Source organism: Anguilla anguilla, chromosome 5 (genome assembly GCF_013347855.1).
Source record: "Anguilla anguilla isolate fAngAng1 chromosome 5, fAngAng1.pri, whole genome shotgun sequence".
In the NCBI taxonomy this organism is placed as follows: Eukaryota; Metazoa; Chordata; class Actinopteri; order Anguilliformes; family Anguillidae; genus Anguilla; species Anguilla anguilla.
The window spans coordinates 44,578,551-44,865,302 of NC_049205.1; the positions used below are offsets into that span (position 1 = coordinate 44,578,551).

The 286,752-nt window shown below is 43.3% G+C and overlaps 6 protein-coding genes, 1 long non-coding RNA gene, 1 other non-coding gene and 1 pseudogene across 19 annotated transcripts; 5 read left to right on the forward strand and 4 right to left on the reverse strand.

Annotated features, from left to right (window-relative positions):
* Window positions 1-263: 263 nt before the first annotated feature.
* Window positions 264-3,744, reverse strand: LOC118226822 (signal peptidase complex catalytic subunit SEC11A). Its single transcript, XM_035416747.1, has 6 exons — window positions 3,563-3,744; window positions 2,993-3,102; window positions 2,571-2,720; window positions 1,491-1,610; window positions 1,210-1,267; window positions 264-1,094 (listed from the first exon to the last, which is right to left on the reverse strand). The coding sequence occupies exons 1-6, from the start codon at window positions 3,611-3,613 to the stop codon at window positions 1,044-1,046; spliced, it is 540 nt and encodes a 179-aa protein (XP_035272638.1). The 5' UTR covers window positions 3,614-3,744; the 3' UTR covers window positions 264-1,043.
* Window positions 3,745-19,799: 16,055 nt separating this feature from the next.
* On the forward strand, window positions 19,800-28,166 carry slc28a1 (solute carrier family 28 member 1). The gene is made up of 18 exons (XM_035419344.1): window positions 19,800-19,948; window positions 20,317-20,396; window positions 20,485-20,546; window positions 20,984-21,075; window positions 21,656-21,845; window positions 22,174-22,315; window positions 22,713-22,826; window positions 22,945-23,022; window positions 23,140-23,220; window positions 23,347-23,427; window positions 23,871-23,996; window positions 24,499-24,629; window positions 24,847-25,015; window positions 25,179-25,376; window positions 25,944-26,025; window positions 26,232-26,330; window positions 27,148-27,253; window positions 27,683-28,166. The coding sequence occupies exons 1-18, from the start codon at window positions 19,945-19,947 to the stop codon at window positions 27,795-27,797; spliced, it is 1,950 nt and encodes a 649-aa protein (XP_035275235.1). The 5' UTR covers window positions 19,800-19,944; the 3' UTR covers window positions 27,798-28,166.
* Window positions 28,167-28,711: 545 nt separating this feature from the next.
* LOC118226708 (alpha-protein kinase 3-like) lies at window positions 28,712-52,527 on the reverse strand. 3 transcript variants are annotated; one of them, XM_035416514.1, is made up of 15 exons: window positions 52,443-52,527; window positions 51,810-52,107; window positions 49,683-49,721; window positions 48,854-48,975; window positions 47,975-48,092; window positions 46,101-47,415; window positions 35,682-37,803; window positions 35,387-35,534; window positions 34,594-34,721; window positions 34,445-34,480; window positions 34,058-34,332; window positions 33,130-33,218; window positions 32,587-32,804; window positions 32,424-32,472; window positions 28,712-31,572 (listed from the first exon to the last, which is right to left on the reverse strand). In XM_035416514.1, the coding sequence occupies exons 2-15, from the start codon at window positions 51,944-51,946 to the stop codon at window positions 31,227-31,229; spliced, it is 5,142 nt and encodes a 1,713-aa protein (XP_035272405.1). In that variant the 5' UTR covers window positions 51,947-52,107; window positions 52,443-52,527; the 3' UTR covers window positions 28,712-31,226. The 3 variants fall into 3 exon arrangements, with proteins under 3 accessions (XP_035272405.1, XP_035272406.1, XP_035272407.1); XM_035416515.1 differs by lacking the exon at window positions 49,683-49,721; XM_035416516.1 differs by lacking the exons at window positions 49,683-49,721; window positions 51,810-52,107; window positions 52,443-52,527 and adding an exon at window positions 49,540-49,667.
* Window positions 52,528-52,917: 390 nt separating this feature from the next.
* Window positions 52,918-56,608, forward strand: LOC118227074. Its single transcript, XR_004765155.1, has 3 exons — window positions 52,918-52,993; window positions 54,754-54,921; window positions 56,237-56,608. It is a non-coding gene; the product is annotated as an uncharacterized LOC118227074 (long non-coding RNA).
* An 8,704-nt stretch (window positions 56,609-65,312) lies between these two features.
* Window positions 65,313-77,697, forward strand: LOC118228177 (coiled-coil domain-containing protein 39-like). Its single transcript, XM_035419513.1, has 18 exons — window positions 65,313-65,525; window positions 66,267-66,386; window positions 67,228-67,374; window positions 67,673-67,831; window positions 68,102-68,194; window positions 68,341-68,469; window positions 68,941-69,132; window positions 70,055-70,158; window positions 70,611-70,743; window positions 71,221-71,415; window positions 71,966-72,130; window positions 72,600-72,737; window positions 73,242-73,450; window positions 73,996-74,119; window positions 74,220-74,376; window positions 75,787-75,893; window positions 76,503-76,643; window positions 77,449-77,697. Exons 1-18 carry the CDS (start codon window positions 65,436-65,438, stop codon window positions 77,695-77,697), a joined length of 2,652 nt encoding a protein of 883 aa, XP_035275404.1. The 5' UTR covers window positions 65,313-65,435.
* Window positions 77,698-81,251: 3,554 nt separating this feature from the next.
* trnah-gug lies at window positions 81,252-81,323 on the forward strand. Its single transcript has one exon. It is a non-coding gene; the product is annotated as a tRNA-His (tRNA).
* Window positions 81,324-83,723: 2,400 nt separating this feature from the next.
* Window positions 83,724-168,914, forward strand: LOC118227987 (FERM domain-containing protein 5). 4 transcript variants are annotated; one of them, XM_035419137.1, is made up of 14 exons: window positions 83,724-84,074; window positions 147,799-147,903; window positions 150,001-150,043; window positions 150,871-150,949; window positions 153,220-153,317; window positions 154,141-154,264; window positions 157,143-157,230; window positions 157,462-157,553; window positions 158,376-158,439; window positions 158,682-158,773; window positions 160,385-160,459; window positions 161,621-161,689; window positions 162,314-162,420; window positions 168,271-168,914. In XM_035419137.1, exons 1-14 carry the CDS (start codon window positions 83,973-83,975, stop codon window positions 168,843-168,845), a joined length of 1,713 nt encoding a protein of 570 aa, XP_035275028.1. In that variant the 5' UTR covers window positions 83,724-83,972; the 3' UTR covers window positions 168,846-168,914. The 4 variants fall into 4 exon arrangements, with proteins under 4 accessions (XP_035275028.1, XP_035275029.1, XP_035275030.1 ...); XM_035419138.1 differs by having other exon boundaries at window positions 157,465-157,553; XM_035419139.1 differs by lacking the exon at window positions 83,724-84,074 and adding an exon at window positions 126,270-126,415.
* An 8,641-nt stretch (window positions 168,915-177,555) lies between these two features.
* On the reverse strand, window positions 177,556-242,868 carry LOC118228383 (amyloid-beta A4 precursor protein-binding family A member 2-like). 7 transcript variants are annotated; one of them, XM_035419862.1, is made up of 14 exons: window positions 242,670-242,868; window positions 224,418-224,479; window positions 204,218-205,288; window positions 199,609-199,689; window positions 196,901-196,940; window positions 193,852-193,997; window positions 189,788-189,823; window positions 188,169-188,255; window positions 183,703-183,888; window positions 181,333-181,512; window positions 180,770-180,982; window positions 180,324-180,443; window positions 179,938-180,078; window positions 177,556-179,238 (listed from the first exon to the last, which is right to left on the reverse strand). In XM_035419862.1, the coding sequence occupies exons 3-14, from the start codon at window positions 205,265-205,267 to the stop codon at window positions 179,167-179,169; spliced, it is 2,352 nt and encodes a 783-aa protein (XP_035275753.1). In that variant the 5' UTR covers window positions 205,268-205,288; window positions 224,418-224,479; window positions 242,670-242,868; the 3' UTR covers window positions 177,556-179,166. The 7 variants fall into 7 exon arrangements, with proteins under 7 accessions (XP_035275753.1, XP_035275755.1, XP_035275760.1 ...); XM_035419864.1 differs by having other exon boundaries at window positions 224,418-224,520; window positions 242,670-242,799; XM_035419869.1 differs by lacking the exon at window positions 189,788-189,823 and having other exon boundaries at window positions 242,670-242,799.
* A 13,597-nt stretch (window positions 242,869-256,465) lies between these two features.
* LOC118228384 lies at window positions 256,466-284,036 on the reverse strand (annotated as a pseudogene).
* Between the last annotated feature and the right edge of the window lie 2,716 nt (window positions 284,037-286,752).

Below are 286,752 nucleotides of genomic sequence, written 5' to 3' on the forward strand. Positions count from 1 at the left end.
CACATTCTTGTATATTTTCCTTGTGTCCTTTGTTGGGTGGAGCGAAGAAGCAAGGAAAGGATGCAACAAAGAGATGCAAGGAGTGAAAATAAGCGATTGCAACAAACCCATTGTGTGAGGATGTGACACAGACCATGCATAAGATCAAAGGTCAAGCCAAAGTGTCTACTTCAGCAGGGCCAACACTGCATACATCTGCCTACATGGGTCAAACAGGACTGAAGATTTTTTTTTTTTGCTGTGTTTTCAATTCGGACAAGTGATCCAGACGCTTTCCACATGTTTATTAATGCCACTCTTGAATAGGGTGACCTTCACAATACAATTTTAACATAATTTAAAAAAACACAACTGTGGTCAATTCTCTGTTTATGAGTAATAATAATTTACCTCAAGTGACATGTAATATTATTCCAATAAAATTGTGTTCTTAAAAAACAGTAAGGCTGCTAAATACATTTAATATCCTTTTGCACAAGCCATCTCTTTTTTGTGTAAAAAGAAATACCCCCCCTTAAGAAAATGGAGTTTCCAAGCAACACAGAACATGTGAGAATTTACCACAATTCACAGCACAATAAACAAACCCTTCCCAGGTGGATGTAGGCAGCAGACTGTAAACACCTGTGCTGTCTGGAACATTCTTCCAGCAGCTTTGACTTCTGAAGTACACATTTTTTTGCACACACAAACATCACATTTTAAGGCATGAAAAGGCATTACCTGACTGCCTGGCTGCCTATCCACAGTTAAAAAAATAATAATAAAGCAAAAAAGCGAGATTGACAATGTCTACATAAGCAGTAGATTCGTGATTAAAGAATGCATTATTTATTGTATCAGAAGTCCTATCTCCTCATGAGAAATACATTTGTCAGCTGGGCTTTCATGACACACATCACTGCCTGGAAATAAGCACAGAAAGAAAATGGAGCTTTGTAAATGATTCCCTCCCCATCCATAGACAGCAGAGCAGGATTGGCGGGTAATGGAGTCGATGAAACAGCAAAGCATCAGCAATAAATCCGGTGGCAGGAGAGCCGTCATTCTCGATGGACCAACACAAAGAGACCCAACATGAACAGAACAGCATACTGAATAATAAAGAAAAAGAGAGGGGAAAAGAAAGACAAAAATAAATATTATACCTTAAACTTGCAGCTTCACAAAAAAAATGTCATTCCCATGGACAGAGTGGGGAAAGCTCACCTTAAATTTTGGGTAATCATTCATAAGGATGGTCACAATTCCAATGTACGGCACAAACCTAGAAGAGAGGATTAAAGTTTGTTTTCCGTGATACAGTACCTACCAATACAGCATTTTGAATATACCAACATGGATTTCAATGTTTAAAATCTATTTCACTCAACTCACGATAAGGCCAAGATTACTACACCCCCCTTACCCCCACCCCCAATGTATAACGTGGTGAATGTTGTAACAGACAATGAACAGACAAGAAGTGCTGGTGCAGGCGTGTGGCTTACCCTCTGGCCCTGCCCACTACATCCTTCTTCTCCAGCCAATGTTGTCCCTGCTTGTACAGCCCCCGGTCATCCACTGCATTATTATCACCTTTGGTTAAGAACTTAATGTCTCCATTTTCTCTGCAAATAAGAAGTTTTCATCTTAATGAGTTATCAACTTTTAAACAACAGTGACGAAGCACTAGGGATGCACAAGAAGTACGGGGGTCATGTTGCTATTGGCTGATAAACAGCTTAAAACAAACTTACTGGTAGCATCCAATAAGCCAAGATTATGGCCAGTATGATGGGCTGACAACATGAAACAAAATACAAAAATATTTGTGCCAGAGAAGCAAATCATCTGATTCTGATATTTTTTAAAAATTCAAAAAGTTGAAAAAGGTGGCACCCTGTTGGCTGAAAGTTAGGCAAAAAACAAACTGAAATTCAGTAATTCTCTAAACTCATGCTCTCTGATAATAAAGTAAGCAAGTTTGAATAAAATAGTTAATTTCCTTCATAACTTAATGCTCTACTTATTCCGTGAATTTGGATACAAAATGGCGAGCCAAATATCAGTTATTGATTTTGAGCCTATATTGTACACACCTACAACCACTGAAAAAAGCTTATATTAAATATCAATGTTTCATAACTACTAAAACACTTGGGCTTACTCAGATTGTTCAACCATTCTTTGAGTGAGTGATCCATCCCACCATTCTTGTTGAGGAATTATAAATAAGAATATTATTTTGAATCATTATGGTAAACTAAGGTGGCCAAATAAATATTGTAATTAATGTTAAAATGTGCTAAAAATGAAAATATGTTGAACAACTCAGTTCAGCAAGGATATTACAATACAATATAGGCTACTAAAGCTAATAGCACTTAGTGGTGGAAGGCACTTGTCACTGGGTAGTTCTGCTCCTTTATATGGGTGATTGATTAATCTCAATAAACGACAGAAATTATACTAATTACACTTTAAAGGTAATAAGCCATATACAAGTTTACTCATAAACTTATGCAATAGTGGAGCTGCTTCACCAACATGTCTACCTACAAAGTCAGGAGAGAGAACCTGAGTCTTACTTCTCATGAACTTTAAGGACTCTGTGCACAATCGGGATTTCTCTTCCCTCTATCCTGAAGACCACAATCTCTCCAACTCTGATGGGATCTTCCACTCTATTGGTCAGGAAAAGAAGGTCTCCTCGGTGGAAAGCTGGCTCCATGCTCCCACTGCAAACAATAGAAGATGGGGCATCAATATCAGAAAGCACAGCTACAGGTAGTGATCGGAAAGCATGCTTCATGAATCCACCGCTGCTGGAGTTACTGTATTCTGTCCATCATCAAATGAAAGAATAAAAAAACCTATAAAAACATTATAATTTGTGAAAATCCGTTTAATACACGACAGCTCTGCCCATATTGCAGTTCATGAAATGTTACCATTCGCTTAATGACTAGCCTACGTGATCTGTAGGTTCACGAATAAATCAGCGTCTCACCTCAGAACGACAACAATTGGACTCTCACTTCCGGTCACAACCATTAAACCTTTCCAAATCATCAAGGCCGATGACACTATCATGCCAAAGTTCAATACTTGGTAGTAGAGCTGAAAAGCAATACAGATAATAATATGAATGAATGGGAAATGTCTGTAGCGAACTCAGTTAGTAAACCTATAGTGAAGCTAGCTAGCATTAGCTTCCATAATAGTCTCGCTAAGAAAGCTGCCTAATGTAACGCTAAAGGTACATTTCAAACTAGCGATTGTTTATTTTGTGCTGTATATTGGCTATGCAATTATCTAGCCTGCAGTCATGAATGTAGCTAGACTAGCGGTTGTGATGAACATTGATCAGCTAACTAGGTACAAGTGATTTTCAGATGCATTTGTAACTCACTCAGCGATTAAAAAGGGACAGTTAGTTGTAACATGATTAGCTATCCACCTAACGTGTTAGCTATATTATTTAAAAGTCCTAATTGCTCGTACAGTAGTTTTAAGAATATTCCACTTGCTAGTAGACTACATACATAGCTAGCTAAACGTTACCAAAAGCTAAACGCACCTGGCGCTTATTCATCCGGCGAACGTCATCGAGGAAGTCTAAAGATAGCATTTTGATTTCTTTACAATTCTGCACCGAAAAATAAAAAGCACTAAAATGCAAAAATGTTCAACGAGAAGCCTAAAAGAAATCAAACTGAATGCAGCTTTTCCGGTGTTTCAACACCGGAAATCCTGCCTTCAGAAAACTTTATTGACAACATCAAGACCTAACAATATATATGTCCTATAGCTGAAACACTGCAGCTATACCACCATATGCCTGAAATTTGAGTTCCGAGTATGCAGAACTACATGTACACTTACTGTTTAAAGATTTACTGGAAGCATCACCTCCTTGGTTCCTCTTAAGTTAAGGCCTGCTTCCTCATGAGTTATGTTACATTTTCTTACATTTCAAGTTTTTCCTACAAGGCAGGCAAATGTAAGATGGTACACATAGGAAGCACTAGGAGGGAGGGGTCACTGTCTGAAGGTGCTTTGCTGCCTGAATTAGTCTTTTGGCTGAGGTATACAGCCAGGCCCTCAAGGATGAGCTATCCATGTAAAGCCACAGTCATTGTTAAGTTAAAGTGTGACTACAGCGTCTGGGCCTGCTTTGCCTCTAAAAGGGAGCATCACATGCTTCTTCTTAGCAGTGCTGCATGTACTTCAGGTTAACACACATGTTGTCCAAATACTTCTGTTACACAATAACCCAGCAAAAGCCAACATCCTACTCTTCCAAAAAACAAACAAAAAAAGCACCTAAGAGCAGCAGACCATTGAAATAGCTAGGAGATGGCTTAAGACCAAAAAATGGAATCCAAAACAGGTCTTTTCTGTTTCCAAAGAATGCACAGAATACCAGGATTTTTACAATATAAAATGAGCATGTTTTTCCCTCAATGCACCAAATCTCACGGGAATTTAAATACACGATTAGAATCTATATCAAAATCACCTGCAATTAAGGCAGACAACACATGGACACTGGTGCCACCACTAATACTGTATGTCAGGCACAGCAGTGTATGTAAGTGCATATGATTCCATAACACCTTTTGTTCAAGCTTAAACAAAAATTCAAATATTTCCCTTTGTATTATGAAACATGAGTGATGAGTTTGACGTGATTGAAGCCAAGGTTATTATTCTATGCAACTGACTAATGTGGTTCTGCAGCACAAAGTTTTCTATGAATGTCATCTCCTCATCTGAACAATATTTTTATTTCTAAGGGAATGGACAGATCAAACACCAGCACAGATAATTAACGGGTTCGTAACTGTGCATTGTTGGGCTGTGTGCATTAATATACTAGCCATCTCAGAATGACACATTTCATACTGTAGCCAACCAGGAACATCGACTGGCCACACCTTGGGAGAACTTACACAGCTGACCATTAACCGACAATTTCCCATTAAGTTGCTTAGTTATAGGTATGAAAATGATGTTCCACAAGTCATTCAAGCCTTCACCTTCCAGACAAGTCATAAGGCCAGGACCTTAATCCATGCATCATTTGGCCACTTGCCCTGTTCTTATACGCCATATGCATCCAGTGAGTTCATTAAAGATCATTTGGCATGCTCCATTACATTTATGCCATCTTACATAAATGGCATTAAAAGTTATTGGAGATGATCAGTTTTTTCCAGAAATATGTGGAGGAAGAGTAATGCCTACAGCGGTTTATATCATGTCACAAAATGAAAAATGACTTTTTTTTTATGAAAGCAGAGCTCAGGCAATAGATGGCAGACACCTCTCTGAGACTAAATTAATTCACTGATGAAATTTTAGGGTATTCAAAGCCTGTGTCAGTGGCAGTCTATTTCTTCATTCCGTTTCACTCATTTCAGTTCTTATAATTCACAGCTATATCCATCTAATTACCTTAAATAAAACACATCAGATAGGTATAAGTACTTAAATTATTGGTGCTCCACTTTTGAGTGGGCCTTGAAAGAAAAAGTGTTTTGTACTGTATGATTGGTGTTTCTCAGTGAGTTGGAACTATACACATTTATACAGCAAATATTTATATTTATACCTTCAGTAATGTATTGTACGACATATACATTTTATACATCATTGCATTATGTTATTTTCTTATTTACTCACAAATTTCAAACCATGATAATATACTACATATCATTAATGAAAGATGAATGTAAGTTAAGGCACACTCAATTGTACAACCCATGTGCAGACACAGGGAGGCTAAAGCTGCCGTTTTTCAGGATCGGCAAAGCTGTCATATGCAGCTGGATGGCCTCTCTAGCTGGCTGCAGCTGTGTGTCCAAGTTGTTGACCCCTGAGGGCAGATACACTGACTTTGTCCTCATGTCACACGGCAGTCCCTCTGTTCCTTTAAGCTCTTTCATCCGTCTTAGCTTTGAAGGTGTGCCCTGGAGAAAAGCCGGTGATGAAAAGTCCTGGAAGACAGTAGAAGAGGCATTACGAAGAATGCCAGAAAGGTCTATTGTGCTGGATACCCTCATGTCTTTTGAAGACTCAAAGCAACAAAAATATTTTTAATTTGTGCTGCCCAAAGTTACGCATCTGTTTGAATTAAAATTTACCTTTTACAGCCCCTCTCTCTTCATGGTTCCAGTCTGTCCACTGAAGTCATTCTTGAATAATTGAGAGAAACTGTGGTTTTGTCTCTTCAGTCAATAAGACTACTACAACTACTACTATTAACCACCCATTCAATCACTATTAACCACCCATTCAATCAATAAAACAGTTAATCCATTGTTCAACTAATCTATAAATGGAATACACATTCAATACACAAATCCAAAAATACCTCTGTAAAAAAAATCCTATTTTGTACTTCATACTAAATGTCACATTTCAGTATCTCTTGCATCTTAACTATTTATTGTCAAGTATTTTTGACAATATTTTTTTATGTTGGGCCTGTGTAATTTTTACATGTTTATGACACCTGAAAGACAGGGCAGTCTTGTTCCTGCTGAGATCATGAAGCTAATGGCACAAGTCAGTGTTTCTCCTCAAACAATTGTGACAGTAAGTATTAGTTTTCACTCTGTTTTCTGTTAATATTGTTCAGCATAAATCAAAATGTGTCATCTCTGTGCAAACATGCATCAACGTAAATAAACAGTGTGCGGATGTGCAAATGGATTTCCTTTATCAGTATTCCAAAATGTTCTTTTCATACTGTACTCTAATTTCCTGACAAAACTATGGCTTTTAAGATTAAATATTGTGATAATATATTATTGTCAGCAACTGCACACAGACGAACAAACGCACCTCTTCTGAGGCGCAGTGTGCCAGCTGACTCATAATTATTCCTTATTCCTCCAGTCAATTTAGAATGGATGGCTCTTCTATTTGAGTTGAGTAATATCCTGTAAGGTACACAATGTGTCACTTTTACGGTTAATAAAAACTGCAAGCAAAATTTCTTTGTATTTTTATTTATTTATGTTTAACAATACTGTGAACTCATTGGGTAGTCTGTGTGTGTGTGTGTGTGTGTGCGTGTGTATACTGTTTGAAAATTAATCTATTATTCCATTGATCATTACTGTGAAAGGCCAGTGTGCACAAAATTAATTAAATGTATATTCAGATTCATTCTCAGATGAGGAAGGTGATAAGTACCTGCTCTTTACTGCAGCAGATGGTCTATATGTCTTAGAATGTTCTTGTTACCATGCAGGAACTTGACTGAGACATCAATTTCCTATATTTTCTCTTAACATCATAAAAAGTTTTTTCCCACTATTTCCTAAATATAAACAGTTACTTAGCCATGCTAGCTGCATGATGAATACCTTACAGTACATAGTCATGATTTGTTATAGAGTTTATGTTTTATTGTTCATTTAACATTATAAATCTCAATTAATTCATGACAAAACATATGCAATCTGGTAAATCCATGCCCTCGTTATACAGGAATGTACCCCACGTGTCACTCATTACAGTGGGGAAAAGAACTCCCAAAGAAAAAAAACAACTATTTTTTAAAAACCTGAAGACATGTAAACATATCTTAGAATATACATAATGCCAAATTATTTTTTTAAAACATTACACTATAGTACAATGTTTACATGGTAGCATGCCTAACAATGATCCTGACAGACAATATTATTGCATTACACTAACATGCCTATACAGCCTAACAATGATCTGTTCTCTGTTCATGTTTTTTCTGGAGATGACATTTTATTACAAAAAGTTACAATACAGGCTGCTGATACAAAAATAATCAAATGAGCAGGCTTAAAATGCACAATAAGGAATGTAATGCTATGCTATAAGGGAAAGAGAAAGAAAAGAGAAGAGATAAAAGACAAGGTGTGTGTGTGAGGAAAAGTTTAATTTTAAACAGTAATAAACAGGAGGTAATGTAAGGGCGAAAGGGATTATGGAAGTATCCATTAAATTAAATATTAATGGTAGCTTCCAATGGTCCCGCTCATTTTGACTGTAAAATGCAGTATGGGATAGTAGGCAGTAAAATGGGATTGATTGGCTGATAATAACAGCCGGAATGTCACAGAAGACTATCAGCCTCAGTCTCTGCATGAAGGAATACTATAAACAGGTAAATGTTTTGTTAAGCTGTAAGCTATGCATTTAGTACTTTGCATATTATTTTTATATCCACATTAAGATATCAGGGGCCAATAAGTATCAGATAGGTCAATTCTTGTGTTCCTTGATTTTGGGAGGGTAGAGGATTTGATTACAAATTTGACCATGTCATCAAATGTCTTCAAATGTAGGCCTAGTGCTACAAGCCATTGCCAATTAAATCCACGTATAGATGCCTGGTTATCTAGACAAGCAGCCATAAAAATAAATGTGCAATGTGCAATGCTAAATCAAGCTAAATTGAACTCTCTGTAAAAGATGTGGATGCCTAGTTATGAATAACAAAATCCAACATAACACCCTACCAATTTTCAGCCAAACATTTACAATCTACATAATAGCACACAACACCCTGCCAATCTTCCAGCCAAGCATTTTTAACATGTATGAAAAATAAACTTAATAGCGTCAAGTGTATTTCATTTTTTCATCAATTTTAGTCCTCAAATATGAGAAAAGAAATTTTCATGGGACACAGGACATACGAAATATCAGCCCATTTGACCTACACATGGCTGAGTGAAAACATACCCCTCAACATCGCATTTAACATAAAAACCATCTGACTCCATACAGTAAGTACATATGCGTCCGTTGATTGCAAGCTATCACACACTCCCTTGTTTTGTTTTTGATGCACGTCCCTATAACAGTGCATGCTCATTCTATGTTCTAATGTAATTATTGTTTTGGAAAGTCATTTAATTTCTATGAGGGCCTTAAAGGATACTCTAGATGAGAGCTCTACCAAGTGAATGAATGAATTGCTCAGTGAATGAATGAGTCATCACAGCCGTGCGTGCAATGCACTCATAAGTGAATCCGTGGGTTGACTTCATTTCGCAGATGATCAGGATCCGTTAGTCATATTTACTGACAGCCAAGGTCATTTTGAGGATTGGCAACTAAGCGAGGTGAAACACAATCTTAGAGGAGACTCCGGAAAATGACAGCAGAAGATGGAAAGAATCACAGACAAGGAAGTCATGATGCTTCAGAGTTCAAGGGGGCCAGAGAGCAGTCACAGTTGTAGCGTAACTCTTGTTCTCCTCAGGCTTCCGCTGCAAGCTAATGGAGCTGTAGCAAATTGAAAGACTTCTATGACAGTGAAAATCTACAGGGGAACGTCACTGATTATAAGAAAAATAAATTGTCACCTAGCTGCACAGCAACTATCATTATGGTTATTCAAACGTTAATTTAAATATATTATGGAAGAAGATGAGGGCGCTTGGGGGAATTGCTTATTTATTCCACCCAATACCATAATAGTAGAATTCTATACTAATTTAAAAATCAGAAAGCAGTATCAGCCATCTTGGATGAGCTGGTTCGACAATGACTGGCTTGGCTTTTTTGGGAACTGGATATTAACATTCTTACTCATTCATTTATTTTATTATATTTACACTCTGTCTCTGCATAACATTGCTCTTAACAGTGGAATATTTGACCTAAACCTTAATGCTGTTGGACAGCCAATTTTATGGCAATCCAGCCATTACCTTTTGAGATATGTTTGACCTGATGGTGGTACTAGAGGAAAGGCCATTGGGTCACCAAAATCAATAGGTTTCTTCCTCATGGGAGCATAAATGTACACAGCAAATTCCATGGCAATCCAGTAATTACTTTTCAAGATATTTTTGGCTGATGGTGGTACTGGAGGAAAAGAAATAGGGTCAAAAAAATCACTACGATCTTCTTGGGAGCATGAATGTGCGCTACAAATTCCATGCCAATCCGGTCATTGCGTTTCAAGATATGTTTGGCCTGATGGTGGCGTTACATTAGAAGTCATTCGTTCACCGAAACCAATAGGCTTCTTCCTCATGGGACCACGGATATGCACAACAATTTTCCAGATATGTCAGTCACAGACAGACAGATGGATGGATGTCATTACATAACCTCTTTGCCAGAATCAAGGAGAGTAGAAATGACAGCAGTGCTTTTATAAATGTTCTAATGGCCGAGAAGTATCATTCTTAACCCTTTTGTGTAGGTCTTTCACATGTTATCATGATGTTATTGTGTTTCTCAGTGTTCCTGTATTTCTTCTTCTAAAATGTGTTCTGGGCATTTCTGGGTGTGACCCTCTTTTCTGTGTGGGGAGGAGAGGGTGTGACTACCGACCCTGTAGGGTGCGATCTAGTTTCATTCGTAGCTAGCTACTGCAATTGTGTAGGTGAAGAAGCAAGAGTACAGTGAAGCAAAACGACAAGCCAACAGGGCTTGTTAAAAAAAACACAGTCAACCTTGGAATCGCTTTTCCTCTATGGTGACAGCCGAAATTCAAAAAAGGGATGAAAAGTGATGCAGCGTGTTTTCTGTTGGACCTGTAAGTAACATTACCTCTAGTTATCCAACTTGTTAACGTTACCTCTAGTTATCCAGCTAGCTAGAAAGCCCAATTTGGGTACTCAGGGTAAGTGGGCGGGGTTGAAGACTATTGTTAAACTGAGGAAACCTGAAAAACACTTCCTTTCTGATGACTGCCAGAGTTCTCTGTTAACCACCAGGTGATGTTAACCACTCTGAGGAAGAGCTTTGGTGACATTTTGCTCAGAAGAAGAAATTCATGCTTTTCCAGTTTCAAAAAATTGCAGGAATTTCTTCCTCTGAGCGGAATGCCACTTACAAAAGCGCTTCCTTCGAGTGGTTAACATCACTAGTAAGACAAATTTCACTACTGAACTTTTTTAAAAAACTTATCCAGTACATTTATCAGTTATAAATATTGTAATAGTGTAGAAATCAAGGTATTAAAAAGATAATTAATGTGAAGACATTTCTAAGTATAAATATAGAGATAAATATATATATTCATGAGCGCATGTTATGCCGTCAGGTTACTACAAGTAGGCCTAGAACGTTTAATGGAACAAAGGGACCAGAGTCTTCATTTGTAAAAAATAAAAAATTCAACGCTGCTGTTGGAAGGACCTTGCTTTTTTCCTTTTCCTTACGACTGCTTTAGGCTACCTTTGCCTGTGCAAGACATGAATATCACTACGATTTCTTATACTCTTTATAATGTAAGGAAGACTTTACTCGATGGTAAGTTTTAAACAATATTGCATGTAATTACATATACTAACGGTATTTATAACAGGGGTAGAATAATTGTAATAGTAAATGAAAAATGCCCAGCAATGCGTGTACGGAGGTTTTTTCTGCACAAACAATGTTAATCAGGGGAACACATTTCCAATAGTAATGTGAGATCAGCCATCCTCAGATTATGACGCATTTGGCTTTTATGAAAAAAGACAACTTCGTAATTTACCGTGAAGTGAGTTGTGGCAACGTCCAAGTCAGTGAGGAAAGTTGCTTTTGTTTTTTCTTAACGCCCTGGGAAGCAAGTAGCCTACAGACCAATCTGGTGTGTGCTTATTATAAATGCCTGTGACCAGGTGGCTGTTTCTTTTCCATTAATCGCTTGGAGCATCCAGAAGACGATGCTATGTCAATAAAGCAAGCGAATTATCTGAACCCATTTAACATTAAACCCTGAACTTAAAAATTGAAACACGTTGATGATTACAATTAATTTATTTCACAAATACTAAACACAATATAAAATGCCTAATGTCTCCCCTAAAGAACATTACAGGTAGATGTACAAGATGCTTGGCCCTGTTGATAGACCAACCGAGAAAATGTTGAGCGTATCATGTTCTAAACTGATATTTTGTGTCAAAAGAAAATACTGTGTACAGCTGAGGCTGGTGGAGTTAGCTAGCAACCGAGGGCTAGCAAAGTATAATTAAAGTATTATTAAAGTGTGTGCGTGTTTTGTAGACGGTAACATAGCTAGCCACAAAAGGTATTAGTACCGCCACAGTTTGTATGTATGTATGTCACAGTTTCCAGTATTGTGACCAGTGGGCCTATTCCACTTCAGACCTGTGTTAGGTTTCACCTTGCAGACGCAGAAACTCGCCTCCCATTGAAATGAACGGAGCCGAGTACCAAGCCACTTCTCGTTGGAGGATGTGTTGGAGGCTTTAGAGTAAGGGTAACTCACAAGCTAGCGTTGAAGTGATAGGGTGCAACATTTATATTGGCCACACTTCTGGTCTGCTCCGACGAGAATTCCAGTCGATTTTACAGACCTGAATTTCAGAAGAATGTATTATTATCTAAATAAATCATCATCATTTAAAAAATCACTTGACAGTTGGGCACAGTGAGTGACTTTGAACCTCCTTACAAATAATTATTAGCGCAATTTAGATTGGTGTTTTCAGAACACTTTAATTGACAAAATTAGTATAATTTCAGACAACACTTTTGCAAATAGGACAATACTGCAATGATCATGATAACTCTTTTTAAAAGGCATGAGATGGCAGTCAAATTGCATTTTAAATGTGGTTAGCTCTGCTATGCTTTAAGGACTCTCATAACGACATGAAGCAACACAGTGCATGCTGGGTCAGCACTCGCTTTAAATGCGTAAAATCAGTGTGTAGGCGGAGTGATTATGAGGTGAATTGAGAACGGTCCATGCTTCCCCATAGCCCAAATGCAGCTCACCACCGATACATGTGAGAAACTCTGGTAGCCTATTCTTTGTGGTCGCAGGGAAAAGGCAGAGACATCTGCCACAAGTAATAGGGCATTTAACCTATTAATTTCATCTACACTAGGGTCAGTCCTGCAGGGATGGCCACTGTCCCCCACTAATAATGTCCAGCTGGGACATGATGCTCTTCAAACTGCTGCCTTGGGCCACTCTCCAGTATCCGGGAGTCATGTTGAGACTGGCTATTTGGTGACAATGTCAAGAACATTGTCTTTAAACCACTTGTATGTTGATGCTGTGGATTTTTTTCTGTTGACGAACATGGCTTCAACTTTTGATGTTGCAATAATTCGTACATGCGTCCCATCTCCAACCACACCGGGTAGTCCATGCAGCTATGGCCATGAAGTCAGCTTCATTTATTGTTGGCAACACACTGTATGAATTGTCGGACGATGTGGAATCTGCAGATGGAATTTATTGTTTGGTGTAATACTCTACTGACAGATGACTGAGATATTCCCAGTCCATCTGTGCTGCAGCTATATTTGACCTATGGCCAAGTTGAGGACAGTTTTCTTGCAGGTGTTATTGCGTTGATTTAGTTTTTTGGAGAAGTGACAGCACCCCTGACTAGGCCAACTATAATCGTAATACCCTCACGATTGAGGGATACCTCTTTCAAAGCTAGAGGTTATTCAGTGTTTCTAAAACATTTAATACAGTGTTTCAATGTACAGTATACTTAGTTGACTGCACTACGAACCTTTCCCTAACAAGCCCTAACTGTTTGCCAGTGTGTGTGGGCATTAGCCTTATGACTGGGCAAAATGGCCCTATATTGTTTAACGATCCTTCCTAAAATGGAGTTTCCTTTTCGGTAAAGGCTTTTTAATCATATGATTTCTTTCCGAAGTGTACTCTCTGGGTTTTTTCTCATGTTACATTAAAAAGCAGTGTTTTAAAAGCTGGATTTGGGTTGGAAGGGGTGAGTGGGAAGATAATATACCAGAATGAATATGAACACAAACAAGCGCCTGCTTTTGCCTTGACACTCAAACAAATGTCATGTAACTAACATGTATTTATGATTTTGCTTTTTTGCTTTTATTTTTTATTTTATAGTTTATTTGTGGAGTTAGAGATGAGAGAAGTGCTGTGGAACTCAGGAATAAAAAGTGACCCTTAAGGTTTTGGGCTTTAGGGGAAACATCAAGAGCAACTGATTCCATAGAAGTGGAGAGTCAGGGGATAGGGAAGGCGGGTGCACAGGATCAAGAGGACAGAGGTTTAAGTGTGGCATGAATCACAAATGCAACTGCAAAAGAGAATTGTCAGGTCTATCATTTGATTTTCTATTTCCCTTCCGATTTTATAGCCAGAGTCAGGTTTTAGAATCTTTCTGTGAGCTTTTTAGATTCAAAAGTTTGTGGTTCACAAGTGGTGGATTTTTATGTATTCTGTGGTTTAATCCATCACTACTGGTTGATCTGTTTCAGTTACAGATCAAATTAATTAATTTATTGATACAATAATCTAAATAAGTCATCTAAACTCACTGAACACGTGACCTTATTATTTTTGAGGACTTGTTTGATCTGTTCCACCGCTATGTGGACAAGGCAGGATGTCTTTAATTAATACAGTTACTATCATGTTATACATGTGTAACTGTGATGTAAACTGTAAAATAGTTAAGTATGGTCAAACTGTAACAATGTCCATAAATATTGAGGAAATCATCATACAGAACCAATAACGTGTGCACAGACAGCTTTGGCTGTTGAAAGTTGAAAGCCTCATCGGTTTTTAGTGACAGTTGAGACAGTTTATGTTCTGTTAGCTGAATTTACTGGGAGTTTTTAACAGTATTGATTTTGGTGTGAGCTGCCATTAAACCATTAATCACTGAAAAGATGTATAAATTGTTGTTAAATAAACCTCTCAGAACAAAAGGTTTATTTGACTATGTATATTCTGTATATGTCAAAATTGTTAAATGCTAAGACATTTTGACAGTTTTGTCTAAACTTTGGATTAATTCCTGATGAATTGGAGGATACTGCCTGGAGGCTGTAAGGCTTTGCCCAGTGAGATGTTTGAAGAGCTCAGGAAGTCATAACAGAGGAGTTATGCATGTTTCTCTGTATTTGGCCACCAGGTGGTGCTACAGAAAGAGAGCAAGGGAAACAGTCAGACATTTAGAAACAATGTGCTCCATAAGAGCAAATTAAAAATTTGAAATGAGTAATGATTTGTAATATGGAAACATGAAGCTTGCTGAATTCAATTTTCATTAATAAGCAATGGAAAATGTGTCAACAGTGACCAGTACATAGGCTACATGCTGTTTCTGGCCTGTGGTGTGCGTTCTGTATATGAAAGCATGCATGCAAGAACATGTTGTCTCTAAAATAAAAGACATGGTGCAATGGCGAGAACAGGTTTATTATTTGCTCATAATCTAGAGTAAATTGATCTCTGTTTGACAGATTGTGGGGTCACTGACTCAATCACACAAATCCCATTGCGTTATTCTGAGCGTTAATACCTCTCTGTGTGAAGTAACGCTGTTGCAGCCCAGCGTCGTTTTCCTTTCGTAGTCGGTTTTATAGATATATTCTCATTGTTCCAGAGACAGTCACATATTAAAATTAAAATAGCATTTTCTGATTTTTGAGCCCAGGATCATATACAGGGGAATCACAAACGTACTGAAATCTCAGAGACACAGAGGAGCGGAAATGTTGAGGTGAAAGAAAGGACAAATGCTGTGCATACCAGGAGGAAAGAGGCTGTTTTAATAAATACTTAAGAATGCCAACATGCTTTGCTACAGTAGTCTCTATAGTGTCAATGAGTAACTTCCCAATTGCTGAGTAATATGTCCTTGCACGGTTCTGTCCCTGTGCTAAAGTTCAAGTCATTCTCCACTTTCTCCGCTTTTACCAGTTGTTCAGTGCAATTTGTCATTAATATCTAGCCTTATCTTGATAATACACCCTGCAATACAGTTTGCACTAGTAATGCCAAGAACAGCAATCTGTTCCAGGGAACTGATTAGACCTTAACTGAATGACGGGAATTTAGTCTTGGTTTCCGTGACATGATGCTAGTTTTTATTACAACAGAAAAGAGATTTTGCCTAACTTTGGCTTTTCTAATTCACTGTTTGTAGTTGTCCATGGTGTGAAAATAATTATGTTAGGCTTTGATGATTTATATTCCTGTATATTGACATTAGTGTAGGCCTTAAGTGAAATGTATAGTATAAAACTGTATAAATAATTTAAGGAAGAATTATACAGGATTTCAGTGATGTTTATTTGTGGGCAGGCAAGTAATATGTCCAGAAACAGAATGGTAAAAGTAATAATTACAGTAGCATGCTTTATATGTCTCCGTAACAGGACTGTCCGTAGGATCAAGTCAGACTACGCTATTTTGTGCCAGACATGTAGTACAATGCAGCACTGTCCTCTGGTGTACAAAGCATGCAATTGTATAAAATTTGCACAGGTTCCATTTTGGGCATAGTCTGAAATTGTTTAATGTTTCACATTATCTCTGTGATAATGATCCTTGGGACAAGCAGATCTAATGAATAAACTCTAACAGATAATTTTGGTTGGAAAAGCAATTGATGAAGCACATTAGCAAACATCACCTAAGCTTCCACTCATGGTATATACCAAACCACTTTCCTTTGCAAACTAGGACATTAAAGTTATTAGACATTAACTGTTTTACCTGAAAGTAAATGAAAATACAGGCCCCATTTTACAGTTAATTCATTGGACCTAATTCATTTCTGATGCCTTATCAAACCCAAAATTATTAAGAATACTGCAATAATGAAACAACAGGGCAGAAACATTTCAGTCACTATTAAAATGATATAATTTAAAAAGCGAGCCAGTGTAGATTGAAAATGATACAGGTGATGTCCTGGTGTTGGTCAGTCTGTGTAATAATGTAGGACCACAGAGTCCGGTATACACTCTTGCTATGCTGAGGCCATCAAGCTGCAGAGGTGCTTTGAAAAAAACACGCTATGCAATAACTAATGATGTGGAGGGGTATGGGGAGCCACCAGAGGCAAACACATCTGGGAAACAATGATCCCTTCTAGTTGTCCTCAATGTCTAATAGATGTACTAGAATATGTCTACAGGTGCCCATTGCATATTCAGATTTTTGGCACAACTGAATTTTTGTGTTGATGTCAGAGTTTCAAATATATATTCAAACATTGAAAGCCCTCTGGGTATAGCACAGCATTTACTAGGCGTGTTTTCTTCTGGTTTATTTACTGTAACCCACTGATTATTTTGGTTGTCTGTACTTTCTTGACACCATTAAATACTGTAGTCTACTTCAAATGATTAATTTTGCTGTCCAAATATACTGTGAACACTCTAATTTTGTTTGGAAGCTGAACTGATGATAGTAAGTTGCCTAAACTGAGGCAGCAAGTTGCTCTCCGTATTTGAACAATTATCTTGCTACCATGATATTTTTGACTGACAAGTGAGTAAACATCAATTAATCTTCTGCTAGCCAGGAGATTACTCTAGCAACTAATTTCACCAAAAATTTAGCCACAATGTTTCTGATGGATTAATCATGAGGTTTTGTTGACATAGACTGTCATATGGTATATAGACAAAGTGCAAGAAATGCATTATGCAGTTGTTAAAAAGATCTTGTTAAAAGAAAATGCTGAACTAAGTGGCACAAGGGGGCATTATTGCTTGTTTATGGTCTCACTTTCCACTCACGTTACTTTCAAAGGCAGTGCAGTTCACAAATACAGTATGTCCATGGTAACCAATTAAATGGTGAGGATCAGCAGTAGATTGACTGGTGTGCTCTTCCTGATAGTACAGAATAGCACCCTGAATCAAAGTCTAAAAGCTTAGCTGCACCTTGACATTAGTTACATGTAGAAGCCTGATGATAGAATGGTTGGGTGTTAAAGTGGTAATTGATTATTTAAATGATGAAATCAATTTAGGGCATGGTTGCAGAAAACACAATAAAATCTCTCAAATCTATGAAAACATTTCCCCTCTAAGTTCAATAGTTCTGTTAGTTCATTAATTTGCCATCGTAAACAGTACATTTGGTATTATAAGCTGTCATACTGTATGTTCTCTATATTGTTGCATAAAGTAATGTGTTGGCTTCAACAGTGAATCATATTTTCAGACTTGCAAAAAGAAGTGATGGCAAGGTGGATAGATAGCAAAAATATGGAAAAAATAGTATTTTTGGTTCCAAAGAGTTCATTGAACTAAAAATTGTTCTGTGTTTTAGCATCAAATAATGTCAAAGTCTGTGAGAGCTTTATGAGTGATCATATCAGAAGTGATTTCAGAAGTGAAAGATGAACACTCATTTAGCCAAATGTAATGTTTTGCATAATTTTGTCCTGATATGGAAAGATACATCAGGCTATAGCCACAGTAACTGCTCACCAGATATTACTGTGGCTATCTAGATAGTTACCTAATGAGGTGTAAAATAGATTATACTTGATTAAAGGTTATGTATCTCGTCTCACTAAACACTTATCTTGTAACACTCTGTGATCTTTCAGTCACTCTGGATAAGGGTGGATAATTATGATGTCTACCAAATGCAAAAATACATACATGAATACAGAGGGGACCAAAAGCCTGAGGACACCAAGAATTGATTGCTTTCATCATTTATCAAGGGATAATACAATTAGGATACTAATTATTCAAGAATACACTATTTTTTAATGCTGTACATTAAAAAGTGTGTAGATATTTATTGAAGGTCAACAAATTGTTAGTATTCAGTGTGTCTGCCTGTCACTTTGATTATGGCCTTCATTGTGTTTGGCGTTGATTCCACCAGCTTATGCAGCACCTCATCTTCCATTTCATCCCAGCACTCTCTCAACATTTCCAATTGATGATGTCTTCATGCTACTTGATGTTTGGCCTCTTAAACAGTTCCCGCAGATTTTCGATTGGGTTCAGGTCCAGTGACTATGGTGGGAATGCCACTCTAATAGGCTCCCTTTGGTCTCAATAATCCAAAGACATGTAAATGACCATGTGTGGTCAGTTAAAATACCCTGTATAAATAAAGGTTAAATCAAATAATGTATTCTTGAAAATAAGAAGTGTAATTGGAGTATCGTAGTTGCATTGCTCCGTGATAAATAATTAAAGCAACAATGATTTTGTAGTGTCCTCAGACTTTTGGACCCCCCTGTATGTTCATACATACATGCGTACATACACTTTACACAAAAGCAACATTCCTGGTTTCAGGCTAAAGAAGTAGAAGTAATCTACTATTTTCATCCTATTTTGTGTTTTAAAATTATACTTTTCCTTTTCGCTAATCTATGTACACCATGCTTTGAATTAATCTCATTTACATGAGGGTGTTGTTGTCTTGTCATAGTAAAGTAAAAAGCTATTTCAACAAATCCAATAGGCAGATACTGTATGTACCTGTTGAAACACTTTCAATTTTTTGGAATGATGTCTGTCAGCTGTCTGCTTCTAGGTTATTATTTATCTTGTGTAATATTTAAAAAGGAAAAATGACATACACTCACTGTCTGCATTTTTATACCGTAGAATGTGTGATTCATTTTCAGGAGCAGGTTACTTAGAAGTAGACTGTGGCTGATATAAATATGAATGTGAAACAATATGTGACAGACTCTCTATGACACAATCAAGGCAAGGACAAAATAAGTTTAACTATTTGTTGTAAAATTTGGTTTTAACATTCTTGCTACAACTACACTTTGCCTATATCTCAGTAATCAGGAATACTTTAATAGAGAACTCAGAGAGTGTGTGTAAGGGGTTTATGAGTGTGTGTGCGTGTGTGTGTACGCGTGTGTACATGTGCATGGGTGTGGGGAGGAAGGGGTGTGTCCATAATTTCTTCTCAGTGACTTTTATCAGTCTCTCAATAAGACCCTTATCTTCTTACTGTATTGCGACATAACATTAAAACTCAAGCCAATAAATATGCATGCTTCTGCGTTTTGCAAGTCAGTGTTTTACTCTAACTGCTGTCACAGCACCAGCCCAGAAGAAGCCAATTAAAGCAGTTCTGCACCTCAGTCCATTAATGATAAGCTCCAACGTGGGCAGACTATATTTTCCTGTGGTATTTTTCTCTTCCCACATTACCGTCCGTCCCTGAGACTCAGAAGCCTCACAATGAGTAAGCTATTAGATTGACCGCACTTCTTTTGCTGGTTGGTTTAAAGGGATCCAGATTGAGCATTTTGTTTTGTTTGTTTTCTTTTGCACTCTACTCTCTCCAGTAAGAGCCCAAAGAAAATGGTGGATTAATTTTGTGTAAAGTGCAATGCTACACTTTATTTGGTATATAAAACTTTCAGAGAGAGGGAAGGTTTAGTATTTTTTGTAGGTCGTCTCCCCCTTGTGTTTTTCCTCCCGCGGACAGGGAAATGATTGATCTCTGACTGAAAAAACAGCTCGAACCTTTATCAGTTGGACAAGAAGATGCATGCCTCTTATTGAGTCTGCCATGGAAAAGAAAGCATTGTGTTTCTTTATATCTTTCAGCTAGAAATGATGACATCCAGCTGAAAAGTGTGTCTCAATGCAACGGTCACGGTTTGGACAACCCAACATTTGAGCTGCAGGTGAGTGGGAACAAAACACAAGACAAAAAAATGGCATCAATTTAAAAGCCAAAAATAATTAAACAGATGTTTTCTTTGTTTTTCTTAGGAAGACGACCTTAAGGATGACATTGAAAAAGAAAATAACAATGCATCCAATAAATACATCAGGTATTGTAAAGTGAACTGTCGAATAATAGTACAAGTGTAATTAATACTTGTAACTCTGATGACATTTTCATATGCCTGGTGTCTATCTGCTGTTTCGCATCGGTTCGACAGTTTTAAAAGTTGTACTTCTCAAAAGTAATTTAGTTGTGTATGAAATGTTTGAAGGGACAACTGAATGGTAAATGCTCACATTATAATTTGAGAATGACCTGTAAAACGTATTGCCAGTCCATATGCAACACGGTGCTTGTCAGAAATCAAATATATTATCTGCATTTAAATTTCACATGGTTTCCAAGAAATAATACTATGTTGTCATAACACTGGTTTTAACAGTTGGGGTTAAAATCAAGGATGGCACCACTGTATGACACACATCCCTAAATCATGTGTGAACTATAAGTTCATGTTTTTTTCTTTTCTTCTTTTTGTTTCAGCAAGGTCTCAAAGTCTGCCTCCAAAGTGGAAGGTTTCTTTAAATCTCATACACAGACCATCAAGAACATTGTACTAGTTCTGCTGGCTGCAGGTAGGTACAGGTGATCTTTTTTGGTCTTTCTGGAATGTGCGGAAAGGACAAGTGACTTCTCGCCAAACAACCAAACCTGATTCATTACATGTGTCTATTGATCAGCAAATTCATTCCAACATTCTAACTTAATCTGGCTCCTTGATGAAGCTATCTAATTCCAGTATTCCCCAACTTATCCCCAGGTTGTGTGTCCAGTCAGACACCCGTTGTGAGCGAGTTCCGGAGTGACAAGAGTCGTTATCTGGCAACATGGGTCTGCCGCATTGACTGAGTCTAACTTTTACAATTATTCCAAAATGCCTTCCACTTGCATTCCAAATTGGGGAATTAATTATTATTTTTAATTAAAACTATAGAAAAGTGTCACAGGTTTATTTGAACACCACAAAGGATGACTGTTGTATATAGTTTCAGGCAGACTCATGCTAGGCACGTTTTCAAGCTAGGCAAAAAAACAAACTTTTTTTTTGGCTCGTCGTATAGTCATATAACAGCGTTTTATAGAGTTATTACTGCTGATGGGCCCTAATCTTGTCAGTGTATGATGTCGTTGCTGTCTGTGTGTTTTAATCCGAAGGCTACGTGGCGTATTTCGTCGCTGCCTGTGTGCTGGACTTTGACAGGGCTCTCGCTCTGGTCATCCTCACTAGCGTGGCAGTTTTCTTCACCGTCTATGGACTCATCAAGCGGTATAAGGGGGACAGCATAAAAAAATGCTTCAAGCCAGCTGGGAGATGCTTCAAGGCCAACTTAAGGTGGCTGAAGTGGTGAGTAGATGAATGTTGAAAAGATGTGCTAATCTTTTCTCACTAGATCTTTTATAATTTTTTAATAGTATAGTCCTTCCACATCTGGCACAAACAACCAAGAGTCACATAACGTATAACAAATATGTATGAGTGGCAAGTACATTATGGAATTATAGTCTAGTTTGGTTTTATTTCAAATGAATTACATTTTCATAAACAAAGTTACAATTCCGTTTGACACTGTATTACTTGAATCACACTCCCAAACGTTAGCTTCAGCAATACAGCTTAATTAAATCCCTAACCGTAAATCTACCATAAACCTCCTCTAACCCTAACTCCGCAGGGTGTTCATCGTGGTGGTTCTGGGACTGCTGGTTGCATGGCTTGTGGTGGACACGTCCAAGCGGCCGGTGCAGCTCATCTCCTTTGGAGGAGTCTGCATGTTCGTTGTCCTGCTCTACATCTTCTCGGCTCACAGAAGAGTGGTAAGCAGTAAGCGGCCAACAGCAAATGTCGTTCCCATGAGAGGCGAGTAGGGTGGAGGAGGGGGTGGGGCAAGGGGGAGGAACAGGAAAGTAAGGAGGGCTGTGGCCTTTCCCATGGTTGTCATCATCCACAGTCACCTCCATGTGTTTTTCCTTATCTTGAAATAGTTTTAGACTTTGTATTTCCTCTTGCCCTGAGGTCACGCATTGCTGTTTTATGCAGTGAGCCGGGAGGTGTCTGATCTTCATTTTTTGGCAAATGGTTTGAAATGTGTGGGGCTGTGTGTGTGTTACATTTAGAGAAGAATGATTTCTATCCAAGGTGTCAAACAAAGAAGAAGATTGCGCTGTTGTTCCCTTCTCATTCTCATGTTTCTCTCATGTTTCTGTTATCCAGGTGTCATGGCGGGCTGTTTTTTGGGGCCTTGGTTTGCAGTTTGTCATTGGCCTGTTTGTTATAAGAACCGAACCAGGTCTTATAGCCTTCCAGTGGCTTGGAGACCAAGTTCAGGTATCAGCATTGTGCTTTTCCGAACTTTAACTTGAAAAGAAATTTTCCCTTGTTAGAAATATATAATTAATAAATTATGGTCAATTAACATGTCTCTTTTTTCTGTTTTCTCTGTCAGACATTCCTAAACTACACCGTGGCTGGCTCATCGTTTGTTTTTGGAGATGCACTAGTGAAACAAGCATTTGCTTTCCAGGTCAGTGACTGTTTCTATTTTATTTAAATTTCAGTTGTTATTGTAGACACATGGTATGACTGTATATATTTCTCGCCTTTATGTTTTCTATAGGCTTAATGTTTCTTTTTTCCCTAGGCATTGCCGATTGTGGTTTTTTTCAGCAGTGTCATGTCCGTCCTTTATTACCTTGGGATAATGCAGTGGCTGATCATTAAGGTAAAGAATGTTTAGATGTTGTGTTTTATCAGGCATATTTCACATTTGTGACCATATTCATAGCCAGTTTTGTTCTGTTGGGTCTCTCTGATGACAGAAAGTTATGTGATCTTCCCTGTCTCTCAGATCGCATGGGTCATGCAGATCACCATGGGAACCTCACCTACCGAGACCCTCAGTGTTGCAGGCAACATATTCGTCGGGCAGGTATATGGCTATTTTGTCATTTAACGTGACTGGCCTTCACAGAACCCTGACCTCAACCCCTTCCAACACCTTTGGGATAAATTGTAAAGCTAGCTGTGAGCCCCGCGTAATTGCCCACAAGGTGCCTGATCTCACTAATGCTCTTTTGGCTGAATGGAAACAAATCCCTGCAGCAATGTTCCAGTATCTAGTATAAAGTCATCCCAGAAGAGTGGGGGTTGTTATTGGAGCAAAGGCTGGACCAACTCCATATTAATGCCCATCATTTTGGATAAGATGTTGGATGTCAGGTGTCCACATACTTTTGGCCGTGTAGTGTGTCTTATCAGCTTAATACAAGGTGCTGAGGTATTCACATGTGTCTTGCTCTGATGTAATGGATGGCAGATGGTGGAGGTGTGCTGTTAGCATGCTTTTACAATGTCAGTTTTACTCCTCCCCAGACTGAAGCTCCTCTGCTGATCCGGCCCTATCTGCCGGACATGACCAAATCTGAGATCCACGCTGTCATGACTGGGGGGTTCGCCACCATCGCCGGGAGCGTCATGGGGGCTTACATCTCATTTGGGGTGAGTGCACGAGCATGTGAGCCTTTTTCGTGTTTCCTTCCCTTCTCATCTCTTTCTTTTCTCAGGCATGAACCATAAAGACCCGCTTTTTGAGTTTTGCATTAAAACTGTGCTCTTACTTTCAAACCAAAAGTGTCAGTCTGCATGCGGTATGTATGTGTATGTATCACTGTAAAATTAATTAATTGATCAATTTCAATCAACTTGATATGTGATCATCACCGACCAGGGATCTAACTATTGTTGCAATGTAGTTAAGCAGATTTAACTGGATGTTAAATGTTGTTTGTTTTTGTCATGATCTGTTATGTAACATTTGGAAGCATTCTCTTTCCAATGAAACAAAATTGGCAAAGTATGACATCAGTAAGGTAAATACACACACTAGTAACTAACTCACATTACAGTGATACCACTTATCCTGAAAATGTCAGGATCCAAGGTGAATACACTTCAGCATGGCTACGGAGATGTAGCTAACGTTCAGTCGATCCTCCTACAGATTGATGCTTCCTCTTTGATCTCAGCCTCTGTGATGGCTGCACCATGCGCCCTGGCTCTTGCTAAGCTTTCCTATCCTGAGACTGAGGAGAGCAAGTTCAAGACTGAGGGAGAAATCAAAGTGGACAGCGGGTATGTGTCAGAAAAACAAAATCTAAACATCTTATTATGATCTGTGCTTATCTTAAGGGAACTGTGACAAGCTATAGCCACTGTTTTAGAAATTTTAATTTACGTTTTAAGGTATGATATTAGGAAAAGTCCTTTGCTTGTCCTCTTTCTCTCTTCTTTATTTTCTTTGCATCCTTCTTTGCCAAGTTTTGATGAAGGGCTCTTTCTCATACAATAGTGGTGAACAGAATCTTCTGGAAGCTGCCAGCAATGGAGCATCTGCCTCCATTGGACTGGTTGCCAACATTGCTGCTAATCTAATTGCTTTCCTTGCAATCCTGGACTTCATAAATGCTGCACTGAGGTGGCTGGGAGGCATGGTGGGATATCCTGACATCACTTTTCAGGTAGAGTTCCACACACCTTCTGGCTCATCCAGGTGAAATTGGGTGCCTTTTAAAAACAGTACATTGTAGGGATTTTGGGAAATGAAGTTGTTTAGCATTTTCAGTGTAATTGAGTGCAATAATGGACATGCAATTGTGAGACTCTGCTGTCCTTTCCCTACAGATGATCTGCTCTTATGTGTTCATGCCGGTGACGTTCATGATGGGAATCCCCTATGAAGAGTCTTATGTAGCTGCTGAGCTCATTGGCACAAAGCTGTTCCTCAATGAATTCCTGGCCTATGAGAGGCTCTCGGAGCTGAAGACTAACAGGCTGAATGGCCTGCCTGTCATGAATGGCACAACCGTACAGTGGATATCAGTAAGTATGCAAAGATTATTATTCTGCTGTTGTACTGTAACTGCTAGTTTACCACACACTGCAAGGTGACCAAACGCTGATCCTAGAAGGCCTGTATCAACAGTGTTTATTTTAAGACCACCTTTTGGTTGCTAGGCATTCTTTGGCCTTGCTGTTCAAGGTGCAATGCTACAGGTACTAAATGGAGCCCTGTAAGACATACTCGAAGGCACAGAATGCTGCTATTTTGTATCCTATAGGGATATTAACTACACCTCTGGAATCAGAAGAATGTGTGGCTCAAAGGGTGGCAATGTGGGAATGGCGATTATGGAATGTGGCTCATAATCAGAAGGCTGTGTGTAGTTTTACTTTGGGACAACTTCCAAGTGACTTATTTCACTAAATATCAACTGATTGATAAACTCTAAAAACAGATACATGAAGTCACCCTGGTTCAGTGTTAGCTAAACTCAAGCAGTATATTGCGGTCAGTATCATGATAAATCAAGAATAAACAAAAATGTACCAAGAATCATTATGGCTTTTGTGCGCCCACACGCTCATCTAAACCTCTTTTCATGCCAGGCACGATCAGAGACCATCTGCACTTTCGCTCTCTGCGGATTTGCAAATTTCAGTTCGCTTGGGATCATGATCGGAGGGCTGTGTGAGTGAGGAAGTTTCTTTTCATAGAATTTACATTGTTCATTCTATCTGATATATTCAGATTTTAGCTTTAGGAAACTGCTTTTCTGTCATTTGCCCCTTCCTTTTATTAATTTTCTTTTTTATAAAACCCCATTTTGTAATGAGAATGTTTGACAGTGATCTGGCTGGCCTCATGTGTGTCCCTCTCTTCCATTTTGTTTTAAGCCTCTATATGCCCATCCAGAAGGGGAGATATCTCTCAAGCGGTGATGCGGGCCCTGTTGACCGGGACCTGTGTGTCTCTGCTCAACGCTTCTGTTGCTGGTAAGAGTTTACGTAACTACCCCGCCACTGCTGAGACGCGCTAGGCTTCCAAAGCGATGCGCTAGGCTCCCGAATTAGAGGCGAAAGACATTTTCCACACGAGCGGGCTGCGCGCTATGGTCACAGTTTGTAGTCTGGGTTGTGTCATTAGCCGACGATCCCTGCCCTTTACAGCCTACGATGACGAGATGTGTCGCACCAGCGGCAGAGCGGGACACGCTGCCCAGTGATTCTCAGGTTACCGCTGCCTTAGTTCGTCCCCGCTACACGCCAGGTGCACACGGTCTGCGAGTACCGTCAGTAAGAGATCCAAACTCTACTCCGATCGGCACCCGCTCCCATTTAGTAACGTGAGCCTTTAAGTGTGGAAAATAGCAACAGGCTTATAGGAAAGTACGGTAGTGGAATGCATGCACTTCAGCTGCGGCACTCCATGGACTGTTACAAAAAAAGCCGTGTGATGTAACATCCAGATGTATGCCTTTTGATGTACTTAAATAAAACCGGGACAAACTTTATTCCCTGTGTCAATAGCATTTCAGTCCATCCTATGTATTTTGAAAGCATTTAAGAAGCCTGCCGAAACTTTCACTCTGAAAGAGAAATGTACAATGTTTTGAATATTTTATAAGTTGAATTCATTTCAAGCACACATGATGCATTCAAAATATCCATAATCATGAACTATGTAAAGTTAAATAATGAACCTAATCTCCTCAGTGTGTCTATCCTTGCTCAGTATTTTTCATTTGAAGCCATAAAATCGTAACTGACCTGATTTGAAACATACAAAACAAGTATGAACTGTCTTTGGCAGGAATTCTGTTTGTCCCCCCAACTGACTGTTTGGATGTGTTCAGAAATGCAGACTTCAACAGTACATTTCCAGAGCTCACAAACTGCTGCTCAGACCTCTTTAAAAGGTAAGAATTTAGTTCCAGTTAGAATAAAATTGTTAACATCCAGCTGAGGAGGAATTAAAAGAGAATAGATTTGTTGTAAGGCCAGTACATGTATTGCAATCAGAACTCTGCACTTAACCTTAAAAATGTGTGTATTACTCTTGAACATTCTAGTTGTATACATCTGTGTGGATTTGGCCACGCCATTTTGTGCCTTTCATAGCATATATTGAAACAGCATATCTTCCCAGTGTAGGGGGGAGGGGGCAAAGCAGGAAATCAAACCTATCCAGGAAGGCTTTCAGATGTATAACAACACCCCTTGAAAGCCATTGGCTCATTAGCAATCAAGGAAATTAATGTGGTATTGTGACATTACAGTAAGGAAATTTCTCACAGAATGCTTTTGCTTCAACAACACTGCATCCTCAAATCCCTGTTGTTCTACAGCACCTCCTGGGACAACGAAACTGCCATTTTTGAGGGAACTTGGAGCTCGGTGCAGAATGCCACGTTATACTTCAACAATTGCTGTGGTCTTTACAACAACACATTGTGCCTGTAGGCCTTCCTCATGATTACCTCGCTCAAGGACTTTAGGAGAAAATTTTTGAATTTTTTGATTTGAGATCTACATAGATTTCTTCCAGAGGCTTTAACTTCTACATGATAAAATGTTATTTTTCTAGCTGTGTTGATTAATAAGAGGATGTGTTATGTGATATCAGATATGTGTTGTATACACTAATTTATGTATGAAATTACTCATGTTCTTAAAAACCTGTGGAGTAGTGCGGGTCACTGACTGTCTCTGAGGATTATGATACAAACTCTGGTTGCAGTAAACTCACTGTCTGGCTAAAGGCCAGTTCAGATCAATGATTCGCAACGAGACTGGATGTAACTTGCAAAATTCCAAGACGTCTGATTGTAAACGTTCCAAAACTGCACTTGGCGATTTGACAAGGTGGGTCTTTCGAGACCCCAGGCAATGGCTTCAGACGCTCTGCAACTAACCAGTTCACACTGCTGCAATTTTCTCTGCAACATTCTAAAACCGTTTCATCTCATTGCGAATCATTGATCTGAACTGGCCTTAACTGACCAAGTCTATCAGAGCCATACATGGGTGAAAAGCCTTGTGAAGTGCTGTAGTTGCTGCTAAACAGTTATTATTGTTATTTTAAAGCACACTGTTCTTGTTTTTTTATTTTAAATTCAACCTTTCATTCAGAAAGGGGATTTCTTTGTGTATATTTTTTAAAATATTGTAAAATATTTCACACATCAGCAAAGTGTATGCAATCATTTCTCTTTGACTTGGCTCATATGATGATGATGATGATGATGATGATGATGATGATGATGATGATTATTATTATTATTATTATTATTATTATTATTATTATTATTATTATTATAGAAGTACTAAAAGTAGTAGTATTATCTCCTCTAAATGCAGCATAATATTGTAACAAGTTGATATGTACATTTTTATTTTACAAAAATACAAGCACAGCATTACTAGTCACTGTATAACAGTGCCATGGACTACAGTAAACAAAGCCTCCTTCACCACACGTGCTGGCACACACGCACCCATGTGCGTGCACACATAAATGCAAACAAAAAACAGTATCATTCAGTTTGGTTTCATTGTTTTGGTACAGCCATATCTGTCCAAACTTATAGCAACAGATGTTGCTCTTGTCCATATTTTCTACATATAAATACAGTGATTTGCAGAGATACAATTTAACAGAGTTGACAAATGAAACGGACCAGGGAGTGCACAACAGCAGCCAAAAATGACAAACAAAATCTATACATGATCCTAAAACTTCTTTCAGCATGAACCAAAACTTTTGGTTTTAGTTCTACAATGATGGCTTTATGAATATCCAATCTTTATCTGTTAAATAATATTAAATATTAGCTCTTATCAGAGTATATTGACGTTATGGACATTTTCTGTTCTGGTGTTCGACTGTATATAGCCTGAACAGAAACAGTAGTAATACCCAGTTCTGCAACTTCCTTGATGGGTCTGGCCTACAGAGCAACAAGAAACCACCCAAATCTTCTACATATCCCAGAACAATCCAACCAAGAATTTTTTTTTTCTAGTATACAAAACAAACGGAATTAACTTTAAAATACATGCAATGGTGTGCATTGGCCAGTACAGTAACACACGCACACACGTAAAAGAGCACCTAATGCTGTTCTCTCAGTGATTGCTAGAACTATCATTATATGTAATGCATACATCACAGTCACATTTTTTGTATGAAAAATAACTCCTGTGGTTGAGTGCTTAGACAAATATAGTGTATCAAGCACTGGACAAATCAGCCTTAAAAGAGCTGATTTGGGATGGCTTAATACTGTATGCCCAACTAAACAGTTCTCACTGGATTTTTTTTTCCCCACATAGAAAACCCTTTAGTGCCTTTTCAAGTACAGCTGCCTTTGTTTGCATACAACAGGAGGCACCTGTCATCCCAAGTTCATCCAATTACCAGGCAAAGCCTGTTTCACAGTAACGATGCAGTGTGCAGTATCTATGTAACAACAATCGAGCTGCATCACAAAAAGGCAGTTTGCTCCAGCAACATTTACTTCAGGCCTCGACAAAAGAATAAGGACCAAATAATCAGACTCCGGACTTCAAGCAATGCACCTAGGAATGGTTGTTTTCTTTTCTTGCCAAGGATTCTAAAGAGATCCAACTGTAAGTGCAGTCCAGCAACACAGCACTGCCATTATAAGGAAAGGTAGACCAATCTACTTGAAACTGTAGCCAGGCATGAAGTCAAATGTGCAACAGACGTGTTTAAAATGAAAAAGCCTCACATTTCAGCCATATAAAGAATGTGAACCCCAGCTTCTGAATTTATTTATTTTTTTGCTACTTTGTTATGCAGCATTTCACAGGGACATAATGTTCAATCCGATCCACAGGCACCACCTACTAGAATACTCTGATCAATAAAGAGCCAAAACCCCTGTTTTGTCACCCAATTCCTGCTGGAGACTTCATTTTCTGAAGTCACCTAACTGATCATGGTACATATTCTGGAACACTGGTTTTGGATTCAAATCCTGGGGTGCGAAACTGTTCTAATATCCCTAATAAAAAGGGTAGTCTACTTGGTCACACTTTATTTTAATGTTTATCATATTAGGAAAAAGCCTTCTTACTACATAAGTAGGATTATTTTTAAGCAGGTAAACAGACAGTAAGCACCATGTAAACAGGTAATAAGAGTTTCATTTAATTTATTCCAAATATGTATTTATTCTAACAAACATTTATTTAAATATAAATGCTTGATAGAACCTCATATTAATTCAAAACAACAAGCTTGAACATACAAAAAGTATTTTTTTAAAGCAGTGACTTCTGAATTATATGAATATTTCCAACTCATAGACAGTAAGTTTACAACCTGTTCACTACCAACTTAGTATCTGTTTGATAATTACAGTACTTTCCTACTTATTAAATAGTTGTGCTTATTTAATAGGTAATCAAGTATTTCTCTGTTGTTTAACAGTACAAGTAGGTTCATTAAAATAAAGTGCGAGAAAGTCACCTTGGTAGCTCCTGTGATGATCCAGTTATATATTTATTTAGAACACGCAAGGTATAAATCTGCAAGAATTTTACTAAATAAAGGTGGACACTTAGCAAATAAATTATAAATAATTTTCAGTAACCACAAAATATGACCAGTGCAGACAATCATCACTTCATCCCTCTACTGAGATAATCTCTGATTGCTGACACAGAGTCATGCTGTGGTATCTGGTAAAATGCGGGCACTTCCAGCTCACGCTCAGTTCAAACCATGGTGAGAGAGTATACCAACGGACATGGGAAAAAAAAAACTGCTCCAGTCCGAAGAGTGGTTAAGAGAGAGATTAGATTCTGTCTTCTGATTATTCGTTTTTCTTTCTTTGACATGAGTTCCTTCAGCAGACTCGCATTCTACCTTGTCCCGACAGCTTTGGGACCCTCCGCGGTTTTGGGTTTGGCCGTGGTTTTACCATTGTCCCCTGACTCGGACTTCCTGGTCACCTTGGGGCTGGAGGCGGCCTTGCGGGTGGACTGCGGGCTGTGCACCCCTTTCTTCGGCAGCTGGGGGCTGGAGCTCGGACCTGCCCTCCGGTTGAGCAGGGGGCTCCTGGATCCCTTGATCTTGGCAGGCTGAGGCTGGGAGTCTATGGGCTTCAGCGTCCTCAGGCCCAGGAGACCGCAGTAGTAGTTGCACTGGTGCTGCACTGCAAACTGCTCAAACACCTGTGGGTTCCAGCTGTCTGGAAGACCCTGGTACCTGCAACACAGAGCCTCCATTTAGCACACACAGGCTGGATAATATACTGCTGTAGCTTATCTGAGGCAGGCATACATGGAATTGTGGATTTGATTAGTGTTGTAGTTAAGGCCTGTAAAAATTCCTGACCGTGTGACTTGATAGGCATGTGACCAGTGTTTCAACCCTTATCCTTATGACTTCACTGTAGGTACTCTAATCTCAAAAGTGATTAGATAGAGCTCAGCCACATGAACAATCATACCATCAAGAACCAATTAGAATAAGATTTTCAGCACAGCTGTCTTTTATGGATGAAATAAGGATATTTAGAACACTGCTAATAGAGACAGAATGCAACAATATCCATCTGTTTCACTGCACACTGATGAATAATTTGTTTTGCACAACATGCACTAAGAAACATTGCATACACTTCTCTGAACTGTACATGTTTTAAACTACATGTTCATAATGTAAAAACCTCCATTATTTTTGGATTGCTTTTATGATTTATTGTATAAATATATCTGTTTTCTTTCGATTTTAAGAGGGTGAATGTTCTGCTCCTATAGTTGAGTACAGACAAAATGTTGGCACATATTTACTTTGAAGTCAAGCTTCACTTGTGTTAATTTGATAATTAATTGAGATTAACTGGATGACGGATTGATTAATCAAGGAGTATGAGAACACACAAGAGCAACCATATAGCTCTGGGAGGAGAGAATTACAGGTAAAAAAAGAAATCAATAATTTCTATCATGGGCCCTAATTATAGTTCCCCACTGCTTTTGCATAAGCCAAAAACAAATGTTTATGGTAAAAACTGTAAAAGAAGTAAAAAACAATCAGACATGGACAAAGATTACCCTTTTAACTTTGTGGCAACTCCAGTGTTAGTGATCCTCATCCCAATGCCTGCAATACACAGAACAGATGACCATGCTGAGTTTTTGCTCTAGTTTGTCACACAAAGCAATGTATCTCTTCCTCTGACTCCCTCTCCCTCCCCCTGTCTCTCTTTAATTTTACCTTCCAGCTGAGTGACCAGCAGATTGCCATTGGTCCACTGGTGGATCCAGTGCTGGAAGGCACAGCATTTCTGCTCCACCTCCGATGCGCTCCTCATGATCAACCCTCCTGTAGCGTCCATTGTGCAGTACTTCTGGAAGACCCCAGGGACATCAACTTCTACTGTGGCATATGGGACCGTGTTGGCTGGCCTATACATCAGGTAGCGAGGAAGCATTCTGCGTTGACCAAAAAAAAAAGAACAGAAAGAAAGGGAGAGCGAGAGAAAAAAGCAAGAGATGGAGGAGAAAGAAACAAAGAGAATGAAGACAATAAACAGAAAATCAGCCATCAAGAATATTTTTTTCTTGATAAAGAAACATAAAGAAACTATGAACATAAAACCAATCTGCTCCCCACCAGCATACACACTGCTCCTTCAATATGCAATACCTTTTCTTTAAGTTAGAATCAGTTGTCCCTCAGGATTATGCTTTAAGACACAGTCGATTAGTAATCTTGTGAATCAACATGAAATGAAATATTCATCATCATTAAACTCACTCCAGTGCTGTGCCGAAGTTCTCGATCGCCCGAGCCTCAGCAGCAAAGACTTTGCAGTACTCACGAGCTGTGTTCTGGATTTTACACTCCTAAAAGAGAAATGGGCATTCCTTTAAACATTGCACAGTAAATCCATCATGGCTCATTTTTAACCAGGGATTGTTTCATATATATTTCTGTAGTAGTGAAGGTGACAACGCTTCATTGTTTTCCCACACTGCTACATGTGGTAATTATTACTGACAGAAGGCTTGCCTTCACACTGATCATTGGACTCAACTAGAACAGGTTAAGAGCAATTACCAGATTAAAAGTAAGATTTCTGCCCTTCCTATTTCCTGCTCTACAGTAACAGACATACGAACAACCAACTAGCCTATCCCTGAATAAAGTTGTATGTATTATATATATTTGTTTCAGCCTATACCAGTAACCTCTCTTGCACTGGAAACTTCTACTGTATCCAATTTGTAACAGCATTAATAGCAACAGTAATAATGTACCACATGCAGTAGAGTGGGAAAATAATAAAATAGTGCCACCTACCCTCTGCTACAGAAATATACATTGAACAATCTCAAGTTTAATCTTATTAAATGCCTTTATTTGTTCAATGAACTGAAATATTGAAATTATTTCTCTCTCCCTCTCTCTTTCTCCTTTGGTGAGAGAGGAGTAGCCCACTTCATCATTTCATTTATCTCTCTCTCTATCTCTGTCTCTCTCTCTCTATAAAGACAGTTTTATAGCATTATGAAATCATGATTTCCCTCTCTAATTCTCTCGCTTTCAGATTATAGACCACTCAAAGCTTCTGCACTGTGGTGTCTGATGTACTGACTAAACAAACAACAGATGAAGAGCAGCCAACATTTATCTACCCATTTCTCCTTTTTACGGCAGAACATTCACTCCATTTGGTGCCTACCTTTTTGGTGGTCTCCAGGTTTATTTCAGCCAGACTAATCTCATCTTTGGAGCTATAGGCGATGGGGTTCCGCACTTTTATGATGCAGCTGCTGCCAGATTCAAAGACAGGCTCCAAGCCGTAGATGACCTTCACCCTGCAGGCCTTGTGGGTGCACCCCTCCCCAATATGCGCTTCCTGTATCATGATGCGCCCAAAAAACTTGTCTCCCCAGTACCCAGGGTCTGCCAGTCCTTTGGCAAAGATCATTGGGGTCATCTCAATCTCCTCTCCCACTGCACAAGACAAAAAGGCAGGAGGTCCTTACACTGTGTCTGGAGGCAACAGTGGAACAGTGATCAATGCATCATTTTATAATCCAAAAAACAACAGAATGTTTCATTTTACCTTCTAAGTCCTCCCTCAGAAGAAAATTGGACAATACTGAGGAAGGAAGGGAGGGAGGTGAGAGAGACAAATGAATCCTCTGTACGGTAAGAGATATCCTAGAAATTCTCAATTTAGAGTGAATTTAGGGAGGGTACTGTGTGACCTACTGTCTGCACTGAGTAAGAAGTCGGTTGTGTCTGTCCCATACTCATTCTTTATGGAGCAGGTATACACACCACAGTCTCTGCTTGATGTCTGAACGATGGCAAGTGCCACCTGACTCTCGTCTCCCGCACTGGAAAGATAAACATTAGCTGGGGGGATGTGGGAAACGCAGACCACACACTCTCACATCGCCCAAACAAAGGATTGCCTACATTTATATAGTGGCTTTGTTCGGCCACAAGAGGTCTCCACAGTGCACACACCCACACCTGCTTGTACAGTACATGCATGGCTATCCAGATGATGCAGTAAATGACAAAACAGATGTAGATTCGAATTAAAGGGTCCAGACTGCGAAGGGAGTAAATCATCCAGTATGAGTTTGCACAGTCCCCATCAGCCTTCAGAGTCGATGGAGCCCAATCTCGCTCTGTCCATGCCATGGCCTTCAAAATTACATGGGCACCCAACAGCATTAGAGTGGCAACCAGCAAATGATGCTGCTAGGAAATACATCCTGGAGATTTAATTAGTTATTCATCTTTGGTACATTACTATATATTAACAGTACAATGTATGTCTTATAAACCAATACTGAAAATGTCAAATAACGCTGTCTACAAAAGCACATGTAACACCACCGTGTAATATGACCATGTTGTCCAAAAGATTTACATGTCATCATCATAATTCTGAATAACAAGTTCCAGATGTATAACAGCTGTATAACACAATGTTCATATCAGTGTTTGTGCTGCCATTTACAAAGCCTCTACCAACCGATCAGGCATTTACCTCCGTTTAACCTCAGCAATCTCCACTTCATCTCTGTACCACTTGATCGTGGAGTCACTGAGCACATTGAAGAACTGGCACCACAGCTTCAGGTGTCCTAAGGCATCTGGGAAGGGCTCTCCCCTAATCTTTCTTATAACCTGAGGAGCTGGTGGGAAAGGGAGGCACAACATTTAAAGGATGTATAGTTCCTAATGTTTAACCAGCATCCTCTTTGTCAACTCTGACACACAAGTGCACCCACCACCCTTACCAAAGCTTGTTGTTCACAAATCTACCTGGGGAAGACACTGACCTTTAAAAGGGTTTAGGGTCTCCTTCTCTGCTGGCTTGTCATCTGTCTTAGTGGAGTCTGTCTCTTCCACCAGCTCTTCAGGACGCTTGGGTACCTCCAGGGTGGCCTTCTTGCGGTTGAGGTGGGGAGAGCGTCTCTCAGTAGGTGGGGTCTGTTGCCCCGTGCTGGTCTGGAGGAACGCTGACTTCCTAGACTGGTTTGGTGACATGTAAGGCTGCTCCTGCTCCTGGGAGAGCGTCCTCCTCTTCTGCAACTCCTCCTTCTCGGCCCCCTCACTCACCTCCCCTTTCGATTTGGCGAGGAAGATTTTGCGGCGAGCCCCTGAGGCCAGCTCCTCAGGGGTGGCCGAGGGGATGAGGGTTGGACTGTCCTTCCTTCTCAGCCGGGGACTAGTCTCGCAGGATGGGACGGCTGGTGGGCTCTCTCCCCCTGTTACCTCTTCAGCCTGCTCCTCTCCTGATGGGAAATTGTCCACCTGAATGGCAGGAACCGCCATTAGGACTGGAGCCTCCAGACCGGAAAGACCCTTGGCTGCAAACCTCCGCAGTGTTGTGGGACTCAACATGGGTTGCTCTGGGCCTGCAAGGCTAAGCTTCTCAATGGCGGATTTGTCTTTCTGGAGTTGATCCACAAAGGATTGAGGCTCTACAGTGGTCTGAGACTCTTTCTGTGGTTTTTCTTGCTCTAAGCAGGAGATGAGTGGTGGTGTCTTTTTCATTAAGGTGTCACTAGAGGACACATCTGTTGTGTCCGACTGGCTGAATATAATGGATTCTGGTGGCACACCTATGACTAATGGCTTAGCAGGCTCTTTGACATCTGTAATCTTCTCACAAACCGAAGCAGGAGGGCCGATGTCCTCCTTTCCCACCAAAGAAGGACTTTCACACCTTTTTTTCAAGTCCACATCAGTATTGACTCCATGAACTAAAGGAGATGTTGATTCAATTTCCTTTACCCTATCTTTAGATATGTTATTGCTCTCAGGAGGGCTATCTGCACTTATGACAGAAATAGGAGGAACCACAAAGGTGGGAACTTTAGATGATTCTTCCACTGCTGGTTTGCTTTCAGTTGGGTACTTTACTTTGTGGGGCTCTGGGTCAAACCAAAGTACACTGTCTTCACTGAGACATACATTAATAACTGGGATAGAAGTTTCATTTACTGTCTTGTCAATATTCTTCTGAGCAGCCTTTTCCTTGGGCACTGTCTGTTCTTGATCTTGCTGCGAAATCTGCTGCGTTGAAAGTACCTCTTGTTTCCTGATGTTCTCTATGATGGAAGCTGGATCACTTTCCACACTGGCTATGTCCAAAGTTGCGAGCAGCTGTGGACCAGATTTTTCATGAACAGATGTGTGTTGAGTTGGTGATTCCAAAATATATGTCTTTGGGACACAAATTACTGTTTCTTCTTGTGGCAATTCTGGAACAATGCATTCTGGATTGGGAGGTGTGAGATGTGGTGTAACAGTAACATCAGGGATTCTGGGCAGTGGAATATTCACTTCTGGCACAACTGTCATTGTTTCTTCTAGTTGTGAAACATCTGGAAGCTTTAATTCTACAGTCATTGGTTGGACAGTGATTAGTTTATCAGTGACATCCTTCCTCCATTTCTCTTGCATCTCTGGAATTGTCTCGACTTCCATTTTCTGAGCTGTGCTCAGTGGACTTTCTTTCTCCCTCATTTCAACATTATCCTGCACCAAGTCAGAGGAATTCACCTGGGATATACCATCTTCACTTTCTACCACATTCGTCTTTGCATGACTGACCCCTTCTTTTACTGCATCCGTGTTGACTGTGGGTGAATCTTTATACTCTGCCGTGCCATCCGGGCCTCCTATGTTTTGGGGGCCCAATTTCTGTTGATCAGCCTTGGTATCCATGGAGATTTCACCTGATCCCCTGGAATGGGGCTGCACACTGCATGGCGGCTCACTGGGGTCAGTCTGGTCATGATCATGTAGGGTATCCGTTTCACCTACATCTGTTGTGGCCTGCCCCACAGCAGATGTAAACACTCCTGGCACTTTGTCCAGCTCACGTAGGGGTGTGACCATGTTCTGTACAGAAGATCCTAAATTCCACTCTGTCTGCATATGGTCTTCTGCAACCTTAAAGCACAAACAACAAACAAACACTGTATTTTCTCACTGTATATATATGCAGTACAGGTGAAGTTGCAAGAAATATGGAAAAGAAGTTAGAATAGTCCAGCTGATGGGCAGTTATGTTAACAGGAGAAGACCAGGAAGAAGGATAACATGAGAGGCAGAAGACAAATATGTTGTGATGTCCAGGAAAAGAAACCACCGTCAAACTGCAATACAAATACAGGAGGAACTCAATGCAACTAGAGAGAAGCCAGGTTCCCTGTGTACAGTGAAAATGGAACTACGATCTGATGGTCTAAAATAATGTTTATCTGCAAAAAGCCACAGAAACTGGCCCACTTGTATTCATTGATGATATAACTGTTGATAACAGCAGCAGAATGAATTCTGAAGTGTACAGAAGCATCTTATCTGCTCAAATTGAAGCAAATGCTGCCAAACTCATTGGATGGTGTGTCATCCTACTGCAAGACAATGATCCCAAACATCCTGCTAAAGCAAGAAAGGAGTTTTTCAAAGCCAAAGCTGGAAGTCTTGACTAGCCAAGTTATCCACCTGCTCTGACTCCAGTCGAACATACGTCTCATATGCTGAAGAAAAAATGTAAAGCAACTAGCCCCCAAAACAAGCAGGAGCTGAACTTGGCAGCAATACAGGCCTGGCAGAGTATCACCAGAAAAAATACTCAGCACCTGGTGATGTCTATGGGAGCAGTCATTGCATGCAAAGGATATGCAACAAAATACCACGACTACATTTATTTAAGTAACATTGATATGTCCCAAACATTCAGGTGTCCTGAAATTGGGGGCTATATATTTAAATATACATACATATATTTTTATACCATGGTTTGGATAAATACGCAATTCTTAATGGGCTGACAGCCGTGCATTATATTTGTTTATAGGCATGGAAATTTGGGTACTTTGCTTCATTACAGTTCGAAATCACTATGCAATAATTGTAGGCTTAATAAATCCCAAAATAAAAGGAAACATAACCATAGCAACAGATTTTATAAAAGGTGATTCACAAAACCAACAGGTAAGGTTAAATATGTGGATAAAAAGTTTTATTATACAGCGAATATCTTAGTTGCGACACATTACATCTAACTAAGCATTTTTGTGGTCAGGGGTGCAGTATTCATTAAGTTAGGCAACATTAACGCAGCTTAGTTTCGTGGATTAAAGTAAATGACAAAGCTGTCTGTCTGCTCATGATACCGGTAGCTAAAAGCATCAAACCAATGATTAATGTGTATGTCATTTTTTATTGTGAAATGTCTTTTCTCCTGTCTTGTATTTTCTGATAGCTGACAGTGATAGACAACTCTGTATAATCAGAACTCTAGTGTGATCAACCATTAGCAGAGGAACTATATTTATCAACTATATATAAGTGGTGGATGTGTATACATAATGGTCTTAGTTTCAAACTTGATTAAAAGTTTTGAAAATACCTTTTTATATTATTTTTTCCCATACATTTTAGTTGTAGTCATGGTATAAGAAACATAAACCACTCCATGCCAGTGCATATACAAGAATATATGGCACGTCATGGTCAGCCGAGACTTTTAGCCTTGGGGTGTTAACCACCCTGAAATGCCATATATTTTTGTATATGCACAGCATGTCATGATTTATATTTTACATATAATGCATAGCACATACATATCAACATCTGCTTTAATTTAATAGAATTCTGCTGTTTCAATCAGCAAAAATATTACTCTCCTTTGAAAAGGTGGTACAAACTATGTATGCTGAATTATCACAAGCAATGTGAGCCATCATAAATACTAATTACAATCAGGGATGATCCCCTTAGGACTCCTCTGAAATTCAGACAACTGTCATAAAAAAGTTTTTTCTGATCAATTTTGGTAGGTCTGTATCTGAATCTAAAGATATTTTACTTGAAGTACAGTAGAACTGTTTTTGCTAATGTGCCATGATTTACTGCATGTGACAAAAGATGTGCATGATTTGTAGTGGAGCAGAATTTGACTGAGTGAACTGAGCAGCACAACATTCTGTGCCTCTTTTAGACCAGGGAAAGTTGTACCCAATAATAAATCAATATGCAAATAGTAGTGAAGAGTAGTAAATTTAAAATAATTTCAGTGCTGACAAATACTTGTTTTCATAGATTTAGCTGTGTTTGTTCAAGCTGAATGTATATACGCTCTCAAAACCGAGTTCAAAATATATCGGTTTCATATACTTCTAACAATAAATACATTATTTTAAAGCTTCACTGAAAGTGTGAAAAAAATATAGTTTTTCTTCCAGATACAGAATCGCTTTCAAGAAGCTTCTCATATTTTAGGGGTCCATAAACCCCTCAAAAATATGAGAGCCAAACTGAATGCTATAATTTCTCTATAAGGTCAATAAGTTATTTTTCCTGAAGATCTTTGTTGCTACCATGATCCACACCTAAATTTATATCAAACAAGCAATTGATAAGCAGATAATTTAAACTTATTTTTTTAAAACCTACATAAAAAGATTAAGAATTCAAGATATTTCCTTGCTGTGAGTGTTTCCACATGTATAGCTGTGTTCAGTGACTGACTCTACTTCCATAATTGTAAAATTATTTGACCAATCAAATACACTTAATTATTAATTCTAAAATGTTGCCAGGCTGATTTTACTGTGGTTTGCAAGTGTTACGTGAGGGTACCTCTTTTGCAACCAGTGTCTTTGAGCGGGGGTCGGGAGGGGTAATTTATATGTACTGTCAGTATTTCACAACAGTACCTGGAGCACAAGTGTGCTTCACAAGTGTGCCTGGCCTTAGAAAACATGGAGTCCTCAGAAGACATGTCACATGAAGTCACCAATGCCTTTCAAGTGGTGTAATTTCTTACCATTATAGGTTTAAGTGCATGATCCAGTTCCTTCATTTCGTAGAACTCATTTTAAATCTCCCTCACAATCAGTAGTCACTATAACAATTTGCAGAGTGAAAGAGACAAGTTCAGTGTGCATGTGAAAGCTAGAAAGTCTGTATTGCCCTCCAGAAAACATAGAAAGTAGATCCAAAGGAGCATATGCCCACTCAGCTCACCTTGAATCAGTGCGGCATAATCATAATGTAACATTATTACACCAGCACTGCTGTTCATTTTAATTCGGCTCAGTCTGCACAGATGTAACAGATTCTTCATTTAACGCTCAGCCACGCCTAGCCCACATGGAGGCCGAGGTCTAGATACTTTAATGACAAACTGAAAGAAATGGAGAAGAGTCTAAATATAGTGGCATGACTCTCTTTTTCCAGCTTGGCGTCTTGCTTTGAATGCTGTCAGCCAGTGAGAGAGCGGGGGGACTGTGCTACCAGTGGCAGTGTGCTTCCTTCCCCAGCCCCAGCTGCACGTCTGAAGCACCTCTCAATCATTTATGTAACAAAAGAACAGTGGTCTGTTGTGGTGCATGGGGGGTTCCCTTCTGCTCGTTTATACGCTGCATGATACCGTAGCTCTTTGCTCTCAGCAGGGCTCCTGGTCTAAGCCAAAAGAAACAGATTCTCTGTGACTGGAGTGGAGACATGGTGCAGTAATAGTGACTACATTCATTTATATGAATTTTTATCCAGGTTTCTATGCATCAATTTCTAGCTACAGACTTAAAAATCTGGAAAGCTGGATTTCTTTTTTGTCATGTGGCTTTTTTTTCCTAATCATAAATTTGTGACCTCATGGAGACAAACGTGAGTGAACATGGCCAGTATTACCGTTAAATTTTCTTAAAATTAATTTTCCTCATTATTTCCTACTTTGGAATGGCCAATTATGTCCATGCTCCAATGCTCATTGCAACTTACATTGGGCCAAAGATAACAACCATGAGTACCTGATTGATCAGCAGTGGTTGCTGGTGTGTGATGAGACATTGTTATTCCAGCCAGGTGAAACCCTCCCACCCTTGGCCAGTGCAGTTACAATTATGTGTTACAATGTGGTGTTGTAAGCCACAGTCAACATTGGCATGGTCAATGTTTGATACAATTATTTTCTTTCTGAATATGAATTATAGTGCTGATGACTTTTGAAACTGATTTGACTCCATAGTTTCTATCAGTCACCCATATTTTATTTGATATGAACCAACTGCTCATAGTAAAACAATTTCCACAGGGCTCTGCATAAAATTACAGTTAATAATTCAAGTCAGTGTTTAGAGTCTAAAGTCTGAACACCATTTCTATTACAGTGCCATAAAGTGAAGTATAAATAGAAATTCAGCCCTTACAGCACAAAAAACTCCTGAAAAAAATGTGAGAAATGTTCTTAAATTAAAGTTAAAATTAGCTTTAGCATTAAATCCTTCTTCCTACAAATACTGTACATTTTTAAATTCTGAAATGTTGACACTGCCAGTCAGGTCCACAACCTTCAACATGTGCATAAGTGGCTCTATAAAGTGGATTTGGAGTGAAAACTAGCTAGAGCTATTGTACTAAGTCATTAGTTATTCAGTGTGCTTTACTAATCAGTTTTTACTCAAGACCCACTTTATACAGCCACAGGCTGAATTTAGCAACCCTGAAACAAGAGTCTACTGTTGTGAGGGCAGGGTTTCAGTCTGTCCAAAGGTCTATGCTACTCACTGCAGACCTCATTCACTGCAGGGAAGCCACTTTCTGAAACACACTAAAGCTGCCATTAATGCTTTCTTGTGCATGCTGATATGATATCTGACCGTTTAAAAGACCATTAACTGCGCAATCTTGAGAAACCAGATAGAAATTATGTTCTTAGCAGATACACAACTGCAGGTGTCTGATAAAGTGCATACAACATGAGCATATCACCATGTAGTCCACGCAATAAAAATATGTGAGCATCTCCTAGTAGGCGTGTCAGGATAAATGATAAGCTCCGGAATCTGGTTACACAGGGAACACTCCACCGCAACATGGCAGAATGTTTCAGTCAAAAGGGTAAACTCTCATCAAAGAAGAGGTGTCGCTTTCACAAATGGAACTGGGAAAATTGCCATATTATCCTTTCTGACAATGCTCACACAACCAATGACTATCTGTTATTTGAATAGTTCTCACATGACAGTAATTGTTGCCTGAACATGCAACTGTCAACTACTCCAAAAGAGCTAAAGAAGTGATGGAAATATGTCAAGAGCATTACCAAGACGCGTACAGTCCTGCTGAGGTGAGAATTTTGTTAACTCTGGTCTATTAACCAGAGTAGCTAGCTAGCTAACGTTAAGTAGCTTGCTAACAAAGAAAAGGTTAAATATAGCATCTAACATTCTAACATATTCTAAATGTGCACATACACCTTTCACTGAACTTTCAAAATATTTGTATAACTAACTATATGACATAGATACATGGCAATGACAGCATGTATTATGTTGCTAGTTAGTTAGGAATTATTTATTTGGTGTGGGCCTACATGCTCCATGGTTTATGTTCTTAAATTGCTGTATGCTTTACTTCCTTATTTTTTGCAGTAGCAAGAAGCATAGCTAGATGGATGTCTTAGCAAAACAAGGCAAGTTTTGTTTTCTTGAGCCGTTGTTCACACTAACATTGCAAAGGAACATTTTCATTAATTTTGCTAGGTCTACGTCAAATTGCCAGAGCAACATCTGGAATGCTGACTCTGGCCTCTAAGCAGTAAAGCTCCTTTACATTTCGGGGTACGACTCATCTGCTCACTAGGATGCCTGCATTCTGCCAGCACCAACTGCACAATAATTGTTGTCCTCCGGCACAATGAATGTGCAGCTGATGGACTGCTGAGTGAAAAGAAGTGGCGGGGAAGATGAGCGCTTGTCTGAGGTCTCCCAAGTAGACAGAGGACACTGCAGCAAAGAGGCGGACCTACAGACAATATTGGACTGAGTTCAAGTAAGCCGAGGAATGACAGATTGCTTTTGTGCCCCAATATGAAACATCTTACGGTCATCTAATAGGATCGGAGCATATAGCTGATGAGCTTATTGAGCCAGGGCGACGTCTGATTTTAGTAAATTAACTTTCCATGCAGGGAGGTTAATTTAAATATTTCAATAAATAATAATTGGCAAGGATTTATCTTTCATATTATGAACAGACCTCCAAAACTTTCATAAGCTCAAATGGTTCTCATGAATGCTTGTGGTTCCTGCAAATCCCATCCCACAGAGGCTAATGCTAACAAACCACAGCAAGACAACTTGTAGTTCCGTATTAAGCAAAAAAAAGCACTGAGGTAAAACATTGAGGTCAGGTGCAAAATGTGTGTGAATTTGTTTTAAGAGCGGTGAGACACCCCACTTACTTTCACATGGTCTTTTAATCCTATGTAAACACAACAGATGGAGACTGAAACTTGTATGAAATTAACACCAGGGGGCCTAATGGAATCCCTGTGTCATATGTCACTCCAGCCTAGTGAGAGGAAGGCCATGTGTCACAGTGACATCAGTGAAAGGATCATTCAATCTGTCATTCAGTGAGACAGGAAGTGACAGAAAGGAAGTCAGATCTTGCACTGTGAGGTGACACACACATAAACAAACACAGACAAATGATAAATATAGTCTTTCTTTCTTCCAACCACTGTTTGTAAAGATGCTTCAAAGTTACTTGAAGATGGCGACTCTCTGGCACAGTCTGAAAACTATATATGAATCCCCCATAGGGCTGTAGGTTTAATTTATGACTCTTTTTGTACTCTGATCCCATCTCTATATTTAACCCTCTGTGATTTCTGCCTGTCTGAAATACGTGAAAATAAATGCAAAAGGAGGGTAGACTGTCTGGTCTTCTAAAACAAAAAGGACTGAAGTTGTCCAGCATTAAATGTTCTTCCTCCCGTGCAATACATAAATACTGCAAAATGTATATGTATGTGTACACAAATATTTCTTAAGAACCAGATTACAAAATCCATCATCAAATTCAGATATAGCGCAATGTAGCTCAGATTGTTAGCCACTACAAGCATGCTAATACGATGCCAGTAAATTTGTATTAAATTCTTTTACATGTCAAAACTGATTCACAATGTGCCTTTTTTTGACCTTTTTTAGTTCACTGTAAGGCTGAATGCACACTTTAGCATAAAGCAAATGTTATTCTGTAAGGATAACTGTGGGAGCCATTTTCATTTGGTTCCTATTATGTGATTCATTTCTGCACAAGATATGCAGCCAAACATAATTAAGCAAATACAATATAATACAGCACAGAATATTACTTCAGAATCAATGGGAGAAAAGTTGTATCAGATTCTAGTAATAATCTTTCTGGTAAAACAAAGTTGTCGGAAGTCTGTCTCTTAAAGGTGAAGGTAAATCACCCTATGGGGGTCAGTTAAGTAGTCGTGCCCCCTGATATGACACTTTTTGCGTGTCCGGTGCAGGCCCGGTCCAAGCCTGCATGAGAGAAAGGTTTATTTTAAGGCACTGCCACTGGTGAAGAATGTGGGCAATGTAAAGAGGTGCTCCCCTGCTTTCTGTTTGAGACTCATATTCTCTCTCTCTCTCTCTCTCTCACAAGAACAATTGCTATGGCATTTCTGTTTGAGGCTCGTATTCTCTCTCTGTCCGTCTCTCCCTCACTCTCTCTCCCTCTCTTTCTCTCTTTCCCTCCCTCCCGCCTTCACTCCCTTCCTTCTCTTGGTGCTTTCACTGACATGGTCACAGACAAGGTTCAGTTCCTATGTTGTTGCAAATAAGAAAACCGTTTAACTGCAGACAGTTAAAGCACAAACTAAACAGAGGCCTAGCATGCTGCCTTTCAGCTTCCACCCCTGTTCTTTCATTCAGTGACATCAACAGTGATTCAACCACTGTGTTCCCAGATAAAATGTTGCTCTGGTCAAAACATGTGATACCCGGGTCGTGAGACGAGAGTGCGCAGTGAGGCTATTCGGTTTCTCCTTTGCAACGCTATCCATTTGGCACCTCTGCAAGCATGGATGTGGACATTTGATATTTTAACACAGTTGAAGGCATAACAGACTTGACTCACAACGGGCCTCTCATTGCCACCTTTTGTAAAAGCAGATGGTGGATGGACCCCACATTCGCAAATAAACCATGGCAGTAGGCAATTAAGCCTGGAGTTCTGCTCATTTTTGGACCCCGCTCTTTTCCAGGGTGTGTTACGTGGCATCTCGGCCAGGCCAGGTGTCAGTCAGCTCAAGTCTCGTCATGCCAACGCATGTTTGTACCCGTTATAAATAGCTGTCAAGTGCCTGCTACTCTGCTGGTCTCCAACCAGCAAAACTGCCCATGAGCCCTGAGAAGGAACCACTAGATACTTACCTCAGAAACCAGTGGCACTGCAGGTACATGTGGAGCCTCCAAAGCACCGCCCGCTTCCTCTGCCTGCATCTGGCCCCCAGCTGGTCTGTGCAGGAGGTGGGCTGCAACCCCGGCCATCTCCCCGGGTTCCTCAACCACCAGAGCAGGGCTCGTGGAAATTGGGAGCCCAGGTGGAGCCTCCCTCAGGGCTCCTGAGGGAGGCTCCACCTGCTCCTCGGTATCCATCTGTATTATTTCCCCTACAGGTGTTTTAAAGTCCTCAGCCTGGCCGTCCAGTCCTCGCCCATGCATTTTAGGGTCAGGTTGTAATGGAACAGAAGGCGGCTCTTTCTCCGCGGTGGTAACATGGTTTTGTTGTGGGGCATCATCGGCTGTTTTGATTGCATCATTGTTCTTACTCCCAAAGAACATGTCTCTGATAGAGAAGAAGACTGAGGAAAGGGAACCTTGGCTATTAGGAGGCTCTGGTTGCTTACTTGCAGGTTTCTGGGCATCTGAATGTACCTCTTCCAGGGGTGCTGTCTGAGCGACCTTCTCTTTCTCAGGAAACACTGCGACATCTACTTCCATCACCTCCTGTTCTGAGTCCTGCTTATTCTCGCATTCCTGTGACTTCGAGGACTCCGCAAGATACTGCGCTAGGCTCATTCCTCCCTCCTCCCGCTCATCCTTCTTGCTTTCCTGCCCCTGTACGGTTCCACTGCTAACCTCTCCACCTGCCACCCCGTTAGATATCTTTGGTCTCTTTGTGGCTAAGGGCTCCTTGGTTGGGCGCCTGGTGGTGGTGACTATCTCCACCGTCTCATAGATGTACGTGAGGTCCTGGTTGCCGTTCTCCTGCTCCGCCTCCTTTGTCAGGTCTGAGATGGGCGTCACCCTGGCGTCGGCGGGGAACCCGTTGGGTATCTCCACGGCAGCCTTAGGCTGCTCCGTCCCCTCCTCCCTAGCCCCGTCGTGCAGCCGTGCCTCGGCCTGAGTGCGCGCCTCGGCCTCAGGCTCCCTGACCCGCGGGACAGGAGGCACCCGGAGTCCCGGCTCGCTGGGTGACCTGCGCTTCCTGGGAGGGCGCTCGGGGGTGAGGGTGTGCGGCTGCCCCGGGACCGTGGCCTGCACGTTCTCCTTGCCCCTCTCCCGTCGCCGGCTCTCCTCCAGCTCCTTCCGCTTGCTGTCGGCCTTCTGCTTGAGCTTGTTGAAGAACTGCTGGTGGATCTTAAACTCGTTCATATCGCCGACCTCCAGCACGCCGGAGCAGGAGACAATCCCTTTGCTGTTCCGGGCCGATGCCTGGTAGATGGCCGCGTCTTCGATCGTGCAGCTGCAGTAAGGAGAAGAGCTCACCTTGAGAGGACGTCACAAATTTCCAAGGAAACAAATGAAGTCACCGGAACTGTTACTGAACTGATGCTAAACAGTTTAAGTGAAATCAAGACTTACTGGGTTCTATATGGCATGATTTTGTAAAAACCAATTCAAATGTTTTACATACAGTGCCTTCGGAAAGTATTCAGACCCCCTCACTTTTTCCACATTTTGTTACGTTACAGCCTTATTCTAAAATTGATTAAATTCATTTTTATTCTCATCAGTCTACGCACAATACCCCATAATGTCAAAATGAAAGCAGGTTTTTAGAAATTTTTGCAAATTTATTAAAAATAAAAAAATGAAATATCAATAAGTAAGACTATAAGAGAAGTCATGCTCACTTCTATTGTGATGTCAAAATGCCTTCATGCCGACAAAACCTCCCTTTCATTCCCACCTCCTTAAGCGACAATAATTTGTGAGAACTGTATTAAAATACACAAAAAGGATGTTCTACAGCACCAAAGCTTTGAAGAGAACCAAACCTTTTCATCTATTACAGCACGTACTTGTAAATGTGGAGCGTATGGACTTTTCCATTGCGGAATATTTCATATTTTGGAAGGCCACAGTATCGGTCCAGCTGCATATCATCTTTGTACCAGGTCAGTTCAGGAACTGGGTAACCTAAAAACAGACATCGGTATGTTTAAAAAGTTCACTATCTACTTTAGAACGTATCTGAGGCTGGTTGTGAAAATCGTGAAACAGTGAGTTTGGACAAACAAAATTGCAAAGAATATGGAAATTAACCTTTCAATCACAAATTAATGAGCTTGTAATGAGGTGTAGTAATTTCATTATGGGGAATGTTTTTTTTACCAATTAATAAATACAAAAGTTATATAAAATATTGTACTTGTATTTGTACATTTGTTGTACTATATTGTGCATTATTCATCATTTTGGAATGTATTTGAACTTACATGCAATATATTCACTCACCATGAGTAAGTTTAACTGTAAGTTATCGTATTAAAATGAGGAAGACCTTTGGGGCAGTCAAGTTAGACTGATCTGCTAACAAACTTTGGTTCTCAGTAGGTTACATCATCATTTTAGGACTGAACAGCCAGGCAGTAAAATGAATCCCACTTGACTTTGATTTGATTTCTGGATTTAAAGATGTATCAGGATGACTTTCATCAAAGCCTAAGTAACCCTGGTCAAGCTGATCAGACTATCCTTAGTGACTGAAGACCCTTTATACATTTTTTGCTAAATAGTCATTCAACATTTTGAGTTAATATATGTCAGGGCATGTGAACATAACCAGTCCTTTTAAGAAGCCATTTTAATACCATGCATACATTTGAAGTTGCCATAATACCAGGCATACATTTGATGTACAAACGCACACAGCTGAGCAGTGGAAATTGCTTCAATACCTGAAATCTCGCAGCTGAACTTGACGTTAGAGTCCTCGGACACGGCCTTGGACTTTAAGGTAGTATCAAACGATGGCTGTGTCTCCTCAGTCAGCTGTGCCATCACACTACACAGTGTGCTCCTGGAAAACAGAGAGGCCTTCAAAGAGACTGCTTTAAAAGCTTGTCACATAACACACGTTGGATTCAAACCACAGGGTCCGCAGTTTCGCCAGTACTTTTCCAGATCAGTCATCCAATCAATAAAATCACATGGGTAAGTGAGAGAAAATGGTCTTAGGGAAATCAACCAATTAAACAAAATAGAATATATAAAAACGATAATAGTTTTTGTGCATCATCTTAAAATGTGATGGGAGAAATGGGTGGTTGTTAATTTAGTAATAGCACTTAGTTAAAGATGAAAATACTTCTTACAAAGTAAGAAAACATGAAACATGCACAGGAAAACATGCACTCTGTCAAGCCTTGAGTGTAAAGCATTTGGAGAGACACTGTGTTGATGCAGGCATTTTTAAATATTGTATTCCCCAAATAAAGAAAAAATTATCCCAAACAGCTGTAAACAATCGGTTGCAGTTAATTTTTTTGCGTTGCTTTAACAGAGCTTCAGCTTGTATGGCGGTTCAGCCCTGTCTACTTCAGCCTTATACAGAAAAATGTAATGATCTCATAAATACTATTACCTTGTTCAGAATAAGTTGTAATTCTTGATTTCCTATCAATTACCTCTTGGCACAGAGACAAAATATATATTAGCATGGGCGTCAGACAAATGGTTCCTTGTTAGGACGTTAGTTTAAATGAATGCTTAAAAAGTATGGATTACCTCGATGGCTTGTAGCAAGAATACCTGTGACTTGTGTAGCTATGCAGAAAGGAGGCAGACATAAGCAGTTTATCAGGCACAGGCACATAAAGCTCTTCATCTCAATGAACTCATATACGAGCCGCCATATTCTCTATACAGCATCATGAAGTATCTCTGTTGCATTCTTGGCTGTTGGCTTACAGCATTTCTCAGCGTGTCTCAGACAAGCAATCGGATTCTAAATTTCTGGCCACATTATTTCACTGCTTTGCAGTGTATAAAAGTAAAGTCAATAGTCAGTTTTTTCCACTGTAATAAAGCGGAACTGTAGGCAAATTTAGGCAAAATCTGAATAACCCCGACAAAGCAATTCATTAACAGCCATGTACAACAAAGATACTTGTGACACTCTTAAGCAGGCAACAGCATGTACATCGCTTTTTTTGCCCCATATGAAATATTAATCATTTTTTTAAAAAGGACACATGTGGTTTTAATGCATGAAAGATCCAACACATTTCTACAGCATGCAGTGCACCTTAAAATGTGATATATATCAAGTTTTCCCATTGAAATTCCCTGTAGTGTGTGCCAAATCTGTTTATCTGCAAGCAATCACCCCTGTGAAAATGAGCTTGTAAACTTATTTCTGGTCATTAGAAAATGATGTTAACAAATGTTAACAAATTTGGTCCAAACAGTCTAAAATTAAAACACCTGAAGGGGATGGAAAACTATGCTTCTAAAAGTCCATTTGTTTGACTAGAACAAATTTAGGTTTTGAATTTCAGGATAATTATAGGCGGTGTTTTTAGAAATTCTGAAGAATTCTAATTTACAGCTACAGTCCCAAAATTTTTGACTCTCGTCACTGCATTAACTGTCAACCAATTAACAGGATGTCACTTTTCTACCAAAATATAAATTTAACATGATTGTAAAGTACAGTATATGCCTAACTAATTTAACTAACTAATGTTTTGATACCAAAGGCAAAAAGTAAGTATGGCGCATGTGTCTGTCTGTCTAATATCCTTACCCAGTAGTCACCCATAAATCTTATTGCACATTTCAAAACATTCCATGTACCAGTAAGTGGTGGATGCTGACATGCCTGGAGTTGGATTTAATGGCCACCAATGGCCATTAAAGCCTACCACATAGAGGAGGGGGAACTGAGGGGCCAGCCACCTGTATGTAAAGATCTGTAGAATACATGGACTGCATTCTGTAGAACTGAACCGATTTTGGCTCTACAAGGACAGACCCTGTGAAGAGCCAACCTTAGCCAGCCCCCAATTATTGTTGACACAACTCATTACATACTTTCTTCCTTTGAAAAATGGAACTGAGAACAATATATTTAACAACATTTGATGTAACACACCAGCATATTTAAACTTTTAATAGACTGCATAGTTTTGGCATTATATATAGCGAAAGCATATATTCATGATGGTATCATTTTATAATGTAATATCTGAACTCTTTACCTGTGGCCACCAATAATTTTAATGAGATGGAGGCTTAGCTCTACTTCAATTATTCACAACAATTCATTCCTGAATCTGTTGCAGGCACTAATCATAAAAATGTAACTTCTAGAAATGTTTGTGACAATTCAGAACATACATTTGTGTTTTATTGTGAGTTTATTTATCATCAAAGACAACAATGTACAAGAACTAATTAAGGCTTGTATAGTATGGGTTTGCTTCAATTGTGAATCTCATTTAGGCCTGCGAGTTTTACACCTGAATGTGCTTTATACTATTTCGTTGGTGGTGTTACTGTCGTGTTTCTACATTTTCCGGAAGCTTATGCTGTGAGATTAAGTTTATTTTAAAACAGCTGACCTTCGCATGGCCACTTTATTACAAGCCATGTAAGTGTTCTCTGTCAACTCCTGCCTTGCATTTGAATTGAAGGCGCAGACTGTCCCTCATGGAACAACCATTATGGCTAATATATAGTAATACAGAATTTGTAAGGGAATCCCTGAGATCATCTGTTGCAGCAAACCACGTTTTATCGATTAAACTAGGCTACGTCCGTCCAGTAAATAGCAGGGACGTGTTCACATATAACCAAAGCAAGGAGCCACCAGTACTCCATCGCTGGACTACAGAAGGAAGTGAATGCTACCTGTTCTCCGGCCGCACGTTCAGCAGGTAGTTTCTGGAATCGGGTCTTCCGCTGGGAGGGGGCATATCATCCTCATTTATACTACCCAGCCGCCCGTTGGCAGAGAAAGCACGAGTCATCGGCCTTCTGGAACTCATTTTCAAGGTTCACCTGCTACCACAAGTCGTAGAATCCCAACAGAAGCAAAAACGTCTTGCGCGCTGCAGCGGTCGGGTGTCTTGACGCTTAATAAAAAAGGTTTTAGCGTTTTCTGCTACGTTCAGCTGAGGGGCAGCGTCACTTATTGTTCAGACAGCAACTAAAAGACAGAAGGGAACAAGTTTGGAAAAGAAGGGAAAAGATTAGGGATGGAAGATAATTGGCTATTTCAAAACTGTAAACGGCGTAATTATTACATTTTTAGATATATAAAAATAACGCAGGATCTTCTGGTTTCCCTTGACCAGGCTGGGCAGTTCGGCAATATGAAGATATTAATAGGCTACACGTTGATCTCCGACAGAAATTTTACGGTTTAAAATGTATGTCCATCTACAAAGCATTTAAACCATGAAATGTTTGTGGTGAATGTAAATACCTTTCATAAATCAGAATAAATACAATCTTTAACCAGGCACCGCTAAATAAACTTACCATGCATATGTTTCTGGTTGTCCCTTTTGAGTTAGCCTGCTCTCCCAGCGCAAGGCTCTGCAACTGTCAATCAAACATGAGCACGCGCTACTGGGGGACACTATTTATAGCAGGCCTAGAAATAGGCACAAGTCCCCATCACAGTTTCCAAAAACTAGCCTTCAGGCCCGTCTACGACTAGGAAAAACATAAGCAAATCAATGAATAGAACGACTGAATGGTCCTAAAATCTATATTTAAAAACACGAGAAATTAAAAAAATCCACATCAACTTAATTTTTTAAGATACCAGTGGTTATATAAGTTGATACTGTTAATCGTTTTAGAATGAGCAAGAAGTATCTCTCTACTTGATACCGTTCTACATGTTTACAGCCATGGTCTTTCAAAATGTAAGCACATGTTCCCGCAAAACTGGGGGGTGAGGGTCACTGGCTGGTGTTTAACTCTGCTTTGGATGAAAAGCAAGCTGTGTCCACAATGAGGACAGCTAACGTCTCATATGATGCCGTCAATCAAAATTAGGACACCAGCATTGAAGGACCATAAACGTGAGTCATAAATTCTGGTCACATTGGTTTATTTTCCAAGCATAAAAGTGCTTTGGTCACACTGACCTGCAATAGAAGGCCACTGAATCCCAGGAACTAAATATTATTATTATTATTATTATTATTATTATTATTATTATTATTATATTTTTGTGCTGAATGAGCTCTTGGTTAACATTTTAGGAAGCTACATATACAGTCATGATTTGGTTTCCATTTATACTGCATGTCAAAAGATGAGGATTGTCCCAATTTAAAAATGACCAACCAAAAAGTATGACTCTAAAGATTTTCTAAAGACTTAAGCTAAGTATAAGGACCCAAGTTAAGGTTTCCCCATGATCTGTGTGAGTAAATAAATACCACCATGGGCAATGATAAAATTAATACAGCTGGTAGCACATTAATTCATTAAGCTAATATCAGTTTTTTCTTTTTTGCATGTTTATAAACTCTGTGGACCTACTATCCATTGTGGTTATTCAACTCTTGGCTATAGGGAAATACAGACTTTCTTTTGGCCCTTTGATCATTTAAAGGGAAAAATGTAATTTTGATGCATAGGCCTATCTGTCCAGATCTTTAAGAATAATAAAAACTGATCAAAGTCGTTGAAACAACTACACAAATAAGACAATGTTTCCCACACTGATCCGACTCAACATTTGTGTTATTGTAACGTGAGGTCCAAATAGTTTGCCATTATTGTATAGTGGTCAGTACTCTGTGGCTTGAACACGAGACACAGCATTGTGGAACAATGTCAGAGCAATGGGCTTCCTTTTGAAGGAAGAACTATCACCGGAAAGCTGAAAGGTTACTGTTGTAGGCTTGTGAACAGGCAAGCTGCTCCATGTCTGAGGCCTCTCTATGCTACGTCAAAGTATAGAGAAGCCAACCCTTCCAAAGTGAGCAAACGAAACTGACTGTTTAATTGCTTTGTTTAGGCCAGGGGTCCTCCTTATCCAGATTCTCAGTGTAGGTGCAAGCTTCTGTTTCAACCAATCAGTAACACATCTAATTCTACTCATCAATGTCCTTAGCAGAGACTCTAGTGCAGGGGTGGCCAGCCCTCGTCCTGAGGAGCCACATGGTCTGCAGGTTTTTGTTTTCACCCTAAATACAACAACCACTGTGTAATCGACTGCTTTAATTGAGTGCCAAGTAAAAACAAAAACCAGTAGACCCTCTGGCTCTCCAGGACCTCCCCTGGCCAGTGGTTGATTAATAGAATCAGTTGTGTAACTGCTTGGTTGGAACAACAGCTTGCACCTGTCACTGCAAAACCTGTTGCCCTCTGCAATAACAGTTGCCTTCCACTTCTGGACAGATCCGGTAGACCTCTTATTGGATAAAATGCTATCACATGATTTAAACTTCGATACACTGTTCTGCGCATGCGTACGCACAAGTTACTGGAACGTTTCTGCTCTAAGCCTTACGTAGCTGTAGCTAGCCGCTAACTTGATAAAGCCACGTTAAATTCATATCATAAAATTGCTAGTCTCTTCCATTTTTGTAGTCTTGCCGTGTAGTAGAATTAACATTGATAAAAACGGAAATACTATAAAAAATAAAGTGAACAATCTCGTGACTGTTCAATAGTTATGTCTTTAACGCCACTGACACTGATTTTTGGTAGTTCTTATATACTGTACTGCTAAGGACCACCAAGAAGTTGCCAATATTTACTTTGTAACTGGAGTCAGGCCCTAGCAGCCTATAGTTCAGTTGCATCTCGTTTTGTCTTTGAGGTGCAGGTCTCCCTGAGGCATGGCGGGCGGAGCCCTACATTGCTCCGCAGTCCACATCCCAGACTACCCACTTGGAAAGGAGGATGGCGCTGTGCTGCTTTTGGTATTACTGCACCCCTCTATCAGTGGTACAGAACAAGTAACTTGAAGGGGGAATCCAAAGAGACATTGCAGGTACAGTAAGACTGCAGTTGGCATGTCTTTGTGATGCAGTGCTTAGGAAACTGCTCTTGTAACTAGATTATTGCAGGATCGACAATAGAAATCTTGTGTACACACCCGTATAAGGCATCCCAGTGACATTTCTGTAACCATGTTTCTTCAGTTCATTTGACTTTATTTTTAGATTGAAATAAAATAAAATATAGATTGGTCTACTCTCTAGGTCATGTGTATGATATATCCATATAAATTTTGCCCATTCGTATATGGCTGCTATAAAGAATTAGTTCCCCTCAATGGTATATATACTGTAGCTATACACCGATCAGCCACAACATTAAAACCACCTGCCTAATATTGTGTAGATCCTCGTCGTGCCACCGAAACAGCTCTGACCCATCGAGAGTTTTTAAAATCATGTGGAAATAATTTACCCTCTAACAATATCTTAGCTTTTTATAGCCCTGTAGCAACTAATAATGTAATAAACTACCAATAGTGTGATAACTCCCAATAATGTAATCCATTTCAAATTTTTTTATGTAATAAAAACCAATAATGTAATAAGTAGTAGTAGTACTATTAGTAGTAGTGTACTTTATTGATCCCCGGGGGGAATTTGCACTGTTGCAGCATCAAAGACAACAAAGTAACACAATCAGATACAAATTTACAGTAGATACAAAATATCAGATACAAATATACAGTAGATACAAATATATACAGAAATCCAAATATACCAGAGGACACCTGGAGGTGGAGTCCATGCCTCGACAGGTCAGAGCTGTTTTGGCGGCACAAGGGGGCCCTACACAATATTAGGTAGGTGGTTTAAATGTTGTGGCTGATTGGTGCATAAATTCTCCATTTTACCAGCAGCCATTAATATATGACTTCATAATTTGTTGAAATGCTAATTTATTTGACTTCCTGCAATAAGTAAAGTCAAATACGTTGTAACTGTTTAATGTCTTTTATGATGTTGCTGAATGTAGGTGTGTATGTTGTGCATTGTGAATCTTTATACAGTATTTAAACAGCACTGGAGCTGGTCCAAGCCAATTATGCCCTGGTTGCAGTGTGGAACGTTTATTTATACAAGCTGTGACAGTAAGCCCCAAGAGCATAACTGCATCACTGCTGCAGGGCAAGCCAATCTTTTCTTTGAAAACTCTGAACACTGTGACCTTTACTGTGCTCCTGTAACTCTCACCCACCTTTTCTTTCCATCACAGTTTCTGATGGCACTAATACTGATGTAACTGATGATAATATCTAGATTTGTTTCTTCAATACGAACAGAATGAGCAAAGCTTTGTTTTTACAGAACATTAGAACATTAGGACACTTGCAGGAGAGAGCAGTTGACCACCAGCACGTGCAGGCTCAGTGGATGATGTCATCGAGTGAGGAGAACCCTTCTCTATTTCTGCCTCAGCTCCGTGTTTGGTAACACGAGGGAAGCCAGAACACAGAGCTGTCATATATAGTGCTTTGGGTTTAGACCCTCTTTCCAACCTGTTTTTGTTTATGATTTCACACGTTAACTGCCAGCAACCACACCACCAGTATCCTGTCAGGATGCATGGCTGCTTAGATGGACTGAAAGAATATACGAAAAAACTTAAATCGTTCAGCTAGTCAAGCAGTAAATCAATAAATCAACCAATCAGTTACATATTACGTGACATAGTATTGTTAAAAGAAAAGCCACAAAAACCATGTTCTTACAGTTACATGGGCATACTTTCTGGATTTCATGCCATAAACTGGTCTTAATTGTATAAATGAGAAAACAATCGTTTGGTCTGATTTTTTGGTTAATGACATTTATTTCTCCCAATTACTCACAATGGAAGACATCACCTGCCTTTACTGAAAATCAGCCATGAAACTATTTGTTTCTCATGAGAAATTTTTTTACCATTTCATACATTGAACAATCAATCATGATTAGACATTACAAAATATGGAGAGATTATGGAATAAAATGAATAAATAAACAGTGGATAGGTGTTCTAAATATTATTACAATCTATCTCTGCATTGTCACAGCAATAAGTAGGATGGCTTTTGTGCATACCACATTATCTGGTATATACTGCCTCTTGAAGTAATTTAACACAATTGAAAACATTGAGTGTGATGACATCAGACTGCTTGCATTACAATATCCTTATGACCTTACTCTCATTTCTGCCTTGTACCTATAACACTGCTTAAATATATTGTAGGCAAGCGATCTGTCCTTTGTTCATATTTGTTTCCTTTTTTTTCTATTTTCTCCTGTTTTTTCCAGTTAGTCTTTACTGATATTTTGCTTGTGTGTAAATTTTCCACTCTCTGTTATCTAACCTGCGTATTCCTGGTCAGGTTCACATAGGGGCTGCAGCCAGTTCCAAGATGCAGGAATACACCCTAGACAGGTCACTAGTCCATCACATGGGACACTCCATTCACTCACACACTCACACCTACAGGCAGTTTAAAACCTCCAATTATCCTAAACTTCATGTCTTTGGATTGTGGGAGGAAACTGGAGTACCTGGAGGAGACCCACGCAGTCACAGGGAGAACATGCAAACTTCACACAGAAAGGCCATGTCCAAGATCCACTGCCCCACTATGCCACCCGTGTGTGTATTTTGGCAGTGCTAATCCGCCACTGATTACTTTTGCTTTGGTTTTTGGGAAGGATCTGTTTTCATCATATTTCATACTTTTAAAAGCATTTGCACTGGTACAAATTAAAGTTCAAGTTTATTTATATAGCACATTTCATACACAAGGAAATCCATTGTGCTTTATACAGAAAAATGCAAACTTGCGTATATACATGTATAAAATTAAGTTTAAAAAGATGTATAAAATATACTGTACATATGAAAGCAAACATGCACTTGCATATGCACATTCATAAAATGAAGAGAAAAATAAAGTAAAAAATGTCTAAAATATATGTGAAAAAGCATTAGTCAAAGGCTACAGAAAAGAGGAAGGTTTTGAGTCCACACCAGACTCCCTACTTCTTTGGTCCAGTTAATATAGTGTGGGTAATTTTAGAGTGTCCTTGAGGTTTGTCTCTCTGTGTCTCAATATTTATGTGCCCTGATATGTTTTTTGCTGATCTGTGGTATCTGAACCCATGAATAGAAATGAGTGCTGATGGAAATCCTGATGTCTTTTCCTACCCCCCCCCCCCCAGCAGCCTGCTCCTACTGTGCTGGATACTGTTATGAGTGCACTGGGAGGAACTGCCTGGTTGCTGTTGACACACCCAAGCAGTGCATGCCAGAGAGCTGTGTCAGTACGTAAAGGGTGATGCAAGGCATGCAGAAGAAGAAAGCTACACAGAAGGGGGTTGTGCTGGACACCCACGGACAGTGTACCACTGCCAAGCATGTATCATGAGTATGCAGACACACATATTCACCCGTTCACATGCATACACATGTATGCTACATCAGGTGTAGCACCCACAAAAATGTACACATGCTCACATATTCTTTTGCTTTAATCATTTTTTTAATTTATTGGTTTAAATAAGATTAAATTACAAATTAATGGTTTCCCATTGTGAGCCAATTTCTCAGTTGCAGCTGAAATGCAAAAAGGCTGTGTGATATACATATAATAAAAAGCAATGGTTGTAATATAAAGTAAAGAGCCTTGCTTATATATATGGGGAACATGGGAAACCATGGGAAACGTGGTCTATGGATATGTTACATAAATGCGCAGTGTGCGTGGAATGCGCAAAGAAGGTTCTGTCAGAAAACTCAAAATTGCAGCCGATCAATCGGTCGGCCCCAGTAACTGCATACTCATGCGCTTCCATAATTAACCAGTTGCATACACACAACACTCCTATCTGACCCATCCAATCACAGGCGCACATCACCAATGGAGCGCCTTTTTAAACCAGCAATCAGACCTCTCAGTGCTTGCCTGCGCTGCTTTGCATGCTTCACTGCTGCTGTTCAGAATTGCGCTTACCGTCCACCACAACCTGTTGTTTGAATCAGCTTCTAGATACTGGGGGGTTTTCTGGTGTTCCTCCTGTTTAGTAGGGGAGCTGCATAGTACTCCCTGTTAGATAGGGTGCACTAATACCTGAAGCAGATCCATTCAGCACCAAACCAAAACATGTATTTACATATTCATGTAAATATCTGAGTTCTTCTTACTGAAGTACATTTCTTCCACAAGCAGGTAAAAGGATAAGCTCAGCACTTCTTGCACTTGCTGTCTCTTGGGACTACTTTCCCTCTCTAGGGAGTTGCTGCACTTTGACCTGTGACCAGTGCACTTGTGTTTGTCGCTCTGGATAAGAGAATTTGCTAAATACCAGCAAAATTAAGTAATGCTGTGAGAGTTATGGGCCCAGCTCTCTAACTTCCCGTATTGCAGTTGTGAAGATGCCGTGGTTTTTGAAGAGCAGGATGGGAAAAGGCTTGGGAAATTTCACCTCAGTACCGCAGCTAGCACATGGTGTAGCCGGAGAAGTTCCCGGTGTCTGAAGCTGAGCCGCCTGTCAGATCCCTGGATTCCTATTGCCCTCTAGAGGCACACAGCAGCACAGCACATCAGCTCAGCTGAGAGGCCCCACCAGAATGAGATTCTCTGTAGCAAAAGGGGAAAAGCACCATACTGTGTCTATTTTGAGCTGTCATCAGCTTGTTTGTTGGACAATATACATTTACACATGGTACAGCTTGCATTAATTTAAAGTGCTTGTCGTTAACTACCAGAGAATTAAAGCAGCAGTGTAGTGGAACTGGTCTTGTAACCTCAAGGTCACAGATTCCCGAGAACGACACTGCCATTGTAGCCTTGAGCAATTAACCTGCATTGCTTCTGTATATATCCAGCTGTATAAATGGATGCAATGTAAATGGTATGTCAAAAGTTGTGTAAGTCAGCTCTGGATCAGAACATCTGATAAATGCTTGTAATGTAATGTGGAATTATAGTCAGCTGTTTCAAAGGAGCTTGGTCAAGGGCACCTATGCAGATGGGGTGGGGTCTGTCCTGTAAACATGCATCCAGCTGATATGGTGGGGCATGTTTTTGTAGTCCTGTTGGTCAGGGGCACATTAACACAGCCTCATTGAAGGAATGATATGTTGACATCATTCTGCTTCCTGGCGGTCATTGGCCTCCCCTGGGGTATTTATCCCCCGAGTAGGTGTGGCCCCAGCTTATTTTGTCATTGGCTGTGGCAGCCTTGAGCCGTTGCTTGCGTCCGCATAGGCTGTGTTGCTGGACAAATCTGGTCAGGTGACTTGGCTCTGCGAGATCAGGATATGTAAGCTCTGAGCTCACACTTTGAAAATGCAAGCCGGCATAGGCGACTGATAGGGTGAAACCAGAGAACGCTTGTCCACGCCAACAGCTGGCTTGTGTAGGAGTATGGAGCAGATTTTCCTTCTTCTTCTTCTTTATTTACATCTTGAAGTCAATCTTTTGATTTCTATCGAAGTCCAAACCTACATAGTGTGTTAAACTTTGTTGTTGCCCAGCATGATGATCTCACTGTACATACAGCACAGCCTGTTTAGCAAGGTGTAACAAAGAAGACCCAGGTCACATAGCAGTCTGGGATCTGACAGTTTATTAATGACAGTGATGTCAAGGGCTGCTCTTTGTGTGAGACAGATGAAGTAACAGCTATGAATAACTACCAGGATCCGCCTGCGTTGTTTTTGTGGAAGCCTTTCCAGCACCTGTCATGTTGAGGCACTGTTTATTTGTTTGTTGTATGGAGATGGGGCAGGCAGCCATTGGGGGGATTCAGATGCCTCCGAAATCTGCAACAACATCTGCCGTTTATCCCTTTAGAAAGTGTAATCACCAATGTGTGCACAATGGTTATTCAGGGGAACAACCTGAATGACATATTTTGATTAGTGAAAAGTTTGAATGCGGAGGCCATTCAAGTTCAAGTCAAAATGGAAAGTATTGGATTTTATTCCGTTTTGAGCTGTGTGGTGCCATTTTTAGCTACTAGTTGGATGTATTCAGTAAATTGGAGATCTCGATCTTCACCCATTTGCTTTGCAAATGCAACTGTTTTCATTTAAATGATGACCCATTACCAACAGTTTATTTTGTACCTTATTGCGTCTAATTTGGTAGATATTGGCTTTGTCTGCTTCGTGTATAAGCCTTTTAGTGATAATTGAACAAATAATATGTTTTAATGAAAAGGTATTCAATCTTTTTCTTGATCACATTATTTCATATAACCCTAGCTCATTTTTATAATTAAAATTATGTGATGTTAATACAAAGTTAGTGCTCATACATTAGACACAATGAAGAACTAGGTCCTGATAGGTAAATTGTGTTCTACTTATCTGGAAAAACTGGTGTGGAACGGTTCGTTTGAAGGTTCTCTGCCTCCTCTATTTGTAGATCACTGGCTGCCATGGGTCTCGTAAAGCACTTGGATTCCTTTGATGATCCTCCGCTGACATTAAAAGATCTATGCCATTTGACAGAATGATTTATATATGGAAAAATGCAATGACGCTTTCGTTTGATGAAAACAAAGTGAGGACAACATGCTTAAAATATTAACGGTGCTTCCATTCAATCCTAGGAAATACACGCTTGCATTTTAAAGTAAGCTGGTATAATGTTTCCTGATTTAATCCTCAAAGAATGACATCCTTCATGCCAGCAGTGATTTCAGGTCTCTCTGAAATAGCTGTCACAAAATACCACTATGATCATTCACCTCATCAAAAAATTAATTCATAAATAAATTACATGTACTGTATGCAGTACTGGCACACATTGTAGAAACCCTGCATTTCAAACAGATTTTGATGATTAATGCAATATTTCACAAAATTGCTGTTTTTGGCATAATAAATAAAAAGCATCCCCAGTACTTATGACAACCACTGACCACCAGTTATATTCCTGTATTTTTTTCACAGCACATTTATAAATTTACATGACGACATACTCCATATTCCACACCTTTCTCAACCTTGATTACATTATTTACAGATACATGACCTCCTGAGAGCCAGTGTATTCAGACCAACTGAACTCACAATAATGTTTGTGCTTTTCACGGAAAAGAATACATTACAACGCAATCATTGACTGAGGCACAATCTGATCAAGCTGCTTTATATAAAAAAAATGACATGGATGTTTTTTCAGAAGGTGGCTATGGTCAGATAAGATTCAGAGGGCAGTGTTATACACAAAGTTGAAAACTTTTCCACACAACCATCGCCAATGTACAGTTATACATATAAGTTACATAATTAATTATGATCATGCCATTGGAATGCCAGAGCCACAGACATGCAAGTAAATATCTACACCCTATGTAATAACAGAATCCCATAGGTGGTGTGAAGCACTCTGAGGATGTGATAACGACTGTGTGCTCTGTTGTGGTATATTAACATGCAGAGGTATTGGAGACATTTGGAGACATGGAGACTGGTGTTCCCATGTGGCATGGAGGCAGAGCTCAGCTTCTCAGTGCTGGTCTCAAATATCAGTCTTCACCACCGTAGAGGCCCTGGACTGCAGTGTCAATCTGCGGAGCATTTCTGTGGGTTTTCTACACATCAATTCTTCAGTTTTCTGGACTTTTCCCTCTATTCTTGTCAGCGCTGCAACAGGTAAAGGCTAGGGATTTGACCACAGTCCATTTTCTCATTCAAATGTACTCTCCCGACATTGTCTTTTGAAGTATAAACTTTAACTAGAACGACTGTAAAGCCTCGTGATTGAAAGTTGTGAAATCTTTTCATCAGATGTGACAGTTATATTTTAAAGAAAGTTGGATGATTCCACTCAGTTTAGGTTTTTATTCACGGTTCTAGAGGCAGGCAGTTGTTGATTGTTGGCAATATGGTATCTTGACCCTGCTGGAAGGACCCTCCTTTCCTTTACTGCAAAGTGAACTATTTTTTTCCACAAATAAAGGCCCATGACTTCTCATAGCTAACCCCTCAATAACCTGTCTTTACAGCTCATAAAGTACTATATGAGCAGTTTTTATGAAACAGGCACTTTCTGCCTCAGCAAAAGTAACATTTTCGACAGAAGGCACAAAGGTTTCCTCCCCCTCTGGAATTTGCAGTCAGCTGCACAATATGTGCACAGTGTTCTCTGCCACAGTGTGTTGAGGCCACACAGTTCACTCTAACACGCCTCATCTAATCAAAATGTTTGCTTCAGTTATGCAATGGACTGACATGAATACAAGAACTCCAAACAGCCCTAAACAGTCTTCAGCTATGATAACAGACAATCTAAAATGGATGTTTTGAAACATTATCTGTGATGTCAGGCTAGCATACGAAAGCAAGAATGGCTTGGAAGATAGTGACCTCTAGAGTTGGAAAACAGATATGTGTAACAGGAGAGAAACCACATGTCTCTTGTCTGAAACATACAATTAAAACTTTCAGTATTTGGTCATGTTTAGCTTTTCTGTATCTGTGTTTGAGATCAAAATCTCTGGCAATGAGTGACAGATATAGGGGGAATGGCAGCTCTGAAATGTTCTTGATTGTTTTCTCTCAGCGATTCTGGTAATGGAGGTTGTTTCCTCAGATGTGGTCAGGTTGGATTAAATGGACTGCCTGCTGCAAATGCATTGCAAATAATCACACTGTAGTCTTTATGTAGGCTGTATACTCTTCAGAAACTGCAGGTTTGTTCACAGAGGCAGGGTGTAAGATGAGAAGCAATTGCACGAAAGATACTGACTTATTTTACTCTATGTTGACTCATGAATTGCACTGGCAGCTCATTCTTTGCCTCGGTTGATTCCTGACATGTGTATTTATATATCAACATCTATGTTGGCTCTATATTGTTTTACTGAGTCTCAAAAACTTAAATGTTTTCAAATTAAGTTTTATCCTTCTCAGATGCAAGGTGTTTCAATGCAGCTGATAACCATGTCAGTCTTGGCCTTTCTGTTAAAAGTGATAATGGCTGTAAAGGTGTGTGCTCAACTTTCATTCTTCAGGTTAGTCTTTTGAAGTTACCCGGGTATGGATTCCTTTTATAGCCTAAATTCCTATTTTTGTTAGTTGCACACAGTGAATAGTGGGTCAGTGTTTAAATCTCAGCTTCAATATTTCATTAACAAATGCAAGTAACACTCCAAACAAAACCTTGTTCAAGCTTTGAGCTTTGTGTCAGCCTAAAGCATTATGTGCATGTGACCTTACCTTAAAAGTGGGAGCACATATGGGTAATATTGTGAGCTCTCCAAATATTATCAGGCTTCCAGGGCCGCAGATATCAGGCCTGGGACAACATATATTTTGTAACAAATTAAAAGTAGTTACACCCCAAATCTCAGGGCCCCCTTGGGTTTGGGCCCAGGACAGTCCCAAGTGTCCCAGTTGTCCTGTCAGGGCTGAGCTTTCCTGCTGAAGCTTTTCCCAGCTTGAGAGGCAGTATTTTCGTAGTATCTCTGCTTTCAATGAACAGTGTAGATCCTACAAAGGAAGATCTTCCCACACGTGACCTCGACTCGAGTCAAAAAATTTAAGCAACATTAAATCACAGGAGACACTGCGGCTCATTCTGCTAGATTCACAACTCAGCTAACGTTAGCTATCGACACATACCTGACCTGCAGGAGACTTACGTGATCGAAGATCGCTAAACAGATTGTTCTAGCTAGTGAAGGCGTGCATTAGTCTAAATACGTTGTTGTAACTCCACATAAACTGGTAAGGGAATAATATATTAATGGTTACTGTTCAGTATCGTCCATATTAGCAACAGGTCTCTGCAGTTGTTACCATGTGAATTGAAGAATTGTTCTCCCCAAGCCGTTTAACGGTTTTCTAGGCAAGGTGGTTTATGCATAGCAAACACGCTCGTGTAGTTTCGACAAGTCTACTGTAAAGCTCACATGATGTAGTATTGTTTAATTGTTTTTGTTACTTAACGTAAGTACAGATGTTATTTTGATTTCATGTGGGCAAAACACCTTTCGAGGTCAACAGTAGGCCGTTGACGACCGTTAGTTAAGTTTACCATAACCTATCGTCAACATTTGAATAGTAAAAACAAGAATAAGACTGCGTTTAAGGACATTCTCGTTCACAAATTACCCCATGTAGACTAGCTAACGTTAAATTACATTCTCCTTCACAAATTACCCCATGCAGCTAACGTTAAATGAATCGCGAACTACAGTAAGCTATGGTCAGTCAATGAGAATACAACGATTTAGCAAACCAGATAGCTGCGTAGGCTACGCTAGTATTGCAGCCTAGCGCTCTGCAACGGCTCCAAAGCGATGTAGCACCGCGAACTGCCTTTTAGGCGCGTTCTTCTTATGGTCAATAGTCTCCAGTCCAACCGATTAGTCACTGCAGATTGTTCGTATCAGTGCTTTAGCCTAGTTTACCGCAACAGGTTTTCTGGGTGTTGTGTTGTCCCAGTTCAATAGAACGAATTAGTTTTTACTTGTAAGAATTTGTGATAATTATACTTGTTGCTCGATTTACTTCAAAGGAAAAATGGCAAACGCAATTTTTGCTGAAATGGGCTTTGGTGATATATACTCCGTTCCGATGGCAAACGCTGAAAACCAAGCACTTGAAAATGAGGTGAGTAGGCCTACCCCCGAGTTTACTTGCGAAGTATCCCCGATTTGAAATTTTTCGGTTTAGTTGGCATTTTCTTTCAAGCACAGTGGCTCGGAAGCCTCACTAAAATGGTTAATGTTTGACACTTTTTCCCACACCCACTATTGCTGTAAGTGGTTGTTTAGTAACTTACTTTGGAAGCATGTATGCATTGTGATCTCATATTTATCTTGGGTCAGTGTGAATGTGCAGCTGTTTAATGCAGAAAAATAAAATAATTACAAATATCACAGTACTTACAAGGGTTTAAAAACATTATTTATGTAGGTATTTCTTTATTGAAAGATTGTTTCTGTAACTGTAAGGAACACATTTGATAATTATTTAATCACCATTATTGTTATTATTGCTGGAATTAGTTAAAACACAGCTTATTCGTTTAGCACACCCAGGCTGATTTGTTGAGAAAATATAGGATACAATATATAACATTTTTGACTAATTAATTTGAAAGATAATTTAGAACTTTTGAAGTAAAAGTGATTGGATCGATTTTTACCACAAGGCTCCAGTGCTCTTTAATACAGACATAGTCACGCAGGAGGCTCTGTGTGTTATGTCATCCCTATGTGGGAGTCATTCCTGTATGATGTTTAATGTGAGGAAAGGCCAACATAGCACATACAATGTGTTTGGCAAAATGTAGGCTACTGTATGCTATACTGCCTATACTCTGACCTAACCCTTGTCTCTACTCTTTAGCTTCAGATGAAACGAAAAGAGAAGTCTAACTTGGATAACAAAATCAGCCAACACCAAGAGACAATCCAAGCCTTATCAGATTTTCTGAAAAACATCAGACAGGAGCTGCTTCACACCCAGGTGCAGTGTTCTACACTTTCACAAATAATAATGTGGATAGGGTGTTCAAAACAAATCTCCAAAGGGACTGTTGCTGACTTGTGAAAAATATAACTGGAACCGAATGCGGTACAGTTAAAACGTGGCAGTTTGAAGATTCTACACCATTACTGGCTAGCATTGTTTATTTTAATATCCCCCTGACTCTTTGGAGATTATTACAGAGCAACTCACTAAGAAAAAACAGCACACTGTACTGCAGCGCAAAGGTCATCCTTTGCATGGGTCTTTTAAGAGCCCAAGGAGCACTTTTACTGGACGTTTTACATTACCTAGGTGCAACACAGAGTGGCCCGGGAAGTCTTTTCTCCCTACTGCCTTACTGCCATTTCAGTGCAGCAGCAAACTGTATTCTAGCTCCTAGGCCTGTACACTGCAGTATGCACACTGTTCATTGGATATTCTGTGCATTTGTGTGTTGGTGGCAGCCTCCACCCCCCCGTGTTTTTGTTTGTCTCTTTAAGCCGTTGTTTTAATGTCTTCTTATACTGTGCTTTATCTATCTTTCTAAAGTCTCAATTTTAATGTAATATTCTGCACTGGTGGCAATGTGAATTCCCCTTTTGGGATTAATGAAGCAAAGTAATATATTGTATGTTCCCTTTTGCATGTGTCTGTGATTGTGTATGTGTCTTATCTGTGTATGTATGCACATGCTAGTGCGTGTGCTCATAAATTTGTCTATGCATATTTTGTGTGTGCGTGTGTGTCTACATGTTTATGTGCTTGTTTATGTGTCTCTGTGAACGTGTTTGTGTTTCTATGTGCATGCGTGTGCATGCGTGCATGTGTGCATGCACAGGCGCTCTCCGAGGCTGTGGAGAAGGAGGCAGAGTCTGAGGTGCATTTCAAGGCCCTTGCAGATAGAGAGATGGGCTGCCTGCAGCAGGAAGCCACTCAGCTGGGGAAGGACATTCATCTGTTGAGGGAGAAAAAGAACACACTGGAGGTGAATTTACACCCATTTCTATTACATTAAATGATTGGAAGTTCTCCCATCATTCAAACTTACGGGAGTAGTTCAACAATGCAAACTGGATGGGACAGAGACTGAAAAGAGACACGCATCGCTTACAAAACTGTGCTATATGACATACCTTTGTGAAATAGGACAAACAGCATTCTAATGGAATGGCCTTTCAATTGTTCATTTGACATTTTACTGGGATGTTAAAGAACACAAGTAGATAACGACGTGTACTGTACTTGGTCTTCTTCCTGTGGTTTCTCTTGGTATTTTGCCACAGAGTGAAATCCTCAGGGGCTCTCAGAAGCTGGAGAAGATGAAGAACCAACTGAACTGGGATCAGCAGACACTGGATGACTGGCTGGAGGAATTTGCACTGGAGGATGAAGACACCATGGTCCTGGTCAAATACTGCCGTCAGGACGAGAGCAGAATAAAGGTCAGACGCGAAACCAATCCCACTGCATGAGGGTACTTGACAAGGAAGTAAAGAACAAGATACTAACTGTCATGCCCAAAACAAGCTGAACATTTTTTGATATGTTTGTAATTGTAGATTATAAGCCTTTCAGGGAATCAGCTTTGAAACTCATAACAATCTAATATCCAGGGCCTCACTGCATAGCACTGCTGTAAGTGACATACTGGATGCGCTGAAACTCTGGATTTGACAGTATGCTTGATGCTCATTTGCCATTGGCTACTGCAGGGACTCACGCTGAATATTGACAAAACAACCGCGGAGATCAACCAGAAATACAAGGCCCTGGACAAGGAGTGGACCAAGACAATGACGGCACAGGTTGAGAGCTCAGATTCCTGCCTGTCACCCATTCCGAGTGGGCGTCAAGCCAACAAGGGTCGTCAGTCACTGGCACTCACTGCTGTGTGTTGCTTAAATTATTCCTGAGGTTTCTGTTTTAATCATGTTTTATGTTTTGAGCACAGGTGGCGCTGGATAGGGTCACAGAAAATTTCCACAGGGCCCACAGTGAGCGGCAAGATCTCATTCATCAGTGGGAGAATGCCATTGAGCAGATGCGCAAGAGAGATGGCGATTTGGAGCAGTGCATCATGGTAACCACAAGGTGGTGCTAGTGAGTGCACCACTGAGCATGGCGCGTGTGAATCATTCATTGTTTAGGCGCGCTAATTTTTTCTGGTCTCCAAGCATGAGTGTGACAGTTTCCGCATGATATCTGGGGACCCTGCGGTTATAAAATGCAGTGAGCTTGCAAGAAAAATGCTATCTTGGGGAAGCAGTGCTGTCTGCATTGTGAGTCACTCTGAATGAGAGGGTCTGCTCAATTCCAGTAAAGTGTATTGTGTAGGGAACTGTACTAACAAAGATTGCTGGCCCAAATCCCAGGAGGTGCAGTCCTGGTGTGCCCCTGAGCAAGAGTATCAGTAAAAAAATCACATATGTAAATAGACAGTATTTAATAGATAAATTTAAAGCTGTTTTAGTTGCTCTGAAATAGCGTGTCAGCTACGTAGAGGGATGATGTAATGTAATGCTAACACGCTCATCTGTGTTTTTTGTCCTAGTCTCTCTCTCAAGTGAATCAGGACGTGAGACAGAGGCAGGAAGCGATAGGAGAGAAGAAGAGACAGCTGGAAATCCAGGAGAGCAACAACCAGGAGTGCGAGAAGAAGTTTACGGCCGCCAGGCTGCTGGCGAGCAAGCTGAGGGCGGAGTTTCGGGACAACGAGTTCCTGTGCGGTCAACTGAAGAGCGAGGTGAGTGCCCCGGCGCCACTGACGCCATGGTGGAGCACGATCCTCTCCTGACAGCCACTTCTGCTCCTTTAAAGTGTCCATCCTGATACGGACTGTCCCATTACATCACATTACATTACGTTAATGTAGTAGATGCTCTTACCGAGAGTGACTTACAGTATAGGTGAAACAAAAGTGCCTTCACCTGATTAATATGACCAATGGTGCTAGACCTGACTAACAGCATTTCCTGACAAGCAAGTTAAGATGCAACAGCCCTATATCAGTAAAAGTTAACTATGCTAACAAGAATGTAAAGCACAAATTCTAAATGCATACAGACTAGTACATCCATAAAACCATGACCATGAGTCAGTGAAAAGTGTTTAGATTTTCAGGCTTCTGGCAGAGCAACTTATACTATTTATAATTTAATTCCTCAACATTTTTGACAGTTGGAAATTCAATCAAAAAGTTGCCTTACTTTATTGCTGCCTTTAAAAGCTGCCTTTACTTTGATTACTTTATTAAGAACACAAGGGCAGCGCCTCAGGTAGGAACCAAACTCACAAGCTCATAGTTATGAGGCCAGTTCTCTATCCATCATCCTACATAGCCTTGGGTTCCCAGGGAGAAATGAACACCTGTGATAAATATAATCGCATTTGTGGTGCTGTAGTCCACTATACCTTAGTTTGCAGTTTGACAGAACTGCATATCTCTGGCTACCACTTACTGCCCGGTAAGGTTCTTACAGTACTACATGACTTTAACACATTTGTAATGCTATCTCTTAGGCCTGGACAGAGAGGCTGGATTGGTTTTATTGAAGCAATATTTTTTTGAATGGGATGGTCCAGTGTCTGACTAGATTGAAAGATTGCAGACCCTGTGATTCTTCAGAGACCAGGGTTTGGGGTCAACTGTCTCTCCGTTTGTTCAGTTTGAAGGCTTAAGGAGCACTGTGGAGCAGGTGGCTACCAAAGTAGATGCTATGAGGTCGCAGCTGGCAAGCCAGAATAATGACAAGAAGGATAAAAGCTTCAAGTAAGCAGAATTTCCACATGTTTCCGGAACATGCCAAGCGCTTGGCTGGCAGTGGTATCACTTGCATCGCCGCTGCCCTTGTGCAGATGGTGCCACTCAAGACAGACAAGCAACTGAAGGGGCCTGCGCACACATGTACGAAGCTACCATGTTCTCAGTTTATGATGAATAACTCAAAGGCAGTTAACTATGATCAATGGGATGTCATTTTACTATTTTATAGAACTAGACAAAAACTATTTCGGATGGCTTTAAGTAATGAAGGGACTGTGTCTGACTGCATAATTAGTATGTACATATCATTCCTGGTAAAGACCCTGGCTGTAGTTCATTTAAAATGCTCAGTGACTCTGCTGAGGGAGTAAAGCTCATTTGTTTTTAATGGGGAATAGAGGGCAAATGATCATTGTGATCAGCAGTGTGGTGAATGAGTGTGTGTCGTTTGTGCACAGGCTGAAAAATGCCAAGCTCCTCATCACAGCTCTGGAACAGAAAATTAAGGAAGTGACAGAGTCAGCCAGCGGTGTGGAGGGAGCGGCTTCCATGATGGAGCGAATGCTGGAGGAGGAGGAGCTGGCCAATACCGTGAGTTTTCCAAACATGAAAAAATATTGTCTCCAAACACGGCTCTTCTCATTTTTTTCAGTGCAGTTTAATCAAATTAAAATTTACATTTGATTTTCAAACAAGATAACATTAAAACCAGTTCAAACACACAGAATAGGTTATAAAAAATATACAAATTTAACTCTCATGATCCAGAGAAATCAAACATTTTCACAAAATAAGTTTGTGATTACAAGAAACCAATTTATAAAAGCTGATAATATGGTTTAGTACCAGCTTATAGGATTTTGTCCCCCTAAAAATGACTAAAGAGTTTTACCAGAGATGCTGAGATTCTATATGTACCATAGCTCAAAGTACACTGTAATATCACAGGTATTGCCCCATCACAGTTAAATGTCCATCATAATTCTTAGCATTTCCTCTCCATTGTGCGGTGTTCTTGGCACACATTTGTAATTCTTTTCTTTCTCGTACCGCTATTTTGTCGTGCAGGAGCTGGAGTCTACGACGCATCACCATCACAGGATGCTGTCACAGAAGATACAGGACCTGCAGGCCCTGAAAGCCAAGGAGGAGAACTTAATGGCCGAGATCTCCAGGACCCAAGATGTCCTCAGGAACCTGCTTCGTCACCTCAGGAACGCGGAGGACGACTACGTCAGAAACCAGGAGCTGATTGAAAGCCAGGTGAGGGATCTGCCCTCCTCTTTGACCTTCTTACACCTGCTTTGACTTTGAGGGAGGCACTGTAAATCAGTGGCTGAAGATAGAGAAATCTCAGTCAGACTGTTTCTGAGAGCACCATCCAAGATAGTGACTGCTCTTCATGCCACAGTCAGATACAGATACATATACGCATTGGTTTTGTAGGCGCACAACATTTGTAAGCTGAGAATAAAATTCTTTGTATCATATCTCACACTGACTGTGTTTACTGACACAATAGGCTAAGCTTTTAAGACTTTATTTTAATTTTTAATGGAAAATCTTGGGTGCTGATGTGCTTTGTTTTGCGTGAATACATTTTATGTACAAAGAGTTGTGCTGCCCTGCCAAGATGCATTCTAAAAATAGATCCTTTGCCTTGCTAGGAATCGATTTGGAATCGAGCTCATTCTACGATCACTCGACCTGTAAAAAAATTGAAAATTACCATCCCTAATATAAGCTACTGTACAATAAATAAATGAGTGTTTCCGAGGAGCTTTCTACTGACCGATGTTTATGTTTTTGACAGGACTGCCAGATCAAGGTGGTGAAGGAGAAGCTGAGGCGTCTGAAAGGAGTTCAGAATTCTGAGGAAGACCACGCCTTTAGACTGGAGCTGTCTGCGTTGTCTAAGTCCATAGAGGAGAAAAAGAGAACCACCATAATGCTGTCACAGCAGCTGAGAAGCTTGGAGGTACCCGCTCTACTATTCCCTGGCTGTTATTCCATACCGGAGGACAAAATGTCTGTGGTATTCAAAGTAGCACAGTGTCATGCCACTGTCTGTATGTTGTGATATGCGTATGTTTTACTGCTGTTATATTTTACCACAAACACTAAATTAATTTCCCCCATTGGGGTTAATTAAGGCAAATGGAGCTGAGCTGATCAAATTTAAGTGTTCTGTAAAATCCCTTTACCACTCTCACCCTGCCCATCATGCACTCTGCATGAAATACCTGCCTAAAATGTATGCATATGCTGTAGTGGCAGATGGGATGCTGGGAATGCTTCATCGCTATTTGAACTAGTATTACGGTATCACTGTCAGTAGAGGAAATTGAAGCTCAGTGAAGCTCGCCAGCAATAACATGGCTTCCGGTAAACCTTTGCTAACATCTGTTGTTTTTTTGGTAATTAGTGAGCGTTTCCCTTGGTTTCAGGTGGAGAGTCGCTGCGTGAAGAAAACAGTAGAGAAGGTTGGAGCACAGAGGAGAGATCTGACCTCCAAGCTTGTGGAAATGGAGCTCTGTAATGAGATTGTTGAAAGGGAATTGAAGAAGCTTATTGCCAAAAATCAGGTGAAGGAACCCAACACTAGAGACACCATCCCCATTCTCCACCAGACAGGGTGCAAAAATACTTTCTAGTGCTGGATTCAATCGACTTTCAGCCTCCTGTTTTGAATCCAAGTAAAATAAATTTTGCATCAAGGTGTTGCAAGTGTGTAAATATTTTTTTCCTAGTTTGGTGAATACAGCAGCCACCAAAAATAATAAGGGAAACAAATTACACTTAAATTTAGTCAAACTTAAGGATACGTGAATCAGCCTAAACCCTGGGACAATTTATGAGTCGACATAATGACCTCCTGCACTATGCTGCACATCTAACCAAACGCTTTCCTGGGATGCATTTCCAGGCTGACTATAGAAAAAACTGTTTGGTGATAACCACACAATAATGCAAGTAGTCGTTTAAACTAAGTGTCACCATTTTGAAAACGGCTGAAGGCACCCTTTACCTAGTGGTACTGTGGTTTGGCAGTATGGTAGTGCTTATGCATATCTGATGGCTCCTGACAGGAATCCCTGGTGGAGGATAACCTCTTGAAGTTGGACGCGAAACGGGTTCGAGATCGGCTGCAGAGCGAGACTGAGCGCGTCATCTCTCTGGAGAAACAGAGGATGAATCTAGAGGCAGCGATGAAGGAGAAAGAGCTGGAGGTGGACTTTAACAGAGACGTGCTCCAAACGCAGGTGAAGATAAGCAGCCAGGAAACCCAGCGTCTCAGGTACATTTCTCTGCATCTCAATCAGAGCACATGGTCACTGAATAAGTAATGGTAATGTTATGATATGCTTGTCTGCCCTCAGATTGCAGTAATGAGGATATATATTATGATTATGTGATTGTGTATATATATGATTGTGCATTCCAAATGGCATACAAAGCATACAGAGGTTGTTGTGAGGCAGCAGAACTAAAATTGAAAAGGTGGCAGAGAGAGGATTCAGATTAGTCTCTCAAATGAGCAGGCCGGACATGGTGCACGCGGTAATGCTTATAAAGATATAGCTATATAGATATTCAGATTTTAAAATATTAACACCTGTTTATCGCTAACACGTTATTATTTAAAAGCATTTATGTATATTTTATCCTCAAAAAAAAGAAATACTTTTTTTATAGCGTGGCTATAGACAATCATATCGATGATATCTTCAAATGTCTTGAAATGTCTTCAAATATTGTCTGATGTCGTGTTTCATAGAGTGGAAAAAACACTTAATCGGTTTGAATAAAACGTTGCTTTTCACCATGGCAATCACAAATCAGAATGGGGATGAACGAAAACCTGAGTCGGATCGACAAGATGAAGACAAAATATGAGACCATCGCAGTGCCTATCATGTCTGCTGATGGAGAGGGAGAGCGGTCACTGGAATATTACATGGTCCAGGTGAGCGCTTCCTAAAACATGTTCATCTCAGGTGTTCCTTTCCTTTTCAGGCCTTTGGTGAAACTTTGTTTGACGTGTGAAACGGCTCCTTTCTCACCAGGCTGCTCAGGAGAGGGAGGAGCTCAAGCGCAAAGGCGACAAACTCGACAAAAAAGTCAGTAAGAAGGAGACGGAGATCGAGGCCCTGGAGAACACCCTGCACGCCATCAGCCGCAGAAGAGAGCACCGCAAGGTGTCCGGCGTGCTCAGCCTGTCCAGTGCGTTAATGACCATCGTTTCAGTTTGCTCAGCCTGTCTAGTGCGTTTACTGTATGACCATCGTTTCAGTTTGCTCAGCCTGTCCAGTGCGTTTACTGTATGACCATCGTTTCAGTTTGCTCAGCCTGTCCAGTGTGTCTATGACCATCGTTTCAGTTTGCTCAGCCTGTCCAGTGTGTCTATGACCATCGTTTCAGTTTGCTCAGCCTGTCCAGTGCGTTTATGACCATCGTTTCAGTTTGCTCAGCCTGTCCAGTGCGTTAATGATCATCGTTTCAGCTTGCTCAGCCTGTCCAGTGCGTTAATGACCATCGTTTCAGCTTGCTCAGCCTGTCCAGTGCGTTAATGACCATCGTTTCAGTTTGCTCAGCCTGTCTAGTGCGTTTACTGTATGACCATCGTTTCAGTTTGCTCAGCCTGTCAAGTGCGTTAATGACCATCGTTTCAGCTTGCTCAGCCTGTCCAGTGTGTCTATGACCATCGTTTCAGTTTGCTCAGCCTGTCCAGTGCGTTAATGACCATCGTTTCAGCTTGCTCAGCCTGTCCAGTGTGTCTATGACCATCGTTTCAGCTTGCTCAGCCTGTCCAGTGCGTTAATGACCATCGTTTCAGCTTGCTCAGCCTGTCCAGTGTGTCTATGACCATCGTTTCAGCTTGCTCAGCCTGTCCAGTGTGTCTATGACCATCGTTTCAGTTTGCTCAGCCTGTCCAGTGCGTTTATGACCATCGTTTCGGTTTTCTCAGCCTGTCCAGTGCGTTAATGACCACAGTTTCAGTTTGCTCAGCCTGTCCAGTGTGTCTATGACCATCGTTTCAGTTTGCTCAGCCTGTCCAGTGCGTTTACTGTATGACCATCGTTTCAGTTTGCTCAGCCTGTCCAGTGCGTTTATGACCATCGTTTCAGCTTGCTCAGCCTGTCCAGTGCGTTAATGACCATCGTTTCAGCTTGCTCAGCCTGTCCAGTGTGTCTATGACCATCGTTTCAGCTTGCTCAGCCTGTCCAGTGCGTTAATGACCATCGTTTCAGCTTGCTCAGCCTGTCCAGTGCGTTTATGACCATCGTTTCAGTTTGCTCAGCCTGTCCAGTGCGTTTATGACCATCGTTTCAGTTTTCTCAGCCTGTCCAGTGCGTTAATGACCACAGTTTCAGTTTGCTCAGCCTGTCTAGTGCGTTAATGACCATCGTTTCAGTTTGCTCAGCCTGTCCAGTGCGTCTATGACCACAGTTTCAGTATTCTCAGCCTGTCCAGTGCATTTATTAATCTTTAGGGTTAACTCTTAAAATGAACCATAAAAACCGTTACTTGACTCAGTAAGCCAGATCTCTAGATTCCAGTTTGCGGTGACTGATATCGAGGTGAAGTAAGGTGAGGAGCAATGCTGTCACTGTATATCGTTCTGTGTTACAGCTGAGGATTATCAAAAACATCTGCAGCTCGAGGAGCAGAAGAGGGCTGTGGACGAGAATTACAGCTTTAAAATGAGGCAGATAAGAGAACTCCAACAGGATATCGATGTGCGTCTGATTGGCAGTGTGTCAATCACACAATTTTAACAATCAGATTTCTTTTTTGCTACATTAGTCTAAAGCAGCACTTCTGCATAGCAAATGCCACACAATATAGATACTAGATGCATTACTTGAATGTGAATGCTGAATCCTTAAAGGCCCATAGTATTGTTAAAGAATATAGTGTAGAATTATGTAGTCCCCTTTGGTGCAGTTGCGGTAGGTACTGTTGCCAATGGATTTACTATGTAATACAGCGAGAATCTTGCAGAAAGCAGATGACAGATTGTTCTTTTAGAAATCAAATACAGGGAAACTATTTAATTGGACAGAGTATTTATTAATCTACCCTGTAAGCCATTGTACTTCCACTAAGCTCTATACCTGGGGTTCACTTACAGTGAGGAACCTCTTGGTTTCCCTTTAATGGCTATAATGAATAGTTTTGAGTGCAGTGCATGTGGTGTTCAGCACAGACTTTCCACCAGCTGCTAACCTTCGCTTTAATAATGGCGGAGTAGCTTGTCATTTCGTCCTTGCTGCTGATGGGACAGTGAGTTAAATGTGTCTGCCACCATTAGGATTAAATGAGGCAAAATCTGATCTTACCCTCAGGGCATGAACAACACACTTGATAGCCTCCATCAAGAGGAGGCCTCATTAAAGGAACAGAGGGATGAGAATTGCAGAAAGATCCTCACCCTGAACAAAGAACTGGAGACTCAGAAAGAAAAGCTGGAAAGGGTCACAAAGCAGGTTTGTCGTTTAAAGATTACGATGAGGATTTCAAGGCTTTTACTCATTTTCTCTTAATAATAATGATCATTTAATGCATATCACAATAAGAAATGGGGAAGTGGGTGGTACTCACCGGCAACTGTTTCATACACCTCGACTGTGACTGACACACCCCCAGCAGTGACTCTCCTCCCACTTCGGCACAGGGTGAGTCAGGAAATTGCCAAATGGCTCAGGCACGTCAAAATCAAGGACGGAAATGCCATTTTGACAGTGCGACAGCTCACAGCATGCCATGCGCTGGGCATATTTCCTGAACACTGATTTCTTGGGGACTGCATTGGGTTTAACCTGTAGTAACCTGTAGTTGTTTCCATTCATACTGATCTTGATGGAAGCAGGCTTTCCAGGCTCTCGTGCTGAATACAACCCCAGTGCAATTCTGCCATTGCCAGACATAGCACATTGCGTTCAAGCCAAAGAGCCCAACTTTAGTCTCATCAGACCACAAAGTCATCTTCCAGAAGGTTCTTAGGGTCTGCCACATGGCCTCTGGAAAGGTACAGGTGAGATTTAAAGTTGGCCTTTCACGGGAGGAGTTTCCTCCTGAGATGGCGCTGGAACCTTGGTATAAAATTGTGACATTGCTGAAAAGAACATAAAGTGACAGGATTTTTATTGTATTCACAGTGACACTTTGTTCCGATTTTGTTATGTCCCATATTTTGCTTTATCATCTACGTTTATCTCTGGATAAGGCCATGTGCTAAATAATTGTAAGTGGATATAAACGGAAAGGCTGAATTCTCACCTCTGCCCTCAGTGCTCTAAACTGACTGGGGATGTCCGGTCATCCAAGAAGACCAAAAGCAAGACCAAAGAGGAATATGAAATAGACCTCTGTCAGCTGAATGACTTCAACAAAATTGTGGAGAGGATGCTGCTTGAGGCTATGGATGATGACCCAGACCTGAGATCTGTGCTGCAAATGCATTTTCAGGAGGTACCGTTTGCTTTCAGTATCAGAACCCTGTTAAAGGGAATCCATGAAAGCCAGCGGCCCAGCTTGTGATCCAGGGAAAACTGCCCGACACACCATCCAGTGTGACAAAAATAAGTGTATGCAGGGATATCTGGGTAGCTAACGCCGTTAAAAAACATGTTCCATGTATATGGACGGTATTATATCAGATCCAGCCTGTGTCAGTGTCAACTCTTTCCAGCAGCCACTCAGAGTGACACAAAATTGGCCGTAGTGTCAAGTTTCTATGTGTCATCCCCTACTTGTGATCTCCTTTGATGACCAGATGAGTCCATGGGTCTGTTATTTTAATCCAGACCTTGCTTTACAGATTGTGACTGGCAGCCAAGCAGTGTGGCAAATAATCAGCCATGGTCTCACCGAGTGGGGGGGGGGGGGGGGCTCAATAGGACATCAGTGTCTCATTATTAACATGTGACTCTCTAGCCAATCTGGCATCCGTTGTAGCACAGTCATTGGCACAAATAGTACATGAGATGTCCTCCTTTGACTCAAAGTCTGCAAATTTAGCAGGTGGATTGCAGAGTTAAAATAACTAGTGGCTTCACATTAAGTTTTGGTGGAGAATGTATCCTTGGCTGCACTCAACTATGGAGGAAACTGAAATTTTACTCAACACATAAGCACCGCAGGCTTGCTTCATGTTATTTGCTGAAGCATATATGCTCTGGGTTTTTTCCTCAGAAAAACCTACCATTGCCAGAACCTGTGTTCCCGATAGCCATTCATATGACCCCTGGTTACAGACCTGTTCACTCTGCTAGGTAAGCACTCACAATGCTAGCATTAGAATGTGTTGACTTAGAAAACACATGGATGTCGGTTTCTATATAATACATGTTGAGCCAATAGCTAAATATTTACAGAAACACTCAGAAACAAAAGCTAGGGTCAATGGTACCACAGTAGTACCACAGCCAGGATTTTAATCAGCTATCTAAACCAGTATGCTACACTACCACAAGATTAAGACCTAAATCTAAAAGGCACTGTATAAACTGGATTACTGTGCTCTAGAGAGACAAATAAATGTGTTAAATTAGTCCTTTAGTTTAATTAAAAATAAATATGAAAAGCCTCAAATTTGTATACATTTGATATAAGGAGGAAAATATCTCCTGCACCTTGGACCTCTGTGACATCTTTGTGTTTGTGTGCGTCAGGTCTGCTAGGTCTTCATGCAGCAACAGCATCAGGGCTGACTCTCCTCCGCCACGGGTGTCCAAACCACCCAGTCTCATAAGCTCTGCTGGTAGCGCCACATCTCCTGTCAGGTAAGCGAGGAGCACAGCCAGGTCTCATGATCCAGGAAAGGCTCATCCTGAAACCCTTATTCAGTTAAATTTAGACTGCAAAATGATTTTATCAGGAGGCTTGATTTCTTCCTAGAAGTCAGACGTGCTGGTTGTTTCATTAGAAGGTAATTCTAATTTGATGTTTGATGTTTGTGTGTGTTTTGTGTATTAGAAGGTAATTCTTATTTGATGTTTGATGTTTGCGTGTGTTTTGTGTATTAGAAGGTAATTCTTATTGGATGTTTGCGTGTGTTTTGTCTGCTAGGTCTTACAGCAGTATCCGCTTCAGGGCCGAGTCTCCCGCCCCACGAGCACCCAAACCAGCTAGCCGCCTAAGCTCTGCTCGCAGCTCCGTGTCCTCCATCAGGTAAGCAGCAAAGACACCAAGTCTCTCAAAATATTCCTGTCTCAAAAAGTCTCGGAAAAGTCATGGAAAAAGTTGTGTGCTTAAAATTCCCATTCTTCTAAAAAATTCTGTGAAAACAGACCAGTTCTCACTTTATCCTTTTCTAGCTCACAAGACAAAATATCTGTGTTGGCAGGTTAGTAGGTAGATGTTATTAACGTAATGCTAGTTGATGTCCCTGTGCTGATTCTGCTGAGAAATTGCATAACTCACTAACAAGTACATTAGGACCACTTCCAAAAATCATTTGTGGTACTGGTTACCAAGAGCCTCCAAAAGTGTCAGCAGGTTTCATGGTTATTGCACTATTTTCTAATCTAGGAGAATAAGTGCAATTTTACAATCTTGTGCTTATCATAGGATTGTCAAATTTAACGTTCATTTAAAATGCATACTGTGATCTGTTTATTTTAAATGAAATTTTTCTCTCTAATTGTAGTTTCCACCAAGTGTGCATGTTGCACATGTTGTCAGTATTATCTGTAAGCACAGGAAGGTCTCAAACTATAGGGGAAAAGCCTTTGCTACTGTAAGATGACGTCTTACCATCCTGGTACTGCAATGAAAAAATAGTTAATAAATTACTTTAGATAATTTGGTTTCCATATATTTTTTCATATTGCAGTAGCTGCCATCATTTACTGTATACAGTGTGTGTAAGCGCTATCTACTTACAGTAGGCGTGAAAGTAATTTCCATGCTGCTCAGTCCATGTTACGTCTGTGGTGCGTGTGTGCGCCTGTGTCTCTCTTCAGTGGTGGTCCCAGGACTTCCGGGCAGCGGTCCCCCCGTGTAAAGATGGTGGACCTGGGATTGCAGATCAGGGTGTCCAGTGCCCTTTCCGCCACTCCCCCACGGGACAGCAGGCGTGGGGGCTCGGGAACCAGCAGGAGCACCCCAAGCAAGAAGTCCCAGAGAAAAACCTAGTAGTGCCGCCACTGTGTCCACAAGTCATAAATGTCACTATGACGATGCAGCCACGGAAAGCACTGAGCAGGAAGAATACTTATTTTTGCATTTTGTATATACACCAATGTTTTTTTTTTTGTTTTTTTTTAATTAACACATTGGGACTTTAAACCTTGTGCCAACAGTAGTCTATAAGTTAGTTCTCACACAATTGATTAAATATTTCTTATTGAAACAAAACCTTATTGAAACGTAAAAGCAACCTATGGCTAAAAAAATATTAAACAATTGGTAAAATAGCCTTTTGTGTGGACAACTGATGCTTCTACAATTCGTGGGCTGAAAGGTACAACTTTGACAAAGAAATAACAATGCACGATTCCACTGAAATTGTACGTGTATTTTTCCATGCACAACACGCGGGCAAAATTACATTTCTGCAAACACCTACGTTTTAAACTCATTTAGCCCGTAGTGCAAGTGTATTCTGTAGTGCTTTGATACTTTTCAAAACGCCATGAAGAGCAAAACAATGCGACAATCGCAAAACACAAGCTATGTTAAAACATCTATCATCATCGAAAACCTGCCACCAGAAACAAAGTATTGCAGCTGAATATAAACATATCTGATAGAAATGTTCGCTTTTTAATTAGAAGGACGAAAGAAAGAATCGTTAACCTTACGCATGGCGGACAATATTAGCATTTTTCTTAATAAACGAAATTGTAACGCCTTACTCGCTTAATGCCACGCCTTTTATTTATCGCTGATCCGGACTTCTAGTCTGTAATGTTAACTAATAAGTAGTAGCAAGGCGCACCGTGATTGAAAAATACAATACTGTTTATTTCAGAGTAGCACGTGTTGATCTTCAACAGTGATTTGAAAAAAATATTAATTCTCGATTTGCTGTGGAATGGAGTGCACATGAACAGACATAGTCAACTGGCGCGTGTCCGCCCATGTAGCTCGCCGTGATCGTATAGTGGTTAGTACTCTGCGTTGTGGCCGCAGCAACCTCGGTTCGAATCCGAGTCACGGCATTGTGGAACAATGTCACGGCAATGGGCGTCATTTTAATGAAAGTCAATATAGAAATAGTAGGGTACTCTTCTTAGACTGTATTACATATAATTAAGCCCTTGTTATTTCATTTATTCACTTCCAAAATGGTGCCTTCCAATGTGGTGGCGCCAGCATCTCAGAAACTGCTGCCCTCCTGCGATTTATTCACACTACTGTTTAGAGTTTGCACAGAATGGTGTGATGAACAAAAAAACATCCAGTGAAAAGCAGTTTTGTGGCCAAAAGCATCTTGTTAATGAGAGGTCAGAGGAGAATGGGCAGACTTATTCTCCTCTCACCTCTAACAGAAAGGCCACAAATGCTCAAACAACAGCTTTTTACAACAGTGCTGTGCAGAAGGGCATTTCTGAACATACAACATGCCAAACCTTGAATATAGGCTACAGCAGCTGAAGACCACGCCTAGTTCCACTCCTGTCAGCTTAGAACAGTAAAATGAGGCGACAGTGGACATTTCATGTGGCGAATCTCAATTTCTGCTGTGACATCAGGCTCGGAATGTGGCATAAACAGCATAAATCCATGGATTCTTCCTGCCTTGTGTCAATGGTAAATGTTGCTGCTTCTAGTGTACGGAAGCAGTGGGGAATGTTTTCTTGGCACACATTATGCTCCTTAATACCAATTGAGTGCCACATCATTCATTTGAATGCCATGTCATACCTAAGCATTGTTGCTGACCATGTTTAATATCCTTAAATGTAAGGATAATTCTATATATCAAAACATTATATATAACCTTTTGCAGATGGATACGCCCAGTAGGGTAATTCATTTCATTTGCCTGCACAGTCGTCAATTCAATAGAGCACCTTTGTGAATAAGTACAGAGGGAGGTTCAAAGCATGAATGTGTGGCTGAAAAATCTGCATGGACTGCATGATTCTGTAGATTCAGCATTTACCAAAATCCATAAGGAATGTTTGCAGCGCTTTTTTGAATCCATGCCATCAAGAATTCAGGCTGTTCTGGGGGCAAAAGGGAGTCCTAGCCAGTACTAGATACAGTAGGTGTACCTAATAAAGTAGCCAGTAAGTGTATAAGATACAATGTTACTGATCATTTTATGTATCAAAACAAAGATTATAAATAATTAACAAATATAACTGGGAAAACAAGTCAATTCAATAGTGTACGAAAAGAGAAGTCATAAGAGTAGACACCCACCCCGTTCTGCAGTCTGCAGCCTGGTGATGATGTTCCTGTACCGTTGGTGAACCACCACCAGGAGGAGCCAGTTCCTTTTTTGAGTAGGCCTTAATGTGATTCAGATAACTGAACGTTAGTTGTAGTCCCTGTGTCGGATTTGCACTCAGTTCCTAGATTATTTCACACACTCTTTCTGCGTGCTTGCCATTCCCCACAGGATTTTAGTCGGGGGATCTATTTTTTAACCGAGCCGCAGATTTGAACATTGTCCAATTATAGAGGGCAGTCCACAGACAGCAAACCACGGACAAAGTACACCTTCAGACCATGGATCAGACAACACAGCAGACCACCAGCTGCGACGGGCTGGCAGTAGCATAGCATTCAGACTCCCCCTAGCGAATCATGTGACAAATTACATCGTTTGCATATGTTAAATGTACCCTGTGTTACAATGTACACGCTGCAGTATGGTGGATTATTTCCTAACATGCAACTGCCAACAGAATTCCATATGCAAGTTTTTTTCAGAATGATACATTTAAGGGTATGTTGTATTTAAGGGTTTTAGGTAGTCTAGTACAAATTAATCAAGGCTTCACGTATTTTAAATGTATATATGCTAAAATATGTTTACTCGTGCATCCTCGTGAGAGTTGTAATTTAATGAATACCCTGTAATACTTTATAACCCATTCATAACTGCAAATACTATTTGAGCACAGAATTATGTCAATACTTGCTATAGTTTACTCTCAAGCATTTGTGCCACATGGAGATTAGTCCATTACACATTAGTTTCACTTTAAATGTAGGTTGCCATGAATGCCTTTTTAAAATCGGAAATAACAATTTTAATAGAATTGCAAGAGAGTTTCAGTCTTGATATCAGGCACTGCGCTGAGTGCGTCCGGTGTGACCAATCGTCATCAAAATCTGTGGCACGGGAGCGACACCGCAGTATAGCCTACCAGCATCCTCAGACGGGTCTCCAAAAACGAGAGACAGTGAGATTCCAAATTTGCTCCCCGCCCTTCTGCAATTGGACATAAAGAAAAGCGAATCAAGCTCCTGTTTCTCGGTTGCCAGTTCCGAATGCCACTTACTAAAAAAGACTATTTCCATTGGTTTTCGGTGACGCCACTCTGTACCGCTAGACCCGCCCCACATCTCAAGTAGCAGTCGGTGAATGGTGAATCGTACACAGTTCTGATTACACCCCAGCAGTGATTGCACTAGGAGCGGAATTGACCGTGTTTCAATGGTTGCACACAGTCGCGGACCTGCCAGCGTGTTTGCATCAACCAAGTAACGATGCTTAAACCTTGCGTCTTGGCTGCAAACTTCTACTGTTATTCAGCTGGGTGACCGGAGAAAGCGTAAATGTGACATTACTTCTATGTTGTGCTCAGTTTATTGTTCTGGTCCCAGACGCAGACCAGCAATTGTGTAAGAAGATGTTGAGTCGACTGATGAGCGGAAGCATCAGAAATCTGGAGAGAGAATACAATTGCACCGTCAGGCTTCTGGATGATACGGAATATACATGCACTATCCAGGTCAGTCTAAATAGCCTACTGGTAGAAATCAAACCGCTACCATTATAAAAGCTACTCCCTGTGCGGATTAAACGGCGACCGCGACCACCAAAGCTTTGTTTGTGATCAGGGAAGAAACGTGCTGGTACTGTCTGATAACTGCAGCAGGTATCTGCATCCCGCGGGTCCCGCGTCTCTATCCATGTAATTTGTATGAGGTCGCCAATGTAGCTTCAGAACAGCTACATACTGTATCCTAACTGATCAATGATGTTGCGATTCGGGGCGAATGCCTTTTTGTAATGCATTTGTGGAGGGTGATCTTTTGGGTAAATATACGTCTGTGCTTTAACGGCGGACGACTGGAGTGGTCTAATAAAGCATAATAGTGGGAGCTAGCTGTCTGCATTTGTGTTTCCGTCTCGATTGGGCTAGAATAAGGGTCTCGATCATCCCCGCTGCTACCTGTGTAACTTTACCGAAAGGTATCCAGTGTTATGACAGGTTCAAAGAAGGGAGGGAAAACAGACGGCCTATTTGAGGTGGTCTTCGGTGCTCTAAATTCACCCCTGTGTCCGTATATTTTTTAGGTTCCAGATATTTTGACAGAAGTTGTGAACAAAACGATGATCTAACTGGATGTACAAAAATTACAAGGCTGACTTTCAGGAAATGCAGCTATATGACGACAGCTGATACGTGAAGTGGAAACTTATTAGCTGTGCCCTGCCTTTAGAATAGGCTACAGGTAAACAGCCCTCATTAATATGTAGGCTATTGCTCTGGAACAAGGCACCGTGTATATGGTTATTTGACCTTGCAAAGTATCCTGCACTACGATAAAGGCGCATTGTGTCGAATGTTGTGATTCATCTTTCTATGACCATTGTGCTGTGCGGTGTCAAGTGTTCTGGATGTTTGTAATTAGATTTTTCGTTCTGCGTTATCAGTGCCATTTAAATGGACGATCGGGGCAGAGGGGTAACACAAGGATAAAACGCTCTACTGGTCTCTTCTTGACATTTCAACAGGCATTCCGAAGTGCTTCCGTAATAAGAAATATGTAATTCCGACGGCTCTTGCAAACAGCAGTGAAGCTAGCGCAGCTCAAATGAGAATGTATTGCATTGGAATTCTTTAGTCTTTGTTCTGAAATAATACAGTCTGTTCTGAAATTGTGGCTATAAAACCTGTATCCATAACTTTAAGCTATCCTTCATACGCTATCTATACCCGCCTATCCAGGGTTGCGGGGGTGCTGGAGCCTATACCAGTGTGCATTTGGGGAGAGGCAGGAATACACCCTGGGCATGCCGCCAATCTATCGCAGGTTACACCATTCACTCACAGACTCATACCTATATGGGCAATTTAGACTCTTCACTACCTGCCTTTGGACTGTGGGAGGTAACTAGAGTACCCTGAGAAAACAGGGAGAATATGTAAAGTCCACACAGAAGGACCTTGGCCGGGATTCGCTACCCACTGCACCACCGTGCTGCCCATAACTTTAAGATAGACTATAGAACAACTCGTTTTTGAGTAGGAGTCCCTCCTATTTTCTCTTATACCCCCCTAAAGCACGAAACCCATAATAACGGAGGGCAGTATGTTTAACAATGCAACTACTCTGCTTGGTGGGACTGGCCTTCTCAAAGAGAAAGGCAACAAAACATATCAATAATATTTGCTATCTTGCACGATTGTCTGTACATATTTTATGCAGTTGTAATATAGCCTAACTACCTAGACAAGTGTAGGCCTACAGTCATCACCAATCCCAAACATATGGCCCTATGTAACAATAAAATGACAATTTTCTGCTATGAGCCTCAAGGATAATTGAGCCCTAGGGGTATTAAAAGATAACTGTGGCTTCCCAGCCGTATATGGTTTGAGAATAATACCTGGAGAAGAAACGGTTGTTGCAGTTCCTGGTCTCTAGTGATGCCTGATGATTGTTGCTTTTGGCAAAAATTAAGTCCCTTTCAGAATAAATGTCCCTGTTCCAACTAGACTTGTCTATATAAATAATTTATTAGTGGAATTATATTTATTGTAAAAGTCTGTGGCAGTGTTTTGGGCCAAAGAATAAGGTGATATGAGATTACGTCAGTGGGTGCCGTGAGTCATACCATGTGCTGATGTGTACCTTTGGTGGTTTTGTCCTTGGTGGTTTGTCTTTGGCATGGGTCCTGCTGCTAAAGTTGTGTTTATTCTGTTTCAGTCTGAGATGAATGGAAGAGAAAACACTGATCAGAAACGATTAGAGTCAGTTTGCGTCTTGGTACCTGACTCTTTAGAAACTGGTAGGGTGCTCCCTGGATTGATCTTACCAGGGGAATTGCTGTATCCTTCTCACAGCAGATGCGGCACCTCAAGGCTCTCATCGTTTCTGTGCTGCAAGGATCTGACAGAGCTGATACTCAAATGTTGAAGGCCACGTTTGAGAAAGACATAAAAACTACATCTTATGTTGTTGTGACGGGGATTTCCTCTTTCTTTGGGAGGGATCAATTGCTAACCCTTACTGGGTTAGCGTTCTTCCTCTTTTTGATATTAAGAGGAGGCGAATCTGTTGTCGACATGCTCAACAAAGCTTTGCAGACTACTCTTTCATCCGGGAGTCGGCATGATTACTGGAAATGAAATAAGATGAAATCCACGGTGAATGAAAATTGTTTAGTGTGAACTGAAGAGGCCGGCTGTGCGAGAACACATCTCCTGCTAAAAAAAAAAACACTACTGTGCCTCGTAGGCTGTTCGTAGGGCGTCGCGGGGGGGGCGGTCAGGTGGGCCGAAAGGCCCTGCAGGTGTTTCTGTGAGCAGCGGCGGCAGCAGCAGCGTTCGGCTTGCCGTTCCGGAGTGTAGCATCAAAGGGAGCGAGAGGTGGGAAGGTGCACTCCAGCAGTCTGACATGGCGGCTACCTCCGCTGTTCTCTCGCCAGAGGGTCCTGCCCCCAGGTCCCCCCCCCGACCCTGGCAGCCATGGGGGAAGGGACTGTGCCCCTTCTTGATCTGTGCTCGATCTGTCTCAAGCAACAGGAGGTGATCCATGGTTTTGAGGGGGACACCTAGGCGGGGAATGAACCTTGATTGGAATAACTAGGTCACCCTTTCTCTCTGAGATTTATATTCCCACCATAAAGCTAGGGGCCAATGCCTCCTGGATTTCTTAGAATTTTTTCTCTTTCTGCTGAGCCCAGATGTTTTTCTAAACTGCTGGAGCAGCTGTCCTGTCTGGCCAGTGGTTTACCCTGCTTTACAGTAATCAGAACAGGTGAGCCAGTGCAGCTTTGAACACTGGATGCCATGCCTCGCTAAGCACAGTAGAAAATGCCACACAGCGTAGTCAGACCTTGTAAAGCTGATTTAATTTGATATTACCTAAAAGCAGAAATCGCTTGGGAATCATTTTGTTGGCTTAGCTTGAGTGCTTGTGTGATTCTGATGAATTGGGGATGTCTTGCTGTACAGTAAGTATGGATAGGGGAGTGTGCATTCAGAGGAGTCTGATACAGAAGCGCCATCTTTTACTCCGCCATGCTCCAGACCTCGCAGTTTCCCTTCTGCGACGCTGCCGCTGCCACGTTTTCGTCACCAAATCATTTAGAGGCTCCTCACATCCTCGGGTCACCCTTGAATGGCGGCTGGGCCGCCGTAGCCAGCGCCACGCTGGTCTCTGGCGAGGTGGGGGGTGCCCAGCGGTGCCATGTGGGTGAGAACTAGAGACGCAGGATTCCTCTATGCACCAAATCAACAGTGCTCTACTTGACGGTCTGACTTTCCAGAGTCTGGTCTCTAAGCCAATGCTGTGAGGACAGGATAAACGAGCGAAGCACATTTTTTTCTGCTCTCATTGGCACTATCAAGGATAAGAAAAGATTAAGTCAGGTTTTCTGAATATTGCACAGTTAGCATAACCGATGTGACAACAATAGGGAAGGAAAAGTGGTGCTGGAGATCTTTTTTGACTTTTTTATGATACTGCTTATTCCTGGTCAGGGTCGCGGGGGGTGCTGGAGCCTATCCCAGCATGCATTGGGAAAGACTCTGGACAGGTCACCAGTCTACTACGAGGCACACGCACCATTCGCTCACCATTCACTCACACACACTCATACCTATGGGCAATTTAGAGTCTCCAGTTACCCTACCTGAATGTCTTTGGACTGTGGGAGGAAGCCAAAGGAAAACCATGCAAATTCTGCACAGAAAGGCCTGGCTGGGATTTGAACCCAGGACCTTTTTGCTATGAGGCAGTAGTGCTCTTCCATGCCACGCCATAATTAATCATTAATTGTATGAAGCTGCAGAATGTAGCTGTGATTTACAGTGGGTATGTGGTTCAATTTGTGCTTTTTTCGCAATTTCTTTTCATGCAGTAGTTGTCCTGAAGTCACACCCTGCTGTTCCATGATTGGCTCCGTGGGTAAAAGCCCTTTGCTGAAGGTTAATCAAGATTTAAAATGTAGAATTGAGGGTGATTGTTTAGTCCACATTAGTTCCCAATCAACAGCCATTGCCCACTCGATAGATTTTCTAAGATGATATCTCACCACTGACAACAAGCTCAGATGGCAATCTCCACTTGTTTTAGCCTTGCAGTGTATAATTAGGAGTTGGAGCTGATTGTTTTATGTGAAGTAGGCATACTGGCATTCAGTCTGAATGAATGGGATGTGATAAGAGGCATCCATTGCGGTGATTCCCATTGCCCTTCATGCCAACTCGCACATGGAAAATCAGAGCCTGAGAGAAATGCACAGGGTTTTGTGTGTTTTAATGGGCTTGGAATGATGTTTGCCACAGTGCATTGTGGGAGACGTGTCTCGTGTCATCAGACAGTGTTGATTCATACTGGCAGTCCTCCTCCTACTGGCAGCCTGCCTCACTGGGGTCAGCATTACTGTGCTAGGCATCATTGCGACACGGGTCAAGCACACTCTGCTGAGCTGTGATAAAATCAAGGCTCTGTCTTCAATCCCAAAAGCAGCCCTCCAGCATAATTTTAATGCAGTCCTAAAATGTATTATGCTTCTGGAATTTGCTATTGCCAGGAAATGTGAAAAACAATACATGTTAAAAACCGAAAATTCTTACTTTTGCTTGCTTATGACAAGACTTTGAATCCTTGTATATACTTTTGCTTCAGTCCTCTGAAGACTATACTGTGAGCTAAAATAGTTTTTGCTTCAACAGTACTAGACTCACGCTGCCAGAGGAGCTGAGCTTTTTTCATTTGAAATGGAAACTAAAATCATCCCATAAAATCGTGACTGTAGATAGATGCTCTTACACAGACACAGAGTGATTCATATGATTCAAGATTGGTGAGCAAGTAAATAAATAAATAAATGAATAAATAAATGAATTCAGTGCTAAGTGAGAACTCTCTTATGTTGTCCATAGTGATCCTCCGGGCTGGTTGCGCTGGCCCTTTAAGGAGATTTATTTCCAACAACTCGGGCCCGATATAGAGTAGGATGTGTCTCAGACAGGCCCCCTGGTTATCTGCATCGACAGCATTTCACCACAGCTCAATTTTTGAAAGCTGTGTCTTTTTGATTTTAAGGCATCCTGCTAAAAACATGTTAATCCACACAGTGGAGCTGCCCTATGCTAAGCCTCTGGCGGGTTTTTGCTGCTGTATGAGATTACAGATTACAGTGACAATGTCTCAGTGATGTGGAAAGTTCAGCCTTTTCTGTTGATTCTAGCCTATTTTTTAATGAGAGTAAAATCCCCTACACTTTGTGTGAATGAGAAGATTGTTGCGCACATTTAAACTCCATAAATTGACCCATGTGAATATAGAGGCGACTTGCATCCACCAAACAGTTCTTGCATCCACCAAAATGGCACCCCTGGATTCAGAGAATTGTAGAATCTAATTTCAAATAATTTGTTTTTAGATTTAGGACCTCTTAAACATACGCTTGTCTTTGCCTCTAATGTATTTTTGAATTAGGCCAAATTATTCAAGTGGTATTGGGATCACCATTAGTCTTCCCACAATACAGATTCACATCTGAATTTAGAAGCCTGGATTCAGTCACCATTTCCCCTGTCAGTCAATGTTTTGGATGAACATTGACTGAATCCAGGCCAGAGTATTAGAATAGGTGTAAATGTTCAGCTGATCCATTCGGTAACCATGGAAATAATGGGTTTTATTTTTGTTGTTTTATTACATTTCTGAAGGATAAGTGAGAGTCTCAAATGGAGAATATAATTTTGTCTCCTTTGAAAATGAAGACATATCACCATTTAAATGATTACATTCAGCTGAAAAACAAATGAAATTGTGTCTGTGTTCCATGGATTCATTTTCATATCATTTTTGTGAAAGAATTAGACTTTGAATCATCATTTTTACAGTCTTTCATCTGAACACTATCATATTAAAAATGCATTTCTTCATATCTTCATTCTGGAAAAGTCTGATATAACACATGTTAAATTAATGCATATACTAGTAGTCCTGTGTGTTATCCAGTGATCTTTTGTGATTCAAAAGATAAAATGACCATGAAATGCACTTTTTTGTACGTGGCTTTGGATAAAAGCGTCTGCCAAATAAATGTAATGTAATGTAAAAGAACTGTTATTTCTGTGTATTTGAATTGTTTTAGCAGGGAAGTTGATAGTGTCGTTATATCAGTTGAACTCCCCAAAGGTATAATCTGACGGTAAAGGCGGGCATCTTTGGATTTGTTAAGCAGATCAGAAAGGTACAAGGAAAGAATTAGTCCCACATGCATTCCCGCTGAAGGACTCCTCCTACCGCCCTACTGCTACAGTCAGGCAGTGAGTCAGTTACTCGGTGAGCCCTTTTCTGGGAAGGATCTGGGTGTCACCGCAGCACTTTCCTATAGGGGAAAACCCAGGAATTCAGAGGACTGGCACAGCGTGACAGCACGAAGGGTGCACTCCCGTCGACCCGGAGGGCGTCTCCTTGGTGACCGTGGGGATCCAGGGTGCTGGTGGTGGGGGGTGTTACGTCTTTGCCCTGTGCCAGAGTTTTGCCTGTTGCCACGGCGATTCCCCAGCAGCGCCCCCAACACGCTCGGATTTGGACATCCCCCGGCACAAAGGACAACAATGGACAGACGATTCTTGCTCGCAAAGCAGCAGTGGTGGTAGGAGACAGATGTACTCCGAAAGGCACCATTTCAATTTGAGGGGCTTTGTCGAACCGCGGCTGCACCGCTGTGCTCTTTTACTTGAACTTGCTGGTCATCAGGTGATTGTGAGCCGTGCCCCCCATGAACCCAAGTTCTACCCCTGACCCTGTTTCCTGTTCCCCAAGACCGGTTCCCATGGCAGCCTGCCATGGTGCGCTGGCGTCCCGTTAGCACGCTCTTTGATTAATGAGCCGTCCTCCTCCGCTAAGAGGCAGGAATGAATTTCACGCTGTCATGCTCGTGCTTAATATGATTAAACATGAAACATATTATCTCCACGTTTTCTCCCTCACACAATTGGTGTATACACTTTGTGAAGTGTCGCAAAAGGGTTTGGTCTGTGAATGGGTTCAATGAATGGAATTCCCATCCCTCCTAAGCGGTGGGTCCTAGCATTTCAATTGGCCTGCAGTTAAAGTTGTGACAGATAGGACCCTGGCGATTGGTGCGCGTATAAAGCAGGTCACAGTTCTGCGTTGTGATTGGTTCATCAGAATGCTCTTTGTAGCTGTGAATGGCCATTGTATAAACACTTCACAGGAGGTTTTCACTGGTCTTCAGGCGTCAGATGTTAACTTTCCCGCATTTATGAAGTTTGACACCACCAAGCAATGCTCAGTTTAGCTTTGTAACCGATATTCTAGTTATAGTATTTTGTAATGTGTGTGTTCAGCTCATATTTCACACATTTTTTCACACAAGGTTACAAATGCAAGCCAGTGTTGTTGTAATTGAATCTATATAAAGGTTTTATTTAGACTCTATATGGGGTTTGTTTTGTCTTCTGGAGCATTGTGAGTGAGTGCAGCATTTTGACTGGAAAGCCCTGCTGGGAGGAGTCTTCAGCACTGGTCTCACACTCTGAACACAAAGGGAGAGAATGCTCATAGCACAACTGGAGCGGCCGCTGTTTGTTCAGCTGGATGGCAAGGCTGCTTTAGAATGCACAGGGATTTCTTGACTGAATCACACACACACACACACACACACACACCTCTGTAATTCTCAGTGCTAAAGGATCATCTGTAGTTTATGTTTCATAAATGCATATGAAGCAAGTGCTGGGTAGTTCGGCCATTATGGATGTGTCCCAGTGTTTCTCTGATTGTTCACCGCTGGAGGCCGAACACTTATTCAGGTTGCAGAGCTTACTGCTGTTATTTTATGCAGCAATTGGTTATTATTTCCCACACTACAATGAATTTGCCATTGGTGAGTAATATAAATATGGTTTAACATTCAGCCAGATAATGTTAGGAACTCCCCTAACTTTCCTCAAAATAGCCTCCTTTGGCTTTAATTACAATTAAACAAATTATTGGAAGTCTATCCAATCATTCTGCTCTGTGGAAGGTGAAGGATTGGGAGGGAGGTAGAGGGGTAGTTCAATTGACTGAAATCTTATTTACCTTAAGTTTTTTTTAAACTACAGAGAGCCTTATGTCTTTGGCCTGTAGTGGGAGTAAAATAGACACTAAAGTTGCAAGAAATATGGCAAAGAATGAAATAGGCTTAGATGTTGCAGAGCCAAGTAAGCATATTGTGGCAAGGTTATTCCAGGGAAGAAATTACATAGAAGCTTAAGATTTCCAGGTGGAGTGTTCAGTACACACTCTGACGAGTCCAGCAGATGGGCTGTAATGTTAACAGGAGAATGTTTATACTTGAGTTCGTTATTTACTCAATTTGCATATAACTTCTCTGCCTAAAGTTTTTTTTTTTTTAAACCACAGGTGGCCTAATACTTTTAGCAGGCACTGCATGTATACGTGCATTCTCACATGTGTAGACACACACAAAAACATGTAAACAGACACATATACACACATACTCTCAGCCCTGTACATGTACATGCACGCATGCACGCACATGGGTAGACACACACACACACACACACACACTCCTGCTCCCTTAGCCTGGCAAAAGAGGGTCCTGATATCTGTTGAAGTGCCAGCTTTGAGGTTGGCATCAATTACTCACTCTTCCTACCGGCCGTTCTAAGGTGAATGTGGGACTAGGCTGGTCTCTGATGACTCTGATGGTCACTGCGCACAGAACTGTGACGGATGGCTCAGTCATGTCTATGGCCAAAGGGCCGGGAGCTGAGATCTCAGGAGAGGAACCCTGAACTGGGCGGTTTTGTCAGCGACCCACTTTGTCTGAACCAATCATAACGCGTTCAACAGGGAGTGTTGTCTTCTGATTGGTTCATCGGAGTTGAGTGACAGCTAGCCTTAGGTCCTCTCGCTGTCCTGTTGCCTTTCTGTCTGTCTTTCACAGACAGAGCTGCAGAGCGCTGCTGTTGATACTGGCTTTCAGGGATCCGGCAGCCTCCCAGCTGCAGTGGCGGGGATATCGTAGATTAAAATATGCCGGGCTTGAATATTTAATGAGTTCAGTGCAGGCTGTGTGGTCTGTGTTTACCCTTGTTACACAGTGCATCAGGGCTGTGGTTTCCTGTCACGGCGGTTTGGGAGCTACATTACTGCAGGACGCAGAGGTATTACAACTCCCGCTGTCCCTGGGGAATTCGGCCTTTTGTGAGAGCCCCATACGTTGACCTGCAAGTATCTGTCAATATGCATGCACACAATCACACACAAGGATACTCACACTCATAATCCGTGTTATTGAGCAAATGGAAAAGCCAATCCTAAACTGACAATATTGTGCCACTATACGTCAATAATATATCAATAATATATTTTACTGATATGATACCTACAGTTGAAATTGAAAGTTTACATACACCTTAGTCGAATCCATTTAAACTCAGTTTTTCACAATTCCTGACATTTAATCCTAGTAAACATTCCCTGTCTTAGGTCAGTTAGGATCACAACTTTATTTTAAGAATGTGAAATGTCAGAATAATAGTAGAGAGAATGATTTATTTCAGCTTTTATTTCTTTCATCACATTCCCAGCGGGTCAGAAGTTTACATACAATCTGTTAGCTTGGGTCAAACATTTCGGGTAGCCTTCCACAAGCTTCTCACAATAAGTTTCTGGAATTTTGGCCCATTCCTCCTGACAGAACTACTGTAACTGAGTCAGGTTTGTAGGCCTCCTTGCTCGCACACACTTTTTCAGTTCTGCCCACAAATTTTCATTTGGATTGAGGTCAGGACTTTGTGATGGCCACTCCAATACCTTGACTTTGTTCTCTTTAAGCCATTTTGCTACAACTTTGGAAGTATGCTTTTGGGTCATTGTCCATTTGGAAGAGCCATTTGCAACCAAGCTTTAACTTCCTGGCTGATGTCTTGAGATGTTGCTTCAATATATCCACATAATTTTCCTTCCTTATGATGCCAACTATTTTGTGAAGTGCACCAGTACCTCTTGCAGCAAAGCCCCCCCACAACATGATGCTGCAACCCCCACGCTTCACGGTTGGGATGGTGTTTTTCGGCTTGCAAGCCTCACCCTTTTTCCTCCAAACATAACGATGGTCATTATGGCCAAACAGTTCAATTTTTGTTTTATCAGACCAGAGGACATTTCTCCAAAAAGTAAGATCTTTGTCCCCATGTGCAGTTGCAAACTGTAGTCTAGCTTTTTTATGGCGGTTTTGGAGTAGTGGCTTCTTCCTTGCTGAGCAGCCTTTCAGGTTATGTCGATATAGGACTCGTTTTACTGTGGATATAGATACTTTTGTACCTGTTCCCTCCAGCATCTTCACAAGGTCCTTTGCTGTTGTTCTGGGATTGATTTGCACTTTTCGCACCAAAGCACGTTCATCTCTAGGAGACAGAACGCATCTCCTTCGTGAGCAGTATGACGGCAGTGTGGTCCCATGGTGTTTATACTTGCGTACTATTGTTTGTACAGACGAACGTGGTACCTTCAGGCGTTTGGAAATTGCTCCCAAGGGTGAACCAGACTTGTGGAGGTCCACAATTTTCTTTCTGAGGTCTTGACTGATTTCTTTTGATTTTCCCATAATGTCAAGCAAACAGGCACTGAGTTTGAAGGCACGCCTTAAAATACATCCACAGGTACACCTCCAATTGACTCAAATATTGTCAATTAGCATATCAGAAGTTTCTAAAGCCATGACATCATTTTCTGGAATTTTCCAAGCTGTTTAAAGGCACAGTCAACTTAGTGTATGTAAACCTCTGACCCACTGGAATTGTGATATAGTGAATTAAAAGTGAAATAATCTGTCTCTAAACAATTGTTGGAAAAATTACTTGTGTCATGCACAAAGTAGATGTCCTAACTGACTTACCAACACTATAGTTTGCTAAAATGAAATCTGTGGAGTGGTTAAAAGTGAGTTTTAATGACTTCAACCTAAGTGTATGTAAACTTCCGACTTCAACTGTACCGTCTCCTGGTTGAGTGTTTAGGGTTTGGGTTAGTTGAAGTCTGCCTGTAATGCTTTGGGCTTTAGCCTCTGGGATGCATTACAAATGTGTCTAAAATGAGATTTCGGAGTGGAAGAAGAGCATCTGCCCCAGAGCTCATTCAGTCACTGTCCATGTCACTGCCAAGGTGACCAACAGGATGTGAGCACCAGCAACCGGTAGAACACGCTGGAGCAAAGGCATACTGCAGCTGCCTGTGTATATATGTGTGTGTGTGTGTTTATATTGTGTTGAAGAAATTTGAACAGACCTGAGGTGATACTCCCAACTGGGGGCATGAATACTAAACCCCACTGTGAAAAAGAGTGAAAAGAGGAGAGAGAATGAAAGGGAAAAGACAGAGGGAGACCAAGGCAGTAAGAAAAGTAAGTTCTTATTTCTGTATTCTTGTGTTATGTTATTATTACTCCATTTGTTTCTTATGTACATGCACTGCTGGCAATAAATGTACATTTTTTTGCAATATCAAACATTAAAGCAATATTAATTGAATTGTGTGTGTTGGAGAGAGGATGAGACAGAGAGAGAGCAAGCGAGAGTGAAAGATAACATTCCTAAAAGCTCTCAGGCGGACACAGCATTTAAACACGGCAAACAGCAGAGCTGCTGGTGCCGCTTGTGTGGGTCTCACGGTCGGTCTGTTTATTATTTGCTCCGGTGGCGTCACAGGGGCGCTCATCGAGGTGTGCGCCGAGCCGGGGAAGGGGGTTGGGTGCTTCGGCTGCTCGGGCGGAGGGGGGAAGGCGTAATGAGGCGTGCTGAGTGTGAATAAACAAAGCCGGGCATTTACGGCTCTCTGCCTGCGCAGGTAGCCCTGCATTCTGCAGCGTGGGCCTTAATGCGCGGGTGTGTGTGTGTGAGAGAGAGATAGAGAGAGCGAGAGAGAGCGAGAGAGAGAGAGAGAGGCTCTAGAAGGTGACGTGCGAGCGGAGCGGGCCGAGATACGTGCACAGGTGCGCACAGGTGCCGGCTCGTTCGCATCGACCGGGCGTGACCGCGGGGCTTCGTGATGCGAGCGCCGATGCCCAGGCGCCCCCCCTTCCCCCCCACCCACCAGCCTCCCTTCACCAGAGAATCCAGCCTTTGTTCAGATCTCGAGTCTCCTGCGCCGCGGCTCAGCAGACTAATGAGGAGAGAAAGCAGTGAACCGACGCTACTCTACACGGCGCCGTTAATGGGAGGAACACCCTGTTCTTTTAATCATTGTCATTAGAAGAAATTATCCGTACCATAGAGACTAATGGGGAAGGATTGTGTGTTTTCTTTTGTTGTGTCTGTTTGGATCCTGTGTCTGTCTACCTCGATTCCGCCGTTTCCTGTTGAGCGCTTTGGGAGCCCCCGCGCCTCGTCCTCATGCCAGCCTGCGGCTGCAGCGGGCTCTTCCCTGGCAGGAGGTCCCTGGTGGGGTGGGGGGGGGGGGGATGGGGGGGCTGGCGGGGGGGGTTTGCTGAGGGCGGTGACCCCGAAGGAGTGATTGCTCTCTCCTCTGCCCGTCCGAACAGATGGGTCGCTCTTATTTTTTTTACAGCGCAGTAAAGTTAACGACATCAAGTGCTTCATCCACAGCCCTCACAGTCAGTGAGTGGCATGGAGGAGGCAGGAGAGGTGGTCTGAAAGCATCATGCTGCTGATGTCACATGTGCAGTCCGATAGGGACTGGTGAGAGTGAAATGAAGATAAGGCACACATCAGCCTCGATCCGTTTGCGGATCAGGCCCATTGAACTGTTGAAATGAACGGAAGCGGATCATGCAGCGAAACGGTCACCGCTTTGCCACATTGGCTACGTTCAGACCGCAGCTATATACGGCTGTCACTCCTCATCGGAGTGCTTAATCCTGTTACGTTCATATAGTTTGGTTGTGAAAGCGTGCACGCGCTCCTTAGCTCCCTTGTTTGTTCAAATGCTGCGGTCTACGCAATGTTCAGCGGTTAAAATGAGCAAATTCATAAGAACGAACAATGTGCTACATCTCTGTCGGCAGCAGTTTGTCATAAGGAGACTGATAAACTCACGCCTTCATGGTTTGAATTTGAAAATGAATGAAGTAGGCCACACTTTCTAAACACGCCATATTGCGCTGTAGTAAATGTGTGTAAATGTAATACAGACAATATTTACAGCTGTCACAAGATCTGACTAGGGGAGTGACTCCTGTTACTTTACGTAGAGGGCTCATTTCACTTCGCTCTGCTGTACTGTGTACAATACCCAACGACATACATTCCTGAAAATTAATACAGTTGTCACTCGCAAAAACTGACAGTGTGAGCGCGGCCATTGTCTACGTTATTTCATCATTATTTAATGTGCTATAGGCCGGCCGTTTGGACGCTTGGGTATCTGGTAGGCACAGTGCTCTGTTTTCCCGCAGCTTTGATGTTCAGGCACGTTAATGCCGCGGCGTATCTGGCGGCTCAACATCAAAGGCGTGGGCGGCGATTATAGCCTAATCTGAGGCGAATCGGTAAATCATCCAGCGGAGTGTTAAGACCGTGGTGACGTCACACGGGCTCAGTGCAGAGCGCTGGGTGGCGGCTGAGAGGGGTTTCTTTCGCTGGTTCAGGCTGGGATTTTATCTGTGGGCCTGCGCTTCTTCTCCCTGCTGCCACAAGCATTTAGCTCTGCTCTTCTTCCACAGGGTCTCTCTCTCTCTCTCTCTATCTTGCTCTTTCTCTCTCTCTCTCTATCTCGCTCTCTGTCTCTCTCTCTACAGGGTCTCTTTCTCTATCTCTATCTCGCTATATGTCTCTCTCTCTCTCTCTCTCTCTCTCTCCCTCTCTCTCTCTTTCTCCCTCCCTCCCCCCTCTCTCCTTGTTTCTGCACAATGTGTGTTTTTCCTTATGGCTTTTTGCAGGCTGAGTAGGTGTCTCGATGCCCAGCAGCAATAAGGCATTATTATTACCGTGCAGTGGAGGCAAGAAAGAGAACGATAAATAATCCCAGCATCCACCTGTCTCTGGCCCCTCATTTGTGTTTCTGTACTCAGGGGAGTGTGTTGAACCCCATTGGCAATGGGAACGTACTACCTGACCACTCCTCTCTTTTCCCCTCTTTTATTTCTTCACATCTGTTAAATGCGGGGCTTGGCCCCAGCCCTCCTCTTTCTGGGTGCAGACCGTCTGTCCTAGCTGCTGTGTGGGGTGGGGGCAGGGCAGGGTGGGGTGGGGCTATGGGGCTTCCCTGGGGATAGGCAATTTTGCAAAGACGCTACAGCTTGTTGACCAACGGTCACTGATGTACATTTAAAGCTCCATTAAACCCCATATGTTCACCAACACTGCTTAACCTCCAGCCTGCATCTAGCTAGACACCTCCACCCTTGATCTGAAGGATATTATAGCATATTTCTGATTTTTATTCTTACGTGCATTTAGAATCTGTTATGCCACGCTGATTTTTTATTTGAAAAACTAACACAGCCAATACTACAGTGGCTGGCCAATGGCACTTGAGGCATTCAAATTTGAGATAGTGAATTAGCGCTTCGCATGACATGGAGCTAGACGATTGCTCTCTGCTCCATTACACACAGGAGAAAAAACAAAACACTTGTCTCCAGAACCTGGTGCGTTCGCCCCGCGGGTTAATATTCTGTTAATGCAGCTCTGCTAGATTGAGTATTGTTACGGTTTGAAGTCGTCTTTTTATCGATCCTTTTAGAAACTTAACTGAGTATGAAGAAATGACTAGAACTAGGAAGAAGAAATAGATTTTCTGAATGGGCTGTCTCAGAGGAACGCTCTGAGATGTCTGGGCTGCGGGGGTTTGATGGGAATGTTTTCGGTCAGGTGACTGAAAAGTAAAGGTGGGCTCTTGGGAATGGGAAACCTGTTCTGGGAAACTTGGGGTGCTGTAAGAGCTTGGTTATTCTTGGTTATTCGCCCCTCTTTGTTTTGTCTGCGAATCGAAACGCGAGCGCAACATCCTCCTACAGACAGACACGGGGTAGACACAGAGGCAGATACACAGTATTCAGATAGCGCCCTGCTTTTGTGTACTACTTAGATTGGTTTTTGTTTTAGATTTCTATTTTTTCCTATAGAAAATAAATGTCTTAATGTTTAATTCATCGAGGCACACTTTGCTGCTCCCATCTGCTGGAAATGCATCTGCATGTAAATAGTTTTTCGGAGGACGGATTGAGGCTGTGGGTAAACCTGCGTGTGCTCATTTGTATGCGTGCTGAAGACCGTTACAGTGCGCCTGTCCCAGCGTGCGCGGTGGGGGTGCGGGCTGTATTTATACGTCCCTGGTGCTATCGCGTGAAGCCCCCCCATTTTGGTAGGATGTGAATGGGCCTCTCCCCCCGGCCTTCGCGTGCCTTCCAGGGACCGCGGATCGCGCCGACAGAAGCCCATTCACACAGTCTGCTTCTTCTCCGGGCTCGCGGCAGTGAACCCGAGCCAGGGTCTCTCCAGCGGCTTTCAGGGAAGCGCGTGCGCGAGTGGCGGGTGTGGGGCGGAGAGCGTGAGTCTGCTGTCCTTTTAATGTTCATGTTGCAAAAAAAAAAAAAAAAGAAGACGCGCAAGCGAGGCCGTTAACCCTTCCAGGACGCGGTGATAAAACCGACACGGCAGCCTGCGACACAATGAGGGTCAGCTGTCTGAGCGGGCCTCACCGCGGACACTGAGCGCGCTGATCGCCGCTCATCACTCCCGAGGGACTCGCGCACTTCAGCTGACAGACTGCGCCTCATTTCCCCCTCCCTCCAAGGGCAGGGCGGCCCTGGGGGCAGTTGGACATGAAGGGGGGGGGGGGTTCTGGGGTATCAGAGCTGAAGGTTGCCTAAATGTCACAGAGCAAAGCATAGCAGTGTAGCACTTGGACCTGGGCTTGAAAGCGAAATAACATTGCAGGATAGCAGGGCCAAAATAGCCATGAGGTACTTAAAATTGAAAACTTCAGTGCATTGTTAGGGTTGTTGTAAAATGTCATTGTAAACAACCCCAGTGTTTATTTTTGCCATTTTGGACTTTTGAAAGTTCTCCTGCTTCTTTATGTGCGGCTGATTTCTCATAGCCCAACAGCCAATAAAACGGTTTGGAAACCCCATGAAAGTCGTAATGGTGTGCTGGTAAACATTAAAAAGTCCTTTAAAATGTTTCAGAAAGCATTTTGTCCAGTTTTAAAAAGCTGTACAGAGATTCAATGGCTCTCTAGACCAGGGATACTTCAATCTGGCCATTGAGGCCAGTAATACTGTTGGTTTTCATTCGTACCCGATAGTTAATTAATTGATTAATGACACTGATTGGCCAGAGAGTTAAGTCACCTGGGGTCCCAGGTTTAAATCAGTCCTGATTGGAGGGGAAGAATGAAAACCAGCAGCGTACTGGCCTCGAGGGCCAGATTTGAACACCCCTGCACAGAATCTCCAAATCATCCCTATGTAAAATTTAAGCTTCTCATAACATTATCCAGGGCAAATTACATAGCTAACTGAGTTCAAGGAAACTTACTTATGGCCAGAAAATAGATGTAACAATAACAATAATATCTCACCCTGCATTTACACCTCCCCAATCTGTCTTTGCCCACTCTGCAAGAGAGAGAGAGGGAGGGAGAAGGAGAAGAAGAGGGGGAGAGAGAGAGAGAGCGAGAGAGAGGGAGGGAGGCATCACTAAAGTGCTGTTCTTGCAGTGTGCTGTTTTTCTGAGGCACATGATGGCAAATGAAGAGGCAGACTCACCGAACACATCGTTTTGCTAAATTCATGCGCTAGAAAGCTCTCCTTAGATAATCCAGCTGTTTATATTATCTGTGGCGTACTTTCTGAGTAAAGCCCGTGATTCATGGGTAGATTCACTCAGATTGAATGGTACTGCTCATCTCTTCAAGTCTGATGTTCAGAACAAGACTGACACGTGGGCGCGTGTGTGTGTACACGTGTGTGTGCGCGTGTGTGTGCATTTGTGTGTGTGTGTATGTGTGTGTGTGCGTGTGCATGCATGCGTGTGTGTGTGTGTGTGTTTGTGTGTGCAGCCACGTCGGCTCAGACATGAACAGATGTGCAGTGAAAAGGTCAGGAGAGGCAGGCTGTCATGTCTGAGTGTCTCTGTGTGTCCCTGAGGGGCGGGGGTGTGGAGGTGGAGGTGGAGGTGGGGGCAGTTGGAGGTGTTGTCTGAAACGTTGCTGTCCTGAGCGTCATGGTGCTACAATTGCATCTGTCTGTCTGTCTGCCTCCATGTCTGTCCGTCTCAGGGTTGCTTTAGTATCCGAGAGATACATATCTACAGTACCAGCTTGTGCAGCCTGCAGCTCTAAAAAGCCAAGCTGCTCAGCTTTTCACCCAAAGTAAATGTGTTTGTTACTATTTATAGCCCTGGCTCAGATATCCTCGTACTCCTGGCTTTATATACACAGTGAGCTCCACAATGTTCAGGACAGAGACATTTTTTTAGCCCTCTGCTCCACAATTTTAGATTTGTAATCAGACAATTCAAATGTGGTTAAAGCGTGGATTCTCATCTTTATAAAGGGGCATTTTTAAAGGCCATTTTTTATACGTTTTATTTTCACCATGTAGACGTTACAACACTTACATTCCAGGGTGCCATAATGTTTGGGACAAATAGATTCACAGGTGTTTCTGATTAGTCAAGTGTGTTAAATTGCGGCCTTAGTGCAAGTGTAAGAAAGCATTGCATATCTGGTCTTCTTGATTCTAGTCTTTTGATTGCCTTTGGAGTCTGTTATTGGCAAAACAAGCAGGAGCTGATAATGGCTGCAGGCCTGGCAGAGCTTCACCAAAGAAGAAACTCAGCACCTGGTGATGTCTAGGGTTACAGACCTCAAGTAGTAATTGCATGCAAAGGATATGCATTTACATAACATTAAGAGAGAGTGTGAGAGAGATTTAAAGATCGATTTTTAAAATCAGAAATTATACGAAGCCTACCAACCACAAAAACAAACCCACAACCCTCGCAGGTGTAGAGAGAGATGCAGCGAGAGAGAGAGAGATACCTGCGTTCTGTCCTTCTTCCTTTGATCCTAGCATGCACTACAGCTGTGAAGGGATCACCAATGGCAAGGAATTTTTAGAGGTTGCAAGTGCTCACTAAAGCTGGCACATCCATAAAACCATAAATTATTTATCATTGGTCTGGGCAGTATTTGTAATCATTTGAATTATGTTTGGAGTAATTCTGACATCTGGGGTTGCTAAATAATGCAATGTAATAAAAATGACAAATATTGTAATAATTTTAATTACTTGAAAGTGCACTTTAACAGTACCACAGAGCATAAAGGCCTGGAATATTCTCGTTTGGTTAATGACATCACATTCATGCATGAGGCCTGCTTTAACGTATTAATGATTAAAACTGGCACACATTATACATGGTTTGCTGGTTTATATTGTTTATACGAATGCTGTCTTCATTGAGTTGCAAGCTACCCAGGCGTTGGCCAGGACAAAACCAATATCCGGCCTTGCAGGAGAAATGCAAATAGCCTGGTTTCTCACTCAGCACCCCTCTGCGCCCTTGACCCGAGTCTGTGTCAAACCTGGTTTATCCCTTAACCCTGGTTTACCCCTGGTTGCTCAGCCTCAACGCCGTGGTTACCACAGCCTCCCTCAGTCTGCACACGCCCTAAAACCAGAAACTGCATGAGGCACCAGCCACACAGCGCAGAGACCACCTATCTCCACTGCGTGCTGAAAGGCACGTCTTATGGCGCTGCGCCCCAGGGGCTCTTGGGACACGCTTCCACGGCGGCGACGTTTTTCAGACTTGACAGCGGCCTCGCGTTCGCTGCGTCTGCCTGGGCATAGTGGCGTGCCGAGGCCCAAGCCAGACAGAGGTGCGCCATATGGTAGGAAAATGGGTGTCCCGCAGAGGATTGTATCAACAGAGCCACTGAAAAGCAGCCCCCCCCCCCCTCCTCAGCTTTAACTGAATGGGAGGGGGTGAAGGGGGGGTCTGTGGAGCTCAGCTGTAGAGCGAGGAAAGTCTGCTTGCTCAGTTACACTGAATGTCAGCCTTTCGGGCTCTCGTTTGGAGGGAAAGCTGTGAGGATTACGCTCCAGGGCTTTTGTTCCGAGGACTGGAGATTTGACCCAGGTGGTGAAGGAGAGGAGGGTGATGCCAGTCATACTGTGTTTTATTAAATAGAGTGGTGTGGATGTGAGCATTTGGCTCTTGTTGTTTTATATCTTTAGGCAGAAAATTAAAGGATTTTACAATGTAAAAAAATACAGCAGCAGATGAAACACTGTGCGATAATTAAGAAATGCAAATTACTGCATCCGGTGCTGGATTTGAATATGGGGCAAACGCTTTTTCAAATCAGACTTGGCTCACTTATGATGTGAGTGCAATTTATCCTGTGATCACAGGACTGTCTGTATAACATTGTGACTGTCACCCTGCTTTCCTTTACCTCCTCTACCTCTCCATCTCACTCCCCTTTGGTCTTTTTCTTCTCTTTTCCTCTGACACCTTTTTTTCCCTCTCCTCTGTCTGCCCCTTTGTTTTCCTGTCTCCATCTCCCAATCTCTCCTTCAAGAATCGCTTTCCCTCCCTCCCTCCTGCTCTCTCTCTCTTCCTCACTGTTTGTTCTGAAACGCTTGTCTGGCTCTCCGCTCGCCCTGCCACTCCGCACTCCCTCTGCCCCGAGCGGCCGGTTGTGATGCTGCTGATGGTACCTCGGCGCGTCTCGCCGTGTGTCTGTGTACCGCGCTGTCTTCTGCCAGCGGTGCTGAGGCAGTGCCGCAGCGGAGAGAAACGGCTCAAACCTGTGCCACACTCCAGTGGCATGGGAATGGCTCACACACAGGCACTCGTGCATGCGGAGATCGTCTTCTGGAGTGGGTTAAACGAGTGACACAGTCAGTGAATTGACTTTAGAGGACAAGAGTGAGTGAGGGAGTTAAAGGGGCGAGTGAGTGAATTGCATGAGTAGTCAACTGAGTTGATTGAGCAACTGAGTGAACTGTCTGAGAAATAGTGTCATTTGAAAGAGTGTCTAAATTGAGTGAACAAGGAATGATGAAATGAGTGCGTGTGAAATGAATGAGCAGGTGAGTTGAAAGGATGAACGAGTTAGGTGAGTGAGTGAGTGATTTGGGGCTTGTGAGTCGAGTCGGTTTGCAGTGTTCAGGTCAGCCTCAGGGCTGAACTAAAGTCGAAAGGAAGTTTTCTGCAGAGACTCTAGGGCCCCTTGACTTCTGCTCCCTGCACAGCTTCCCAGCCACTTTCCTCTGGGTGTCTTACTGGAGGCATTAACTGCCTTCCATTATTAATTAGGGAGGGTTATAGCGCAGTAGTGACACAGATTTCCTGTTGAGCCCAAAAACCGTTTGGAACATGAGAACATTATTGAGACCCATTCCAATGATGTCATTCACACAAGATGGTGTAACTTAAGCTTGCCTTTACTTTTCTATTTTTGTTAACGGATACAATTATTTTCTTAAACATATTTCATTCTGCAAATATAAGTGTACGTATGTACATGTTTAATCCTACCGTACAGAGAATTCAGTGCTGGTGACATAAGAGTGGTAGCGTTCTGTGATATTTCATTGCTGGTGGCTCTCTGTGAAATATAAATGCGATGATGAGAATGTTGATTTCTGCAGAATTGTGCAGTTGAGGAGGGACACTCTCACTCTGCAGTCTCTGGAAGCCTTCATTAAATGACCAAGTGGAAGTTTCCAAGACTGACAGCTGAAGGGTTGGCCCAGCGGGGGGGGAGACATAGACATCAAAAGAAGATAAAAAGAATAACGCTCTCTGTTTCACCCAGAGTAATCCTTAGGGTTTGCGTCAGCCACAGCAGAATAGTGTGTGTGTGCTTGTGTGCACTGGTGTGCGCTTGTGTCTGTGTGTGTGTGTGTGTTCGTTTGTGTGTACACACATATCCGCTCACATGTATTATTGATATTCTGTATAGGGAACACCATTATTAATTATTTCTTTTTGTAAAAAGCAGGCTTGTTTCCTTACGTAATGAGAAAGTGAAAACCCAAATGAATTATGTATGCTGTTTGAAACAACTGATCATTCTGGAATGTGGTGTGCTGTATCTGCGATGTTGAAATTATTAATGGATGAATTTATTTTGAAAAACTAAAACATTGCCGACTTTAGCAAACTTGTTCAGTACAGTTCCAGCAGGAATGATCTTTCTGTTGTAAATGACAGTAGTGGTCAGGCTAAATAGTTTAATACTCAAACTTCTGTTCCCTGCTGTAAACTCAGAGTGCATGACATATAAGCATTTAGACATATACACTACATGGCCAAAAGTATGTGGATACATGACATCCAATATCTCATCCAAAATTATGGGCATTAATATGGAGTTGGTCCGCCGTTTGCTGCTATAACAACCTCCACTCTTCTGGAAAGGCTATAATACTAGATGTTGGGGCATTGCTGAAGAGATTTGCGTCCATTCAACCAGAAGAGCATTCGTGAGGTCAGGCACTGATTGGGCGATTAGGCCTGGCTCACAGTTTGCCTTCCAATTGATCCCAGAGGTGTTGAATGGGGTTGAGGTCAGAGCTCTGTGCAGGCCAGTCCAGTTCTTCCATGCCGTTCTTGACAAAACCATTTCTCTATGAACCTTGCTGTGTGCCCGGGGGCATTGCCGTGTTGTAACAGCAAAGGGCCTTGCCCAAACTGTTGGGGAAGCACAGAATAGTCTAGAATGTCATTGTATGCTTTGAGATTTGCCTTTTCACTGGCGATAAAGGGCCTTGCCCAAACCATGAAAAACAGCCCCAGACCAAGGGGTGTCCAGATACGTTTGGTCATATAGAGTAGGTCTGAATGTATTGTTTCATCCATACCAATCTTAAGGAAATGGCAGTCAACATCTGAGCTCTGGGGCCACAGTCAGAGCACTGCGCTATGCCATTGATATGTGCTCCATTCATGCCCTCTTGTCTCAGTGTCACGACACAGAAACTCATACCCTCTTGACTGTACCTGCCAGCTCATTCATTCCAATCAGGTTTTCCATTGCTCAATGAATTATTGAGGCCCCTGCTTCCACTATATGAATTATAGATCTGGAAGTCAAAATAAATCTAACTATTAGGTTTATTAGATTGGTGGTGAGTCATTTCCTGAGTGATTCGTGCTTTGTACTCAGGCTGTTTTTGTGGTTTTGTGAACAAGCACCCTGCTGCTCAAAATTGTGTTTTGGTACAAATGTGCATTTGTGTGTTGGGTACAAATGGTACAAATGTGCATTTGTGAGTTGGGATACTCTGTGTGCAGGTGTATGTGTGTGTGTGTGTGTGTGCAGGCATGCGTTTGTGTGTGTGTGAACAAAATTAAATGCAATAATTTAACTTGTGAATAATATGTTTAAAGTTCGTAGTGGTAGTAAAACCAATATACCAGATTTACTTTATTCTCATTTTCATATTGTTTAAAAATGTGTCTAGTGTTTAAAAATGAACAACTCTAGTACATAGAAATGTATTTTATGCAAATAGATATAGTTTGTAGTTTTGTATACGCCCACCTTCTGCAGATGGTTAATGAGGTAATTATGTAGTAATTAGTACTCTGCAGCAATGAGAGTCTTTGGAAGTGACTGTTTTGATAACAGTGGCAGTGTATGAAAAGCAAAATTTAATAAAATTTTTGTGCTAACATTATTTGAGTGATTCAATGATTAATTGTCACGTTGTTATTAATTTAATAAAGTCACCCAGGGTGGTATTACATTTCAGATGGCGTCCAGCAGTGAAATGCTTTGGGTTTGGACTTGTGCTCAAGGGTATAACTGCACTGCCTTGCCTGGGATTTGAACGTACAAGCTTCTTTTTCTTCTTCTTTAAAAGAAGGGAGATTCCACAGCTTCCTTATGATTCTTTGTTTTTGTTCAGACAAGGGGGAAACAGAGGGGGTTACAGGTAGAGATGGGATAACTGTACAGATATTGCCGTGGCAGGGAATCAAACCCAAAGGGGATTAGTACAATGCACAAGACGAAGAATCAGCCACCCTACAGACTGCCACACTATTTCTTTTTTTTTTTTTTTGAACATTTTATTTGTAGTGATTTTGCATGCATAATAAGACCAGACAGACAAGACATGCTTAAACCAGGTGGACAGGTACGATACCTAAAAAAAATAAAATAAAATAAAAAATAATAGTAATAACAATCCCTACCCCCCTCCCCCCTCCCATGAAAAAAGAGAAAGAAAAAAGTAAAAAATATACAGTATATATTGATAATAACAATAAGACAAAAAAGAAAAGACATTAGGGCAACACTCTTTGTAATATTGTACCGTTTTCACTGCTCATCTACGAAAGGGTACAAGGGTGCGTTATACGAAGAGGGCAGAGTTCTATTGGTTCTTGATGTGCTGTAACACTGGGTTCCATATTCTGAAAAACTGTGCCGCACTATTTCTCAAGCCTACGGTGTTAGGGTTAGGGTTAGAAAAGCTTAACCATGCTACGCAGGCATATTGATTTTTATTTTTCTTTCATTTATTTTATTTTACAAAGAAACTCCAGTCGTTGTATTCTTTGGAATAAAGAAATTTGAAAATGGTACATTCTCTTGCATTTGTACACATACCTTTAGTCTCCCATTTTACAAGCAGAGAGAGCTCTTGTTGGTCACTTAAGAACCCCGATTTCTTTTCTTTCAGTTGAAGTTCATTTAATTTTGGCATCGATCTGTTTCTTTTAGGCTGCAGCTCCTATAAACAAGCTGAATCTGATATCTGATGGCCGCTCAGTCCGAATGGTTTGTCTTCAATGCAATTTCAACAATGCGAGCGCACGGCTCAAATGACATTTTCCTAAGTGCTCTCGCCCTTGGCTGTTAGAAGATAATGGTGATGTCCTCCACAGTGCTGTTTAGAATCGTGCTCTTTTCAGCAGTTCACCTAATCCACCTATCCAAGCATGACTTTTGTGGAAAGACTCGGGGCAGTTTTTAATGATAAACACTAGTTTTGCATGCAGAAAATAACTGGTCTCAGCTATCGTTTCTGAAGAAACTGTTCAGATTTTCACTGATTATGTGGTGACTTAGGTTAAGGATGGGGGTTGTAGAGATTCCATATGCAGCCTTTTGTCTGTGAAGGGACATTTTAATAGGCAGCTAATTTATTCACTTTTCTTTCTGAGTAGCATCTGAGCCCAGCCAGGCTCCTTTTCGAAACAACAGCTTAAAACATAATATGCTTGCTTTTCATGTTTTATGAATGATACTGAATATTTCATGATTTGGCCACTAATTGATTAGATTGAGTGAAAAAAGAGAAACATTTAAATATTTACAACTGGGTTATTTACATAACCCAAAAATTCCAAAATTGACAGATCAATTGGAATTGTTATGTGAGTTTTTATTTACAGAAGCTCAATTGAAGAACCAGAGTTTCTGCAGTACCTGTAACATTACATTCTATGCATTTATACTGTATGATGCTTTTATCCAAAGTGACATACAGTAGGTGCATGTCGAAGGACATTGAAATAACTACAGGACACAGGTCAGATAAGGTGGAGAAACTCCATGGTTGGGATGAGTGAGAACCATTTACACAGATGGCAGGAAGTGCAAGTCGCCCTGCTGCAGCAGAGCAGAGTGGTAAGCTGGAATGTAGAGTTGAATTACGTCCTGAAGGAAGGGGCTGTCATGTTGGCTATCGTGTAGGCCAGAGTTTGAACTTGAACCTGACCCTGGCGGCAACCGGCAGCCAGTGGAATGACCTCAGCAGTGGTGTGACATGCGAAAACCTTGGCAGATTGAACACAAGTCAGGCAGCGGCGTTCTGAATCAGTTGTAGTGGCTGTATGGCACAGGCTGGTTGGCTTGCGAGAAGAGAGTTGCAGCAATCTAGACACAGTAATCTCTACCATGGTCTGAACGAGCAGCTGGGTAGAGTATGTGATCAGGTATGGTCAAATTGTCCTTATGTTGTACAGGAAGAATCTGCAGGACTGTGATGTTGCAGTAATGTGCTCCTTGAATTCAGCTGGTAACCTAGGACCACCCCCAAGTCAGAGCCAGAGACAGCCACTGTAGTACCACCAACAGTGATGGTGGCTCTTGTTGTAGGGCGGACCTGTGATGGATGAAGAGCAGCTCTGTCTTGTCAAGGTTGGGCTTCAGGTGATGCCTAGCCATCCAAGTTGAGATGTCAGCCAGGCAGGCAGATACAGTAATAGTAATGGTAATAGCAATAGTAGCCACCATTAGCCATTAGTTGCATAGTAGAGTTAGGCACTGTGTACAAAGCCAATGCTTTGACTCTATTGTCCTGTGCAAAGATGTGGACCCGACATAGTTTTAAAAATTTCATTTGTTCTCAGTCTTGAATCCTAAAGACTCCTGCACCCTCATATAGCTTTATCTTGCTGTATTTTGCTAATAGCTCCTTAAAGAGAGAAGGGCAGTGGTACAGCAGAAATATATGTTACTATAAAATATGGATTGCTTCAAGAGATTTCTAATAATTCTCACCCCAAGGGGTGCTAGCAGGAACGGGACTGCATCAAACATTTGCAATTACAGACACCTGACAGACAACAGAGGATTAGGCTAATTTCCTTCAGAATTATCCTTGGCAGACATCTTAATTAAGGCAGTTCAGCAAATGTCTGCTCCCACGCGGCTGTGGTCCTCAGAATGGACAGAACCCTTGAGCTGGATGATTGCCAGGGAGTCTTTGGGTGCATTCCAACCACTAATTTTTCTCCTTTCCTTGTCTCCTTTCTGAGTATGGAAGGCCAAACGGGTCAAAAATATGTGAAATTAATGTCGGGAATCGCGCATTGTCAACGTAGGCTCATTCCATTCACGTATTTTATCTCCTTGCTTTCTTTCCTTGCTCCTTGCTCCACCCATCAGAGGACACAAGGAAAGAAAGCAAGGAAAGGATGCGGGGATGGAGGAATCGAGGAAACGTGTAAAAAGCATCAGTCTGAAGCCACGTTAGTTACTGACATGGCAGATGGGGAGAGGTGGATACACAGGTCGATCATTATACATCACATGTTCTGAAAAAATACTTCCGAAAAGGATGCACTAGTGTTTCCTTGCTCAAGAATTCTTCAGGCACATGGGCTGGAACAGTATAACCACATGTTACTATACTATTTTATTCATACCTTATAATTTGCCAGAGTTATAATTAGTAGTATTAGTAGTTCTAGATGGAATAATTGCTCAAATTCAGCTCTGGGGATGTTTGTGAGTAACCAAGAGATTATATTTGGAATGAGAAGTTGCCTTTGAATTTTTCAAATGTAAATGTTTGGCTCTTTGAGGTTACCCAAAGATGGACCCACGAGGTGCATTTTATCAGATTGAGTTGCAGTGAATATCTAGAGAACTCTACACATTTCAGCTAAACAGATGCTTCCCCGGGTAAGTGGAAACTCACCATAGTTTCATTTTTGGGTGAACTGCTAAAACATCTCCAGTTGCCTGAGGAGTGAAGCTTATAAGGGCAGGATTTAATCTGCCCCAGGATTGTGGGAAGACGAATGTGTTTGTATGTGTTTGCATTTATATATTATTTTCTAGTCCAGTCCTGTGTTGTGTGTTATCCATTTTCGCAGAGGTTCATCTGTGATCTGCTCTGTTGTCCTTTCTGGGGTTTTACCGCAATGGCGTTTGTGTCCGCAGAGAGTGTAGCGGCTGCATCTGAGAAGGCAGCAGCTAGAGGGGCTGGGATGCGGAACGGGCGACGTCCACGCTGACCACAGCTCACTGCGGTTCATCTTCTGATTCGCTCAGCAAAACTGCCATACGTGCAGAAGCCCGGTGTCAAACACACCACAGTCCTACACCGCAGGATTCCCTACTGACATTCTACCCCCCGTGCAGGTTCAGGTGTTTTGTTGCACACAATGAATGATATTTAGAGAAAGCCGCCACCATGTTGGCAGATATCAACGAAGGAAAGCTATACTGGGGCAGTCCTTGGAAATCAAATCTCAAGAAATTACATAGCCTACTAGTCACAGCCAGCGGCCTTCTCTTATTACCAAATTATATTTATCCTTTATCTAATCATCAAATGACTTTTATCATTTATCAAAATCAAATATGAGAAAGATAAATAGCAATGTTCAATGCCTTTAGTGGAGTCAGATCAGCTAAAAAAATATTATTACTTAATTACTGCTACATTACTGCAAGTTGAAGAGCATTGCAACAATCGCTCAGGCCCATTCCTGTGTTGCCTTATTGAGAGAAAAACATTCTGCTTGATAGATAATTTTAGTGTGTTTTATAAATTTCAAACATAAAAGCAAATTCTGATTATTTTTTTGGAATTATGGGAGGTAGGGATGTCTGAATGAATTGTGCAGCGTTCGTTTTCAAACATTTATGTAGGTGTTAGGTGGCAGTGCTTTTGACACAGGTCTAGATGCTTTCACGCTCACGTTTCTTGCTAAAAACTGCTCCATTCAGAAGCTTGCGTTACGCTTTTGATTTAATTTTCCTGCTGTGGGCAAATAAACGTTCTACTTAAATTAAAAATATTTATTAAAATATGTCTAAAAGAATCTGTGTTTTTTTTAAAATTGGAAATTGGAAAAAGAATGGAAAGCAAGATGAACAGGGATTGATTCCCAGTTGGGTGGAGATATTGTTTGCACGCAAAACTACAAATTAATGTATTTTTATGCAGCTTAACATAATTTTTAACAAGCCTTATCTACACACATAGGGAGACCTAGTACAAATGTAAAATGTTTGAGCACTTAGGAAAAGAATAGTTTGGAGGGTTGGCTCTCAAAATGAACTTTAAAGGTTTGCAGGCTTATGGTTGGCCACAAACTGTTGCTAACTTAAATTTTAAAACTGCATTGCTGTACAGGTTCTGTCTACTCCTGATAAAAGCAGAATAGCTTTCCTATGCTATTTGCTGCTGAGGGGACTCATCACTTTCTGTGCCCATCACTTGATAGCACAATGTGTGCTTAGAAGGTGCTTGGTGATTTGGGGGAAAGTCTGTCATTTTTGTGGAGGCAAATTCTCAAGAGCAGTTGACAGAGCTGACAAGCCTCTCTACAGTAGATGATCTATAGTATCAAAACGGAGAAAGAGGGAAGGAAAGGGGCTTGGTGGACATGGTTTAAATGTAGAAAGAGCTGATAAATGCACTTCAAGTGCCTCTTAAAATGGCCACGCTGGCAGTTATCACAAGTAATTAATCATGATAAAAGCTTATCAGGTGACAGCTACTCACTTTTTCCCCTCGCTGTGCATCTAATAGAAATGTTCAGGATGAGTTCAGCTACCTTTGATCAGCGTGGAGTTTAGATTAGAGGAAGAGGAGGAGAGTAAAGGGTGGCATCTCAGAAGCACATTGTTACCCCAGTTTTGTTCTAGCCTAAGGGAAGGTTAGGTCTTAAATAATCTGCCTTTTAATCACTGTCAATGAACTGGCAACCCGTGTGTGTGAGTGTGTGTGTGTGTGTGTTTTGTACGTACATGCATGCATGTATGTGTGCACTCCAGTTTATGTTACCCTCATTCCCTTGATTCCTCTTAGAATGGTGAGTGATAGTCATGGCTATGCATAAAATCTACATTACAGTAGTACGTGTGTATTTATGAATGTTTGCTTAAAATAAAGGAGGACATCATTTTAAAAAGTGGGTACATTTTCTGTACTGTTAAGTATTTTTAGTGGAAACAAACATCTGTGAAGGAAAAAAAAAAACAATTGCAGTTACCAGTAATTAACATTAATAAGCATCAAAGAATCAATAAACGTTGGCTGTTTTTTTAAACAATTTCTTCAGCACTATCTGTTTATGTTTGTCTATAATAAACCTAACAAACATGCGGTAAGGCTCTATGCTGTTGCTTACGAAAAAAAGTATGAATCTTATTATGCATATGTGCTTACCATTGATGAATAACCACCACACACTGCTTGTTCACTTCTGGGAAAAATAAAATCTTGACCTAGACCTGTATTCACCATATTACTCATAATTAAAGTGGTGCCTTTAAAAAAAAATAAACATAACACTAAATAAAGTTTTAAAATGTACCATTGTAGCATGGTTTTTTACAGCCCAAAAACTGTCACTGTGATTAACTGTACCATTGGTTTGTAGGAGAGAGGGTAAATGCCATGGGCATTTTTTGTCTTTTGTAATGGCGAACAGAGCCCATGTTCTGTTTCAGTTAGCAATGCTCCAGAGAAATTAAACAGGAGCTAAATGAACTCCTCCTGGTGGGCTGGCGGGGTGCTTGTGGCAGAATTGGTTCCCAACCTTCCATGACCTTGCTGCTTGATGTAACACCTCAGGCTTTGTGTGAAACAGGCTTTGGTTGTGTAACGAACCCCCAATGCTACCCTGAATGTCTTGGTTACCTGGGGTACAGGGGTGGAGGTTGGATTCTGGGGTGGCTGTTTTTATGGAATCCTTGAAGGAAATGCTGCCATGCTAACAAGCATACAGACCTACTGTATCTCAAGTTATGAAGACATTTTTTAAAAGTGCTATAATACCCCTGTCCAGTAAAAGCCGGAAGCCTGTCAGATGCATTCGCCCACTGAGAACAGTTGCAGGGGTGTTTGAGAGACAGAGAGGATGGGCATATGCATATGCATATGCTGGGGATTGGGCTCTGTGAGACAGAACAGAACAACCAAATATCATGAACAGTCTTTGCTTGTTTCATTTTTGTATAAATATAGTCAATGCGTGAGAGTGCTGCTTCCAGGCTAGATTGCTTCTGAGATAAGCTGCACTTGGCCAGGGTCCACCTTGAGCATAAAGGTAACACTGGTCTTCAGTCCCTTTTTCTGTATGTGAAATGCTGTACAGTGGCTGCCTCACAGTGCTGGTGCATAACTGGCTGTAGCATTACCCTGAGAGGGAGGGCTTCAGTTGGCGGGATTGCTCTCGTCTCATCGCAAATGAGTGACTCCTCTTGGCCCAGCCAAAATTTGCCTTCACCAGCTGTGCATGAAATGTGCTCCTCTGACACAATGACTGCGCTGCTTGGCTAATGCCCTGAGTGGACTAAAGTTGAGGCTGGCAGGAGGCATGTTTGGAAGAGCAGATGATGGTGCACACTCTTCAAAACAATGAGATCTGGAAAGAGAATCCCGGTTAAAAGATTACCAAAAATACCCACCTTGTAACCACTTTGTTATGGTGCGTATTTAAATGTATGGGCTTTTTAATCATGCGAAGCAATCTAACACAGGTTCAGGACGATTAAAAGTATAAAGGTACTGTTTTAGCATTTGGTTGTTCAGGTTTGGAATCCTCCACTAAAGTAACAGACTGTAGAGCTCATATCTGCTATGGAGGTGCATTGTGCTGTGAGTCATTTCGGCAACGACACCTCCCTGGAATAATAAGTGTAAGACTTGCTGATCTGAGTGTTCTGAAGTGACCCCTCACTCTGTGGAGTTGTAGCATTATTATGCAGTGGAGTCGTCCCAGCTCCACCCGCAGCTACAGGTCTGAGCCTCGGCCTCACCTCTGCCATCAGCTGATAATGACTGGGAGTCTGCACCAGCAGGGCCCAGCTGGTCTTGTCCCTCCAGGTGTAGAATTGATTAAAGTCTGCCGGGGTTTACTGCTACATTAGTACCCAATTCCATGCCAGGTGCCCACACTCGACCATTTGTAAGGTAGGCGCAATTTCTATTTCCTAACTGCGGACCAATATTGTTTCATTTAATTCTTTATTTAAAAAATCAGTGTTCAGCAGTACAATATCAGTGACAGTGTCACCAGATTCCACTGGTGTCCCTAAAAAAGACATTTCACCCATCTCACCCATTCAACTGCTTGAATGGCATGAATACAAGAGCAGTCTGAATATATCTGTCTTTCAACAAAGATTCTAAGATGCTAGACATATGTATTCAGTACATATGAATAGCCTACATATGCAGTAGGGTCCTAGCCAGTTCAGTATTTCTTTTTGACTGCCGTTAGTCTTTTAGTTACAGCCATGGGGTCTTTTCAATTTTCTTTACGGTTTCAGAATTCAGCACAAATAACAGGAAGTGAGAAATGTGCACACATTCTACAGTGCAATCTAGTCTGCATCATCTCCCAGCAGGCTGTTCTGCATTAAGAGGTTGTTTGTTGACTCCACCGGGCTTGTGTCTTTATTATTTTCTGTGTCTTCCTACGTATTGAGAGCCACTGGTGGAGACTGCAGGAAGTGGTAATAACAACGAGACAGAAAGTCACTGCACCAGCACTCCATTATCCTCAGGTATGTCCAGTCAGTAGAGCTAATATGTGGCTCTTCGTACACCAGACACCCAACCCCCTACCCACAGGCAGCAGGTGTCTGTGACTCAGTGAGGAAAATGACTCCAAATAATTTTAATAAAGTTTCTGGATTCTACAGTAAATAGGGATGATTCAGGCATCACTTCTACATACGTCTTTAGGTAGATTGTTTGCATTTTTGGTGGGCCAGTTTGTTCTTGGTTGTATGGGTGCTACCATACGTTTTTAAGCTGGTGGAAGGAAATTCAGCCTGGTTTTCTGCCGTTACATTACATTACTTTCTCCTTGTCAGGGTTTCTGCTTGGGCCAGGGAATGTGCAGGGGAACGGGAGGGGTGTTTTCAGGGTTCAGAAGAGCGGGAGGTCACTGTGAATCACACTGCTTGAAAGGATTCGCTCCCCTGCCTTAACAGGCTTGCCTAATGACTGCCCTAATGGAGGACTGCCCTCTCATTAGCCGGACGCGTCGTCAGTGATGTATGCAGCGGCCTGGCGGTGAGGCGTGAGGGTCACCTGATCAAGAGCGGGCTTGGAATGATGACTTCACTCTGGCTGGCTTTGGCAGAATAGCGAGCAATTTTCAGTGAAGGCCCTTTTTTTTTACAGTTTTTTCGTCTACATTTATTGACATCATTATAGACAAGTGGGGGAGTGTGAGAACAGGGAGAAAATGATATTTCTTTCTCAAAAAATCCATATGATCCTTGCTGTGCCTTTTCTGATAGAAAACTGAAGGGTGCACTGATATTATTAGTGCACATTGCCCACGCTCTGTGAAGCATTTTTTTGGCACATGTTGTGGAATCCCCCACAGTTTCTGTCCAGGCATCAGGCAATGCTGCTGTGAACTGGTCTCTCCACAGAGTCCAGGTGGGTTTGTTTGATGTTCAGCCATGTCCGCCTGTGGTCAATGTCCCCTTTCATTGGTTTATTTTGGTTATTGTTAATGTCATTGTGAATAATATATATTTTTTATTTGAATAGAGTGGGACTCTTGTCAGGTTCAAACTGCTTCACATAAGCATGCATAATAAAAAACTACAGAGAAAATTATAGTAATAGCAGTGGTAGTTTATAAGACCATTATCCCTCTGAACCTCTAATGTGCAGGTTGTGTTCAGAGCCAAATGGAGCACAGAAGTGTAGAGAGGGGTGTTCCATTTCTATAAGGGGAGAAAAAGTCTATCTGCAGCACTTTGCCTTGGTTTAATTTTCAAACACTTGATGTGCTCTTATGTAGATATGTACGTCAATGCAAGTACTTAGTGATACACAAGGCACAAATAACAACAGTGTGGTGAGCTAATAAGTTATGATGGGCATCCTTTTAAAAGAGACCTGTAAACACACTTCTGAAGCTTCGCTGGCTGGGATTTTTAATTAGAGAGTTGCCCCTTGGTGCACAGAAAGGAGTACAGTGAGCTGTTTATTCATGCAAGCAGAAGTGAATGGGAGAGTGGGGGAAAGCCTGTGGACTGTGATTTGTGACTAGGCTGAACCGTGGCCACAAAAGACCGAGCCATGACTCCTGGTCAGCTGCTTCACTCCTGTCAAATAACTGATGTCACAGTTTTATTACTGGGGCAGTCAGCCAATCAGATTGCCTTGTGTCTTGGCTGGCCCCTTGCAGCCCCCTTGCTCGTCCCTATCATGGTGGGCTTGTGTTTGCTCTGCAGGCACACTCATCAGTATAGTGTGTGTATCAGCAGATAAGAGTATAATCAAGAAGTCAGATATGCCGACTATTTAAATATCAGTGCATCTGTGCTGCCTCTGCAGTAATAAACAATCTTATAGTCTTGGTTGAATAGATGACCTTGGATGACAGAAAGACAAGTAACATACAAAGTATAAGTGAAGTACGAGTGATTTATCATTAGCTTTATCTGAGCAGCTTATCCATGAGTACATTAGTGATATTGTATGCAATTGATGCTATCTGCTGGATAGGACAAGTACTGTTTTGTGCTTACGTGGTATCTTAGAATTCTTTTTCTGCTGTATGCCTGTGTTACTGTTCTTTTATGAAGAACAGCTTTATACCCACATATGCTGTTGCTTACATATATGCTGTTGCTTATGGGTATTTTATCCTTTGCCCTTTAACTTTGTCAGAGCATAAAACATGGTCCAAAACATGGTCTGGACTGCGAGTGGACTGTTAGCCATGCAGGCATTCTGGGAAAAATATTCAAAGGGTATAGATAATTACCATACATGTGGGTGGTGTTTACTGTATGATTTGGGTCCTGAATTCATCATCAGTGTGGTATTCCACAGGGAAGCTGATGTCTTCCCTCTCCATCCTATTGGGTCAGAGTAATTTTTCTCTTTTTTGCAAAGCACGAAGAAGTACCTGGCTTGGTTGCACTTGCTTTTTTTTGCTGAGTGTTAATAATGATAAGATGATACAATTTAAAGTTGAAAAACCAGGACAGGATGTTTTTTTAATGAGTTATGGATGTTTTATAAGTAGGATGGATGACTCTGGTTTTGAGGCTGCTGTGGTTTGCTTGTTTTGTTATGAGCACAGACCTCGCCATTTGTTCCTCCTCTCTGTTATGGGAAAACTGAGGAAAAAATGAAAAAGTAGCTAATATTTATATAGCTATTCCTTGTTGGAACATTCAAGGTCTTTTGCTGTTCTTAAAAGTATAGGCTAGACCATTGAGCACAAATGCTAGTGCTATTGCTATTACATTAGTGTCAATGTCTTGATCCTAAATATGCTAATATCTTGACCCTGATGTGATACCACAGTCATGGGCAAGTACATGCACATGGATTCTATGTCACTGTTGCTGGGCTCATTATTTTTGAGCACATTGTCTATTTAATACAGCTTCTTTCTTTTACTAAGGCATGTGGATTAAGTACCTTAGATAATCAGCCCACCTGGGTATTTCACCCACAACTGTGTAGTTTGAAGCCTTGTTCCTTATGCTCTAGACCACAACGCAGCACCCCGAGCACAGTAGCATAGATCCATTTGAAAGGTGTCACAAGAACACCCATTTCAGATGTTTATTTATTTATTCAAATATTTATTCATGTCACTTTTTTGGATCCTTCTTTTAAAGCACCGTTGCAGATGCCTGACTCGCTGTGTTATTATCCAGCCACCGCCCGCGTGTTTGTGTGATGAGGCGTTTATGGGGAAGCCATAGCAACCAGAGGACAGCATTGGTTGGAAAACGAGATCTCATGCCGGAAGACCTGATAAGTGTAATCTCTAAAAGGGACTTTTCTCATGATGGGACTCAACCCCCCTCTTGCACTGTGCACTTGACCAAAGAATGCTGTTATGTTACTGGGATCAGTCTGGCCTGGGGCAGCCCTCTAAGGCGCCTCAACACTGATGTCAGTGGACGTTAGGCTCTGGATCAATATGTGGCACAGTGGTAAGAGCACTGGGCTCTGGATGCAGTGAGTCATGGGTGTAGACCCTATGTGTAGCACTGCTGTCGAATCAATTAAAAAGGTGTTCAACCTCACTTGCTTCGGTATGAAACATGTAATATTTATTGTATAATAATGTAATATATGCTAAATTTGTAATGATATAATCTCTTATTTTCTACTGTAAATGTATAACTGGATTACAGAAAGTGTCATATTTTGTAACGCACAGTTTCCAGTCTAGGATAATTCTGTGTAATTACTTATTTTTTGGAGGGCGGCAAAACGATTTTGAGGAGGCCTCAGCCACGCTAGGCAGTTTGCCGACCCACGCTGCGTGACACGGTTTAAAATGGTGCGCACTGGAGGAAGATGCAGCGAGTCATAGCGGCAATCTCAAAGAGACCCACGGAACCGTATGCACTCTGGGAAACGGGCTCAGAGCCAAAGGCTGCTTGAGCAATGCTGCAGAGACGAGCGGCGATCGATTAAAGAGCAGAGGCGCTGTATGTTGTGCGTTTCCGGCATCTAGCCAGCCCCTCATTAAACTGTAATATCTTCCATCGATATAAAAATTAATCTGCAATTAAACATTTACCGTTTAATTAATGTTAATGCAAGTGTTTTGTGTTGTCCTGTTGTATGAAGGCATCCCTGTTTGGGGTGGAGGTTTGATGTGAAAGTAAATAGGCCTATCTTATAGACGTTGCTTGAAATTCACTTATTCAAACATTTTACTGTTTAATATGGTCTCCTTTTCAGTCTAAGCAGAAGCTTGTGTTTTCCAACATGCAACACTGTAATAACAGCGAGTGAGAATTTTAGTTCCTGTCATAAAATTATGCAATTGGAAATTTAGGTGTCTTTTGTTTAGCTAGTGGAAATGAAGTGAATTACAAAATAAAAAAAATACAATGGGTCACGAACACAAAATGGATCTCTCGGGTTAACATTTTTGTTGTGCACTGCAAAGGATATTTCTTTTGTCTTTGCCATCTAAAGAAAGGTTCAGTGCAGGAAATGGTAGGCTCCAGAGCGGCAGCGTTATGTAAACTGTGTGGGATGCCATTGCAGGTGTCTCTGAGCCTCCATTGCCGTGGGCAACACACGGACAAGCATCATGTGTGTTTTGAAAGCATATAGTGTGTGCAGGGAGGGCAAAGACATTGGAGACAATTGTGTTTCTTGCCAGGACAATTTTATTTCTTGTGGCCATTCAAATTGATCATATATAAAAATAATTCGGTTGTATTGAATAATAATTCACACATGATAATATTGCACAACACATCCAAAATGCATCAATATTGACAATAATAATGCATAAATTGTTTATGGAAAATGCATGTAGATGAAAACAAACATATTATTGTGTTGCTTATATTTTTGCCTAGTTATTTATATTAGTGCAATTTTGCGATTATTGATGGCGGTTACAGTAAGAGTGGTAAAGGCGGTTACTGTGTAATGTTTGTCTACACTGTAATTAAAACTACATGAGTATGGTTATTATTTCCATATCACAATAATTGACTTTTTTCCTTGAATTTTTTTCCAGTGCTTGTTGTTTGCATATAGATAGTTTTTTTATGCCTTGTTTTGTACTGTATGTCACCCCAGTAAAGGATTTTATATGAAGAGAGAGCTGTTGATGTGCTGGGGTCAGATGCCAGGGCACGTTTGAACGAGTCCTCAGCTCCCTGCTCCGTTTGAAGACTGAGGACCTGGCAGGCTTCCAGCTTCTGGCGCTCCAGTGACTGCCCTGTCAGTGCCCTACGCTCCCCCTCCCTGCAGCGGCACTGTCCCCCCCCCCCCCACCCTCCATGTCACAGTCACCCTCTATCTGCTTAGAAATGTGGTGGGGGGGGGGGGGGGTGCAGTGGGGGCGGAGGAATGTTTGAGTGACATGCTGGTAAAACATTTGTCATATGCTAAAGGCCATTCACAGAGAGAGCGGAGCGAAGTTCATTTGTGCACTCGTTGTCATAGGAGCACGTGTTCCCTCCCACTATGACTTCTCCGGCCGGAATGTACCAATATGTACCCTCGTTTGCTATAAACGTACCATTCGGTCAGTTATTCCAGGTCAGCGTTTAAATGTTTTATGTTGACCATCACAGAACACGCTTAGAAAAAGGACAAAGCCATGAATGTGAGCCACCATATTGTGGAAAAGGGGAGATTTGCTGTAATTACTCTGTTTGCAATCACATTTTGAAATGGGTTTATTTAAGCAGTAACAATGTGACATGCTGTCATTTGACCTCAGCTATTGACCTGAAATGTGGCCCCCTGCTGCATTGTGGGATTTGAACAGGTGAAGCCACTTAAATTCAGGTGCAGTGAAACTCTTTATTTTTTACTTTTCTATTTTAGGGCTCTGTCCTGTCACAGTATGAATAAAAAAAAATAGAAAAATCGTACAGAAATATAAATCCAAAATGTTGAACTTTGACCCCTTCACACAGAAGTTTGGAGCTGTTTTCCCTTTGGCCCCTCAGAAACATTTTTTTCAACAGTTGCCAAAATGGCCTTAATTGTATTGCCTACCTAGAATGAAAATATCTAAGAATAAGGTAATTGTATAAATAAGCTATGGTGACTGTAATAGACACACACAAACACACACACAAACATGACCTTTCTTTCATATTGTCCCTGCATATGCACATGTGCGTGCGTGCATATGTGTGTATTTGAGAGAGAAAGAGAGAGTAGAGGGAGACAGAGATAGTGTATGAATGTGAGTGTAGGTGTATGTTTTTGGCAAAGACAGAGCAATTGTGTGTTGAATGCTGGAAACAGGGACATTGTGTCTTGCTACAAGCTGGCCTAGTGCCAGCATAAGTTCCAGTCCTTTGCATCTTCGTTCTTGCGCATACAGTGGAAATTGCGGAGCAGTCGGTCGCTGCAAGCCCGTCAGTCTCTGCAGTTGGATTATCTCTTAGTTTACCAGCATGGCCTCCCAGTGTGGGCTGGACGCTAACTTCATGGGTCAGGGCTCAGAATGGATTTATTTCGCGGGATAATCCTCACTCTTGGTACAGCTTATAACCCTGCGGGGAAAAGAAATATAATTTGAGGGCGGTGAATTGTGTCCCAGGAGCTTGGGGGGGGCTTGTCACCGCCGTCCTCTGGAGAAGACAAACTTCATTTGTCCCAGAAAGAAAATGAAATGAAAGACTGCTAAAGTTCATTTTCCGAAATGAATTGGAAACTTCTATTTTTACTGCCCCTTTTTCACGGTGTCTATTTTCAGATCGTTTCAATGGTGTCAACAGGTCCATTATCAGATAGGTCTTAAAACATACCACCATTAAGTGAACAAACCAATTAAGCGTAATTCCTCCTCCGGCAGTCTACTCTCCCCACAGGCATGGACGCTCAGAAGGTTACCCGCACAGCGCATTGACAGCATCACGGTTCTCCTGTTGCATAACCCACTTTGGGCTCTGTGTACCATTTGTACCTGCAGATCAGTCCAACGTGCCCTCTGTATGAATCTTGCTGTGGTTCGGGTTTTCGTCCTGTCAGAAACTTGCAGCTGAATCTCTGGTACCCTGGCTTGTCTCTCAGCATGGCTTGGGCATTCAGGCTGGGCAGGGCGCCCAGGGCTAGTTTCATTTGCCGCTTACTGTGTTCTGTAATGCTCCTTTGTGCTCCTTCACCGGCATGGCTATACAGCCGTCACAGGGCGCTCCATTCTCACAGTCAGTGTTCAGTAACACACCTGATCTGCCACTGTGTCCTTGCTCTGTTCCTCTATCCGTTGCCATCTTTAAATCAGGAGAAAACAAACACATTCAGCAGTGTGGAGTCTCAGCTTACCGTCAGAGCTTTGACCCTCGGGACTGACAGACAGAAGCAGGAAGCTGCTGAGTAGTACTCTGAAAGGTTTTGCAGTGGCAAGAGGCATAAGCTCTTGGCATCTAATGTAGAAAAACGGGGTAGCAGATTCTCTCTTCATTTAACATTCGTCCCCTGAATTATTGCGAAGCAGTAGTTCAACATGTTTCAAATGCTCAGGCTGAAGTAAGTGATCTCTGGAACTCGCTTGAAAATTGTAAAGGAACAATATGTTCGCTAAATCAGGCAGTGGGACCATCGCTACTGTATAAAGGGGTATGAGCGATATGGAAGCGCTATAACTTTTTCCTGCCTTTCTGCTCCGTCTGTCAGATGTAGCCAGAAAGATACAGACTGTGAGTATGCGACACCTCAGGAAGAACAGTGCTATTAGATGCTAAATCTCCATCATCAGACCTGGTTTTGTGGTACCCAATGTAGTTTAACAGAATGCCTTTTTTTAAGATGTTGCGTATCTGTTTTGCGTGCAACAATGCAATATGCATCACAGTTTACATCACACAACTCTTATTTTCTGCTTCTTGCCGTTTTTAATCAGCACAGCGAGCTGATTCTCAGCAGGTTAATGCCATGATTAACTTCAGCTCAAGGTGTGAAAATGCTGGTGCATCACTGAGCTTCAGTGGGTATTAACTGAAAACACTTGAGCTCCAGCATTATGTGCGATGTTATTAAATATAAATATGATTTCTGTCATACCTAAACCTTTGAGGTTTCGCCTAAATTCAGGACAAAATAATCAAAATAATGGCCTCCGTGAATGTTGGCTTTCAGGTCTAGAGATTCTTTGAATTCTTTGTTCTGAAGCATTAATTACATTAATTTCCATTTCAAGTGGAAATGTACAGTAGGTTGTTCCAGTCTTGGTGTGGCGTGTAGAGAGAAGGGTGCACACTACGCTATGAAGATGTGTCAGTCACAAAGCTGTGGATAACCGCTGTCATGAGTCACCCGCTCTTCCACTGGAGTGTGCCTCTGATCATCTGCACAACTGAGGAACAAAGATGTGCAGCCATTTATGAGCTCCCGCCTGGGGAGGATTTTTCCAGTACAGAGAGTCATCTCTCGGGAAAATTCAAGTCTGTCTTTGCCTTTTAGATCCAAGCTCATTACATACCTCAGCAAGCTTGGATACTTTGCATTTGTGTTTGTTTTCGTTCTAATTGCCTCAGAAGATTGCTTTTTTTTTTGCAGCTCTTGTTTCTTTTTTCCGTTTCATTTTGTTGAATCCTCACACAATGAGATTCAATAGCTTTTTATGTCTCATTCCATTTAGACTAGCAAAAAGAAAATGGAAAAACATTTACACGACATCTGGTGAGTAACATCATTAGAAAACTAAAATAATGGAGGCTGCTCACTGCCATTAATGGTCATTAACAAAGCTGGTTACAAACTCAGTCTTCAGAAGCACAAGGGTGAACTGTGGTTTATATCTGAGCTGTCTCTAGTCATTTCTCATCTTCTTCATTTGTCCTCACTGTTGCTCTATTCGACCTTCCGTAAGTGGTGTTTTCAGGCCAGGCTCTGGAAGACTATAGTTTGATTATACCCATCTCTTCGCTGCCCAAGTTTTATGTCAGAAGGGTTGTGAAAAGTCAGCAGGTAACAAACTCACAGCTAAACCATATATAGGCTTCTGCTCTATCCTTGCTGTGCTTTGTGTAATAATACATGGGGCTGTAGAGTGAGCTTTAGGAATTGCCCCTCTGAACAGACTCTACTTTCCCTGCAGACCCTAATTTCCTGCTCCAAGCGTGAGGCCATGGAGGCTTTTCCTCAAAGAGGAGACTGTGACCTCCAACCTTATACCCACCCAATGGTTTACCGTAATGATGCACCAGAAAGTCCAGTATACCATGCAGAGCATACCCATTGAGTCGGCAGTATGTGTACTTAGTAGGCCCACAAACCACACACTTCAGGATACATCCATCTATGCAGTTAAATGTATGTATTCATAATATCTAGTTTAGTCGAGTTTAGGCTTATTATCTCTTTTTCAAGAGGAACCTGGCCATATCAACAGTGCTACAAGGACAAATTAAATTATATAGTAATAACACAATACCAAAATAACTAATAAAATAAACTTGCTATACCATGCTGATCTCAGAATTAATTATATCGTTAGTTCTTGGTTTAATTAGAGATATGAAATATTCATCTTGTTACAGGAAGCAGGTACTGGAATGCCTTTCAATTAATTTAAATCGCACTACATAATAACAGTTTCACTCTTATGCCAAAATAAAAACTGATGTACAAACCAAATTGTGAACTCTGTGTGCTGTTACACCGTTTGCAGGTATACTTTCATGATGCATCTCCCACTTAAAGCTTGTTCTTCTTCCTTATTCAGTAGTTAAAATTGCTGCTGGCTACAAAAGAAAGTTGCTCATATTTGTTTACCTAACTAGATGTGTTCTGGGTTTGTTGTAATTACTGTATTTGAATTATGTTACCCTATGGAAGCAAAGGTATCAATTATTAGTGATCCCACAGCAGATCTGCTAAAGGGTTTTAATGCAGCCAGCTAAATTGTGTTTGTTTTGTTTTTGATTTAAAGGAACCCTTGAGCATTTGAAAATGAGTCACATAGCTACCACACTTTTAAGTAAGCCTCTATGCCCCTGTGCTTAAGCAGTAGGTTCTTTCCGTGCTTAATCAGCCAAAGCACGGAAAGAACCGATGACCCATGGGTGAAAGTCTTGTAAGTCTTCCAGAGATTTTGCTACGGCATGAAAGCACCTTCCCCCGCACCGCCCCTGCTAAATGGAGGGGAAGAAAGGACGACACCCAATGTTTCTTCTAATCGAAATTAATAAACATCCAGGGCTCTCTGATGTTGGAACAGTCATTGCACCAACAGCAGCAGCGAATGTGATTTAGGATTTTAGATCAGATAAATATGCCACTCTTTGAGGACTTGCATAACCAGGGACAATCCCAGGTGCATATTTGACAGGCTGGCTCTGACAAACAGGGCGTAGCTTGTCAGTTCCAATGTGTTCATCGATCTCAGCCGAAGCACATTTGGTGGTGCATTTCACCGTGGTTTCGGTTCAGTTCGTTATAACTGGGATTATTGCTGTCGGGAAGTCACTGCAACTGGGGCCACTTCCTGCCCTGTCTGCCCACAACGGACTACATGCGGAAGTGTGGCTGTGGGTGACTGATGTCTTCATGCTATCTAGAACTGAAACGTGCTTCATGGGATAGAAATGTCCACTCTGGACTCACTTCTGTTGGTGACAGACAACAAAAGAGGCTTAAGGAATGGACTGAATACGGTTGTTTGTGAGTGGCACGTTCTTTTCTGCTGGTAGCATAAAATATGTGTGAACCCCCCTTCCGCTGCTTAATGTAGCTGGTCGGTACTGCATCTTTTTCACATATGGGCCTTTCCTGGTTTTTAACTGAGTTTAGAATCAGCCCATTGAAACTTGCTCATTCTTTATAGACAAGATAGAGACACCGGATGTTATCTATTATTCTTCTGTATTTTTGTCACCTTCTTCTGTCCATTCGCGCAGCAGGATATTTACTGGAGCAATTCAGGCTAACGGCCCTTCTGAGGAGTGTGACAGCATTACTCCTACTGCTACTGAAAATGAATGTGTGGCATTTGGGCCGCCAGCCCAGCTGCTTAGCTACAGCAGCTCTCTGTGGCCTGGCAGACCAATCAGATTTGCTGTTCTAGGCAACCAGTCACTTTTTATTTGTTTGGAAAAAAAAAAAAAACATAAATAATCAAGCCAGACATACAACCTTCGTTTCATTGCGGTTTGAAAGCACAATGAATAGACTGTTATCATAGCTTTGTTTCAGTTTGCACATTAAATTTTCTGGCCTTTCAGTACTGGTTTGCATGTCATCAAGGCATTTTAAATATGGACTCAGTTATTATTGATGTTTAAGAAAAAGTAGGCTTGTACAATAACAAGGCAATTTATTCTAACCAGCCATTTTGTTCCACTGCTCATGAATGAAATAAAGATTCCTGGGAAGTCTTATCGGGGTTATAAATATGAGGCGGTACTGGCCATGCACGAAATCTGCAGCTTTAGCCTTTTGGTGAGCAGTGGCTTTGTACCTTAATTTATTGTGATATTGCATCATAAGCTGATCCAACCTATGATATCAAGGGAGGCTTAATGTTATGAAACATGACAAATCCTGTTGCATTTTCACTGCTTTTCGCTGTCTGTTAGGATTAAATGACTCTACACAAATGTCCCTTGGCCCTTTTCAAAGGGGGCATAGTTTCAGAAAGGCGCAGGAAGGAATTCTCACTATTGAAATGGCTCTTTGTTTCTCTGCACCGATTCCTTTTGTATGTGACCTAAAAGATATTGGCAAACTTCTCCATGTCATTTTGTTTGAAAAAGTGATTCCCAGAAAAAAATGTAATAATTGTTCTTTGTTGTTATTTTGGCAGTGCAATATGCATGACAAAGTCAGCTCGAAATGTCAAGTGGTATCAGGGCAAGAGAGGCCACTCTCTGAGTCCAGGAGACATCAGGAACTGTACTGAAGACCTGACCCGCATTTCTCCTGAAAATCAATCACCCTCTTTACCTGCCAGTAGTTTAATCAAGATCAAGGCCTTTCTTCTGCCATTGGATGATGGATGAGATCTGCTTTGTAAATGCTTTGTAAGGTTATTCAAAAGCCAGAGCTCCCGTGTTTGTCAGTTATTTTTTAAATAAATATAACATATAACCCTTTTGGGTTGAAGGCATGTACACTCCAGAGGGCAGTTCTGAAATATGTCCAAGAGAAGGCCAAGCTGCTATTTGTATATGTTTCAGTATATGTTTAGCATCCATATCACGTATAATACTGTAAGCAATGCAGTGACATTTATGACATGTTGTATAGTATTAACATGTTGGTTGTTGTGTTTTTGTTAGGGTGAGCAGAATCTACTTATTGACTAGATTTATCAGTATGCTCCTGCTGAACCACCTTTACTCATTAAATTCAGTAACGCTCTCTGGCGTTTTGATTCGTACTGATTGAGTGACGGCCGGGGCTATATGCAGAATCTGTGCGGATGGCAAGGCCTTTAATCATCAATTCAGTTCATCCATCCATGGCTGCACTCCGCAGAGGATTCGGAAATTGAATAAATTGAATGTGCAATTTTAAGCAGACCTCCTGGGGAACAGTCGCAAATTGATCTCTGTTGTATTCAGAGTTTTGTGTACATGTCCATAATTTAACTCTGAGCGTGTCAGACAATGCCCCCACCAATCCTGTTCCTCCCAGTTCCGGCCTGACACCTCCCTCCTGTGGGGGCAGCGTGAAAATGACATTCATGTGACATCCACCATTAACATGATTGACAAATACTGTTATTGCAGAGACAACTGACACAACTGGAGGCTTCTTGGATTTGCTGTTGAGCACTGAGGGCTGTAAGTCTGATACTGTAATGTTGAGGCTTTATAGAGGATTGCACAGAACTGCTGATTGGAATTATTGTTATTCTTTTGGGCGGTTTGACCAGTAGGATTTCAGTTATGCTGGTTGAACTTGGTTAGATTATAAATGCTAATGCATTAATGATTTAATTATAAGGATGAGTCCTTTTTGTATTCCCCTTAACTTGGTTTTGCGCTGGTTTACACTGGTCTATCATGTGTTATAAAACACCTAGTAGTGAGGAATCTATTCCATTATGCCAAAACAGTCTATGGTCTTTCAAAGGCACTGTATGAATACCATGGTGAAAGGACAATTCTAATGTGTTGTAGCATGTCATTATGAGCTACTTCACCAGGAGGAATTATAGAAAAGTCCTTGCACTGTCCGAAGTCCTCTAATGTGTCCTCTGTGTAAATACGTGTGACATCCTTGGCGTATGGCTATGTTAGGTCAAATGCAACATGTCACAAAGAAAGCACCCAATCAGTCCAGACATCTAAAATGCACCTTCAACATTCCAAATGTCTGCTCAGTCACTGACCCACCCTGACTCAATCTGCAGCTGAAGGTCACATCATCGTTGTGTTAAGGACACAATCGGTGGTGCCAGCAGCCATGATGCATAGCCAGCTCCCTATCCTGGGGCCATCCTCTTAAGCTGCGGGGATGACTGTGTAATGTTTACTGTTCTTTTTGTTAACATGTTACAAAAGTAAATAGCCATGATGCCTGACTAGTCACTAGTCAGAAGTCATTTCTTTGTTATAAAACCAGGTCAACGTTCTATTGCTGAAGTTGGGTGTTGCACACAAGCTTGCTATCGCTTTCAAATAGGCCTAGTAGAAAAGGCACCATCTGTGGCTCTCTGGGTCTTGCTAACAAGCAAACTATGGCCCTTCTTGAGATTTTGCAGCCAACCTGTCAGCCCAAGTCTTACTCAGAGGATTTTCACATGTTCCATTAATATTCTATTTAAAATGAGAAAATGGTAATTGTGTGGTATTGAACTATAGGGCAGAAAAGGGCTTAAACCGTAGTCTGCTTGCTCAGCTTGACTCAGGTCATTATGCACGACTACACTGGTAGAGTAATTTAGCGTGTGCATTTCTGACTGTCTTTTCATTACCTTAATTAGATTTACCCCCTTTTGTCCCATTAATAGACTCCTACCGATATTATAAATGCCCCAGACGTGGTGCTACAGTCTTCAGCATAAAGGCAAGTGTGGCAAATGTGCTCAGCACTGAACTCCATTCAGCATGGACGCGTAGTTCGAGGGATTTGCATGGAAACAATGTCTGATTCTGTGGCATCTGCGGTGCTCTGATAGGGACAACAGTTCATTTAGAGCAATAATATGAGGCAATGTCTTGATATCTGGAGCTCAAGCATCGCCTGGACCTTTTTTTTTTTTGCTCACTGATATTGTTCAACCTTCTTTCTGTCTGGGCATGTGCAGCTGGCCGAATTATTGCGGCCTTGTTCTTTGTCACGTTGACTACAGATTTCCATTTTTATCTGCAGATAAAGATAGACGATCTTCAAATGAGTTAGTGTGCTGTGTGCTGTGTGATTGTTTTGGTTTTTTTGTTTAAAAAGATGCCTTAGACCAGGGGTTCTTTGTGGAAGCAAAGCAATTTAAGACATAAAATGGCTTAAGAGGGTAAATAATCCCTCTAAACAGGAAAAGCACCTAATTAAGAAAAATTAGCATCTTCTTAAAATTATGGGATTGCGATTGTGGTGGGAACAAAAACCACCATACACAGGGGGGCCCCAGGACCGAGTTTGGGAACCACTGCCTCAGATAAAATAATCTATACTACTCTCTCTCTTCCACTGCCATGGAAGTGATCTTTAACTAAATCTGTTATGTTCAAAAATGGGAATGAGCTCCACATCTCAAAGATTTACATTTCATTATACATCAGTGAGTAGAACCTGAAAGTTTCGGGGAGTATTCCCTAAAAAATAGGAGCACCCTTAAAGCCCCTTAATTCAGCAAACAAGTTCCATTGCACACATAAAACAGTAACTCGGTTTCTGTCCTTTCTGTGCACACCTTGTGAACAGGCCATACTTTTGCTGTGTTACATTTACCAAAATATACACCAACATAGCGTCAAGTATATGGGCCTTATGCTTCATGGTGACCAATTGCTTGAATGTGTTGTATTTTGAAGGCCACCATACACCACTGCATTGGATTATTGTCCAGCCCTAACCAACATTTCATCAAATCTTTCACCCCCCCTGTCCTCTTGTCCAATAACTGGGTTACTGTAGTTATAAAGGCTGACTACCTTCCTCATTGGGTAAACAGTAAACTGACATCATCCTCCAGTGCTTGGCTTTGCACGTGCATTCCGAAGCCACACACATCTCATTTGCAGCAAAACCTAAACCTGTACTGATCATGCTAAACCAGCGCAACTATCACAGTCCAGTTTGACATACATGATAGACACATAGCCCAAGATTGGGGCAGTAGTGCATTAGCCTCTTTGTGAACAGCAGAAAAGGCTGTGATGTCAGGCGTCTACTTGCCATGCAGTAGACGCCTGCAGGAAGTAAGGAAGCACTGTATTTTCAGCTCCAGGAATCTGGTGAAATATGGACATGCAGCCTCTGTGAGTTAATTTTTCTTGTTATGTCTCTTCTTTAGTTTTGCTTGATTGCTCCTTTTACTCTTTGGAGAATACAGCGGCTCTCCCCCTGCTGTTGCGTGTGTTTACTTCATTCTCTCTGCTCTCCATTTGTTTTCACTGGCCAGAAGAGAGTCTCTCTCAGACCATCTGAACTCGAAGAATGTCTGAAGTCTTCCTCCATATATCTGTGTCAGTTGGATGCCATTTATTGGGTCTCTTAGTGCATGCTTGACTACTGCTTTGAAATTGCAGTGACAAACTTAACACAGGGAAATGGTGATGTATGCCTCCTTCAATATACCCCTGCCCTTAGATCCTTACTAAAAATAGACAAAAATTAAGACTTTTTTTTTTTTTTTTTGAAGATATTGACTTGGGAATTTTGTTGCTCACCAGTGCCCTGTAATCCTGTAATTGATTTAAGTTATCAAGTGTAATTGCAAAAATGTAACTGAGACTTACAATACTGTACATATACTTCTTGTTTAATAGATGCTTCAAGCATTTTGTCAAATTTCCAAGAATCTGTATGCACATTTAAAGAGGTGACTTTTCTGAGCTAGAAGGGAGAAACAGGCCTGCGTTTTGTTCAAATATGAGCTGCTTCATTCACAGTGGAAATATCTGAGGCTAAATCAATGTGGGGTTGATGGCCTCATTATGTTGACTGTGAGCATCAATTGCTAATCCCCCTGCTTCATCTGAAACACTTGTGTTCCCACATGTGTTCTGCTCAGTGTAAGGAAACCTCTTTCATTTCAGCAGCAGCTCAGTCAGACTCACGGTTCCGTTTGGACACCGGTGCTTTTAGCTCATCACACCAGCTTCAAACAGAATCCACTGCACTATAATGCCTTCAGAGCCAGGAGAGGGGCTAACCTTTTGACTGCACTGAATGTACGCTGCTGCTCCTGACAGCCAAAGAGCACTGTTTCAAGAACTTGCTGATTGCAGGGGTTAATGGATAATAGAGTCATTTTGACGATATAGCTATTGTTGTAAGTCTTGAGATTTTGTAAAAGCATGTGGTGACCTTTTGATCTATTTGCTTGTTAAGGCCTAGGAGGTGATATGTCCATGGGCATGTCATAGAAATAACTGTGCCCTAGACCCGCCTAGACAAGCTCCTTCACAAAAGCCTTTCTATATTTTGTCTTCACTGTACAGGGTAGCACACCGACTATTAAATCAAGTCAAATCCTATAACCTTTACAGGTACACTTTATTTCATGCAGATAAAATAATTATGACAGAAAAAATTAAATAATAAATGCACTGGTTAATGAGGCACTTGATTTTAAAAGGCTGCAGCAGGGCTTAATTAAATTAGGTTACACGCTGCAGATATGCATTGGAGTGGCAGTTTTCAGTAACAGTTGAATATCATGGCATGGTTGTTAATGAAAATGACCTTTCAGTTGTAAAATGATCTTTTTTGTTCACCAATGAAGAGCACCACTATAGATGAAAGCTGCAACACTTTGCATGTGACATTAATACTTGTGACTGTTTGCTAATAAAATGTATATGACATAGGGTCATTATGTAGCATTGTAGCATGCGGTATAACTGCATTTACAGCTGTAATCAGTGATTGCACTCCATTGTAATTAATTGAAGGCTAAGTAATAGTGGGGTCCTGGAAATAATTATTGCATAGTAATTACAGTAATTATTCTGATGAAGCTGGCATGAACTCTACTGTGAAGCTGTGTTAGATGATACGAACTCCAAGGAAATTACGGTACAAGGATGAGCGTGAAATGTTTTCCAACGAGATCATGTGACGGTCCCGCTTGTCAAACGCAGAGGCAAATCCGACCTTCCACACCCCATCAACAATCATGTCCCCCCCGCCCCTCCCCCCCTGTTTTCCTATCACTTTGCCTTCCCGCTGTCAGACATGGTTACTGACAGTAGTCACAAACGGGCAGGAAATAGGCCGCAGCCACCGTAGGCCTGGATTTCCTTGTAGGAAAGGAAGGAATGGCTTTTGACAGATGTGTTCAGGAGAGCATGCAGGACCAGGGGTGATAAGAGAGCAGCTGTTCGCATCACCGATCCTTTCTACTGTTTCTGAGGAAACCAGCCCCCTGACTTTGCCAGTACAGTTTCTGCGTTCTGAATGAGCGATTTGTGAAGCCCCTTCCAGTACACTGGATTGATGTGACAGGTTGAATGTGGTCTCTTTTGTGTGTGTGTGTGTGTTTGTGTGTGTCTTCTTGGGGGGGGAAGTTCAGTATTTGGTTTCCATTTCGACAGAACAGGGAAAGAACAAAATGGTTAAGCTGACAGGTTCACTGTTTTTGGGGTGCTGTACATCACTGAATGATGTTGGAAAACATAATGAATCAGTTGTATGTGAAGATTTAAAAAGACCTGCTGGTGCATGTTCCTCATGCATACCTACTATTTACATTTCCTGCATTTTGAAATGTACCAATTATGCAAAATGAATAGAGTAGCCAATAAGGGTAATTATGGAGACTGTACAGATAATTATGGGTTGTACATCTGGGTGCATTATAATGCACTGGAAACATATATTTCATTGTTTTTAAAATGGTGATCATGCTTTTTCAATTTCTCTCTGATCAGGGAGAGTTGCCATTGCACTCGTATCCATAGCATGGGCTCTATGCTTGTCTCCTTTATGACATATTTAACAGGCTATTTAAGTCTCGAGCTATTTAAATACCCTAGCAAGTGTGACGGAGTGTCCCAGAGTTGACTTTAATTCTCTGTCATCATCCATATGCATGAGGTAATCTCCCAAAAGCAGGCCTACACTCTTAGTATGCAGCAGCATGTACTTTCACACATACACATAGGCACATTCTCTCTCTCTCTCTCTCTCTCTCTCGCACACACACACACACACACAAAGACACAGGGATGCATGTACATGCACACATACATACACTTACAAACACATATACACGTGTGTGTGCTTGTGCTTCTGTGTGTGGTATGCAAATTAATGTGTGAATACGTGCCTTCGAGTTCCTGTATATGCAGATTTAAAGACATGTCTATCAGGATGAGAGTTCAGGGTATCCATCCATTCAGTTTGCGCTTCCTGCAGTATAGATTGCGGGTTTGTTCTGGGGGGGAACTCTTTGTCCACCTTTCTAAGTGTCATGCTCTGGGTCAGACAAAGAGTGTTGGCTTTTCACACGGAATGGCTTGTTGGAATGCCATGCTATGCCTGGCACTGCAGCAGGCAAGAAACAGGAACCCCCCCCCCCATACCCTCCCTCTTTGTTTTTTCTCTCTCTCTCTCTCTCTCTCTCTCTCTACTATCACTTAATGGATGCCCCAGGGAGCCTCGATATCCAGAGGATGAAAGATTTAGAGACCCAGGCTATTGCAGCATGAGACAAGAAGTCAAGGGCAAATCTGGCCAAGCTAAGCCTCATGCCTCTGGATCTTTTCTTATAGATGGAATTAAAAATGATTGAGACAGTCACTATTAAGAGTTGGAATTCCCTAAGGGAGGCTACATATAGAAAGGCTTCCAAGGCCATTCTGATGCCAATTTTAGATATAAGTCAGAAATGGAGATTGCCAGGTAGAGAGGAGGCAGGAATACACCCTGGACAGGCCACCAATCTATCACAGGGCACACACACCATTCACTTACCATTCACTCACACACTCATACGTATGGGAAATTTACAGTCTCCAATTATCCTACCTGCATACCTTTTGACTGTGGGAGGAAACCGGAGTACCCAGAGGAAACCCACGTGTACACGGGGAGAACATGCAAAGTCTACACAGGAAGGCCCAGGCCGAGATGTGAACCTACCCACTGCACTACTGTGCCACCCATTTTTTATGTGTGTAAAATATATTTTCAAATCTAAATTTATTTCCTTTTTTGGTTAACAGTAAAACTGACACACCCTGATAAGTCTTAATCTATATGCAAATATGTGCGTGTATCTACAGTACACTCTAGCAAGAAGTTATCTCCAGAAAACATTTCACGTAACATAGTCCCCCATTTCACTTTTCTGTACATGATTGTCAAAAAAATGATCACATTGCAGTGACATGCATCGTCACAGGCACAGTAGTGTACATACTGTAACTATTTTGAAGAAAAAAGGACCACAGTCCCACAGCGCAAACACGCGGTACAGTAGCCATTTATAAATAGCCATGCTACCACTACTCCTATTGCTAATAATAAACATTCTGCTACCTATGGGCACCTGGCTCCTCTCCCCTGCGTGCCTGCACTTCCAGGTCACCTGTCTCCTGTTGTCTCCTGTCTGGCCCCCCAGTGGTAAAGTGAACTTCCAAAACAGACTGAACACCCACCTATTCAGATTGCACTATGGCTCCCCTGACCCCCTTATTGATGTCTTTCTTTCTTTGGATCTACTTTTGGGATAATATTGTCGGTATAACTGCGTAAAGATATGTCTGGTGGTATTTTTTTTGTGTCCATTCAATTTTTTGTCTGCTAGGTCAATATTACATTTATTGATTATAAATGGGGTGTCTTGGTGATACTGTAGATTTGCATTCCTGGAACTAACATTGAAGTTCTCAACTTCTGAAGGGGCAGGCTAAATGAATGTTGCTAAATTGAACAAGCATGTTGTATGATGTATCGAATGAATATATCATAAGTACACAGATGCAGTTACCCAGCTGTATGATAATTCAGTCCTTATGAACCTGCAGTTATCATAATCCATGAGTATTTAAATAGATCATCTCGCTCTCTTTAGTACTTGAGGGATAACTTATCTTGGATTTACTGCACATATATTTTCATTCCCATTAACTACAGTTATATGCACTAAGCTTTTAACACCAAGGGGTGGAAGAACGTTTAATATTAACATGATGTGTCAGATTAGCAGCAGTTAGCTTGCAGATGCCGTACTTGACACATTTAATGTAGTAACACCTGCTCAACTGCTTGGCTTGATGATGCTAGAAAAGCTTAGCTGCACATTTCTGGGGCGAAACCATACTGTTCATTTCAGGCCCAGTGTGGATGACCCAGTTAATGTTTGGCAAGTGCAGCCAGCTCCCAGTTTTGCTAGTATGACTGTGTTTGTGGGGATTCTCTGTGCTCATGGGAAATGTAGTGCCACAACACTGTGTTGGTCTACAGCATGTGCTGTGTTTTACTACAAAGGAGGGAAGCCAGGAGTGATTTTGTGCCAGTAATGAAGGATGAAGAGTATTACTTTGGGGTGCTCCTATTTTTTTAAGGAATACTCCCCAGTTTTAAATTTTTATGTTAATTGTTCTTTGAATGGTGTTTTAACTTTAAAGACTTGCATATTAAATGAAAATGATCCTGAAAAAAGGAAATAGAATAAAAAAATAAAATAGAAAATAGAGTATATAGAAAATATTAATCTTCGAAACAGATATAATTCTACATTTACCAGTACCTCTGATATAATTATACATTTACATACATGTGCAAGGGAAATGCATCTTTGTGCATGAACACATTTTCATATTTTGGGTTTAAATTCTGTATATGTCAATTTTCAATCACAGAAACCAGCCCAAAAAGCATCATGCAATATGATTTTTGATATTTGCATTCCAGTGACTGATGAGTTGGTTTAGGTGCTTATAAAGGTACAGATATGTAACTGCGGTGTGTGAGTGCAGAAACGCATGACTAACGTAGATTTAGATATTTTCTAACATTTCCATGATCTTCTTCGGGCAAGGAAAGAGAGACTATGGATGGAGCTTTGTGGGGGCTCTGCCCCAAGCTGCAAAAAACTGAAAGGAATACATTTCACCATGTCCCGGCATAGGCTCAGAACTTCATTTAGCATTTCACTCAGCAGGTTGGACCTTAGGCCTGCTTCAGCTAATAGGGGACACTGTAGCTCTGTCTCAACCAGTAGGATTTGACTCATCCCAGGGTCTCTGCTTCTGCCCTGTTTTAGCCAGTGGGCTGCGGATTGATCCTGCTTTAGCCGATAGGCTGCACACTAGCCAGCCAATGGGATGGGAGATAGCCAAAGGGCCTGCCTGGCTCTCACTGAAGTGTCCCGGACCTTGAGTTGGAGCTGCATCTCCTGCGATGGAAGTAATAGCTATTATGGATCACACGTTTCAGCAACTGCCTGAGACAGTCTGCTTCCCCCTGAGAGGTTTATTATGATTTATTTCAGGCATATTCTTCTACTGATAAGGGTTTATTACACGTATGCTGAATTGAAAGGTAGTGGGTGTATTATAATTATATAAAATTCCGCAATGAGTTGGACAGTACTTGACACTTATTGTATGGTCCTCGTGAAATAAACCAAGCATAGAACATGTTTCTCCATGGGTTTGAACTTAAGGGAGACACATTCAAATTGACAGTAATCTTGAATCGCAGTTTCCAACAAGAGTTTGCCGAGTTCAGCATTCACTGAAACTAACTTGCTAAATTGAAAATGTTTAGGAAATGTGTAATGCTTGTGTTTCGTTTGTAAGTCAAACTTAAAGATAAATTTTGCTTGAATACAGGCCTAGGTCTTTCCTATATCTTGTGCTTTTTATAGCCATATTTATACCTGTCAACCATGCCTACAATATTCTCATCCTCTTAGTCTTCAGTGAACATCATTTCACTATAAAGCCAATAACATTATTCATATATAAGCTTAATTATATTACTAATTTCCAAGCAATGCAGATATATAAAATAAAGATTAGATCAGGTTGAATTTGCAGTCAAGATTAAGTGCCAATTAGAAGCCGTGGTTGTCATGGTTTGTCGAGTGTGCTTCCCCCACACTTTAAAATGTAAGATTTACTTGATGAGCCTTGATTAGTTGCAGGTGTGCACTGCTGAGTGCCTGTAGGTCTCAGTATATTGGCATGTGTGTGCATGTGTGTGTGTGCGTGTGTATGTTGGCGTGCGTGCGTGCGTGCGTGCGTGTGTGTGTGTGTGTGTGTATGTTTGCGTGCGTGCGTGCGTGTGTGTGTGTGTGTTTGCATGCGTGCGTGCGTGCGTCTGTCTGTCTGTCTGTCCAAATCATCAACAGCCAGCAGAACATGATTTGGAGGAGGCACCCGCCTGTCTGTGCAAAACCAAATTGATGGAGGCCGGTGTAATGATAGACAGGGCTACGAATGTGAATGGGCATTCCTTATTGTGGAGAAAATCTAAATGTGATAAAGCTGGTTACAGAAACCTTTCTCCTTTCTCTGTGGAGAATGCGTGTGCATGTGTATTTTCAGTACAAGGGTCTGAGGAGTGGTATGGACAGCTTCACCTCCCAGTGTTCTGCGCAGAACACAGGCATCTACAGCAACATCAGGGATCAATAAATTGTTAACTGCCTGACAAATATGATGTGCCATTATTTGTAACTATAGTTAATCAATTACATGATCATATTTTCCCTCCACTCTTGGGAATTTTTATAGGTTCTGTTTAAGAGGAAATATTGATTTCTTGTACCATGCGTCATATGTATAATAATGACATGCAGCTGTGCTGAAGAAATCTTAGTTCTCCTACTTTGTCCACCTCCACAATCCTCTAAGTATGTTCAAAGGAGTTCAGGCCCTGGAACTTTCCCACAATTCTTTGCGCTTTGCCTGGCTCCCTGTCTATGGAACTAAGTCCCAAACCATTTACATTAGGGCAGCAGAATCAGCGGCTGCTTATTCATCTGTGTGAAAATGTAGTTTTTAAGGCCTGCTTTTGAGTTAGAATGAGCTCTCCCTTTCATTTTAATGTTCTCCTCTATATTGTTTTAGCTCATGTTCAAGCTGTTGTTTAAGCTTGTTCTAGCTTTTGGATGGCTTTTAAGGCCATTCGGTGATTATTCAGGTTCCTCACAGATCCACAAGACAACAGAGACAGCTATATTAGACACACAATTTAATGAATGTTTCATATAGCACTTACCGGAATAGTCACAGAGCACATGGACAGATGTGACTTTAAAGAACAGCAGTGGTGCATTAGCAATAAAAAAATAAATCACCTAGATGGATACCAATATAATCAAGGAGATGTAATCAATCTACTCCTGATTTGATTCAGAGGGATTAGTGGTTTATTGTTCTAATAAAAAAATTTGCTCATAAAAATAAAACAAACAAGCAAAAAAAACCCTGGAGTATGTCTACATTGCAGGTTTAAAATTTTTTTTTAAAAATCACAAGTAAACAAAAATAATTATGTTAACTTGCTAGAAACCTACACTGCAACAGATACAGTGTGCACCGTGATCACTGGTTTTTCCGAGGGAGGAAGTTATCACCCCGTGCACACGGACGTTACCACGGGGACCAGAGCACTTTATACCATTTGTGCGTGTCCCATGTTAACAGCATTCTCCTCCTCCACGTCAAAACGGCTCCATCATTTATTCATGGCGTGTTTTCCTGGCTGATATTGAGCCTGTTTAAATTATTCATCTTAAGTGAATTTCGTAGAAGGAGTCATGGCCGCAGGATGGAGCCGCAGACAGAGGGCAGAGCTACGGTAGGACTGTATTGCAGGGCTCCCGCCTCAGGGCATGATGAGCACACCCTGTGTAAAATCACAGTGTCATTGCTCCGCACTGGACTGAAATCTCTAAAAGCTGACATCGTATGAGCCCTTCTTCATACAATGTTGGTGTGGTCTGAACACAATGATAAAAAAACATAACCCATCAGCTTGCCTGAACGGCATCATATGCTATCTCAGACTGTCACTTACAGTTAAAACTGGCTGAAACTGAAATGCTTTTCATTCCCTTCTCACTGTAAGACCTCTAGCTCAGTATTGATGGCACTGGAGAGCTCACTCAGAAGATATCTAGGGGTAAACCTAGATGATGGACTCTCCTTCTCCCATATAGAAGAAATGAGTCAGGTGTACAGATTCTTTCTGTAATAATTTGCCCTTTCCTCGCAAACTACCCTAATCGGCTCTTCTTCCTGGCCCTGGTGCCCTGGTCACACCTGGAATATTTCAGTTCCCTTCTTCCCAGTCTCCCTGCCCTTACCGCTTAACTTGTGCAGCTGATACAGAGTGCAGCTGCACGCCATGTCTACAGGTCTACAATCTTCTCAAGCGTGCTCATGCTACACCCAACCTCATCTCACTTCATTGGCATTTATTGCACGGTTATTACTCATATTGATTTTTACTGGCAGTGGTGGAACGACTTCCCCACAGGGGTCAGGACAGCAGGTTCATTGTCTGTCTTCTCTTCAGACTTCATCTTGGTTCCCCATCCATTAGCACACTCAAACCTTTGGTTCTAGTTCGGGTTATGGCAATTTATTGTTTAGGTTGCTATTCTTATGGCTGTATGGGTGTAATCTGTTTGTATTCAGGATTGGTATTTCAGTCATTGTTTAGCATAGTTAATTTGCATTAGCGCTTTTGTGATGTTGCATAATGTACTCGTTGATCTAGGAATATTGATAGCCAGGTCTAGCACTATTACTCATGTAAATCAGGTGAATGCATTTATGTTCTCCTCCATTGGTGCTCTTGATAATAATGTCTGCTAAATGACTGTAATATAAGGAAATGAAACAGCACCCATGGTTTAGTGATTCTGTGAACCCCTAAATTGGTGGGGCTGCTCTATACTGAAAATGACTTACCAACATGAAGCAGTCACAACACCGTTCTCTCCACAACAAAAGAGTAAAATCTTCTGCAATCAAACATCAGTGTGTTTCAATTACAGACTAATGGTTCTGCTGAATGTTAAGTTATTCCTCTCTGTCAACCTTGTTTAATTCCATGAACATTTGAGGCACAGCTCTCATTAAGCAGGTGTCAGCTATGCCCAACTTTTCGCATTGGAATCTGCTATGATACACATCACACAGAGGCAGAGTGGGGGGGGGGGGGGGGGTCATGATTATTTATGCATGTCAGAGAGGCTAATGGCACAGAATTAAATTACTGTACCAGTGTTTAGAATAACAACCAGCTACCTCAGAAGACTCAAATAAATACACACTTATAGCTCCTAAAGATCCCAGCACAGCCCTGTGTGAATCGTGTTTCTGTGAGCAGGTTTTTAGTCCCAGTTAATATCGGAGCCGACAGTCTTTCTCGGAGGGGACAATGAGATGAGCTCACTTGAATTCTTTTTTAATTACTTTTTATTTCCTTGTTTTTCTGTTTCTTGCCATTTTAAATACCAAGTTGTGATTGTAGTACCGTACCTCAGGTGTAACATGTTCCATCAACCCAGGAGGGTGCACTACTGCAGCCATTAAAGATCCTCTGTGGCACATAGTCACTGCTTCCTTTCGCAGTGCAGTCTGCTAAACGAGCAGCACAGTTAGCACGCTATGGGACTGCAGAAGTGCTGCAGCTGGTGCAGGCAGATCACATCTGATTGGCCAGAGGGGTCTCTACTGAATGTTAAAACTGTGGCTGCCATCCCAACTGACACGCCTCTCTCCTTCGGTAGCTCTTTGGCCAATTATGAGCAGCTCCATGGGACTCCCAGCTTCAGTGCACCCTGTTTCCTCAGGATACAGATCTAGACTGTGGGTCGCATCACGGGAATGTGAGCTTGTGTTTTTAACAGGTATGCCCTGAACAGCAGCAGTGCATTTCAGTCAGTTAGCCCCAGTTAACCAGTGCATGAGTTAGAACATATTCTGTCACATGGTGTCTTGGGTCTGTGATGTGTAACACCCTGGGAAGTGTAACTAGTAGCATAAGCCCAGTGCTGATGTCATTGGGCATTTCAAGTCAAGTCAAGTCAAGTCAAGTAGAACTTTATTTGTCCCCAGTGGGGCAATTGGTTGTGCAGCAGTGAAAACAGTACCAAGGCAATTAAATACAACATATAATAAAAAGTAAAAACATAGAATACAAGTGAAAACATAGAATACAGTAAAAACATAAAAATACATTTTTGTAAAAACATAAAGTGCATAATATTATCAAGCCTGATTGGGTGGTCAGCTGGTATTACCTTTTCATAGTGGAGTTCAGCAGTGAAATGGCTGACAGAATGAAGGAGTTTTTGTATCTGTTGGTTTTGGCTAATGGGTATTTGAAGTGGAAACCTAAAGGCAAGGTCTGAAACTCTCGGTGCAGGGGGTGGGTGCTGTCAGACAGGATGGATTCTGCTTTCTTTAACAACTGTTTGTTATACAAATCAGACAGACTTTTCTGTTGAGTACCCGTGATACTATTTCCCCATACCTACTGTATACAGCACCGAGAGTTTGACACATTTCAGGATTCCTACAGCAATAACCACGATGACCACAGACTCTCAGCTTAAAAACATTCATTACTGTACCTTCTGACCTCATACCAAAAGACAGAATTCATAAACATGTCCAAACAATGAAGCTCCAAACAGTACCTCAGCTGAGTTTTAGCACAAAATGGCTGCTGTGTCACTCAGGTAGCTGCTACACATTAGGCATTATTTGAAATCAATTATTTTCTTTTCACTGTAAATCTCTTTGAGCTCCATGAAAGGTGCATTATACAGTAAGTGCAATCCATTATTAGTATCATTTAATATAGCTACATTATCTCCAGAAAATACAATGAATAATGTTGGTGAACCTAACACTCAAATTAGGATTCTCAGCTGTGCTGACTTTCCTCCCCCTACATTATAATGAGCTGTATTGCAGCATATTGTGTGGTATTGTGCGTGTTTAAGACATCTGTGCATTGCTGTTTCATGCGTGTTCATGCACTGCTAGGCACTTCCTGTTCAGCCCAAGAGAAGGCAACCTGCCGTTGATTTTAATTAGAATCTTGTCAGGCTAATTCATTAAAATTCATATTTTAATGAATTGACGAAGGCATGACGAAGGCATACCCAAAAATGGACATGTTCTTTCTTCACTACCCCCATCCTTTTATTTCTCTCCCACTGTGAGAAGGTTGTACAAGTCAGGTATGTCAGTTCACAGAGCAAGTTGAGGCTGGCCATTTAATCGAGCGCATCAACACTTGGCACTGGTGCAGTGTTGCTGGGGTCTCAGTGGCTGAGTGAGTTATTATAAGGACATTGTCAGACAGGAAGATTGCCGTGCATGAAAAGGAAGTCGAGATGACATAAAACATATTGTTAAAAATAAAAAAATTTCACCATCCACAGGATTAATGTATAGCTGGGAGGTTTGCTCATTTTGGGACATATTCATGCACTCTTCCTTGAGTACAGATTGGTTTAGCATTATAGTCTCAGTTGTTTACCGGCAAATAAACAGATAAATGCCTCAGACTCTTTGTTATTGTTGTGTAAATTGCCTTTCAAATGTGGCTCATGAATATCATTTTACACCCAGCTGTCAGTGATTAATCGCAGTCTAATGCTTTTGCGTTTATGTCTAATTGGTTAGTGAATTTTTTACTGCATTGGAGAGACAAGCGTGGTTGGGAGGGATGTGGGTTTTTTTTAAAGGGGGGACATTGGAGAATATGAGTGGGCATGCCAGGCTCTGCATAGGTCTTCTTGTGTGCTTTGAGGCTAGTATGGGAACAGATGAGTAACATTTGTAGTGTTGTATTTTTCTCTAAACCAGGGGTCCACAGCCTCTTTTATAAAATTAGCATTGGTCTTCCATGATAATTAGTAATGTAAAAAATAATGTACAGAAATGTGTGTGTGTGTGTGTGCACATTAGGACCATGAGCCAGTAATCAAAAAGTTACGGGCTAGATTCCCATGCGAGGTCCTGCCATTGTCCACTTTGGCATTGTGCTTAACTTGAGTTGCTTCAGCAATTGTACAGCCTTATAAATGGGAATTGTGATTTAAAACAACCTAAGTAAGATGCCCTAGAAAAGGGCATAATGTCGTAGCACGAAGATAAATGTGTGTGTAAGCTTTGACATACTCTGTTTGATTTCTATTTCTATAAGGGGCGAGCAAGCGTGCGTGTCATTGAGCGTACCTGCTCCGCAGTGACAGTGGCCTCCACGCCCGGCTCGATCAGGAAAGGTCAGACGGCTCACGCGGCTGCCGCAGACCGCCGCGCTTTGTCCAGGACTTAATAAAGTGTCTGCTTGTTGTTATAAAAGCTCCTAATGCGGAGAGGGAGTGTTCTGGGAGTGACAGGACCTCTGAAATGACTGTTTTACTGAGGCGCGCGTGTCCAAGCTGTCGCCTGCTGACAGGCGCTGAAGGCGGCCAGCCAGCTCCCCTCAGAGCCGGGCGTCCCCACGAGCGTGGCGAGTACCGCTGAGTTAAAGGTTTCCCTACAGAGCTACTCTCCCCTACCAGCTAGCAGTGGCACGCACATGCTCACTTGCTAGCCAATGTCAGAAATCCAGGGTTTATTTTAGAGTTCAGAGGAATATTCAAGGACATTATGAGATGTTTTTTTTTTTGCCTAGCCTGCTCTACTCGCCCACAGCTTTGTGTGTGGTGTCGTCTGCCCCATATAATTTATGACTCAAGGTATTTCTGTTGGCAGTAAAATACCTAATGCATCTAGGTAGGTGAAGGGTATGAAATACACATTTTCTTTCCGAAGGTGTTGGCTGGGATTCTTTATCTAGAATAATAGGGATATTGTATTTGGGAAAGAATAATCCGCTGATACGGACTGCATGTGTCTCCACCATGCACCCCTTGCTGTAGTGTTTGTGTTGCTAGCCCGAAGACTGTACTCATTAACATATATGGACAGGCTACTACCAGGTTGGTGTTCTGTGATGGGGACTAATGTTCACGAGTGAAGGAGACGATGCCAAATGAGTCACCAGTCACTCAAGGTGAGCTCCAGCAGCAACCAGCATGGCAACTGCTGTGATTCTTGTGCTTCTAATGTTTGAGTCATTTTTTAAGAGCTTGGATTGTCTTGGAAAGGCAGCAAATTGATTGTGAAAGACTGCGCTGTTTGATTTGTGCTTGTCTTAATGAAAGGATGAACAGTTAATTAACATTTTTAACCTTGAAACAAATTAAGCTATCCCAGGCTTTATTAGTCATCAATGGAGTTAAAAAGTGGGTCAGCTAATTAATGTTGGATACCTGTTAGTGTTAGTTAATTAAGAGGCATAAAAGAACACCTTGAACTGTAGTCATCCATTTGAAGCAAACAGACCTAGGTAACCTGGGAAATATATGTGCGTTATGTAATGTCAGGTCCACGCCAGTATTCAATTAGCATTTTGATAAAACTTAATGAATTGGGAGCCTGGCTTCAAAGAACAACCAGAAATATGCAGCATTCTTCCTAGAACAGGACTGAGAAACGATGTCCTGCACCAAAGCAAATGCTTCCACAAGACACAACGACCCTCCGAGGTGCTTCATTTCCTGTGTGCGTCCACAGGGTCATATCGAGAAGCGTGACTACTGACAGGTCTCATTATCTGAACTTAATTAAACACACCCCTTTGCCTACCCCCCATCATGCGATTTCCACAGATGTGTCACACAGGCATCAGATGTCCCTGAACACAGAAGAGTGGGGGGGGGGAGGCAGCGTTCAGCTGACACCTTCATTAATCCCTGCACTTTATCGCAGAGTGATTTATTATTTTCTTTCTGACTGTCGGGTAGATTTATGGGTCAAACTGGAAGATGCAGTTGGTTTACAGCATCATAGAATCACGCTAAACATGGCTCACTCAGGTTTTTCAACAGTCTGTTAATTCACTCCTGTCTCTTTCTGAAAAATGCTGGAGTATAGTAATAAAACTGCTGGATGGGGTAGAGGAGATTCAGATGACGCTTTCTGCCTCCTCTTTGACCTCTTTTGGTGCTTCATTGTGTCTCGTGAAACCTGGGAGGTCTTCAGCACCATGGACAGCAGCAAAATCACCTAATGCTTCACTCAGCTGGGACTGATTGGTATTCCAGTTGCTGTTCATTACCTTATTTAAAAAGGAGCAATTCATTGTGCCTTTGGGGCGAGGTCTTAGTGATCACAGCCAGTGTGTACCTTCCCAACTACTCAAGACTACCCATTATTTGTAGTTTTTGTCTAACACCTATTATACCCTCAAACTTGTTTTTTTTCCTCAGTTGACCCCTGTATATTGGCTCTACCTGATACCACGCAAGACAGTGCTCATTTTTTCCATATACTCTTGCTTTTGGATTCAAGATTCAGTACATTTCTGGTCATATTAATTGTCCAGACATCCAAATATAGTCTTTGGAAAGAGGCCTTATGTACTCGTTATATTTAGATTTTTTATACTGACTGCCAAGCCTGATTTAGCATATTCAAAAATACCATGTTTTATGACAACCCATATTTGGGCTACTACAGTGCCACCTAGTCAAAATTGCTATCTTCTGAAATGTGAGTGTATTTTGCAGTATTGTTAGCTTGTGTATGTGAGAGTACTCACCAAAAGGTTGCACCTCATTGTGATAAAGCAAAGGCTGCTGCAAGTTTTCAACATTTGAGTGGTTCCTCATTCTGAAATCACTGAAAAAGCAGGAGTAGTATTCCTGGGGCTGAGGATAATTGGGCACGGAGTTTCACATTCAGATATGGGCTTGGATTTGGTGGGCCTCACGGCCACATGTCAGGGGAATGCTTCTGCAGGTCCGGCCCCTCCACCCTCGTCTTCTCTTTTCTTCCTCTCCCCCTTCTCTTTCGTCTCTAAATCCCCTTTTTAATTTCTGTTCTGCGCTCTAAGGAAGCGAGAGAATTTAGACCCACTATTCAGAGGTGCGTTGTAGGTTGTGAGAATTGCTTTGGCCAACCAGCTGGCGAGGAGCTTGGACGTCTGCCGCCAGCCTGCTTGCTGCTGTAATCTTAGGAGATTGGCTGCGTAAATGTACCCGCCCACTCCAGGTTCCTCCACTGAGTCTTCGCCAGCCTGGCTATCGGAATCCGTATCCGTGTAAAAGGGAGAGATTGAATTACCGAGCGCTGAGCCCTGTGATATTTTTCATTAACCTCCTGCATATTACCTGTCTGAAACGTGTTTTACAGCAGTAAGGAAGGGGAACGAATCTAGGGGAAACAGGGTGTGCGTGTGTGCATATGTGTGCGTGTAAAAAGAAACAGTGGGTTGTTTCATCCAAAACAGTGAAAGATCTCTTTCCTATGCTGTGTGAACTGGGGTCCTCAGAAAGCAGTTGGGTTTGACAGGTTGCTCTGTTGTCCCACCTGTTGCTGTCTGTTGCTGCACTCTCGTGGGGGAGTATCAGAGCTGTCTGTCACCCACAGACTCTGGTCCCCACAAGTCAGCCCCCGGTCAGTGTGAGTCACTCTGCGCATGCGTCTTAGGGTAAGGGTTCCATAGTTTCCCTGCCTCCAGAAATGAATGTCCCTAATCCACACTTTTTTCTGTTTTTCATAGACCTTCCCACATCCATGTTTTACCCTGTCAGGACTTTTCAGAGACATTATAGATGGCCGTATCATGTGTTAATATACAGTACGACAAATGATATACCTCCCCCTGAAGTGGTGTGAAACATTAACCACATTCTGGCCACAGTAGCCAGAATCTACAGTGCTTTTCTTTAGATCCGATGAGACGGTTGGGCTAGGGTGAGCCCACATGCAGTCAGGTTCCCTCAGCGGTCTGTTTTTTAATGATTTCAGCAGCATTTTCGTAAAATGACGCCCCACAGGGCTTCCGCACACCTGGGAATTGAATCATGTAATGACAGTGTTTTTCTTGTCTTGCAGCGCGACGCCAAGGGCCAGTATCTGTTTGACCTCATTTGCCATCACCTCAACCTGCTGGAAAAGGACTACTTCGGCATCAGATATGTGGACCCTGACAAACAGAGGGTGAGTTAGCCTGTGATCTGCTTTGGGGTGACGGGCTTTCACCTGCGTTCTGTTTCTGAGGGGTGGGCTTTGGGGAGGGGTGATCTGTTTGTGAGAGGTGGGCTTTGGGGAGGGGTGATCTGTTTCTGAGGGGTGGGCTTTGGGGAGGGGTGATCTGTTTGTGAGGGGTGGGCTTTGGGGAGGGGTGATCTGTTTCTGAGGGGCGGGCTTTGGGGAGGGGTGATCTGTTTCTGAGGGGCGGGATTTGGGGAGGGGTGATCTGTTTCTGAGGGGCGGGCTTTGGGGAGGGGTGATCTGTTTCTGAGGGGCGGGCTTTGGGGAGGGGTGATCTGTTTCTGAGGGGCGGGCTTTGGGGAGGGGTGATCTGTTTCTGAGGGGTGGGCTTTGGGAGGGGTGATTTGTTTCTGAGGGGCGGGCTTTGGGGAGGGGTGATTTGTTTCTGGGGGGATCTGCTTTCACTTCTTTCTCATTGCAGAGCAGAACTCATTTCATCAGGCTTAACAGACAGGGGTTATAAGTTTCACTGTGTCGGGATTGGCTGCCAGATGCATTTGATTCATGAGCAATTCACATTCGCTCCGCGGGTGTATTTTAGTCCCCACGACGACAGTGAATCCAGCTTACTCAGCATTTCTGATTCTGCAGTCCCCTGCTCTTTTATATGTAGATGCTGTTGCTGTTGTTGCTTTGAGGAGACTCAGTAGATTGTAAATAAGACTTGATGGACTAAACCATCTCAAAATAATGGGGAGGGGGCACCCATTCCCTCCCCTCCCCTGCTGTCTAACTTGTGTTTTGATGTACTGCTGACCTTTTTTCTGGTCCTCTGAGATTTGATATGAAAACATTTGGAAATTTAGAAATTATCTGTTAGCATTTTAGGATGAATTGTACAGTATAGATGGGTACTTGTAGCTGTTGTGCAGTAATAGTTAATGCAGTAATACTTAAAACCTGGCTTGGTGTCTAGACAATAGATTGCTCCTGGCTGTCAGGATAAGGTCCTGTACAGAGTTTCACCACTTTATTTCCGATATAATATTTTATATTCTGGAGTGCTGCCTCATTGTTCTGACACATTGACTAGGGGATTGTGATTTTTTATGCTGAGAGGACACTAAGAATGATGCAATGAAAATGCAATCGTGCGTTTCTGAATTTTTTAACACTCTTAATGGGAGCTGTACCCCGGATTTAAGGTGTGAACCCTCATCCCCCTGCCCCAGTCCACCCCTGGGCACCTCCAGCTTTTAGCTGAGGGTCACTGGGTGCAGCACTGGACCCCACCGAGTCTCCTGTAGGTCTTCAGTGAAGCGCTCACCAGGTCTCCTCTGGGGACTTGGAGCCGTGTGGGGGGGGGGGGGGGGGGGGGACTGTTGGTGACTGTTGGACAGTGAGCCGTGCTGCTGAGTGATCTATCCGGTGCTGGGGCAGTGCTGCTACCTTACCAAACTGGCCCACTGTCCCTCTCCTGTGTTCACTGTAAAACAAGCTTTTTCCAGAGTGCAGTCTCCTGCACTGTCTCTCCTATATGTATTCCAGCCCCCCTTTGGAGGCGTGCCATAAATTAGCGCCATGGCAACTCAGTTAAAGCCCACCGCTAATGCCCTGCAGCCAGGCGTAACACTCTCTCAACCTAGACTGATGGCCCGAGTGTGGCTGGGATTGATTTTATCCCAGTGTGTGTGTGTGTGTTAGAGTAATAGGACCTCTAAACCCGATGCCCACTGTGGGAGAAATAGCTTTGTGGGGTCCCATTCCTTTTAGTAAGAATTTCACAAGAATTTTACTCTCCAGTGAGGTCTTCTGTGGGATTTTTATTGTTCAATCAAAACATATGTGCTGAAGCAACAGCCTTTTTCCTGGAAATAAATAGACAAGCAATGATCTAACGAATTTCAGTGTTCGAAATTATTTACAACATCTCATGAAGACAAATGTAGCACGGCCTGTGTTTTACAAGGTGTGTATATTATATTACTGTGAAATACTGTGTTTTGATCCATTTCTCCAGCATTCTCTCATGTTCTCTCCAGCGGCTTGCTGCTAAACTGGTCTTTTTTAATATGGCACATATTTTCTCATTTGTCATTGCAGCATTGGTTGGAGTTTACAAAGTCAATTGCCAAACAAATGAAATGTAAGTATTAGCTTGTTCCTGTATTTTAATTATGCATGACAATTATGACATATATTTGCTACTATATAAAAGCATTTATCACCTCTTTAACGATTCCAAATCTTTGAAGTATCTTTTGTTCAAACATCCCCAAAAGCCATCTTGTAAAATCTAATTTATGCTAATTTAAAAATGTTCAAATGTAAGTAGATTAAAGGGAAAACAGGTGAAAACATCCCTCAGAAATTCCACATATTTTAACAAAACTATTAGTGTAGGCTGAGGCTGAGACTACTAATAGTTAGGTTGCTTTCAATGCTTTTTTAAGAAGCAGTAAAGAAATTATTTTAATTGGTGTTGGTTTAATTTCAGAGGTTTTCAGACTTTTTCTGGAAGTGTGTTCTTTGTGACCAAAGACTTTCACTTCAGTGCCCCTTTATGATCCCCCCCCCCCCCCCCCAACACACACACGACAAAAGAATATATAAACATATGTGGCTTACCCCAGGCACAAGCACCCTCTCCCTACCCAACAACCCTTTGATTTAACCCCTGCAAGTCCTTTTATCCAAGTTTCAAAGCCAACAATAATGGACACAAAAAAAGGGAAAAATATATGTATTTTTGATCTGAGATGCCTTTACTGTTATGCATCACAAAGTTCATCAGATCATAAATATGGATTTGTACAATAATAATGTTTGAATGTTTGAGCATCCACTGAAACATTGATGTGGCACACAGTCTTTACTCTTTGTGGAGATTATCACTGTGATCAGTAAAATATGAAGCTGTGTGGTTTTGAGCTGGTTTCCGCACGTGGTCTGACCCTTGCTTTTGTCCCAAAGCCCAGCCACCTTTCACCATGTGTTTACGAGTCAAGTTCTACCCCCCGGATCCGGCAGCTTTGAAAGAGGAAATCACCAGGTGAGATTTTGTACGTAAAAGAGCATGAGAGCATCTGCTAAAGGCCTAAAATGTAAATCTGCATTTTTGTTACCCTAACCATGTCCTCTCAGATTCCCTCAGTTCACCTCTCTCACACGTGATTATTTATGAGTTCATTTTGCTGTTTAGAAGGTAACATTTAGTTAGCCTTTAGTGTAAACTGTATTTTAATGATTGTAAAGCTAATAGCTGTCTGAATATCTCGCCACTTGATTGCAGAAGATTAAATTGAAGAGAAAGGGGGGTTTTAAAATCAGTGAAGATATATGGTTGGGTAAGCCTTATCATTCTGCTCTCTGTGGCTGACTGTAGCTCTCCTCTAATTGCCCCTGGATAGGGCGACCGTGTGTTTGGGTGGGGGTGGGGAGGAGGGGGTGGTAATGGCAGGACATTGGCCGCTGGCGTCCTTCTCTAAATGGTACATGATTATCCCCAGTTAGCCCTGAGATGCAGCACACTTTTTCACACTCCTCTGCTTCTGTATCCCACTTACAGCCTGCAATCAGGTGACCCAGAAAATCTCTCTGCCCCGGCATCACTAGTATCGTTAGCATATTCTTATAACCCGAGGAGAGGATGACTATTGAGCTGTGCGCAGTGATATTATGGGATTTTACACATTTCCAGGAGCTGGCTCTTTCATTCTCCTTAAAATGGCTCTTGTGTTATTGAGTTATTGTGCTGGGTTTACATGAGGACTTCACCTCGATGTTGAAACACATTAATATTTAGATCTGTGAGTGTGTCTGTGTGTCTCTGTGTGTGGGAATATGCATCATATAACCCCTGCCTAGGATATTCTAGTTGGTACCCAAAGGTTCAGGTGATGTCTATAAATATGGAGATTCAGTCTTTTTTCGCACACCCTTTATGAATATTCATAAGCAGGTTAGGACATGTGAGCTTCAGCAACATTAGCAGAGACACAACTTTTGGTATTCTGCATTGAATAGGCAGCCTTCGACAGCCTATGAGGATCAGACACCTCACAGAGAACTCTCAATGGCACATAGGGGTTTCCCAGATAGGGGTGCATATGGCTAACCAAAACATTTATATGTGTTCATTTACATTTGTATTATTTTCTCCACTGATTCTTTTACTTTATGGAAATGACGTAATGCATCAGTCTTTCATAGAGCATGCACAGTGTATGCCAGTGGGATCATGTAGTCTTTCACTCTTCAATTATCCATTTGACTTTGTCAAGTTAAATTTGTACATGTAAAATCGGGGGTCAGTGATATAAAAGGAAATGGAAATATAGGACAGAATTTGACTGGTGGGAGCAGCAGTAGCCATTTCACCGGCCTCACCTAGAGAACAGAGAAACCGTAATTGCATTTTTTTTTTTTTTTCACTGCAAATATGGAACCTTAAGTGAAATACTATTAACCGTGCTGGTGGCCTAGTTTTAAAATTAAACCTGAGCATGTCTCCGTTCCCACAAGCAAGCAAGCTCGGGCTCGCCGAGAAGAACTTCTGTCCTCATACAAAGTAAAGGAAACAGAAAGAGCTTTAACTCTCTTCTGTGAAGTGAAGATGTCAGGACTTGAATATATTTCTTTTCTGTTCTGGATTGAGGCTGGAAGCTTCCCTAAGATTCTGTCATGCCCAGAAACCTTAATACGGATATTTTGTGTCCCTCTTTTCTGTTGAGAGGGATGACTTTGACTTGACCGCATTGGGCAGTGAGAGCAGTTTGACTCTTGACACCTCTGCTGTGTGTGACTTAGAGGACAGCAGTGGCATCTTGGCATTGTGGGTGGTTCATGATGTAATGGAAATAGCATTAGGTTGTACACCTGAGGGTGAAAGTTCGCAGTGTTGAATCTGTTACCGTCTGTTACTGTGCCTTTACCAAAAGAGTACAAACTGCTCACCTATTATTATTTTCATTACTTAATGAAGATGAACAAAATATCAATTCCCAAGCAGTACTACCCAATGTTTCCTAAATTATTTCAAGTAACTTGGCCCTGTATTTTTTCATCTTACCACCTGTAGAGAATGTGGTTATTCAAACTTTATGTGTCACAAGAGAGTGACTCATAAAGAGAGAGCATGCAAGTATGATTTGCCATGCCAAATTTGGAGGAAAATGTAAGAGATGTGAAACAATAAAAGGAAAAAGACATAAAAGGATTTGCATGCCTCATCTCATCGTTCTTACTAAAGTTGATGTCACTGGTTATAAAACCCAATCCAGACCGTCCAAAACTCTTTTTCCTCTTTTGTCGCCGCTGCAGGTATCTTGTCTTCCTGCAGATCAAGAGAGATCTGTACCACGGTCGCCTCCTGTGCAAGACGTCGGACGCCGCCATGTTGGCCGCTTACATCCTGCAAGGTAACGCGATCGCAGGAACAAGTGTCCTCCAATCAGAAACCAGCTTTCTCTAGCGTAGCGGGGTTAGCATCGCCTCATTAATAGATGCATGATAGATGCACGGCGCTGTGATATTTACCTCATACCCCAAGGATGCGAGCCTTTGTTTATTCATTATGTTTATTAAGGGCTGCATTATGCTTAAACTCTCCGTTAATTATGTAATCAAGGTGGGCGAAGGCTGATAGCGAGGTGCGTTGTCCCGCAGTAGCTGTGCTGAGTCGGGCGTTCACAAGCGGATGGATGGATGGTAACAGGCTCGTGAAAGATGAAGGCAGCAGTAATGGTGCCCTCATTTACAGAAAGTGAGGAGGGGTTGGAGTTAGGGGATACAGCAGAATTAGAGATGTGCTGCTTCATCGCCTCATTGGAGGAAATGACCAATGTGGCGGGCAATATTGGCATACCATGGCATTACAAATAACCTACTGGCTGCTAGGTGGACTAATGTACAACAATATACAACAGTGTTTATGTGCTCTTTAAATACATTATGGGAACTGGAGTTACGTCTTGTCACTTCCATTTCCTCTTACATTTCTGTGCCAAGCTAAGGTCTACTGTTCCCCTCAAACCACTTTTACAAAGAGAAATTGATAGTCGTGATAAGACTCGTGTTTCTTAGCGATTCCGATCTTTTTAAAACATAATGAGCGCTCTGATACCGTGTAACTCTGTACTCCCCTGAGCGCGGAGCAGCTGATTGTGGTGTGTGTGCCCTGCGGAGGATGTCGCTGTGCGGTGCGGCTCTGTTGATCTGTGTTTCTCCCCCTTGCTGTTTCAGCTGAGATCGGGGACTACGACCCGGGCAAGCACCCGGAGGGGTACAGCTCCAAGTTCCAGTTCTTCCCCAAACACTCAGAGAAGCTAGAGAGGAGGATTGCTGAGATCCACAAAACAGAGCTGATGTAAGGAGCCCTAACCCCACACACTTCAGTGAAAGACACAGGAGCATATAAAAAGATGGAAATGCTAGATTGCAACTTAATGGAGTGTCAACAAGTCGTTAGCCGAATTGTTGTGCCCTGGGAAATTGACATGCTTTGAGATTAAAAAATCATAATTTATGATTATTTACAAGAATATTCAAGTAACACGAGGGCTTTAAGTAGAATGATGACAAACAAATTATTGGTAAATTCAAAAATGTTAACCCTGCTTCAAACTGACTCACTTGAGATGAGATTGGAAAATAACTATCCCATTTATTCCCATTCAAAATCAAATACTGCTTCTACTGAGTAATTTTTTTTATTACTTGCAGATAGAAAATCTGCCAAGCTGGCACTCTCTGCTGCAGTCTTGTTCCAAATGAAAAGGCTTAGCGAGAGGTCCAACTCTTTACAAATGTCTGTCCACACAAGTACAACTCAGGACTTTTATTTTGAGGATGAAGATGGGAAGTCAATGGAATTTGTCCAATGAATCTCAATTCTCTTATTTTTCACACAGACTGAATGAATCATATTTATTAGAATTGTGATTAGTAATCATGTTAAAAGTTGCTCTGGATAAGAGTATCTGTTTAATTTGTGTATTTTAATGAAATCCCTTGGTTGCCAAGAAAATATTATTGTGAAAAAGCAATCTTTACACAATTAAATTGAAATCAAGCTTCATCAAGTAAGTTAGCCTGTGTATCTGCAACCAGTTTCCTGCCTTCCTGTTTTTTACATCACTCTCCAATGGCAATTCCAATGTTCCAATGACCTTTGGTACACAGTTATTGTACGTCCCTTTGGATAAAAGCATCTGCCAGATAAGTGTAATGTAATATAATGCATTGAGCCCTTTTGTCTAGCTGTCAGTCAGAGGATCTCCATCTCAGTGAAACGGTGGATATTGTAGCTCCGTTGGCACTGCCCCGGGCATTTGCTGAGTTTCCGATTGTTACTTTCAGGTCCATCTCAGGGCTTACTTTTGTGGAAGAGGTGGCAGCAGACTGGCTCCTTAATTTGACTAAAATTGATAAAATTGAAAACTGAGAAATAATGAAATACTCATAATTAGTATACATACATTGCATTTATTAATATTTAAAAAGCCCATGAGAATATGTTGATTAGCCGTTACTTGATAATCCACAAAAAAATATAAAGTCCACCATCCCCCCCTCTCTCCCCCCCCCCCCCCCCACTCACTGCTCTGTACTCATTGATCGTGTGATAATTACTCCATTGCCTGCTTGCTCAGTGCCTGAGACAGAGATCATTAATAAAACACTGGCTCTGACTGATTCATCACAGGAATTCCTCCTCAGTGTGGTCAAGTGAGAGTCTAACAGTACCTACACCACACCTTAGCAATAACATACAGTACAGACTGTCTTCATGACTCCCCAAGCGCAGTGCAAACATATGACCTGGGAAGGAAAAAATGAAGAAGAAATTTAATTATCCATGCAGAGTTTATTTTGGGGTGCATATGAAATTAAATTAAACGGAGGTCCTTAAAAATGTAAGTTGCAGGGGATGATCCTGTTAAGGCACTGTTTTAGTGCCTGGACAAACCCCATACTCTGGTATCAAACATGGATTCTGCTAGCGCCAGCTGTAACTGCCAACAGGGCAATGCAGAGTTAGCTCAAGAGCTGCCCAGGGACGGGAGGGTTTCGGGTGCCCGGGGCGACAGCATTGCACCACACATCCGCAACCTGCAAGTTTGTTTGTCAAGCTGCACAATGAGTATCTGCCTGTGACTTGTGTGCACGAGCCCAGCTTGTGAGCTCTGGTGTAGTAAGATATGGCGGTGGCACTATATTTTTCATAAGAGCTTGTCTGCACTCTCCTGCAGAGTGCAGATGGAGGTTGGGATGTGTGCAGAAACTTTCATTTTTTTAACCACAAGCTTCCACTCAGTCTACTGAAAAGGGCTATAGAAGAAATGATGTGGTGTAATATGTTAATGCTAATAGCTATGATGGATTATTATGACTAATAATCTTTTTTTCTCCACCCTTTTCTTTATTCCCACAGTTCCCTATTCCTGAATGCCTGATCTCTTTAGTCAGCCCATCCCACTGTCTAATTATTTATTATGTCTGGCACCCAGCCACAGTCATTGGGAATAAGTGATTTTGTTCAGTGCATCATGTAAGAGCCAAGTCCATAATGTTTTTTTTTTCTAGCTCATTGATTTGACATCATGATTTAACATAAACTCTCCTTCAGGATATTTTAGTGGAATAATCCACTGAAGAGTGAGTTATATTTTTCCTTGAGTCAATCTGAAGTTTACAATGGCTTGCCCCTAGAAATATCTGAGAAGAAGGTACCTTGGATCTTTCGAGAAGCTTCTGGTCATCTGAGTCCAGTGAACTCAACCATGTCTCTTGCTCATTCAAGGCTTAAAAACAGAAAGCAGACAGGTAGATTTGACGATTTAAGAGATGGACAATTTGTAGTAAATCATCTGCTGCCCCCTGGTGGCTGTAAATTCCTCCTGCATCATGGTGTGGATTTTTTCCAGTAGGTGTCATATGAGGTTGCACAGACAAAAGCTCACTCCATAGTGGTCCATACTAAATCTTAACATAATAAAGCAAGCAAGTATGACAGATTAGTTCCCCTTAGTTCCCAGCAGTACAGGTAGGGTGAGTGTGGTGTACTTTTGTCCTTCTTTGCCCAAGGGCAAGGATTGCAGGACTACACGATAAACCATAGTTTGAATTCACTGTTGCGGTTCACCATGACATCACCATTGACTTTTAACTGTTTCTGTGAAGCAGATGCTTTAAGAGATGAGGGCTTTTATTGTGCAAACGTATCACCGATGCCTCTTTCACAGAGGACAGACGCCTGAGACGTCGGAGCTGAACTTCCTGCAGAAAGCGCAGATGCTGGAGACGTACGGCGTGGACCCTCACCCATGCAAGGTTAGGTGACCCATTCCCATCACCTTCACATGCCTCACAGACAACGCAGGGCACAGTCTAACCTTAATAACCTCTGTCATTAATGCGAATGGTAATGATTTCATCTGGTCATGTGATAAAGGGGGTGGGGTTAGAGGGCAGGCCTGTGCGGTAGGAGAGCCTCTGTGGTCAGCCTCACGTTCTCAGGCGGTGTTCCGCTCGTCCGTCTGCGGCGTTGCGTGATCTTCCCAGCAGGATGTGTCCGGAAACCCCGCCTTCCTCGCCTTCACCCCGTTCGGATTTGTCGTGCTTCAGGGAAACAAGAGAGTCCACTTCCTTAAGTGGTAAGTGCAGCTTCTCGAACGGCACAACCTCCGTGCTCTGCACTCATTGGTTGCTGAACGGAGGTAGCACAAAAACTGACCAATGAGAAAAATCCACGGCAGGAGGTCAGAATAGGCACTTCGCATATCACCAGTCAGTTGCAGTCACAGCTGGCTGTGTATTCATAATTGCCAGTGATGGCCATCTACCAGTGCCAAGCTGCGATTTGGCCGGCCTGAACTGCCCAAAATAAAAGGGTCTGCTCATGGTCACGCCTCTGCCCCATTCAGGACCGGAGGGACACTCTCAGTCTCAGAGCACTGTCTGAATTGTGGACCCAGCTCCTGTGTGTAAAACTGCACTGTAGACCTTTCCTCAACTCAGTGCTGATCAGTACTGTTAGTGTGTGATAGTGCCCCAGTGTACCACTGTTCCACATAACAAGGTTTGCTCTTGTTATCTCTGGTGTTTCATGGGGATACTGTCCAGTAATGGGAGAGTGAGACTTCACAAACCCTGGAGTAGGGGGTGATGCTGTGTGTCATCAGTGACCTTCACTTTTTAAAATATAATGTCAGTTTTAGGACATGACAATGTACTGTGAATGCACAATCTAAAGAAATGTATACTGTTCAACCAAATCACCCAGCTGCTTATTTGCCATTAGTTGGAGCTGGTGAGCTGTTCTTGGATTCCACCTTACTTCAACAACATCCAGCTGTTTAGTCTGTGAGGGGAATTGTATGTTACAGTTTGTGTAAGTGGCTGTGATTAATATTTTAAAAAGTTCATTCTGGCACTGTGGTACTATTAAGTTAACACCCTGCTCTCCTTCTGGACAGGAACGAAGTTACCAAGCTGAAGTTCGAGGGGAAGACATTTCATATATATGCAAATCAGAAGGAGGTGAGGGCATGAATTACTGAAAGATTCTCCTGGTGCCAGCTCTGTTGAGAGTGGATAGTGGGTAATGTATTTAGCCACCATAGCAACAGTCAGTTGAGATGGTATGTTTTCCCATGTAATTTGCTGCTTATAAGAATGGCGAAACGTAGACTCGGACGGAGGTACAGTATTGTGTATCTGGTGTGGTTTTGATTGGCATGTTGGGGAAAACATGACTGGGCTCCTGGATCTGCTGTGGACAGGATAAGAAGATCATCTTGACGTACTTTGCACCAACACCTGAAGCCTGTAAGCACCTGTGGAAGTGTGGAGTGGAGAACCAGGCCTTCTACAAGTGAGTACCGCCAAAGCCAGAACCAGGGCTGCCAACAGGGGGAGGCATCTGCGTATGTGTTCCCAGGCCCTAGCGTAGGGGTGGTGTGTAATGGTCTGTAAATATTATTGTCCCGGTTCCGGGAATGATATACTGCAGTAATATAATTTTTGACTCAGACCCGGGAGTTTCACTGGCAGCCCTAAACATAACACGCCTTCACAGATGAACTGCAGTGAATCTCAGTGGTCTTTCACACGCAAAAGTAAATTGTATTTCACATATAAGGTGTACACAGACACTCACATACCAGCACATGCAGGTACACTCGGAATTGCATACTCACACGTATGCATAGGCACCTATACAGTACAAGCACGCATACAGGCAGATGCTCACATGCCGTAAGAACACCCACGTCAGTATGAACTCATGCTACCTACCCTTGAGAACTGGGAGGAGGAGAGAAGAGTGGATGTGCGGTTTGCCGGTTCTCTGGAGTGTGAGCACTCCTGTGGGAGATGTGTGTTAGGGAGCTGACCTTTACCAACATCTCCCACACCCCGGTGGAGCTCAGCTGGGCCAGTCGAACCGTCCTTGTTATCACATGACATTTTTTCTCTGGTAACACAACCATTCCCTTGTTCTGTCTCACTGTGGGGAAGACACCGCCCTGGATAGCAGGCGGAATCTCCCTGATGACCAACGTGAGAGGTTCATTTAGTCCCAGCCTGCGGCCTACCTCTTGGCTGGTGGATCAGTGAGCGTGCTGAAACTCTATCCTTTGGATATTGCAATTCTGCAGATATGTCTGTTTAATACATCCCTCTAATGTAACTCAGTAATGCAGTTCTGCTCTTTTCGCACTCATTTACCACACACACATTTTCTCTCTCTCTCTCTCTAGGGGAGTCAATTGCAGCAGAAAATTGATTGTTTATGACTGAGTACATGCAAATGATCCCCAGATCCGCACATAATTCCCAGGAGAGCCGTCTTTTGGCCCAAGCTTGTTATTAGAGCCTTTGTTATTTCTGCTGCATGTGTGATTGACAGGGCTTCACTGGGGGGCCAAGTATGAAGGAAACTGCATGCTGATTGACTGGGGGCAATTAGGTGTTTTATTTTACAAATGCCAGGATTTATTGTTTTCTGTTGCATGCTCAATTTATTTTCTGGTATTAACGGGTTTACAGGGTGAGAACCACAGATAGAAAAACCCACACGCATGCACATACACACAAACAAACAAACAAACCAACCAACAAACAAACACACACACACAAATTCATTTGTGGTATTTTCACAGAAAATGAGTGCAGCAGCGGTTTATGCCGCAGAGAGAAAAGAACACAAAAGGCCTGTTTGTGATTCGTACCATCTGAAGAGCTGTTGTACGGAACGTGTGACCAATCACAGGGCTCTGCATCAGTGCCACTGTCCTGTGTCTGGGTCCACGGTACGAAATGTGAGGCTTAGATCTGAACATGTGGGTTGAAATCTAGAGCAGAGGGGGTCAGAATGCCTGTTTCTGTCCTGTGTTTGCTGCCCACTCCACCCTCCACCAAAAAGAGGAGGAATTCATCCCTCTGTTCTCTCTCCCTCTCCCCTCCCCCTTCTTTGCTTTGGCAGGCTGGAGAAGTCCAGTCAGGTGCGGACTGTGTCCAGCAGTAACCTGTTCTTTAAGGGGAGTCGGTTCCGATACAGGTAAACAGTGACAATACGCAGAGATCTCCGCAGATATTAAAGGAAAAATATCCTGCGCACAGTTTCTTTAATCCAAGTCAAATGTGCTGGCTGTGTGAAAAATAAAACCCTAGATGGGCTGAAAGACGTGTTGTCGTCATTACATGTTGTTTTGCTGTCATTTCAACCATGTACACGTTTGTCATTTTTCAGTTGAAGTGTAAAAATGAACTGTGACCTGTATGTCTAGTCATGTCATCAAAACCAAGGACTATACGAATCAAGGTGTCTTGCACCGTGTTTAAAAATTCTTGCAGTGAAGTGAAGTACAGTGTAGGTCCAGGATATTCTTTTAGGTGTCTGGAATTAGGTCTGCAGCGAGAGGCACTTACTTAAAAATGTGTGAACAAGAACAAAAAACAAAAAAGCATATGGGCCTCAACCTATACACATTATACAGTACATCACCTCCATATAGTACAAACAATATACTGCTATGTGGCATCCTGTAAACAGTGGCACCAGGGCTGTCTTTTGGGTGTGTGTGTTATCTGCCTAGATGTTAACCTGAAGATATTTCACAGCTCAACCAGAGTTGTCCCCTTAGGTGAAGAGAACTTCCTTCTTTCACCTGGAGCTTTCCTTCAAGCGTACTGCACATGTGCAGTTCCTAGTGCTTCTAGTGAAAGGAAGAGGCTAGGAGGAGGCTAAGTGTAGCAATGGCCCACAGCACGGGCTAGCACAGGGTTATTGCTCTCACAGAGCACAAATCCTGTAAAATGATCAAATAATGCAGAAGTGCTTGGGTTTTTTTTCCACTGGAAAGATTCAATAATGTTGCTCTGGCATTATGAAATCGGTTCTGTGGGGCTTTTAATTTTATTATCTCAGCCAGGCCAAATTCAAGGGAAGAAACGCCATACATCAAGGCTACATATGAATAGCTTCACAGACACTGTTTTTTGTGCCAGATACACTGTCCCCCAAAGGCAATCAAATTTAACAAAGTGCAGTTCAAAAGGTTAATCTCATCATAGTTGTCATGGACCTTAGGAATGTACTGTTCCTGCAGTATAGCATTAAATCCTTTTATATAAGGCCACAGCGCAATACCATAAAACTTCAGCTGTGTTAAACTCAGTGAACATGGACTCTAGGCTGTCTTTTTGTGTTCTGTCACAGTGGCAGAGTTGCAAAAGAAGTGATGGAGCAAAGTGCAAAAATTAAAAGGGAGCCTCCAGAAATCCACAGGTGAGATTTGTCAAATATTTCAGCTTTATTAAAACTTTATTTTGTTATGAGTCAAATGGGTGGAATTCTGAATTTAAGCATGATATAAAAATGTTGCGCTTGTGATTGTAGCTGTGCTTTTGTGCTGGAATCTGTTGTCCTAGTTGTGTCCTGAGTCTTAGCATGGCGGCACATCTGTCTCATTTCCTGTTGTAATCGTGGCCCTCACATCCTGTCTCCCTGAATGATTACAACACCACATCCCCTTTAGCCTCTCCCCTGCATCTCTCCTGTGTGCTGTATGTTGGCGCTTATGTCCTTTTGTGCTTTAAATGGGTGGTACATTTCTTTTACCTCATTCACACCTATTGTAAGCAAAGCACTCACCAGCGCCCCCGTGTGCTGTGTGTTGGTGCTACACTCTCCCTTTCTCCTCCTTTGACCTGTGCTTTATGTGGGCATTGGTGCCCTCTGCTGTTCAGTGTTGGCACTGCACCCTTTCCTGGTTCTGTTCAGATTTGTTAAGTATGCACGCACTGTCCCCTGTTGCTCTTCTCATTCATACAGTACACTGGTGCTGGTGCCCCCATGTGTTCAGTGTAAAGGTGCTACTCTCTGGCCTGACCGCATGCTTTGTGTCCGCAGGGCTGGCCTGGTGCCCAGTAGGAGCTGTCCGTCCATCACTCACGGCCCCCGGCTCAGCAGCGTCCCCCGGACACGCCGGAGAGCGGTGCACATATCAATAATGGAGGGTAAGACTGCAGCGTCCTCTCCGCCGACCTTTGACCCCGACAGTCACTACATTCAGCCCTGAAAGAGCACTCTTGGCCATGCTGAGAAACAGGCATATTCCCAGGCTTGCTTTCCATTCTATTAGGGCGGGAATGTAGTATAATGGGTAAGGAGTTAGTCTTCTAACCTAAAGGTCACTGGTTTGATTCCCTTGTAGGACACTGCCGTTGTTCCCTTGAGCAAGGTACTTACCCTGCATTGCTTCAGTATATATCTAGCTGTATAAATGGATGCAATGTACGTGTTATGTAGAAGTTGTGTAAGTTGCTCTGGATAAGAGCGTCTGCTAAATGCCTGTAATGTAATGTAATGTATTTGCTGTTGAAGCTGTTAGCACATACAGTACGCATGAGAGTTGTGATGGTGTATTGTTGTGGCTCTTTAAATAAGTGCTGGGACTTTTTGTACATTTGTACTGGGTGGCACTGTTGCCTCACTGCAACAAGGTCCTTGGTTCGAATCCCGGCCTGTGTGGAGTTGGCATGTTCACCCCGTGTCTGCGTGGGTTTCCTCCAGGTACTCCAGTTTCCTCACACAGTCCAGAGCCATGCAGGTTAGGCTACCTGGAGAGTCTAAATTTGTCCCTTGGTATGAGTGTGTGAGTGAATGGTGTATGTGCCCTGCGATGGACTGGCGAACAGTTCAGGTCGTAAGCGGGTATAGATAATGGATGGATGGATGGTCTAGAGGAGCTATGAGAGTAAGGGTGTTGAGGGTTTGGAGGCCCAGGTGTCCGGTGTGCCTGTACGGATTAAGGCCCTGCTCATATTCTGAGGCTGGGCATGGTGATGCGCCCGTTCTGCTGAGCAGTAACCCGAGTGTGTATCCCAGCTGGAGAGCGGAGCGGCAGGTGTGCGTGTCACTCCAGCTGCTCTATTTACAGATCCAGGTTCTCTGTGCTTATCAGTCTAGGAGGGTCTGTGTGACCCCATGCGTGGCCCAGCCAATCAGCACTGGACTCCCAGCCTTCTCCGCCTCCCTGCCGCTTCCAAGAGCATAACCAGCGTCTCTCTGTGACGGGGGAACAGTGACTGCTGACTGCTCAGTGGAACAGTGTGGATGTGGCTGCAGTGGGTCTTTTCATACCCTGACCTGTCCTGTGAGCTCTGTTTGTGTTTCCTGTGGGCTGGTTTGGCGATAGTTCCAGGGTGGGAAGGCTGAGGTGCTTTTGAGTTCACCTCTCTCAGGGAACAGAAATACACTGCCCCCCTCCCCCACCAGCCCCTACCTATCGCCCCTGCTGACGGTGCCCCAGCTGTCCTGCAGCCTGCAGGGAGTATTAATATCCCCTCCAAAAATAACAACCCTGTCAGGGCCCCTGTTCTGCCATCCTTCCTCTCCATGTATGTCACTGGTGGGTTTGTGGGGACGACCCCCAGCGGGGGTGGGCGGAGCTTGTTCCTCCGCCCCCTTTCTGTTTCACACTGCCGCTGTCAGACTGCACAGGGGCCAGGGGAGCACAGGTCAGCCCCAATAGCCGTGACAGGGACCGGAGACAGGACGGGGAGAGGCATACACACACACACGCGCGCGCACACGCACACATACAAACAAACAAGCAAGCGCTCGCGCGGGACACAGGGACACGGGGTGCACTTTCCCAAAACGCCACCATGGTTAAATGTCTGGTCAGGATCAAGACCAAGGTGAACGTTCACCTGCGCATGATCAACCACTGCTACCGGGATGTGAAGGTTCGGGTCCTGAGCCTGGGGCCCCGGCTGCTGGGGAAGGCGCTAGGGGTCCTGCCCCTCTACCCGGCCCTGGCGGGACAGCCGGACCAGGCCTCGTCCTCCCTGGGCTACGGCTATGCCCAGCCGGGCACCTCTGCAGGTAACCGTGGTGACGATGCGCTGCACTCTGGGCAGTATTCACCGATATTCACCCTGTCACTGGAAAGTCCCTGCTGTAAATCACCTGGTGAACTCTGCATGTCTTTTTGTGGGAGGCATTTTGAGGAGACCCCCCTCCTTATGCATGCGCACTCTGAAACAAGGTCAGCTAAAAGTATTCAACCTGAGCCTTGTCTCTTTGGTATTGCTGTGCTTGGCTAGTATTTCTCTTTCTGTCAGTTTTCTAATTCGAGTGTGATTTTGCCTAGGTCTTATGTATGAACCAGCAACCATTCTTAAAGCGATTTATTTCATTTTATGTGAATTAGTGTATTATTGATTTCTGATAAATGAGTGCTAGCAGTTGAAACTTAATTCTTAAATTTCTCACTGTGCTGATGTATATTAGACCATGTTCTAACTCCTGTTCTGGCATTATTGCTGAATCAAATATTTTAGACCCTTGTGTCAGGTTTGTTCTAGAATCCCTGACTCAGGATTTTGCAGCTAAAATGCTAAAATGCATTTTTTCTTGATTTGGCTCTGCACTCCACAATTTTAAATTTGTAATCAAACAATTGGTCACATGTGGTCACAGTGCACACACTCTGCTTTTATAAAAGTGTATTTTTCTACATTTTGGTTTCACCATGTAGAAATGACAGCACTTTTTATACATAGCCCTGCATTTCAGGGCACCATAATGTTTAGGACAAATGGCTTCCTGGCTTTCTGTTTAGTCAGGTGCGTTCAATTGCATCCTAAGTGCAGGTATCAGAGAGCTTTCAGTATCTAGTATTGATTCTAAGATTTGATTGCCTTTGGAATCTGTTATTGGCATCTGTCAACACGAGGACCAGTGAGAGACATAGGCCACACCTTTTGGCTTACTGAAATCAATTGTTTGGAACATCATTAAGAAGAAGTGGAGCACTACTGAGCTCAGTAATCGCAAAGGGCCTGGTAGGCCAAGGAAGACCTCTTCAGTTGATGATCGAAAAATTGACACCGTAATGAAGAAAAAAAAACACATGTCCGACAGATCAGAAATACCCTTCACAATGTGTCGGTGACTACTGTCTGCAGAAGACTTCAAATACCCTCATATTAAAGCTGACAGTTTTCACTTTAACCTCATATTCATTGCTTTGTTTCAAATCCAAACTGCTGGAGTGCATAGAGAAAACAATAACAATTGTTTAACTGTCTCAATACTTCTGCAGTTAACTGGATACGTATATAGACACAGACATACAGTACATAATGTATATTCCTTTATTCAGTGGCAAGTCTACTTCTTCTATGGTTTGAATGAGAGTGTAATGCATTTGCTGCAGGGAAAATTGCTGTGTCTGCTCTGTGCCCACCCTCGGGAGAAAGAAAATGTAAAGGCATAATTGTGCTCTTGAAGGTGAATTATGGGCGCAGGGGCACGTCAACGCGGGAATGAAGGAAAACTGTTTCCCAAGTCAATAGCCACTTTGAATGCAGGAGGCGTTCTACAACAGCACAAAGCCCGCGTGGATGGCTGATTTGTGATACTATCGATTCTTTTGTCGAAAGTCTCCTTCAAGCATTCCTGTGGACAATACATTTAAACTAATGGTAATAATGTGGCAACTGAGTATTCATAGAACAAAGATAAATGCAATTTATTGCTTTTTCCTTCCTTTTCATGCATCATAAGTTTCACATTTTAATATTATTGACACTTAACCTTGCCATTTATTTAAAGAAAATGTACTAATTATTCTGTTATATTTGTTTTGTGGAACACAAAAGCAGAATCCTGAGCATGTATAGCATTCTTACACATAGTGTAACTAACCCACAGTCATATGAACTAAGTGCACAATCATATGAAAGAAGATTTTTGTTTTGAGTACTGGTGAAAAGGCCTCAAGGATTATCAGAAATTTCTACTTGTGTCTTTACAAAATGTATAATTTTCAATGTTAACCTTACACAAATACTTAATGTTTCACTCTCTTCTGTTGTAGACTGTGCTGTACTCTATTTTAATACCCGTGCAGTGTTGCAGATCAAGTATGCACAGTACATTATCCCAGGTTCTCCATAGCGAGGGAATTAAGGAAGCCAATTCTGTTGTACTCTTAGTTCAGTCCCTTTGAAGCAGGTGTGAAGAGCAAGGACCACTCAATTTAAAAAAGTTTTTTGCTTTTCTGAACAAATTTCTTTTCTCTTTCAAAGACTGGAGGATCGAGTGTTGTTCTTGTGGTTTATTGTTAAGGCGTGGGGCTGTTCGGTGTGGTGTATTACTGGCTCTAGGGTGTCACCTTGGGATGGAATACCTCACATAGTTCATCAAAGTCCTTTGGATGGGTGAGACAATCTTAAAATACAATAAAAAGTGCCTTTACTCTTAAGCAGGGTTTCCAGCAGTGTTATCACCATAATACCACCGAGGCCTGTGGGCCAAAAGGCATGTATATACCTGCTGTACTGATGAGTGTGGTTTGCTGTCTGACACTGGAATATTTGCAACAGCTTTCCATTTCAAATATTCTTAAACAATTCTTGCTTTATCTCATTTTAAACAATCGTTCTGATTAGGGGGGAATATTTGAATATTAGCAGGACTGTTCTGCTCTTTTTCATATTAATTAAAACTTTTCACCACACCGTAGCCTGATGTAGAAAACCTTTGAAGGAAGTGAGTGGAGATATTAATGGAATTTACAGCTAGGTACTGTAGTTAGTCATAATCTGCTGTGGATTTGTAGTGATTCCTTTTAACCCCTTACTGGGTGGTTCTCCCCTTCACCACAGACTCAGCGTAGGAGCTGTCACATCTGTTGCTATCAGCATTAAGCATGCTCACCTCCTTATAGGAGCCTGTTTCCACTGGGAGATAATGTGTTCTATTTTCACATTTACACTTTGGTCCTTTTCCACTGAGCCTGGGGTGGGGGTGGGGGGTTTTGGGGGGGTGGGGGGGCGATGGCACAGGGAGACACCACAGTCTAGTTCCCCAGAGTTGCCGGGGCCTGGCTATCAGATTCCCGTAACAGACCCCAATTCCCTCCCCCCTCCCCCCTCCCCCCCCCCTCGCACCTCTGTCTCCTGCCTCAATTCGAGCCGCACGTCCCCCTGTCTGCCGTTCACCGAGAAACGCGAGTAGGTGACACCACTCAGCTCAGCTCTGTTTTCACAGTGAAACCTTACGCTGTGTTTACACCTAGCGCACATTCAGCACCGCTTCGGCTCGGCCATGGATCTGTTGCATTTGCACCATCCCCAAGTGCACCTCAGACCTGTGGCACGAAAGCTCCGCTCACTTCCTCATATGATGCATGATGTGGACATGGCTGCCTCTTGTATCCTGTTTTATGCTGTTATCTTATTGCCAGAAGCTTGAATTGAATTGTGAATGTGCTGATGTGGGCTCCGCAGGCAGAGAACTGAACTAGAAAGTCAACTGAATGCCATCGTATGGGTGTGGAGTGCATTCCCCCACAGCCACCAGCGAAGTCCTAGCGTGCAACAAGTAGCTGACAGGAAACACTGAAAGGAATCAAGGGAACTAATGGAAGTAGTCTACAAAAATCATGTACAGAAATAGTAACATGGTGCAAAAAAAAGCAAACATGGTGCTACTCTCTAATGGGGCCTCAGTACTAATGGATATTGAAACATTTCAATTCCTGCCCCCACAGACTTCCTGATGGTTGTTATGTGAAAGTAGGAACACATCCAACAGCTCAGAGCAAGCAGGCAGGGCAGGGGGAGTATGACCTGCATATTCTCTTGCCTTTCTGCCACTTATTTGTGGTTTGACCAGGGGTGGGTTGGGGGGGTCAGGAAGGAGTCAATCAACAGAAGCTCCATTCGAGTGCCTGTGTTTATCCGGCAGCCTTGGTGCCGTTTTTACCTTTGTAACGCGAGTTATGTCGCACAAACAACGAGAATGTTTCACAAACCCTCTGCTTTTCTGTTCTCCCCTTTTTCCCCGTGCAGGCCTGGAGTCCCTTCGAGACAGCGCCCACTCCACCCCGGTGCGCTCCGTCTCCCACGGCGACTCCTTCATGCCCCGCTCGCGCGGGGCGGACGCGGGCGAGGCGGCCGCCGTCATCTCGGACGAGGCCTACAGCCCCTCCGACAGCGTGCTGCCCACCCCCGTGGCCGAGCGCAGCCTGGAGCTGGCCATCTCCCGCCAGATCAACGGCGCCCCCTGCAGCATCGAGGAGGAGAAGGAGTCTGAGGCGGGCACGCCCTCGGCGGGGGACGTGGCGGAGTTCGGGCCGGCGGGCGCGGCCCCGAGCCACGGGGAGAGCCCCTCCTCGTCCGGGGAGGCGACGCAGGTCAGCAAGTTCGTCCTGAGCGTCCTGCGGCTCCTCCTGGTGACCCTGGGACTCCTTTTCGCCCTGCTCCTCCTCCTCATCGTCCTCACCGAGTCGGACCTGGACATCGCGTTCCTGCGCGACATCCGGAAGACGCCGGAGTTCGAGCAGTTCCACTACGAGTACTTCTGCCCCCTGCGGCGGTGGCTCTCCTGCAAGCTGCGCTGGTTCGGCGGGCTGCTCATTAAGTGAAACGGAGACACCTGGGCGTGAGGCGCCACGCCCCTCCTCTCCTTCCCCTCACCCCCCCCCCCCCCCCCCCCCCCCCCCGGCCCCCTTTCGGGGGGTTCGAGAAGACGACGCGAGCGAGCGAGCGAGCGACGGAGGGCCGTCCCATCCCATCACGAACCATCCGCAGACTCACGCCACGTACTCGACTGGGCACGCTCCTGGGAGAAGCCCCCTCATCCTGGGTCTCCAGCCCTTTTTTTACAAAGCAAGAGGAGGACATTTTTCTTTGTTTATTTTCTTCTCTGGAATTTCAGGTCATTTCAGGTATTTTATTTTTACAAAAAAATAAATAAAATGTAAAACAAACAAAAAAAAAAAAAAAAGACATGTAACCAACATCAAAGCAATGAAAACGACACAGGATTAAAACTTTGTTACAACCCAAGGAAAACGATGCCTTTATTTTCTATTTATTCATTTTAATGTAAATCGTACTTCACTTGGGACAGAAGGAAGTAAAGCAAGATGGGCAGGAAGTGGTTGAGTTACCATAGAAAGAAATGAGTGGGGACTTATAAGACAGACATTGCCTGTTTTATTATTTCAGTGGCGATGACGTAACGTCCATGTTAGCCCTTACAATGCTGGTGGCTTTCTCTGGGCTGCCTTGGTGACATCACAGCAGAGATGTTTCATGTGGACATTTGCTTTGTGGATTTGAGGGAGCGTTGTATTCAAAGACGACAGGGGTAATTGTCTGGAAAGAGGAAGGTATTGTGAGGAAGCAGATTTTTTTAAAGAACCTCAGTGTTGAAAACCTGTGATGAGTGGTTAAGGTGTTTTTTATTTATAAAATGGTCATGAATTAGTTGGCTTATTTCAAAAAGCTTCTGCTATACTTTCATAGGATTTCAATTATGTGTAAGCATTAGAAAGCTGTGTAGTAGAGTTCAGATTTTTAAATAATGAGTTTTTTAAAGGATTAAACTAGATACAATGGTGTAATGTTATGTGACCTAGCAATGCCAGTAGGTAGTAGAGACGTGTTCATGGTCAACCTCTTGAAAACACCCACTAGCTCCCATAGATCCAGTCTAAATAGATGTGCAATATTATAATTTTCTGATTTTAAAACAGAACAAACAAAAAACCTTAAAGGCCTTTTGTAAAGAGTGCATTTGTTTTGCTTGATTTGGTTTTGAGTAATGTATTATCCTGGTTTTATTCCAACTACCACTCTAAGAACAGTGAAATTGGTGGGTTTTCTCAATGTAAAATGAAATAATAATTTGGGCTTTCAATTCCATGTTGACTATGCTCTTGCGTTTATAATTGTGGGAATAATACCATGATTAATTACTAGTACAACAGTAATAATGCTGTACTTTTTTGTACAAAGTAGTTTATTTCCTAATATATTGACAGCTTTTCCATGTATATTTTAACAGAATTGAAATGTTATTTTATTATTGAAAATTAAATTATACCTTTTTTAGCTCTACGGTTGAGGTGAGACTTAGTGTCTATGGGGAAAATGGGAATGGAATGGAAGGCCCTGAGTGTTTATCCAGTTTCCCTGACCGCTCATGTCTGTGCCACCTCACGCTGAAAGAAGAGAACCCACATATTTGTTCAGACACACACACGTTCAGTTACCAAAGATACCTCTGTGTTCAGAGGCTTGGCAGACTCAATTCACGGACATGAAGAATTATTAAATCCAAGTACATCAGACCAAATGGGTCAAATACATATTTGTTTTGGATTCAAATACTTTTCTGTACTCTGTTGATCTTGCCTGGTGTAATTGAGCCTGCCAATATGACCAGGCAGGGCTTGCACTTTTGGAGAGTATTTCATTGGTTCCAGTACACCAGACAAGATCGGTAAAGCGTAAAAAAGTATTTGAATCCAAAACAAATACGTATTTGACCCAGGTCTGAAGTACATCATATTGTGTCGGTCTCAGTGTTCTTTGATCTGCTTTCAGAGGTGAGAACAGTGCTTGTGTGGTCCGGCTTTAGGAAGCAGTTCCTAACTGAAGATTCTGGATAAAAACCCTGTTTTTTTGTTGTTGACCCCCTCCCCCCAAATTCGTCATGTGAGAATGTATGTGTGTGTGTATGCATGTATATACGTAAACCTAAAATCAAACCGATATTGTGAATCCCTAGACTAAAAAAATTTAGATTAATTTATTTTTCAAATTTCTTAAAATGATTTTATTTTAATAAGATCAAGAGAGAACGGGTATGGGATAAATGAAAATAACCATGGCACATAGGTTGTAAGAAGGGGGAGGGGTGGAGCTTGGGGAGATGGGTGTGGCTTATGGAGCTTGTGACTACCCATGCATATGCACGATGGTTTGGACCAGGACAGGTGGTATTGTGTGGTCTTGCTGCTCATTGTCCTAGTTGAAATCAAAAGTCCATCAGAATGTGAATGGCCAAAGCCTTGCTGTTTCAGTGAATAATATGGCTGTTGAGCCCCAGGAATCAATCACAGTAGTCCTCTGTGGATAGCCTTGTAAAAAAAAAACCCACAAATGTCCATTTCTACTAGGCATTCATGGCTCCTGCAATGGGTTACTTGATTAATGCCTAAGCTGATTGACTGCTTCTCTGGTGCATTGATGAGACATTGAAGTTCACATCCTGTTAGCATTAGCATCGCTGATGGTAGAGAGGTGCAGCTGCTCTCGTAGCGACTGGCAGGTGAGTTCATTGATGCTACACACAAATTGCCCGTTGGGGACAATACTGATGGGTTGCCCTCTCCAACATACCACCCCTCATTCAGTACTCCGAGTGGGCCATGCCCACTTCTCTGTGGGATGGTGTGAGACAGGCATCTGAATGCAGGTGTCGTTTGAGTGACAAGGTTTTTGAACCCGGATTTCCTGACATGGAACTGGCAATTTATTTAAAATAGGCCTTTGCCATTGGGGCTACAAACAGTTTTTGAAATCCTTATGAGAATAATGCATGGTCTGCCATCCACAGACTTGTGCATGCACTTACTTTATTTAAAACATCTTCAAGGAGTAAAAATGTACCATAAACTTTTGACAGAAAATTAATTGATTGAAAACTTTCATTTTATTTTTTCATTGGTTGATGAACAATTAACCATATAAATATATTTTAAGACAGAATAATTGCAGTGAAGTGTTTTTGTTCATTCGTTCTTTTTGGCCTAGCTGTGTGCACTGAAAGAAGTGGACAGAAAATCAGGGTGGCTCCTGACTGGTTTTATTTCTTTTAAGTGGGGGTGATGGTAATTAGTATTAGATTGGGGGAACATGAATAATTACAGTGTTGAATTAATGGTCTGCATTGTACTCATTTACATTGTAACAGCATTATGTAGCTTCAGCATATAAAAATGGTCTATCAACAAATGTACAACGTTTTGACTGCAATACTCAGCAAGCAATAAACAATAATAATTATAAAAACAAAAAATGTCGTATGGGTAGCCTCAGGCCATAAACTGTTGGATATGGTTTTCTGAAATTGGAAGTTGTGATGTGTTGATTATTGAATGTCAAGAGTAGTGAGAACATTCTAAAATTCTGTTGAATTAGGGATACTTTTTTATTGTGTTATTATTTATAAAATGTCTGAACTCAATATAGCTGCTGAATTACTTTTATTATTATTATTATTATTATTATTATTATTATTATTATTATTTACCGGTAGTAATCCGATTGTAAGGTCTATTTGAAGGTTGATACTTTGTGGAAATTAATCTGCAAATGTAAGTTTTCTATTGTTGTATTACAAATACCTTTGGTATGGTTCTGTTTACACGGGACTGAAGGAGCGTTTCCCATGCTACCAAGGCCTTTCCTCTACAAAACAACCTATACTCATCATCCAGGCAAGCGAGAGCTGAAAAGAACTACAAAAGGAGTCATGTTACTTCCTGGTAGTGTCACCTCCCCCTTTTTTAGATTCAAACAAGCTTTGTTGTTTGTTGTGGATGTAGGTGCAAATGGGGCATGCTACTTGAATGCCAGTCCTTCTGGCTGTGGGCACTGGCTGCACACACATTGTAAGTCTCCAGTCTTTTTGGGCTAGCATCATCTTGCCACAGTTCCGTCAAACCACACGCACTTCAGTCCAGCAGCTTAACACATCAACTTCGCTTTGAGTGGGCAGTGAAAAGAGTTGGGCTTGTTCAGCAGTCATATTTGGATATATTTGGAATAATTCATACAGTGAATAAACAAGGGGTTCAACTGCAGAGTTTCAAATAAATTTGCTTAGTGCTTGACAGACTGCAAGGTGGTGAACACTGATCAATTTAGAATAGCAAAAATAATAGCAATGTAGGCAGCGACTGTATACCATAAATGTGGACAATGGCATCTCTGTGTTCACACTTTGGAATAAATCTTTAGTGTAATACTTTGGGTCCTGCAATGAATGATCATTCACAGTCAGGAAAATGATCAGTCAATAAACTGAAATCTGAACTGGTTATTTTGATTGTACTTGGCTTTTGATCAACTGACACACAGAATCAGCTTTGCAGTGAGGTACTGAGCCAAGGTGTAGATAGCCAGCTAGGCTTAGCCAGGAGGATTTTCTGTCCTGTACCATGAGAGGTATGGGGAGCTTGGTCTCTAGAATTCCTGTTGTTCAGGATGGAATGTTGAGGTACCTATCTGGTTGTGGGTTTGAGACAGAAGGCAATATTCATAGACCAAAAGCTGTGCTGTCAGAAAAGGTGAAAGCCATTAAAAAGATGGATCTCTCTGTTTAGCAGTGGGACCTGGAAATAGCATTGTTTCCGGAAAACTGTGTTGCTTAGATTTATCCTCCAGATGCCACCATTTCACAGAAAGCTTTCCAGATAAAGGGACTGCAAGAACATTACTGGTTTAGATGAAATGATGAATTGTTTCCTTAAAAACGACTTGGTATTACAGTGTCAGGTCATTCAGTGTTATTCAGTGGATGGAAAAAATCTCATGTATTTATACCACATTTATACTAAATGTGCTGTGCTTCTGTCACTTTTTCACCTCCCACTCTCTCCCACAGTAGCGCACACACACGGATATGCGTGTGCGTGTACAAGTGTATCCGTAGGCGTTTCCTGTATTTATCTTAGTCTGATTCATGGCTGCATCTTTTTGAAATGCATTTGGAGATTGCTGTTAATTTATTTAATATATAAATATAAATATATATACAAATTTATGTGCCAAATCCAGCTCCTGTTCAGTCTTACTCATTCCAAAACCATATTTGTACTGTAGGAAACCTTCCATTTGAAACAGTATGAGATATTGTTTCTTTCTGATAGTCCCTTGTAACCGGTGCCATGGAAATTTAAAACTTGAAATAAACATTTTAAAATGTTTAAAGATGCCTTGGTGATGTTTTTGCTGTTAACTAAGATATCAGGTTATTGCACCACATTGTCATCTAGAGGAAACAGTCATACACTGCAAGTACATTTCAAATATTGAAGTCCAGATGCAAGTCATTCTGGATTTGATGGCTAAGAAAAGTGCCAAGATCTGTGCACATGTATTTCACATTTACTCTTAACTGAGGCTAGCTAACATGTAGCTGTTGCAGGAGGGTCCAAGGTGGTGTAAATTCAAGAGGAATGGCCTGGGAAAGTACAGGAATGGGTGTGTTCACAGGAAGCTGTATTTAAAGACTGGCAAGCCATAGCTGAACACCTACGTGCCTTGCAGTTTAGCCGCCCTTACTTCTCTGACAAACAGTTATCTCAAAGTATGAGATAAGATTCAAAGATCATGCTCCACTTTGGCAACGGTACAACTAGCTGCCCTCTAGTCAGTGTGAGGAGGTAAAAGCCCACTTCAAGCAGGATGTAGAGCAGGGTGTCACTGGTCATTGCAAAGAAGAAAGATGACAGCCTAAAACTGTCAACTACAGGGTAACTGAAGACAAAAAAGAATGCTTACCCCCTTCCAATGATTGAGGAATTCCTAGATGCTTTGAGTGGGGCCCAAAAGTTTTCAAGCTTGGATTCAGCCAGTGGCTACAACCAGGTGGTGTCTGAAAAGGATAGACAGAAACCGCATTTGGGCTCTATGCGTTCAGCAGAATACCCTTTAGGCTGTGCAAAAGCCCTGGGGCATTTCAACAGCCAATGGAAAGAATTCTAGGAGGCCAGCATTTCCAATCATTGTTACTGTTCTTGGATGATGGTGTTGTATTTTTCTCTTCCTTTGAGCAACATTTTTGTCTTCAGCTTGCGTTGTCTTGGTTCAGGGAATATAGCCTGAAGGTGAAGTGAAGCAAATATTCCCTCTTTCAGGGCGATATCATACCTTGACCATGTCATCTCTGCAGGGGCTGTTGCCACGGATCCTGAGAAAATCCATGCTGTGTTGAAACAGCAGTGACCTGGAACAGTAACACAATTGCAATTGTTCCTGGGCTTTGCAGGCTATTATAGATGATTTGAGATTTCTTTCTCACAGCTCACTGCCTCATTGCATGTTCTCTCCGCTCTGACCTTTCCAAAAGCACACAAATCCACCTTAGGGGTACTCTTCTCACAGCTCTGGAATCCCAGAGCTGTGAGTCTACATTTAAAACTCTGAAGCGGAAGCTTGTATCAGCCCCAGTGCTTGGGTATGCTCATTTGTCCAAGCATTTCTACTTGAAAAGAAACACTAGCCACCAAGGGCTTAGAGCTGTCTTGTAGGCTGGTGAGAAAGGGAGGTGACTAATTACCAATACAAGGTAGGTACCAATACAACCCTCTCTCCCACCAGCCAAGAAGAGGAGGTGAGTATAACATCTCCCAAAAGTGGTGTTTACTTACAACATGAAAATCTACTACTTGGTATACACCCTTTTTCTTGATGTGAGTCAGTCCCCCAACCTGCCAGTTTATGTGAGTGTGGAAGAGGCTGCTTCCTAGGAACAGTGCATGAGTGGGTTTGGGAACATCAGACATACTTCCACGAGGCTCATCAAAGAGCAAGTGGTCAGAAGGAGTAGGCCGCAGACATCAGTAGGTAGTTTCGGAGTCATCCTTTCCACAGAGTACGTTATAAACTAATTAGTCAATTAGAGCAATCATACCATCCAGGGGAGGCCCAAAATCAAGCACCTGTGAATGCCTGGCCGTTTTTGGCTTTTAGCTCAGGTAGACAGCAGCAAGTCTATCAGTTCTATAGCATAAATTGATTTCTGGCTTCTTGAATATACCTTGCCTTGAATAGACCATGTGCTCTTGAACCAGCATGGGCAGGATCCTCAACAGAAGTTGAAGTAGCAGGAGTTGGGTGTAGTAAAAGTGAAGTCCTCATAGATGTGGACGAGGTACTGTAGATTCCAAGTGGTTAGTGAGAGAGGCCCCAGAGGAAAAGGACACCTCAGTGGAATCCTCCTGGAGTTGCATGATCTTTCTGAAAGGGAGCAGCCTGTAGAAGAGCTCTCTCAATCCTGGAGCAGCTGAGTCAATCCTGCAGGCAAACGGCTAGAAGACAATCCAGCCCCTTCCATCTCCTGAAAATGATGGTGCAGGGAAGAGGTGAGGACAATGGGGCTGAGATCGAGATTGTGGCACACATCAATCAGCTTTGTTTGATTGCCATTAAAGACATGGTCTCCACACTAGTCTCAAGATTAAGCAGGGAGGCCCAGTAAGGCAAGATCCTGCAGGCTGTTAGCAGTCATTCATTTTACTGAACTGATTTTTTTGTGTGACCGCATACATTAAGCGATTTATCTGCAAGGCCATCTGTGTGGTGTGGTATGCTATATTCAGGAGGTGATTCGACAGTTTTGCATTGTCAATATAGTCTTTAATAAAGTAATCAATGAGGGTGATCCTTACCTATTTGGACCTTACATCTGCAGAGCTAATAGCCTATCTATGCAGTGAACCTGTTGGGTAAGTGTTTGATATGCATTTATCATTGGCTCAAATTTCATTTTTATGCTACAAATTCTGCCTCCTCGTCAAACTACTGAATAAGATTGATCAGATGCTTGCCATATTCTGCAATAAAAGGCAGTCATTTCTCAAACAGTTGGCATCTTCCAATAACAGCTTGTGCTCCCTCAGTGCAACAATGCTGGGTGTAATGGCTATCTAAACAACCCTTAAATAAAATCCAGTGTATTTTGAACAGTACAAAGTACCCAATTCTCTATTTGGTTTTGCATGGCTTATCTGTAGATAACAACCGTCCTGAACAAAAGCATCTTTCTAATGTTCTGTATACCTTAGATTTCTGCTTGAACATTTTTAAAAATGCTATATGGGGTGATTCACTTTTGCAAGACCTGAACAGATAAACTGCTTTGTTAAATTACAGGTCAAATCTGCCTCTTACCTTTCATGCCTTTTTTACAATTGTTCCCAATCTCCCCATCTCAGACTTTTGTTTTTCCTTTAAATTCCAGTCTATTGCTCTCTTTGTTTTGTTGTCTAAAGTTGCAAGGTGTGCAAGATAAAGTAAATCCATGGGTAGGCAATGCACCAGCAGGCCACTCTTTTACATTTCAGTTTCTTCTCTTATCCATTACATGGTAAGGTTTGCATAGATAAACACTTCACAATTAGCACATAACTTCATAATATCATATGTTTGTGCTTATTACTAAAATGATGTCTGAACAGAGTGTCTACGTAGACACACAGGAACACTGCTGAAGTTCAGCTTCACCAAACATTTAATGGCAAACAACTCAAAAAAGAAAAAAACATTTTTCAAAAGTCTGGTTTACTTATTTTATTATTTTTCCAGAATGACTTGTCTTCTATCTTCATCTGCATGCAAACAGGTAATAAGTTTATTGTATTGTTATTTTTCAATGTTTATTTTAGTACATTTTTTATAAGCATTACTCTATGGTAAGGCCTCTTTAGTCACAGTGTATTTTATTTCATTATTATAATCAGAATTGTTACCCCAAGGCCCAACGTAACTGGGGAAAAAAGGTTTGCAGTGACTAACAGTAATTCCAAAAAGGGCACAATACTAGACAAGGTCTGCATTATGTACACACATTCTAATACTGCAGATGGTCATGGACACAGTTCTAAGAGTACATTACATTCACAATCCACTCAAACAAATTTCAGAGCTTCTCTAGGAAACACAAAGGAACAAAAAAATATTAATATTTTTAAAAATAGAGTTGCATGTATTCATATAATGTTTTGGATTCAGTTCCACGACAAACTTAAAATGTGTGTGTTAATCTTTAAGGGATTTATCTTTTTTTGATTTTTAAAACTTTGAGGAACAAAACCCTGTCCGATGTAAGTAGTAAAAAAAAAAAAAAGCACTGCTTTGAGAAGGAAATCGTTTCTTTGCTTCTCTATTAAAACCCTAAAATGCATAATTATATGGCATAATATAATAGTTAATCTTGCCATTTGCAAGATTCACAAATGACCAAATCTAAATGATTGGGCTGCTACTAAAATTGAGCTACTTTAACAATGGACACACAAGAAAAATGCTGCCCTTCAAATCCATTTTATAATCAAGCTGGACTATGATGAAGGCACAACAATGTCTCCACATCCTTTCAGCTTTACTGCCAAATATTTAGACTGAAGTATTAACACAGGCCTAAAGTTCTCTATCGCTAAATGTTTAGTATAGTGGTATCTTTAGACTTTCATGGTGAAAGGGGAAAAAAGGCCAGATGATTATTCAAAATCTGGAGTGAGTTTATGGGTTCCAAGCATTATCTACAAATGTCCCATAGTCCAACATCTGGGATGTCAACTGTATAGGAACCCACATTTCCCACAATGAAAACCTGCTGGTAAAGTCGGTATGTACATCACAACACTGGTCTTTCTCGACAAACCCCATCAGCATTAGCAAAAAGAAAAAAGAAAAAAAAGTATTTACATTTAGAATTAAACAGAACAATAAAAACGAAAAAACAGAAAAATAGGAATATACAGTATATACCATGTAAATATATATAATGCATATAAAAAAATAAACCATAATGCATTCACTCATCCTCTCCACATTGTCTAACCTGACCTACATCCCACAGACAGCACAAATAAATAACGTCCACGTCATCAGCTCTGTTCCCGTTTACAGCCTGTAAATTATTGTGTCAGTACATTGGTTAGTGCCGATGAAAGGAGGAATGGCGAGCCCCTGTTTTAGCGACGCGAGAAGCAGAGAAGAAGGAAAAAAGTAGAGACGGCTGGAAATGGAGACTGGAGGAGAGCTCTCGGCCTGCTTGAGTGGTCTCCTCCACGGCCCTGGGGGGCCCGGCGTCTGGCCGCCCCTGACCGTGTGTAAACTCCGGCTGTTTATGGCTCTGCGTGTGATAGAGAGTCCGCCCAGGCTCTATATGTACAATGGGGTCTCCTGGCCAGTTAAGAGTCTGAACATGGCTGCTGGCATGGTCTTCATGTGGATCTGGACAACGGGAGAAGAAAAGGCACAAACATCTCTTCAGGGCACATGGTTTGCAATGCACATTCCTTTTGCTAATCAGCCTCTGATCTTTTATGGTCTCTAAAATGAACACATTTTTCAACAAATGCCAGCCTTGTCTCTGCAATTCAGCTGCATAGCATTATTGTGGGGTTACTACCAGTTGCTATAAATCCCCATGTCTGTGTGTGACTGCCACCCCTGATGTGCAGGATCACTGTAAACATAGTAAACATCCTCGCAGACCACATGATGATTCAGAAACATAATTTCACTGGTTAGAGGATGGTGTTTAAGCTCTGTTCTGTGTCACGCTTGTCAGAGCTCAGAAACATAATTTGAGCATGTTGGTAATGAAAAAAAGCTGTTTCACTTACAGTACATTGTATTCAAGACAGCACCTTTGTCTTAGCTCAATACTATGTGTTACAATGCTCAGTCCATGAGTCCCTAAGTGATGATCAAGGCAGGGATTCAACCGATTGTAAGCTTAGTAAAACATGTATATCGCATTAAGTGAAGTGCTTAGCAGAGATTAGGATGACATCAGAAAGAATAACACCCGCACACTATTAATGTGCACAGAACAATGTAGCAATAAAAATGTATTGGGAGCATCGGTGGTGTAAAAGCACTACAGTCTCAAGCCGTGCTCATGTGATACAGTATGACTCTGCTCACCTCGCCCACAGAGTTGGACAGGGCCTGGACGATCTTCTCATGGGCTGTGGCCACTACGCTCTGGCCGTTGATCTCGATGATCCGGTGGCCGACACGAACCCCACCTCGCTCTGCGATGCCACCACGCATTAGACTGCAGATCTGAGAGAGAGAGAGAGAGAGAGAGAGAGAGGGGGGGGAGAGAGAGAGAGAGAGAGAGCAATTAGTAGTGCACTTGAGGGAAAATAATTGTGCAGCACAAAATCCAATCGCTATTGCAAATATACTATGAGCCACAAGAGGGAGCAAACAACCAGCAAAACATCCTGACTGTAATGCTTCTTGTCTGTGGATTTTAGATACTGTATGTTATCACTGAAATGAAGGCCTCTAATCCCCAGACTCACAATGCCATTCTGCACACTGAAGCCCAGCTGGTACTTCAAATCTGGACGCTTGATGAGGACGGTGGTGACTGGAGGGCAGCTCACGATGTTCAGCTTCACCTGGACCTGGTTCTTCAGGCCCTAATGCACAAACCCAGATAGGCAAGAGCTCATTATAGATTGCAGGGCTGCAGCAAAAACACAAATCACCATTCTCCACCTTCATTTCAGGCTGATCTCTATTTCAATCATTTATTTCACATGGTTCTTGCTTCAAGGCAGAAGCACATTCTGTAATATGGCACACAACACAAAGTAGTATATTTGAAGTAGACTAACATATTTGATGTAGACTGTAGCTGTAATTCATAACTTCCATGAACTTAAATTCCTTATGCTGAATTTTCCCTATGTATGATCTGCTGTCTAATGTGATGCCACCCAACCCACGCCACCCATGGCAGTACCTTGATGATGCCCTGGCAGGTGGCGAGGGGCAGCCCCACCAGGCTGGTGTTGTTGATGGACATGATCTGGTCTCCGATGCTCAGCTTGCTGGAGCGCGCGGCTGGGCCGCCGTTCATCATGTTGGCCAGGATGACCGTGGGCAGGATGGAGCCCCAGCCGGACTCCACGATGACCACGCCCAGGATCTCCCCCTTCTGCTTCTCCAGTTGCAGCTGTCGGGAAGGTTGTCGTGGAGTCGGAGGACAGAGGGGTAAGCAGTTAGTTCAGACAGAGAGAAGAGACAAGGCAGACAGACAGGGAATCAGAACAGATTTCAAAGAACCTAAATATCTTCCCAGTTCCTCCAAAAGAGGGTTCACGCCAACTTCTAATTTGCCCTGGACCAGAGCTGCATGTGTAAGTGCTCTACAGCTATGTCTCAGCACAGTAGGAAAGCAATAAAAACTGCTTATTCATTGCAAGGGGGAAGCCCGTGGTTTGAGCATGAGGATGCCCGCACACACCACCCGTGTGTGTGCCACCCTGACAGGAAGTGCACCTCTTCACTTGCTGGCACCCTCACCTCTTTGCAGTTCTCTGAATTGGAGAAGTGGATGAGGTCATCATTGTACATCTCCTGCGTGTTGATGATGTCACTGTATTCCTTCTGACTCAGGTCCTCAGGGTTGATCCCGTTGGCTCTCAGGAACTCTTGGTAGGCCACGCTGAATGCCTGTCCGATGGACTGCGCAATAAGCTGTGCCTGTGGTGCGAAGGGGAGAGGAGGGAACACTTCAGTGGTAAACCAGAATGTTTCAGTGGTGGAGACAAACAATTCACCGTGATAGCCACAGAGGGAAAGAACTCATACAGACAGAGGGCATCACTTGGCTGCACAAACCAGGGGAAATGACGCGATAATGTGCTTTCAGTGGACAACAGAAGTGAACAAAATGTGTTGGAATGGATTTAACCCCCCCCCCCCCCCCCCCAAAAAAAACCCCAGCAGGTATAAGTAAGTTATGATTTCCTTGCTTCATTTTCCTCCTCACCCACTCAACCCAGAAAAGGGTTTACTAAAAATCTCTTTTTATATGCATGCACTTCTGTGCAAAATCACAGAAATGAGCCAAAATTGCTTTCCAATGTCAAACACCATTTGTTCAATCTTCTCCACCAGTGGCTGCTGGCTTTTACCCCTGACACCACTGACAGTGAAAAAAAGAATCTATGAATGTAAAACAGAGCCCATCTAAATAAAGTCCCCTTGTCTGTGAAGTCAACAACCACTTTCTATAAAGTCCAAGAAGTCTGCACAACGCAACCAGGAAAAGGGGGGCAAAGTTCAGATGAAGTTTCATGGTGACTGTTTCCTGAGCAAATGGAAATGGAATTTGCTGGGTCTCAAAATCTTGAAGAATGAGACTGCTCCGGTCACACTGTTCATAGATTGGCAGTTAAAAGAAGGCTTCACACTGATAACCACAAAGAACAGTCAGGGCTGCAGAAAGCATGGAGATGACCCATGCCAAGGTTATCAGAGTTTCCACGGTAACCGCCAATCAAAGTTCTCTTCTGAGAACCAAATATTACGGAAATAAAGAGATGCTATCTTCTCTCCATTTTTGTACCTGCAGTCCAAATCAGGCCAAAGGAAGTCAGTATTCTCATAAGGCAGTAAAAAAACCTATACTTAAGCCAGTTTCCCATTCTGCTAGAACAACTAAAATAGTGAATCTATAGTTCACAGCAGGGAATTGTTAAAAGTAAATGTAATTTGACCTACAGAACACTCGCGAGCATAAAACAAGAGCCTTGGCTAAGTGACTCACGCACAAACACTGACTCATCGTTCCTGAAGCATCGGCCCATCTAATTAAGGCTGGTACAGTCTGAGGAACGACTGCAATGCAGAGGAAGTCTCAGAGGTGCAGAGGAGCCCAGGGACCGGTGCGGGGCAGACGTCAGCCAATCAGAGCCAAGGCTGCCGAGCTGAGCGCCGCATCGCCAGGCAGCCTGGTCACCTGAGGCTAGCGGAAGAGCCACCTGAGCGGCTGATCCCTCTGTTTCCTACCGAGGGTGCTGTTTTTATTACGCCATCGTGCCCAGGGCTAAAGCCTGCCTGTTTTATTGCAGTCACTCTAGGACACTTGGCAACGTCTAGAGTCAAAATGGCAGGTTTCCTACTATGGCACAGTAAACGGCACAGCTTTAACACCCTGAGTGTTTCTGCCACCACTTCACGGCCTGTCAGGATGTTCTACGCATAGACAACTCTGTAAAGAATATATATTCTCGATATCAGTGAGGAAGTTACTTTCACTTTACTTCTGCTGACAGAACTGAACCTGAAAAATCTTTTGTAGCAAATTCCTTTTGTTATTCCTTTTGTAAATTCAAAACCTCGCCATTAGTCTCCTTTTGCTAAGCCTCAATAAATTAAGTCTTTCTTAAACTTTTCGCATTTAATACCAGGAATTAATTTTCCCTTCATTGTGCTTTACAAGAGCTACAAGTACTGTACAATATCAAAACAACATTTCATTTAATAATCTTTTTGCTATATATACATAAAAACCATGCTTATATTTTTTATTGCTTTAGCACAATGCTTCACAGGCTCCACAGCACTATGAGAGTGGCCAATAGATGGGCAGAGTATCTGAGCAGAATGGGCATCTTGCGCAACTAAGCAGAAAATTGGACTGCGCACAATGCACAAGCACACACACACACACACATACACAAATGCACATGCACACCCGCACACATACACATGAACATACTTATGTAGAAATAACATATACATCAAACTAGAATGCGACACATGTAATCTACAACCCGACATTAGTTTTGTCCTTTGATAAAACGACACTCAAGCCTCCCTCAGAACCCACAGATCTCAAACGCAGCCAATCGGAAGCGAAGAGCGCAGGAAACAGGAAGCACTCACGTCCTCGGACTCGAAGACATGGCAGATCATCTTGTACTGCTTCTTGCCCTCGGGCGCCCCGGGCGTGGTCTCGATGCAGTCCTGCGAGGCGGTGCGGGGCATGCGCCGGCGGGCCATCAGCACCACGATGTTCCCGATGTCCGCGATGTAGGAGATGGTGCGCAGGGCGTTGTCCATCATCGTCTCCTAGGCAACAACAACACGGGAGCGACGTTATCGACGCCGCCCTGGGGTACGGCGAACGCCGATCCTTTATGCTCCGTTCACCTGACGCCGTCCAGTCACATCGGTCTCCCGGGGCCGGCTACGGTAAATCACACTGCAGACGTGTTTATACCTGCTGTGACCAACATGAGAACAAACAGCCATATACACGCAAAGAGTTTCTATCTATCATTAAAACAGTTTTGTTTTTTGAATCCAGAACCAAATGTGCAATGAAGGCTTGGTCAGCCCCCACCTCATTACACTCAAGTGATTTCTCTGGTCCATTGGGTGCCTACAGCTAGGACTGAATCGGCTGCAAAAGAACTGCAGTCCATTGGGGGTAAAGCTAAGCTAGTGGGCTGTGCAGTGGAAAGACGCGGTGGTGGAATTCATGTTCCCTGCAAGACAGGTGCCCTAGTCTACACCCTCCCTGACTGACAGGGCATTTCAGTGATGGGACAGGCCTAAAAAACATAAGGACAACAGCAAAAATACTGGATAAAATTTTCTTTAAGAAATGATTTGAATACCAGATTCCAGGTCCTGAAGGAGACGGACGCCTTCCTCAGACTCTAGCCGGCGTGTTCCACAGGATGATGAAACACGCTCGAGGCGCGACGCGCGGCCACAGAAGCAGCTAGAGAACAAGACTGCTCGGCATTTCAAGCGGAGCTCGACAGATACATCATTACTCGGCCGGGAGAATTAATTAGCCCATTTGCCTGCCCTCGCCGCGCGCGCTCAGCCTGTAACCTTTGCGGCCGCACGCGCGGCAGAAATCCCCCCGTTTGAATTCGCCGCGCACGGGCAGCAACAGGTCAGGCGTGGAGGCGCCGCTTCTAATGAAGCGGATTTTCGAAAGCCAAAACAAAGGGCTCGGAAACGAAAGGGGAGTGCTGGCGAGTCTGCTCGTCTGCCTTTCAGATCAGAGTCCCACGAGAGAAATTATCGAGGTATTACCTCGGTCTGCTACAGCGGTTTTATCTGCGGGTATGGAAACGCCTCGTACTTTCACCCGCTTATGTCAGCCGCTTCTAGCATATTTCTTCCTTCTCCTCTCATCCTTTTCATTCTCTTTTTTTTTGTTCTGAAGAGGGCATCAGCAATCTCGTCCAGCAATCTTACGGCCAGGCACAATTCCACAATTCTTCTTGCTCCAAGTCCAAGTCAACATTTTTCAAATGCAAGGCTCAGTAACTGTCAATAATACTGTGTTGAATCAATAAAAAAAATACATACATCCATTTATATTGTACCGTACATACATATAAATACTCTGCCCCGCATGTTATTATTGTGTATTAAATATCAGAAGGCCTCCCCTACACCGTGTTCTTCTGTTGCAATGGCTTACCTTTCTGGAGTGTGCGTGTATATGTGTGTGTGCGTGTTTGTGTGCGAGTGTGCGCGCGTGTCTGTGTGTGTGTGTGTGAGTGTGTGTGTGTGTCTGCGTTTGTATGTATCTGTGTGTGTGTGTGTGCATGTGTGAGTAGGTGTGTGTGTGTGTGTGTGTGTGTCTGCATTTGTGTGTGTGTATGTGTGTGTGTGTGTGTGTGTGTGTGTAAGAAGTGTTATCGCTCTCTCTCTCCTGCCCACTCATACCAGCTGCCAGAGCCTCACAAGCCTCACAGTTCAATCTGACAGAAAAAACGACAACTGTGAGGCGAGGATTGGGGCAGCTCCACACTGCGCTGCACCCTGCTGACGGTGCCAGCCAGCCCACACACCGATGTTCAGACTTAACACTTCTGTTCACCATCGGGAGCCAACCTGCAGAATGCCTGCAGCACGGCGTGTATACCAGTCTGTCATATCTGGGAGAAAAATTCAGTAATGCTACGGGAAACACCTGAACCTACATTTCTGTACATCCTAGTTAGCTGCAGTTAGCATCCATGCATAGTTACTGTGGTGACATATTATAATTGGGAGCATTGAATTTTATGGGGTGTAATATACAATGTGCTCCATAATGTTTGGGCCAAGGCATTTTTTCTCAATTTGGCTTTGTATTCCGCAATTCTAAATTTGTAATCAATTCGCAAGTAGTTAAAGTGCAGATTCCCAGCTTTTCATGGCACCATAATGAAAATGAAAGCCAAGGAAGCCATTATGAGGCTGAAAAATAAGAAGAAAAAAAACAGACATACGCAAACCATAAGCTTATAAAACTCAACTGTTTGGAACATCATTAAGAATAAAAAGAGCACTGGTGAGCCCAGTAATCACAAATAGCCTGCTATTAAACTGCTAAAGCAATAAAGAGTTTTTTAAAAGCCAAAAACCAGAAAATTCTTGACTGGCCAAGTCATTCAACTGATCTAAATATAATTGAACATGCGTTTCATCTGCTGAAGAGAAAACTAGTCAACTAGCCCCCGAAACAAGCAGGAGCTGAAGATGGCTGCAGTACAGGCCTGACAGAGCATCACCAGAGAAGATACTCAGCACCTGCTGATGTCTAAGGGTCACCGACGTCAAGCAGTCATTGCATGCAAAGGAGATGCAACAAAGTACCAAACATGACTACTGTCATTTACATAACATTAGTATGTCCCAAACGTTATGGTGCCCTGTAATGGGGGGCTATGTATAAAAAGTGCTGTCATTTTTACATGGTGAAACCAAAGTGTCTTTGTCCCAGACATATTGGAGCCTGGTGATTCTGATGGTGGCTAACAGCTGCATCACGGTGAGACCGACCATTCTCTCTGCGTTCACTTCTTAAATATCACACCCACATGCGTACAGAGGGTTCACTCAGTGTTCCGTACCTTTACCTCAGGTATATTAGGCCCGAGACCATTTTTCTTCCTGATGGAGTTCAAGAAAAAAACCTTAAAAAATGACTCACTTGTTTTCAGCTTCAATCTATGAGCACACGTTTTCCTCCCATGATTCATGATTCAATGCTCTAGGTGCAAGAGCGAGTGATTTACAGTTAAACATCAAATAAGAAAATGCCTTTACTGTGCATGACCTGGATCTGTCTTACTGCTGCAAAATTGCATTGTGTTACATAAAGAGAAGAATCTGTTTCGCACCAAGCAGGGGTCTGCAGTGAGCGGAGAAAAGCTGTCGGGTTATTGCTGCAGGCTCCATGCAGGAGACAAATCAGTGAAACTCTCCTGCCTCGGGTCACTATCACACAGACACACGAAATTTGAGCGCAAGCAGCTTCAATGGCACTGCGGTACACAGTAAAACGTTCAGCGTTAAATCAACACTTAGAGAACACATTATGGTCCCTTCTGGACTCATACGCACTATCTTATAGTTGAATTTACACCGGCGTTTCGCCGTGTAGCGATCCCGTAACACAGCGAGAACAACGGGCGCAGTCATTCGTTTCCGATGGATCTAAACTATGGGCGTTGAGGGGACGCAGACATCGAAAGGGGGGCGGCTTCTAAAAAGGCTCAGCATCTCGCGGCTAGCAAGTGACGTAGCTCCGCACGCGGAGCCGGAGAGGGAGAGCGCTCCAGCTCCACCCAGGACTCGCTGCTGTTCAGCACTCAAAAGTCTAATCGCAGCCCCTCTTGTGTAACTCGCGGTCGACCCACAGCAGATGGACCCGGTGCGCACTGTTTGCTAGCGGGAGACAGGAAAGCCTTCGCGCTCGCGCAGTAATTGGCTTTTCCGAGAAACCCTTGGAGGGCCTTTTTTTGTTGCAAAACGCACAAAGAACCGTGAGGAGAAAAGCACTCAGTGTTTTTCCGGCTTTCAGACGAGTTACCCTGCTGGTTCTGTTGGCCGCTGCTGTCCCTCGTAAACGAGCATTCGCTAATATGGAGCATTGGTCACCGTGTAGCATTTTCCATTGGCGTCTCTGGATGGCATGTTCATTATGTGCTATAACCTGCTCCGCAGCCTGTTGTTGGTTTGATGGGAGTGAAACACAGGTTGAAAAGTGCATCATGGTGCTGAAAAAGGAGAAACCGTGTATGTGCATTGCTTCTGTTTTAGTTTTTTATCCAATAAGCAAAATGCTAAGGCTATCAACAAAACAGATATGAGCTTTCTGTCAACAGACCCGTTTATGGAAGCTTTTTAAAATTATATTATCTATTTAAATCGCCTTTTAAGAAGAATTACTTGAAAAAACATCATTTGAAAAAATATATATAACCGATAATAATCTGTTATTCATCCATTTTGGAAAACCACAGACGGGAGGCATTATACCCAAGAGCCTCTTGGGTATTTTACCACTTGGATAAAGTCTTTCTACTGTATGAGAGCTCGGTGAGACATCTTACCTGTGTGTCAGCATTGAGCACCTTGATCCTCTGTGTGGATATGAACAGGTCCACCTCAGTCAGTGTTTGGGCATCCCCTTCTGGGCCCTGTGTGGAAATAAAGGGCAGGAGACAGGTCAAAGCGCCTTCTGGTGGTGGCCCAAGGGACTACTCACAATGTCCACATTAACCCCTCATTTAAACTCCAATTGAAAGCAACTTAAATGCTTGTTTATAAATAATTTACATAGGCTAAGTCACATGGGACCCTTTGGCAGGAGTATCATCCATATACAATTTTGTACAGTGGCCAGATTTTCCCCAGAGAGGAGTGATATAATTGCATAGACATACATAGAATTTTAATTGATTTCTAATATTTTATTTAGAGAAATTATATTTGGAGACATTGTTCAAACCTGGTCCAACAACCATTTAATCAATATTTCTAATGCATACACGCTTGTTAATACTAAACATACATCTTTATTCAATGCATACATTAATATATTTTCCATACAAATGGGTCAAATGGAATTCAGCCAATTCCATGGTCAGATATATTTTGAGCTTGTGACTCCTCCATATGGTTAGAACTAATTGCAGTGGGCTAAAGGATGCTATCTGCTATCCAGCTGAGGTTTCAGGACATACCTTCCAGCATTAGAATGTAGTGCAGTGGAATGTAGTGAAAGGTTTCATAAACTGAAAGAATTTTGATAATTACAGCAACAATGGCAGGAGGAGGTTTCATAGAAGGTTGTTACAGCATAAATATCATTCACCGAAAAAGTTACATGGCACATTCCTCTTTAGAATGGTCCAAATTCACACACAGGCGTCACACTTTTTCCTCTCACGGATGATACGGCTACAGTGAGGTTGTCCATTAAAAGTCTTCACATTCCAAAATGATGAATCAATGCTTCAATGAGACAGATAAAAAATAGAAAATAAAAAAATTCTGAAGAACTGAGCAGAAGCAAGCATGCAGTGCTGGGGATGTCTGTCGAAAGTGAACAATGGCCACAGTAATACCCAACAGGACATGGGGCCGTGATCGCACTCAAGAACGGATGGGGAGCAGCGATTGGCGGGAATGAGCTCTGAACCATTAGAGCCATCTACAGCTCTGGCTGCAGAGGGACCTCTACTTTCACTGATCAGGCTGAGTCACAAATACAAATAAATACAAATAAATTCAGTGGTGGTCAATCTATCTCAATTAATCCAGCCCATAATTTAACACACAACACAATGTTCTGTAGAATATATGCATGTTAATCTGACAATAATAATATTAAAAAATGATTTCCGTTTCAGGATCTACGTTCTACAAAAGATATTTGGGCATAGCGTGATATTCAATACTTTTTGTTGTGTTCATTTTCCATTCTAAGTGCAGGAAGCATCACTATCCTGGCCACACATACAGCCATTGAACTTGCACTGGTGCTATATGATTTGAAGAGGAGGACTATTATTACGGATGGACCCCCAGTACTTTAGCTGAACTTCAGATCCAATGGTTCAGGGCTCACAAAAACAAATCATAAAAAATGGCAGCAATGAGAGGTAGCAGGGTGAGGGTGAAGTCAAGTCTTTTCTTTTCTATCTTCCTTTTCTTTAGTTTTACACACCGCCTTTTTCTTGATTTTGGCAGCCTTCTGAACCCTCTGCGAAGTGTTGAGGACAGACAGGGTCGTCAGACACAGGAGCAGCAAAACAGCCAGGGCAGGAGTCCAAACAAAGAAAATTAAGATAAAGAACACAAAAAGAACCAGACACAAGTTCTGACATTGCTGCCCACAAAAGTCAGGTGGAGCGATGGCATAACTGTGTTCTGCGTAGACAAATAAAATAAAAACAGCAATTAGTGGCTCGTAATTGCTTTTTTTGCACAAAGCAAACCATAACATGCAAACATGGACTGATACCTTGAGACCAAATTAAAAAGGGGATTGGATACAACATCTACAACAGGGCTGCCCAACTCTATTACGTAGAGATCTACTGTACTGTAGGTTTTCACTCCAGCCTTAACAAAGCACACCTCAGCTAGAGATCTCGTCGTGCCTAATTCTACTAATTAACAGCTTGATAAGTTATGGGTGAAATGAAAACCTACAGGATGATAGATCTCCAGGAACAGGGTTGGGAAGGCCTTATCAACAGAGATTCAGCTGCTGGGAAATACAAACTGGGAAAAGCTGTTATAAATGTCTAACCCATAAAAAGCAACATTTCAAAGCACTCATTCAAAATCAGGCCTAAAATCTGAAATGTGGCAGTCGAGCACACTGGTAACATGATATTAAAACACAAATACGCACACTGCTGTAGCTGGGAGATACGTACTGTACTACGGTACTGTACAGTGTACACTAAGGAGACAGGAGACATGTTCACACTTTACATAACAGCCCATCTCTCTGCATGCCATCTAGGTCCTTCTACTGGCATAAAACATTTGGACATGTGACAACTGGATTACCTTTTTAGGGCACGGAGCAGGCTCTTAAACCGTAAATGCAGCATGTGTTCTCGCGCGCGGGCGATTCCAGCTCTCGCACGGGGAACTGCTTGGCTGAAAAGCGCCGCCATCTGCCAGTCCCGCACGTCACAGGAAGAGGAAAACCGGCGGCGGGCTCTGAACCTCAGCGACCGACCGGCTCGCGCTGAGCTGAGCTTACACGCCGACCCGCACGCGAGCGCCACCAACGAGAGCCCCCCCCCCGCCCGCCTGACCCAGCACACCCGCTGAAATTCAGCCCAGCGCTCTCCTTCCGCTTCCCACGCGGGGGCAGGTCCGGTTCATCCGCCCCGATGCAGGGCAGACCAGCGTCCTCTGGCAGCCTGCCCCACAGTGCGTCAAGCGAAAGGGACGCAGGGGAGAAGGATCGGGAGCCCGGAGCTGAATAAACATGGCATCCATCCAGGGGAGGGAGAGAGGGAGGGAGGGAGAGAGGGAGGGAGGGAGGGAGGGAGCAGCGATAAAAATCAGCATAAATAAAACCACGGACGTTGCGGTTCACCTGCCGACATCTTTCTCACCCCCTCCCCTTCTCTCCGGTTCGGCCGCCGGCTCCGGCTGAAAGATTCACGACGGCGTTTAGCGCCGCTATTAATCTGCGGCCCAGCGCCGGGCCCGGTGGCGCGGGCGGCGCCGAGGGCCCCGTCGGGCACAAGAGGGAGGGTCCCCCTGTCCCCGGAGAGAAAAACGTCCCATTCAGCGCCACACAGGCCCCATTATCTACCCCGCGCCGTCCGATTCGGGAAGACAAAATGAGAGCCGTCCTTTCAGAGGACCTCTTTGACAGCGGCGAGCGGACGCAGGAGGGCGAATGAAAAAACACATCCCAGAAAGGCGGGGGGGGGGGGGGGGGACTGACAGTTAAAGCGTTGCCATGGTTTCATCTTCAATGGCTTTTGATTGTGGCAAGAATAGGGACAGACTGCCTTTAAGGAAGAGGTGAGGAGTCAGATCAGAGGAATGACAAGTAGCTGCCCCGCCCCCCTGCCCCCCCGCCCCCCCTGTCCCCTACTGGGCAGCCGCCGAAGTGTGAGGGTGACCGGGGCAGGGCGGGTACACATCATTACCTGTCCCACGGTGGGTCACAGAGACACGTCACCCTTTGCAGTGAGGCAGGCTCGGCAGGGGCATCTGCGGTGCCAGTCAGACACACTTTTTCATTCCTGCAGGTGTTCGCTTCTGCAAGCAGATTCCAGCCAAGCGCCTACAGTGCCACACTGCAGCGTTTCAGAGAGCGACGGACGGACGCAGAGTCTGACATTTTATTTTTTTAAGATCCAACGCGGTCTCACGCGCAGAAGGAAACCGACCCGTCGGCACGGCGACGCGTTTCGGTGTTTCGGAATGCTCGCAAACGCTCGTCTCGTAATCGCTGCTGGGACGAGCTGTCACACCGCGCATCTGTCACAGGCCCAACGTGTCGCCATGTCGACCGAGAGTGTCACGGATGACAGGCGACGCGTGATGTGGGGGGGGGGGGGTCTACCTCGCATCAGCGGGCGTGGTGCGAGAACGGCATAAATAAGCACCATCCCCGGTCCTCCGGTCTTTCTCAGACACCGAGCGACAAGCGCAGGGACTGAGATAGCAAAATGAATCAACCTACCGGCACTAACGAGGTCACATGTCTCTCCTATAGGAGGAACCATTTAAATCAAATACGAGGAGCATATAGACATGATCATAAACGTCAGACGTATAATTTAATTCAACCTGTTGATATTCGTGCCGTTTCAAAAGGCCGCGTGACAATACACAGTTTCCTTATTATGCGTATCGCAGATACGCCGCGCGAGGCAAGAAATGACATTCTGACAGTTTTTAAATGAAAGACGCGCTCGTTTGTGTGTGTGTGTGCAGACGTGTGTGTGTGCAGACGTGTGTGAATGCACGTGTGAGTGTGCGGGGCTGGGGTCGCTCGTTTGTGTGTGCGTGTGCAGACGTGTGTGTGTGCAGACGTGTGTGAATGCACGTGTGCGCGTGCGGGGCTGGGGTTTCAGACCATCAGCATGCGAAGAAGCGCTCATTTGTGTGTGTGTGCAGACGTGTGTGAATGCACGTGTGCGTGTGTGTGTGCAGACGTGTGTGGATGCACGTGTGTGAATGCGGGGCTGAGGTTTCAGACCATCAGCATGCGAAGAGCATACGGTCATAAAAACGGGAACGCGACAGGAACGCGAGGAAGGGCGACGGCACGCGCGATCCGCTGCCAGCAATCACATTATCCCCCCGCCGCGACGCACGCCTTCCCGTCCCATCACACCGCACTGGGACACCGACACAAGCATCGCTCATCCAAAGCCTAAAACCGGGCGGGGGAGACAAACGGTGCAAATGGGCGAGTTAATTTAATGGGACAATCTGGACCGGCCTTTAATTAAAAGGCTGCGTTCATGGTCAACCTCCGATTACAGAATGCCCAGTGTGTGTCCCTGTCAGAGATCAGGGTGAGCTGTGCGATTTCATTTTTAAAACATTACATAGGTACATCTTTAAATATAATGATCTATTTGTAATTGTTTTTCCTCCTAGTGTGCTCGCTATGCTCTTTGCAGTTACAGGCAGCAACTGTCTTCCCAATAAATTTATCCAGTTGCATTCAGAACATTGACAAACGACCGACCCTTATATACACGCAGGTCTCTTGTGCTAGGCTAAGGTATCTACAGTAATACTGGTATCCACATAGCCATCTTCCTATGCATTTAGATGGTGCTACACTAATATGAAGAACCATATTTTCATCTTTTACCGTGCTTTTTTAATTTAAGGTGTCTTGGTAGTGTACTTGTTTTAAGTGTTTATTTGCTCAGTTCTCAGCTTAACAGAAGAGTGCTCTCTATGTTCACACCCATAGGGCCTGTTTGTTATTGTAACAGCGGCAAAACAAGAAAAAATAATGTCACTTCAGGCTCATGAACTGACAGCAAAAAGGCCCTAGAGCTCCGCACAGGGAACGACGCGACTCCCTGCCTCCCTCTCGCTCGCAGAAATAATCTCGACACTGATTAGCCCCCATCTCTCGAGCAGTAAATACGAGCCTGATCTCATACCCGACATCCGTGTCCTCAAAATCCCCCAACAAAGACTGGCAGGTAATATCTGCATAATTGCAGCAAGCCCGTGGAACAAAGAAGAGGAATTCGCCGTGGGGGCCAGAGATGGTCGTACCTTGACCCGGCTCACCGCCTCCTGGGCCTGCATCATCCGGATGTTCTTGGACGGGTTCCGCTCGGACAGCAGCTGGGTGGAGCCCAGGTAATTGGCGGCGAAGATGATGCCATCGATGAGGTCCTCCGGCTCGCAGGGCCCAGGAACTGGGGAGGGGAGACGGGAATCAGGAGGAAGAGAGACGGGGAAAGAGAAAGAGAGTGGGAGGGAGGAAGGGAAGGAGAGGAGAGAGCGATAAAGAGAGAGGGATCAGAAGGTAAGGGAAGAATGTGGAGATTGACAGAGTGGTAGAGAAAGGAATGAGATTTGAGGAAATTTGAAAAGAGATGGAAAGCAGGAGATGAACATGCAGGGAGATGAAGCAAGAGAAGGAAGGCAAGACATGGAGGATGGGGCTGTCTTTATTTTTATTCATATTTTCTGTATGTACGTTCAATTGTAAACACGTATGGTATTCAATTGTAAACCTGACAGATCATCAGAAGCTCCTGTAAGTACATGAACTGTCCTCCAAGCAATCCAACTGTGATGAAGGATGTCAAAAACTAAAAGTGAAATAGTATCTTTATAAAAATCGAGAAAAAGAGCAATCCCTTTAAGGTACAACAAACTACAGTACTTTCATTTTTCTCTGTGTGTGAGCAGATGTGCTGTTCAGATATTCTGACTGGCAGCCTACTTTAAGAGCTGAGTCAGCACCATGCAGCTGTGCACATCCTGTAGGGCCAGGCCTAATGAAAATGTTCTTACATTAGCTGAAGTTTGCTAATGCAGCTCTTCCTACTGTTATTCTGGGTGTATCAGCATGGCTGCCACATCTGACAGTCTTTGCTATGTGGCTCTCTTTGCTCCAGTGTATATTAGGAGTTAGACCAGGACATGGCAACCCTTGTTCCTGGAGTGCCACAGATGTTTCTGTTTTTTTTTTCATCCAAGCTTGATTGCACAGCTTAATTGATTACGTAGTTAAGGGATTACACAAAGCAGCAAGCAAAAATATCCGGTACTCCAGGATCATGGCAAACAATGACAGACGGCAGTAAGGGACTTTAATCTGGAAACTCTTTCCAGAAGGGAAAATATTGAACAAAATGGTGAGCACTCATACAAAGCTGGCGAGATAACCACAGAAAGGTGTGTGGTTTCAGTCTCCTTTCCACAATAGATGTCATTCCCCACTATTTTTAAATCCCTGTTTTTCTTAACTCTGCAGATTGAAAAGTCCAATCATAATATTGCTCAAAGGTTTGGATTCCAAAGGACACACATTAGCATGAGTAGCATCTGAAGCACATGCATCTGAATACCAGTTCTTTTCATTCTGCAGTCCACCAGCTGAGCTGTTATACCAGAGTGCACATCTTACACAGTTAGGATAGACAAATCACAGGTGCTGAAAGATCATGGAAGTCGCTATTATGTGATATGACAAAGAACACTCCGTCAACAAAAACCCAGCCCCCACAGGCAACAATACAGCCTACTGGGCTCACTTTCTAAGACTCTTGGCCAGTCAGCATTGGCAAGGTCATGATTCGATCTAAGCACTGGGACACACCGCATTGCACTTCAGCAAGAAACACCTAAGATCTATCACACTACTGTATGAGGTGTCCTTTCCTGACAACCCACACATACCAAAATCAACAATCTACATATTAAAACAACTACATACCATAGCCAACCATGTACATTTTTTTGGAAAGGAAACGCATTGGAATGGTTTCACTGAGCACAAACGTGCATTAACAGAATGTGACCACCATTACGGCTCAGCGACTGTCGCAGTTCAGTGCGGCGCGGAGCCGGTGGCAGAGCCGCCGAGGAGAATGGAGCAGAGAAATTGCTGGCGGCGGGAGCGGCGGATGGAGAGATTAATTCGCTTGTCTGATATGTAGATGCGGACTTTGTGACACCCTCTGAGGGACGCGCCGCGCTGTCACGATTAGATAAGGAAGAGGCGACCCGGCCCCCCCGCACAGCGCACACACTGCAGCGCCGTGTCAAACATGCCCAAAAACTTCCCCGCTCTTCTCAAATTCCACGGTGGAGAAGCGAACTGCCCGCCAACGTCCTAACCAGCACAGTCTATTGTTACCCTATTGTTACTCTCCCACACATTCACCTCTGTTCAGTTTTATCATTTATTTTGCACAATTTTTGTAAAAAGCTATAATTTAATGGCTTTAGTGTACTAATAAGTCCTATTTTTCACAATGGTAACCCATGACTTGACCCCCAGAAGATGCTGCTCCTCTGTTCAGTATGAATTGTACCTCCATGCATAATTATTAATTTTACATAAACTGCAACCAGGGAAAACCTCCTGCGCTTGTATTAAAATGTATCTATATTGTAATGTGTCTTGCGAAACTGTCCCTGCTGCATTGCCAGTTGCAGTGGATGGAGAGCTGTTTTCAAAAATAATACACTGAATCTAGTGTAAAAAAGCACAAGAATAACACAAATGAACAGCCAGCTTCCAGCACTCCGCAATCTGACTCTTCATGGCCACCCTCCCAACCTAAAGCCTTTCAGGACTGGCTTGCCTTGCTTTAGATACGGTCTGAAACGCTGGTGCATGATTTGACCCCTGACCGTTGACCCTCATCATCAAGGTTAAACGCGAGTTCGGCGTCTCTGCATCTCAACAGTCACCTGAAGCGGAGAATCTGCCTGGGATGCGCTCTTTCCGCAGCAGGCGCTGAGCAACACAACCCCACAAACAGCCCCAACGCCGTGGCATTTCCTTTAAGGTATCTCATTAGCGCTGACATTCTGCACCATCACTCCGCATTCCGCTTTGCAGACCTTCAAGGCGCACGGAACAGAGATGTATGGAACGCCTAATTTCCTCAGAACGATTTTGGATCACAGCAGAAGGTGCTGTCTTCCATCTCAGCACCCAGAATATTTTCTGACAAGCCGCTCGTCTTTGAACTGTGAATCGTATTTCTCATGCTGAATTTTGTCCCTACTCCATGAGCAGAGTCTACAGCATCTTATTAGGCACAGGGAAGACAGAAGAGAAAGAGGGGAAATGACTTACCATCCACAAAGCTGGGGAAAGAGGCAGTCTTCTTCGTTTGCTGAAAAAAAAAATTAATTATTGAACTCTCAGCCTTCCACAGTTGATGAGTTTACAGTGTCAGGAAATATTCATCCATCCTAACTTCTGGTTTTCACATAGAATAAAAAGCTTATAATAAAAAAAAACCTTTCAGCATTCAAGACACTCCTGCTTTTCACCCCAAGAACCAACAAAAATGCACAAACAAAGTCAAAACAGGACATCCATTCTAAATGAAATGATACTGCAGTAAGAAACATAATTCTCTGCAACGAGTTTCCTCCCATAAGTGACAATTTCAGCACAGGCTTTCATACGTTTTTCTTTATGTATTTTTTTTCTTCTTTTTGCTAGAATCGTTTATAGAAATATTTCTCGGTTGTTTGCAAATGCAAAAAAGTATTAAAAACAACACATCAGCAAAGAATTCACAGGTTTCAGCTTCCTGGACCTTTAAATCATAAAAAATTTAAATAAGACTAACAAATGCATGTAAAGTGGCACTGCAGGGAAAGTTTGAGTAATTTGTTTACGAGCTGCAACCAGCTGCATAAAGCTCTATCACTAGTAGATGTGGACTGTAACCCATACCACTCCACCTCAGGATACCGGGAGGAAAATCGGTCACATTTACATATTTTCAGCCACTGTGACAGAGTATCTTCCTCAGGGCCTGCGAGCAGCAGCCCTGAGCAGTTCCCCCCTGAACAACGGCAGCCACTAAACACAAATGCCATCCAAATGGAAGATCCACATTTAAGAAAATATTTGTTCTCATCAATTACTGCTAGGAGGGGTTGTCCCAGAGCTGTCTGCCCCTTAATAAAACAGAAGGGTAGGCGTAGGCTAACCTGCACTTACTGTATGCTAAATGCAAAGGCTTTCTAGTCTCTGTGCAAGCAAGGGAGACCTATGGAGCTGCTGAAGAAAACCTGGTTTACAATACGTGGCTTGCTTCTTTAAAGGCCTCCATTTACACAAGGCCTTTTGCAGGTGCTCCTATCCAGAGCAACTTACACTGCCTACGGTTTTTAAATACAGCCGAATCATAGAGCTGGGTATTTACTGAAGAGATTCAGGCTAGATATCTTACTCATAGGTACAGTGGCAGTGCCCCACCTGGGAATCAAACCTGCAAACTCAGTTTCCATCCCTGGCTTCTGAGTGTGTGAGTTGGTAAAGGCACTCCCTGCAAAAGCAGTCTATGTCCTATAGCTAAAACACTCCATGCAAAGCAGTCAATATCTTATTGGAAAAACACTCTCTACCAAAAGCAGCCTACGTCCTGTAGCCAAAACACTCCCTACAAAAGCAGTCTATGTCCTGTTGCCAAAACACTCCCTACAATAGCAGTCTGTGTCCAATAGTTAAAACACTACCTGCAAAAACATTCTATGTCCTAACCAGGTTTGAAACCTGTGCTCATTACTCCCTTTTTACAGCGCTGATCCTGGGTTAAGCAAAAGCTCACTCTGAAACAGGAAGGACAGCATGTAAACTAAAACATGACGATTAAAATTTGAAAATAATTATTTTCAGTATAAATGCACAGCATATGGCAAAGGCCAGAAGCAAATGAGTAATCTGGCTAGCAGATGTCGAAGGTTCAGCTCCACAGCCTTTCTCTAGACAAGCCTATAATTGATGGCGCAATTATACTTTTACAATGTGTGTCCATATAACTGTTTATCATTTATCCAGAGGATTTTTCGAGCACTAAAACATCATTTAAATCTAACCGTAAAATTCTGGCAGGTTTAACAAGCCTTTGTCCGGACAGCCAGGTCAAGCACAAGTAATCGGCCTGGATGATTACAGTAGAACCCGTTCCAACAAAAATATTTCCCTTCACAACCATGAGGCAGAGAGACAGGTGTGTGTTGTGTGTGTGTGTGTGGAGGGGGAGTCAATTTTTTTTACTCAATATTGACAGGATAAGAGATATATAATATATAATTTAAGGGAATGTGAAAAACAGCAAGTCACACGTTTGACCACGCTTCTGAAATTACCACGCCATTTATGCTGAGAGGAAGCATGCTGTGCTGCACTAAAATGAAATTTTAATGGGTATTATAAGATTAAATTCAGATAACTATGATATTTTTCTTGTTTTAATATTACTTAAATCTAATTAGTTACCTAGAAAGGCTATTCTGCTGAATTTAATATTATATTCCTTGCTTTGGAATATAATATTATTATTAAATTGTATTAAGTACATTTTTCTTTCATTTGCTTATTTTCAACACATTTTCGCATGTCATGCTTATTTTTCTTATTTCACAGTGTGTACTGGAAGCATGGTAAATCACCACCTACTAGAGTGTGTATTGTGTGCATTGTGCATACCTGTTTTTCACTTCCCTGTATATTGTACAGAACACATTTTCAAAGTGTTGTCATGCCCTACCCAACATAAACCCTACCCATCTTCTAACACAGATTGACAACCAACCTCTACAGAGGCTTTACTGTATAGTGATACTGACTTTTGACTTTTGAATATCACTTGTTGGTTTGCAAGGTGAAATTTATAGTTATTGATTAGAAATGGGCCTCTGTTCCTTTGTAGTGGTGCCACATCCATAACCCGGAGGCTAACACTGATCTAACAGCAGCCCTGAGCTGTCTGCAGTTGGGGGGGGGGGGGAGAGCACCCCCCCCTCCCCCTCCAGGCCACTCACCTCGGGGGCGTTGTTGTTCTCCACCGGGCCGTTGAGATCGGAGCGGTGCTGTCGCCGTGGCGCCTCCACATGGTTAGACACCTGCACAACGAACGGAAACAATAAAGGGTTAAAATCCTTAAATACAGGGGCTACTCTTTAAAGAAACCCCTTACAGACTGCATGACCGTGGACGGGCAGCGCACTCCTACTACGTGCAGGAACTCCACAGCTCTACTCAATCGACAGAATGCAAAAAGCCAAAAAGCTGAATGGTGATTCCTGATGCAAACTGATATAGCAACTGGTCAATGTACATTTCCCTCCCACACACAAGGAATACAAGGAATACCTGTAGTGCATTCGGCCTTAAGTGAACCATTACACGTACATCCACGCAAAATCTGTGATTTTACACTTATGTAACAAGAGACCCCCACACAACGTGTACTTATCCTGTGATTCGAGTGTGTCCCAATATGTCACAAAATATCACATTCACCTACATGCATTTAGCATGTCTGCTAAAGCGGGGGGGTCTGGAAGCACACATTATATGTGCTATGTTGGCCTTTCCTCACATTAAACATCATACAGGAATGACTCCCACATAGGGATGACATAACACACAGAGCCTCCTGCGTGACTAAGACTCGAAACTGGGTCCTACAGACTAAAGCTCTATAATTAGAGTCTGCCCATTATCATTAGCCGGCTACGAAAGGAAGTCCACCGTGGTGGGGAAGAATTGCTTTAGTCCCTCCGGGGTGAGAGTGGATTTCTGTCAGCCAGTGTTCCTCCTCCACTGCTGTACACAACCTCCTCTTGCTGCTCTCCAGCAAAACACTGTGTAGCTTGTATGGTGGGATGGAAGGCAGCCATAGGCTCGTGGGCAGGTGCATTTTATGAACGCGGACGCTTTCTGCATTCCCAAAATGCACCTGCCCACGAGCCACGGAGAGCTGTAACGCGCCCTGTGTGGATGCCAAGGGCACAGCGGTGATGCAGGGACACAGTGTTAATGGGAATTCCAGGAGGAAGGGGCTGGAACACCCTGGGCTTTCAAACTGCGACACCAAGCCTGCAAGGTCTACACCAACAGCCGTTTACATCAGGTAGAACCTTCCAGCGAACTGGTATTCTGCCTGGAGTTGTTGAATTTCACCATAATCTCACATTCGATTCTACCTCAAACTGGCAGGAGGCTTCTGAGGATCCGAGGGGGATCTGAAACAGTAGCTTCTGTTTGAGGAGGTCAACAGGAACTCAAGACTACATTCTGCAAGATATTTTCTCTTTCTCTTCTTGAATGTATGTACAGTTTATACATGTATATGTACATCTACCACGCTTGTCTTGAAAGGAGATTCAGAAAGGAAGGTCTCAAGGTTCAGTCGTTCACTAAAATGTGTGGTTGGGTGTGATTAAAGCATCATAGCCCCATTCATCCCTCCGACAATCACGGGTGAAATGCGCTCTTTGTTCGCCGACGCGCGGCGATCGGAATCGAAGGCAGCGGCGTTCCCGTCCAATCAGCGGAATGCAAATCTGAGGAGCGCGATCGGGGGGGGAGGGGGGATGGGGGGGGTCGCGAGGTGAGACGAGGAGCCCTGACAGATTCCCACCTCCCTGTTTTATTCATGGCCCGCTTCCTCGGCTCCTCCGGGCTCTTAATTAGACGGCGGGCTTCTCTCGTTCTTCGGCAGATCAATGCTAATGGCATATTTATCGAGTCCGCCGCGGGCGAACGAAGCAGGCGGTTTGCATCTCCTCGTCCCCGCGCGCCAGTTTACACACCAGCACGCTGCTCTTCGCCGACAACACCGTACTGCACGTCGAATGAAACCGATTCGAATTTCTCATTCAAATGCACTTTTTCTTTGAAGGTTTTCATTATGAGACGCGCACATGACTGCGAGGCCCACGTTCCTTATCTCCGTGATAATTCACTACGTCTTTTCAGTCGCTATTTAATGAACCAGTTAAACATAAGCTAACCGGATAAATTGAATTAATTTTTTTAAAATGTAATAAAATACAAATCTTAGGCAAAAATAAAGCTGGAGATAAGAGGCAAGTTAGCGCCACATAGCATTCGCTCTAAGTGCTGAGGGAGTGAGCAAATGAGGAAATAAAATGGCTCCCCTTTCTTCCAGACGTTTCCCTGTCTCCAGAGGCTCAGGATTAATATTATCTTCCATTGTACATTCAGGGCAAGAGCTGCCAAGCAGGAGTCAAATAGCTTTTTTGTGAAGTGTTTACTTTGGGAGATTGGTGATGGATAATCTTTCCAGGCACCTTGAGATCCCAGCAGTCATGAGCTACGGATATATCACCACCGCCGCCGCTCACTCATTCGCTGCACGGTCACGCCGATTCCAAGAAACGTAACAAATAAAAATAAAAATCGGCAGCAGGACGTGAAAAGGATCCCATTTGCGCTCCCGCTTTGTAGACGAAAGCCATCTGCGGCGGCAGGGGCTACTTAAGTTTAAAATTTACTTTTGAGCTGCTTTGCGCACAGGAGGGCTGAGCGCACCGGAGAGAATCGCTACGCCGCGGAAGGCGGAGCAGTCATCCCCGGCGCCTCACTGTTGCCATGCCAATAACACACCCATGCCGCAGAGCAGGTGTGGCTCCGTGTGAGAGGCCTTCTCAGGCCACGGGGGAACAGCGAGCCCCATCCCCCACCAGCGCCCCCCCCCCCCCCCCCCCCCCCCCCCCACCCGAGCCATCTGTCAGGCCAGGAAGAGGAGCACTGCAGGGGTTAATGAGAGGCAGGGGCAGACTAGGACTTGATGCACACAGAATACCTAAGCAGACACAGGGCTGAGCCATGCGCCTCTATGGGCATCCTATTGGCCTACACAGTCACTGCAGGTGCCTACTAATGACATATTTTTAAATAATGCAAAATACATCACCATAAATAATATAAAACCTGTGGCGAGTGAAAATGACATTGATTTAATCAAGCTCTGAAATAACGTACTTCACCTCAGCACTGAATTAAGTGTATTTTAATTGGCCATTATAAACATTTTAACTGGCTTGACTGTTCACCTTGATAGATCAATATCCACCAATCCCAGAAAAGGCAGTGATTTATAAATAAATATGGGGCCTATTGTGAAAGGCTGCCACCAAGAATAAGCTGTCTGTCACTCGAACCTGAGCCCAGCTCCTTCCAGAGGCACACACTGCAACCGAAGACATATTTTATATCGACGCCTTATTGGTTTAAAACAACGACCGAAGGATTGGGCCGAGGTGGCATTTTGGCCAATCTCCCAGCAGGTGCAAAGATAAAAGTCCCAAGACGAGCTGCCATATGGGGGGACAGGCAGGATGGGATCATACCAGTAGGAAGGTGAACAGACAGAGGTGAGGGGGTTCGGGGAAGGGGGGTTTGAAGCCCTGCTGGGGAGGGACTTGGCAGGAAGGCAATTACAAATCTGTCACCAGACCCGTGAGCACATAAACATCTTCCAGGCACAAATCTTTTTTAAAAATCCCTTTCACGACCCGAGGAGGAAGACAGTGGCAGAATGCAAGATGACCAGGATACGCACGATTTTACGGTGCTTCGGAAACAGATCGATGCCCATTACACACACTCAAATACGAGATGCTTTGAGCTGGCTGTCCCCTTAACGGCTCGCGGTGGCCGGGTTCAATGTTACTGCAATGCGCTGTAAACTATGATCTCTGAAGAACCTTCCAGCAAAAACAGACACTGTACGACACTGTCCTTAACAGATGGCATAGAGTTCATAAAATGTTCACAGCATAAATAATCCAAGCAGTGCTTTCTTATACAATATATGCAGTTCCCAGATATAAAAAATATGATAATAAAACATCATTCATAGCAAAGAAAACAATAAGTAAAATCCTGACTATGCCAGGGACTTTGAGAAAAAACATCAAATACATAGAGTAAAGAGTAAAGATTTAAACAGGTATAATGTAGGAAGGCCTCAATATTATCTAATAATAAACTAATAAATATTTGAATTATATATTGATTATTTTACTTTGATCCCTGAACATGTATTATAAGTATGCGAAAATGTTTTGTGCGCATCAAATCTGTTGGACGTGAATATGGAAAAATGTAAGAAATAAACAAACGCAAACACAAACAGTGACATTTAAAGCGGCCTATTATTAAAATACCATTCCCTGGCATTAGATTTGCCAGCAAAAAAAAAAAGAAGCTTTATCTGCATTTTCAAATTACGCTTCGGAAAGATTTCACTCAGAGATGTAGCTCCTGAAAATTGGATGATGCTCGCGACCTGTCATGAAAGCAAAAATTACAGGAATTTGATGCACCATTACTGGTTTATTTCATGGCTGTCATCTCCGCTGAACTGTTTTAATTTAATTTATGTGCGGTTATACGCCAGATAATAAAACCAACTGTTTTGTCACTGATATCGCAAATCAGATAACAGGCTATTTTTATTTGAGGCACATTCTACAGACATACTCTTTTAGCAGATTTTGAATGGGGATGCTTTAGTATATAGGGTATCGGTACTTTAATTAAGGTAATACGTTTGGCCACTGTCTGCACCATTCCCACAACGGCAGTAATGTCTCCACCCCTGTCCGATGCCCTCACCTGTTCCTGGGCCCACTTGGATCTCTCCTCAGGGGTGCGGGCACGGGCCTTCAGGCCCCTCTGCAGTTCGGGGTTGGTGTGGCGGGCGGGGGGGAGGTTGAGCGATTTGGGCCGGCCCTCGTGCCGGCGCGGGGTGCAGGGGGCGGGCTCGGGCTCGGCAGGGGGCGGGGCGAAGTCCTCGGGGGCGGAGTCGGGGGGCAGCTCCTCGGGGCTGTGGTCGGTGCCGCTGCTCAGGCTGCCCATGCTCATGCTCATCTTGATCTCGGCCACGATCTGGTCGATGTCCTCCTCGGTGTCCTCCGGGCCCTCCCCCTCCCCGCCCTTGCGGCCCCTGTAGGGGGACGAGCGCACCGAGTTCCCGTTGTCCTCGGGGGCGTAATAGTCCCCCGTGTAGTCGCCGCTGTCGCCCCCGTCGCCCTCCTCCTCCTCCTCCTCGTTGGGGCAGTACTCCTCGCTCTCCTCCCCTTCCTCCTCGTACTCCTCGTCCCGGGGCAGCGGCTCCTCCGGGGAGGCGGGGTGCAGGTCCGGGACGGGCTCCGGGCTGCCCTCGTACCCGTGCGCGTCGGCGTCCTGCTCCAGGGCCTCGCACGGCCCCTCCGACTCCGCCCACTCCTCCACCGCCTCCTGGCACTCGTCGGTGTGGGCGGGCGGCTGGGGCCGGGGGTAGTCCATGCCCTCCAGGTAGCTGTCGTCCTCGGGGCAGTAGCGGATGTAGTAGGTCACGCCCTCGTCCTCCTCGGGCAGGCCCTCGTCGTAGTCCTCCTCCTCCTCCGACGTGTTGTTGACGTAGTCGGAGCTGGAGTCCCCGTCCACGCTGTCGTGGTGGGCGCGGCGGTCGGCGTGCCCGCGCTCGGGCGTGGCGGGCGTGGTCGGCCGGCTGCCCCTGGGGTCGCGCTCCGGCGGGCCGCGGTAGGCGCGCTCGCCCTGGGGCTCCAGGTCGCGGTCCTCCACGGGGAAGGGGGGCGGGCCGGGCCGAGCTCGGGGCTCCGCCATCCCGCCGCAGGTCCCGGGCCTCTTCCTGTGAGCCATGGTGGGCTGCTTACATGCCATGCATCTCCTCTCTCCTCAGTCCTGCGGGCACAGAACAGCAGAGTCCCTCCTGTGATTAACAGCGCTATCAGAGACACCGCAACCGCGTCAAAGGGAAAGTTACGAAACCGAAAAACTCGACAAACAGGGAGCGAGGCACAGTTTTTGTCACAGAGATCCCCACGGTGCCATCTGAAGTGCTCAACGCAGCTACTCCACTTTCCATTCTGCGACGGCCTGCAGACACAATTAAAAGCAAACCGACTTTTCACAGCTCTGACAGAGAAATTCCAGTTGGCAAAGACAGAAGGGCGTAAATTTCATTAATCAAGGATAAAAATGAGCTCTGATGGGACAGTGAGAGATCCATAGAAGCCGCTGTCTTTCACAAGGCTGCTCTCTCTCAGCCGGCTAAGATTATCCACGTCTTTACCTTCCCATCGCCTCAAGCGGAAGCGATTGATCTGGCAGCCTGAACGCGTGTTCACCCCATGCAGCTGCGCACTGACGGCCGGGCCCGCACTGACGGCTCGCTGAACACTTATTGTGTGGGGTTACCTTGCGGATGCTGTTCAACGTACATGTTTATTTGAGACGTGAAATTCACTCTGCGGTTCTACATGAAGAATTCGATAAGTATTTGAAAATGAACCCTGGGGAGCTTGGCAGAATGTTTTTGACACATGCCAAGTCAGCAGCCCATACAAGGTCTGATTTATAAATGGTACATCCAATCAAAAACTCTCCCTGGGTTGTGATTTCAAGCTGAGCCACCCTCTGTGCCCGAGAAGAGGGTTCACTAGGGGCCACAGTTACATAAGGACTAGCTCAGTAGTTACTTCACTATTGCAGAGGCAGGTACGTAATGAGCACCTTCCTCTCCTCCTTGGAAACACTGTTCTATTGAAAGGCTGATGAGTTACAGACTCAACCTCGCCGTTTTGCAATCATCTGTAATAACACAGAGCTCAGAAGCTGCATTTCCTTATTTCAAACCTTAAGCTTACCACAATTCTTCCTATTAGTTGGTAAAATACGTCAGATTCACAGTAAAATGTTCAGTGTTAAATCAACTCTTAGTCCCAACTGGACTCATGTGTACTCTGTTGAGTTGAATTGAATTGGACACTTTACCGTGTACATTTAATTATATTCCGCTATACTGTACAAATGTTCTTGACCACTGAGAAGTAGGTTCAAAGGAAAAGCATAAAACAACAACAGTGTATCACTCTCAATTAATTAGGCTCCTCCACAGCACAGACAAGCAAAGCACACGATCAATATTCAAATCGAGAGCTTCTACGCGGAACAAAGAGGGAGCCTTCCATAGACGACAGCTTTATGAGGGATTCGTTCCCAGATGTCTAATCCCTACGTCAATCAGGGCCGTGTATCGATCGCCACAACACAGCAGATAAGCACTCCCAGGCACTTCTGATCAGCCCCTTTCATTCACAACCGCAAGTGCAACGAGGAGCTCGGCTGGATCCAGAGGTGGGATTACCTGTTCAACGCTGATGTTAGCCGTTTAATTATTATTTCATTCACACCTGTGAAAACCGTCCGTCACAGTGTAACAGAGCGCCGGAGAGAGAGAAAGGATCCCGTCCGGCAGTCCTGGACGCACACAACCGCGATAACTCACGCACAGACACGCATGCGGTCCCATACACGCACATACAGACGACACAAAACTCAGTAGGACAAAGAAACGCACAACAGGTCAGGAAATACAGTGGCACCATTTTAAAAGAGAGAGAGAGAAAGAGAGAGAGAGAGAGAGAGAGAGCTGTGCAGGCCAGCCCTTCCCTATTCACCCTGCCCCCCCAACACCCCCTCCCCCCTCCCCTCACCCCCCCCGCACAGGCTACCAGGCACTACTGCTCTCTGAGGGCCTTTTGTTGTTGCCTTCCCCTCTTGTTCCTCCCTCCTTTTCAGTAATATTTTCCATCGCCGGTGGTTTCCGAAGCTAATTACCCCCGCGCTGTACACAGGCCGGCCCTTCTCTGGCGTCCGGCTCGGCCTCCTCCCTGCTGGGGAGCAGCGCGGTGCTCAGGCACAGAACGCTCCGAGCCCCGATGACGGCCAAACACCGGCTGCGAGTGTTCAGCGACCGCTCTGAGCACCTCACAGTTCACCCAGCCGCCGCCCCCCCGCCAAACCCCCCCACCCCAAAGTCTCCCTAACCCTCGTGTTCACATCAAATCCTCTGGTCGCCTAATCAGACGCCTCAGGCTCCTGCTGCAGCCGCGTTCACCCACACCGGCTCCCTGGTCATTATTTTCCCTGCTTGCCTTGCTGTCGTGGCGGTTAATCCATACCCAGTGCATTCCTGCCGTCTTCCTTGAATAAAACACAAGAAGTGCGTCTTCCCTAAAGCGAGCGACGGCAGCGACCGGCAAAGTAAGGCTACTAAAACGGGAGAGAGGCCTACCTGCCTTCCTGATGCTGAGAGCGGCTGGTGAAAGATAGGCTTCCTATGGGATTGTCTGACAGACCTGCGCCCCACCACCAGCTGCCGCGCACTCCTCCCCCTGCTCCGTCTTCCGTCTCCAAGCAGTAAGCCCCGCCCCCTTCCCACAAGGAATTACTGGTTACTAAGGGTAACTGCCTCCCATGGGTACCACTGACCTGTGACCCACGCTTTATTATTTCGCAAAGCTGTGTCCCCGCCCCACCCTCTGGGCGTGGCTTGCATTGTATCTATGGATACCGCATGCTTTACAGCAGCACGGGCAAGTGGAAGAGCGCAGCTCTCCTGCTCCGCGTGGGGGACCGAGTCCTGCATTTGCATCGTAAATTCCCCGCTCGGCGGCGTTTTATTAAATTTGAATACATTACCATGTGAATGGCTACTTCGTAACAGTAATACAAGGAGGACTCCGTCCTGCCCGTTCTGTTCAATTTGACTGAAGCCAACGCGTGCCCGTAAAACTCAAAGGAAAGGGTCGAAGCCCCGCAGGTACAATCTGAACGGGTCAAAATTGAAACTGAAACGGCTTGTGCTCAGATCTTCTTTTACTATCGTACTTCCGTGCCGCGTGAGTCAAAGGGGCCTGTCTCGGGCTGTAGAAAACCAGAGCGGTAATTTGTCTGCAAAATGAGCTGCCAGAAATGACTGCGAGGACACAACTGCGAGTATCGAATACGCCGTGTGCTTCCTCTAAGACTGTCTGCCAGAGACAAAGAGGCCCTGCGGTTGTTAAAGGGGGAACGGAAAGGGAAATTTGAATTTGTACCGTTAATTAAACATGTTCCGTTCGCCGGCGTACTCAATTAGGTTCCGCAAAGCAGAGTTTCCCAACAAGGCCTAATTAAAAACAATAATCGGGGATTTTTCACACGCGAGCCGATGAACGATATTAAGAACCATTTCGCTGCCTTTAGCCAATAGCGCTTCCGATGCAAACAAGGCACGGCCGCAATAATAATGATTTTGTAAAGCGAACGCGCGCGCGGAATTAGAAATCAAACGCAAACAGGCGCAGTGGCGTCCTCCTGGAGGACAACCTGCCCGGCTTTAAAATGAATCTGCGGTAATTGCCGTAATCATCTCCTTAACGGCGCGTCGGCGCTGGTTAATTTAAACACCCGTAAAAAAAGCCACAGAGCTGGCGGCCCTGCAGGACGGCTTTACGGCGGTCCCGTCAGACCGCAGGACACACAGCGCCGGCGCGGTCGTTTCGGGGAGAAAAACGGCACCCTGAACATCGAGCCTTTACGCATCCTACGGGATCTGTGGGAAGCAGAGTACCGCACTCCGGACGTGTTGGGGAAAAAAAAGACCTGGGAGAAATTCTGCTTATGTAATTACCATTACATAAGCAGAACGCATAAGCCATCGCTGAATTGAGTTAAATGTGATATGCATATACAGGGTGAAGCATTGGTTGGTATATTGTTAAAAGAAAGTGTATAACAGGCCTTCAAGACCCTTCACATGACAAACAAATGAAAGCCATGGATTTGGTGCCATTCTGTAATCTATGTGGCTTTCCAGCAAAACACCATGTAGGGTGAGGAAGAGGAGGAAGACTATACTGAAGGTCACACAGGGGTGCAGCATGCATCATCCCTCATCCCTCAATCTGGAATTCACAGGGACATTTTTGAAGCCACTCATTCAGCCAAAATCGACAGCTGCAAACATATATACCTATGACGAACTGTTCACTATGTGGGGCAGCCCCATTGCCTTCTGGGATGGAGAAGAACAGAAGGTATTTGATTTATACATGAACACTTTCACTAACCCAACAAGGCAGCTTTGAGAAACCTTTTAAGAATGAAAATCATAACTGGCAGTTTAAAATTATGGAAACTATGCAATTGTGGCACTTTCAGTGCGAGGTTTCGATAGCTGGACTGAAGATCACCACCAATCACAGCATTCAGGATTAGGAGAACGAGGGACGAGGGAACTGCGATGCTGACGGAGTCTCCTAAACGAGCGCCACAACGGGGGCAACATAGCTCAGGAGGTAAGAGCGATAGTCTGGCAGTCGGAGGGTTGCCGGTTCAAACCCCACCCTGGGCGTGTCGAAGTGTCCTTGAGCAAGATATCTAACCCCTAACTGCTCTGGCGAATGAGAGGCATCAATTGTAAAGCGCTTTGGATAAAAGCGCTATATAAATGCAGTCCATTTACCATTTAGCCATCATCACACTCTCCCCCACCCAAACTGATCCACCTTTCCACACATGGACGTAGCCACTCAAATATTTATAAAAAGGAAATGACAGTTGGCCTCTGTGATCTATACTGTCTGCAAACATTCTGTACACAAAAAAAAAAACAAATGGACCATAATACAGAATAGGCAAAAGGCGGAGAGGAGAAAACGGGAGACTTTCTGGTTCTTCGTAAAGTGTTGCCCAATCTCCAGTGATGACTGTTCCCCTGCTTCCGAACGCATTCATCAAGACCTGGAAACAAGCGACCCCGCGCATTAGACCGTAGGAGTATGATGCATGATTTCAATTTAAAAAGCCAGAGATCCAATAAAATTTTGAGCGGATTTACTGCAGTTCCAGGCCTCTGCGGGCTGACAAATGAAAGTGCGGAGCCCCTCAGAGGGGCGCGAGGCTCTGCCTGTTCCTTTCATCCCACGTAGAGAAAACAGGCGATGCTCAGCGCCTAATAACCGCACAGACAGAGGAACGGATGAGCTGATTTCTGTACCGAACCTCCCCCACATCCCCCCCCCCCCACACCTCTCCAGATACTGAAAGAGGCCACTCTCCCTTGCGCATCAACGATAAAGCACCCCAAACTGTCCCGACTCTGTTCTCTGACTCATTCTGCAGCAAAAACTGTTTGAAGGGCGCGATGAACGGAAAGGGAGAGAGAGAGTGCCCGACTGCTTCAAGAACTTCAAAGAGTGTGTTTTAATTTCTTGGAAAGGCTGCGGCCGGTGTGTGGTCTTCACCCCCCGCGAACGCCGACCCAGCATCCTCGGCGGCCTCCCGCCGCGCTCCGTTTTCCCCCTCACGCTGCGCGAGACGTGATTTTTGCGTGCCACAGCAGATGTCGGCGTCACCCTGACAGTTTAATCATTCATCACTCTTTGTTGCGGGCACCCCGGATTTATGCTGTAGGAGATATCAGGACACGCGGATTAGCTGCCGGAAGAAGTAGCATGCAAACAGGCTGCAGCCTCAGCATCGTGTTATGACAGAGATGCTCCCAGAATGCCAGTCAAGAGTGAACCGACCAAGAGAACATCAACGAGAGCCTCCTCAGAGTAGCTCTGAGCAGTCAGTGCATTCAGCAATAGCACCCCGTGAAGCCCTCAGCCCGGTGGATTTAACACCTCTTTCTGCGGCGTCTTTAGCTGAAAACACCTTCCGTTTCTGTCACTTTGTCAGTCAAAGCCCTCTGCGTAGCCTTAGTAATGGGTGCCGAGCGACATTCTGCAATCAGACAATCGCCCGCTCGGCGGATTCTTTTATTCTGCAGCCTTCCTCGGCAGCTTTGTGCCAGAAAGCAACATTTCTCTGAGATATACGGAGATCATTGTCACCTGTGACAGTTATCTAGAGCGAATCTAACCTCGGTGACGGTTTGATGAGGAACTCAATGGCAGCTTCTCTTTTCCGCCACTGATTTCTCCCAGCACAAATACCAGCCTACACTAATGCTATCATAGTATGTAATAGGAATATATAGCACCTACTAACATTGCTATATTTTACAGAACCAACAACGTACTGGAGTGAGTTCTTGTTTTACGTAAATGGACACTGAAATGATGAGAAGGGGGATGTACACACTGGAGTCATTTCAGGCACGGCTGGTGAGACGGGCACTTCCTTGTAAGGAAGACTTATTATCAGGGATGAGTTACAGCTTCAGATTAGTCAGTGACACCTTCCTTGTTGACTTGACGAATGCCCCTTCGCTCCCCGTCCTGTCGTTGGCTCGCTATGAGGGGGAAATGAATCCCCGTCTCCCCCGGTTTCTCCAAATCGGAGCGGGCGGCCTTGCTGGGACAGCGCAGAGGCGCGGCCCCATCCATCTGCTTGATGGGAAATGAGCGAACGTTGTGGGACTGCTAACGCCAACACCTCAGCCTTACAGGGGGCTTTCTTTATTCTTTATATTCCAACCATGCTGGATTAGAGGAAACTAGTAGGCCTATCAGTAACTAGTACAGATCACCAAATTATTATTCATTTGCATCCCTGCTCTGCAGTTTGGCTAATATAGAATGTGTGGAATGTAAAAAAAAAAAGAAAAAAAAAAAAAGAAAAAAGGAGTACCGACAGACATTTTTTTCTTTTTTGTTTAAGTGGCATGGGTGTAGTGCCAGCTTTTTACAGAAATGACTGTATTCTAAACTTCAGATCAACCATGTAATTAATTACCACAGTGCGCTGGGGACCACACGTCCTGACTAAATCTGTGTTCAAGCTTTGCTTTCATGTTTCTGTGATGACTTAGCTTAATTTGAGCTACTTTAGTCAAGTTAATACAAACATTACCTGAGGTAGCCTAGCTTTGGTGACATGGATTTGTAATCCTCAGATGAGATTTGTCTAATGTAACCCTCTCGCATTCAGCGTAATGTCCACACATTTGTCATTTTCAAACAACAGCTTTAACATAGGTTCCAAAAATAAATTCATTTGTTTGTCATTTTACATGTCGAACAAGTATCCGAATGTGTGCATATGAAGTTACATCCCAAAGAGAAGCATTAGTGTTGTTGAAAAATTGTCACTGCTGTTTGCAGATAGAAATACCGAAGGCTACAACATGAATTTTTACAGTTTTTGAACCCGATACGCGTTCGTTGGATTTTACAGTCATTTGGGGCCAGCTTTGCTATTTTGGCTTGGAGGTGCCCAAATACGTCAGCAGGATATTTCCTCCCAATCATGATAAATGGTGATGAGACTGAGAGAAGCCCAGAAGAGGACAGCTCTGATATATCAGTCAGTTCTATTGTATTAACCAGTCTTTGTCTGACGGGATCTGACAGCACTAAACAGAACGTCAGAAATATGGTAGAGACCGAGAACGTTGAAAGTACGTCACCGAGCTCGCTCGACAATGGCATCTGTAACAGAGAACACTGAGACAATGTGCATCACAGCAAATAGCCTCGTTCTCAATGCACCTGAAGCTGGCAAGGATGGGTGAAGAGAGAAAGTTTTGGGCGATGGCTGTTTTTAATGAATGGGTCGCTTGTGCAAAAGTCTTAACTGCCAAGTGGTTCCTGAAACAAAAGTAACTTTTCTGAAGTAAGAACAGTTTACTTTAGCAAAGGTCTTAACAGTTTACTTTAGCAAAGGTCTGCCATTTGGACATTACTTCATAAGCAATAAATACATTCATCTGTGATCTACAGTAAAGCATGATTGCTATATGGTTCGACAATGTAAAAAAAAACATGGCAAAATTAATCAAGGTTATGGCTCCACCTTGAGGCTATATCAATGCCATATTGGGTGTGTCATAGCACTGAACAAACCATGGCTATGACAAAACAAATGTTCCGTGGGTCTAATGAAACCTAAGGATTTTACATTCATCCCATAAAGACCCATCCCTTATGTGTTGTATTGAATAACCACACACAGGGGCATATGATTAAATCTAGGCTACTGCTCACCCTGCCATGCACTACTTACTTAATGATCTGTTCAAATCTTTCTTCTACTTCCAATCTTGTACTATTCTCAGTAATTCTGAATGTGAAAGACAGAAAATGTCAAAAATGGAGGAAGCTCAAAGCTTTGGAACACAAAGTTATATGCCTACATGGTTTCTGCTCAGCAAGTTTTCTGTCTCCTAGTCTGACTCGCCCAATTACCACACACTGAGTGAAAAACATCTCAGCATAGCCACTGTCAAGGCTTCAGGGCCATTTTGATATACATTCCTCATTACAGGGCATGGCTAACTTTTTTGTTTCCAAGTTACTTTTCCAGAAAACTTAGTCACACTCATGTTTAAAATAAAGTGTGGGTGAGGTTTGGCATTGTTGGGGGTGCAGGCAGAAAGAATAAATAAGGATTAAGTAATGATTCTGTTTGTACTTCTCTACATCCAATTTTCTCTCAAAGTATTATTCATCAGTGAAAATTGGCAGGCTATTTTTACAAAATGGCATATGGAACCAAGAAGCTTACTTTTTGCCTTATCACTGGCTTTCAACGAAAGTAATACTTTTGCTTTCTTAATTTAAATATATACTGTACATGGATTAAAAATAACCATAACAATAAACGCATGCTGTAAATGAACTGTTGGTTTGAAAATACCGAAATAAATAGCCAAAATAGCTTTGACTCTGTATGTAGTACTATATGCTAAACATATGCTAAGGTTTCAACTTGGTGCCATAGAGAGCTCATCAAAAGACTTGTGAAGCCTGAACTGTAGATTTTTTTGTTTTGTTTAGTTTGACACCATAAATAGACTTTTTCAAGTCATGCAGATACTTGAACTTTGAGCTGGAAATCCTGTACTCTGGCCAACGTTTATGACCTCGGCAAACCCTCCACTACATTACAGGCTGTTTCTTTTGCTTTGCAAAAAATACTGTACGCAACACTGAATAAAAAGCCTGTTATTAGCATGGAGAGCTTAGATAAAAGCTATTCGGTCTATCAGCACTGAGAATAGAGAGACCTCCCGGAGGCATCAAGGTTCAAGAAGCCTTCAACAACTCCACCCCTTGCAGCCTCTTGCGGAACATGAGCTGCCAGATGCCCTACATCAACTTAAATGACTGGCTTAATCAACCATAGCCGCATCATTAAATACCAAATTAAAGTCATGAGATGCAGCCAACCAAATACAAAAATAACAAGAAAATTTACAGGACAAATAAATGAGGGGCATTTTGTCAGAGAGCTGTAAAATTCTCTAGGCACGCCACAGGTAAATGGCACACCGGAGGAGTAAGCGTGTCTGACAGATAACATTTTTCGTGACAGTTTCAATTTGCGCAATTAGCATTTCCCAGGTGAGGTCTTTTGAGGATATAAAATCCTTATACAAACTGCAAAGCAAAATAACCATTGGCCTCCCCTTTGGGGAGGCAAAGAGAAAGAATTTTTATTTCGCGAGATAGGAGAGTTCTTGGCTGCTCGCTGCTCGCTGCTCACCCATGCCTGAAAATTGCCTCACAAAATGAAATCCAGAGGAGTGATGATGGTGCCTCTTCACGGGCACTCACTGCTTTTTTTGCCGACTGCCACACTGTTTCACAAACCCTCAATCTCCTTCACCTCGCCTGCCATCTCCGAAGCCTCCGCTGGGGCTCTGACAAGTCCTCTCACACAAATGAGGAGCGGGCCTTTGTCTAAGTGCTACAGCAGCTCCCCGCTGCCTGACTCCGAATTGAGCACAGGGTTAAAGGCAACATGAACACTCAAGAGACGGGGCCCTCCTCTTCTCCTCTCAAGGACAGGTTTATGATGCATTCCGCTTTTCCTCGTCCGTCCCTAACGAGCGACCGGGTCTCCAAACTAATCGCGCGGCCTGTGACCCGCCATTTTCTTTTTGATTTCGCTGGCGACCTCGATTTACATGGGAGAGAAACTTACGGTCGGTTCCACCGCTAGAAGCCGCGTAGAAACGAGGGCAGCCCCGCAGCTCTTTCTGTTGGGATGAAACGCCGTTCGCTCGCTTCGTCTTCAAAGCGGCTGTTATGATATGATACGAGCAAACAGACTCAGGCGAACGTGGGGGGGGGGGGGGGGGGGGGAGGGTGGAGACGCCTGAATGGGGCCTCTGTCGCGCGCCTGAATAAAGCAGCCTTCCTCTCATTGAGATTCCGCGGGCGTCGCCTTCGCCGCCTCCGCGGGCAGCGGGGGGCGAGAGAGTCAACGAGAGGGCCGGGAACGCGCAGCCGACCGGGCTCCCCGCACGCCTCTCCTCGCCGTCGCCCCGGCAACCCCTTTGTTTCCATGGGCGAGGTCAGCCTTCCACTCAGTGAATCAGCGACGGGAGCCTTTCGACCACGGTGCACGGCCCAGACACTGCACTTCAGGCCACATAAATCTCACAAGGACAAAAACCCCACTGGTTGTTATTATGGGCCTCAACAGAAGGACAAACACTATATATTTGCTCGGCTGTAAATGTCTGACTGGAATGGTAAATGCATACAAGAGGGACACTTTGCCGTGTGTACAGACATGGTCATAACGCCGCTGAAGGCATCCATCTCCGGACACAGGGTACTTTAGACACTGGCCCGAAGTCTGAATGCTCCAATGCCAGATGAGATACGGTTTTCACATAAGGGCTGTCTTCCATTGTGTGAATGCCTGCTTATCTCTCAGGAAAAAAATGACCAGCGTTACTGAGGACCAAATCTCTCCGGACTGAGAGAGCCCAGCTCAGAAACACATCACCTGCGAGGTATACATACGGGATTGGTGAGGGGGTACATGGTGCAAAATGACGCCTATAAAAATGGCACTGCCACACACGTTTATTTGTACCAGAGCCCTTGCGGCCAGAGCATATGGTACCTGAGGCGTAGGGGGGCATCATCCGAACGCAGGAGGGTCTCGTTGCTCTTTATCAGGACGGTGTGCCCATATCTTACCATCTGCTCTGCGGTACTTAGTGACAGGTACAATGGCTCCGGAGGCTCTGATCACTGCAAGCCAGCTGGAGTCCCTCCACAGACATGAAACATGCTGACTTTGTTAACACTGTGACACAGATGGATGCAGCTGTGGCTCTTGTCAGTAAAGTATAGACAAGGAGCACTGCATACTTGCACACTGACAGGCATGCACAGGCTAACACTATAAATGGCACTGAAACCACATTATGTAGAGAGGTAAAGACACAGGCTGATTTCTCCCTCTTTCCCTCTCTCTATCTCTCTCACTCTAACACACAAACACACATGGACACACACACACGCACACACACACACATGTACACACATGCACACATACACATACACACACACACACGCATGCTTGCATGCACACACACATGCACACACATACACACACACACACACACACACACGCACACACACACTCCTATCTGCTCTCTCTAGCATGGGAGAACTCCAGAGAAGAATAACAAACAAGCCCTGACCAATATCCCGTCCCCTGCGCCTCCGGGCAGAAGCTGGAGTGGACCACAGATGGTTTTATGACGATAAACAGATCAAAGGGTGGGAAATAAAGGAAGTTAAAAAAGGAGGGGGAATTGTTCCAGGTGCGAAATGAAAAATGGCCCCCCTGTGCACACGGGCCCGGGCGCCCTTTAGATGGCACACGGGCGCCCGCTCAGGCAGCGGGAGCGATCCGGCGTGACAGCTCCGCTCCCTCGGACCCGCCGCACACACCTGCCGCTGGACAAAGCGGCCATCTTGGCCACCTGTCATCCCCTCGCCGTTATCTGGTGATTCAGCAGCAGCACAGATTGTGTAGTAGCCGTGCCAGTACAGGAGAAAGAGAGGAGGAAGGTCGTTGGGGAAATGTGTAAAGAGGCATGAATAGACACTGCGTGCGCCTTGTTGTGCGCAAACCGGAACACAGAAACAAGTGCGTTGGGATGGGATTTGTTCCATTTACTTCAGGTAGCCAGAGCAAATCACTTCCCCCAGTTTCGTGGGGGAAATGGAAAAGGGAAGGCTACATGTTTTTATTAGCATTATCATAATAATATTTTTATTACTATGATAGTATGTTTCAGAAATTGATTGCTGCGCAGTTTATTTAATTGAGTTTGGGAAGAGAAAAGATTTTAAGCGGTTAATCAGGACGATGATGAAGTTAAATTAGTCACACTTGGCTGGCATCGTTAGAAATTTGTTCAGAGAGAGGATTGAACTGATTTAATAAAATAATGAGAACAATCTACCAATTCCGGGTTTATCTATGCAATATGTTGGGCAGACGGTAGACTCATTAAAACTTTAATGTCGGATAATTGGCTCGGCCACGAGCGGAATGTTGAGGAAGACGTTGTGCTAGTCAGGATGAAATCACCTGGAATCCCGGCTCGAGTGTTCTTGACCACACGGAAGCCCTGACTGAACGTCAGGCTTTTCCCGAATGGAGACAGTCACCTCAGGGACACAGAAGCCTTTCTGTAGACCACTGAATTCCCGCCCCATTATCTGAGTCAGAGAGGCCGGCCCTACGTGGCTCTGTCTCCATGCTTTGCCTGATAAAACTCCTGCTAATGCATATCAAAGGCAGAGGATATAGATAAAAAATGTTATTATCTTTTTAAAAAAATTAATTTGTCACCCAACGTGGGGCTGAATTAATTTGTCACCCAACATGGGGCTGAACATGTCCTAATTTTTGAATGTCCAATTATCTGCAACTGCAGCCACGCAAACCCCACTGTTGATGAAGGAGAGTGTCCAGAGAGCCTCTTCGCATGCAGTTGTTGCTCTTGTCAACCCAGCTCACACAGAGTGGAGTCAGAGGAGGACCTTTTGTATGCGCCTTTGACATGCAGTCCACAGGCTCCCAATCAATCGTTGACCCCAAACCAACTGAACCCTCCCGCACTCTTGGCGACACTATTGTACGTCGCCCTGTGGAGCTACCGATCAGACAGCACTGGCAGGGTCAGGATGTGAACTGACACCGTGGGTCATTCTGCACCCAAAAAAATGTTCAGTTTGAGGATAAAATGTAAGGAGGAGGATTATTCTGCAAGGCACTGTACATAATCCTCTGCTGTTGTGTGATGGAAATATACACATTCGCCTTGTTTGTAAATGCACTGCGCCTCCCCTCCCCCCTTCAAACTGCACCTGCTGGGGCTCGCTTTGGAAACAAAGTTTAAAGTGACATTAAAGTGCTTCTGCTGTCCTGCACCCCTGCTGGGAGCCTAATGCATGGGATCCACGCCGCAAGTACAGCACAGGGAGAGAGAGACCAGCGACTAGAGGATACTAGGAGAATAGCTAATAGCTATGCGGGGAGCTGTCTAAAATGCTCTTTAGCCCCCTGGAGATCATGTGCAGAGAAAGAATTTTACTTTTTTTAAACTTTGGCACCCAATGTGGGACTGAGCATTTCCAATTTCCACCCCAATTTGGAATGGCCAATCATCTGCAACCGCAGCCACATGCTGCAAACTCCACCGTTGATTCAGGAGAGTGTAGACATCCACGGTTCTCCTCCAAAACCCCTCCAGCCAAAACAGATCGAAAATATCATTCACTGCACTCAAAAAACCATCCAGGCCGTCAAAGCCATGAAAACGCTAAAACTGAAATGATATTCGCTAACTAGAAAAATATCCATCACAATAAATCCATCCATCCATTATCTATAATGTCATTAACATAAACCGGGAATCACATGAAGGATTTTTCTTGAATATTTCTGAAGCCAGATGCATTATTTGAAACTGTCAATAAACTTAAATAGGTACCAGTAAAAATGAGTTCCACTGATGTCTAAAGGGTTAAATTATTTAAAATAGATATTTGGCCTTGGCCAGTGCTACACTCAGCATTCTATTAATTACACTTGGCACTTTGTTAAAGCCTTTCGCGCACAATGCTGCACAGAAGCAAGATAAGAAAACCTAAAGCAAGAATGACTCACAGTGAAAAAGAAATACAGTGAAGTTTCTTTGAAATGTTTCATTTGAGGTACAAAGTATTTATCAAACACCATGCTAAGACCATCTGCTGGGTTTGCGAATTGCACATTCATTCCAACACATTTCCTGGCTGTAGACCGCAACTGCATATTGTCAAGTACGGATATTTTTTCAGAAATGAAGAAACAAGCAGTGTGGGAAGTAAAATGGAAATCATCAATTATATTCTATAGCAATAGCAATGTGATACTGACTGCCTCAATTAGGCAAATCAGTCCATGATCAGGCTGGGTCCTACTGCAACAGTAAAATGTTTGGTCAGTATTAATATTTGTATGAGGACCCAAATATAAATGAACTCAGTGATAGCACCCCCACAGAAAGGCAAGAAATGTATAATTCAATGGACTCTACACAAGACAAAAGCACCATGCATGCAAGTACAGACACACGCGTGCACAAACACACACACACAGAACATTTATAGGTGCTGACATTTTAAAGGAAGGACAATGAACAGTCTCGGTAGCATTTGATGTGTGTCCTGGGGTTTATATATTACTGTGGAGAACTGGAGAGGTCGTAGGTTAACTACATCCCAGCCCAGTCTTAGTGATAGTCTTTTTCTGTAGAGTAGGAGAGTAAAGAAAAGCCACAATGACATGAACAGAAGACAAAAGAAAAAAGGGAAAGAGAGAAATTGAACAAGCTGGTGTGTGTGCGTGCGCATGTGTATGCACGTGTATGTGTGTGTGTGTGTGTGTACATGTGTGTGCATGTATGTCTGCTGTAGAAGTATATTCAGTGTCTGTCAGTGGTGTGCACTCATGCATACCAAGCATTCAAGTGTGTGGCTGTGAGTGCAGAGTGAGAATCGATCTTGCTCTGTCGCAGAAAAGCCCCAAAGTGTGACTCCTGACAGTGTATGGCAGGTTCTGGAGGATCTGGTTATGTTCTGTATCTCTGAAATGTTCAAGTGGTCCCCAGGGGGAGGGGGGGGCACATAGGGTGCACGGATTCAGTCAAACTTTAGGTTCAGCTCAGTGCATCCGTTCCATATCTCCAGAGAGCTCCAAAGCAAAGCACTAAGAGTAAAAATTCACACAGAACAGATAAGCAATTGGTTTCAGAAAATTACTTCAGTTTGCAGCCCACTTCCAAAGAAAAGAAAATGCCAGACTATAAACCCTGTGTTAAATGCAATCTGACAGTGCTGTTAGTCTGAGCACAAATAATGTATGATTAAAGCTATTTTAAGATGGGTGTCTGCTCATTCTGTGTGTTCTCTGCCCCTCATTCACACATAAAGCAAACACAGAAGTCAAATTGTCTGAAGACAATTAATATGCCCTGAGGTTTTATTGATGACAGGTTAGAAGTTTCTCAGGGTGTAAAGCTTGAAATTGAACGGCTGCTGCATTCAAGGTGGTCACCGGTTTTACCCAAGCCATGTGAGGTCAAGCATCTGACTGTGCGGTAAGGAATTAGTCTGGACTGATATTGTGTTCCTTCACAGCAGGAAATTCAGTTCCTTCAAAAATGCATTGCATTAGAAATGAGTGCACATCCACATGGTGTATATTTGTGCATGCTGTTAAAGAAATTGTGAGTGTGTGTGTGTGTGAGAGAGAGATAGAGAGAGAGAGAGATGAGAGAGACCTGCCACTTCAACATAATGTAACAAGAGCAACTACCAGTGGCCAAACACAAATCAAAGAGACAGCGATACGGGTTGAGTTTTTTTTCTGCTGTACTAGCGTCAGAGCAGAACAGAGATGAAATCAGAATGTGCTTTTATGGTCCCTAGTGGCACGCGATGACATTAAACGGCGGCCCTTCTGGGAAGCGGTGACGTGGTGAGGCACTCTGGTCATGGGATTACAGCGGAACAGGCTTGAGCTCTCTGTGATCGCCTCTGACATCACTCACTCATCCTGTTTTTTTTCCCCCCATAAATCCCCTCTCCGCTGTGAAATGCAGATGTCAGAAATCAGCCAATCTATTCACTGCACATTTACTTGTGATAATAATTGTACAAAGGATGAGAGAGTGCGCACAGCATCCACTGCATACCAAGGCTTTGCTTAGAAATGCATTTAAGCTGCAGTCCTAATGAAAATGCCATTTTCTGAAACTAGTTAAACTGCCAGAAAGGCCTGTCTGCTACATGCTGTAAAAGTGCTTGAGTTTCTCAGCCTCTTGACAAACTTATTAGGGGATGAATTGGCATTCAGTTAAGCAGACAGCTGCTTACTTTCCCAGATTCAAAATATCTCTCTCTCTCTCTCTCTCTCTCTCTCTCTCCCCCTCCCTCTCTCTCTCTCCCCCTCCCTCCCTCTCTCTCTCTCCCTCCCTCCCCTCCCCCCCCCCTCTCTCTCTCTCCACACACGTACTCACATTGAAACACACAAGCATTCCACTTAATTCTTCCATTAACCCCTTCATCATTAGGTGGCTGGCTATCTAGCAACTGAGAGCACAGGTAAAGAGATAAGCAGACTAGGTGCTGAGAGGCGAGTGGGTAAAATGCATGTGATGGGCAAAGCTGATCTGCATTCAGTGAAAAGCGCCACACCCATAAGGCCTCAGGAGTCCGCTAGCAGCCTACACAGGAGAGTGGTGACATTTGATAATAAAGCGAGCACCCTATCATTGTCCTTCGGTTCAGTTATTTCACACAAAGCCTTTCAATCGATGATTGATGACATAGGTCTATAAAAAGAGGACACAGCATTAACATTTACAAAAATGCATAACTCAGACAGACAGTAAACAGCGCCTCAAACGCCCCCCCCCCCCCCCCCCCCCCCAGAGTCCCGATGACGTCCCTCTGTCTGTCTGTACGGGCGATAACACACATGACATTCTCTAACTCTATCAGTGACATACAGATGGCTGGGAACTGTTGGAGGCCAGATTTTGGGCTTCCATATATTAGCTGCCTGTTTGTTGCGTCCGTGGCTGGAGGCTATCTGGCACTGTCACGTCCTTCTGGGGGGACCATGCAGTCATGTTCGACTTGTACAGCAACTGGAGCTGCACGCTGGAACTGCTCCTCTCCTGGCTGATAATCCTCTTTAGTGCTCAATCAATCCTTGTCTCTTTTTTTTTCTTTTGCCTGCAAAGAAAACCTAAATCCACTTTATCCAGAAAAAAAAGAAGATTTCTTCCGGAGAAAGCCTAACATTCGGGCAGTATTTCATTTATAAAAATAGCCGTGTTTGAAATATGGAAATACCATCTGATGTGTTTACGTGACAAATGCATCAATTTACACTTCAAAGGTCATTGATAGCGCTCTCTGCATTTCACTGTAGTTTGTCACTGCGGAGTACTTTCTTATCAGCGTCAAAACTCACATTTATACACTGTATACCTGTATATTCTTATAAACACACACACACACACACACACAGATGAAAGGAAAATCATCTCTAATGAGAAATCACCTCTGGGAATTTAATATTAGTATACGAATGGTTTCCTCCGTCGAATAAGTATAAACACTTGTTCATACTTAACAACTATTGCTGCATAGTTACAACTGGGAGAAGTAAAACAAATAATCCTTATATCATCTACTGCACAGGCATATTGATCGGTGATGACAGTGACACATCCATGGCTTACCTAAGGCCTGTCAGCTGTAGCTATGAGGGACCCAGATAAGGGCTTAGCGACAGCAGACCCAGAAAGCCAGCACGCGCCCGCTGTGTCTCAGCTGAGGAACACGGCCGGGTTCAAGCGGGTCCGCGCCACGGCGGACGATCTCACGACCGCCAAGCTGTCGCCTCTGAGAAACGTTACGTGTCAGTGAGGATCAGGGGAAATCTTCCCTGGGGCTGTGCTCTACTCTGCTCTCTAAGGCGAGGAGAAGGGGATTCACAAGTCAATGTCCAGAAGACACTGTTCTGTTCCATTACGCACAGGCACCCATTTGCGTGTGTGTGTGTGAGTGTGCGTGTGTGTGTGTGTGTGTGTGAGTGTGTGTGTGTGTGTGAGTGTGCGTGTGTGTGTGTGTGTGTGCATGCGTGCGTGTGTGTGCATGCGTGTGTGTGTGTGAGTGTGCGTGTGTGTGCCTGTGTGTGCATGTGTGTGTGTGTGTGTGAGTGTGAGTGTGCGTGTGTGTGCCTGTGTGTGCATGCGTGCGTGTGTGCATGCGTGTATGTCTGTGTGCGTGTGTGCATGTGTGCGCTTGTGTGTGTGTCAGTACGCGCGTGTGTGCGTGCGTGTGAGCGTGTGTGTGCGTGTGTGTGTGAGTATGTGTGTGTGTGAGTATGCATGTGCGTGCGTGTGCGTGCGTGTGTGCATGCGTGTGTGTATGTCTGTGCGCGTGTATGTGCACGTGTGTGCGTGTGTGCGTGTGTGCGCGTGCATGTTTGTGCGCGTGTGTGTGTGCGTGCATGTATGTCTGTGCGCGTGTATGAGCACATGTGTGCGTGTGTGTGCACGTGTGTGTGTGAGTATGTGTGTGTGTGAGCGTATGTATGTGTGTGAATGTGCGTGTGTGCACGCGTGTATGTCTCCCGCTCATGTCAGCTCCATGACAGGCTCAGCCGTTTAGTGACAGGCTGGTACTGCTCTTTAGAGCACAGCTCTCTTTCACTGTCTCGGAGGAGAGCGCTATATAAATATTCCAGTGCAGTATGAATAAGTAATGGGGGAAGGCTGCATTGCAATTTAGGTCTCTCAGCCGTCATTTTTCCCCCATTCCTCGGTGCATCTTCAAAGACTTTTCCCACAATGCCCCCATTCTCTCTCATTCCACCCATCTCCCATCCATAATCTGTGCGAGGATAACAGTACAGTGCCTACCTCCGCTCCCCCCCCTCCCCCCGCCTCCCTGGAACATGCTGTACTGCCAAAACTGCACCCGCCACGCTGAACCTGCTGTCTAACATCTAATCGTCTAAAATTTGTTTGTTTAAGGGAGCAAACAGGGCTTTGTTTTATTTAATTGTCCATCTGTTTGCCGCCGCCAGTGTGTTGTCTCTCCTGCGCTCCGACAAATAACCCGAAGCGTCCGGCTTTGAAGGCGCAAATTACAGTTTTTATTTAAAAGGCGCCGTCGCATGCACACAAAAGAGCGAGAGCGTGCTGGTCGCTTACCGATTGCTGCGGGGAGTCGTAGTAGCAGTGGTGTGTTTCAGGTGTGTGTTTCAGGTGCCCACCTTAAAGGAACAGAGAGATCAAGTCAAATCGCCGTTCGGATCTGCAGGAAACAGTCGACGACAGAACAGTTTTAAAAAAACACAATGCCTCAGCCTTGGCGCCCTTCCAGCACAAAAATAGCCCAATGCTTTTAGCAGCAAAATAATAATGCAGGGCACACTGTTTGGGTCCTGCCCTAAATCAACCTCTGAGAAAACATCCGATACCGCGCGGAGTGTGGACACGGCGGGGTCTCAGCCGTCTGACGGCCGCGCCCTGGAAGCCCGTGAGCGACGGTGGCGTTCAGGCCCTCAGGGACCAACAGGCAAACAGGTCGGTCGGAGCAGATCAGAGACTCGCAGCGCCCGCTAATCGTAGCTCGCCGAGGCAGAACTCTCCTTCGCCGAAATGTTCAAACCCGAGCCGCTTTCAAGGGGACTGGAGGGAAAATAAAGAGCTGTTTATCAGCTGGACTCGGTGTGATTACTGATCTGTGATTTAACAGGGGTCTGCTTCCTTTACAGCTCCTCGGCGCTGCTGAGGGGTGGGGGGGGGGGGGGGGTGGAAGTGGAAGGGTTGGGGGGGGTGGGTGAAAGTGGAAGGGTGGGGGGGGGTGGTCATCAGAGACAAGCAGCGCACTGAAAGTGTGAAATTGAACAGTGAGGGGACACTGATTGCTCGTGTTTATCTCTCTCCTACCTTCCTCTATCTCCCCCTTTCTCGTTTTCTCTCTTGTCTCATACAAGTAGCCATCCGTGCATGCACACAATCATGTGAACACGCACGTGTTTCCATGGCAAAGGCTGGCCTGTACAGATGTTTTCCAGAAGATAACCCAAATGGAGATGCAGACCAAAGCGATTTGACAAGAACTTCCGCTACCTTCCTTCGCAACTTGCTTTATCTCCTTGTTTAAGTCCCCACATCCTCCCCCCCTTTCCTCTAAAAGCCTTTTGGCTCACTCAGAAGATAAATCCTGCCCCAGACAAATTAAACCTGGTTTAATTTTAGGCTCCTGCTGTCATGCTCATTCAGGTCCTCTCCCACTGCAATGTGAGTCGAAGAGTCAGGACAGCGGTGTGGTGCAGCAGCTAGTACTTCTGCTGTCTGCTGTCTACATGGGGAAGGAGGGGGAGGACACATGTCCTGTACTGCAGTTCTGAGCTCTGAACATGAGCGTGTGTGTGTGCGTGTGTGTGTTTTGAGTGTGTGTATAAGTGTGTGTGTGCATGTGCGTGTGCGTCTGTGTGCGTGCGCATATGTCAGGATGTGTCTGTGTATGTGTGTGCCTACAGTGTATGTGTAAGTACATGTGCATGTGTGTATGTGTGTGTGTTTTTCAGTGTATGTATGTATGGGTATGCGTGCGTGTGCGTGTGTGTGTGCATGTGTGCGTGCGTGCGTGTGCATGTGTGTGTGTGTATGTGCGATCAGTGAGTGTGTGCATGTGTGTGTGTGTGTGTGCGATCAGTGAGTGTGTGCATGTGTGTGTGTGTTTTTCAGTGTGTAAGTATGTATGGGTATGCGTGCGTGTGTGTGCGTGTGTGCGTGTGTGCATGTGTGTGTGTGTGTGTGCGATCAGTGAGTGTGTGCATGTGTGTGTGTGCGATCAGTGAGTGTGTGCATGTGTAGTGTATGCTCTCCTGACCCCATGTCCTCTAGTGGGAATACAGGGGGAGTGGACAGCGCGAGCGTGTGGGCGGCAGCGCTGACAGGCAGTACAGCGGCGTGCGCTGACAGGCAGTACAGCGGCGTGCGCTGCGGCCTGCGGCTGCCTCTGCAGTGGGCGGGCTCTGCTCTGCTCTGCTTCAGCAGAGGCCGGGTCACCAGGAACAACTCTCAGGGGTAGACAGAGAGAACAATATGCGCTTTCGCGGCCGGGGAGTGAGTCGAGGAGGAAAGGTATTTCAGGACACGGGCGGGACGATGAGCGATGAGCGCTCAGTGAAAGTGAGAGCGCTGCTCCACCCACAGCTCTGCGTAAGACCTGACCCCCCCGAATGGACCAGAGACCTGCGGCACCCGAAAACCCGTGACCGAACCGGCCAGAAAGCGCACTGCACCGCTGCTTATAAGCCCGTGGTGCATCAAACAGCCTTGTGCTTCGATGTGGTGAAGAAGCGGTCGTCAAAATCTAACCGCAAAAGACCAAGCATCGCCAAAAGGGTTTTGTCAGGACAGGCGTGGGAGTGGCGGTGGCGGTGGCGGTGGCGGTGGCGGTGGCAGTTGACGGGGGAGAGAGAGGCTGTGATTACGGGGCGCTGAGGTCGCCTCCGTCAGCAGCCGTCCCAGCGCGGCGTCGCTAATACACGCGGTCGCCGCGAGAGGCGACAGGTCCGCCCGCCCACCCGGCTACGCGTTTACAGCCGCTCTCCGCGGCAGATCGCTAAATTAGCCATTACAGCCCGCCGTCAGCGGACGCTTATTTCAGCTGCTCCACGGCGCTTGTGTTTTAAAGACACAGGGCAGAGAATTAAAAGATTGAAAACTATCATCAGCCTTTCGGCGAAAACCAAAACAACGGCCACCGCAACAATAAAAATGATAATAACGAAAATAACGGTCGGCAGAGAGCGGTTTCGTGTTTTTCATGGGTATTGCGGTCTCACCGCCTGCTGACCTGAAAAGCGCATGGGCCCACTCTCATTTGGAGGGAGTGTATGGAAAATGGGTGTTCTTAGCCAGACACATGCCAGTTCCTTTGCAATCTCGCACCATGAAAAAACCGCTTGTTTTTCTTGCGACAAGGACCGTAGATATGCAAACAAACAGGGCTTCGGTTTTTCTTTACCAAACGGTGCCCGTCAGTCGAGTCGGCCGCGTGAAATCGGTTTTCTGAGCGATTGAAAAGTGCTTCAGAGTTGCCGTCCCGTGGGCTTCAGTGGAGGAGGAGGAGGAAGATGGAGAAGGAGCCTTACGGCGGGCGTGCCGCCGCCCAGGAAAAACCCATCACCGTCTCCTCGGGCGCGCGGGACTCTACGCCGCGTTCCGGGGACCTCCGGGCCTGCGCGGTACCCGTCGGCCCGCATGCTCGACAGCACGCCGCACACACAGACAGGAGGAGGAGGAGGCAAGGCAGCCGTGCTTCACTCAGGTTTTTTTTTTCTTCTTCTGGGCTTTTTTCAGCTTTATTGGACAGAGCAATGTAGAGAGACAGGAAGAACAGGGGAAAAGAAAGGGAGAGACGTGCGACAAAGGTCGCGCGGTCGGGATTCGAACCGGCGACGTCGCGGCTCGTAACGGGCATGTGGACAGTGCTCTACAGGCTACGCCACGAGACACCCCCCCTTCGCTCAGGTTTTCACGCCACACCAGCTGAATCGGCACAAATTTGTCAACTCGCCCTCAAAAATCTTTAATTGCTCTACCTTTGAGAAAGATGTTAGAGATATGGATTAAAAACTCAGCACAGGAGTCCACTACGTGTGCATCATGAGGAACAAAAACACTACAAATCATTCTCTCCAAAGGGCGTGGCCGCGGGGGGAGGGGCTGTGGACTGACAGGTCACGGAAATAAATGTTGGGAGCGGCCTGTAAAAGCTGAAATAGGCTATTTCCACTTCTGCCTCCACGCTGTCACGGGGCACTGCACACTGTATGCTTACGGTACACGAGGGCCCTAACCTGAACCGCACCTCTTATCAAGCAGCTCCGTAAATTAATTAGCATCATTAATGTTCCAGCTGCATAACTCAAATGTAATGGAGATATTGGCCTAGACCAGATTGTGCTCATTATACCTCAGGCAATAATGCACCTCCACTGAATAATTACTGTTGCCATGGTGCAAAAGGCGGGTCCTGGCACTCCGGCATCAGCACCCAGTCACCCCACTAACCCCGGTCACCCCGATGCAGTGCCCGTATCCCACCTGAACCCGCACAGCTCCGCCTCCCGGGAACATTTAGCCCACTCAGGGGACGAGGACGGGAGCATTTTTAAGGCGCAAAAAAGCTGGCTGATTAGATCCGTCCTTTATTGCCATCTGCACAATCAGGATTACGAGGTGTCAGAAGCTAATGGAGGACACATTCACCTCCGCTCATCTGCATACGGCGGGAGCGCCGTAATTCTCGAAAGGGCGGCTCGGAACGGGCGCCACCGGCACGATGTCGCCGCTACGCTCCGCGGCGGTCACACGGGAGAAAGGTCAGGACGCAATAACAAGCGACGCAGATTTGATTCCCTTCAACGCCCCCCGCCACCGAATCCTCGTTATTGGTCGGGAGGGCGGACGGAGATAAGGCGCCGCGGCGGAGGCCAGGGGCTGATACGGCGCCGCTGTCGATATCCCCCTCATCAGCGCGAGCAGGGGTAGAGGGGGCAGCGGCTGACGCCAGATAAATCACTCTTCCTGCACGCCTTCATCCCCGCTGCACCGCGCAAGGGCTGAAAAGTCCATTTCGTTAGAGCCCTCCTGCTCCGGACCGGTAGCGTACATCTGGCTGCCATATGCAATCTGCGAAGCGGTGTTTTCGGCGCGAGGGCGGGGCGGTGGGGGAGGCGGCGCTGCCCGCCGGAGCCTGGCTCAGCGTGCGGTGCGCGGTGAGGGTCGTCCGGACCAGGCCGTCTCTGAGGAAGCTGAGGACGCGGGGTCACGCTGCAGTCGTTCAGTCACACCGGGGCTTGCCCCCGTTATCACCATACGGCTGAATCACAACACTGCGTCTGCGGGCACAGCCTGGCCTCAGCATGCTCGATAAGACAGACAGCTGATATTTTATTAATCTCCGAAAGGAAATTTGTTTTCCTCCGAAATGTGAGATCATCTTCTATTTCATTTGATGGTTTTTGTTTACACGCTCACAAAAAAATCCTACCAATCCGAAGAAGTAATAAAACCACCCTCATTTTTCTCAGAGTACACTCCCTCTGTGCAAGCGCTAAACCCGTATAAGCTTAACACGAGAGACAGAAACTATTACGTAGGGGAGAATCTGACGATCAAATTGCCGAACAACTGAACAAAAAATGAAAGGGGCATTTTGTGCTACCTGAAGCTCTTCACTCTTACATCTAGCAGCAGTCGGAAGACATTTCACTCCATTACACACACGGGTAGTGGTTGCCAGCGGAGTGGAAATCACAGAGTGAGACTACAATACCAGTAATAAACACGCAGTGATCGGTCAAAATGGGGCACATTGACCCACAGCAATTTGGCTGCAGCGGAGTCCAGTGTAGAGAATCTGCCCTGCAGGAAGATTCACATCTCCCTCTGCACCTTAATGAGCCAAAATGGCCGACATACGGAGAGCTATTGCTCCTGGCCACCCAAGTCAGGGGCCACTAAAATTATTGGGCAAAGCTGTACCACGGGGAAGTATCCCATAATTCATATACGTTATCGCTTCTTTACCCTAATGAGGAAACAGCAGTATTTTCTTCCCACACACGCTGCATTGACTTAGACACCACAGTCCAGGCAAAGGGACACATTCCCTTGGCCAACATTAACGGCCGTCCGTTAAAATGTCATCGCCTCGTGATTGGACGATAACTCGAGTAAACCGAGGGTGTCGAGCGGTGGACTCGGCCCGCCACGCTTGCGCTGACACAAGCACTTTTATGATTTTAAACTCATTATCTCCTAACTTCAAATTGCCTCTCTTAATTCCCTCATTAGAATGCATGAGCCCGCCCTGGTGTGAGAGGAGCAGAGCGAGGGCAGCGTACTGTAAGTGACTGCGACCGCAGGGCTGGGCCGGGGACGTGCAAACAAAGACTCGCCCGATTGGTCGCTGCCTCACGCGGCTCGCGAACAGATGAAAGGATCCAATGTTATTTCGGTTTTTGTCTTTTTGTTGTCGTTTTTTTGATTGGTTGGTTGGTTGGAAGGTTGCCTTCACCAGGTGCTAAGATGCAATGTTGTCAGCACCCAGAGAAAATCCCCGTCGGATCCACTTTCATCTCCCTCCAGCCCGCTAAGACATCAGGAGTCAGAGGCTCACTGTGCTCGTCGTGTTTCTCTAGTCGGTTCCGTTGTGTAATTTTTGATTCCTTACCTCAGTTGCTCTTGATTTCTACAGGAGGCTGTCATGCACGCCAGTGGGAAAAAAAGCGTTAGCAGCAGTGCTTTTGACATCCATTTAACACCCCCCCCCCCACTCCCACCCCCCCGCAGGATTCTCAGGTGCGTCTGATGGTTTCCCCTCGCGTCATTAAAACAATCGCTTCCGCAAAGTGACAACGTGGGCACACTCCTGTCAGCTCGCGTTGCGTTTTGTTGTGAAAAGATGAAATTCCCCTCTTGAACCACGTACAGGTACTACACACGCCTTCCCAAAAATAAAAAGCGTGCCATTGCACGAAGGCATTTAAGTGCACGGATAAGCTTCATCCACTTCATCATTCTCAGCCGTATGTATGACGTAAAAAAATGTCAGCTTCAGCTGTGCTTTGAGATTCGGTCCGTTGATCCATCCAACAGAACCTGCCATCCTTTCTTCCCATTCCCACTACCACCTCTACTTGACACCTTAAAATCACCACCATTGTGGTGCTCCCTCAAATCACCACCGCCCATATTAGACTACTGCAAATCACTGGCCCTTTCTCTGCCTTCAAATTAGCAGAACATCTCCTTCCCTGATCATATCACCCCCATCCCCTGCAGCCCTCCCGCTCATTGCACTCTATCTGCCACCTCTCCCAACCGCTACGAAGCAAGGAATCTGTATCTGTATTCATTTAAATCAAGCTGCTTGGAGTCTGGCCTACGGAGATATGGGAGTGTGAACTACACACACGCACACACACACAGATAAATATATGTGTTACACATGTACACATACAAACACACACACACAAGCACACACAGATGAACATGTGTGACACATGTACACATACAAACACACGCACAAACACACCCACACAGGTAAACATATGCATGACACATGCACACATACAAGCACACACACACAGGCACACACACTCATATTCATTAGCCACTTGCCCGTATCATTTAGTTCTACATGGTGTGTTTGTGCAATGGTAGACAAGAATTTAAACGTGGTCAAGGATAAAACTCTATTCTCCACAGGAGACACTTAACAAAGCTCTGGAAATTACATCTAGCAGATATAAAAGAACTTAGACTTTTCAGAAATTTAGAGAACACAACAGCTGGAAAAAATGGCATGGCAATTTAGGTTAATATTCGCAGCATGCTAGTAGTATCAGTGAGACACAATACAAACACAAATAGTGCGCACTGTTTATAGTTTAAAAAATTCATCTAATGCTTTCACCCAGGAGCCATAAAAGCCTGGTGGTGCCACGGCATCACATGTATATAATTACTTCAGAATAATGTAATTATGTTTGTAAAATGTCATTTACGATTACCGGTCTCCGTGCATCACAGAGTGTATCGCATAAACTGCCGAAGACATATCCTGTGAAAGGCAGTTCCATTATACTGGTTGTCAAGCAGCCAGGGGGTTTACAATGAACTGTCCATGGTGCTGAGTAGCACATTCTCCACACGACTCACGGGTCATGAACAAGTCATTATAACTGTAACAGTGTTTACAATGAGCAGCAAGCCAAGCATTCCCCGTTACTATGATCTCTGGAGCAGAAATTTTCAGGAAAAATCCTTTCTGTGTCACGCAAAGTACAAAAAAAACTCTGAGACTTAAAAGGAAAGCGTCTTCTTCCGGGCTTTGTATATCAAAGACCCTGCGAATATAATGACAGCCTGCTGCCTTGTAAAGATGCTTTGAAAAGGTGCCAAACAAAAGTGGATTTAATTTTGAAGGAAAACAGCAATTCTCCATCACCTTTTATTCTTCCCCGTCTTCAGCCGCACGGAAATCAATATGTGCTTTGCATCGAACATAAAGTCAAAACCGCTGGCTTCAACAGCAGACGAAAGATGAGCGGTGTATCTCAAACCCGCGGCATCAAAATTCAGAGGGTGTAGCCTTGGAGGGGAGGTGCGAAGAAAGGGGCATTTAAATGCGAGGCGCTCTCCCTCCGGTCCTCGCGGAAACCGCTGTTACTCTTTCTGAGCACGCCGTAGATCACACCCGGGCTGGCCCTTTCCCGCTACATCGCTCAGTTATTTGCGCCGTTAATTCACGCTTAACCGGAATCCCTCGGAATGGGGAGGAGGAAACAGGAAGCCATAACGCCACAACATCGTGACCCCCGCTGAGCGACGGCGGTTTGCTGGCGGGGACGGCGAGAACGGGGCACGAAACCTGGCGTCCGCATTTGTGACAAAAACACTTTTAAAAGAGCAGAGAGAAAAAGAATACAAGCTTACAAGAAGAGGATGAAGGGAAGAGGAGCTCAGGCTTTTAACAACAGCAAAAAGCATCGCCCGAAACGCAAAAACAAGGTAAACACGGCAAGGCCTGAAGAAAAATAGAATAACAGTAGAAGAGAAGAGAAGAATGACTCACCTTCTATCAGTCATTATTTAATAATGTATTAAACTCACTAATAAGATCATAAGAACTAAGGAGCCTGGGAAGTTAAAAGAAGCCTGTTCTTTGTGGCTGTCTGTATTTTGATCGTGCCCCTCTTTATACCATGTGATGCTGTACCGTATATGAACCCTCTGACATTTTATTCACTGACATCTATTCTTACCGGGGCTCAAGCTGAAAGAGCTTCAGATTTATGTGCATAATTTTGTATTACCAGAGAGTGGCTTACTGAAATATGCAGTCTGAGGGCAAGGGTCAACAGAGAGGAAGCGATCACAAGCCGCTGCGGTGTGTGTGTCTGAAGTTCTGTGATCTTTCTCTCTCCCCTGACACTCCCCCCACTCCGCCTCCTGTCTCACATCTTTTTAGAAGCCAGTGGTCAGCTTTGAAAGCGCTTTGAGTACAACACAAAAACGAAAGCAATGCCCAGAAAGAACCAGCTCTGCACCTGAAACAGTCGTTAAGGCACCAATTGGGGATTTTGTTTCTTTTTTTGTAAAAACCCAGACAATTACAACGGAAAACGGTCTAATATATGCACCGGGTTCTATGATGGCTCAAACACAAAGTTCCACTTTCAGAGTCCGTGCGCTAAACCGGGTTAGGTGTCTTTATTACGCGCATAAATTGCCGGCAGAGCAGGAATTTCTCAGCGGCGCGCCCGAGAAGTACAGTACCGCGTCTCAGCAGGGACGCGCAGCTTCATCTAAATGCTAATGCAATGCGATTCCTCACTGAGGCACGGCGGCTAACGAGTGAGCCCGCTGAATAAATTGAAAGCCTAAGTAGTAATAATGACATAACGGAGCCGCACAAAAAGGAAGGTGTAATCTCTTGACCCGTGATGCAGCTGCTGGCGCTGGGGAACGATGCTACATGAAAGATACACCAAGGTCACATGCGTATAGAAACGCAATATCTCACGCTCGCAAATGGGCACGTTAGGACACGAAAAAAAAAATTCCGTCAGGAGAGTTGGGGGTTATTTTTGCCAGAGCTGTTGATAAACTAGAACTTGGAGGCCATATATGATGATGGGCTGCCTCAGAAGGAAGTAAATTTGAATTTTGTCCTTGAATCTCCCACCTATCACTGCTTCACAGAGCAATGGTCTTCGTCTAGTGCATGTTCATAGTCCACTGTCAGCCCATTAAATACAAAATGCTTAATAATCTGGTCGTGACAACCTCTCCTAAATGGGAATGTCTGTGGGCGCAACTGACTTCTAATGAGTCAGCCACCTCGATTTTCAACAAACTCCAAATAATTCAACCAACAGTTCCTGGACCTGCAAAGCTCTGAAGTTCATTCTAAATGGCACAAGCTCTCAACCACTGCCAAAAGTTGCCTGCCAGGTACTGTACCAGACAAGCGCATTGTAACTGAGCCATACACTACTTCAAGGCTAATGTCTATTTTTAATATTTCAGCTGGTTTACATGCCATTTTTATCACTCAAATGTTTTTTTTTTCTCCTGCAATCATATTCTAATTCCTTTTTGTAACTGAATAGAATGAAAACAAGGGGATGATTTTATTTTATTTTTGTGGAAGGGCATAATTCTGCGCTGATTTGTCAGCTTCAGAGAATCTCACATTAGGGATGCCAGTCCGCTTTCTTTTTTTTAATACAATTCATAATTTATGCAGGCATGAATGAAATTCTTTTTCAACAAGCGAAGGAATCTGATTTTGTCCAGTGTTTTCGCCTCTTTTTTTCTCCAAGGCCCGATTCATTCAACAAGAGACAAAAGCCCCTCAAACTTGGCCAAATGGAGCAACTTCATTTAAATGCTAATGCACTGGGGTCTGAACTAACGGGTGGCTATCACATCACGGGCTCTGAAAGAGATTCGGCTCTGCAGATCACAGTGTGACATCTGTATTCTGGATTACTTAAAGATGAGGAAATTCAATAACCGCACTCCTTACCTACCTAAATTGCACAGACACGCTGCAGAATAAATCCGCTCATAACAAGTAAATTATGCGGCCGCGGTGTAAAATTGCAGGAAGACGGTGCGGAAATGCGATTTACATGGCTGCCGCTAATGTGAGGTCTATGGAGGAGGTGGGGTGGATTTGAGTGAGGGAGGGCTACAAAAGGAAATGTTCACCATGCTCCCTTAACCCTGCAGCTTCAACCACATGAGCATGCAACTGTATTCCCTCACTAGCTTTATCTCCCCACGAGCACCTCTACAGACACCTCAACACATGAATGTAGTTGCCATCATTGCAATTTGAGGAAAACGACCCCCACCCTCACCATTTCCCCCATTCTGCATGTCCTGGTTTATCAAGGTTGACTGGGACACTGTATAGATGACAGGTAGGAAAAATGACCACCAATACCCACCCCCATCCAATGACACTGTGTCCTGGGAAATGAAGGTGTGATCCAAGAGCATTTAGATGACCAGGGTGGAATTTGACCCCACTTCATGCTGGCAACGCCATGCCCACAGTGCGGCTCCACAGTGCAGTGATGTCACAGATCAAACCAGATCTGGGGAGCTATCTCAGTCCTCCTTCAGGGGCCTTCAGGGCTGAAGCTGATTAGAACAGGCTCATTAAAGTGGGGTAACTAACAGCCCTGGTCCCCACTGCTCTGCCTTCATGGTTGCCAGGCAGGAATGAAACAAATCTCATCCCAGTGTGTCTTATATAACACCAGCCAACCAAACAGTCATAATTACATTTTCCTCAGGATGGGAAAAAAGAAGCTGGATTATATATTTTTTTTCTTCAATTTAAATCTGTAGGTTGGGGGGAGGGAGATGTTCCTCGGTTGAAAGCTACGCAGAAAAAAACAAGTAAATTACGGGAGTAAATCACAAGTGACGTTCTGCATTTATCCTGCTTCTGAAAATAGCTCACATCAAAAGACGTTCCCCGCTTATGAGATCAGCGCCAAAGACTGTATTGCAGCTTTTCCCTAGTCTTTCATCCTCACAAGCAAACAGTACGTTTCAAAATGTGTAAGAAGATGGGTTGTCTTAAAAACAAGAGGTTAACCAGAATGCTGTACCAGAGACAGAAATATAATATACCAACAAGTCCCACAAGGAGAAAAAGCCTTTCATGCAACAGGATATTCGTTTCACTTTTAATGTCCCAGCATCAAAGCTTTCTCTAATCAAAATGGCCTCGCCTAAATACAGTACATATTTACTGTTGAGAGGGAAAGGCAATTTGGTTTGGACAACAATAAGCCAAAAACCAATAAACGTGTACTGCAGACAAAGACTGTACAGTATATGCCGGGTCACTGTTGATCAAACAGCTAGTCTTTGCTGGAATACTTCAAAATGTCCTGTATTTAATACATTAAACCTTACTACCGCTCACGTAAATAAACAAATTCCCTCACCACACTGAAATAAATTTCTCCCATATCCGTGAGATGGTTTGTTTGCAAACACATCGCAGAACACAAGCCCTTACGTGTTCCCATATTTGCAATAAAATACTGATCATAAATTTGAGTGTGAATATTCAATTGATGGCAAAATCCTACTTTCCCATTTTGAGAGTCCTTAAATGCAAGTCACACAGCGTAATGTCTTTTACATCAGACACAAGGAAATGTGTAAACCTTGAGGAACTGGAGGAGAAAAATAAGGAGAACATTCTTCTCTAAGCAGTCTTTAGACTGAATAATTGGAAAGTAAAAGTGGAATGAAAAACAATTTTGCCTTGATGATTTGAGTTATCTGCTGCTGGACCAGGCAGAGGAAAGTGCATGGCTCCTTGGCAACAGTAATGTCCTCTTAAAAATAAAAAAAAAACAAAGTAATTCCGCAGCAAGAAGGGGAAGATCAAATTAGCAGATCTTTCTGACAGCACACAATTCTGGCTGAAGACGTTAATTGCTCCGATTCAAGTGCTTGACAAGCCAGAACATTTAATTTGATCTTTCTTTCTTTCATGACAAAAGCCCTAGACCTCAACCTACAGCAAAATACATACAGTAGAGTGTGCCTGAGACCTTCCTTTAGACCCAGTGAAATGTAATCTGCAGTCAGCTCTGTCCATGGATAGAACAGTCTGGTGGTCTGCAAATAGAATAGGCAGTGAACTAGATTTTAACCTATAGTACATCTCCAGTCTGACATAAATAGATTTAGTTACAGCATAATCACGTCCTCGTGATTAAAAGCAACGTGAATTACAGAAATGTACTGTAACAACACAAAACAGACACAGTTAAGTAAAAAAAAAGCCAGCTACTGATTAGTGATCCTCAGTCAGAACTAAATTGCCAAGCTAGCTCATAAGGCAGAGCGGTTCCAGGAATGGAATAAAGGGAAAGGTTACTAATGAAACAAAGGTAAGGTTTCTGCCTCTACTATTTCCAGCCAAGGGCTTCCACTCACAGTGAGCACTCTTTAAAGGGATACTATGTAGGACTTTGCAGCCCTTGTATAGTCACCCACTCCTTCCTCCTTCATCCTCAACCCCACCCACACCTCTGTTGAGAACACACCCTTGAACGCTACAAGCAAAATGTCAAGTGAAGCGGTGAGGTGGTCAGAGATATTGAAAACATTTTTAGCAACATTAATGATTCCATATAGATGGTAACAGTAATTAGGCAGTGTTATAACAAGCTTTACACTAAGTGCACCCCTTAGAGCATGGGAACATTGTACGGTAGCTACTCCATAGTGCCAGCACAGCTATTTTGTGTTTTTCCTTTTTTGGTATTTAGCTATTCTAGGCCCTGTTTCATGAAGCAGGATTACTGAGTTAGCTGGATAACTGCACTGAGTAAAACTCAGAACCCTCCCAAATCTGGAACATGGACTGAAAAAGAGCTGACCTGGGTTTTACTCCACACAGTCATCCAGCCAACTCAGTAATCCTGCTTCCTGAAACACCCCCTGGACATTTAGTTAGAATTGGGATATAAACACGGAACTGAATGTAGAATAAGTAACATTAGCAGGCCATAGGTCTATCATAGCAAGCCAGTACACTTGTAAAGTGAATGACTTTTTCATGAAGTTATCCGTAGCCTTTTCAGCAACTTTTGTTAGCAACTTTGTTAGCTTCGGTAGGGTAGTTAGCTACACATAATGTTAACTAGATAGTATGCGTGCTGTATCTAATTCATTTCCCCTGATTGAAATAAATGCAGGTGAATTACCGTAGCAGCAGTTCCCATAGGGGAGAAGACATCTTAATGGAAGAACAGAATTTGACATAAAAGCTACCCAACCTCAGTGATCTAGCTGCATAAGGTAACTAGCTAGAAGTAATGTTACTTACAGGTCCAACAGAAAACAGGCCTACTCCTCGTCGCTTTTCATCCTTGGTGAACTTCAGCTGACGCCACCAAAGAAAAGTAACTCCAAGGTTGACTCGAACGAGCTCTGGCGGCTTGTCTTTTTGCTTCGCTGTATCTAGGCTTCTTAGCATCTGCCATTGCAGCAGCTGACTAGCAACTAACGCTTTGCTGGGATCTGATCCCGAACCACAGGCTCTGTAGCCACGCCCACCCCTCCCCACACAGAAAAGAGCACCATGCCCAGAAATGTCCCAAGCACATTTTAGAACAACAAATACAGATAAAAGGTGCACAAATTCAGTTAAAGTGTGTAAAGACTGAGATTGCCAGTGCATCATAGATATGCCTTAGCACAGTTATTTTATAATATTTTCAAGGTAAAAATCATCTACCTTTAATTGTCTGGTTCTCTTTATAATCAGGTATTTTTCATCTTCTGCTCTCCTCTGTTGCCATGAAGAAAGCATCATAAAATCTCTGCCAATCAGAGGTGCAGAAAAACCAGGCTAGTCCCAGAGGAATAGTCCATACATCCAGATGTGACCCTGGATTGTTGGAAGCGGGTGAGAAATGAAGGAAAAGGGGGAACCGAACATTTTTCCCAAAATGAAAAGAGGAGTGTATAAATGACCACTTCTTGCTTTGAGCATCTTACCAGGTGAGATGCTCCGTTCCAGTTTGAAAGCCTGTTTTTGGGTCGCAATAAGTAACTCCTTTGTTTGCTCTACTTAGCAACTACATATCCCAGTGTAAAATAATATCACGAAGAATTAGATTTCCACCATGAAAGTCAAGAGGCTTTTAACTGTGTACAATGCACAGTAGAGGAAGAGTGTAAAGTGGCCCCCTGGTTCTTGCCAAGTGTTATTATGGAGCCGAATAAATTAGTACATATAAGCCAGCATATTTAATGCTGGAAAATAAAAAAGCAGATCCCAGGCGATATCTTCAAAGAGGAAATTCAATGGGCGCTGATTATAATTTGAGCCCAAATACTTTTCCGCATTGCTCCTGTGGCACGCTGAAGCACAGAGCAGACATATTTCCCGCAGGTTTAACATCCTGTACAAAAGGAATATTAGCAGCAATTTAAACTACAGCCAAGAGAAAGCTCAAATTCAAACCTCTGAGCGATGTACAAGGAAAAAACATGTGCCCTCTCACGCATACAACACAGCCCTTTGGCAATGCAAATCACTAGATTCCATACAGTACATACTGAGATGAAGGTTGTGGTATTTGTAATATAGCCAAAGGGGCATATTTTTTTCTGATTTATTTGCTCATTACTGCTTTGATTCTTAAATTTTATTTTATTTTTCCCCTGCTCTGACTGTGTTACGCAAACCACTGCGCGTACATCATTGGGTAAAACTGTGTTAGAAAACCCCCAGACAGACCCAGCATTGCTTCTCTCAGTCCCCATTATTCATTTCAAACAGGGGGCCGGCTTGGTAATGGGGCCCATCGGTCCCCCCAGAGTCTGTGCAGCCACACATCCTCTGGCCCCTTCCAGCCAGAACACACCCCTCAGCCAGGGTGCAGCAGGCTCTGGCCTGGGCAACTGTCACAGAGTGGAGCACTGCGCAACAAAAACGCTTAAAAAGGACAAAGTGAATGAATAAATCAAAGGGCTGCATGCGACAGCAGCTTAGAGAGAGAGTGAGGGAAATGAAAGCCCGTGCTGAAAGTAGCCTGGCACGCTCAACACACGCAGGCAGTGCTATGAAGCCATCACCGCGTCACCTCTGCAATCTTGATTTACACCACAAACGAACATCTTATCCGAGCTTCTGTCATGTCACAGAATGGATTATTGCAATATGTACCTAATATCTCTCCTTTCCTCTCTTTCTCTCACCCTCTCTTCCCTGATTATAGTAGCACCTCTACAGAACAAGGCGAGATGTCTGCTTATTTATGTGATTGTCAGTATAACAGTCACCTTCATTATGCTGAGGAAGAGCTACGAGATCCCTACAATCAAACCCCTCTCAGAGGAGTGACCTCTCCTGACACCCCAGCTTCTCTGCAAGGGTCTGATTTAGAATAGTCCTACTGGCGCATTAAAAGCAGCCCGGCACGCTCCGTTAACACGGTGTTTGTCCTTCAGGGCTTGTGGCGCACGCAGAACCGTAACGAGCATCCTCTCTGCGGGGGGGCGAGGGGGGGGAGGGGGGGCACACTAACGTAACAGCCTGTACAGTACACCTCCACAACAGCCTCCTGGGATCCCCTCTTTAAACCAGTCAACACCAAATACAGCAGCAGGGCCCATCTCTCCTCTCCCGCTGTGCCCACTCATGTTTGTGCTTTTTCGCTGCAGTGAAAGCACTTTTGAGCTTAGACGTATCAGTTTGCCATAGAAAAAACACATAACACAAAAGAGCAAAGCATTGTTTTGAATTTAGTTTGAGCTGGTACTGTTTAGCATTGAAATAGTTAAAGCATGTGTTTTGAAAATTAAGCTAGGTTTTTGAATACTTTATATCAAAAGAGATTACTAGAAATAATTCATTTATATACGTACTACGCACAAGTGAAACATCCGGTCGAAAAGCCCTGAATTACACGGGAGTTCTCAGTGTTACGTATAACTGGGTTGTATCCCATAAGCTTTGTTTTCACAAGTCAGCTGTAAAACAGAATATTATAAGTGTCAGTGCAACAAACAAAGAATGTTCATTTGGTGTATTGCAGCAGACACTTTAAAGAGAAGACAAGTATATTGCAAGGAAAAGGTTTTTTTTTTTTTTTTACTGATAATCTGCTTCCTTAATCAGTAAAGACAATATTCATTTGAACAAATATGGACAACCTGTAAGGTCTTGTAAACATCAGAGAAAGGATGAAATATATATTTACTCTTGGGAGTCATATAGCTTATAAAATTGTTCCTGTATACACATTTTTCACTTTGCTAAATTCTTCAGGACAACGAGGATAAGGCATATTTCAATTTCAATAGAAAACCTATATAATAGACCAAATTTAAGAGATGCGCTGGTCATTTGAAAGATACAGACACGTGATACATTCCATGTCTTAGAATTATTGCAAAGCTCCGTGAATGTAATCGCTGCGCCTTCTTGTAAACCTGCCTGTCTATAGTTTCATTTTCTTTGGCATGGCGTTTGAAGTATAATTGGCTTATATAATAAACGCGCTATGCAGTTTGAGGTTTCATTCGGACGACCTTGCATCAGAAGGTTTGGTCAATTACATCTGGAACAGAGGCTGGGTGAATTGTCATAATGAAGGCATAGCCAAAAAAAAAACGTCTACGGGGAACGGGACGTATTGGATGGTAAGCCCAGCAGTGCAGTCCTGATTTGATGTGCAAAAGTGATTCGTTATCCTGTGTAGTCCAGATGGATGTCATATGCTTCGTAAATAGCCAACTATTTCGTGAAAAGCTCTGCATCTTGACAATATATCAAACAAAACTTAAAAGCACAGTGCTGTAGTTCTAATGGCGTTTCAGATTTGCATTGCGATGCAAACATATTCGACAGATAATGTGTACTGTAGAATTCCGAGAATATTTAAACGAAAGTCCAAGAATTCAATCGAGATCTTGTTATGCGAAATACAGCATTCAGACTAAGCCATGCAGAAGAAGAAAAAAAAACTGACATCCACTATGCCCTCAATCAGTCTACCATATTTTATTTAAGCATACCCCGCTTTAAAACGGAATTAAAACAGAATCGTCCAATAAGGCGCGCGCACACATACAGTCATACACATGGGCGCACGCACGCACGCACACACACATACACACACACACACACACACACCTTGAAGGGAGGCAATATTTAGCGATTAACATTCTTTTTAAAGTTGGCAGCACAATTGGCTTGGTCAGAGTATCCTGACTCATGGAACTTCAGTAAAAGGCAATATTTTCCTGTTTTTGCTCACTTTTTGAATCGTGTTAGCATCAATTGTACATCTAATTTCGCTTGCCTTCTCACGTAGCCCGAGGTTGATCACAGGCGACCAACGATTATGTATTACAGTATGTGCAATTCGGCCGTAACTGTTTCCTTATTTCACCATTATCAGTTTTTCAAATGACCGACTTCATGGACCGAGGAAATACACTTATGGTGCAGGTTGGCTTTGAAGGAACGTTCTGGCCATGGGTTAAAGTGATCGGTTCATGTATATATCCTTAATTAGCAAGCTAGTTATCTAAATAATACCAGCCTATTACGCGTTACAATTATTATCAGCGAGGGTTTCTCAGAAACATCTATATATAATACTTTTTCCACAGCAGAACAGGAAAAATTGTAATTAGTACTATTATGAACATATTTAACATTCACGTTGCTTTCTGGGACACAGGCAAGCCGTTAAGGCACTAGAGATGCTATAAGCTACATATATTTCCATTTATTGAGCATTTACTTCACATACTGTTCCATTTAGCCTACACACAATAAGAAGGAAAAGATATCTAGCGACTTACCTGTAAAAATTAAGAACGCAGAATTTTAAACAAACCAATGTTCCCTTTTCGAGTAGTGGAAGTAATTGCTGCCTTACGCACTTGCCGATGCACCCAGGATCACATCAAGATCGCTAATGGACCCCGGAATCTGAAGAGGATAAAGGAAGGCCAATAGGAATCAACCCGGGAACATGTGTAAAATAACATCCACAGCGCTGCGGTTCCCTGGCAGATCACTGTTGAGCAGAAGCAGACTTTTTCGCCAACGGACCGCACTCGAGACACGGAACGTGTTGTACAAGCTTCCAAAAATATCGACCATTGCTTTTCTGTATCTTCGGAGGCCTTCGTTTATATGTGTATTTTGATAATACCCTGCTCGTAATATTACCAAATAATGTTTCGCTGATGTTAAATATATGTATAGTTATGGTTAAAAATAGTATGCCATAACCAAATAATCTTTGGTCTATTTTACTATACCAGTGGGGTATTTCACTAATTCAGTTACTCTTTCCGAAATTCTATATTAGGGAGCTTCATTAAAATGAAATGGAGTAAGGAGCCCATGTAATTATAAATAGGATTTTTGCTGGGGGGGGGGGGGGGGGGGGGGGGGGTGGGGTGGGGTGGCCGTGGCGGTATGGGGCTGTTTAAGTACGCCATGCACATAGCCTTTCTTTAAGTCTGGTGTCCATTTCCAGTCTTAGGATCCACATATCCGTTTTGAATCTAGCCAATCCAGAACACCCCCACTGAGGAGGAATTAAACTCTAAGCCTCTAATACCACCTAATGTGCCACCATGTCCACTCCTCGTTGATTTTTTTTTCTTTTAAATTGATGTTACACAACAAAAATGAGCAAGTGCCACAGTTATCCTATTTTACACTCTCGCCAAACCACCCCTTCAGTCCTTCACATTTGGCTGCAAGACAAAAGAGAAGAAAATGTCCATACATTGGGGTGAACGTAACTAAAATTTGAATTAAAGGGAAGACTGCTAGCAAGGTTCTCAAACCATTCTGAGCACTGTCTCTTTGTACTTCTGCAATATGCAATCACATACGTCCTTCCACAGAAACATAAAATGAAATGTGTATCTCAGCCACACAGTCCTCATCTAATGGCACTCTGTTTGTCTTGCAGTTATTCTTTTACGCACAAATCTGACTGGAGTCTGAAATTCATTTGAAGCTTCGTCAAGAAAGTCAATAAGGATTTCATAGTGCAGCCCATGAAAAAAGACTAGTGAGACGAAACCAGAAAAACAATATTTGAGAGCTGATTTGTACACGCTTGGCATGTCCAACCAAATACTTCTCCTGGGTGCTGTTTTCTCATAAATCAACCCTTAATTTTTATGTTATACTTGTATTATTATTTCTCCTTCTCTCCCAATTTGGCTAGCCCAGTTGTACCTGTAAGGCATCATACCCATCCCTGTGATATCCTCTGTAAATTCAAGAGAGTGTAGGCTCAAATATAATCTCTGAGGTTCTTCCTTCCATTCTGCTATCCACCGGTTAAGTCATTGCATCAGAGAACTACACTTCATGTACAGCTGGTGAAGGCAAAACACAGGTGTCCAATGAACCCGATACCTGTTCTTGCATGAGAAGGGGGAAATATAGTTGACTGAATCCCTCCTGTCAGCATTTGGCCAGAAATCAATTGTGAAACATGGGATTTGTCACTACATCACAGACCACTAAAAGCCCATTTATATTGTAAAAATGTTAAAGCAACAGGTTGGCTACCCTTTACCCCCCAAAATCTTCCATTTGCCAATTTCCCATCTGTGAATATTCTGTAATTCTGTGCAATGAGAGTGAAGCTGGAGGAAGACTAAGAGCCAGAATAAGAATGAATACATGGGAGGGTCAGGAGAAAATTAAGCAGCCATTGTTTAGACTGTCTCCTTAGGCAGATTTTTACAAAATCCTAATGGGATGCCTCCATTGCTGAGTGCCAAGCTATCAATCTGCTCCATTATCCATTATATACACCTGCTTATTCCTAGACAGGGTCGCGGGAGGTGCTGGATCCTATCCCAGCATGCACTGGGCAGGAGGCAGACACAGATACATGCACTTTTGTATTTATTTTTATAGCAACCCTGATGTTAACATATTTCAAAGGTGAATGTTCCTTTAGTTGGATGAGGTTTGCATTGAAACAGAATCAGGCATGACAATAGTCTTCCTGCCTCTCTAGGGGAGATTGCAGAATGGGGGGAGGCATGTTCAGGGGGCTGGAGATGGCAACTGTGGACTCATGTAGTGCCTCCCAGGCAGAGTTGGCACAGTAGGCGACTGCCAAAAAAGTTTGAGTATAAAGTGTGAAGTAAACAAATGTTCAATCTACAAAGTATTACGCTCATTATTTGCTTGTTCGGGTTGTAGTAATCTTGATTTTCTTTTTCCCCCATATTTGGAATGACCAATTGCAACTGTAGGCCTTGTCAATATCCTGCATATGTAATATCCTGCGTTTGCAACGTGACACATGAACACACATTTCCTCCAGTTGCCATTTCTTTTTTACTCTGCAATATCCGCCAGTTATGAGTTCACTGCAAACTTGTTGTGTATTTATACAAAGAGTCAAACTTGTTATGATGTGTCAAAAGTAAGTGAGTTAAGAAACCATTCTTTTAGGGCAGGTTAACATGCTTATGAAGGTCTTTAAAAATTGGTAAACAATTTTTTGCTGCATACTGTGTTGCGTTCTTCCATTCCACTAGGTGTCACTAGCATGCCTGTTCAGTTGTATAATTGGTTTGTGGAATACTTTGTCTATGCCCAGTGTGATGCTAAATCTGAAGTTGAGTGAAGTTCAGCTTTTTCCTTCACTGAGTAAAGAACATGAGTCAGAACAGACAGGACAACAGACATATTTAGATGAAGAATATTAATGAATATGCAATGTAATAATATTTGGTTTGGCACCAAATGGATCTGCTTTAGGTATGTCTGTGCATGCACCTACATGCATTAATCTGTCAATCTGGGAGTACAAGGCATATCCCCTAATTAACTGGAAAAATACTGAAAATAGCCCAGTAACCAGAAGCCGATCCAAACAACAGGTGGAGGAAGTTTGGGTGTTGGAGGGTAAATGCGACTCCGTGAGCTGCAGCAAGTGTAGCGTGGAAAGAGTAGCATAAAGAGCAGCACAGGAGAGGTCTGACTGTTGGTTTTTTAAAAGCGCTCCATTACTGATGTGTACATGTTGAAGGGTTGAGTATGACAACATGTAGTGATGTGTGTCTGCAATCGGTTGAGTATGAGAACTCGCAGTGATGTGTATATGTGTTCAGTTGAAACCGAGAACATGTGGTTCCTGAGGTCAACCAATAGCCGGCTGCAGCAAGATTTTCCTGAACAAACTTCTGCATTTCATTCATTTGAGGGATGTAAGAAATCTGAAATCCGATTTTTCAAGGACTAAGAAGAGAACTATAACCATTATTTTGCACTATCTATTCAACTTCGGTGGGAATTTGTCACAAAAAGTCAACATAAGCAACAAAAGCGACCTGGGATACTAAGAATAGTGCATTCAAAAAGGAGACTTTGGACCCGGAGATCCAACAGTCTCATAACGTATTTGTCACACACCTTGACACCCCTGGGAAAGCCAGAAGAGCTGGACAGAAGACACAGGGAGATGTGGGAATTGTGGACTTCACCCATCTTTAACTGAGAGAGAGTGAGAGAAAGGTCCCCTTTGAGAAATGGCTTTTTTAAAACTCTATCCAACTCTAAAATACTAAACACTAAGTAAAAAAAACAGCTGAAGATATAGTTCCTCTTTTCAGTTTTCTCACAAGATACAATTGGTTAATTCTAAAATGAACAATAACATTTGTGCAAAATAGGAAAAATACATCATGATACTTGCCTACATTCATTATTCAGAATGAATAATTCTTCCCCCTAAAGAACTCGCAATAACAAATTTACTGAAATGTGAAATAGCTATATTCCTACCCATGTTTCTTTTTTTTTTAATTCTCCCTAGATTTTAGTGCTGGAACATCTCTCCCTCCTGCTAGCACCAGACAAATGTCCTATGGGTACAGAAGTAATAAAGTCATTTGGTGCAGTCACTTTCTTTTCTTTCTTTATTTATTTTTTTGCAAATCTCCTTTTATCCCACATAAAACAATGAGAAAACAATCTCAGCAGTTCCTCAGCAGCGTGCAGAGTTTGCGCTGCGACGGAATTCGAGCTCACTGTCAGCCTTTGTTGTGGCGGCCTTTCAGTCGCAGTACTTCTTGGAGTCTCCTGCACCGGTCTATGTGGATGCAGGTGATTTCCAGGGGATCTTCCACGGCGAGCTGCGGCTGGCTACTGACTCACGCCTGTCCTGTTGAGAAAGGCCTCATTGCGACACGGCAGATCTGGCGCAACTCACCAACACGTGGTCACACGGGGGCCACCAAAAGACACGAACGTTAAAGCGACGTTGATGCAAACCCATCCGATGCCTTTGTGTAATGAAACGACAAAACAACGTCACAGATGTTGGATTAGAGATTTGAGTTACGTCTGGAAATCACGGTGTTCGATGCAGATGCCTGCATGTGGATTTTAATACAACGGCAGTAACTGAAAACATGTTTTATAGAGATATACTTGGAATGCAATAGCACTGGAGCATGCCCAATAAACCTCATTGCTGAAATTAAGAATAGAATGTCTGTTTTGGTGATGGGAGAGCAAGGTTCCAGGAACAAAAAATGGGTTGGGCTACCATATATTATCTGCAAAATGTTGATTTGAACTATTTGTGGTGTTTTGCTTCAGAAAGCAAAGTCCTTTTTGAAAAAAAATACTATTAGCTATTTTTTATTTTGTTACCAATTAAGACCAGTCATAATTCCCAGTTGTTCCCATCACTCCATTCAGGACAACACACACTGACCCCGGCAACCACTAAAGCACCTGCAGTCTTGTATTAGTCACCAATTCTTTACACTTTGAACAGCATGCCAGAGGACTGCACAAATTGTATCGACAAAGTGATAAGAGGGACATCTGGGTAACAATATAGCCAATTATTTGTAGCCCTGCAGGAATTCTGTACATAATCCTGGCATTGCCTGGACTCTATCCAATAAAATACAGAGCTAAGACTTTTGATTGGTACCTATGAGTCTGTGATTGACAGAACACAGTAGCTCCTCCCTTCCTGGGAATGATGAAGCCTCACTTACATCACTAACTGTATCAGTCTGTGCAGGTGGAAAGTTTTTTTCACTATTAAAGTCCTACCTCCTTAATTTGAACTACTCTGAGTTAACCTTCGTGTGTGTATATGTCAGATCCCAAAGGATCCTTCAACTGGATTTTTAAGCTCTGATTTAGACCAAGAAAATAAAGTCTTCCCAATTCCCAGAACCAGCCAGATGGTTCGTTTTTTTTTTTTTTTTTACCACCAATCATTTCAGTAAACAGTCTGCCCAGTAAACTGACAATTGAAATTAATTGTACATTGGGGAGTTACACATTATAAGAGATCTGTATTCCTATAAGGTGGTTAGGTCACATCAGTGAATCCTTGAAAATCGCACATGGAGTTGAATTGTCTCACAGTTGGACAATTATTTTACTAGCTACAGCGTCAATTAAGATTCAATTATTTATGAGTCACAGAATAAACGAAGCCAATAAAGATGTATTTTCATATTATATGAATTGGCTATAGAAAACAATTCTTGGTGTTTTACAGAAATTGGAGTGGTGATAGAAAAAAGACCCTAAAGAAATTAAAACAGGCAAATTCATGCATACATAGGAAGAAAAGAGGTAAGCAACCACACAGATGACAGTTATTATAGTATTACAAAATGGCCTGCACATAACATGAAATGAAAGCCAGGGAGTTAATGGAGGGATCATATACAAAGATAGATCTTTTTACCATGGGCTTGTGAAATAAATGAAAGTGTCAATGTAGCTGAATGAGCAGTTTTCACAGCGATACGCTATGACGGAACTACACTAATTGAAAGTGATGCAGCTAGCGTTGCGGCTGTGTTTTTTTAATGGAATGAAACACCAGCCATTAGACAGGCCTACACGCTGAAGGCTTAGAACTTAGACTTATGCATTCCAGTGTCGTTTCACCCACCTTCATTCACACCTGCTGCAAAAACAAATTGTGAATAGCTTTTCTCTGGGCGTTAGAAAGAGTCTGAAAAAAGTTCTAAAGATAATACTGAACAGATTGTTTAGACGTTCGAGCAATGGAATACCACGGTATTTGGGACATATCTTTATACATCTTCATATTTCTAAACACCTGCATCTGCTTAATGAAAACTCTGCAGAAACGCACCAGCATGACAGGACTTCTGCAGCATTTACGGGCGATCTCCCTGGATGGAAACTAAACAAATAACGAGCCCCGGGAAATCTCATTTCTTACCATCTGCAAGATGAGTTTGTCAGGTTTAACAACATAACACCATTGCAGATTGGTTGATTCTTACCTGTCCAGGGAGGTACAGCAGAGCAAATCTTCACACCTATAATCTTACGAGTATTTTAACTGAAGTCATTAACGCGATAGTGAGAAAGCAGTAGACATAATGATCAGTGGCGTTCTCTTCTGCAGTCAGCACAAAACCTCCGCAATGCAACTGCACTCCTTAGTTTAATTTCTAAAGCTTTACTTGGTGATTCTTCTGTTCTCTTACGGTGGCAAAAAGAGAGCCCAATATTGGCATACAACACTTCAATCACAAATTAATTATTCCTTGTAAACATTGGCTCGGGAGCCAGGTCACATGACAATTTCTAGAGGAGCGGAGGAAGAAAACCCCGTAAATGCCAGACAGAAAGACCGCAGACAATCTGTAAATGCAGGGGCTTTATTTCCAACTTTCATTGAAATCCAGAAAAGGCAGGATCTGAAACAAAAGAGAAAGCGCAGCATTCTGTCAACTGGGAGGGAAACCAACTGTTGTCAGGAAGTGGGAAACGGTCCAAGCCGTTTCAAAATTACTTAGTCGCCTGCCAGCCAGATTGAGCTACAGTCTGTCCACTCTTCTGACACCCAGATTAAGGGTGTATAATAACAGAATTGACCTTTTACGCCTTTAAGAAAGACTGGCTTGGTCTTCCATCACCTTAACTCACTTACTGAATCAAGGAAAAAAGATTAAATTACAAATGTACCATTACGAATGTAATAACGGTATTTAAGGCTGAAAATATTACGCTCATTTTGCAATCAAATCTCTTCTTGTAACTACCTATTGTATGTTTGCTGGTTCTGCTACCAAAAATACACAAACTGGCATAAAAATTCAATCAAAATATTTACTCACCTCAGAGAATCATAGATTTAAAATACCCAACAAACAAATGTTTTTTTCATTCATAAATTTCATTCATTCACATCATTCATAAATGATGAAATTATACTTTCAGCAGATCTAAATTTCAATATTACAGATAAAAATCCCCGTGCATTACTGACAGAAATAATAGGAACACCATGTTGTGCAACAGATGATCAGAGTTCCTGGCCCTAGGCAGCAGCCTAGGCGGTGGTGCATAATCTGATTATGACCTGGGACAAAGACAGCAAGCAATGGTTCAGATTTACCAACACTGAAACAGATGAAATCTCTTTGCTCAGCTCCAGTCGTCTTCATGATTGGATAATCACTGCAAGTCTACCAGAGTACCCATGTGACAAACTGCAAGGACATTTTCAGGCCCGAGGTTCAGTTATACAAGGAGCATGGAAATCTTGATGACCAATTCAAGACATGCAACACATCACATTATTACTTTTCCTGTGAGGAACCCACATCCAAGGAAACTTACATTTTACTTTTTTATTTATTTTTTTAACATTATTACAGCTGGATATTTACCCGAGTTCAACACTTAATTAGGGGATACGTAGCAGTGACAGGATAAACCAGTTATACTGTCCCCAATCTACACTGCCACCCATAGGTGAACGGACAGTACTCCATTTCAGGCCAGGGGAGTCAGGATGGACATAAGCTGGTCATGGCCAACAGAGAGGGTTTGACTCAGAGATTATTTGCAGTATAACAGCTTCTGTATTCCAAATGCAACGTGACAGCCACTTTGCCGACCTTGCAGCGATGTAGATACGGACCGTACTCAATGATAAAATGCATTTGATTAATTGAGTGGCCACGATTCGCATTTTTTTCCTCAGCTCTCAAGAGGTAGGAACACAAATGAACTCTCGGTCATCTGTCGCCTTCGAAAACAGCGCCTGAAAATTTTGCATCAAATTGCACCTGCAACAATTTGATTTAACTACTATAGGATAATAGCCCGATACTGGCATAGGGATGCACTAAAGGCTCTTATTAAATCAGACAGGATGGTGAATGAATCAGGGCTGGAAATGAAAGAAGACTAAAAAGAACAAAAGGTTTGGCAAAACATAGATGGCAATCAGCGAAATCACTGAGTGGACACAGAGAAGCTAATTAAAGTAAGAAAGGACATCTGAAAGGGGAAAAAAAATCAGTGCACCCAAATACAAGACCTGTTTCCAAAAATAAAGCTCTGATACAGGGACACGGGTGAGAGGAAGGCAGTCGTGAGCAGAATATAAATGATCCTTTTTTAAAGGAAAGAGGAGAGTGCACTGACAAATTCAACCTGTGATATGTTCCGGGCAGTCAGACGCCACTAAGAAAAGTATCAACCTCTGGATTGGCAGGACAATAAGCGAATACACACAGGCAGAATGAAAGAATGAGATGCCATAAAAAAAACTGATAGCAAGAGTGTTGCTTTGACACTGAATACAATGGTAAAGGCTAATTGAAAGTTGACATCATCACACGTGCTAGAATGCCCTTTCTGCTTAGATTCTAATTGTGCTGACACAGGGTTACAGGCAGTCGTAGTTACCTGATCAGCTTTTGAATCAGTCCACTGCAGTTGTTCCAGGTCTGTTTCAATGTTGAAAAATGTATTTACAGTTGGAAAAATAGATATATGACTGCTTTCACTGGTGCACAATGTGCTCAGTATTGGAGTGTGAAAGGGAGGAGGGATCTGTATGCTTCGCTGTATTTTTTTCTCCGTTAACAGTAAGCACTTTACTTTTAAATATCACCGAACATTACCAGCTGCAACTCGTTAAGGTATCAATGCCTTCATATACAATCAGGTTTCACTCCCCCATGGCCAAATCATCTTCGCTTTGAAGACCCGAACGAAAATTCTCTGCATAAATTGTGTCCCTGCTTATTAATTGAGGAAGTAATTTAATGCCTAGTCTCCACATTTTCACACAATGCACTCTTTAATGATACCGGCAGCATTTCCATACATGTTTGCACGTGACTTTGATTGCTATTTAAAAGGCAGGAAAGTCTGGGGAGCCACTGTGAACAAAGGTGTCTGAGATGTGAACTGCAGCCATAATCTTTGTATTGCTTAGCTGAAGCAATTACACCAAAGAAGCCCCTAAGATAATTGACAATGGCCTGCCTGCTGACTGCACAGTGCAATAATGATGATCACATGAAGTCTTTCATACCTCATTCAGAAAGATGCAAGGGTCGTCCTTTTTCTGCCTCTGTTAACGAGCCTAATCACTACCTAATCATCACCCCAACATATATTTACATTATAAAAATATGTATTGTTTTGGCTATCAGCTCTCTCATATTTCAGTCAGCACATGCAGTTTTGCTGAAAGACCTTCACAACATACTGGAGGACCATGCCCATTTTCCATTACAGCCATAATGCGGTGGAAAGCTGACACAATGCATTTTACACAGACACTCCAGTGATAAAGAATGGCAGATCTGGAAGTGCTGATATATGTTGCCTGCAGTGGCAAAAACAGCAGCGAGCCTATACTGCTGGAAAACGGACGAAGGTGCATGTTAGGGAGGAAAAGGTCTCCTTGCAGGCCATCTTTTTCCAACCTCGCTGCCGTCGTATGAAGAAGCATGAAAATCAATAAAAATAATTTCGCAAAAAAAAAAAGTCACATCGATGGCACCAGACTGCTAAGTAGAAACAGGGAGACATCTTGCCCAGCAAATCATAAACATACACTCTTGATATAATCCATGTGTGGGGGAAAAAGAAAAACAATAAATTTCCACTTCATTACCTGAGAACATTGATTGAGTTTACAGGAGGTAAGAAAATCTCTTATTAGTAAACGTTGCTTGCCACACTACACTCACTGCTCCGGTTTATGTTATGGATTATGTTACGGTTTCAGGGATTTCCAGAGCATAAACGAAATTTGAAGCAACTCAGCAAACACGATAAGGCGTTTAAGCCCTGAGGAAGTTAAATCATTACAATGAATGAAACTGGAACAGCATTGCATGACATTCAAATGCACGAGCCGTGGCAGAGCAAACACTATACAGGTTGTATGTGGACTATGTGAACCGATTTTTATGCCTCACAAACAGGGCTGAACTAGCATAGCGTGCTACTCATACACAGGTGCAAAAGCCTGATTTTCCACACAAGCTTCAGTAAAGCATCTGCATTTCCACACAGCACTGCCACCTGCTGTTTCCTTTGCGACCCTGCAATCCATACGGAACAAATTCAGGCTGGGGAAAAAAAGAATTTAAATCTATCTCCACTGTATTATTTAGTTATTAAATATGTTCCACTGACTCGTAGATCAAATAATTTTTTACCCCACTCTATTCCAAGATGAAGCAGAGATTGCATCAAAGCAGCTGTCAAGGAGTATAGGGATAATACATACTGAATGAAGGATTGCATGAATCACACAATGTGTGGTGTACATTGTTATGCCCTTGTCATATTAACATATTTTTAGTTATTTAGAAGCAAGGGAGACCATTGCCAGAGACATTTAAAGACTTTATGGTTCTTTAAATATGCACCGTCATCTTTTATAAACTGAAAGCCTAGTTTATTAGACGGTATGTCTGACTAGGTTTGAAGTTAGGGTCTCAGGAATATTGTGCGAGTCATTTCAATATCCCTTACTGCTTACTCTTTTTTCCCTCTCCTGTATTTTTCTAGAATAATATGCATGTGTGTGTTACACTAGGGACAGATTGTCTCTCTACAGTATCACAACTTGCAGAGACTATTGCCGCAAGGCAAGCGTCTAGGCAATAAAGAAAACTTGCACAGTACACCCTTTTTGTTATTATCTCCATATCAATTATTAAAAACGTGCTTAAATTCAAACATAGTTCAGCATTTTCACTTATTGCAACATAATGCAGGTTCTACTCATTTACTCCGGCATTGAACTCAGTTTATCACAGACTGTTGAGTTTCAGTGACCAGGCATCCACACTAATCAATTAGGACCCCGCTGATTTCATCCACCAGTCTATAATTGAATCAATTAAAAATGTTAACCTCTTTCTGAAGGAATCGTTTTCCATACACAAAAATGAAAGCAGATGATTGGACCGCGCAGAAGTGCCAGGAAGGATGGAATCCGGGCCGTGCCAGCTGGCAGCTCCAGCGCACCGCTCAGGGTACGGGGGGGGGCTCAGTCAGTCACAGGAGGGGTCTGAGTTTCATCGCTGTCTAGCGACCCCCGCTGGTCGACGGGGCGCCCCTGACCTGCATACCAAAGCCGAATCGAACCGTTTGAGCCTGCCCACGGAGCGCGGTGTGAAAAGCAGCAGCTGGCCACAGATGGTTACTCTCCCCCAAACAGGCAGTGGAAACTACTCATGAATGAGACTGACTGGCAGCAATTCTAAGACTCAACTTTATGTTTAAATTTTGGGCGGGAAATAAATCGTGTTCAAAGTAGCTTTCGGAATGGGCCCACGTAGATGAGATTCTCCAAGTCCATCAAATCACCATCACAAACATGCCTCGATATCTCCTTTTCTGAAATGAAGTTAAGTGCCATCTAAGCCTTCCTTACACAGTCATTTATATGTATGAACCTGGAGGTCTCTGCTGACTATTACACTCTTAATCCATTCTCAGAGTGGATCTGACTAAAGGGAATGAGTGAATCAACCCACCCCAAAAAAAAAAAAAGCTCAAAGGCACACACAGACAATGTTATTGATCTGTTTATTCGCAATAAAGGGGACCTGATGAAGTAACAGTTCTAATATGGCTTCCTGGCGGCAAGTGGTGTTTGAACCAGAGGACGCCAGTAAACATTCTAGAACATGGTTGTTAAAAATGAAACTGGACAAGCAAAAGCACAGACTCAGCATTCTGAATGCACCGTGAGGCTCAAGCTCAAACTCCCCTTTAAAGGCACACAGGACTTCCGGTGCCCCAGTTAGTTGCATAACTTTATAAATATCAGCGCTGTTTTTCCATTATCAAATTATGCAAACACAAAAAGCATAATGGTCATACATTAACAGCAAAGTGCATCCTCAGAGAAAATTTGTGGTAAACAAACGCAGCTCACTTGAATTACCATACATTAATAGCTGCCATTTAATACCATTAAAAAAAGGTCACAAATTAAAATAATGAAACTCAAGGGAAAGGAACAAAATGTAGGCTACATTTTGTTAGCAACAAAAGGATCAAACTTTGCCATACAACCATCCCAAGAGATCGTGTGGACAAATATTTGGTTTGTTGAAAAGGGAGGGGCTTGACTCTCAAATTTTTAGTGTTTCTAAAGACGAATGCTTGGTGGGTCAGATTCAGATGACCGCACAACAGGCATCAGAGTGTGCCAGTATCAGTGTAACGGTTCTGACTGTTGGTGGGAGGCCGTCAGTGAGATTGCATGAGAGCGCTAAGGCGGCGATGTCACTGCGGTTTATGATTCACAACACGCCTCAAACCCAAGAGGCGGAACATGAACCATGAATCTGCAACTCTGAATATTCTACTTCCCCTGCGTATGGGTTAAATAGAAACTTGAATGGTTCTGTGAAATTTTTCCTCCAAAACAGGAAGGTTTTTCTGTTTAGAAAGTTCCTCAAAGTCCTAAAACCACAAAGAAGAAGAAAAAAAAAACCCACTATGTCGCTGATGTGTTACTGTGGGCCGCACCTGGAGGAAGTACTAAAAATGCTCATTTGGATGCCAGTACGAGGTTTTAAATACATTTTTATATTTTAAATGACGCACGTTTCTAACCTATATTTTAAGGGTAAAAGCCAGTCCGATAAAGTAGTGTGCGTAGCTCTGCTGTCGAACAGATCTAGTCACGGCCCAGAAGCGTAATGCCTTCCTGCGAGTCAAGCCATGTGCACGAAACCTCTCATTCCTTCGGTAAGAGTGTTTGAACAGTGTTGACTAATGCACCAGTCAGCAGGCGATAAAATTAAACTGCCCTACCCTACCTCAACAAAATGCTTTTTTTAGAACATGGGGGTTATATATACTTTTCAGAACAGTGACTGTTGCTCTTTACTAGAAGGTTTCTCAAAAAAAAAAAATAAATAACACCGCTCAACGAAATGCTTAAGAGGCCTGAAGAGCGTAAAGCACCAAAGATTAAAAGCATTAAATCAATTAGCATCTCTCTCCGCAGGCCTCTCGGTGTAAGCATCTCCGCTGAAACTCCAGCGCGCTGCTCTTCCCGTACAAATATAAGCACGCTAATACCTCTGCATCGCACGCTTCAATACCCGACACCCGGGAAACCAGGTACACAGCAAGCTTACTCAGGAAAATGTGCGATTCGAGCGACTTAGTGAATTATCTCCTGCAAAGCAAAATAAATAAATCAAATGCAAAAAGCCCAAAGCTCCAAGCCCCCTTTGCAGGGAGAGCTTATGCTGCGGTCCCTTGTAAGGATGTAAGGAAGCCGGGGCAGGGGGGGGAGGGAGGGAGGGAGGGAGGGGGGGGGGGTGCGGCGGGGCTCATAGAGTCTCGCTGGCCAGCGTTTCGGTGGAGAGCCAGATCTTGGCGCCGCTGAGGAGCTTGCTGAGGGGGGTGCCCGGGCCGCTGCGGCGGCACAGGTTGCCCACGGGCGAGAAGGGGAAGGAGGAGCTGAGGTACTCCCCGGGGGGCGAGGGGGGGGGCGCGGGGGGAGCCAGCCCTGAAGTACATCCTGCGGCGCTCGGCCTGCGGGGGGCTGAGGGCGGAGCCCGGCGAGGGGGCGGGCCCGTTGCACTGCCGCAGCTGCAGCCGCAGCGTCTCGATCTCGTCGGCCAGCTGGGACGCCCTGCGGAAGGCGGTGACGGGGCCGCCGCGCGGGATCTCCGCCTCCGCCGCCCAGCGCAGGAAGTGGAGCCGCCACAGCCGCAGGTGGGAGGGCAGCAGCTGGGGCAGCAGCAGGCCCTGCGGGTCCGCCGGCCGGGAGAACCAGTCCCAGGAGAAGCGCTCCCACGGGCTCTCCGCCGTCTCCCGCGGCTGCAGCGGGTCCGGCTTGAACCCGAGCGCCAGGGAGTTGCGGCGGGGGAAGAGGGGGTGCTCCCCCAGCAGGCCGTTCCTCGGGGAGGGCACTCCCCGCAGGGTGGAGCTGTAGTTCTTCTGCAGGACCGCACCGGGGCACACAGAGGGCATTGCATTTCACTAAAGGGGGCGGCTGCAGGATTTCTGTTTCAACTGTACATTACACCTACCTTCACTTTCAACTACAGAGAGAACAGGTACCTATGCAGAGGCCTACGGGTACACACTATGCAGGGGCCTACAGGTACACACTATGCAGGGGCCTACAGGTACACACTATGCAGGGGCCTACAGATACACACTATGCAGGGGCCTACAGGTATACACTATGCAGGGGCCTAAAGGTACACACTATGCAGGGGCCTACAGGTACACACTGCACAGGGGCCTACAGGTACACACTGCACAGGGGCCTACAGGTACACACTACGCAGGGGTCGCCAGGTACACACTGCACAGGGTCCTACCTTTGTGCGTCTGAATGCCTTCACTGCTCCGTTCTGCACACAGGGGGCACCCTTGCCCACGTAGAGGGGGCTGTTGAAGAGGGTCTGGTCCTTCGGGCTGAACTGCTGGGACCAGTCCCACACGGGGGGGAATCGCAGTCCCCTGTCCTCCCCCAAAGGGGCGTTCTTACTGCTGGTCAAGGCCTGGGGAGGAGAGAGGAGGTCAGCCACAGACTGACACACGGGGCCTGAATCGCTCGGTGAGAAGGGGGCGGGGCCCGAAGCGCTCGGGGCGACGGGGGGCGGGGCCTCACCCTGCAGTGCTCGGCGTGCTGACGGGGGCAGTTGAAGAGGAAGGTGCTGAAGACGGGGACCCACATGCTGTCGCCCAGCACGGTCAGGTAGGTCTCAGTGAACTCGAAGGCGGCCGGGTACTGGTTCAGCAGCTGCCACACGCAGTCCAGGAACAGCAGGAAGAGGGGGCACTGAGGAGACAGAACAAGGGGGGAGTCCTTAAAACACCCACTTAGACCCTTTACATATCACGCAATTACACAGGAATAACTGAATTAATACATGCACGCAGTTGCTGCATTTCCCCGAGTGTGAGAATGTTTGAGTGTCTGTGTGTGGGAGTGTTTGAGAATGTGCAAGTGTCTGAGTGTGTGCATATACAGTAAGAGCGCATGTGAAGTGGGGCTAACCTTATCTAGCACCAAAACACAACCAATCATATGCCTACAAGGGAAGTCCAGCATTCTACCTGACCAGTTAAAATGAGGGGAAAAGCAAAGGGCGGGCCTGAGGACGCCGCACAGCGCCCCCTGCTGCCCGTTCCAGCCGGGCTAGCCCCACCTCCTCCTTGCCGCTCTTCTTCAGGTGGTTGCAGCGGTCCAGGAAGCGGTGGCCGGCCATCACCCACTCCTTCTGCACCAGGCTCTGGAAGCCGCCCAGGCTGCGGAAGTGCGGGTCCAGCATCAGCTGGGCCAGGGAGGAGACCACGCAGCTCAGGTCCCGCCCCTGCTCCTCTACGGGGGACAGACAGCGCAAAGGACCACTTTACCCTTACGCTAATCTTATAAAGGGACTAAAGCAAAAGTGTTCTTTATTGAAGAAAAAACCGTTCATACACCCTTAACCAGTTTATCAATGAAAAGTATTCTTCACACAGAATGTTGATGAATTTGGATTTGCAATGCATGGTACATGTATTGTAATGTAAGTTTATGAGAGAAAAAAAGTTCTTAAAATGGATAGAAAAACAACAGAAAATGATAAACTGTCACTCAGAATCCAAGCACTTTTCACCACCTGGAGTTTTCCACCCTCGACATCAAACACTCTCGTGGTTCTTAAAGAGCAGTGGGAAGCCTGTTAGCACGGTTACCTTTCAGAATAACGGACGCCTGCTGTCCCTCCAGCATGTACACCACCTCTGCCGAATGCTTCAGGAAGGCCCTGGAACCAGCAGACACACGAGCAGGGTTAAGAGTGCGGGGACAGGAAGGGAAAGTGCATTACAGACAGGGCAATGCCTGCTGTGCCCATGAGCAGGGTTAAGAGTGCGGGGACAGGAAGGTACAGCGCATTACAGACAGGGCAATGCCTGCTGTGCCCATGAGCAGGGTTAAGAGTGCAGAGACAGGAAGGGAAAGTGCATTACAGACAGGGCAATGCCTGCTGTGCCCATGAGCAGGGTTAAGAGTGCGGGGACAGGAAGGTACAGCGCATTACAGACAGGGCAATGCCTGCTGTGCCCATGAGCAGGGTTAAGAGTGCAGAGACAGGAAGGGAAAGTGCATTACAGACAGGGCAATGCCTGCTGTGCCCATGAGCAGGGTTAAGAGTGCGGGGACAGGAAGGGACAGCGCATTACAGACAGGGCAATGCCTGCTGTGCCCATGAGCAGGGTTAAGAGTGCGGGGACAGGAAGGTACCAGCGCATTACAGACAGGGCAATGCCTGCTGTGCCCATGAGCAGGGTTAAGAGTGCAGGGACAGGAAGGGAAAGCGCATTACAGACAGGGCAATGCCTGCTGTGCCCATGAGCAGGGTTAAGAGTGCGGGGACAGGAAGGTACCAGCGCATTACAGACAGGGCAATGCCTGCGGTGCCCATGCGCAGGGCACTAAGGCAGGGGTAACCAACCCAGCCCCTGGAGATCTACCATCCCCTGCAGGTTTTCATTTCAACCCTAATTTGGCACACCTGATTCCAGTAATTAGTAGCTCAGTGAGATCTCTAGCTGTTGAGCGAGGTGTGCTTTGTTGGGGTTGGAGTGAAAACCAGCGGGACGGGAGATCTCCAGGAACAGGGTTGGTTACCACTGATCTAAGCTGTGAAAATCCAAGGCTCAGGAGTGACCCCGGACGTCCGGGCAGCCATTACGGTGACATCATGTTCTCTCTGGCCAGCGTCTGTGCCGGCGCTAAGGGGTGCCCTGCTGAGCGGAGGTGTGTGAATGCTTGTGCGTACCTGACGTACTCCAGCCACCGAGAGCTTTCCATGGATGACAGCCACTTCTCCTCAGACTCCCCATAGGGCTCTGTGCACAAACAAGCTCACGGTCAGCAGGCGTTCTGCAACTCCAGAACGCACGGTCGCTGTGTGTTTCCCGGTCACCCTGAACGCACAGTCAGTATGTACGTCCAGTCGTTCTGAACACCGGAAAAATACCACCTGGTTAACTGGTCTTTGAGTTAACAGTGAAACATGGACCATCCGGTCGACTGAAGTCCTCCCACACAGGGTTACAGTATGACAGACTATGCAATGACCTTCATGGGTGCTGACCCCAGCAGGCACTCACAGGGTCAGGGTTTGAGTACCAGAGGGGAACCTCGCTGCACTGGAAGTAGCATTAGCTACATCAGCTAACTGGCAGCCCCTCAACTGAACAGTCGCATCACTGTAAATTCACCGCATTGGCACAGAAATGAGAGACTAACGCATCACAGGGCTCCCAGTGCAGACGTGGGCACGCTCACCGATCACACAGATCTGCCGGAGCCGGACGAAGGCCGCCTGGATGTCCTGGATGTTGGGCAGGGCCTTGTCCAGGTCAAACTTCAGGACTTCGCCGCGTTTGGGGTGACTCTTGGTGACGGCGTTGCAGATCCTACAGCACACCAGCAGAGAAGACAGACAGGCCAACAAAAGTGTTCATGGGCGAAAGTTCATGGGTTTATTCTGTACACAGCAGATTCATTGCATTTTGCTGGGGTTAATACAGACACAGATGTACACCATAGAAGTGGTGAACCATGCCATGAAAAATAAAAACACATGATCTGGCTATAAAAAAAAAGTCAGCAAACACTTCAAAGTATATTACTGGCAGATGACTGAAGCAGACATACCATAAACATCATCGGTTAAATTCAAGCCCTGAAGTTAACAGCACATAATGAAACCACAGCTGCTTTCCAGTCGCGGAAGAGTAAAGGCTCTGCTTTTTCGGCGCGTACCTCTGGTCCAGCTTCCTCTGCTGCGCAGGGTCGCTGATGTTGGCCATTCGGACCAGGGCGCTCCCATTGTGATGGTTCCAGCACCACAGCTGGGACGGGACAGAAGACATCAGCAGCGGTGAATGAGTGCCTGTGCACACTCAGGCCAGTGAGCCTCCCCACGCCTTATTACACAAACTCAACATACCGCAAATACACTTAAGCACGACAATACTACCTATACACTACAACATTTCAGACAACACGGGGAAATTCCTAACTTACTGCCACCTTCAGATGTTGCAATATATTTTTGTCGCAATACACTGCTGTGCAATATATTTCCTTTATTTTCAAAAAGAACATATTTACAATGCATTTCTAAGTATTCCGCTTCAGCGGCAGGGACATCAGCGGTGTTTGCGTGGGAGCGCTTGCGAAAGTGGTCAGATGCTCGAGAGCTCTGAATCCCAGGGGCCCTCAGAACAGCCGCTTTTGTTCAGAGTTTGGGCAGAGAGGAAAGCTCACGGGCAGACGTTGAGCCATGAAGAAGCCGGAGTACTGCTTCAGGTCCTGGTCGGCCAGGGACACCGGAACCACAAAGTACTCCGGAAGACTGCAAAACAGACACCGCCAGCCATTAGCCATAGTGTGGAGAGTGTGCGCTAGAGTAAAAGAAGGAGAATGAGAGACGGAGAAAGACAGGGAGAGAGAGTGAGAGAGTCTGTGTGTGTGTGTGTGAGAGAGACAGAAACAGAGAGAGAGAGAGAAAGAGAGACATGCATATATACTTTCATGTGACAGCAGCTGCTCTCATCTTTTATGCAAGCCCGAGCTGGGCTGTTTAACAAGGCTGACATGTGCAGGCTTAATCACACAGTATTAGAATAATGCAGCTCAGACTTGTGTAGGAGTATGCATGGATTCTCAAATCAAATGAATAATTTGGTTAGATCACACTCAAAAGCATCAAGCAGAAAATTGGACAGCCTCAAAAAAAAAATGCTACCAATTACAGATCTAATGAAACTTCAGACAAATGCGGTTCTTGCTGGTCCTGAGAAGTTACGAAAAAAATCTTATTTAGTCTCTTATCTAGGCCAAATAGCTGTGAACTTCGATTATAGTTGGGGGTTGGTTTGGGTTCACAAACATAAACTTCATTACTAGATTCAGTACTAGAGTTCAGCATCTGCCATACATGTAGACCACTGCATACTGTAATGAAGCCCATATTAAGTGGCCATACTAGGCAGCTGTGGTTTCAATTTCCCTGCAGAAGTGCTTTTGACATGGTGAAGCACCGCCGGTTATACAAGTCCACTGCATAAAACGCAGCCCTTGTGATTGCACTCGGGATTACAGATCTGCGCGGTGCTAATGCTAGCGCTAATCCGCGTGGCTTTGAGGAAGGATTCTGGAAGCTGCTCTCCTCCTTTTTCCCCCGGGAGAGCCTGACCTGGGAGAGACGGCGTAGCCTTGGTTGACGGAGCACACCCTCCACTCCGACGCCCCCGTGCGCTTGATCTCTCGGTCCCAGTCGCAGGGGCGGTCAAAGAGGGGCGTCTGCACGCCGCCCCCCTGGTCTGCGCCATTGACCTGGTCACCTGGCAACCACAGAGCCACACAGCAGGTCTTACCACTAGCGTGATTATCATTGCCGTTTATTCGGCAGGAGCGGTTACCCATAGAAACGTGCAAGGCATTGAATCCGTTTCAGTACGATGTATGCACCAGCACCAGGCTAAAATAAAGCATGGAGCGGGCATTGCTTTAGCAGACGGCAACAGAACTATGCATGGCATGACACACGCTTGATGAGCAAGCATTGATGGTCTAAAATCCATCGATAAGAACGTTAACTGGTGTTAAAATTCATGAGGAAAACATGGTGTGTTGTCAACCTGTATTCCATTCATTCCAAGCAGGCACTATACACACTATGACTTCTTAATTAAGCTTCAAAATCTTCATTTTGCACTGTCATGCAACAGACAATGAAGGGGGCTGGGTGTACTGTAACGTTGTTGGTATTACAGCAGAAAGGGAAATCCAGTGTGTACCTGAAGCATGGTACCTCTTCCCAACGTACTCGAACCCAAAGAGAAGCTGTGGATCAGCAGGCTGGGAGTAATGGGCGATGGCAAGGCACACCTTAAAAAGAATTCAAACCACAGCCAATCAACACTCACCAAAAGCAGTTGCTAAGGGCTCTGAAACAAGGTGATAGGCCATCTCATTAAGAATCACAGCGAATGAATGCTAGTGCTGGAATCTCATTGAGCAAACCTTACAGATGCACTATTTTCTCTCTTTTTAAATGGTCTGCTGCTCGGAAGCCACACCCTTGTGAACAGCCCCTTCTGCAATGTGTGACGGCTTTCTCTCCTCCTATTTCTGCACTTCCATTTTATACGCTTGGATTGGCTTACCTCGGCCTTGGAAAGCCTCAGCTCAAACTGCAGTGGGCCATTATATTTGTGCTACAAAAAAACTCAATTTTCCAGGAAACTGAATTTCTTATTTTACCATGACATTTGTATTAGCTCCAGGACTAAATCATCTGTGCTTTTTTTCTGCTCCGCACAGAAGCGCGCTTCAACAAAGACGAAAAGCGAAAGACGTCAAATGTCGAACACGTCAGCGCCCCTCAACAAACAAATGGGGGCGTTCGCGTGCGAGCTTTCACTTCCATCGCTTTGGGTAACAGGGGCGGCCATCGACAAGCACGTGTTTCTCGTCCAATACTGCCGCTAATAGAAACATTAGAAAACTATTTTTGGGCGATTTACCGCTCGCAAAAATGCACGCTGTTTGTTTTCCCAAAATAAATGCAGTAACGCTTGTGCCTTCAGGGCGACAGGCAGTCCTGTAAACGGTCAGAGGGAGCAGACCCCGTGCACGGAGCCTGCCGCTCGCGGGACGGAGGCGGGCGTCGGCCGTTTGGAGCCGTCTGACGGCGGGGCAGCGCTGCGGGGGCCGCACAATGAGGCCCATTCACGGAGAGGAACTGGGACGGGCACAGGACGTGCGCCGGGGGAAAGGGGGGGGTTGGGGGAACTCGCACGCCGGCAGCTCCTGTTCATTTCCTTCCGCATAATAAATAGTCCGCCACAGACGCGCCTCGTCCCGTCTGACACCGAGGAGAACAGAAACCAGCGGCTCCTCGCCTCGGCTCCGTAATCGCCGCGCCACGCAGGCTGCGGGGCGGTCACACCGCACGCTTAACCACACCGCTTCAGCGCCGAAACACCCGTTCTCAAAGCCAAACACGAGTCTGAAAATTACCTGCTGCTCAGCTACTGAGCTGTTAAAACACACGACTCCTGCCCCTTTAATTATACCCACAACAGCAGCAATATTTAAACGCTGCATGGCCAGAAGGCACAGGGTACCATATCTTCTCTTACCTAGAAAATGTGACAGAAGCTTAAATGCTCGGTGAGCTTTGGTAACAGGGAGGTTAAACTGTGATGGAGCAGTCTCAAAGGCATAGCTTTCAGATAATGCAGACTCTAAGGCATAGCTTTCTTAAGCTGTAACCCATGTTCCCTGAAGAGTATCAGTGCGCACTATATGTGCCAGCTAACCTGTGTGCGCTATACACACCATCTACACAGTGTTTGGTGTATGTGAGGGCAAGTCTGGTATACCGCAGCCAAAGAGCTACCACAATGCGGAGGCCCCAGCGCCTTTTAAGACAACAGTGAGCTCTTGAGTTACGTGACTGAGATAACAATTCACTTCCAGGACAAACCTCAGCTTCTGAGGATTTCTGGAGCGGGGCCCGTCGCCTAAACGCACCCGTGTCCGCAGGCTGATCGGAAGCACCGGCTGAACGGACGTCTTGTTTTCCGTTCTCCACCGAACCCCTCGTCTCCCGCGCACCCTCTCAGGGCTCACGCGTTCGGAGAAACCGGCAGGTACCGCCAAGGGCTCTGGCACCTGGCCGGTCCGGCGCATGCTTGTAGTTCATTATCCAGGCTGCGTGGGGCGTACGTAGTTTTACACGCCATTCAAGGCCACCGAAACGGATTTAAATGACCTTTCAAATGAAGAAACAGACCGCTGCATCATATACGCCTCCTAAATGTTCCATCGCATGGCCTTTTCTCACTTGATGGTACATCTAAACACTGTAATCTACTGCTAGATGCCATGAGTCAGAGGCAGCGTGGAATCTTCGTTTTACATTAGTTCTAATTTCCCTTAGCAACCAAGTCTGTTATTCCGCAACACAGACAGCATGCTGCTTTCTGTGAGTCATCATGCTTCATTTTAAACATGACAGACTTGGCAACCGAAAAAGGATACATTAATATAGTTCAAACACCTGCAAAAAAAGACAAAACTAAATTTGTCTGACCTGTCCTCACAGACAGAGAAACAGACAGACAGACGTGGGCCCCTGTCAGAGTCCTCCACACAGACAGAGACAGAGACATACAGACTTGGACCTCCCTTACAGTCCTCCTCACAGACAGACAGACTTGGGCCCCTGTCAGAGTCCTCCACACAGACAGAGAAACAGACAAACAGACTTGGGCCTCCCTCACAGTACTCCTAACAGAGAGGTGCAATTCTGGCTCTACTTAAGGCACACTGCCTGCCAGATGGGAAGAGAGGATGAAAGAGCTGCTGGCCAGCAGACAGAATCAAATCCCCTGTTACTGGAGTCTGGAGGAGATGAGAGGAGAGGAGAGGAGAGGGAGGGGCCAGAGGAGGAGAGGAGAGGAGAGGGAGGGGCCAGAGGAGGAGGGGCTGCCACTGGGCCTCTGAGGCAGCACCCTGCAGTGCTAGCAGCGCACCCCCAACTCCACTCCATTATGTCTGTCCATAGCACAGAAACCTTCATCCCTGCAAATACTGATGAGATAAGGCTGTCTTCAATGTGAAATCACCTTTAATGACTGTGAGGACCAAGTCAAATTTCAAAACTGATATTCGACTTCATCGTTGGGGGAGGAGCATGCCATGATGACTACGTACATTAGGCACAACCAGCATTGAAAATAAGTAACGACAGCACTGAAATTTCTCCTGGAGTTGAGAAAGACAGGGTGATTAGGAAGGATTTTCGGTGAAAACTTAACGACTGAAACTGAATGACTTCAAACGACTGAGCCTCGTCATTTTAAATTAGAAACGACAACCCCAACGCAGTCCGCATGCAATTTCACAGCATAGTAAATTTGGCTCCTCCCACAAAATAACCACGCTCCACGTACCTTCTTGGCGCTCTCGGGCCCGGCTTCGTCGAAGCGGAACCTGACGACGCGGAAGTCCTTGCAGTAGACAATGAGCTCGGTGGGGCTGAACTTCAGCTTCTGGTTGGACCCCAAAACTTTCCGCTTCCCCTTAGCATCGTTAACTGGGGGTGGGGGGGGGGGGGGGGGGGGGGGACAGGGGTACAGGAACAGAGACAGAAAACAGGAAAAAGGCCTCGGTCACAGGATTTAATTAGCGGTATTGGAGTTAAGACCACGCTTCCCATGACGCCCGCGGTTTCTGGGACCCTGGGGAGGGGGGGGGGGGGTAATCAGGGCCATTTCCAACGTGCCAGAACTAAGCGCTGAGAGGACGGTTTGTGCTCGCGGTGGGTGGAGGAATTTCACAGCAACGCTGGCTGGCATTCTGCAACTCAGACAAAACTCTATTGTCCGTGTCAACTTGACTGTTTACTCTAGCAACAATGCACAAAAACACAGGTAATGTTCATAGGAAGGGGGACCACTAGGCACATATGCTCTTTGAAAAACCCATTATTTCATTAACTGTATCTGGATGACTTAAACACAGATTCTTATTTTGATAACAAATATAAAATGTTCATGGTCTCCAATCCAATTTTCACTGTGGAAGTCAAAAGTGTGCAGTTAATTTCCCTTATCTACAGCAGGTCTCTTTTTAAAGAAGAGTGGACAGTCCACACTCCCCATTTATTTTTCCACCTGATTCATAAGGGGAGAAAGCAGAGAGGGTCAAAGATAAAAATCGCAGGACAGAATGGCCATGCGGGGAACTGAACTGCAAGTATGAGTACTGCAAGTATTCTTCAGTATAAAATAGTTCACTTAAGGTATACTTCAGCATGGGTCCCCAAGACCTAACGGAGGCACTGGCACCACAATCCAGTAATGGCTATACTGCTACACTACTGGTGTCGAAGCAGAACTTCCACCGGAAAAAAACGCTTTGGCCCGTCTGGTACAACTGCCCGACAGAAACGGGGACGCATACAGAGCAGGGATCTACCACGCATGAGGCCTTGGCTCCACTTGCCAAACTCTCCCCTGTGTAGTGCAGGGACAGACGGCAGAGGGGAGCCAAAACGATCCCTCGTTGTTTTTGCCAAGTTGAGCGTTCGTGATGCAACTTTGCGGAGACTAAACAGACAAAAAGAAAACAGCTTCATGCTCGGCCAGGTCAGTATAACAGGCCCATGCTTGTGGCGGCGTCAGCAAAAACAGCAGCAATGGCCTAACGCACACAAGAGTAATCCTGACCAGGCTCTTCAACTGGGGAGGCTGTGCTATGACCTCATCTGTAACGATGCTTAAAACGGATCTGCTGTGGGGACAAAGCTAACAGATGGATTTGGCCAACAGTGTGCAGCTACAGTCAAGCTGATAGAGGGAGCACAAAGCATGATGAAAACAAGTGTCTGAGCCTCACGTCTGGCAGAGATGTGGGCAAATCTTTATTCCAAGACTGATGGTACAAACAGAATCCAAGTCTCTCCTTCGAACTACAGACATGCATTGCAAAGATGGGAGAAAAAAAAACCTGCCCAATAATGCATCTAATCTCCATAAACCAGACTTTCTTTTGGCACTGTACTGGGGCAGATATTGTGAGGAAAAATGTTATTTGCATTACAGGAACACATTCCAGCAGAGGGAGTGTATTTCACAGGTCAGTCATTTTACACAATTATACCCTCATTTCTCTACTCTACACCGGGCCGGTCAGCAGCGGACGGGCTCCCCCTCTACAGCTGGATTCCTCCCGCAATCTCATCAGGGAGCGCACTGTCACCGCACTGAGTGGCTTTTCCTTGCTTGCTTTTTGAGGGTGCAGATCTGGTTTTTCCCAATTATCCTTCAGTTACTCTGTAAAAAGCACTACAGAAATAAAATTGATTTGCACAGAAAGGAATGCCACTCCACACTATTTCAGGTGACAAACTAATGTCAACATAGGCAGGACACGTCGGTGTAAACTGGTTACTTTACGGTTCGTGTACCGAGCCCGCCTTGCTCTTCCACAATAACTTCATGGCCACATGCTGTGCACTATTTATTGATTCATAAATGGCATCAGGTGCATTGTTCCTCGTAATACAGGCAATCAAGAGGTTCGGTTTCCAAATATCACAGCAGAAAATCTTATTCTCTCTCCAATGTATTCCTATATATACACAAAATATTTCTGTTTCACAGGGGTGAGAGAACAGGTCCCAGTGCCTCCCCTGAAACGATACACAGGTGAAATGAGGATAAGGAATGTTTGCCTGGTGAATATTTAAGTGTCGGAGGAAGAGGCCACCTACCTGTAACCACCTGCTCCACGCAAGCCAGCGGAATGTCATGCTCTCCTAGCAGTCGATTTACATAATGGAATTTCTGAGGATGAATAAAATCAGTTTTAGTGTGGTTTTGGAGTCACAGATGTAAGGGTAAAATAGCAACGGGCTGGGTGCAAAAAGTTTAAACAAACACAAATCAGAACGCCAATTAAAAGCGTATTTTAAAGGTAGAAAATGCACAAAAAACCTTCAGTGAATTACAGCACATTTCCAAAAAGCAAGCTGAAAACTCCAGAACAGATGCATCACTGCTGACATAAAGAAAACAGCCCTTTAGGCATGAACCGCACAGTATCAATCTACTGATGCAAAACTTTTTCTTCAACTTTTAAAGGTTAAACAAAAAGCAGGTGGAAACTTCAAACAGCAAGACAAGTGGGCAAAAAGGTAAACATTGATTTCTCAGATTCAGAAAAGGATACATATGGGCCTGAATTTATGAAACTGCTTGGCCAAAAGTATGTGGACACAGGACATCCAACATCTCATCCAAAATTATGGGCATTAATCTGGAGTTGGTCTAGCCTTAGCTGCTATAACAACAACCACTCTTCTAGTTGGGCACTGATTGGGGCGATTAGGCCTGTCTTCCAGTCGGCTTTCCAATTGATCTCAAAGGTGTTGGATGGGGTTGAGGTCAGGGCTATGTGCAGGCCAGTTAACCTCGCTGTGTGCCCAGGGGCACTGTCATGCTGAAACAGGACAGGGCCTTCCCGAAAATGTTGCCAAAAAAGTTGGAAGCACAGAATTGTCTAGAATGTCACTGCATTAAGATTTGCCTTCACAGGAACTAAGGAGCCAAGCCCAAACAATAAAAAACAGGCCCAGACCAACGGGTGTCCACATACTTTTGGTCATATAGTGTACCAGCAAACACGGCTGTGGTGAGGAGTGTATGGATCAAAATTCAATTTTATTTGAAAAGCGCCTTTTACATTACCACTGCTGCTCAAAGTGAGGGTGGGAACAGAACAAAGGGGGACACCAGCATGACAGAACTGTATCAGAACTTGGATCCCAATCTTAATCCTATCACTGTACAGGCGCGGTGGGCCAGATACCAATGACTCCCCATTCCACAGGTAACATTATGGATATCAAAAATCATTTCTGTTTGGAAACTCCTGCATGGTGACGTTCTGGGATTTTAGCCAACCTCTGCTTTGGTTACCTGTGAAACGCCAAGACTGGTGTGTCAATTATGACTGTTCTTATTCACTGTAGACTAAATCATCTTCCCTTGTGAGATCCCCTTTCATCATTTAGTTGAACTCCTGAGAAACATATACCTAGTACAAAAAAATTAAAAACCCAGAATGTCAATCTGCTGAGCATTATCCTGACCATACCCCAACATTGCACCAATCAATTGGTTTCTCAGTACCTGAAAAAATTGTAAGGAAAACACAAGATCTAACATGGTATGTTGCTGCTACCCCCCCCCCCCCCCCCCCCACCCCCACCCCCACCCCCACAGAAAGAATTATAATCCTGGGGTACTGTCAACACCATTCTCACTATTTTTAGTTTTCTGAGTGAATAATGCTTTTTAGACTGGAAGCTCTGTCACAGAAACACTTAAGGCAAAACATAATCAGAGTTCTTGACCTGGTGCCAACACGTCCTCCAGAGCGATGAGTTAAAAGCGGGCAAAAAAGGGAACATTTGTGCATGGTGGTATTGGCTGACATGGAAACGGAGAGAAAAACGAACCTGTACATGTTTTCCAGGGGGATGGACATGCCACTGAAACTGAACTAAGAAGCTGGGAGCAGTTTCCACACCCTGACTCATTGATGCTGGCTTAAAAAAGCAAACGAGCAACAGGCTAAAGCTGGCACATACTGAAACACACAGACAACATCTAGGCTACATAAACCAGCTAACCGGCTAATTTTCTAAATGTATGACAGGAGAACTTTCAAACAATGCAGTGAGGGAAAGAACCTTCTACGGGCATGACTGCAGCTTGATTTGTATCTTAAACACCCATGTTCTTACCCAACAATTAAGACGGGAATTCCACAAATGCACAAAGAACACAAAGTTCTAAAACAGATCTGAGGCTAAATCTGCTGGACTAGCACTACACTGGGAGACCATGGCACTGTTCCAGCAAACCATTCCAGCACCTCTGCCAACTTGCTTCCTCCAGGATTCAGTCTTCGTCCCCACCACACACACACACACACACACACACACACAGCAGCTCAAGATGTCACATCTGTGGCTTGGAAAACAGATGATGCCCTTCACAGTGCGCACCTGTCGAGGCGATGGGTCCTGGGTGATGAAGGAGATCTTGAAGTTGGTGCAGATCAGCTTCCCCCACAGATCGTCCTGGCTGCTGTCCGTGCCGATGCACTTCCTCACAAAGCTCGCCTCATTCACCACGATCTCCCCTGCAAACAGCGCGCAATTAGGCCTACAGGCACTCGCTTGCATTAAAAAAAAACAAAGTACCACTTTCTCATGTCTGTATTCAGGATCACCATGCACTGAGTGATTTCTTTTCTTCAGTCACAATCTACTCTGCAACACACACCAACGGGTCCTAAAGTCAAAAACTGGTACAAGTGATTTTTGAAACAGGGTTGTCATTTGCTTTGTGATGATTAACCTCTGAAATACAATTACCTCTAAATATGCATCAGTAACATGACTACTAAATTCTAAAGTGTGAGCCTGGCTGCAGAAAGGCCTGCATCATGTTGGAAGAGCAAGGGGGGCATATAAAATGCAACAGCAGCAGACAATGAGCCAATATCGACAACGCCATCTACGAAAAAGCGTTTGCGTCAACGCAAAAACCTGCAACGACTTCAACTGCCAAAAATCAGTCGACGCCCCGGATTTCAAACGCTCGCGAGAGGACGGACCAACAAAACTCGAAAAAAAGGACAAGACCCCAGACGGCAGCGGGAGGCAGGGGCCAGCAGGAAGGGCGGAGTCAGCAGGGCCCGCTTTACTTATTCATTCCTCCGCTGAGATGCCGGCGGGAGGACGAGCGCTCCTCCACCGTTCAGGTTTCCTCTGAGGACGCCCGGGGCGTGCGGTTTCCCCCGGAGGAAAGCGATCTCTGTCCTGCCCTCCGCTCCGAGGTACTCGGTAATGGAGACACCGACAAAAACAGGGGGATTGACACTCGCTCCCTCGTTTCCATGGCCACGGCGCTCCGTCCCTCTCCTTTTCTTTCGTCAACCCGGGTCTTGACGGATGCCGCAATTCTGGGCCGAACATCGCTCGGCTCTGCCCATTTGTGGAGGTCCCTCGCCCTAGGAATCAGCGGGTTTTAATAATCAGGGTGCCTTTTCCAGCCCGTGGGCTCGAGAGGTAGTTTAAAATAAGGCTCACTGAGTCACTGTACTTTCCAGCACAAGTGTTCTCTGAAAGAGATTCAACACACAAGCAAACACACTTATTGTTACTGGCCAACGACAAGCCTAGAGGGGCCACATGACCTTCTCTCATCTGTTCCGGTCTTCTGTTGGGCTGTATTAATAGCTTTTCGTCTTCTTGGAAGAAAAAGCCTTGTCAACAGAGACTAAATAATCTTCAGACAGATGGCGAGGACAAAAGTCTTCTACCCAATTTCACTCAGAAATCTGTAAAGAGCTTTGTGAGATTCCAGCCAGTCCCCCTTCCCCCCAATCGTTTGTGCGTCTCTGCCCTCTTCAGCTTGAAAAGGACATCAAAAGGACGATTTCATCAAAGACAGGAGTGGGTTTTGTTTTTCTTCACCAGCCCGCAAGAAACCTCTGCCCTAGATAGCATTTTATTGACTTGCACATGTTTGAAATAACGGAACCATCCGGATTCAGCCGATGACTTGCAGAAGTTTCACTGAAGACGAAAGAAGGCGTGCTGGATGTTTAAGGTGTGCGCAAGGAGCACAGGCAGCAGTTTAGCTTTAACACCACATCACATATAGGCCAACTGTAGCCAAGACCAAAGACCAATCACCTCTGACTGAGCCGTGGGACGGAGTGTGGCACAGTGGGTAAGGAACTGCGCTTGTAACCGAAAGGTCGCAGGTTCGATTCCCGGGTAAGGACACTGCCGTTGTACCCTTGAGCAAGGTACTTAACCTGCATTGCTTCAGTATATATCCAGCTGTATAAATGGATACAATGTAAAGTGCTATGTAAAAAGTTGTGTAAGTTGCTCTGGATAAGAGCGTCTGCTAAATGCCTGTAATGTAATGTAATGTAATGTTAATACCCCAAATGTGGCCTAGCGCTGGTGTTGCACTAGCATATAGAGCAAAACAGCTGTCTGCCATTACAAAAGAAGGAGAAAATGCTTCACCAGATAATATTCAGTTCCAATCATTTCCAGAACTCTTCACTGGTGTGCAGCTACACCGACACACAAGAACACACACCCTTGTTCACTGTGACATCAGAAGTGTCACTTAGCCCTAGAGAAGGGCAGGAAAGAAGCAAAAAAAAAAACTGTTTGCGGCTTGTCTTAGATACTCCCTGCCCATCAGTATGGATAAGTATCATTACACAATGAGTCAGAGAAGGAGGAGCCTCTTCTCATCTGACTCAACCTTTCAGATGATTAAACAGGGTCAAGGTGTGAGCATCGGCCAGTTATGCTGCTTTACCACAGAATGAAAGACACTTACAAATAACTCTACTCTACTTCAACAAAAATTCCACTGGGCTCAAATCAGTACCATTATGGGGGGGGGGGGGGGGGAGATAATGGAATGGACACTCTCACTGCAGAAGAAAATCACCTCGTCCATCTCACACATGACCCCACAGCCATTCTCGTCCATGTATTCCTGTATTCCTCCGCAGCTGACTCTGCAGGTCACTTGTTTCTTGGGACACAGAAGCAAGCCGGAGTGATTCTGACTCCGACAGTATTGAGCAAGTGCCTTCCAGCTGTACAGACATCACCCGCCAACCCATCACTCCCACTTCTCAAGTGCTCGTGGGTTTCAATAGCCTCCGCTCGGCTGAATCACTTTATACGTCCCGTAAAATGGCGTACGCGTGTCTTTCAATAGCTCCTCGAGTTCCATTCGATGCACCAGTTTCAACTCTTTCAAACAACAAAAGGAACTGGATGGAAAACCAGATGGCAATCATCTCATGCAGAACTAAAGCGAAGTTTCCTATGCATGATGTCTTTGAGGATGGTTGGAAATGGGCTGCGATTAAAATTTTCCACAGAAACTTTATCGCTGGAATTCCGCCTGACCGTAAAAGCATATACTAGCATATAATATTGTATTAGCAATTTCTGCCAGGTCCTCACATAGAGGGACGTTTAAACATGAACCCATCGCCTAACTGACATCCCTTCAGATCTTAATGTTTTGCTTTTGTTTGTTTTTATACTCAAAAGCTCTGTGAACGACGCTATGGTCTGGCTCATCAGATAAAGGGATGTTGTGCATGGATAGTCTCAACGAAAGATTTTCCACCCTAAAAATAGTACAGACAGGTCTATACTGAGAGGTCAGCCACCCTATAGGGCAGCACATAACTGGTTCTGACATCACCCAGGAATGGCGGTGTTTCAGTCCACCATGATGACATTTCATGGCAAAAGATAGCAACCCCCGCGGCTCAATCGGTTGTCCACCTACTGCCCTTCCGCTGACTCATATCCTTCTGAGCCTGACTTGAACTCCAGAGATAAGAAGCAGTGGCGGACATCACATGATCAGGGGGACAGCTTGCCTGAACTCTCCTAAACTGATAGCAGAGGATGTGGCAAAGCGTGGTGGCTAAATTAATCAGATGGGACTTTTTAAAATGCGACGAAAGGGAGTGGGGGGGGGGGCATAGAAGAGCTCTATAAACAAATGAGTTCTGACCACCAAGATGAGTGATTAGTTATTTGCAACAGGGAACACAATGTGTTCACATGAGCGTCAGGAAAACGAGAGCCTCCAACTTGCTGCATTGTGCTGTTGAACACACAGATGATGGCTGGATTAGATCACTCATTTATGGTATAATTTCATGGTCAAGAACAGTTAAATGGGCCATGTGGGCAATCAGAGGGTCAACCCCCCACCCACCTAAAAATTCCCACAAATTCCACTGAAAATTTTTCAAATTCTAAAACTGGGGTGGTGGGAAGGAAGACTTCGTGACCACATGTCAGAGGGTCCCTTTACTGCACATGAAGCTCTTTGACGTGGGAATCTCTGGGAGGAGGGCAGGTGCAGGGTTAAGGGCTGGATCTCCTGGCAGGGCTCTGTGCCAGTGCCCTGCGGTTTACCCTTCCATGATGGGGCTTAAATGGCGGCTCTGCTTCAGGAATTAACGGCCATCGTCACAGCGGACTGCTGACGCGTTCGAAACGGCAGAGCGGAGCAGCTGCAGCGAGGCCCGCAGGCCTTTGTCTCCCCAGCACACACGTTAGCGCGCCACCGTTAGCACACACCTTAGCACGCTGCTGTTAGCGTGCACGGCCTCAAACAAACAACGCGCGCCTGAGCATGCGATCAACAGCATCCTACATTTGAAACACCACTGTGAGTAAGGCTTGAAATTGTAGAAATGAAAAGGCCCTCAAAATTTAAGTGAGAGCCATTAAAGGAAGATCTTAAGAATCTAATCTTTTAAAGGATGACAAATATGTTCTAGTAATATCAATGTAGATCTCCTAAAAAGCAGCTCAGCCAACCCAAACAAAGGCTATGCATATGAGGTTTTTTGTCATTTATAACTATATTATAAAGATGAGTCTGAGAAGAATCAAACAAAAACATAGGAATAAGACAAAAAAAAGTCCAAGTTACAAAAAATAGGAAGTACCAGGGAGATATGGTAATGTGGTCTCTTAAATCTTTGAAGAACTGAAGACCTGGTGCACCAAACAAATTATTAAAGGAGCGAACACTCTTACAGGATGGAAGGGGAACCAGTGATAACCTCAAAACTGAGGTCACAGGCAAAGAGAAAGTCAAAGGTGGGCTGTCTTCAGGAAATGCGTGTGAGTGAGGTACTGTTAAAGCCAAGGAGGATGAAGAGGAGGACTGTGGAAGAGCAGAGGAAGGAAGACATCCAGAGGAATAAAAAAGATAAGTGAGTTGATTCTAGAAACTGCAGAACGGAGACTGAATAAGACAGAGGGAAGACGGAGAATGATTGAGCAAGGCAGGGAGGGGACAGACCCGAACACAGAGACATTTTGAGGAAGAGAGGAAGACAGTTTAGGCCCCTTTGTTCAGAAGGCTCTGCCTGACTGAAGTTCACTGTGTATATTTCGTGGTGGGCTGTACTGGGTCTGAATGGGCTATTCAGTGAGCGATGGTGGTAAATGAAACGCATTCTAATCACGTACTGACAAGGGGGCAGCTGAGAGCCAAGGGACCCAACAAATAAATGATATTTAAATTACACAGCCCTATGAGGGTCTTAGCCAGGGATAATGCATGCTACAATGTATGCTAACAGGGAAGAGTCCAGGCTACTCTAAACTTCCAAGTGCATTTTAAAACCAAATACGATCACTTGAAAATGCTAAGTGATTTAGCCCAGATTTTACCCCACAGGACCTTAAACCCTTACCCCCAAGTGCTTGCATTAACAAGATTTGTTTTGTTTAACAATGCTAGGCAGGGAAATAGAAGATGGGGACCCCTTTAAAACAATGACATTTCTCAATTTAATATATTTCACTGGAATGCTGAAACACTGGTCCCACTGAACAGGAAAAACAGTCCTGTACTTTCAGGAGATTCGTTTTCAACCACATACAGGATGAGACCAAAATAAAATCACTCAAATACAATGCATATGATCAAAAGAGAATAAAATACATAAATCAACCGCTTCAAAGGACAATGTGATACAAATACAAATACGAACCTCTCAGACATTTGAGGAGAACAAATAAAGCAGCACATACAACACCACCCTCAAGAAAAACGACAGACTTATCGTGTTTTGGTAATAACCCCTTGGGTGTTTTACCCACCCTTTTCAAAGTTTCTTCCACAAAATGGAGATCTGGCCTAAAGGGCCGAAATTTTCCCCAGTGACCCTGTAGTCACTGCAGAAATGCCCGCTCACCCGGCTGGCCCCGTCAAGTTCCTCACCGTTCATCATCTAGGGGCATTTTGAGGGACATTGTATTATCAATAACACTGACTTGCTCTGCAAGCTAGACAATTACAAAATGTACCACTTCTAAATCACAATACAGAGTGGGTTTCCTAACCAAACAGCAAATTATTATTATAGTGCACGGATCAACAATAATGGCCACCCAGGGTGAGCGAAAGCAGGCGACAAACAGCTAAACGCACTCCTGGGCCACTTCACCATTGAAGCTACGATCCACAGTTCAATTCACAGTTCCATTCTTTCAACTATCCGTTTGGCGCTGCACACAACTGGAAGAATGCTATGTTCACATGTTGAAGAGGAGCAGGGATTACCAAACAAATCAAAACAACTGCCACTTTCAATAACAAGCTGAAAGGACAGCTTAGTCACATTCCCTAACAGTAATGGCAAAAACAGCTTTAAAAAAATTAATACATTTTTAAAAAACTCAATTTGTCTCAGCCACCATACAATAACAGGGTTCATCTTGGAGCACCCAAACAGCAACCACTGAAGATCTAAAATCTTTTACATATTTAAAAATGTTGCTGTGAGCATTTTTACAAAAGTGAATATCCCAGACTTTATACTGTCACTACTTACTGTAGTGTAGTTACAAGTGTAGGTCTCCCTGATCATCAATCACATCATATCCAGTTACAAGTGACAGAATGTAGACCATGCACACCAAAAAAAAAAAAGATCTGACCACTGCTTAGCAGAACAAACATCATAACAGTATATCTGAAGTCACATACATTCATTTATGAATATTTATGTGAATTAATAGCCTACATCTCATTTGGAATTGAGGGAATGCATAAATAAAAATGATTATGGCTAAAATAACTACCTTCAACTACTTGTTTTCTGCAGACACTGATACTACTCACGATTCAGTTAAACATAGTTCTCCATCCACAACTTAAATTTTTCAGCTGTGCTGTAGGAATGCCAACTGATTCACCACGATAAAAGATGAATCATGAATCAAGGTCACTACTAATGCAGGTGAAATATTTACCTCTAAGCAATTCATACATGTGCTCTCCTTTGACATCTTCTGTAATTAATTTCATTATTACCTAATGACTTACTGTAATGTAAAATATATGTTGCTGGGCCTGAATATATTAAGCAAATTACCTGTATTGTGGAATTTGTCCTTGTTCATTTCTTTGTAATGCTGTAAATAACTCTAGGCATAGCACAACATTAACAATCTCTTTCCATCAAGGGCTATACACTTTTTGCTAACGTTACATATGCACGCATTTTAGAATTGCGAGTACAGGCTAGTGTTTCACAGCATACCTGAGATGGATAAGAATTCGTTTGGAAAACGTAGTAATAGGTTCATTTGTGTAAAAATACAACAGTAATGAATACTATTACTAGATTAACCAAAAAAGCATGCCCCAAGGACCACGAGATCAACCGGCCTGTCATTTCTGAATAAACCATCATCGACTCCTGCATGTTCGAGACTAGCCGGTTATTTGTCATACAGGGTAACTGAAGTGCAACAAATAAATAACAGCCCAGCTTTCAATTGCTTACCTGAGAGTAATCTGGCCTCTAACGACAGGGGGCTTTTTGTCAGATCTGCCTGTGTGTGAAAACGTCATTGGTAAATTCATGTTAGCCAGCTGTACATTAGGCTACGCATCACTTAGCCAACACCGGTATTGTAGCTAATTAGCATAGCCGTTTTAGAGCACAGCGAATAGTCTGCAATCAAACTCAAAGGGACATAATCAGCGTAGTTAACGTTAGTGAGGTTAACGTTAGCAAGCAAAATTTCTTACTCACTAGCAATGACAGGTAAAAAAAAGCTTGCTGGCTATGTGTGATAGGCAAATTAATTCAACAGCTAGCTTGCATGCTGGCTAACATAACATCTCTTCTACAATTCCAAAAATTATCTAATGCTAGGTAATTAGGTACCTAGCAATCTCCTAGCTGTAGCTAAACTATTAGATTGAATACCAATTTAGAGAAACCTGGTTTAACTCGCCTAATGCATTTATATGTGCAGCAACGTATTGGCAAATTACTTGTCATTGTTGTACCAAAGTTTGTTACTATCTGCCCAGCTAATAAGCTTCTGAATTATTAACTAAAAAAATGTACAGTAACGTTATTGTTAACCTGGAAAAAACACTTCACGCTAAATACTTTTTAGAATGGTTGAAAATGCTTACCTGTAAAGGCAGAAGGTATGATTTAAATGTTGGTTTCAATGGTTTGACGGAAAACATCCCAAGCAGCAGAAGTGGCTGGCAAGCTCGCTTGCCAACTAGCTAGCTAGTTCACGCTTTCTGTGTAATTTACTAAATCAACAGGTGTGCAGGTGAATCACCTCAATAGCTAGCGTTAGCTAAACTATTGCTTTTAACTGACTTTAACTTACATTACTGATATAGTAATTCGCTGTTGCTTCCTTCTCAACAGAAGGCGGTTTTTGTCGTGTTACTACCATTCTCCATTTGGTCAGTTAGCAAAGAAGCCAGATATAACTTGTTACTTGGCCGGCTATCGCAACGTGAAGACTTGCCACGACGCTTCTCATTTTTGTCCTGTATTATGCTATACTAGCAGACACGCTAGCGGTAATGTTATGTTAGCACACTATCGTTTCACAGTGGGAGACCGGTACCAGATAGCAAATACGTTAAAACAACCATTGCCACCAGAATGTTCACGCGTTTCTTGCACTGAGCTTAATATATTCGCAATGTACAATATCTGCCATATTGAACAAGAGACAGCGTGTGAAAAGTAAACGAGTTCACGTTAGCACAACTTTCCCCATCTCCTGCTTTTGACCATTCCGAATGCCGAATGAACAGATACATTTCATCTGTTTAAACGAGGGTCCCATGTCTACATTCGGGGCGTAACTTCCATGTGTACCGAGGCTTATGGTTTGAGAGAAGTCTTTACGTGTTTTGGCGCTGCTACCACAACAGGAAGAGGTGTGTTCGGGGTTTTCCATACTCCTGATTGAATCCCGAATTTCTTTCAACTTTCGTTATATTGGCAAAGATAGCCTACTTTCCCTAAAGGGAACTGGTGGGAGATTGGACCCGAGGCATGAGGTGCGTCGCCCAACTATAGTTCAGCATCCGTATTGGCACATTACTTTTGTTTTGTTTCACACATTGTATACCCAGATTTTTAAAAATCAATATTTTAAATATATATTTTGTTCAAATCTGTTAAATGAATGCGTGCCTGGTGTAAGAATAGGTAATGGTATTGGAGTGTAATGAATATTGAGCGTCATCTAGTGTCGAGTACAAATTTTGCTTTGCGCAGGAATGGCCGGCAGCATATTTCACGTGAAAAGAAGCAACCTTTTATTAACTTTTAAACTTTAAAAGCAGTATTCAGTGGCACAGCTTCTATTAAACAAAGTGAAAATTGAACAGGATAACCAAATTGATATACACCTGACATCGGATACGTAGCTACATAATGCATCTCAATTTTATCTTTCCAAGCGGAAGACTGTGCTATACACAAATAATTATATTGTAAAATAAAAAAAATGTACACCCAGTTAATATTATATAACAATGCACATTGTAATTCTAATGCTCTTAAAGCAAAAACCCTGGAACTATTGCACATATGTCTTGCTAATGGAAAAAAAGCAGAAAGTTTTCAAATGAAAATGTAAATATGCTTCCTTTGTAGATCATTTACAGGTGCTGTATGTGTCATTGATGCTCTCATACACAAGGGCCCCTGTATCCACAGGCTTCTCTGGATGCTCCAGCTTCCTGTCCTCCTGAGATCTTCCCAAGGTGTTGCACTGAGGGGTGAGACTGATTATGGAGTAGGGCTCAGTCGGGAGCTTAGCCTGGTCCCCCTCCACACTATGGGCTGCTGGCTTAGCTGCCAGCTTTACCACAGAATATGGCTCAAATTCTCTTCCAGCCACTGCGTAAGGGGAAACTGAATTCATGGGAATGAGGGGAAAATGTATTTATTTATTTATTATTATTATTATTATTATTATTATTATTATTATTATTATTATTATTATTGGTGTTGTTGTTGTTGTATGCTACTATTACTACTACCAGGGCTACAAATGATAATTTAAAAAAGTCATATAACAATTTCAAAGAGGTTAAGCCCAATATAATCAAAGAATAATGTAACCATTTCTTTTAGTCAATTTATTTTTAAGTAACTCACTGTCAGGGTGGATTGATTCATCTCCATTTTGATGTCTGAAATGATAAAAACCTGTGATTAGAACAAACCTCCTGAATTAATTTATTTCAGGATCCTACACATAGCTGATTGATAATCCTAACTATGGTCATAGCTGTATTTCAAAGCTGATAAATTAAAGCATTACCTTTCTTTTCTCACAAATTGGGATTCTAGGGGGGAAAGAGAGCATGTCAAATTATATGAAATAAACTAAAATATTAAATTAACACTCTTACAAAAAAGACAATGGAGAAAACTAACCCGTGGCAATGCTGGACTTTCTCTTCAGATAAATGGCAATGGCAAAGATACTGATGATTAAGAGGGCTACAGCCAGATACAAGGGAGCAAATTCCACTTCAAAAAAAAGAAACACACTTTAAACATATTGATGTTTAGAGGGCGCAAGAAGTGATGTGAACAGGAAGCAAATAGGAAATGTTACCGATGAGATTGCAGAATAAATGTTATCTAATCGTGAAATTGCATTAAATAATAAATAAATAAATAAACATGTTGTCGCTTCAGATAACAATCAAGTTGGCCTTGGCCTTGTTAACAATCAGCAGATGTGTATTTCAGCAGAGAAGAGAAACTGTGATAGACGAATAGGTCACCTGAAAGATGAATTGTGTTTTGGTTTTCTTGTTCCTTCTTATCCATGGTTACGGTGACATTAGAAATTACCACCCAGCTGCCTTCAGTTCCATTTATCACATTTAAAGCACACACGTATTGTCCACTGTCTGAATGTGTGCCATTAATAATGGTCAGGTTATGGTGGTGGGGGTTTTCCAAGGGACTATTTGAAGTGGTGTTTGAGACCCTGGTTCGAAGGTCGTCTTCAAGAGAACACCGAATGTCATAGTGTACCCCTTCTTGAGAATTAAATTCATAAGAATAAACACATGTACTGCCCTCACCACCTGTTTTGATCCAGTACACAACATAAGGCAAGTTTGAAAAGGCTTTAGCGATAGAGAAATTGCATATCAGAATAATGGGCTCTCCCTCATGTATATTGTGTGACTTTTTTCTTATTTGAGGCAAAGGCTCCAACACTGTGGGGGGAAAGGAAGACTGATGGTTAAAGCACTTTAGGTCAAGAAAAAAAATCACCAATGGCAATTGGATATTGACAACCACTTATAAATGCTGATTAGGTGACTGTGTATGATAGCTGAAAAAAACCTCACAAAGAGAGCAAAGCAATATAATTTTGGCATTCCAAGCCACAAAGCTCATACACATGCATAGACAATTACCTAAAAAATAATTTTGCATTTGTACTCTGCCATTATATATTAAACCTTCACAAGTTTTGCACATGAGGAAAAATGTGGTGAAAAAAAAAAAAGAAACGAAGTAAACTCACCATCTGGTTTTGCAAACGCTATGATGAAATAATCATTTTTGCCAGTTGATTTAAATGGATATATAAATTGTGACTGAAAGGTATCAACACAAGCAAAAAATCCATTATTTTTTTCTGGATTTTCAACAATAAGGCATCTTGTTGGTTTTTTACTGGTGCAGCTTTTGTTACTATTTAAGTAGTTTCCAATTTCCTTACAGTTATCTGATTCTTCACTGCTTTCTGAACTGCTTTCTTTGTTTTTCAGATTACAATCCACTTTGTAGTCATAGGTCATGTCAATTTGCCACCCGATTTGTTTACAAACCATTGTGTATCTTTCATCCTTCTTCAGATAAAGGAAATAAGTTGCTCCTTGAAAAAAAAAGTGCAGATACAGTATAAGATTTAAGGTATAGAATAGTGGCCACTTTATAGACCTACCATGGTAGTAAGCAATTTGTTTCAATATATTTGAGTAGCTATTGTTGTTTTAGTCACCAGTCTCCACAGAAACAAATTGACAAAGCTTGATATTAATGAAAGAAGTTCTTACTTATGTTTTTAAGTCAAAAATAATTTCTACTAACTTAAATTACATACAATATATAATAGATACTTCAGAAAGTACATAAGCACATAAAATCATGCTGTTAGTTGGGATTTCTGTATTTACAATTTCATTGAAATATGTTGTTATAAGTATTGACCATAATAATAATAATAATAATAATAATAATAATAATATCTGTACTATCACATGGCTATTACACTGCTAGCAATTTTACCACTGAAATATTCTTTATTACTGTTTTCCTGTATTAGAGTTACGTAAAACTTAAAGGTGCTTTACTTTCTGTGTGAATTATCCCATTCTCCTCAGTTGTACAGAATATTTAGTCTTTTTATGTTAAATATTCAGTATATTCCACTCGTAAATCTTATTTCCCCTTAAATCTTGAATTTTGAGATAGTAAATATGATAATGGTTGTTTACCTCGAGCTTGTCCTATCAGAAGTAGCAGAAGCCCAGCACACAACAGGTCCATTGCTACTCACAGATGGAGTGGTCTGTCAGCGTAGATCACAATCTTGTTTATAGGCTGTAACTAAAACAGAGGTAGCTACAACAAAAATAAACTTTCTTTCACTGAGCAGGAAATGGAGGTTATGTTGCAGTGTTCTTTGTTGTATTCCGCAATAATCACAGCCAGCATAGCATCTCTAAACACACAATTCCATTAATTACTTGTACCGCTCAGTTGTTTTTACTGCATTTAAAAAATTTTATTTTAATTTTCAAAAACTTCCTGAAGATTGTGAATGTGCGCTCCTATTGATGGCCAGGCTATATGGGAAGCTCTCAACCTACACAGATTATGTGCACGGTTGTACAAAAAGGAAGTGAATCACATACAGGAAGTGAGCGGTACAGAATATCATGCATTTTCCTTCTGCAAAGTAGTATTGTACTTGTTACTTCATTTATGTTGCACCAATCCAAATTGAGAACCCTTATGGCCCTGAAAAATATAAGTAACCTGCACAGCACAGTGTGTAAATGCTCCAAAGTGGGTATTATTGGTAAATAAAAAAATAAAATAAAAACATTTTGACTATAAGGTATTGCATAACTTTTCATTGGTCTCGTATAAAAAACACGTCATCTACCGGTCAATTTCCAGCACAAAAAAGCACTATCGTTGCTGCCACTCTCTTGTGGTATGTACATGCACATTAGATGTCATATTTGTTTCTTCCCAGTACAATGCACTTCAAAGAATTCAAAACTATGTAAATTAAGTTGTTTTCAATAGCTAGAGACACTCTTACGGGTATGTATGTTTTCGCTTTTCCAAATTCCAAAGTCCCTTCGACCCCCTCACCTGCTATTTCATGGTCCCCAGTGAATATGTAGGATTTCACTTTTCTCAGTTCTTCTTGTACATACCACACTTTGCCTCTGCCTTCAACAAAATAACTTTTCTGAGGTTATTGTATGTACACAGTAAAATGTTAAGTGTGTACATACAATAACTGCAGAAGAAAATGAACTGTTGCATCATACTACACATGGTCCCAATTGTGCTCATATGTACTCTGTTAGAGTTGTATTAACACATTTTACTGTGTTTTTTTGACATCTTACTGATTCTGTCGTTGACCCCCTTCTCAGTACTGCAGATTGCATCCCCCGTATCTCCTCGTCCCTGTCAATCTTCAAAAATTAAGTCCACTTCTATCTGGGAGGTTAAAGAGACCTGTGGAGCTGGGAAGACGGCAACATAAGTTTGAAGGTATTTGCATATTTATGCCCAAATATGCAATTACTTTTATAGACTGTCTAAGCATGCTTTGTTCATTCTGAAATTGCATGCTACTAGTTGTGAAATCCTAAAGCAGAAGTGATGGTGAGAACAGCTTTTTTTTGCAAGAGAGAGAGATCACTTCTCCATTCCCCAATTTTCTCTTTCATCACATAATTAGAACAGCATATTTTGGTGCTAGTACAGGGACACAAGTTCATTTCAGGATATCAAATATGGGCAATCAAATGGCAAACATGCCACATTAATCTTTCTTATTAAAAATGGATCACAACATGCTGTTTATTTTGTGCAGTCCCAAATTACATTACATTACATTGCAGGCATTTACCAGATGCTCTTATCCACAGCAGCAATTTTTTTCACATAGGACTTTACATTGCATCCATTTATACAGCTGGATATATAGCTGAAGCAATGCAGGTAAAGTACCGTGCTCAAGGGTACAATGGCAGTGTCCTACCTGGGAATCAAACCTGCAATTTTTAGATTACAACACCAGCTCTGTACCCATCATTTGAATACTCTGCACATTTGCTTAAAATGTGATTGGACAAGCTCCATTTACTCTCTATGGCAAAGATGAGCCCTTACTATGCTGAGCCAGGGATAAGGCAAGTTAAATGTATTGTAAATATATTAAAGGTAATTTGTAATTGCAGCTTGATCACCAGCAGGTGGCGATAGTCTCATTCTGAAGATTTCATGTCTGCTTCAGTTGGATCAGTTTTTCTGTAGACAAAGGAATTCTCAACCTTGTATCCTATACAGTCTAAACACAAAGGAAATGATGAAAAGAATCAGAAATAGGACCTGAGTCTGAAAATAACTGCTTTTTTTACAGTGTGAAGAATTTAACACCGGGGCAGTGTGAAACCACAAAAGTAGATATAGAAATTTTTCTGAGGAATGTGTTTTGAAAGATTTTACTCAAGTGCTGCAGTGGATGGTAAAGCGTTCTGTGATTACTGTCTTTACTGTCTAGTATCTACAGCATCAAGCTAATGTGATTCTTCGGCTGTTTAGAGTTTGGGTTCAAAAGCACAATGATAACACAGTATGTGCCTGTGAATATCATGAACTCCATTATTTTGAGTCATTGACTGAAAACTGAATGTTACATACAGCCACTTTGTTATTTTACAGTACTGAACAAGGTCTGTTTGAATACAGTAATTGAGCCCTACTCAGTTACTTTGAACGTCTTCTATCAATTTGTATTTATTTAGTATTACCATAATCAGTCCTTTCCTCGGTTAAGATACAGTACAAGCATAATATAAAATTGTTTGTTATTGGTGGAATGCAGGTCAGCTGGTTGCCTGGTGATGAAGACATCAAACATGCCCTACACAGGACTGGCATCCAAATCAGGTTTGGATTGCAAAGGTGTTCTCCACCAGCCTTGCAGCCAGTAAACCATGTAATCCTGCTCATTAGTATGTGTAGAGTCTTGTGCTGGATGTAAGAGTTTATTTACTATTTTGCCTTTTGTACCTGTTATATTCCTCAAATATAAACTGACTGAAGCCATGGTTTTCCACAAATTTTGATCAACCTTCAAAAAAATAATAATGATAGTCAGTATCCCTCACAACTGTGCTCACCAGTAACCTGAAGAACAAGCTTTTGAAGAACTTAATTACACATTAAGTTCTTCAAAATTACACATGTCCAAGGTGTCGTTTTGAATTATCCAGCACCGGCTACATTGGGCATTTTCCATGAGACACAAATGCCTGGAGAATGACGCCGGAGAATGCACTATTGAGGGAGCTGTCAGACAGGTTTGGTCCAGCCAGGTCCCTCCCTTGTTGCTCAGCCTGAAGCCACCATCCTGTATGGCAGCATACCACTGGCACTGTGGAGCAGAGGGAACACGCTCCACACCCCACCTGTCAGACAGTGGAAATGTAGCATATTTCTGCTACAGGGCAAATGTGTCACCCAAAAAATGAATTAGTGCCATTTTTTACTCATAGACATAATTATTTTTTGAACTGAATTTAATTTATCATCACGATAAAAATGTTCTGCAAATATGAATACTTAATACTTAATTTACAGTTATCCTGTAAATGGAATATAACATATTTGAGATATCATCAACAATCATGATTTTAACTAAGTCAATATAGCAGTTTTTGACTGAAGATCCTTTGTCTCATGGAACATGGTCTTGTGTTTTACAACTCTTAAGAAAGCATATACAAAATTGTGCATTTGTCCCAAACTCTGGCTATTTTAAA

Bases quoted from the DNA above. Each gene is read 5' to 3' on its own strand.
- LOC118226822 (XM_035416747.1), bottom strand. From the start codon at position 3,613: ATGCTATCTTTAGACTTCCTCGATGACGTTCGCCGGATGAATAAGCGC. The intron at 1,611-2,570 runs GTAAGACTCAGG...TCTTATTTGCAG, and splicing joins GTCCTTAAAGTTCATGAGAA to AGAAAATGGAGACATTAAGT. The intron at 1,095-1,209 runs GTGAGCTTTCCC...TTTATTATTCAG, and splicing joins ATGATTACCCAAAATTTAAG to TATGCTGTTCTGTTCATGTT.
- slc28a1 (XM_035419344.1), top strand. The intron at 23,428-23,870 runs GTATATGGCTAT...ACTCCTCCCCAG, and splicing joins GCAACATATTCGTCGGGCAG to ACTGAAGCTCCTCTGCTGAT. The intron at 26,026-26,231 runs GTGAGTGAGGAA...TTTTGTTTTAAG, and splicing joins GATCATGATCGGAGGGCTGT to CCTCTATATGCCCATCCAGA.
- LOC118226708 (XM_035416514.1), bottom strand. From the start codon at position 51,946: ATGAGTTCCAGAAGGCCGATGACTCGTGCTTTCTCTGCCAACGGGCGG. The intron at 47,416-47,974 runs GTACGTGCTGTA...TCCTTACTGCAG, and splicing joins CATACGCTCCACATTTACAA to CTGCACGATCGAAGACGCGG. The intron at 34,481-34,593 runs GTAGGTCACACA...TTCCTTCCTCAG, and splicing joins CTTCTTACTCAGTGCAGACA to TATTGTCCAATTTTCTTCTG.
- LOC118228177 (XM_035419513.1), top strand. From the start codon at position 65,436: ATGGCAAACGCAATTTTTGCTGAAATGGGCTTTGGTGATATATACTCC. The intron at 72,131-72,599 runs GTACCCGCTCTA...CCTTGGTTTCAG, and splicing joins AGCAGCTGAGAAGCTTGGAG to GTGGAGAGTCGCTGCGTGAA. The intron at 74,377-75,786 runs GTGCGTTAATGA...TCTGTGTTACAG, and splicing joins CGGCGTGCTCAGCCTGTCCA to CTGAGGATTATCAAAAACAT.
- LOC118227987 (XM_035419137.1), top strand. From the start codon at position 83,973: ATGTTGAGTCGACTGATGAGCGGAAGCATCAGAAATCTGGAGAGAGAA. The intron at 157,554-158,375 runs GTAAGTGCAGCT...CCTTCTGGACAG, and splicing joins AGAGTCCACTTCCTTAAGTG to GAACGAAGTTACCAAGCTGA. The intron at 158,440-158,681 runs GTGAGGGCATGA...TGCTGTGGACAG, and splicing joins TATATGCAAATCAGAAGGAG to GATAAGAAGATCATCTTGAC.
- LOC118228383 (XM_035419862.1), bottom strand. From the start codon at position 205,267: ATGGCATGTAAGCAGCCCACCATGGCTCACAGGAAGAGGCCCGGGACC. The intron at 180,444-180,769 runs GTACTGCCATGG...TTTGTGCATTAG, and splicing joins CCTGCCAGGGCATCATCAAG to GGCCTGAAGAACCAGGTCCA. The intron at 180,079-180,323 runs GTGAGTCTGGGG...TCTCTCTCTCAG, and splicing joins TCAGTGTGCAGAATGGCATT to ATCTGCAGTCTAATGCGTGG.